The sequence below is a fragment of the Dermacentor variabilis genome, chromosome 7, assembly GCF_050947875.1.
Source record: "Dermacentor variabilis isolate Ectoservices chromosome 7, ASM5094787v1, whole genome shotgun sequence".
NCBI lineage: Eukaryota > Metazoa > Arthropoda > Arachnida > Ixodida > Ixodidae > Dermacentor > Dermacentor variabilis.
The window spans coordinates 35629056-35917413 of NC_134574.1; the positions used below are offsets into that span (position 1 = coordinate 35629056).

Genomic DNA, 288358 nt, shown 5'->3' on the forward strand with positions numbered 1-288358 from the left:
GCGCGTAACTGATGACACCGATGTCTTGAGCAGATCATTAGTGAGATTGTTTTAGGTTGCCTTGACTCCGCGCTAGCACGTGCACCGGGTGTGGTCCAGCTTGTAACCAGTGCTGCCATTTTATAGATATTTTCACTAGATTCAGCGACTTCCTAGTCTGTTTCGCGGCAAAGTTGTCAATTTGGTGATCGGCGACTTTTTTTAGTGACAGGACGGAACAATTTGGCAATGCACTAACCAAATGTACAATTTGTTTATATTTTACGAGACCGACTTGAATGGAATTGGCGCTTAGAGTTCTGCAGTTTCACTAAACAATTTTCAATATATGGAAGTTTACAAATTTATTGTGAGATTTAGGACCCAGCAGGGAAAAAATAAGATAGGTCGACTGCGGAAAGGTGCATACATAGTTCGCTCACATAAGGCTGAACACACTGTTTCCTTATCGCCTGCGCTGTGGACCAATCAGTATTGCGAAAACCCTTCGGGTAGACCAGCGGGCGGAAGCGTAATATTTTCCTAGATAAATATCACGTAATTGTTATCGCCGTGGTAACATGTGACCTTGTACGTCTGGCAGAATTACGCTATCCTTCCAGTAGCGCAGAGAACTATAAAATTTTCTTGCATAATGTGGACCAGGTGCTTTGTGCCAGTTAAGCAAATCAAATTGCGGGTGTCTCTTTGAATTGTGTGCCTCTACAACTTCACATGGTGGCGGTAAACAACGACTTTCTATTGTTGTCGTCAATTGTAACGTTCGTATATTCGTAAAAGCCCCACTACACACTGCTGGTAAAAAATTTAGTGCTAATTTGTCTCTCGCGCTGACTCTAGAGTAACGTAACATTTCTCTATAAATGATTTATGACATGCTAACATATTTTATAGTCTTTCAAAGCGCCTACGCTACCATTAAATTATTCAAAAGTTGTAGCGACAATTTAGCAACCTTTTGGTCCAACCTTACCGCCATGCTTCCAAACAGTTTGGCGACATTCCTTGTCAGCCTCATTCTACTGAGCGAAAATGCGTTTCCTGTCCGATACGAGCCCACGGGTGTGTCTGGGCAGCAGCTTGGTGGTGTTATTCGGCGTCAGTGTACTTTTTACGCCGTTTGAAATCTAACGTCATGCTTTATGCCCAGTACTGTTTTAACTAAAAGCCCTCGTGGACCTTGAAATAGTTAAATGGACACTAAAGTGAAAAATGATTTCTTTTGCATCAGTAAATTACCGTTCTACAAGACCAAAAACACCACTCTGACAACGATAAGACGTTTGGTAAGCCAGAAAAAGCGCAAGAACGAAATACGGGTAGCGACGCCTAGTTAAGTTCTCGCACCTAGGGGCTGTGACGTCTTGGACTTTGATGGCATCTTCTAGGGCCTACTAATTATATATAGCAGTACAGATTGACTACATTGTGTTCTAAAGGAACCAGATATTAAACATGGCAAGTTTCGGGAGCCTTTATTCAGCCAACGTGGCCCAAATGCGAAAACATACTTTGGAATCCCTGACGTCACGCTGACGTACCGGCGCTGGGGTTTCGGCGCGAAATTCAAATATTGATACTTGGATCTTCATTCTCTCATCTAATAATCAAACTATTTTTTTTTAAATGACTGCCTGCAGAGTTCTCAAACAATGCTTCATTAGTCTAAACTGATTTACTGTTTCGCTTTAGTGTCCCTTTAAGTCTAGTGGTGTCCGCATTTTACTCACTGGGGTCTCCGTGTACATGTACTCCTGGTGCAGGTCGAGCAAAAACTCTTCACAGCTCCAGAGATGGCTTGACTTTGTAGGCTTGCGGAATTTTGCAACAGATGCTGCGGCTTGGGGGCGTACCGTTATCACGCATGTTCTGCAGATTTTTGTCTACCAGCTGTCGCTTCGAAGAATTAGTGTCGTCGTTCACGATTGCAATAGTAGCTGCTATTGACCCAGGTCAGTAGTTGCAACCAATGACTTAAAGGGAAACCTGGGCGATGGAAATTTCCATGGCCTCAATCAAGAGCTGGTGAACCCGGCGCGCCCAGTTAATACTGAGCTCCTTCGCCTTCTGTCATGTCATTGCTTTCGCAGCCGTCGAGGTCTGCGCAGTGGGTGCGTCGACACCGAAGCTTTTCCTAGAAACTAGAGGCAACGCTTCAGCAAACGCTCCTCGCACCTTTGCGCGCTCTCATGCGGCATTGGTTTTTCGTTTTCTGATGCTCTGAAACGTCACCCTTTTCGTTGTGCACGGTCGTCTATTGGCTTTTTCTCGATCCTCGCATCCAGAGCGGTCAACAGCCGTGAGCTGCACTCCTAACCCTTCTATGAAATCCGAAACAATTCTTTCAAATTTAGGTTGTGGTCTGCGGTCAAGTTCTTGCAGTGTCACCTCTAGTACGTGCAATATTTTTCCCGAATTCCACCCATTCCTTGGCTCCCACATGCGCCACTTATATGTTACAGTGAGATCACACCAATTTAGGACACTTAACAACCGAATGTGTTACCCGAAAAGCTGTACGCCATAGCCTAGTTTTCATTTCGTACTACTGATCCTTCATCACTTCTCTGTGTGTCCGCTCTTATTCTGCAACAATATAAACTCACATACAGGGCGTTTCAGCAAACACTTTCAAAAATCTTTAAAAGCTGCCCGTGGCAGATATCACAATTCTAGTTGATGAGTTGGAGTCGAAGCGGCGGACAATACTTGCACGAAAAATTGAGATGCAAAATTGACTAATTAATGCAAAAGGATGGACAGTTGGGCGAGTTGGTACGGTAACATGATCTTGGCTTGTAGCGCGAAGTGAACACGGACACAGAAAGGAGCAGACAGGGCGAGCGCTCGTCCTGACTGCTCCTTTCTGTGTCCGTGTTCACTTCGCGCTACAAGCCAAGATCATGTTACCGACTAATTAATAAAACTTCACTAATTAGGCTTTTAACTAATTACGTTGTGGCCCATATTGCAATTTACAAAATCTAGTCGTGGAGTTCGCAAGTCAGATACACTTGGAACGATTCAAGATGACACCAGTTTCGAGATAAAAATTCCCGAAATTTGCGGAGAAATCCATTGGCGTTCCAGTTTATTTGTAAACAAAACGTCGTTTCATGCACTGAAGCACAAAAGTAACGGGAATGCCAGTGCATTTCTCCGCAAAGTTCGGGAATTTAAATCTCAAAACTGGGGTCGTCATGAGAATTCGTTCCGCGTGGATCCGCCTTGCGAAGTCCACTGGTAGGATTTGTAGATTCCATTATGGCTCATAAGATAAGTAGCTAAGATATTAATTAGTAAATGCTTGTTGATTAGTCGACTTTGCATGTCAGTTCTGGTCTGCAAGTAGTATTCGTTACTTCGAGTAGACAGGCTCATAAACTAGAATTGAGCTAGCTCCCATAGGCAACCTTTAACAAATTTTGAAAGTATTTGCTGAAGCACTCTGTATAGTATTTCTCTTTCAGCCCTGGCATGGCCTCACCTAGGAAAACAGTAACTCTTCTAGAATTGGAAGAAAGGAAACTGAGTCATGCTGAGGCAGCTCGCCGTCGATACGCCGCTAAGCAGGGGCATGTGAGGAGCAGGCAACGGTATCAAATGCAAACAGGTTGAGCGTGAACACGCCGCGACAAACCGCGAAGCCGTCCTCTAGCAGACAAGGGGAACAGCATCAGTGCGTCCCTGCAGACCATGAAACCCTACTGCGACAAAAGCGCTAGGCCCTGAATATAAAATGGCCCGCAACCCGTAAAGCCCGTCTCTTCAGTGCCGCCATACGAGTACTTCGAGAAGCACATCGTCGACGACAGTTCTGGTGCTTTGTGCAGTATCTGCGAGCGCTTATGGTACGCATAAGACGTCTCGAAGATCTAAGAAATTTCGCACCAGTGCAAGTGGAAGAATTTTCTTCCCAAGGCGTCACCCTGTTTGCCACCTCACCTACCAGCAAGACAACTATCGCAGTAGAGAAAGTACCATGACTCTCCATCTCCAGCAGTTTCAGGTACCCTCAAAAATCTCATTTATCATGCTTCAGGAAATTCAGTGGATATCTGGTATCACGATCCCCTTAATGCACGTAAGACGCCTGCTACACAGTGGACACATGATTTGGCATAGCATGCCGAATCGTAAACTTTCCCGTGACTTCTACAAGGACATCCAATGCAAGGCAGACATTGTCTGAAAGTACTATTTTTCCATGATATGACACCTACCCCACCGTAGCCATAATAGCTACAGCGGCTGTTACAGACCATTTGAAGAGCACCCCGCTAGACTCGAGGCTGTAAGGAAACGAGTCTATTACGTGGTTCTTTTATACAGGCATCTTCTCTTTCCGTACTCATCAGAATATTTAACCATCCTTTTTTCTCTCCTTTCTTCTGGGCAGACATACTAGGCCAGATAATAGTAGGCGACAGCGACCTCTTTGCTCTTCTCCCTCTCTTCCCAGTGGAGGACGACATAACGGGTTGAATTACGTCAGTGTTTACATCAGCCCCTAGAAGACAAGGACACTAAAGTGCATATCAGACAGTTTCTAAATTGCGATGTTAAACTGTGGCTCGACTATCTCAGCCCTCTTGCCTACTAAGTACACATCGCGTTCCCCGCACGAGCCATCCATAAGTAAGTGTATAGACGTTCTCAACCAGGGAGAAAGAAATTGTAGTCGGCGTATGGACTGGAAGTGTACGTCACTGATATAAAACCATGGCCTGATGAAACGCAACGCATAAGTGGGTTGCTCTTGCTTCTCGATCCACCTGCCGTTCTCTATTAGATAATATAGGGGACGCTTTTTAAGGGATACACACAGAATTGGCAAATCAAGAAAATTGTCCGAGTATCGTCAGCAAAACGTTTATTCACCATTCTATTATACTTGGCGGCTACATTGCTTGAATGCTAATTCCATTAGCATCAAAAGTGCTTACTATTCTCAACCTAATGTTGTTTGCTCAAGCGAAGGATGGGCTCTGCTTTTAATGAAAAACATTGATTGCAGAACTACTGCAGGAAAATATGCCTTGGTGATTGGTAGAGTTACAACAGAGAACTTCTAAAACCAGTAACTCATTGCGTGTCTGATGGCGCAATAATTTTATTCACTGTTCTATCCATGGTCGAGGACATTTCATTGGAAGACGTCAACTCAGCAGCCGGCATACTGAGCACCAAACATTACATGCAACTGATGAAATGCGTCAAAGTCAAGCAGCATTTCCAAGATTTGTTTAATATTGGAAATGTTGGAATTGTTTAATATCTATCTATCTATCTATCTATCTATCTATCTATCTATCTATCTATCTATCTATCTATCTATCTATCTATCTATCTATCTATCTATCTATCTATCTATCTATCTATCTATCTATCTATCTATCTATCTATCTATCTATCTATCTATCTATCTATCTATCTATCTATCTATCTATCTATCTATCTATCTATCTATCTATCTATGATAGGAATAAACTTTATTTGTCCAACGGTTATTGGTGATGGTGCCCGGGGCTAAGCTGCCAGGGTTCCATCGCCCGAGGAAAATCTTTCGAGATCCTTGCCAACGGCCCTGCCCGCTGGATGGCCCACTCCTGGTATTCGGGTGCCTCGCTCAGGAGGGCGGCTTGCCATCTCTCACTGAGGCGCCCCGCTTCAGAGGGTCCTGCTGTTGTCTTCCCTCTTCCTCCTTGTCCTTCTTCCTCATGGCGTTGGCATTCCCAAAGCACATGGGCCATATCTGACCGTTCGTGCTCGCACCACGGGCAGCCGGGCGACGGGTGCAGCGCGGGCCACATGCGGTGCAGGTGGTAGGGGTTGGTGAAAGTGCCCGTCTGTAACCGTCTCAGGTCGACCACCTGGGACCTGTCTAGGCATCCGTGGGGTTGGATATTTTATTCGTTCTTTCCTATAGTGGCCAAGCACCTCTCTGTACGTTGCCGGAAACTCCTTGAGATCGCAGTCGGCGTCCGCGTGATCCCCAGCTCCGTCCGCCGCAATATGTGTTGTGTTGGTAACGACAGCGGCCGCGCCAGACGGGGTGGCCGCCGCCGTCGCCGTCACTCCTCCGCTGGGGTCCCGCACAACAACGGCAGCGGCTGCCCTCTGGGTGACAGCGTCGCGGCGGGTAAGCTGCCTCGCGACGAGGTCGGCGCACTCGTTGTGGTTGGGTGGAGTGTCGGTGCGTCTTCGGCCGTTAGCATTGTTGTCGTCATTATTGTCGCGGCTGCTGTTGTTGCTATTGCCAAGCTCCCCGACGTGCGCGGGGAACCACTTGAGGGACTTGTTTGTAATCATGCCGGATCCGAAGTCCCCGGCCCGGGCGCTGAGCATGCGCGCCACATACGCGGACACCCAACCTTTGGTGTAGTTCCGAATCACAGATTTCGAGTCGCTGATGATCAGGTTATCCTCCGCACCTCCATGGAGTACCGTGAGGGCTATGGCCATCTCTTCCGCGGCTTCGGCCGACGGCAGCCTCGCTGATGCCGTGACTCGAATTGTTCCCTTTGTATCTACGACTGCCATGGAGAAGGCGGGCGCCGCCGTCGTCGGCCGGCCATGTCGATGTTGCCGCTGTTGCTGCTGCCGTTTTTGTCGCAATAGTAGTAGTGATGGTGGTGCTGGTAACTGCGGTTCGTCTCGCACATTCCGTTGTAGCGGCGGTGGTAGTCCACGTCCCTCGTCGCCATCGGAGTCACCGACTGGCCGCGGGTATCTGGCTGCATCGACGAAGAGGACGCCTTCTCGTCTTCCATGCTTCTCGAGGATCGCTACCGCCCTGCGTATACGTCTTCGCAGGTCATACACCGGGTGCATATTCTTCGGCATGTTTGCCGTCTGTATGGCGTCCCTGACTTTGGCAGCAGTGATTCCTTCAGTCCACGCGCCTCGTGATAGCGAATCCCGAGCAAGTCTAGGATTCGTCTTCCCGATACGGTACTTGACAGCCTCCCCAGCTGCGCGATTCTCTGCGCCTCGGCGATCTCCTCGAGCGTGTTGTGTACGCCCAACTCGAGGAGCCTGTGGGTTAGCGTGTACTGGGGTACTCCCAGGGTGGTCTTGAAGGCCCTGCGGATCGCCACGTTCAACTTGTCGGTTTCGCTCCTGTTCCAGTCGGCGTACGCGGCGACGTACGCTATGTGGCTCAGTGCATCTATCTATCTATCTATCTATCTATCTATCTATCTATCTATCTATCTATCTATCTATCTATCTATCTATCTATCTATCTATCTATCTATCTATCTATCTATCTATCTATCTATCTATCTATCTATCTATCTATCTATCTATCTATCTACAATTAACACTCGTTAGGGCGAACTCCGTAAAGCCGACTTCTCGCAGATAACGAACAACACGGGAACGTTTGTTTGGTTTTCCGTAGACTCAGTGAAAAAATCTGCTTAACACGAACGGCCTCAGACGTACGCTTCGGTTAAGACGAACATTCAAAGAGACCGCCACCGTTGCCGATCTTGGAGGCTAGGGGGCCTCGATGCGCCGCGGCTGGGGCGCGCGCATAGAGGCACCCTACTGGAGGCGTGCGGCGCAGATCGTTCGTGGACAGAGTCGAAAACAAGAGGAGGGAAAAAAGTTACAGTGATGTTTCACTTCCTGAACGCGGGTGACGCGCATGCGTATGGGTGCTATAGCGCGCACGAAGCTATCGGCTCTCGGTGCACCTAGACGCCTACACTGTCCACATCGCAGATTGTATTCAAGACAGTGCTCGCGCGGCCGCCCCATACGCAGCATGGGCCGGAGTAGAACGCCCCCTTGCAAACACTCGCTTACTAACTAAATTAACAAGCATGGTGTCAGCGCGCACAGGCAAGCATGAAGACATCACACTAGATGACCAAGCGCACTCGCTGTCAAAACGCTGGCATGAGGAATCGTGGTAGCAGCACCGGGCGAAGCGACCTTCGTTCTGTCTATCGCTTCAACGCAAACTAAGCAGCGAGAGCACAGCACAATTAAAGCTATGAGCCATCAGCCCACCTAGACTGTGCCCGTAAAGGAGATCGCTTTCACGATAAAACCCGCGCGCTGCCGAAGTACAACCAGTCCATCCATCCATCCATCCATCCATCCGTCCGTCCGTCCGTCCGTCCGTCCGTCCGTCCGTCCGTCCGTCCGTCCGTCCGTCCGTCCGTCAGTCCATCCATCCGTCCGTCCGTCCGTCCGTCCGTCCGTCCGTCCGTCCGTCCGTCCGTCCGTCAGTCCGTCCGTCCGTCCATCCATCCATCCATCCATCCATCCATCCATCCATCCATCCATCCATCTATCTATCTATCTATCTATCTATCTATCTATCTATCTATCTATCTATCTATCTATCTATCTATCTATCTATCTATCTATCTATCTATCTATCTATCTATCTATCTATCTATCTATCTATCTATCTAAACTTATGCCGACCGTTGTGTACCTGCTTCGACCACCAGGTATGTGCTCCTGGTCGTAATGCAGTGATGGTCTGTCCATTGTCATCATTCAAACTTCATCTTAATCTCGTCATGCCGTCGTCATCATTCCTTTTATCCCGACCCAATGGCATAAGTTTATTAAAAGCTTCGGCCATTGGATATGCACTCATGGACATTATGCCGTCAAGTTCGTTGCATCGTCGTCATTCCAGCTTTGCCATCGACACTCGTCATACCGCCGTCGTCACGCCATCGCCGTTATACTGTACTCATGCATTCGTTGTCACACCGCTGTCGTGATACCGTCGTGTTTAATGAATCGTCGTCATTCCAGTTTCGTTATCTGATTCTATCCATGTTGTCGTTTCTCCTTCTATTCCGAGCCCGGTGGTCTAAGCTGTCTAGTAGCTTGGGCCACTATGCATATGTTGGGGTCGTTATGTCGTCGTGATCGTTGCACCGTTGTCGTTCTAGATTGGTAATTTGACTTTCTTCACGCCGTACTTTTCACAACGTTGTCGTCACAGAGCTGTCGTTATGCTGTCGTTTTATCATCTTCATTAATTCTTGAACGTGATCTCACTGTTGTCATAGCTTCGTCCTATCGATGTCAGTCCTTATTTAATTTTGTATTGTAATCAGACTCTCATTTGACAATCATAAGTATGCCACTCTTGTCGTGCCGTCATCGTCAGATAGCGACTATCATGTACCCATTGTCAAACCATTGCCACTATGCCGTTGTGGAAGTGTCAATGTCTCCAGTCTAGTTTCGTGACCTCGTCATGCCGTCGTCGTCATGTCATCGTCGTTATAGAGGTTTCTTGATAAAGCCATAGTGATGGTATTGCTATCGCACACTCGTCATCCTCCTATCATCCTCATACCATCGTCGTCACTTCGTCGTCGTCATACAGCCGTAGTCATGAATTGTTGCAGTCGCGGTCACTCCATCGTCACCATTGTAACCTCGACATCCAATAACTGATACCGTCGCCGTCACGCCATGGACATCACACAGACAGTTTTTGTCATACCTCTTTCGTCATGCCACCTTCATCTATTCATCCATGTCATTATTTGTCATTCTATCGCAATCACGCTGCGATCATTCAATCGTGATTATGCCGCCGTAGTCAAGTTATCGTCATTATACAGGTTTCGTGATACAGCCATGATCCTGCCACTGCATGATATACTCGTCGTCATCCCATCATCCCCATCATGCCCTTGTCATACCATCTCCCACACTGCGTCGTGGTCACACAGTCGTCGTCATGCATTCGTAGTTATTGCATATCGCGGTCGTTCCCTCGTAGTCAATGTAACTTCGACATCCAACTTTCATAATGCCATCGTCGTGATAGCGTTATCGCTACGCCATAGTCGTCACGCTGTCGTTTCAACAGCGTCAACACTTCAGTGAATTTCAGCTCCTTGTCGTCATGCCGTCGACGTCATACCCCCTTCGTCGATCTACTGACGTCCTTCCTTATTCTTCCTTATACCGTAATCACGCTGCCGTCATGCATTTGTGACTGTGCCGCCGTTGTCATGTCATTGTCGTCATAGCGTTGTCTTAACGCAGACGCTATCAGACATTCGTTTCTGTACCGTCGTCGTCATTTTTCTTGGTCATGCCATCGTCTTCACTCCCGTTTCTTTATCCCGATGTCTCCATATTGTCGACACCCGCCGCGGTTGCTTAATAGCTATGGTGTTGGGCTGCTAAGCACGAGGCAGCGGGATCTGTTCCCAGCCACGTGGGCCGAATTTCGATGGGGGCGAAATGCAAAAACATACGTGTACTTAGAGTTAGGTTCACGGTAAAAAACCCCAAGGGGTCCCAATTTCTTGAGTCTCCCACTAAAGTCTGCCTCTGAATCAGATCGGGGTTTAGGCCCGTAAAACCCCAGAATTTAATTTTAATTTTTGTATACCATCGTCGTCACGCCCTCTTCGTAATAGAATCTTCGTCGCCTAGTTGTTCTTATGTGGTCGTCGTCACTTTGCCGTCATAAGCGAGCGTCTTAACAAGTGAGACGATGTGAGAGTATGGGGTTTATAGCCGAAGGAAACGAAGTCTCAGAATTACCACTACACGGGGTAAATAAAAAGTGAGGACAGGAATACGGCATTTCAATACATTGCGCGATTGCTATTCGCAATGCCGTCGACAGTCATTGCGACTTGAGTTCTGCTGTACTTTATCAGCATGCAGACGTGTACTCCATATCAATCTTTTTGCTAAGCACTGTCTTGCTAGCACTCAACTTACGCACGCGCGTGGAGTTTAACCGTGGATTTGTTTAGTACCACATATGGCACAGCAGTTACCTCGGTCGTTCAAAATAAACCACTACCATGTATGGGCACTAGCAAGGAGGGGCGGGCACTAACAGGCGCCCTTATTTGCTACTCTTACGTTTAACCCTCTTGTAGGGCAGCCAAGGAGGCCCAATAGGGATCGGCGTGATTGGACGTCAAATACGATTCAGTTACGCTAAAAATAGGTTATTAATCACCATAACAACTAAACAGAATAGAGATCTATCGTCAGCACATATATATCGGGTCATTTGAACAACCACGTACGTCATCGTTGTATTCTATAGCGTCGGCAGTTCGCTGACCCTTGCCTTTAGAGCGATGCTGTATATGCCTAGGCGAAACACTCGTGGTCCTACCACAGAAACCAAACTGCGGGCTATGAGCCATTGTTTAGCGGGGTACGAGCCATTGCATTTTTCTTACCTGACGGACGGACAAATTCACCATTGAGTAGGCATAAAAGTCTACGTATTATTGCAGGGAGATGTCAGAGCGGGGGACGGGGTTAAGACAATATCGTGATGACATAATAAAAAAACACTTCTACAGCGAAGCTGTAAATGCCTAGGCGAAACACTCGTGGTCCGACCACAGAAACATCTGCGGCGGAAGATGCGGCGCTCCATTGATTTCGCTGATAGTGGCGTCGTTTCTCCCTCGCAGCACAGCACGCGCGCAGCAGTCCCTCTCCGACTTCCAATAGGTTCAGAAATGTGTTAAAAATAATTGACTTCGTTAACAGAAACCTGCCTGACAAATATGACATCGATCCGTACACTTCTTGTGTGTTTTCACTGTTCCGCCGTCGGCCATTTTTGGTACCATCTTTCGGTCACGCAGCCGCCGACAACGTCAGATTTTCGCCTAATGGGGCATATAAGGCTTTCGCGTTAAAAACACGTAAATGTGCTTTATGGTCATACGAGACCAGTGCCATCGCCAAATCAAGCCCGTATTGATACAAATCTTGCACGGCCTATCATATACATTTTCAAATGGGACTTCATGCTAGACGAAGGTTTATTTTGTGAGCCCTAGAATTTCTGCTGCCAAGGGACGCATCTTGGCCTTTTGCGCCTTTCCGATGGCGGTCCTCGGAACCTTGGGGTCGAAGATGAAGTACCGTGGCATCTTGAAACGAGTGAGCTGCGAAAACCAAAGAGAGTGTCTCAATAAACATATCACCGCAGTCTCTCAGTCATCTCAGTCATGTAAAATGAAATAAACGTCAAAAAGAGCAAAACGAAAACACGAGAACAGAATGAGCTGCGTTTCCCATGATCCAGTGTGGATAGAAAAAACAGCATCAGGTGAAAAAAGAATTGGGCGCTTCATCGAGAAGGCACCAGAAACCATTATCCCCAAGCGGTACATTTTAAATATGTTCTGTTGGCGATTCACTAAGGTCACATTGGACAAGCAGGTGGAATTATGAAACAGGAAAAGAAAAATACAGTAACACAAACACCTGATATAAAAATTCTGGAGTTTTACGCGCCAAAACCACAATCTACTTATAACGAACGTCTCAGTGGACGACTCCGGAATAATTTCGACCACATTGGGTTCTTATACCTTGCACCCAATGCACGGTAAACGGGCGTTACCGCATTTCGACCTCATCGAGATGCGCCCGCTGCGGAAGGGATACGATCCCGCTACCTCGTGCTCAGCAGCGCTACGGCAAAGCCCCTAAGCAACCGGGGCACGTTGAAACACATGATGTATGCGCTGGAATCGAGTTTGCAAGTACATATAAGTAGTCCAGAAATATTTAGCAAGGGTACTTTTTAACGTGCTCTTTGTAAGTAAAGCTTTATATGTTACTTTACCACGTCATCATTGCAACTAGAAATACGATGGAGATATCAAAAACGATAAACTCGGTGTCTCAACAACCTTGCACCAAGGTTTAAACATGCGAAAGCTACGCAGCTGGACGGAACCAAGGTAATGTTGCTTGCCGCCGCTAGGGGATGCTCAGGTTATTTTTTGCATCCGCCTAAATACATTGGTCTTAATCAATTATTCAACGTCTAAAATATTATAATTAGATTAAAAGTGTCCATGAGAAAATTACAGAGCAACAAGAAAAGCTCCCGATACAGCTTTCTGCTGCTCAATACGAGCTACATAAAAGTGTTTTTCCCAGCGTGAAAGAAGCCCGCGAATATCTGCAAATTTGCCATGCGACTAGCCGCTCGAGGTACATTGTGCGTATTTGCGGGAGTCTGTCACGCTGGGAAAACACTTTTATGCTGCACGTATTGAGTTACTGAGCAACAGAAAGATATGTTGGAAGTTTTTCATGTTCCTCTACAATTTTCTCATTGACACTCTTCATGTAATTGTAATATTTGAGGAGTTGATTAATTAAGACAAATTCTGTAATTCGGCGGAATGTCAAACATATCCTGAGTATCTGCAATCGATGACCAACAACATTACCCTAATTCTGTCCAGCTACGTGGCATTTGCATATCTTTGGACCTTGGTGCATGATATTTGGTATACCCTGCATAGTATTAGCACAGGTGCGCTTGAACATATATAATTCAGCTAAGTCCGGTAACAGCGACACCTCAATTGAACTAGAGATTTCGAAATGAGCAACTAGCTATAAGGACAAGTGTAAAGAACGTTTTAGTACGCGTGCTCTAATGAAGCAAGATGAAAACAACGAAGACGCGATTACGCATTTAGATCTGTGCATTGCAAGGCACGCTTGAAATATTCTGCAGGCTGTGTGTCCTTAATGGCGACAGAAGTTTCACATGACAGCACACTCTGAGTAGCATTCTTAAATTAGCAAAGCACATAAAAACTTACCAAGAGATCATCACACGCACATATGTCAGCGTTCACTGATGGCTTCAACATATGACATAAATATTTCTTACTAATGTAACGTGAAATATTTATTCAACAGCATGCAGCACATTCCAAGTGCACTTCTGTCTTGAAATTTTCATTTTACTCAAGAACTACGACGTGAGGTTCACCTAGTGTGAATACCGAGTTGGAAATGCTTGACCAAAGTCGTTTACCTTTCCTTCGCAGTGCTCTCTCAATTCTTCTTCTGAGACATTCGCGTTCTCCTTGAGCACTATCCACGCACAGAGCTCTTCCCCCGTCCGCTCGTCTGGCACACCGATCACCTGTCATCAAAATATTCACAGGCTCATAAAGTGTAAGCTTTCGAATGAGCTGTTTACATTCGGCACCGTGAATTCCTCTAAAAGCATTAAAAAAGAAGGCTACGTCTTTTACGCTAGCTTATTGGTATATTGTTGTTACGACTCACCACATACTCAGCAACGACACGTCATCGTTATTTGCCTTAATATTCTTCCCACAATACCATAAATCCATAGTGCGGGCCATTCCGTATCGCTAACTACAGAACGCAAATGTAACGCTGTAGAGCTGTAGTTTAGAATGATTGTTAAATAATCATACTGCTAACGAAATTGATATTTTGCCTTGTTCTGCTTATTAGAGTTGTACCTCTTCATTTCGTATGTGAGTTCTGTGCCACTGCATAAATTTGTGCTGTGAATTGAGAAGATGCGTCCATGAATCCTTCTTTTTACGTATCTTGTTTTCATTTTACCTCCTCTTTCATGTATATGGTTTACTGTAGTGCTTGAACTGTACTGTTTGCAAAGCGTTAAATCGCTTCTGGAACTCTTTTTAATTTACGACTTTTGGGATTACAGAAGCTATAATGAGGATGTTTATTCCAAATTTTCTCCAGGAAACACTCTATTTGGTTTTGCACAAATAAACCTGCAATATCACACCTGCCAGGCAAACTATACCTATGATCTGTGCGGTTGTGTGTTGTGGGCTCAGGATCATAACCACCGAGTCATACAGCAATCTGAAGCTCCCATCGACGCACCCAAGGGAGCCAAACTAATAGCAACACTTTTACTCGACCGTGTCCAGGCACCGAGTGCTACGGCAGGAGGGTTTAGCTCCCCAGGCACGCCCGGCCGTGTGCTGCGAGCGCGTGCCTCAGACCAACGTGAGGGAATGCGGTCTTCAACCTGATTTAGCACTCCGCAGAAGCAGGCCCTTTCGGCACCCTTGGTAGTTTCCGTTCAATGGTGGCTAAAAATATCCCCAAGAAGTCTTGTCGTCGTGTCCTATACATCAGAACTGGACAGCTATAACCCTTGCGTCATGTTCCATTGGTTATCATGTATCCTCCAGCTCAACTACCAGGTAGCTACAAATAACAACGGTTACGTAATGCCAGATTTCTAGAATAAGGGTAATTCGTCAGAGTTACGTCTGCTTAACAGCGTTCTTTCAAACGCTGGCTGTCCCAGCCAAGGGAAGGCAAGGGTAGGCGGGATAACCGATGGCATACAGGAATCAAAGTTTTAATATGTGCCATGACCTCTGAGATTGTGCTATGGCGTCGCGATCGCAATGGAGGTTAGTATGACTACGAGGACACGTGACCAGCGTTTGCGCCGTTTTTCATAGGACTGTACACTGCTGCGATAGTTAGTGGAAACAACCAGGCAACACAACACCGAAGTGCTAGAAAATGCTGACCGTGTTTAGTTACAACATGAAGTGTTATCGAAAAAGGAAATACAAAAATTGGAATGAGCTTTGCGCTAGTGAAAGGCGCTGGAAGTAAATCTGCTTTATGATAGTTTAATATGAGTATATAATCAATAAAATAAGAACAAAATCAGCGAAAGGAAATGAAAAAATGAAATCCGTGCAAATTTCAGGCACTGTTTCAGCGATATCTACAAAGCGTTGCTTGATTGCAACAACGCTTCACGCTAATGCGAATGTGTTTCATAAAATAATGAGAAAATAGATATTAACAATGTAATCTTCCGCAAGCGGTAGCCTATACCCCTGTCACACGGGCAAACTAAAGTGCACTTTGAGCAAGTGCACGTCAGCGCGCTGAATGCCATTTTGGCTTCGCGCTATTACACAAGTAAGAGAAGTGATTTTTTTTTTCAGTTTGGTGGCGATCGCGATTGGAATTCACAATTCAAAGCGTGTATTTCTTAACTTAAAAATGCGAGCCCAAAAACAGTTTCTTATTGTTAGAGACATCATCTACGATCAACTTAAGTGCAAGTGAAGTAATTGCAACCTCAATAACAAGATTAATCATCACGAGCCAAGACAAGAAAACAACACTGGACCAGCGCCAGTACAAACGACGCGTTCAGCCAAACAACTGCCCGGCCATTATCCAACATGCTGTAAACAGCGCGAGAGCGAGAGTAGTTTTTGCTGTTCTGGTCTCTTTTTTTCAACGTGGCAAATTTTATTACCTTGTAACGTTAGCAAATTACTCCTGACTCTGGTTTCTACATTACTTTGCTTATTCTTTACTTGCTAACCAGGCATTCTTGCTAACCAAGCAGTCACTTCGCCGCCGCGAAGTGTGTTCAGCGAACACGCTCGCGACGAGTGCGCTGTGCAGCTAGTGTCGCTAAGCGTTCCCGCCTGGCAGCCGGCGAATGACATTAACGGAGAAGTGCATTCGTTCAAAGTGCACTTTCGTTTGCCCGTGTGACAGCGGTATTACTCTAGCCTATTTCATGTAAGAGAAAAAAAGCTTGTTGAATAGTAAGAGCCCTCCGGGGGGGGGGGGAATTTGAAATAAAATCATCATATACGGAATCCGTTACAAAGTGTTTCGTCCTACCAGCATCAGGCTTAGGCTTACCAGTGCAGCATCGAACTAAAAAATTGCGGCAAAATCGATCTCACGTTGATGGTCATGCGATTAGCATTTGATCAATGTAGGGAAAACCGCATTCTTTAAGTCACGTTTATTTAACCTCTGTAATGGTCATTCGGACGCTCGCCTTGTTTTGTCTACACAGTGACACACTCCCATATTGCCATATTTCACTTTGCTATAGCGATCGCTTGTCAAGGTCACCAATGAGTTCGCAGGCATGACGATGACAGCGAAACGTTGACAGAGTGACGACGATGGAACGACAAAGAAGGAATAACGTTGATGGAATTGCAAAGGTGGTACGAAGATTATGCCTTGACTAAAGTGACATGATTCGTAAATGATGACGACGTTATACCGACGATAACATGACGATGACGACGTGAGAATGATTGTACGATGACGAGTAATGAAGACGACAGTGTGACGACGGTGGTTTGACAACAACAGGGTATCGAAGCTGGAATGACGACGATGGCACGACCACAATGGCATGGCGACGAATGTATCTCAACGGATGCATGACAGCTACTGCCTGACGACAAAATGACGACGATGATATGACAACAGCGGCGTAATCACGATTGAACGAGGACAGAACGATTGCGATAGAATGACGAGGAAGGCATGAAGCCGACGGATTGAAAAAGGGGAAATGACGACCACGAAATAAAGTTAACGAGGTCATGACGATGGTAAAACGACAGCGTGACCAAGACGACATGGCGACAACGGTATGACTACGACTACATGAGATCGACTTGGCAGCGTGGACAGCGGCGTGAGCGCATTGTCAAAGTTCTGCTTTTCTTCAGGCGTGTACGGTGCGGAACCGGCGGTTCCAGCAATCAACGACTCTGGTGCCCAGCTGCTTTCGATAAGACTGCGCTCCCTGGAACGCATCAGCCCTTCAACTAAACCACGTGGCCTCTTTCCTGGTGCTTGCACGGGATAAAAGGGCGCTCGGACGGCTACGCCGGTCACTTGGCAGCGTGGAAAGCGGCGTGAGCGCATTGTCAAACTTCTGCGTTTCTTCAGGTTGAAATGGTTTTATTATTCTTTTCCATTTTAATTGTATAACCTTGCTGTCCGTGCTGCCAAGTAGCTGTCGGTAGTTATCATACGTATTTTCTTTTTTCATTGTCAAAGACTTGTGTTGACAATGGCTACTGATATTGTGGACTTGAAAAGAGAACTCCGTAGGGAACTCCGGGAAATAAAAGGCAGTTTTGACTTCATAAACAAAGCCTTTGAGGATCTAAAAACCGAATGTAAAGCCCTAAAGACTGAGAACGAGACCCTCAAGGCAACGCAAGCGGTGCTTGTGCAGGAGGTTGAGGCACTGAAAAAGCAAGTGACAGCGCAAGAACAGTATTCCCGGAACAAAAAACATTGAAGTGAAAGGAGTGCCGCATAACAAAACAGAGAATCTCGAAAAGCTACTAAATCAGGTTGAAAGTGCACTCGGTGAGCCCATCACGAAGGAGGATGTCGAGATTGGTCACCGCGTTTCTGTGCGCAACACTGATGCAGATCCAAACATAGTGGTTGTCTTCAACCACCGATCAAAACGAGATGCGGTGCTTGAGAAGGCCAGCAAGACTAAGCTAACGACAAAAAACATTGGATTTACCGTAGACAGACCAGTGTACGTCAACAAACACCGTTGTCCTCAGCTAAAGAAACTGCTTGTAATGACCATCGCTAAGAAAAAGGAAGCAAACTGGCGTTTCGCATGGTCTAAAGGAGGCAAGGTTTTCGCGCGCAAAACAGAGAAGTCGCGTATAGTGCGAATTGCGTGTGAAGGGGATCTGCAAAAAATTGGTAACTAAAGACAGCTAGGAAAGCGCATTCGGCCCATTCTTATCTTTTTTATGGTAACACCCAGCGACGTTGTTACCCCTAAATGCAGTGATTGTATTACCTTTCTACACGGCAATGCGCAATCTGCGCGTGCTAAGCATGACCAGCTCACTACACTTTTCAATAAATTTTCTTTCCATTTTCAAGTCATGATTAGTGAGACATGGTATGCGTCTGAAAACGAAGTACTGTGCTTGCCTGGTTACAACACCTTCTTTGTGAACAGACCTTGTCGACGTGGTGGCGGCGTGTTGCAGCTTGTGTCAGAGCGCTTATCATGCAGTTTGCTCGACGAATTTTCCATAGCTACCTAAGATTATGAAGTTCTAGCACTGCAGTGTGGAAAATACGTGTTTGTCGTTGTATACCGCCCACCAGATGTAAAAACCACCACTTTTTTTTCTTTTTTGGAAAAATTATTCAGCTTTGTGTCAGTGAATGAACTGCATCTTACTATGGGAGGAGACCTAAACATCAATTTTTTACGCCAGACACCGAAATCTTCTGAATTGCGAAGGATTCTCGAGTCAAATCACTGTACTAATGTTATTACTGAACCTACACGCATCGGCCATCTCTCTGATAGTTTGATAGATGTACTTATAAGACATTCTTCTGAACATTGTACAGATTCAGGTGTGATTGTCACCAGTCTAGGTGACCATTTACCAATTTATATGTTCTGCCGTTTTAATCACTGTTTTAAAGATACATATCACGCTGATACATTTCACGTACAAAAAATCAACGGCACAACATTAGGGGAATTTCGCACGAAAATTGAAAATATAAACTGGAGCTCCGTGCTTGAAGTAACTGATGAAAACAACGCTTACAATACATTTATAAGCATTGTGAAGGAAGCATATACTTGCTGTTTTCCGTTTAACAAGTAAGAAGGTCCACTAAAATACGCAAGCCATGGGTTACGAATGAGTGTCTCAAAATGATTCGCGAGAAAAATTCATTATATGCTCAATTCGTGAAAAAAAGAAGGCCATTTATGATCTCGCAGCATTCAAGAAATGCCGCAATGGTGTAACTAAACTTTTGAAAAACACAAAACGTGCATACTTTGAACATTGGTTTAATCAAGCAAATGGTCGAAGCGAGAGTCTGGCGTCAACTTAACAAGCTTTTAAGACCAGATCGTGAAAATGAGCTGGAACTTACTGTGGGTGGCAAATCGTTAAGGGGTGAAGTGCTAGCAAGCAGCTATAATGACTACTTTACTTCTCTAGCCTCAAGCAATTACAACAAAACAGCAGTTATGGTGTGATTGTGAGTTATGGGTGTACTAGCAAATAAACATTCAGCCTTCTTTGAGCCAACGTCTCCGGAAGAGGTTTTCTTTGCTTTCATGTCCCTGAAAAACAGCAAAGCGCGTGATAATGATGGGCTGCAAATAACACCCATTAAATTTGTACTCAATCTTCTGTCACCTGTCCTCACTAATCTATTAAATATTGCTTTATCTACTGGAGTCTTTCCCGAAGCAATGCAACATACTAAAGTTACTGTACTGTATTATTCGGGGAACAAAAACGATTTTTCAAATTACAGACCAGTTTCAGTATTCCCTGTAAGTTCAGAAGGATTAGAAAAAATTATGTGTAAAAGGCTTACATCATTTTGCGAGAAACATTCTATCATATCCAAGCAACAGTTTGGTTTTCGAAAAGGAATGTTGACAGAGCTTGCTTTACTGTCACAAAAAAAATTCATTCTTAACGGTTTTGAAGATAAAAAGTTAACAATAGGAGTTTTTATTGACTATTCTAAAGCGTTCAACCGGATGAACCATTTAATTTTATTTGATAAATTACGACATTATGGGTTTCGCGGCCCTCCATTAGCACTTATACAGTCATAATTAAGACATAGAAAGCAGTGCGCCTCAATTAAATCCCACCAACCAACTCTTCAAAAAATGTTGCAAGGAGTTCCGCAAGGCAGCGTTATTGGGCCAACATTGTTCAAGATTTACATAAATTAAAAAAAAACACACATAAAGCAAAAAAACACACTTCATAATTTATGCCGACGACAGCAGTTTGTTCTTCCAGTCAACTAGTCTGGCTTACCTTTCGAACCTGGCAAACGACACCCTGAGTAGCTTACTTAAATGGAGTAAAACTAACTCGTTGGAAATAAATAGTACGAAAACAAAAGCTATTCTGTTTGCTTCACCACAGAAAAAAATTTATAGAAACATAATGTTAAAGCTTAGTGCGGAGAGGGTAGAGCTTGTAGAAACAGTAAAGACTCTAGGAGTAGTTTTTAATGAGCATTTATTGTGGGATGATCACGTCGCCCAAGTTTCAATGTCTTTGGCCAGGGCTTGTGGCATACTGTGCAAATTCAGGCATGTTTTACCCCAAAAAATTCAACTTTTAATCTACAACAGCCTTCTTGCTCCTCATATAAATTATTGCAATCTCCGTATGGGGAACCATTTCCCAAACAAATCTTCACAGACTACTAGTCCTGCAGAAAAAAGCCGTTCGCAATATTGTGAATGCCTCTTACGATGCTAATACAGCTGCAATATTTCGCTCCCTTAATCTGATTGCCGTAGAACACTCGTACGAAGCAAACCTTGTTTTAAAGTGCGAAAAGTCTTCTATAAAGGAACACATTTTTCTTAGATATATGCAAATTACCTTCCCCACACATGTACCATACAATATGAGGCAAAAGTATGCTTGGCAACTGCCATTTTCAAGAACAAATTATGGCTTTACTAGATTAGAATATCGCGTACCGAAGTTACTAAACGCCTTACAGAGTGTTGATATAACCCTAAATGACATTTCTAAGCGAACATTGACAGCACAACTTTCAAAATACGGTGCATTATCGTAGAACCGGTGATACAAACGGTTGAGCAATTTTGTTAAATGACTTATATAACGGTATTTTGCTTATATTTCTTGAGTATCCATTGTACGAAAGCATGCTTCTGTACTAAATTATACCCTTATAAGTGGCTGTATGAGTTACAATGGCACGTTTCTAAAAAAATGAATTTTGTAATAATGTTTAAAGAACAATGTTTCGAGAAAGTGCTATAAATGTACTTGTCCTTTTTTCTATTGGTGAATATGTGCGCAGTTCTTTTTTTTTCTCTCTCTCTCATTGACAAACTAAGAGGAAGTTTTCTGGTATGAGTGTGTGTGTATATGCATATTATATGTACTCTGAATGTATGTATGAATCTGTGCCTGTTGCCAAGATAAGGGGCAAGGACCTAGTCAAGCTGCTGTTTTGCAGCTTTTTGTTCTTGCCCTAGCGTTCTTTTTCTGCTGTAAAAAAAAGAATGCTGAAATAAAATGAAATGAAATGATCGTTAATGACGCCGGCAAGAAGAAAATAGGACGTTGAGTTAGAATGACGAAAATGGAACGACCACGACCGCATCCCAACGCCGGTATGACAAGGAATTCATGACGGTGACACGACAACGGTATGAGATCAATACACGCACGTACCCAGGGGGGGGGGGGGCCCGGGCCCCCCCGGGCCCCCCCCCCCCGAAATCAAGTGGCATACCCCCCCTCCCCACCCACGCCACCACTCCTCACACATTCCTAAAGCGCCGCCAGATCAATGTTGAGACTTCGCAGCTGTTCATCGGTCAGCATTATGCTGCCTTTTTCACTCCTTTTAGATGGCGGTAGTGCATCTCTTGTAACGTGAAGGACATTTTTCTCGTAGATTCCGCACCCGCGCGATTAACTCGAGATACGTTCAGTTGTCGCCATCTATTCAACCGTCACGCGCATAGCTGTTGCTTTTGTTAGTTCAACCTTCTTTGTTTAGGCTGATCCTGGGACCAGGAGAGGGATGCGGCTGTTACTCAGCTGGTCTGTACTCTCATGGAACGAGTTGCGGCCGGAGAAAACGCCAATTGCGTTTAACTTTTCCCTTTGCTTCATTGTTTCCTTGAGTTACGGCTCGCCGCGACGCTGGCAGATGCCTGGAACCATATACACGTGATATGAGTTAGATAAGGTGGGAAATAAAATAATGTGAAAGAGCGTCCATCATGAAACCCTGCAATAACCCTTAAACCCATAAGCATGATGACTGTCGCCCGTTACCTCGTCTGTTTTTCCCTAACTGTATAGCACTTTTCTTTCAAAATTGGCAACTGGAAACAAAAATAGCAAGGAGTTGAGAAATTAAGTGATCTACTAAGGGAGAGAGCCAAGGCAACAACCAAACTGCAAGCAAAAGCGAATAATAAAAAAGTTAACCGTTGTTTATGAGAATATTTATGGATTAACATCTTTTTATTTAAAAAGGAAGTAGAGAAAACGCCGCCGGAAGTGGAGAACAATTACTTGTTTTGAATGACGCTTCTACAGCTATCGGTCGAACCGCCTCACATAGCCACTTCTCTGCTGTGCTTATGTGGGTGTTTTTCTAACCTTTTGCAGTGAGCGCAGTACATCTAGAATCGCAGAGTCCTGCGCTCTACGCGGTTGTATGGGACTGGCGGCCGCACAGCGTTACGCAATTCGCGGAACTGTCAAAACTGATCAACAAGGCGAAAATAACTGATATTCGAAACTATAACATGAGAAAGACTGAAGAAGCCGTAAAAAATGAACGCAGCCTGAAATCAGTAAAAAAGAAACCTGGCATAGGACAAACCATGACGTATGCACTAAAAGATAAGAAGGATATAATATCATCAGCAATCTCGAAGATATAGTAAAAGCAGCGGAAAAATTCTAAGCTGACCTGTATACAATACCCAGAGGAGTCACGATAGTTCACTTAGAAACAGTAATGAACAGTATACAGAAACCCTCCTATAACTAGCGACGAGGTCAGAAGGGCCCTGCAAGACATGAAACGATGAAGAGCGGGAGGATAACGTGGAATAACAGTCGATTTAATCAAAGATGGAGGAGACATAATGCTTGGAAAACTGGCGGCTCTTTATACGAAGTGTCTATCGACTGCAAAGGTCCCAGAAAACTGGAAGAATGCAGACATTATACTGATCCACAAAAAAAGGAGACGTTAAAGAATTGAACAACTATGGGACCATTAGCTTGCTCCCAGTATTATATAAAATATTTACCAAAATAATCTCCAATAGAATAAGGTTAACACTGGATTTTGTCAACCAAGGGAACAGGCTGGCTTCAGGAAGAGATACTTTACAATGGATCACATCCATGACATCAATCAGGTTATCGCGAAATCTGCAGAGTACAATAAGCCTCTCTATGTGGCTTATATAGATTACGAAAAGGCATTTGATTCAGTAGAGATACCAGCAATCGTAGAGGCACTACGTAATCAAGGAGTACAGAACGCTTACGTAAAAAGATTGGAAAATATTGCTACATGCTTGAGGTATTTGTTTGTTTGAACGAGGCGCGTAGGCGCCATCACTCCAGAAAAGAGGAGTAAGAACGAACTGGGCTCGCGCTGTGAATCTAACCGGTCAGCGCTGCAACCGTTGTTGTAAATATAATCTGTAAATAGTTTCTCGTCTTACTGACTCGTCTTTCGCGTTAGAATATCTACAGAGGTTCTACAGCTACCTTAATTCTACACAAGAAAAGCAGGGAGATACCTATAGAGAAAGGGGTCAGACAGGGAGACACAATTTCTCCAAAGCTATTTTCTGCGTGCTTAGAAGAATTCAAGCTATTAAACTGGGAAGGCTTAGGAGTAAAGATCGACGGCAAATATCTCGGCAACCTTCAGTTTGCCGATGACATTGTTCTATTCAACAACAATGCAGACGAGTTACAACCAATGATTGGAGACCTTAACAGAGAGAGTGTAAGAGTGGGGTTGAATATTATTATGCAGAAGATGAAGATAATGATAAATAGCCGGGCAAAGGAACAAGAGATCAGGATGGCCAGTCGGCCACTAGAGACTGTGAAGGAGTACGTTTACCTAGGTCAATTAATCAGAGGGAACCCTGATCATGAGAAGGGCCGTTGCCGAGGATCTCGAAAGATTTTCCTCGGGCGATGGACCCCTGGCAGCCTAGCCCCGGGCACCAACATCAACAACCGTTGGACAAATAAAGTTTATTCCTATCCTATCCTGATCATGAGAAGGAAATTCACAGAAGACTAAAAATAGGTTGGATCGCATACGGCAGACATTGCCAGCTCCTGACTGGAAGCTTAGCATTATTATTGAAAAGTAAGGTGTGCAATCAGTGCATTTTGCCAGTGCAATATGTCCAGTGCCAATGCATTTGCCAGTGCACTTCCCAGTGCATCATGCCAGTGCATATGGGGCAGAGACTTGAGAGCAAGTTAAGGACCACGCAAAGAGCGATCGAACGAAGATTGATAGGCATAACGTTAAGAGAGAAAGAGAGTGGTTTGGATCAGAGAGCGAACGGGTATAGACGATATTCTAATTGACATCAAGAGGAAAAAATGTAGCTGGGCAGGTCATGTAATGCGCCGGTTAGATAACCGTTGGACCATTAGGGTTACAGAATGGGTACCAAGAGAAGGGAAACGCAATCGAGGACGACAAAACACTAGGTGGAGCGATGAAATTAGGAAATTCGCGGGCGCTAGTTGGAAACGGTTGGCGCGCAGGACAGGGGTAATTGGAGATCGCAGGGAGAGGCCTTCGTCCTGCAGTGGACATAAAACATGATGATGATGATGATGGAGGTGGTGCCCCCCCCCCCCCCCGAAAAAAAATCCTGGGTACGTGCCTGGATCAATAGGATGACGACGAGTGTTTGACGAGAAAGGTGTGCTGACGACTGCATCACGAAACCTGTATAACCAGGATGGCGTGACGACGACGATATGACGAGAGCCAGATGATGAACTTGAAATGACCACGACGGGAGGCACACAATGGTATCACGAAGGTGGTGTGATAACGAGTGCACGACGAAGATGGCGAGAGAACGACGGCGTGACGAGAGTTGGATGATAAAGCTTGCACGACGATGCTGCAATAACGACGAAGGCATCAGGACCACGAGCCCATACCTAGTGGCTCAACTTATAGCACAACAAGGGCATAGAAGGCGTGACGACGACGGCATGACAAGTCAGATTACAGAGCTGGAATGACGACGATGGAATGATCACGGTAGCACGACGTCCGCAAGCACATATCTAGCGTTCCAAGCTGGTAGAGAACTTGGGCTACTGTGTCTGCGTAGGAGGATAGATAGATAGATAGATAGATAGATAGATAGATAGATAGATAGATAGATAGATAGATAGATAGATAGATAGATAGATAGATAGATAGATAGATAGATAGATAGATAGGCTCAAAACAGCTGATGTAGGCAAGGATTGCTAACCGCACTAAAATACTTAGTGCCATGAATTAAAATAAAAAAGTTAAATTATGGGGTTTTACGTGCCAAAACCACTTTCTGATTATGAGGCACGCCATAGTGGAGGACTCCGGAAATTTCGACCACCTGGGGTTCTTTAACGTGCACCTAAATCTAAGTACACGGGTGTTTTCGCATTTCGCCCCCATCGAAATGCGGCCGCAGTGGCCGGGATTCGATACCGCGACCTTGTGCTCAGCAGCCTAACACCATAGCCACTGAGCAACCACGGCGGGTACGAATTAAAATAGTCCTGAAGGGAAAGCAGTGTGATCAATTCAACATAAACGTTATATTCTTAAGGGTATTAGTAAGGCCGCCGACTCTCTCGCTCTTCCTGATGTTCACCATCTGCGCATGACTTTCGAGGATTTCGACATTCGCGTCATCATTGCATGACAGAAAGGCTAAGATTTGAACTGGGGCTCAATAACGTAAAGGTATTCCCAATGAATTCTATTACATTCCTGCAATCAGCCCTCCACGATTGGCCAAACATTTTTTAGGGAATTCCCCACTTCACTTTCTGTCACGCAAGGTCACGAAAACCGCGAAAGCTCCCCATCCGAAACGACGTGTGCATACGGCTTATGCATGATTAGGCAGAATAAAAGAAAAAAATTATTATTGCTGATTATACACAACTTTGTGATCAGGCCACCCTATTGGTCAAGGATTCTCGAGTGGCGCTCATTCCTCCTGTCTGTGAGGCCACGTCACAAAACTACGAATACTCATCATGTTAGCGCGAAATGTACTATCGCGCTTAGTATGAGCTACAACGCGCGACCGCTTTTGAATGAATGAATGAATGAATGAATGAATGAATGAATGAATGAATGAATGAATGAATGAATCGACTTTATTTCTCTTCCGAGAGAAGGAAGACTGGGACTAAAGGCACGAAGGCCTGACAGAGGTCTCCACAGTTACAACAGTGGTTATATTCAGTAGAAATGATTACATATAAAACGTACATACATTTCGCACAAGAGAACATAATTTCAGTAAGAAAAAATGATTACACTATTTGTTCATTGGAATGAGGAAGCCGCATAAACATTAGCACAAATGCTGTCTATATGCAGCCTTTGTTAGGACATACAAACATACATGCAGACATACTGACGCAATAAAAAGAAAATATCAATAATTTGTGAAAGCAAATGTCATCTGCGAGTAATACGGAACTAAGCTCTTTTTTTTTTGAGGGAGCTTGTTGAAGCGCTATAATTTAGCAGTTATCCTACCTCGTTTAATATTTCTATCGACTTGTATATGAATGCTTGCTTTCCATAAATTGTTCTTGCTTTCGGTAAGTGTCTGGTATTCCGGAGTAGTGATTCATGAGATATTTCATCATTGTCTATTGTGGTGAATAATTTTCGTTTATGTATGGTGACCAGAAGGTTCTTATAATATATTCTGTCTGCTCGAAGAAGGAGTAGTGTTGAAATAATGCAACTGTTTCAAGGTCCATAAAACGACCATGGTAATTGCAGTAAATACGAAGAATTCGTTTCTGTGAAAGAACAAACTTGTTGTATGTTTTTGAAGTTATTCCCCAAACCAGTACCCCACAGCAGAGTTTAGAGCGAAGGGTGGCATCATATAACTGTGGTTTGAGCCAAACCGAAATCAGCTGGGTTATCCTGTTAATGATGATACCGACAGATTTAGAAAGGTCATTCCATAGCATCCTTATATGTGAACCCTAAGGTAAATGTTCATCAAACCAAACGCCCAGGAATTTTTGTTCTTGGACATGGTTAATTGCCGTACCATTGAAATAAATGTTAATGTCATTGGGTATGTTCTTGTTACGAGCCCTGAATAAAATGTATGTTGTTTTTGCAGTATTTATTTCAAGAATATTTTCTCTGAGCAAATTGACAAGCGATTCCGATATGCGTTAATGCTGACAGAAAGCTCAGAAGTGTCAGTGGACGTAAAAAAAACACGTTGATATCATCAGCATACATTGCCAAGTCAGCTGAGTCGGGTATTCGTACAATATTGCTACGGAACAGTGATGAAGTGATGATGATGAAGAGGCGAGCAGTGAGAAGACGACGACGACGATTGGAGGCTAGCGCGGGCTGTTGCCTCTCGGCCAAGTGTGGTGTATTCCCTTGTAAATATACTTGTATATATCTTTTCGTCTGCGTCTTCCTACGTAACATATCTGATGGAGGTGGACGTTCCCTGTACCTCGTCACGGAGCTTCGCAGTAGACGGTACGTCGAGCCTTGCTTCATGGCTCCCGGCGACGACAACTCGACTCAGCCGCCTCCGACACCTGCTGCCACTTCGACGACCTACATCATTCTCCCCGCTCCCCGTGATCCTGGCGTATTCTCGGGCAAAGATGGGGAAGACGTCAACGACTAGATCAGTCTGTACGAACACGTCAGCCGCAATAACCGGTGGGACCTTACTATCATGCTTGCAAACGTAGTCTTTTACCTTGGTGGCACACCGCGAGTCTGATTTCGGGCGCACGAAGACGAGCTCACCAGTTGGGATTCGCTTAAGGAAAAGCTCCGAGACTTGTACGGCAACCCATACAGTCACCAACTTGCCGCGCAGAAGGCGTTATCCGGCCGCGTGCAGACGTCAACGGAGCCCTACGTCACGTACATTCAGGACGTCTTGGCTCTGTGCCGCAAAGTTGACGCACACATGACTGAGTCCGACAAGGTCTCCCATATTCTGGAAGGCATAGCCGATGACGCTTTCAACTCGCTTGTTTTCAACAACGTGGTGACGGTGGATGAAGTTATAGAAGAGTGTCACCGCTCGGAACTCGCTAAAAGCCGACGCATTGACCAGCACTTTGCCTGTCTGCCCAACACCCCAGCGACACCTTCCTGTGCCGACGCTCCTCGTCCCACCAGCACTGGCGATGTTACCCGGATCTTGCGGCGTGAGATCGAAGCCGCCTATCCGGCTGCCTTTGACTCCAGCCCCTCCAACGCACCTGCAGTCACGGTTTCCCTGATCCAGGCAGTTGTCCGCCAGGCATTCGCAAACATGGGCCTTCACACCATATGCTCGGCCGATCGCCCCAATAACCACCCAGCTTCATCGATTCCGCCCCGTCCCGCATCTTATTACCCCCCCACGTTTCCGCAACTCATCTGAATGCCGCACTGCTAACAACCAATTTGCATTTACTGCCATCGAATCGGGCACATTTCTCGGCACTTTCGCAGTCGTTGGAGTTCCCCGACCCGACTACTCTCGCCCCTCAGGTGGCCCTTCTCGTCCCTATCTCGCACGCTCTGATAATGCCGCCACTGATTCTCCTGCGCCGAACCGCCCCTATTCTCGTTCGCTTTCGCCCCAAGGACGACAATCTCGCTCTCCCCAGCCCTGTCGCTTCTTTTCGCCGACTCCCTTCGGACGCCGCTCCCAGCCCGAAAACTAGACGATGCAGCGCCTCCAAATGACGCTGCATTGCTACCAACGCCCCCAAAACCTCTACTGACGTTGCCCACTAATCTGAACCTTCTTGACGTGCAAGTTGACGGTTTTTTTTCTGTGTCTGGTGATATGGGAAGCGGCTTTCTCCTCGTTTCCCACCGACCGCCTTTTCTTCCCGGGACTTTGTTGCCGCTCCCCGCGCCTCTACAGCTCTGAAGCAGTTCCAACGCGGCTGCCCCTGCCGGGGCCATAGCTGCATTCGCGTGTTTTCTGCACCATGAACCAAGAGCGCCAAGCGACCAGCTCTTCTGAGGCCCATGTTCTAAACGGGCGTGCAAAGCGCCTTCGGCCAATTCACCGCTGTTTCGATGGAGCATTTATCTACTGCAACGCCTTTTTCCAACGAGCAGAAGACGCAATCGGTGACGGAGAACGCCGCCGCGCGTTCCTCAACAAAAACGAAGACTCCCGAGGTGGATAACGCGGGCGTGGCCGCCGATCCCATCGTCGCCAATTTTCCCTCCCAAAAGCGAGAGGTGGACACTCCGACCGGGGAAAGGATGGAGGAAGATGCTGCCCCGAACATTTACGACTACAAAACTGACGACGACACAGGTGGCTCTTGGAAGACAGTCATACATAAGTGACGCATCCGTCAAACGCGCGCCAAAGCGCAACCCTCTGAGAACATCTTGGGCATTCCGGACGCCTCCCAGCCTACCGTGCGCAAGCGCATTCCAAATCAGAACCTCCCTCAACTTCTTTTGCACGATGAAAAGATAATTCTGCGGCCTCACGGAGGACTTTGCCTCGATAAGTGGACGCGCCCAGAACTCGCCAGTGCTCTATGGAGTGCAGCCGTCTTGACCACCGAGGATCGTCAGGACATCATATTCCGACTGCGACCTCAGCAGAACTTGGCAATCATCAGCACACCCCCGTCACACGTAGCCGACGCATTGTAGAAGGTGAGGGAGCTGAACCTTGGTCAGGGGTCTATCCCATCAGGACATATTTTGCGGCCCTAGACAACTGATGCAAGGGAATTGTTCCTGGCCTTTTGCCCGGTACACCGTCTGAGAAGCTAGTGAATGAGATTGTGGCTCCTGATACTCAAATACTTCAAGCACGAATGGTGGGTCAAACCAACAATGCGTTGGTAACATTTGAAGGACTTAAAGTGCCTCGCTACGTGCGTTTCTATGGTGCAGAACTCCGCTGCTACCCCCATCAACCCCACCAACTGGTTTGCAAGGTATGTCACAAGCTCGGCAATTGAGCTAATTACTGTCCTACGCCGCACGTGGTCATTTGCGCGACGTGCGGGACTGACAACCCCACCCCGTCACATCCGTGCACCCCACACTGCAGATCCTGTGACGGCACCCACCCTACGGCGGATCCAAACTGCCCGCGGCGTGCAAGGCAGACACTGAACAAAGCTTGGGTGCGGAAAGCTCTCGAGCAAGAGCAGCGTGAACTCCAATCCTCCAGCGACCCGACCACTACCACAGATATGGCGGAGACCCGAACGTCGCGCGCCCCGACGAAGGAGACCAGAAAAGTCCGGTCGGAGACCCGTTCGAGGTGCCGTCGCAAGTTAAAGTCTCGGTCCCGATCCCGCGAGGCATAGGTGCGCCTCCCAGAGAAGCGCCCTCCTTCCCCATCTTCCCAACAACCCTACAAGAAGGCACTGCAGACCAACGCCCCAGCCAAGGTGACCATGGACCCTTCAGGGGTGCAGCGGACACCGGAGAAGAAAACAGCAATGGAGGCGCCTCGGGAGGTAGGTTGCGCGGAGGGTCCCCCACAGCTCGCTCCGCCCCGTAATTCTCTCCCTAGCCCTTCCCCTATCACCAATTTGTTACCAAATCCCGATCCTCTAATACAAATAGCCCGCCTACGTCGTGACATAGAGGCGCGCTATGAGCGCCTGCAAAAACAAATGGACGCGCTGGTGACAGACATGAGCATTAGTATGCAGGCGGCTCTGGACAGGATAGAACACCAAATGGAGGCCCTTCATATAGGGATTACGGAGCAAGTGAAGTCATGTATAGAGTGCACTTCCGCACGCATGCATGTTCCTGAGCTTAGCGGTAACAACGAAAGCGCGCTTTCCGACCAAGGCTCTCGGCCGCAACCTTCAAATGTGTGCACCCGGCGCCCGCATACGGATGCACGACCGCCTGCTTCCTCTCGCGATGATGATGGCGCCGCGTAACGCGGAGCAACTGGTGGCGTGGCAGTAGAATTGTAGGGGATTACGCCGAAAACGACGTTCCCTACAGGAGTATATCGCCACATCCACGAACCCTCCCGATGTCATCCTTTTACAGGAAGTCAATTGCACCGATTCTTTATCCGGCTACAGCACGCTCTCGGGTTTCTCTCCTCTTGTGGGAGCCTTAGTGTCGAAACACGTTACATGTCGCATGCATACCACTAACATTCCTCACCAAATATTGGAATAATTACGCAAGGTAAACGCAGCGAGAGTCTGTTTATACTCAATGCATACAGTTCCCCACGTTCACGAACGCACTGTTTTCAGCACCTACTAACAGAATTTGGTAGGTTTGGACGGGTTTGTGTGCTGGCCGGCGAATTTAACGCTCCGCATACTGCATGAGGTTACGTTAAATCGCAGGCTAAAGGGACCCACTTGTGGAAAGCCATCTGTAACATGAGATACACACTTCTCACCGACCCAGAGCACCCCACTCGGATGGGCAACAGCATATCTCGTGACACCTGCCGTGACCTTACTTCGTGAGCAATACTGGCCCAGTCGTAGCGCACAGGCCTTTAGAGGAGCACTGTGGTAGGGGCCACTACATTGTAGCGCCCAGCTTTTCATTACGGAGTGCGCGCAGGCCCGAGCTAAATGTGCGTATAACGGATTGGGCGAAATTCAGAGAACGTCGAGAGGACCCACCTGAACGTTAAGGGTACGAACACTGGCTTGACTTTTTCGCACAAGATCTAGAGGCCACGACGAGCACACTGCGCACCACAACCGAGACACCACCCGCATTTATTTTGTCTTTGGAACGCCCGCAGAGGGTTTACACGACGATGGAAACGACAACGCCTCAACCGCAAACTTAGGAAACGTATAGATCAAGTTACACGGGAATCTCAGGAGTATGCAGAAACCCTTAGGAGGAATAACTGGCGTGGATTTTGCGATCGACTCTCAGGCAGATTGAGCACAGCAAAAACATGGTCGATTCCTCGCTCACTCACAGATCCCACCACAACAAAGGGAAAAAATTTCAACAGCTGCACATCATAATGCACGAGTACAGGGACGATGTCTTGACACTCCTCAGAGAGCTAGAGAAGCATTTCATACCCACAGGCCCGCCGCCGCAGTACCCTGACTATCGTTATGTAGGCGAGGTGAACGAATTTCTCGATGCAGACATCACATCTGACGAGCTGCGGGTGGTCCTACAAGACCTACGCCGCAGCACGGCACCGGGAGCCGACCACATCCGATTCGCCACCTTTGGTAACCTCAGTGACGCGTATATTAATCACCTTAGCCATATCTTCAATGATTGCTGGCGCAAGGGCATGCTTCCCCAAGCGTGGCGACGCGCCGACATCACACTGATCCCCAAACTGGGCTAGCCTGTTAAGGTTGAAAACTTACGACCCATCTCTCTAACATCCTGCATAGGTAAGCTCATGGAGCATGTACTCTTGCGGCGTCTGCAGCCCTTTCTTGAAGAAAAATCATTCTTTTCTAACTCTCAATTCGGATATCGGGCTCATCTGTCTGCCAAAGATGTGCGTTTACAATTGCGGGAGGAAGTCATAGGACCTCCGTCGTCCGCCCAAAGAGAGCACTCATCGCCTTAGGCCTAAAAGGGGCATTCGCTAATGTTGAACATGACTACATCATTCGCAACGCTTCACATTCACACTGTGGAATTCGTATGTACAACTATATCCGCGCATTTTTTCGAGATCGCACAGCCACCGTAGGAATTGGACCGCATCGATCCGGTACGATTCGCCTTGTAGGACGTGGGACACCCCAGGGCTCAGTTCTTTCCGCTACTCTATTCAATATCGCGCTCGCAGGGTTCCCCCGGCTACTCGACCGGATCCCTGATGTCGCCCACGCTATTTATGCGGACGACATTGCTATCTGGTCGACACGGGGTTCCGACGGAGCCATCCAGGACCGACTGCAGCAAGCAGTCGATACAGTTTCCGAGTACGCAAGAAAATGCGGCTTAAGATGCGCTCCGGAAAAGTCGGAGCTCATAATCATTCGGCCCCGGAGCCGTTCCTCTGCTCCCCCTATCACTGTGCACGTGGATGGCACACCGATACCACAGGTTAATCGTGCTCGTATCCTCGGCCTACACGTCCAAGCGTATGGCAGGTCAAACTACACTGCTTCCCTTCTATCCAGACAGATTGAGCAAATTGTGGCCATGATCCGGAGGGTCTCCAACAGGCGCTCGGGCCTTCGAGAAGAGGACCTGCTGCGCTTGATGAAGGCATGCATGAACAGCCGCCTTACATACCATCTCCCATTTCAGTGGTTGACCCAAGCGCAACAACTTCGCATAGACGCAATTATTCGCAAAGCGACGAAGCTGGCCTATGGCCTCCCGAACTATACTTCCACACACCGTCTCCTTAACTTAGGGACACATAACACACTAGGCGAGCTGCTAGAGGCACATTGGGTGAGCCATCGCCAGCGCCTCCTACTCACTCCTACTGGCCGCCATCTTCTCGCACCGCTAGGATACTCTGTCCCACCCCTTGTGTCTGAAACCCGTCCACCGATCTTGTCGTCAGCGATACGCCAAGCACTAAGTATTCATCCATTGCCACGTAATATGCACCCCGAGCATGACAAAGGGCGGCGCAAAGCCCGTGTACGATACATTGCCGCATGCTTGCAAACATCCCGGAAACACATACTTTATACACGGACACATCACGCACTCAAGAGGGCTATACCTCGGTAGTTTTGGATGGCACCGAATCCCTGGTAGACTCTGCTGCAACGCGCTGAACAAATGCTGCTGACGGAGAAATTCTCGGTGATGCTCTTGCAATTCGATACGCCATCCGTGTTCCCGAGGAAGTGTATATATTGACGGACTCGCAACTGGCATGCCGGGCGTTCCTATCAGGACATGGCATCCCGAGAGCGGCGCACCAAATTCTCAAACAGATCCCGCAAAATACACGAACCACACCTCCCCGCATCCACTTAATCTGGACCCCTTGTCGCACCTCACTGCCGGGTGACGAAAGCGCACATGCGGTTGCCCGAGAAATTTCCCTGCGGGCGACTCGGTGTGGTGAGGCGACTAGTTCAGGGTGGGGGCATCCCTTGCTCCGTTACAAAGACATACTCCGTCATTATACACGCATTCGTCGCAACCACGCCGCACCACCGCCCTCCTCCTCGCGGGAGGAAGCAGTTGCATCACGCCAGTTACAAACCGCAACTTTTCTAAATCTTGTCTCTCTCAATAACTTCTACGCACACTGTTATGCAGATCGTTCCCCTGGCTGTTGCAGCTCGCCCACAATCTTCGATGTCACGATTGAGTGCACTGCAAACCTCTTTCCTCCCTTGCCAACTCTCCTTTATCCCCTACGCAACAAAGAGCTGTGGGACGATGTCCTCCGCGACGGACCTCCCGAGGTCCTCCGAGCTGTGATACAACGGGCTCGAAACATCGCCGGAATCATCTTAGGGACCCTGGACTTAGGGTTCCTCACACACTGCTCTCGCCATTCAAATATTATTAATAAAGATGTTTTACTCTCTCTCTCTCTCTGTCTGGTCTTATAGACACTGGGGCGCATTTGTCTGTAATGAGCGCTGACCTCCATCGCAACCAACTAAAGAAAGTCATCACGCCCGCCACGACACCTGTTGCCCGTGTCGCCGATGGCGGAACTGCCCCCGTAGTTGGTATGTGTGCTGCCCGCGTCTCCTTCGCCGATCGCTGCACTATCGTGCTATTTACAGTCATCGCCCATTGTCCCCACGACATCATCCTCGCTTAGACTTCCTCTCCGCACATTCTGCTCTCATCGATTGTTCCACTAGCACTCTCCGCCTTGACCTGCCGGCTCTGAATCCTGCTGAACTACACCCCAGTCACCTTAGTTCTGTCGACTTCGTTCGCTTGCCACCTTCGGCACTGACTTACGTTAACCTAATGTCATCCCCAATAGTGCTCGACGGTCACTACTTCGCGGCTCCTATGCAAGACGTCCTACTTACACACGGGATCACAGTACCTCATACAGTTTTATCTATTACAGCGAGTTGCGTCTGCATGTCAGTGGTCAATTTTGGCTTGACGACACAAGTGCTGCCACGCGGGATGTCTCTGGCCCAGCTTTGCTCATTCGAGGATCACTCAGTAGTATCTATTCCAGTAGACGACAATTCAGCTGATCCTCCTCTACCATCGCAGTCAGCGACTTGTACCATCGCCGACTTACAGAAAATGATTGCGCCCGACATGTCGTCCGAGCACGCTCGTGAGCTCTACCGTGTTCTGCTTTCCTACCAAGATATTTTTGACTTAAACGATCGTCCTTTGGCCCAAACTACAGCTGTTAAACATCGCATTAATACCGGCGATGCCCCTCCTATTTGTCGCCGCCCGTATGGAGTGTCACAGGCTGAGCGCCAAGTTATTCACGCAGAAGTTCGAAAAATGCTTGCCAAGAACATTATTGAACCGTCATGTAGTTCATGGGCGTCACCTGGTATACTGGTGAAAAAGAAGGATGGCATATGGCGCTTTTCCGTGGATTATCGGCACCCTAACAGGGTTACAAAAGGACGTGTATCCCCTACCTCGGATTGATGACGCCCTTGACTGCCTCCACGGTGCTGGCTACTTCTCCTCTATTGACCTTCGCTCCGGCTAATGGCAGGCTGCCGCGGACGATCTCGATCGCGAGAAGGCTGCTTTTGTAACACCAGATGATCTTTATGAATTCAAAGTGATGCCGTTCCGTCTATGTAACGCTCCTGCCACTTTTAAACGCATGATGGACTCCCTTCTTCACGGTTTCAAATGGTCCACGTGCCTGTGCTACTTGGACGACGTTATAGTATTCTCCGCAACGTTCGCTACGCACCTCGAGCGCCTCTCAGCAGTCCTCGACGTTTTTCGGGGAGCCGGTCTGCAAGTCAACGCATCGAAGTGCCAATTCGGCCGTCGCCAAATTACCATCTTTGGGCATCTCGTTGACGCGAATGGAGTGCAACCAGACCCAGGCAAGATCCATGCTGTTACGCACTTCCCTGTTCGAAGTGTGTCAAGGGCGTACGCAGCTTCATCGGCCTTTGTTCGTACTTCCGCCGTTTCGTTAAAAATTTTTGCGGCCATAGCACGACCTCTAACAGAGCTTTTGAAAAAAGACGCCCCTTTCCAGTGGGGCGATAACGAGGCCTCTGCATATTCGCATCTAATGGACCTTCTCACAACGCCTCCCATTCTGGCCCATATCGATCCTTCTGCAGCTACCGAAGTCCGTACTGATGCCATCGGTCACGGAATCGGCGCAGTACTGGCCCAACGCCAATGTGGCAACGATCGTTTTGTCGCTTACGCCAGCAGGCTCCTCCCACCCTCGGAGTACAACTATTCCATCACTGAGCGTGAGTGTCTGGCCTTAGATTGGGCGGTTGCAATGTTCCGCCCATACTTATATGGCCGACCCTGTTCCGTTGTCACAGACCACAACGCGCTCTGCTGGTTATGATCACTGAAAGATCCTGCAGGAAGACTTGGTCGCTGGGCTTTACACCTCCAAGAATATTCGTATACTGTCACCTACAAATCTGGCCGACTACACAAGGACTCTGACTGCCTGTCTCGCTACCCGGTATACGAGCCTGACGACGCCGATAGTAGTACCGCCAACGGCATTTTCTCTGTGTCTGCCTTCGCTGACATCGCCGATGAGCCGTACCGAGACCTATTGCTGCGAGCACTCATCGAGCGTCTGCGCTATACATCTACCGAAGCATCCGTTCGCCGATGTGTCCTTCAAGGCGGCATTCTGTATCGAAGGAACTTCCTCCCTGACGGATCTGATCTTCTTCTTGTCGTGCCCAAACATCTACGACCGACTGTGCTCTTTGAGATGCATGACGCACCCACTGCAGGACATCTTGGGGTAACCCGCACGTACGACCGCGTCCGCCGCCGCTTCTATTGGCCTGGTCTCGCTCGCTCCGTATGACGCTATGTTGCAGCCTGTGGTCTCTGCCACCGTCGGAAAACACTTAAGGTGCTACCTCCCGGTCATCTTCAGCGGATCACCGTCCCTGTGGAACCGTTCTTTCGTGTTCGATTCGACTTCCTCGATCCCTTTCCCACGTCATCTTCAGGGAACAAATGGGTAGCCGTCGCAACTGATTACGCCACCCGATATGCTATCACGCGGGCTGTCCCTACCAGTTGCGCCACTGACGCCGCGGACTTTCTCTTGCGTGACATTATCTTAGTTCATGGCGTCCCGCGACAGCTGCTTACTGACGGTGGTCGCAACTACCTCTCGAAAGTTATCGCCGACATTGCGCATTCCTGCTCCACTCAACAAAAGCTGACTACCTCATACCATCCTCAAACAAATTGTCTGACAGAGCGGATAAGCCGTACTCTTACCGATATGCTCTCCAAGTACGTTTCCAAGGACCCCCACGACTGGGACATTGCCCTTCCTTACGTCACCTTTGCGTACAATTTTTCCGGACACGACACCGCCGGATTTTCTCCATTTTATCTACTGTACGGTCGCGAACCGACCTTGCCCATTGACAAGGCACTTCCTCCTTGTGCGATCTCGACAAGCGAGTATGCGCGCGACGCCATCGCCCTCGCCGACCATGCACGCCAGCTTGCCCGTGCTCGACTGACGGCCTCGCAAACCACTCAGTAGCGTCAGTGCAACGCCCGCCACCATGACGTACAGTTTTCGCCTGGTGCGCTCGTGCTCCTGTGGTCGCCATCTCGTCACGTCGGACTTTCAGAAAAGGTCATTTCGAGATACACAGGGCCCTGTTGCGTGCTGCGCCAGGTGACGCCTGTGACGTACGAAATTGCTCCTGTGTGTTCAACCTCGTCCTCTACTTTGGCATCTAGTGATGTCTTGCACGTCAGTAGGCTCAAGGCCTACTACACTGCTTCCGAGTCCGGCCTTTAGTCGCTCCGGGACGGCGCTTTTGCCACGGGGGGTAGTGCTACGGAACAGTGTTTACAATTATGAAGAGGCGAGCAGTGAGAAGACGACGATGAAGATTGGAGGCAAGCACGGGCTGTTGCCTCTTGGCCAAGTGCGGCGTATTCCCTTGTAAATACACTTGTATATAGCTTTTCGGCTGCGTCTTCCTACGTAACAATATCATTTACATAAATTAAGAACAATACTGGGTCCAGTTTAGAGCCCTGAGGTACACCCTGTCAATTCTATTGTCAGGGGCAATAGAAGTGGCAATAGAAAGACACCGCTCTTTCCCGTTGTAGCTCTTACTGAGCACGATAGTACACTTCAAAGATGCATTAAGCTGCAGAACAAAACTGATTTCCTTTTTCGGAAAAGCAGGAGACGGCGCCGTTTCGAAAAGAATAAAGAACGTCTGCCTACCGATCACTCGGACACTGGCTACTCTGGGTTTCCGGGCAGCATTAATTTATTGGCGTGTTATAAACAATTTTGCGGGCTAGTCTAACATTATCGAGCCCTTCCGGCACGCTTACGAGATCATTTTGGCGAATATTCTTTGAGGATCCACATCAGCGGCATTTTTAACCTTACGTTGCACCCTGGCACGGTTTTTCACTAGCCACCACAAGCTAAGCAAGGGAAAGCAGGCCAATCGCGTACGTTGGCACCACCCTCTTCATCAGTAGAGCGCAAGTTGGGCTAGTTGGTGGAAGCTTATCTTGTAATAAGGGGGTTTACTGTGCTGTAAACACGTGGACAGGAAGCCTGAGTCTGCGCGCCTTCTGTCCGCACCTAATTCTGTTGTCCATGTGTTTAGAGTGCAGCATAACACATGATCACCCTCCTATTACAAGATCACCCTCCTGATCTGTTTAGATATTTTCAGTGCGCTTGCTCTGCCCTACCGATACTATCTCCCCTGATGCGTGCTCCTCACCTCTTGTGGGCCAATGTGTCACAAAATCTTATCAATATAGGCAATGTTGTTCGTTTTCAAAGCAAACAAAAATTCACCCACGATTACGATACTTCCTAAGGCAAAACTTGAGCGCAGCTCCATACGTGTTTTCATTTCGCAGCATATTGGCTGGCGCCAAATCTCTCTCTCGTGCGGCACATTGCAAATGGGGCGAAATGCGGCGGGGTTCACCGCAGCCGCCGCCGCTGACACACCTCCTAGATGACGCGTGCTACTGTGGCCCCACCTCGTAGCCACTGTCGCCGCACTACGCTTTTCACGCTTTCGCCATACCATCCTACGCTTTCCGCCTCCTGGTTCCGACGCACCCTCCTCTCTGCTTTACTCCTCGCGTCTTTCATCGGGCGCTCCGCGTTCCCTTTCATCGTTCGCTGTGCTCGTTCGCTCGCTTACGCCAACCTACAACGCCTAGACACGCCGACGCTCGCTGCAGTAACGGCCGCCTAAGCCGCTGGAAACAACGATGCAGGACACCGCCCGAAGCTAGCGTTGGCGGTTAGATAAATTCGACGTCAGAAGATTGCAATAAAACAGATTAGAACAGTTTTACGTTATAGGCCCCCTGGTGTCTAGTTATTCAGCTTTGATATATGACACGAGACCTCGTATGCTATAGCATCTCGTGAAGAGGTGCATAGCTCGAGTGCGAGAGGGAGTGGCTTTTGTGTCTATGACGGCGGGGCGTAGGCCTGGGTGAAATAAACACTCTTGAATATAGGCACTCAACAGCACTTCGCGCTGCTATTTCGTGAACCGGATTACATTTTCATCGTGCAAAATTTGAGCATATCTGCAAATCCTTTTGATCAAGCCTCTTTTATAAGTTTTATTACAGAAAACTAGCTCTTAAAGATAAACTTTCTATCCTCTGAACCAATTTTGTTTTCGCCAAACGATTATTCCGGCAACGTGATTGCTTCACCAGTGACCAGTGATATCTGCCATATTGCAATTTCGCCACAAATGAGCAAAGATTCTCGGTCGTGGTCAGGGAGCTGTCAAAAAGCAGTAAATATTCTTCTCGAATAAATAAGTGACATCTCGGTGCTCTGTAACATCTCCACACGCGGGTAATGTGTACAAAATAAACATGCAATAAAAAAAATAAAAATAACTTGCATACCAGACTCTCATGGACGGCGGGATGGGTGTTGAGCACTTCTTCCACCTCAACTGGAAAGATGTTTTCCCCACCCCGTATCACGACGTCCTTGATGCGGCTCACGATGGTCAGGTAGCCATCTTCATCCATTACGCCAACGTCCCTGCGCAGACGCACGACAGTGACAATATAAAGGAGAGCGGGAAAGTTATAAATGTTTTCAAAGAGGCAGCTGTTATCAGTAGGCTTGGTCACAAAATTGTGGGGTACAAATTCCCGTAACTGCACAGGAGGTCGTTGGAGATGCCGTATAGGAAGACTTATTAATTAATTTCGATTAATTTCGACACCGCGGTGTCCTTTAACGCGTGTGCAGTGCAAGGTGCACGAGTGTTTTCGCATTCCGCCCAACCGAAACGCCGCTACAGCCGCTGGGATCGAACTTGTGACCTCGGGCTCTACATGGAAAAATAGTAGCCACTGCGCTACCGCGAGGGGTGGGCCATGGCCTTTCAACAAATACGTCTCCAACCTCGTTGCTCGTTTGAAACAAATACGCACGTTCTTCATAGCCATGTGGAGCTTTCTCGAATTAAGCACAAGATTTTTGAAGCAGCTAGATGGATGCGTGTTTGATGACAAATGTCAAGCCACCACGAAGCGTGAGTAACGTTGAAGCTCTAAGGTTGTGAAAAAGCGCCTTCAGGAGCACTGCCTTATTCCACGTTCTAGGCTCAGACGACGCGCGCACACCCTACCTTGCCCTCTAAAATATGTATTCTTGTTGGATACTTTTCGGCAATAATGACCAAACGGCGAGGTCTTGTTGAAACGCCGCGAGGCGGCCATCTACGGGCCCGAATTGCACTTTTCGCCGTTCTTTTCGAACATGCTCTCGACACGGCTCTCGCAGCCTTCGACCAGTTGTTCATATGAAATAGAGCTAACGAAAATGGTGAACTCTTGCTGTTGATCCTGTAGTAGCTATACAAATGCAAGGATTATTGATACGCTGGCATCACCACGAGCACAGGAAATTTGTTATATATAATAATAATCTTTCATGACCAAAATGCAAGGGTCTGCCCCTTGTTGTTGGGGGGGCCAACAACTCCTAACGTTGAATACGTGTCGAATAGTTTTTGCCGCCAAGTTTGCATCTGTTTCGACAATTTACTTCACAAGGTTCTCGAATATTTATTTTTCTTCAAACGACGCGCCAAGAATATGCGAGTCTCTGGGGAAATGTGAGTCTCTGGGGAGAAATGTTAAAAGAGGTGACGATGCAATTGGGGACAGCTTCGAATACAGTGATGTTGAGTGAAGCCACGGATGCTGTGCAGAAACATCAAATATGTGAGCGAACACGTACAACCTGCTGAGGTGATTCAGTGGAAATGGCGTTGTGCTTGAAATACCAAGGTCGCAGGCTCGATTCCCAGCCACTATGGCCGTATTCCGATGTGGGCGCAACGCGAAAAAGCCTCGTGTAGCGTGCATGCTAAAGATCCCCAGGTGGTCAAACTTATTACCCAGCCCTTCAGAATATCTTAGCACACGATGAGCTTTTTGGATGTGAAACTTTCCAATATCCACGACAGATAGCTCCTGCTCAAACATTTTAAGTCATTCAATACGAATGTCTCGTCTATAGGTTGCCTACGAAGCTGTCCTATGGGTTCAGTCACACATTTTTTCCATTAAAATCTGACTATATATGAATACCAAGAAACATGTGCATTGCTGAAGCATCAAACTAATGCCGAAGAACGACCTCATCACTCTAAGGGCATCTTGTGATGATGGTGTTAACATGTTCTAGCAGCATCATTGTCGTGGTGCACTAGGAAACCGAAAGCAGTATTTCATCATTTACAAGTTGCTTAGATGAACTGGCGTCCAGGTTTGAAGAGCATCACGTGTATGCATCAGTTCGCGAACAATAATGTAAATCCGCTTTCTCTTGTCACGTGGCTGCACGAAAACATTATAGCTGACTTTGTTTAGAAATGAGGAGACATTTCATTTAATATTCGGAGATGTTTTTTTTGTATATTTGTGTTGACATTCGATTCTGAAATGTAACTATTAGGACACCTTTACAAAACTAGGAAAGCATTTTTGGAGCACGACAGCACCACCAACACTTTTACGGGGCACTGCGCTCCTGGCTATAAAACTTAAAGCCACGAGGCACGGCTGAGTCGTTATAACATCACATACTGTATACCGTGTTTCGTTTCGTGTGTGCATATATTTGATTGTCAGGAGTAAGTAGAACCCTTCTATAAAGCCCTCTTGACCATAAGGCTATGGTAAATAAATAAATAAATAAACAAATAAAAGTTCCGAGAGCATGTGAGATAATCCGCCAGCATTTCGTCTGTGTGTAAACCTACCCAGAGCCTCCTAACTGTATTATACTAAGTGCCGGAAGGTAACATATTAACAGATGACAAGTATTGCAGAAGTCTCACTTGGTGTAGACACAAGTTCCCATGAGTAAATTGCTTTGCTGAGGTAGCTGCGCGTATCAGAAGCTAAGTATACTAAATTAATGCGTGAGCAGAAGAACCGATCAACTTAAAAGGAAGCTTTAGCTTGGGGCCCAACTCCGACGCGGCGTATTCAAATACATGTAAAACGCAAAAACGTTTCTCTGAGATAACCCCTCGACCGATTTTACTGAAATCTGTTGCATTTGAGAGAGGAAGGAAGATTCTAATAACTGTTGGAAGCGGAAATTCAATTTAGGGCTTGAATTTTCTTTAAAAATTTTCAAATATTTGACCGTCTAAAAGAAATAGAAGCACGAAGTTTACAAATTCATAGCTCTGTACAAAGAACTAATATCGCGGTTATGTAAACGGCATCAATTGGATCTTTCAAAGCCGACAAATTCCATATGTCATTTTACATCTTAGGCGAATTTGCTACGTTGGTTACAAGGGTTCTGGAAAAGCTGTATTTCCCTATTACGAAATTTTTTAAATTCATGTGTAAAATATACATTTTGTCCGCTTTAGATGTACTATTAGATACAATTCACGGAATTGTATTATCATTTTTCATTGTTGAGTTACAGAGTTGTAAACTTGATAGTTTTGTTTTTTGAATATTTTCGATTTTTGCCAATTTTTACTAAAAATTTACAACCTAACTCGAAAATTCGAGACCAACAGTCACTAGATTTTAAGTTTTTCTTTTATTGCAACAAACGTCATCAAGTGGCTGCCGAGAAAAACGAATTCACCTTTTACATGTATTTAGATATAGAGCACCCGAGCAAAAGCGTCCTCTTAAGAGTTCCACGCAAAGTGTAAGACCCGATTGCGTAACGCGTGACTCGCTGCATAGAGTCTTGGAAAACGCATACGGCTTTTTTTTTCTAGGAAAGACTTATACGCCAAGCTAAACGCACCGACCTGGGATCACTGAAACTGTATTTTGTGCAGAGACGATTTCACCCCTTTTCAGTGCTGTGTTGGAATACGGGATACGAGATGCTGCTGAATTGATGTAGAAGCTTCTAGTGGCTTATGAAGTTGGATGCGAAGCGACAAAGATTCCGTAATATAGAAAATAACGGAAACGCTGGAGAGCAATGGCGCCGCCACTGCAGACGCGTGCCTAAGCCTGCTGCGTAAAATGATGGCATTCTAGATGAAAACTAAGGTGAAATGTGCTAGTATTGTGATGCAGAGGAAATAACTAAACTACGCAAATGCATTATATGTGAAATCAAATCAAATGCTTCTCACAAACTATATGTTACCCTATATAAGAATTCATCTGTGTTATCTTTCACTAAGCTTTACGCAATAAGCCCACATGAACAAAGCCAAATACCATAGCACTAACTAGTCACATTGCTCTTGCAAGCTACTAGGGAAGGGCCACGCGTCCGGTGCCAGCCTAGGCACGGTTCAGGCAGTTGGTGGAGTGAACAAAAGGCACGTGGTACTCTGACAATTTTTTTTCCAGTGCCCGATCTGTTTACTAGGAAGCTCTAGTATTTACGCGGGTGTGGAGCCCTCTTTGCGCGGTCATTAGCGCCTGGTACGGCGTCACATGCGAAAGCGCTGCTGACGTTACGTGAGAGTCTCCGAACAATTGCACACCGCTTTCAACCTGCTTTTGCCTCCAGATTAGGTCATCAGTTTACGACTCCTAGAATCGTGATTGGCTCAACATTGTCGATTGGCTGAACGTTGAACTGAAGTGCTTATTTGGGTACTAGTGCAAGTCACTTTCATGCGCAATGCGTCACATCTAGTTTGCAGGCTCTTGACAGAATGCGTAGTAATCTTTACTGTTATTCTCTTACCAGCCTCTACTAAACAACTTTTCTAAAAAAACTTACTAATAGAGATATCTTTACATATACTCTACCCTTCGGCTTGCTTCTAGCGAAAACTGCTGCCGATCTGTTTACTAGGAAGCTCTAGTATTTACGCGGGTGTGGAGCCCTCTTTGCGCGGTCATTACACCCGCTCATATAAAAAAAAAAGAAACTCCGCCAAATATAGGTCCGGCTCTTCGTGCAGTTAATATAAAAGTAGTATCGCTCATTTTTTCGATTTTCCGAGCCTTATCTACAGCAGTTATTCATATTATTTCGTCAGTATGTATTTTGCTTCTGGAAAGTTGCATCCAATTCTGGAAGGGGTGGCGCAAGACGACGAAGACAGAAGGTAGGAACACACAGGACAGCGTTGTCCCGTGTGTCCCTGCCTTCTGTCTTCATCGTCTTGCGCCGCCCCTTCAAGAAGTTCAACCAGTACCAACTCGCCCAAATGTCTGTCCTTCTGCATCCAATTCGTTTATGAGCCCTGACTGCGCTGGCATATTATTGCTGGCCTTTATTAGAATGAAATGCTTCTACTACTACTTTTCCCTTCTCATCCCCCGCTATAGTTAGAATAAATAAACATTGAAAGGAATTAGCTTCCGATTTGCATAGCGAACTTTGCTCTATCTAGGAGAGATTTCGTGCCTCTGAGTTTACTTGCACTCGCGATTACGAGTCTCTGAAAAAGAAATGGGCGGCACCTCCATTCTTTGAAGAAGATTGGCGGCTTTAATGCGATAGCAATCTATCTTACGAAAGGTGCGTCACTGGCGATATCCCTGGCTCCGGACAGGCCGTGTTAAGAACGGCCAGCTGCAGTGCAAGTTTTGCCGGCCAGTTGCAACAGTGGCCGCAACTTTCCTGGAGCGCCGCCGCCAACCTCTAGCCACAGCGTGACTAAGTCGACTTTGTGTCGGGAACAATACGCACGTCCTCCACTCTCCGTCGCTTCAGCTGGGATGCGTTTGACGAAGCAGGCTTTGTGCTGAAAGCGCCACCGTTACGCTCTAGCCTCGTCGCCGTTGTGACTGAATGTGTTCGGCGGGCCAACTATTCTTACCGAACCCTCCAACGCGGACCTGATCTGCTATGAGTGGGGGAGTTGCCACGGGAACGTCGTCGGAGATATTTTCCCACGTGCCGACCAAGACGCAAAACAATGACTACCCGGGCGCACTGCGAGGGTCCGCTCCGAGTTCTACGAAATTCGTGTGATGTCGGTTTCGGACCGAGAACCCGCGTGTGTGTGTGTGCGTGTGTGTGTGTAAACCATCCCGCAGAGAGGCGGTGGGTTTACGATGACTGGACGAACGTTTCCGCCACCTTGGAATCAGGGGAGGACCGCGTGTTTATAAATGGCTGTTGTGCGGATGCTCGATACACTCTCTTAAGCAGTCATGTTAAACTGACACTCTCTCAAGCAGTCATGTTAGACTGACGTACTTTCACTCGCAGTCACGCTAGACTGACGAACAGCATGTAAATACTGTCAATAAGCCCGTACTCCTCGTTCTCGATGAGAAGCAGTCCTTCCCTTCATCAACGTCCTCAGCGCGGATAAGTTGGACGACGGCATGGGCCAGCTACCTTCTAATTCATGCCGGACTCCAAGCTTGACAACGGACCACGAGCGATGGGATTGAGCCCCCAATCTTAACAGCCGCCATTGGAATATGAACCTGGCAACGTTTAACGCTAGGACGTTATCTAGTGATGTGAGTCTAGCAGTGCTATTGGAGGAATTAGAGGGCAGTAAATGGGATATAATAGGGCTCAGTGAAGTTAGGAGGCCAAAAGAAGCATATACAGTGCTAAAAAGCGGGCACGTCCTGTGCTACCGGGGCTTAGCGGAGAGACGAGAACAAGGAGTCGGATTCCTGATTAATAAGAATATAGCTGGTAACATAAAGGAATTCTATAGCATTATCGAGAGGGTGGCAGTTCTTGTTGTGAAACTTAATAAGAGGTAGAAAAATGAAGGTTGTACAGGTCTACGCCCCTACATCCAGTCATGATGACCAGGAAGTCGAAAGCTTTTATGAAGACGTGGAATCGGCGATGGGTAGAGTGAAAACAAAATACATCCTACTGATGGGCAACTTCACTGCCAAGGTAGGCAAGAAGCAGGCTGGAGACAAGGCAGTTGGGGAATATGGCATAGGCACTAGGAATAGCTGGGGAGAGTTATTAGTAGTGTTTGCGGAACAAATAATATGTGGATGATGAATACCTTCTTCCGCTAGCGGGATAGCCGAAAGTGGACGTGGAGGAGCCCGAACGGCAAGACTAGAAATGCAATAGACTTCATACTCTGCGCTAACCCTGGCATCATACAAAATGTGGACGTACTCAGCAAGGTGGCTACAGTGACCACAGGATGGTAAGAACTCGAATTAGCCTAGACCTGAGGAGGGAACGGAAGAAACTGGTACATAGGAAGCCGATGAATGAGTTAGCGGTAAGAGGGAAAATAGAGGAATTCCAGATCAAGCTACAGAACAGGTATTCGGCTTTAACTCAGGAAGAGGACCTTAGTGTCGAAGCAATGAACGACAATCTTGTGGGCATCATTAAGGAGTGTGCAATAGAAGTCGGTGGTAACTCCGTTAGACAGGATACCAGTAAGCTATCGCAGGAGACAAAAGATCTGATCAAGAAACGCCAATGTATCATAGCCTCTAACCTTGAAGCTAGAATAGAACTGGCAGAAATTTCGAAGTTAATCAACAAGCGTAAGACAACTTACATAAGGAAGTATAATATGGATAGAATTTAACATGCTCTCAGGAACGGAGGAAGCCTAAAAGCAGTGAAGAAGAAACTAGGAATAGGCAAGAATCAGATGTATGCGTTACGAGACAAAGCCGGCTATATCATTGCTAATATGGATGAGATAGTTAAAGTGGCTGAGCAGTTCTATAGAAATTTATACAGTACCAGTGGCACCCGCGACGATAATGGAAGAGAGAATAGTCTAGAGGAATTCGAAATCCCACAGCTAACGCCGGAAGAAGTAAAGAAAGCCTTGGGAGCTATGCAAAGGCGGAAGGCAGCTGGGGAGGATCAGGTAACAGCAGATTTGTTGAAGGATCGTGGACAGATGGTTCTAGAGAAACTGGCCACTCTGTATAAGCAATGCCTCGTGACCTCGAGCGTAATAGAATCTTGAAAGAACGCTAACATAATCATAATCCATAAGAAAGAGGACACCAAAGACTTGAAAAATTATAGACCTATCAGCTTACTGTTAGTTGCCCACAAACTATTTACTAAGGTAATCGCAAATAGAATCAGGAACACCTTAGACTTCTGTCAAGCAAAGGACCAGGCAGGATTCCGTAAAGGCTACTCAACAATAGACCATATTCACACTATCAAGCAGGTGATAGAGAAATGTGCGGAATATAACCAACCCTTATATATAGTTTTCATTGATTACGAGAAAGCGTTTGATTCTGTCGAAACCTCAGCAGTCGTGGAGTCATTACGGAATCAGGGTGTAGACGAGCCGTATGTCAAAATACTGAAAGATATCTATAGGGGCTATACAGCCACCGTAGTCCTCCATAATGAAAGCAACAGAATGCCAATAAAGAAAGGCGTCAGGCAGGGAGATACGATCTCTCCAATGCTATTCACAGCGTGTTTGCAGGAGGTATTCAGAGGCCTGGATTGGGAAGAATTGGGGATAAAAGTTAATGCAGAATACCTTAGTAACTTGTGATTCGCTGATGATATTGCCTTGCTTAGTAACTCAGGGGACCAAATGCAATGCATGCTCACTGGCCTGGAGAGGCAAAGCAGAAGAGTGGGTCTAAAAATTAATCTGCAGAAAACTAAAGTAATGTTTAACAGTCTCGGAAGAGAACAGCAGTTTACAATAGGTAGCGATGCACTGGAAGTGGTAAGGGAATACATCTACTTAGGGCAGGTAGTGACGGCGGATCCGGATCATGAGACTGAAATAATCAGAATAAGAATGGGCTAGGGTGCGATTGGCACGCATTCTCATGGCCTTTTTCACTGGTCGATTCCGAGCAGGATTTCTTGCTGCGCGGCAAGGAATCCGAATTTCACTAGTCGATCTGGAGTGGGTTCGCGCGTTCCACTGGTCGTTTCGGATCAAATCGCTCCGCGCCGGATCGCTCTCACTTACTCCGCCGCCGAGGTGCGGATTCGGGCGGAAATAGCTCGCGTCACTTCCGGTATCAAGCGGCCGGCTTCAAGCGAAATCGGTACACGGTTGGTACGCACAACATTGTGTTGCTTCGCAAAATGGCTGTGTTCGGTGCTGCTACAGAGCTCGCGTTTAGCGATGAGAGCTCGGACGACAGTGATTACGAGGTGACGCAGCTGCTGTACGAATCATTCTATGCACGTTGTCCATGCACAATCCTTGCGGGCGCGACATGGAAATGACGGACTCTGCGACTGCCGCAGTCAAATTACGCACGGGGGACGGCGAGTTTGGTTGCCGTGGAAACGTACAGAGCGGGCATGGTTTCCGGAACCGGTTTGTGGGACGTGTACGCAGACTTCCTGTGTGATCCCCCTCGGAGCGTTTTTGCGCTCTGCTGGCCGATTCGGATTTGTGAAACGCGAGCGCTCGCTCGAGGATTTCGGCAGCCGCTCCAGATCGACCAGTGAAAAACGCCATCAGGTCATGAACAGCAGGTTGCCATTATCCCTCAAGAGAAAAGTGTATAATAGCTGTGTTTTACCAGTACTCACCTACTGGGCAGGAACCTGGAGGCTTACGAAAACGGTTCTACTTAAACTGAGGACGACGCAACGAACTATGGAAAGAAAAATGATGGGTGTAACGTTAAGGGATAAGAAAAGAGCAGATTGGGTGAGGGAACAAACGCGAGGTAATGACATCTTAGTTGAAATCAAGAAAAGGAAATGGGGGGCATGGGCAGGACATGTAATGAGGAGGGAAAATAACCAATGGTCATTAAGGGTTACGGACTGGATTCCAAGGGAAGGGAAGCGTAGAAGGGGGCGGCAGAAAGTTAGTTCGGCGAATGAGATTAAGAGGTTTGCAGGGACGGCATGGCCACACTTAGTACATGAACGGGGTTGTTGGAGAAATATGGGAGAGGCCTTTGCCCTGCAGTGGGCGAAACCATGATGATGATGATGATGATGATGATGTTATGAAAAGCGATCTACATCTAGTGACAGATACCCACTGACATAAGTTGGCGAGAGACATCGTTATTGAAGAGCGGCAGATAGCCAATTACTCAAGTTGGTGCGACGGTTTTTAACCCCCTTCCCTTATAAGACGAACCTGATGCTCAACCGGTTTGACAATGGACAGTCTATAGTGACCAAAGTTGGTGTGAAAGAGGTTAGGCGACATACATACATACATACATACATACATACATACATACATACATACATACATACATACATACATACATACATACATACATACATACATACATACATACATACATACATACATACATACGTACATACATGCATTCATACATACATACATAAATACATGCGACCATGAACAGGGCGGTGTTCTGAAAGAATGGTGATCGCATTAAAATGCATCCACATAGAATATGCGTCAAGAAATAAACCACGTTTTCTGTTTCTGTTATTATTTAAATATTTCTAGTTGCTTTCGCATATCTTTATGTTCGGTCGTAAGTTTGCGAAGAAATGAATGCTCTCTTCGGTCCCAGAAAAACTCCGTACAGCCATTCGCTTTCTGAGTGTTATTGTTCTAGATTTCTGGCCTCAACAAACGCCTACACGGCAGGCTTGTTTTAAAATCTACTTCATTTATCAAAGAGCAAATAGGCATATGTAAGCCCAGCAACCGTGCACAGCGTAACTTTCCTCTCCTTTCTTCGTGTTGTTACGAGCCAACTCCTTTAACTAACAATGAAGACGACTTATCAACGGGACATTGCATGTGTTCAGTCATCTTAGCCATTTATTTAGTAGTCGGCGTATAAGTCATATTTCGGTTTTCATCTATCTGACACACCGTGACAGATTGGTGGGGGTGTGCGGTATTGTCGCCAGACAACGGAGCTCCGAAACGGTAGCCGCTGCGGTGCGAACACCATGGCAGACCAACCGCAAACTGCTTCTGTGCCGCAAACCACGACTGTGCTAGTGCACCCTCGAGACGCTGGAACGTTCAACGGGGTTGATGACATCGACTTCGAGGGGTAGTGATGCAACACGAACGGGTGAGCGATCACTGTCACTGGGTTCTGACAATCATGCTGTCCAATGTGTTCTTTTATCTTGTTGGAACGGCGAAGTTATGGTATGGCAATCATGAGGCTACCTTGGTAACGGGTTGCCTCTAAGCAAAAGCTCCGTGACCTGCTCAGTAAGGCCTCCAGTGGAAAAATTGTTGCAAAGAAACAGCTGCTAACTCGAGCCCAAACGTCCACGGAGTCATACCTGTCGTACATGCAGGTTGTGCTGCATTGCGCCGAAAAGGGTACACCGACATGCCAGAGTCTGACAAGGTTGACCACGTTTTCAAGCGGATAGCGGACGTCGCATTGAATCTGCCCATGAGCCGAATATGTGCTACCGTTGATGCCACGATCAAGAAATGCCATCACTTCGAGCGGGCCAAGATGCCGCTTTGAACGACCGTTCGCCCGGCTTTCAAACACCGCCGCGACCTCTTCATGTAAAGAGCGCCCCCAATCTCACCTTTCACTGCCTTCCGCCGAATTGACTAGGACTGCCCACCGCGAATCGAAGGGACGGCTCCATCTAGCCTCTTTGCCAACTTCAACGACGGCGACTTCCACACGGTAGCGATTTCACTCGTCCAAGTCATCGTGCCAAACTAACTCGAGAACTCGGGTATTAAGCTGCTTGCACCGGGATCAGTTATACGTCCGCATCTGGGGCCCCGACATCACTTTCTCGTTATCAACGGTTCGCTCCACGATCTCGGAACACCGATGTTTGGAGAACCGAAAACTCTCGCCCTATCTGCTCTAATCGCCTCCATGTCGATCACATTGCTCGTTACCGTAACAACCGCTGGTCGTTCCCGCAACGCACTCCATTATTTGCCCATGCTCGCCGCCCTCATCGTGACCCCTTTGAGCCACCATCTGCGGCACACGCACACAATTCTGACGCTGCCAGGACATGGTCCAGCGGCTCGCCGTCACCTATAGAGGTCACCAGCCGCGTTCACAGCCTTTCCGCCGTCCGTCCTGCTTTTTCCCGGGCTGTAAGAGTGGCCTACGGAGGAACTCCTGCGTACTTAGAATGTGCACCACCCGCATCGCCATTACCGGTCACCCAACTTCTGTTTTATTTGCCCTTTTGGAGCGATGTCCTGATGATAATATACGTAGTATGGGCTTTCTAACAACGTATTCTGCCCTAATTGGCCATGCGACTCGCCTCCTGCAAATCGAATTGCCTCACCTAGCCAGTGTTCTAACCGCCCCATCATATCGTTTATGCTCTCTCGACTATGTGCACCGCCCCCCCCCCTAGCAGCCACGCATACCTCCATCATGCCCAGTCCTGCTGTGGCTGATCGCAATTACGTGCTCTGCGCGGTAACAGACGTTCTGCTCGCCAAAAACGTCGCCATGCGGAACGCGCTCGTGATTTTAACCGGCAATCGCATCTTCATCTCCATTTGCGTCACTCTTGTGCCACTCTTGTTCTTGATGTTTATTAACGACATCCAGTTTTCCATCAAAAACTCCATTCAGATGCGCCTGTTTGCGACGACTGTGTCGTGTACACAGTCGTGTACAACCCAGACGACCAAATAGAACTCAACAATTCACTGCAAACAATTCCCTCCTGGTGCAACACTTGGGGAATGATACTGAACACTACAAAAACACATTACATTTCTTTCACAAATCCAAAAACTTCCGCTTAACTTTACATATGGGATCGCAAGCTCAACAGTAAACAAAAGTGACCAGGTAAAGTACCTAGGCATTAAACTAAAGCCTGACCTTAACTGGAAGCCGCATATCTCGACCATGTGTCGAAAAGCCGAAGGCAACCTTTTTAAAAAGGAAACTGCGCACTGCACCACTACACCTCCAACTAAACGCGTACAAAACACCAATAACGTCACGCCTGGAATGCGCTTATATATTGTGGAGTCCTTATTAAAAATATCTTATCAATAAAATAGAACGCATACAAAAATTAGCAGTCAGGTTTCTATATTCAGATTACAAATTGCAATCTAGTGCCTCAGGTCTGATCGCAATGGCAAACGTAAAATCACTTTCGCAGAGGATAATAATTTATCGACTAAAATTTAGTTGTCAGTTACACCAGGGTCATTTCGAGATAACATGTTCTCATTACCTGCATGGTCCTCCTAGACGCTCAACCAGACTGAATCATTCGAAGACAATCCATCTACCACCAAGTCGTCTTGACGTTCACAAACACTCCCATCTTCCGTCGGCCATTTCCCAGTGGAACAAGTTAACAAATGATACTGTATGCTGCAGTGACATAGACACTTTTATGAACCTCATTCAGTGTATTGACTTCTCACCATAAATTTTTTGACTATGTACTCGCATTTACCATCATATTTCTGTACCACTCCTGCACGGGTCGTGTGGGACCTGTAGTATATTCAAATAAGAAAAAAATTATTTCGGTGCCTCACCTCACTAATTCATGCAGTTATGTAGCTCACCGCCATCGCTGCTGCCCAAGACTGCTAGATTTGGGCGTTGGATTCACCAGTCCTTCCAGTTCATTATTCATTTGTACAAATTGATCCTTTTTTCTACTCAAGCTACAGACCTAATTTGACCGCGAGGAGGTGCGTGTCGTCCAAGACTTTCCTGTCGCAGTCAGCGATATCCGGAGCTTCGTCAGCTTATGCTCTTACTTCTGCCTACTCCTCCGATCGGTCGGCCGAATTGAACGGACGTATCTTCGGCGCGCTCCGCAACCACCGAGACTACGCGACCTTCACCGACCGCCCTTGACCGCCCTTGCCGGGACCACTTTCGCCGGGAGTCATATGGGAAACGGCTTTCTCGCCGTTTCCCACCGACCACCTTTTCTTCCCGGGACTTTGTGGCTGCTCCCCGCGCCTCTACAGCTCTGAACCAGTTCCAACGCGGCTGCCCCTGCCGCGGCCATAGCTGCCTTGGCGTGTTTTCTACACCATGAACCAAGAGCGCCAAGTGACCAGCTCTTCCGAAGCCCATGTTCTAAACGGGCGTGCAAAGGGCCTTCGGCCAATTCACCGTTTTGTTTCGATGGAGCATTTATCTACCGCAACGTCATTTTCCAACGAGCAGAAGACGCAATCGGCGACGGAGAACGCCGCCGCGCGTTCCTCGACAACAACGAAGACGCGCGAGGTGGATACCGCGGGAGTGGCCGCCGATCCAATCGTCGCCAATTTTCCTTCCCAACAGCGAGAGGTGGACACTCCGACCGGGGAAACGATGGAGGAAGATGCTGCCCCGAACATTTACGACGACAAAACTGACGACGACAGAGGTGGCTGTTGGAAGACAGTCATACATAAGCGACGCATCCGTCAAACGCGCTCTAAGACGCAACCCTCCGAGAACATCTTGGGCATTCCGGACGCCTCCCAGCCTACCGTACGCAAGCGCATTCGGAATCAGAACCTGCCTCATCTTCCTTTGCACGATGAAAAGATAATTCTGCGGCCTCACGGAGGACTTTGTCTCGATAAGTGGACGCGCCCAGAACTCGCCAGTGCTCTATGGAGTGCAGCCGGCTTGACCACCGAGGATCGTCAGGACATCATATTCTGACTGCGACCCCAGCAGAACTTGGCAATCATCAGCACACCCCAGTCTCACGTAGCCGACGCATTGTACAAGGTGAGGGAGGTGAACCTTGGTCAGCGGGTCTCTCCCATCACGACATATTTTGCGGCCCCAGAGAACTCATGCAAGGGAATTGTTCCTGGCCTTTTGCCCGGTACGCCATCTTCCACGCTACTGGATGAGCTTGTGGCTCCTGGAACTCAAATACTTCAAGCACGATTGATGGGTCAAACCAATGTTGCGTTGGTAACATTTGAAGGACTTAAAGTGCCTCGCTACGTGCGTTTCTATGGTGCAGAACTCCGCTGCTACCCCCATCGACCCCGTCAACTGGTTTGCAAGATATGTCACAAGCTCGACCATTGGGCTGATTACTGTCCTACGCCGCACGCGACGTGCGGGACTGACAACCCCACCCCGCCACATCCGTGCACCCCACACTGCAGATCCGGTGATGGGACCCACCCTACAGCGGATCCAAACTGCCCGCGGCGTGCTAGGCAGACACTCAACAAAGCTTGGGTGCGGAAAGCTCTCGAGCAAGAGCAGCGTGAACTCCAATCCTCCAGCGACCCGACCACTACCACAGATATGGCGGAGACCCGAACGTCACGCGCCCCAACGAAGGAGACCAGAAAAGTCCGGTCGGAGACCCGTTCGAGATCCCGTCGCAAGTTCAAGGCTCGGTGCCGATCCCACGAGGCATCGGTGCGCCTTCCGGAGACGCGCCTTCCTTCCCCATCTTCCCAACAAGCCTACAAGAAGGCCCTGGCGACCAACGCCCCAGCCAAGGTAACCCTGGTCACTTCAGAGGTGCAGCGGACCCTGGAGAAGAAAACAGCAATGGAGGCGCCTCGGGAAATAGGTCGGGCGGAGGGTCCCCCACAGCTCGCTCCGCCCCGTAAATCTCTCCCTAGCCCTTCCCCTATTACCAATTCGTTATCAAATCCCGATCCTTATCCTTATTATTATCAAATCCCGATCAAATAGCCCGCCTACGTCGTGACATGGATGCGCGCCGTGAGCGCCTGCAAAAACAAATGGACGCGCTGGTGACAGACATGAGCACTAGTATGCAGGCGGCTCTGGACAGGATCGAACGCCGAATGGAGGCCCTTCAAATAGGGATTACGGAGCAAGTGAAATCATGTATAGAGTGCAGCTCGCAGGCATGCAAGTTCCTGAGCTTAGCGGTAACAACGAAAACGCGCTTTCCGAGCAAGGCTCTCGGCCGCAACTTTCAAATGTGGGCACCCGGCGCCCGCATCCCGATGCACGACTGCCTGCTTCCTCTCGCGATGATGATGGCGCCGCGTAACGCGGAGCAACTAGTGGTGTGGCAGTGGAATTGTAGGGGATTCCGCCCAAAAAGAGGTTCACTACAGCAGTATATCGCCACATGCACGAACCCTCCTGATGTCATCCTCTTACAGGAAGTCAATTGCACCCCTTCTTTATCCGGCTACAGCACGCTCTCGGGTGTCTCTCCTCTTGTGGGAGCCTTGGTTTCGAAACATGTTACATGTCGCATGGATACCACTAACATCGACATTCCTCACGAAATATTGGAAATAATTACGCAAGGTAAACGCAGCGAGAGACTGTTTATACTCGATGCATACAGTACCCCCCGTTCGCGAACGCACTGTTTTCAGCACCTACTAACAGAATTTGGTAGGTTTGGACGGGTTTGTGTGGTGGCCGGCGACTTTAACGCTCCGCATACTGCATGGGGTTACGTTAAATCGCAGGCTCAAGGGACCCGCTTATGGAATGCCATCTGTCACATGAGATACACACTGCTTACCGACCCAGAGCACCCCACTCGGATGGGCAACAGCGTATGTCGTGACACCTGCCGTGACCTTTACCTTCGTGCGCAATACTGGCCCAGTCGTAGCGCACAGGCCTTTAGAGGAGCACCTTGGTAGGGACCACTACATTGTAGCGACCACCTTGTCATTACGGGGTGCGCGCAGGCCCGAGTCAAATGTGCGTATAACGGATTGGGCGAAATTCAGGGAACGTCGAGAGGACCCACCTGAACGCCAAGGGTACGAACGCTGCCTTGACTCTCTCGCACAAGATCTAGAGGCCACGACGAGCACACTGCGCACCACAACAGAGACACCAGACATATACCCGCATTTACTTCATCTTTGGAACGCCCGCAGAGGGTTGACACGACGATGAAAACGACAACGCCTCAACCGCAAACCTAGGAAACGTATAGATCAAATTACACGGAAATCTCAGGAGTATGCACAGATCCTTACGAGGAATAACTGGCGAGGATTTTGCGATCGCCTCTCAGGTACATTGAGCACAGCAAAAACGTGGTTTGTTCGCCCACTCACAGATCCCACCACATCAAAGGGAAAAACATTTCAACAGCTTCACATCCTAATGCACGAGTACAGGGACGATGTCTCGACACTCCTCAGAGAGCTACCCACATACCCACAGGCCCGCCGCCGCAGTACCCTGACTATGCTTAAGTAGGCGAGGCGAACGAATTTCTTGATGCAGACATCACATCTGACGAGGTGCGGGTGGTCGTACAAGACCTACGCCGTAACACGGCACCGGGAGCCGCCACGTCCGATTCGCCACCCTTCGTAACCTCAGTGACACTGATATTAACCACCTCACCCATATCTTCAATGATTGCTGGCGCAAGGGCATGCTTCCCCAAGCATGGCGACACGCCGACATCACACTGGTCCCCAAACCGGGCTAGCCTGTTAAGGTTGAACACTTACGACCCATCACTGTAACATCCTGCATAGGTAAGCTCATGGAGCATGTACTCTTGCGGCGTCTGCAGCCCTTTCTCGAAGAAAAATCATTCTTTTCTAACTCTCAATTCGGATATCGGGCTCATCTGTCTGCCAAAGATGTGCTTTTACAAATGCGGGAGGAAGTCAGAGGACCTCCGTCGTCAGCCAAAACGAGAGCACTCATCGCCTTAGGCCTAAAAGGGGCATTCGATAATGTTGAACATGACCTCATCCTTCGCAATTTTGCACATTCACACTGTGGAATTCGTATGTACGACTGTATCCGCGCACTTCGAGATCGCACAGCCACCGTAGGAATGGGACCGCATCGATTCGGTACGATTCGCCTTTTAGGACGTGGGACACCCCAGGGCACAGTTCTTTCCGCTACTCTATTCAATATCGCGCTCGCAGGGCTCCCCCGGCTACTCGACCAGATTCGTGATGTCGCCCACGCTATTTATGCGGACTACATTACTATCTGGTCGACGCGGGGATCCGACGGAGCCATCCAGGACCGACTGCAGCAAGCAGTCGATACAGTTTCCGAGTACGCAAGAAAATGCGGCTTAAGATGTGCTCCGGAAATTCGGAGCTCATAATCATTCGCCCCCGGAGCCGTTCCTCTACTCCCCCTATCACGCTGCACGTGGATGGCACACCGATACCCCAAGTTAATCGTGCTCGTATCTTCGGCCTACACGTCCAAGCCGATGGCAGGTCAAACTACACTGTTTTCCTTCTATCCAGACAGATTGAGCAAATTCCGGCCATGATCCGGAGGGTCTCCAACAGGCGCTCGGGCCTTCGAGAAGAGGACCTGCTGCGCTTGATGGAGGCATGCGTGATCAGCCGCCTTACATACCATCTCCCATTTCAGCGGTTGACCCAAGCGCAACAACTTCACATAGACGGAATGATTTGCAAAGCGACGAAGCTGGCCCATGGCCTTCCGTACTATACTTCCACACACCGTTTCCTTAGCTTAGGGACACAAGACACACTAGGCGAGCTGCTAGAGGCACATTGGGTCAGCCATCGCCAGCGCCTCCTACTCACTCCTACTGGCCGCCATCTTCTCACACCGCTAGGATACTCTGTCCCACCCCTTGAGTCTTAAACCCTTCCAACGATCTTGTCGTCAGCGATACACCAAGCACTAAGTATTCATTCATTGCCACGTAATATGCACCCCGAGCATGACAAAGGACGGCGCAATGCCCGTGTACGATACATTGGCCGCATGCTTCCAAACATCCCGGAAACACATACTTTATACACGGACACATCACGCACTCAGGAGGGCTGTACCTCGGTAGTTTTGGATGGCACCGACTCCCTGAGAGACTCTGCTGCAACGCGCGGAACAAAAGCCGCTTATGGAGAAATTCTCGGTGTTGCTCTTGCAATTCGATACGCCATCCGTGTTCCTGAGGAAGTGTATATATTGACGGACTCGCAACAGGCATGCCAGACGTTCCTATCAAGACATGGCATCCCGAGAGCGGCGCACCAAATTCTCAAACAGATTCCGCAAAATACACCAACCACACCTCCCCGCATCCACTTACTCTCGACCCCTGGTCATACCTCGCTGCCGGGTAACGAACGCGCAAATGCGGTTGCCCGAGAAATTTCCTTCCGGGCGACTCGGCGTGGTGAGGCGACTAGTTCAGAGTGGGGGGATCCCTTGCTCCGTTACAAAGACATACGCCGTCATTATACACGCATTCTTCGCACCCACGCCGCACCACCGCCGTCCTTCTCGCGGGAGGAAGCAGTGGCATTACGCCAGTTACAAACCGCAACTTTTCCTAATCTTGTCTCTCTCAATAAATTCTACCCACACTGTTATTCATATCGTTGCCCTGGCTGTGGCAGCTCGCCCACAATCTTGCATGTCACGATTGAGTGCACTGCAAACGTCTTTCTTCCCTTGCCAACTCTCTTTTACCCCCTACGCAACAAAGAGCTGTGGGACGATGCCGTGCACCCTGGACTGAGGGTTCCTCCCACACTGCTCTCGCCATTCAAATATTATTAATAAAGATGTTTTACTCTCTCTCCTTCCTGTGTAATTAATCGGCACCGCAATCCGAGGAGGCTGGATGTTAGGAGCCACCTCTTGGACTAACAAATAAAACGACCATCACCGGGACGTTGAGCGTGTACAGCCATCTCTGTAAATAGTCGGTTTGTAAATTGTGCTTCACTTTTCGTCTGTTTGACGCCACCGCCTCAACAGGTTCATCCCTATATTTTCACTTTTGTCGCAGGGTGAGAAACCAGGCTGATTAATTCTAGTTGATCGTCCGGCCTCTCCATGTCGTTTCTCTTTCGCGCAAGGTATTGCTATGTTGCTGTGACCATACCCAGTCTTGTACCAGCCGGCGGGCGTGATGCATTCCCGCGTCTTCTGCTCGTCGTTGTAATAACCGAGGAAGACGTGGTGACCGCGGGACCAAACTTCTCCGGGTATGCCTATAGGCTGCTCACAGCCTGTCAGAGGGTCTGCTATTTTGACCTGCCGAAAAAAAAATCCACGCAGAGAGACAGATAAGCACAGCGACATAGTAGGAGCGACTGGTGGCAGGCACAAATTTAGTAAATTTTGTAGACCCAATTGCCCAGCACTTTGAAATGGAGGCTTGCAATTCAGACAAGATTGACAGGAAGACAAAAGCAGATATGAGAAGTACTGGATAGGGAAGAAAGTATTGAATCATTGATTCAGAAGTTTTGACGCCTTAAAGCAACACTGGTGATTCGAGAATGAAGCAGTGAAAGGCTTCGAAATAATTTTGGGCACTTGGAGGTCTTTAACGTACACCTAATTTTAAGTACTTCAGCGTCTTTTTTTTTTTTGCGATCCGCGATGTGATGCCCGCAGGATAACGTCATCATCTTTGAGTCCCTGAAGTGGGCGCTCAGCACAACTAAACCTAAAATACCTAAAAATAAACGCTAAACGTATAATAAACATTTTCATGACACGTCCTGCAGTTTGATTAGGTGCAAATAAATGGTAAAATTGTTCTTTTAGGCCAATAAAATAGGCGTAAAAAGAGCTGATTTATAGGGAGTATGACATTATTCTTCCGGATTTTTGCATGTAGATCTACACATTAGAACCGCCGCTGAGGTATTATTCAGGTCGGGAGGCTACTGAAAATAGATAAAGTAGTAAAAACAATGACAAAAATTTGCAGGAATATTGATTGGATCAAGTGACACTTAAGGTGTCTTAATATGGCCTAATAGAGAACAAGAACTCCAGAACAGAAGGCATACTGCAATTCAAATACGGAACGAAGACTCCTGCAAAGCTTAGACAATTGCACTAATGCAAGAAAGCCCTACCATAAATAAATAACATGTGATATGAACGTCACATATTCCCACCGAATTTTCTGCTCACAATCTAATAGCGTTTTCCGAGATGTTCGCAGCTATTAACCACTCACCTCAAGGTACGGTAAGGGGTGGCCTACAGTGTTAATTTGCTTGTCTTCTGGGTCATCTTCGCACACTATGGTAGTCGCCGTGGTTAGCTCCGTTGCGCCGTAGCCTATCTGCGTGGACAGTAAGTCAATGTCACAGGCACTCATTCACTTAAGTTGGAGAAAGATTCTGCCTCGAAGTGGCATGCGACACCGTGATTGCATTAGATGGAAGCTGACGCTCACGCGAAGGAACATTACTAAGACATTGTTGGTAGGACAAGTACATGGGGGAGATGAAATAATAGACAGGACATCGCACTTGGGTAGACGGCAGGACAAGCAGTATTTATTTCCTCGAGGGCGTCTTGTTGAGACAGTACATGATGAAGCGTCCTGTCTTCTCTTCATTTTTCCCAATGTAACTGGACTATTAACACCTTAATAATGTATCAGTGAGCCGAAATTGCGACGATGGTGAACGCGAATGAACAGCGAGCAGTTTTGCGCAGCTGTGTATCGCTGTTGTCTGCTAAGAGTACTCCAGGGATTGCGGTAGCAGTAAAGGCAGAACGAAGACGAGGTATGCATGTGGTCGTAAAGGCTCGTGCTTGTACGGAAACCTTTCTGCCCCACATTCGTTTGAGATGACAACAGAACATGATGCACCACCGCGGTTGCGGGATTGTAGAAGCAACATAATGTATCCACCCTTGTAAACTGTTCTACAAGATTACTTTCCGACAACTGCACGGGCAGTGAAAACGCGGTGGCTACATACTATTAACAAGAAGGGCGTTTAGGGGACGATCTAAGAGGTTATAGTAAGGTATGGTCAATAATTTCTTTGAATATCACCGCTTTTGCGCAATTGATCAGTTTGCACTATGCAGCACAAAGTGAGTGGTGCAGCTAGGCAACCGCGCTCTATGTGCCAATCGGTGAGATAAAACACCCAGCAATGCCCTGGGCAAAAGCTCTTGTCACAGCAGACAATTAACAAGCATAAAAATTATAGTAGCCATGGCGATCATAAACTGATCACATGTGAAAGGCAGCAGTGGCGTTCTTGGTCTTAGATTATATTACCAGAAGACATACTGCGGCTGAAAGGAGAGCTTATACAGGGATGGTGTAATGGTTGTCATACACAGAAGACCTCCTACTAGCCATGGCCATTTTAAACACACAAGAGCGGTGCGTATATGACACAGTGGCAGACGTGCCTGTTAAATATGAAATGGCTGCCAAGCGCAAAAACGGTTCAAATCCTAAAATGACAGCCCCCGCCTTTTCTTTCGAGGGAGCCGCGTTTCCAGCAAGACAGTCAAAGCTACACCCACAAACGCTTCTACGTCAGATGCACTGCTTGCAACGTAACAGATTACTGAACACGCATTCGTAAAATAACAGAACGCAAAACACGCAATACCGCCAGTATAAGTGCGCCGCGTCGCAGAAAAACATCAGAAGAAAAAAAATTCACCGACGAGAACGATACTCCCTAACGCGAAATTTGAGCGCAGCTGTATACGTGTTTACATTTGGTGATATATTGGCTGGTGCAAACAATCTGTCCCGTGCTGCAAGTTGCAACCGCAGCGAAGTGTGGTGCGACTGCCTCGCTAATCGGGAGATCGCGAAAGGCAGCGCGTGGGTGACGCGTGGGCGCGATTCACAGCAGCCGCCGCAGACAGACCTCTATACTCATGCGGCGCATTGTTTAATAGATTGTATGGGTGGACGTGCTCGCCGCATGCCATCGGTGAACAGGTGACGGCGTGCTACTCTGATGCCATCTCGTAGCGGTCGCCGCCACAGAGCCTGTGCTGCGCGGCACTACGCTTTTCTTCTCACGTATTCGTCATACCCTCCTTCGCGTTCCGCCTCATGGTTCCGCTGCACCCTCCTCCTCAGCTTTCCTCCTCACGCTCTTTGCACTCGCCATCTTTCAGCTCCGCTGCGCTCCGCTTTCGCTCTTCCAACCTTCGCTCTGCTGGTTCGCTCGGTTATGCCAAGGTGCGATGCCGAGGAACGCCGACGCTGATCGCAAGAACGAGCGCCACACGCTGCGTTCTAAAAACCAGGTGGGGCTCGTGAAATAAACGTGACGCAGTTCCTCGTCTGCGATTTCGGACAACGCGAACAAGGAATGTCGCTTGGGGAGGCTAATGAGGCAATAGGAGAGAGCTTCTGACCGGGAAGCACGCCTCCTGGCATTACAACGCGATATATTTCTTCAATATCCTAATCCTTTGACGACGAACAAGTTGAAAAATTCTAGCACTAGAAGGCTGCCTAGAAGTAACCCTGACTTTGGATACATAGTGAAATTTGCAATTGGATTGTCAAGTTGGAAGGTGAAACGGTGACACGACCAAATTCCTGCATTATAATATGGTGTTAACCGTGCGTTTATTTTACATAATCAATTTTTTTAGCATCTTGACCTGCGGTACAAGTATGCATTTAAATAGAAGCGTGGAAGATCCCCTTTTGTTAGAATTGTAGTAGTGGCTTAGCGAACTTATCGTCCATGAGCCGACACTTATAACTGTCTGGCGGATATGTTTGTACCTGGGCAGCTGTTTAGTATCCTATAGACCCTTATAGCGGGCAGTTGACTTTAGAAAAAGGAAGTCGTGGTTTTGGTGGCGCGCAGCAACTTGCCCCATCGAAAGCAAACGATTACGCATCGAAAGCATCGATTAGCATCGAAAGCAAACGATTACGTAACCATTTACTTCTACCCGGCTATTGTGAGACCAGCTGTCGGAAATGCAGCTGGGTTATCGATAACGCACGGTATTCCATTCATGCTGTGGAATGGTAGAGGGAAGGCGTGTGCAGTAGTCGACTGAAAGAATTGCGACTGGCATATTAGGGAATGGAACGAATATGTGTGGCCAGGTACACCGACCTCTGCTACACAAGGACGGCCTGTATTGCTAGTCTTCCACGGTTCAGGGCTTTTCGATATATAATAAAAAAATGTGCTCTTTCGCTAGCGTTGTACCGTTGATCTCCAAAAGAGGACCTGAGCCCTGGAACATCAGCAAGAGTGAGTACCGCTCTTTACACAGTGACAAAGGCACAGTAGGTTTCTCGCACGTTATCTATACACATACACCACAAAAAGCACAAAAACTTACGCCAACTTTATCGCCAACGCATCAAGAATAAGTGAATGGCGTGCACTTGAACCAATGCAATGAAGCGTGGGCGACGGCGACTACACTGTCTACATGCGAATGTTCAAATCTGAGTGTTTCGTGACAGGCCACAGAGTAAACGAATGACCAGCAATATTACGTCCGTACTAGAAGTTATTACGAAGTGCATAACATCTATATTTCAAGCCCGTGCGCATCAATAACAAATCGTTCGCAATTGAGCACACCCGCGAGTGAGTAGGCAGAAAAGAAGCAGCCCGATAGCGACTGCACTGAGGAACGTTACAGAGTAAGAAACATTAAAGTGACTGCTTTAAATTGTTTGCCAAATAAAAAACTAAGAGCAAATCACATTGATCCTGATGTAATTCATGACCAGGAAGTTTGGACAGCTTGGAATATATTTCTAGCCCCACTTATAGTACAAGCACCGTATAGTCTGCTCGCGCCGTTCGGACAAAGCGCAATGAGCAAGCGCCTAGGTGCCTTCTGAAGCTGTGGCTTAAGATTCATGTCATCCACCTAATCACCATCTCCGATACCTGGCCCATCAAAGGTGTGCTAAGCCGCATCGGGTGGCGTTGTGCACATCCACTTTAAACATGGATGCAAGGGAAGCAGCTGAGGCAAGCAATGGACGCGTAGCCGCGTGATAAACGTGGCGGCGCCCACAAGGTCACCGCACAAAGGCTTTATATCCCTCGTTTCTGGACACAGCCACAACACGCTGCGAATGCCCCCGTAGGAGTTAGAGCCGCACACTTCGGACAGTTCAGTCGGTCGTCTGGTGCTAAATTCCAGGTCCTAGTGATGGAAGCTACAATGTGCGCCAGAGCCCGAATCCTCAGAGAGGAGTCTTCCTACCTCCGAGAAACGTTACGGAGAAGGATGCAGACACACGAAGCGTTGACGGCGCGTGTGTATGGATGGCGCAGTTAGTTCTGGGCTGAAAGGATAGAAAGCACGTCTAAATATAGGCTGTCAGGTCGTCCATCTGGTGCGGAATTTGTACTTTCCTACCGGCTCGATTTTCGTGCTCATTTTGATCGATCAATCAATCAATCAATCAATCAATCAATCAATCAATCAATCAATCAATCAATCAATCAATCAATCAATTTATTCCCTTACAGACGGGGGAGTACGGGACTAGAAGCTCGGACGGCTTGATGAGGTGCCGACCCCTTACAAGTTGGCATAACAGTAGGATGACGGCCAGTAATACATAAGAAATGAAAAAAAAGCATCACAAAGCAACGGTTAATACAGAGTGAAACAAGACGGCAAGAAATAATCAACACACATAAAGAACAGTGGGGAACAAAAAATGTAGAATAAGAAGGCATGGTCTAGTCTTGCAAATAAGTTGAAAAAAAAACGTTTAATGCAAGAGTTTCGGTTTCTGGAGGGATCAAAATTTTGTCGGTCTATTAACTTTAACAGCGAAGTTAATGTATAAGATAAAGATAACATCTGTGAATCCAGTGTAGGTACATTGGTGATGAATGTAGATGAACTATGAAGGTTTCGTAGGAATTCGCAAACGCGTGGCCCTTGCAACCTTGCTTGGGGCGCTGTACAGTGCGAAGAGGGCTAGCGCAGATGTTGACCACACTAATGGCTCTTCAGCGTGTGGGTGGTTTCAACTGCATCATGCACAGCCTGCGGCTCAAGCAGTAACGCGTCTGGACGCACTGCTCTGTAGCATCATGTGTTTTGACTTTCCGTGTGTGATGGAGTGACGAAAACGACTCGACCTTTTTGTGACCCACGTCTGTGCACACCATGCAGTGTCCACGAAGGGACAGTCGTCTCTGTTGCTCTGGGAAGTTTATCGTATTACTGAAGCTTCGATGTTGTAGTAGTGCTGATGGCAGCGTAGCACCATGGCGGAAGATCATTCGGCGCAGAAGCCAGGGGAGGGTCTCCGTAAAACTTGGCATGTGGGCACTCCTGAACGAACATGCAGTCTTTGCTTGTTCTCGCTGAATGAAAAGCTCCGAGATGGTATTAGGCTGGGCGTGCTGTGGTATTGTACAAATTAGAGTTAAACAAGTCAGTACCCTGATCGCCGCCTTGGCAACCTGTTTACTATTCCGACTGGCGCCCTTGGTTGTGTTGTCAAACCATGAAAATGTGCTAGGTGCATTGTGCGTGGCTGGAGAACGGAGATGACTACTTATGGATCTCGATGTTTAGGGTTTTTATGATGGCGTGACGGCGCAAATACTTTGACAGCTATTTTTGCGCACTCCTCTAAAACTCCATCCACATGAACTCCAGCAGCATGCCTGATCTCCAGCAGCGAACAGGGCCATGTCCATTGCAGGTTAGTTAAGTGAAAATGAGGCATCCTCTCACACTAGCCATTGAGTAAGCGCCATACTGAATGCCATAGCCAATGCTCTATACGCGCGTTATAAATAATTTAGAATACTTTAGGTGTCATATCGAGCACAAGCAGAGTAGACGCACCCAAACAGCAATGTATGCTGATGCCTGACTAGCATTAAAGTGTTCGTTTCATCAAGTCATCCCTTCACCTCTGCTTTCAATTAACACAACGCAGGATTGATTAAAGATGAGTCTTCTAATATTTGTCGTACTTGCGTCATACTCTACTCCTTCCTCCTCACTGTATTTCTAGCCAGATAATTAACAGCCTAAGTGTACAGCGCTTACACGGTACTACAACTACATTTATTAGATCCTTCCTGCCTATCATTATAGAACAGTGGAACAAGCTGCCAGCATAAATAGTTACTAAGCGCGATCCACACAAATTTAAGCCGTTACTGACTGCCTATTTCCAGAACTAATTACTTTTCTTACACCTGTGACAAGCCTTACGTTCGCTATGTCTTTAATGTTCATACCATATGCGCCCCTTGACATGTTAATGTTATTATTTTTCTTTATTTTCACAACTGCAGTGGTTACTCGTGCAAATGCTCGTGCATCATGTAATAGCCCTCAAGGGGCGTTTAAGGGAGAATAAATGATGATGATAAATATGAGACCGCAGATAAATTGTGTAGAAGGAGGCAATGGTCAGAAGACTTCGCAAGGACTTCAAGATGGCAGCAATAATTGGCAAGTTGGTTGAAGGAGATCATTATTCAATGAAACAATTGCTGTGAGTCGAATTAAACAAGCTAAGACAATATTTATTATATTTTTACCATGCTTTTAGTACAGTAACTTGTAGTGACCGTGCGTATTCTGTGTTGTTTCTTTGTCCTTGTGCTGCTTTATTGAAGAAGATCTGTCACCTGGTTTTCGTTTTTCTCTTTCTTCCTATCTTCCTATTTCTCTGTTTCTGTTTCCTGTTTTTCTGAAGACTATGCAGACAGCAGACTTTGTGCTCATTCCCCTGGAATTTACCACGAGAAGGGGCACACCACCACCACCACCCCCACTACTAATACTACAACTACTACTACTATTACTACTGCTACTATTGTGAGCACACTACTCGCATCTCAGCTTCCTTATTTGTGCGCATCATGATCACTACGAGCCGTAACTTCTTTGAAGTCGTGGCGTGGAATTTCAGAGAATAAAGAAGTTCCTCAGAATATAATTAATAATGTTATTATTATAATAAGCGGCAGCTCCCAGCAGCCGCCTGCGAGAACTGAACCTATGTATAAACGCTCTCATGCGGGGGACGCGATAACGGGAGCGCGTAAAAAACATTGTGCTCTTGGTTTTATAAAAGTTGCTGTCAAAGACAAAAAATAGAAAATAACTATTTCCTGGTAACGCATCGCGGCAGCATCACTGCTTGACGGGCGAGAATACAAATGTTTTTGATGTTGAGAGTCTATCGGTAAGATCGTGAGAGAAATGAATTTGTTGTGCAAGAATAACACTGCCTTCCTCTGAAATCTGAAAAAAAAAAAAACATGTAATTAACACTTGTTGCGGTAAACTGGGCGTCACTTTTCTGATGCCTGGGTGCGATAACATGAAGCATGCGGCTTGTGTGTTACGGCAAGACCCCTTAAGAATTTCGTTTTAATGGGCACATGCTGTAAATGGTGATGTCAACTTGATAGGCAATAGGGATTTGGCGCAAAAAATGAGTGTGCTTCAACGTAAAACATCACCGAATTTATGCATATTATCGCAACTTCAATGGACACGAGATGTTGTCTAGGCGGAAATCAGCCTGCCTGTTATTTTTTTTTTTTGAAGTGTATAGCCTGCCACAAGCAACGCACACTGTTGATGGTACTACGCGCAGTCTTTATCACCATGTAGTCACTCTCCGCGCGGTCAATAACACGGGGCGTAGTGGCTTAGTGTACGTTAGAGTGGAATAGATATCGGATTATATCCCTGCCGAAATACTTTGTTAATGTAGATGCATACTAATTATGAACTATTAACTTCTAATTAGCATGTATTTGCGTACGCATAATTACCCTAAAATTAGTCATCTTTGGTCGTGAACAAAAGTATGGCCGAAAACGGTGTTTAGTGACAAAAATGTCACAGGTAATTGCATTTTTTTGTTAAAGACTTTGCTTTGCAGTAATCCAGGCGCTGAAACTAGAAGCAAGTTTGGTGGAGCCTAGGATCTTCATCATGGTCAACCAGTTCTAATAAAGTATATTTAAGTATAAGCTCCACTATATAAATATATGGGGATCCAATTTACATGTTGGTGTACATGTAAAGTGGAACTGATGTACAGTCGTTAATTAAATGCTTGACAACTAACAGCAGTGCGTACAATTTTCGCTCATCTTCATCGTACTGCTAGCGTACAGAAATACAGAAATAATTCAAACTTACCCTCATTGGAATACTGAGCTTCTCTCGAACCAGCTTTCGTAATGACGGCGTTACAATGTTGCCGCCGCACTCAACTGAAAAAAGAAATTGCGCATGTTGGCCCAGTAATAAGTTGTCCTATTTTTATAATTATCTTACAACCCAGTTCAAAAACAAACACAAGGCAGGCGCTCAATCTCCTCTTACGATTGGTGGAGCTGGCTTGCTTAAAATCGGACAAGTTGAAAAGACACAATCTGAGTATAAATAACAGCGCCTATAAGCAAAGGATGACACGTCTGTATTTTGGAATACACAACAAACAAAAGACAGCTTTGCTAGTAAATGCTAGATACCTGGATCTTGTTTGGTTCCCCCTTTTTGAATGTGTCGAGCAGTTATTAGCCCGAAAACGGGCTCTCTCTGTAGCATCATGGTCCAAGGCCTTGGCCACATATGCTATGTAGACGCATATTAGTCTATTCAATTCAGTGCCACGACGACCTGATGCGGCCAGCCTAGTCTTGCATTCGATAACCTTTTTATTTACTGCGAGCCGCAATTATGAGCTAGAAAATCCTCCGTATGCCTCCTTGGGCTCATCTATTCACAAATACCGTGAACGACCTTTTTTTTCAGTATGGGACTCGGGCACTACCAAAGATACTTATCAGCTTGAACTTATATTGATTTTATTTTTTTTTTATTTCAGAATTGCTGCCAGCATTCACAGAAGGCCTTATGTAACAACAAATGTTGTAGCGGTATTTTTGGTAAGTGTAGACTGCAGTAGTGTAGTAGTAGTATAGTAGACATCAGCTGCCTCCTTGTGATATAGATAATGTGCGCATGCTTCCCCCGAGAATAAAAATACAGCCCATCCTCTTGTCTACAAAAACGGACGGTTTTCCTGAAAATTTATCTCACATTGATTTCTATTCCTTAGGCACGACGTGGAACACACCTGAAGATACCTTTGAGGCTCGCATTGAAGCACTTAAAGTGATTAGGAGCGTCTTCTTGTACTATTGAAGCGTAAAATAAGAAAATTCGCTACTGGTCTGTTAGTTCATGATATAAAGTAAAATTACTGTCATGTTCAGTCTTTGCCATGCCTTATTTCTGTTCATTTAATTTTACTTGAAGCATTGACACATTACCGTGGATTCAGTCAATAAAGGTAGCAATTTTAAGGATGTGTTATACCAACACTTGCTTCAGTACGCTGAAAGTTCTAGTGCGAGCTATTCGAATTCTAGTGTTGCCTTAATTTTGTATCTGATAACTTCGACATATTTTTCCTACTGTGTACATAATCGTAGCATATCACAAGTGTTTTAGATTCCTTTATTTGTTTGGTCGTCGTTCAACTGTTCTATTCGCAAGCTTGTTTACAGGATTTGTGCAAATGCGTGGATTCTTGTGTTTTCGAAGTACTGGACATGTGTCCCTCCTTCTAAGACCAAATGGTCTGCAGTATGTCGAAACAAAAAAAAATTCTCATAAAACAAACAGTTGCACCACGCTTTCAGAAATCGAGACCAGCGCTATATTGCGGCTCTAATCCAAGCGCTGTAAAGAGTACTGCACGTGCACCTTCTACTGCAATCAATTATTATCAGATAAGAAATAGGCTTAACCTGTTAAATTTTCACTGAGCAGATTCCTTAGGAGTTCAGCACGAAGCGCAGTAGGTAGCAAAGGCCCATAGCACAATGAGTGTGAGGACAGAGATGTTTATAAAAAAAAGTTCTCTTGAACAAATTGAGCAATTATATTGCCCTAATTTTTTCGGTTTTGATCTTTGTGCAAAGCGATAGGGTGAGTCGCCATTGAAAATAACATGAATGAATTGTCAATGAACGAAAACAGTCGGTATTTTAATAGATCCCATCCGTCTCATCAGTTACGAAAATACCGCATTGCTTATGCTTGCCCTTATATAAGTTCATTGCCATATGCAGCTTTCTTTTGTACGTATACTGTTTTCTATTTTTACACAACTCTTTTTGTACCTCCGCCACTAATTTGTGCATGGTATTGTAGCAGTGACGGGCCTCTTGTGCATATGCTACCCTCGGATGTAAATACTGAAAGTGGACCTTACGAGGTTAAATAAATATGGTAAAAATGACAAATGAGCGAATACTGCTAGGCTGCTGCGAATAACTACAATGAATATTTCGTAGTGTCGAAGAGTTATTCGACAAGTGACAGCAAAGAAGGATAGTTAGAGATGATGGTGGCAAAGTGGACGGTGGTGTTGGGCTGCTAAACACGAGGTCGCGGGATCGAATCCCGGTCATGGCGGCCGCATTTCGATGTCAGCGAAAGGCGAAAGCACCCGTGTACTTAGATTCAGGTGCACGTTATAGAACCCCAGGTGGTCCAAATTTCAGGAATCCCCCGCTACGGCATGCCACATAATCAAATCGTGATTTTAGCACGTAGAAGCCCATACTTAATTAATTATTAAGGCATAGTGGAGGGGAAGGGGATCGGCACTGGGCAGCTCCAGGCACGTGCTTCGGTATGTTCATCACAAGCTTGGCTCCGTGTTTGATGTGCGCTCATCTTAGCGCAGTCTCCCTATAGTCCCGGCATTGTGTTATTGCGATAGCAGGTAAATGGACACTCCGGACGCATTACCGCTGCCGTCGCCGTTGGCATCGCCGTGATGTTCCGTAAAAAGTGCGAGTTCGATAATATCACGGAGGCGCGCAGTACGATTTGGGTGCGAGGAAAAGCATGCGACGGTGAGCCGAGTATGGTGGCTCGATTGCGTGCGCGTAAGAGAGGAAGGCGGAGAGCAAACGCGCCGTCTCGCATCGCTCGCAGAGCACCGGAGCGAGGTGTGTGTGTGTGGGGGGGGGGGGGGGGTTCTATTCCGGCAGTGACTGAGCGTGCCCGCGCGGGCCCCATCTCGAAAGCGATCTGCTATGGGTACAGAGTCTTGGTACGCCAAGGGCTGGTAGCCTAGTGTGCCCTGTGTTTTCGCAGCTTAGTTTACGTTGGAGCGAAAGGTAGCAAGAAGGGTGATTCGCTCGCTTCTGCTGCCACTATTACTTACGCCAGTGAGATATGTTTATGATTGCCAGTGCACATGTGGCATCGTGCTTGTTAATTTAGTTAATAAGCGAATGCTAACAAGTTTATACTTCGCATAGCTGTTTAATAATTTGCTATCGCAATCGATGCTTCGGCTTTCGGGCGAAACTGCGGCTTTTTATACAAAATCATATACTTTATTTTTTTTGTAGGAGAGACCACTGTTTGCGCATGATAATCAATGCTTTCTATAGGGAAATACTGGAAAGGAGAAATATACCTTCATTGTGTATGTTGTGATGGATTAATCATAATTATCTGCATAAAACAATAGAGGGGAGACCTATCCTTAGAGAGCAGTGCACATTCCTTGAGAAAGCGGAGCATATCATGGCCTAAACGATGGCTTATGGTTCGAGATGGGTGTTGGTATTTCGCGACGTACTAAGGGGGCAGAAGCTTTTAACTCCTGTTCGCAGGATATGAGTTAAACCACTGAAAAGGTCAGTCCAATGTGAGCATATCTCAATTAAGGCGCGGAGCTTGATGCCGACTTCACCATGGAAGAGATCATACAAGCGCTCAGATCATACAAGCGCTCATACATGCTCAACAGCCGATCCGCACCGGGGCCGAATAACATCACCAAAAAGGCCCTCCACTATCTGGACGAGGGCGGCGCGGTACAGCTCACTGCGACAGTTAATGAGACGTGGCGTCCAGGCAATGTTCCCATAGAATGGAAGACGGCCAAAACGGTCTTTATACCGAAACCCGGCAAACCTCTCAGCATGGACAATCTGCGTCCAATCTCGCTTACGTCGTGCGTGGGTAAAACCACGGGGCGTGCGGTGCATAACCGTATGAAGCCTTACCGGGAAGACAACGAGATATATCCTCACAACATCACTGGCTTTCGTGAGGGGCTGGCGACGCAAGACGCTATGAAGCTGTTCCAAATCCAGATACTAGACAGCACAAAAAGAGGCGTCAAGGCCATCCTAGGCCTAGACCTAGAAAATGCCTTTGATAACATACGGCACTCCTTCATTCTACAAGAAATCTCAGCACTCGAACTTGGTCAACGTCTCCATGACTACATCAGTGACTTGCAGAGGGGAAGGCAGGCGTCGCGACGAGTCGGCTCCCTGCAGTCGGAGCCAATCGTGCTGCGCGACAGGGGTACCCCGCGGGGCTCGGTGATATCCCCTACCCTCTTCAGCCTGGCCATGATAGGACTGCCCAGGCAACTGACTCGAATCGAGAACCTCCAACATACCATCTATGCAGATGACGTGACCATGTGGGTGGCAAAGGGGAGCGAAGAACAAATCGAGCACACTTTACAAAATGCGATCCGAACCTGAGGAGTACCTCAAACCAACAGGCCTGCGGTGCTCGCCCAGCAAGTCTTAGCTGCTCCTATATAGACCCAAGAGACGAGGGCCCAAACCGAAGAGGTGGGACACAGGCGCAGACCCGTGCGTCCGCCTGTACACCGCTGAAGCCAACACAATTCCGGTGGTCGGTCACATCAAGATGTTGGGCAGGACAATAGAGGCTAACGGCTCGAACATCATCGCAGTCGCTAGGCTCACCACGAAGGCCGAGAACGCCACACGCCTACTGAGAGGAGTGGCCAACCGGCATCACGGGCTCAAGGAGGACAACCTGCATAGACTGGCACAGGCCTTCGTAATCAGTCACTTCGTCTACATTGGGGCCATGCACAATTGGTCCGAAGTGGAAAGAGACAAGCTTGAAACGCTCCTGCGTAAGGTCGACAAAAGAGCCATGGGTCTACCCGTGCACACGAGCACGGAGTCACTGGACGCATTAGGCACACACAACACGCTGAGCGAGATTGCGGAGGCACAGGAACGGGCGCAGATCACCAGGCTGTCCAGCACACCTGCGGGCAGATGGATCCTACGAGAAATCGGCGTCGCGCCTTGGGAGATCGAGTGTAACAGCCACAGGCTAGCACCCGACCAGAAGAAAAAGATAAGGGCAGCCTCTCTGCCCACGAATATGAATCCAAAACACAACATCGACAGAAGACTTGCTCGAGCCAAAGCACTTCTCCGACAGGCAGCCGCCTCTAGCAAAGCATGCTGCTTTACGGACGCAGCCAAATATGCTGGCAGAAGAGCCTATGTAGAAGCAGTGGTCAACAAAAGTGGCACGCTCATCAACGTGTGCACGGTCCGCACTGTTAGTCCTGAGGTGGCCGAGCAGGCGGCCATCAGCCTTGCACTCCTAGAAGACGGTAAAAGCTTGGTGTACTGCGACTCCAAGAAGGCTATTGTGTCCTTCGGAACAGGGAGCATATCCTCGACCATCAGCAAAATACTGTGTACTGAACATCTCACCCCACACTACTCAATTGCTTCCCGGCACACATGGGACCATTAGAGGGGCGGCTCCCTAACCTCACCGTGCGAGCTCTAACTGACCGTGCGAGCCCGGAGTCTCTCTCGGCAGGGTGGTGGAGCGAGTGCGACCCCCTCGTCACAACTATATCACCCAGCACTGTAAGTTAGTCAAGAGAACCATGCCATACCACCCAAAGCACTCAGTAAAGCACAAGAAGTCACGTACAGGCGGCTTCAGAGGGGCACCTACCCATGCCCGGCCTTCCTGCACAAAAAATGCGTGTCGCTTTTGTGAAGATATAGTTAGCCTTGCTCACATGCTCTGGGGTTGCCCCCTGGCGCCGGGAGCCTGGACCACCAAGGGAGAGTGGGACGGAGCTCTACGCAGCTTGGGCTGTCCATCGGGCCCGCGACGCGGCGAAGAGGCATGTCCTTTCTGTGCCGGCGTGGGAGCGGCCCACTGCGCGCTAATCGTGCGCAACGACGGACCTCAAGAAAGTTATTCATCCATCTGTCCATCCCCATTTGGAAATTGTCGCTCGCGCAATCAGGTGGGATCCAGTTGGCGAAACGTAGCCTGCGTTCACAGGGGAACTCTCGTCGCACTTGATGAGATGCTCATTACGACCCGCCAAGCCTCACGCACTGCGTTGTGCATGCCCTGAAGCTCGTCAGATTACGTCTCGCAGGCTTTCTTCAGATATATGTTTAGTATTCGGTATGTGTTTATCCAAAAAAGGTAAACCACAGTGCACACACAAAAAATGCACATAATATCTAGTAGCCAAATTACACCAGTGTATCGTTTCGATCCATGCAATTTTAGAATCGCAATGACCCGCGCTGTACCAAAGGTGGTATGCTAGCGAGCTGTACGAAATTTTCGACATGAACCAATACCAATTGCTCAGTTTAGCTTCCGTGTTAACTGATTTTCCGGCGACGAAAATCAATCTCGAACTGATCGGCACGATGAATTTTTGTCACGCTACGTAAATATCGCCGTTGTCAATTTTGTCATTGACCGGAAATCTTCCATTCGGAACGAAGAGTCGGAGACCGAGCGTTATCGAAGTGTAAGTCTCTTACGGGTGCATGTCACTGGAGTAGCTGAGTGCCGTTTTTCCCTCGTGGCTGTACAGTCTTAATCAGATTGTGTGATATTCTAATATAATATAACGAACCGTTTGTTATAATATTACCATAAACATAGTCCAAATATATCTTTACCTTCAGAATAAAGGGTTATCGGCTAACTAAATTTATCCCTGTAAAAGGATACGAGAGAACTATATTTAAAGATGTTTACGACGCCTTTATTCAACAGTGCAGTTCACTTGTGACGGCGAAAAACAAGATTTCAATATACTATATATAACGTGCACAAAATCGGCACCCTGTGCTACTTTCTCATTTCGACATTGCTTCACTATTGGCTGATCATGTAGCCCAATGCGAAGTGAAGCTTCCTTCGACAACGGTACTGTAGTACTTCGCAAAAGAAAGGTAACTTGTTCCGAGACAAGGGTTTTACGCGCGAAAACCCTTATATGATTATGGGGCACGCCGTAGTGGGGACTCGTAATTAAATTGGACCACCTGGTGTTCTTTAACGTCGACCCAATCCAAGGTCCATAGGCGCCTTTGCATTTCGCCCTCATTGAGATGCGGCTGCCGCCACCGGTATTTGATCCCGCAACGTCATGCTTAGCAGAGCAACGCCAAAGCCACTAAGTCACAAGGGCGGGCCCGAGAGAACATCAATGTGCGGTTTTAATATTGCTTTGCTACATGATTCTCGGCATAATAACGGTTCATTGAGAGACGCTTGCGCTGTATTGCACGTATTAGTCTTGAAAGCTCAAACGCTCATTACAGATATTTTTTGATATTTTTTACTGTGTTTCAGTCATATTCCTTTTATGAAATTTCCCTCGTGGAGATGGTTAATTCACGGTGTCCTAAAGAAAACACCTTTTCTCGTTCATACACTGTGTATACTTCGGAAAACAACGGGTTAAATCAAAAACGCTCTAAAAGTCTCGCTAATTGTCAGAATAGAGAAATAGGCAATTTACTGCGTTAAATTGTGTTGTCTTAAAAAAAATTGGGCTCTGTTTCGCCCAGGCCACCTTGAGGTTGTAAGAAATCAGTGCATTATGGGACATTGCTTAATTTGCAGTTGTGCAGAACAAGATCACAATGTTAAAACGCTCCCATACATTGCTGCGATTATTTTCATGTTGTGGGTGGTTCGAAACTAGCTACACAATGCTGCTGGCTATTGGTACCTCGTAAAACACTAGAAAACTTGAGCGCGTAGACATGACAGTCTAGACAATTACGTGCACTTTTCTACAGCACGATTGTATGCTTGAGAGTTTAAGACTCAATAAATGGCGTGGCCTCCCCAGTAGTAACGAATAATTATGATTAGTGGGCAATGACTCAAAAAGCAATAGAAGTTAAGTCGCGGACCTATCTTAACGCGAGAAAAAATGTTTCTTGTCATCATGTCAGAAGTTGCCTTGTCGTGACAGCACACCAGCTTCACGACAGAAATTGATGTCGCCCCTAAATATTAGGTTTTGATGTCACAAGACGACGGCAAACTCTGCATGAAAATGTACCGTCGTGAAGAAAGTTGTATAAGCGAAATTACACATAAACAGTAAATTCTTTAATAATGTGAAATATTTTCTGTAGCATCATACTGGAGTACCTCAAATGAAAATGCTGACTCATGAAGAATTCCAGTATATGTGCGTGCAAAAATTAGCGGTGGCAGTTCACCTGTATATCGGGCGAAAATAGAACAAAAGCCGCTGACCTCTTCTGAGGGAAGAAACGTCGTACTGCTTGAGCAGCGGGCTTTTGACCATGTCCACGTACATCGTCGGGGATCCACAGACATCTGTGCACCTGCGGAAGGAGCCCATGAACGCCGTAAAGTGTGATATATTTGGGTTTAACGGGTATGGACAGGATGTGCATGCCAACGATTATTGCTGGCAGATATTATAGAACACACCTTGTGCAATATTCAGGACAGCAGGTTTCTAACTCTAGCTTTCACATTTTCACATTGCTGTGAACACGCATCAAACAAAAAAGACCTAACACGTTGGACACAAGTTCCAGGTAAAGCTAAAAGAAAAGTTTTCAGGTCGTCTTGGAATAAACTGGAATATTAGGCCGAAGAAGTACTGGCTATACTTGTGAAGGCATGACCTTGCAATTACACGAATTTTGCCTAGGTCTACGGTGCAATCTGTCCCTCTCCACACTCACTACCCGCAGCCTATGTCTACGACATGCCTAATTATCATATATTAGTTTTCGCAGGTAAAACATCATCATCTAATCTTTAATTTGAAAGCCACTGCGCACGCTACCATCTGAATTTCTGGTCGCGGTTGTTGCGCTTCGCTTTTGCAATACTGCCGCAGTTGCAGCATAGCTAACAGAGCCACATCATAATTCTGTGGAGGCTCAGAGCTTGGAATTGAAAGATAACTTTGATAGTGCAAAGAACTAAAACCTGTACTACGATATATGCTATGCGAATATGTTGTTAACATTGCGATTGCAATGTTCATTCTTTAATAATGGAAATAATTGTTGTTGTTTAGAGTATCACCACGAAAACAGCAAAGTAGTGCTGATTTCTTGCAACTGCTTACGAAGCAGAACTGGCGCAATTCACTTTGAAGGCTTTACATATAAAATAAATGAAAAATTCGTATATTTGCTCGCTAGAGAAAGGCTCAAGAAAAAGCCACCGAGTTGCTTTTCCGGGGCACACGAACTCAACTGCTTTGATGGCCGTGTGCGAGGTTTCAAGTTCTGAATTTGAATTGCAGTAGTAATAATAATAATCATACTTGGGACTTTACGTGCCAAAACCACTTTCTGATTATGAGGCACGCCGTAGTGGAGGACTCCGGAAATTTTGACCACCTGGGGTTCTTTAACGTGCACCTAAATCTAAGCACACGGGTGTTTTCGCATTTCGCCCCCATCGAAATGCGGCCGCCGTGGCCGGGATTCGATCCCGCGACCTCGTGCTCAGCAGCCCAACACCATAGCCACTGAGCAACCACGGCGGGTGAATTGCAGTGGTGATGTCTTTATTAACGTTAAGCGTTTACTGCGATAGCAATTATATAGACACTCGAAACGTATTTTGCCACCGTCCTCGGCGCCGTAGGGATGTTGCGTATAAAGTCCAAAGGCGATAACACCATCGGCGCGCACCGTATGCATTATGTGCAACTGAAAGCGTGTGAGGGGAGCCGACAATCGCGGCTCATTGTCGCGCACGTAAGGGATGAAAGCGGGGAAGAAACGCGCCGTCTGCCGTAGCGTGCGAGCCGCGGCGGGGAGCGGAGGGGGGCGGTGTTGCACTCCGGCAGCAACTGCGTATTGCGTGGTCGCGCGGGCAATATCTTGAAAGCGATCTGCGCTGGAGGCAAAGTCTAGGTCTGCCGACGGCTCATACCTTTGTTCGTTCTGTGTTCTGGTCGCTAAGTCTGCGCTGAAGCGCTAGACAGCACAAAGATACCTTCGCTCGCTGCTGCTGCCGCACTTCCTTACGCCAGCGTTTTGACAGCGAGCGTCCGCGGTCCTCGAATGAGATGTGGTCATGTTTGCCTGCGCGCGCTGACACCATGCTTGTTAATTTAGTCAATAAGCGAAGTTTTACAACTTTAAATGAACTATAAACTTATATTCTTACTTTGCCTAACTGTCTATTTGCTACCGCAATCGATGCCTCGCCTTTCGAGTGAAACTGTGACTTCTTTATATGATAAGGTGCGAAGGATGCTGACGTAGAAGAGGCAGGCTGAAAGCATATAGCACTGCGCATGGTTTTTCTCTTTCTGTATGCCTTTCTTGTGCGTACTACCTTACCGATGTTCCATATTAAAAATTCTTAATTTATTAGCCGTAGTTTCCGCAGCAGTAATTACAACGCTTATATTTTTGAGGAACATAATGTACGAGGAATATTAGAGTGGTCATGCAATAAAAAGACTGTATATGACTCCCAAAGATTTGCCTTCATTTTCGAGCCAATTGACTGTATTTGTAGGCGCTTCCACTGAAAGAGCTGTACAGTAGTTGATATAGACAAACGCAACGCAGAGACTTGCTTTCAGCCAGTGCTTGAGAATAAGATATTTTGTCGTTACATTTATGTGTATCAATCCTGCGGCTTTACGTGCCAAAATCACGAAGCGATTATGAGAAATGGCGTAGTGGAAAATTCCGGAATATTTTGGACCACCTTGGCTTCTATACCATTTAAGTAAATCTAGGTACCTAAGTAAAACAGTTTTTTTTTCATTGAGTTTCTACGGTAATGTGGCAGCAGCGGTTGGAATCGAACCCGCGACTTCGAGATCGGCAGCGTAACGCCATAGCTACTAAGCAACCGCGGCTGGATATTTTCCCGTTCCGAATTACGTACACCTAACATGAGTTAAGCATATGTGCTCCTACTTTCTTCATTATGCCCGAAACGAACATGACCAGCATGTATCTCCTAGACCAGCCTTGTTTGCTATTTATTTAAAAAATAGAAAGGTGCAGATTGCGATGTGTTCACCAACATGTGGGGCAGAGTTCCGTAGATGATGGCTGACGTACCTGTATTCTTGGATGGCCTTAAAGAAGGCCGTGAGGTCGTAGCTTTTTGAGGGTACCACTGCTTTGATTCCAGGTATCAACGTCCGGCCCAGAACCACGCTCAATCCGTACACATGGAAGAATGGGAGAGGATGGCATATCACGAAGTCCTGAGAGAGAGCAAGCATCGCACTTAGATTCTTCGCTGTCGTTTAAGCATCCTTTACACGATTGCTGTTTTACATATTTTGTGCATCAGCAGGGCAGGGATGGTGCGAAATGCATATCACTGTGCAGCGTAAGGTTGCCTGGTGACGCTGCACAGTGGATTTTACCTACAGTGAGCTCCTATGGTAAGGCACTTCCGCACATGTTCACGCGGCTGTTACTCTTGATGGCTGAATGTATGAATACAGCCTGGTTTTTGACAGGAAAAGGTTGATGCAAGTTAGCACCACGTGTGTGTCCTTGTGTGTCTTCTTTCGTTCTGTCCTTTACCGCGCTACGGGTATTCAAGATGAGTTACCAACAAGCCCGCGTTGCAACCCTCATGCACTTCCACATTACCTTTTCTACGGCCAGTTCCGGTTTAGTTTTTCTGGAAGTTACTGTGTTGGGAAACCATGACGCTGAAAGTGGTCCCGTGGTGAGCAGGACATCGCGACGTTGTCGCATTGCTCCGGCTTTTTCGCTCTTCTGCTACGCTGCTACATCGAATCTGGCAAGTAGCAGCAGCATAAGAGGTGACCGAGCGAGCAGGAACCTGCGCCTAAATTTTCTGATGTCCTGCTCTTTCGCGACCCTCTACTGCGTCACGACTGCACGACAGTGACTTCCTGGGAAAGGAAGCCCGAAATTGAAGCAGAAATGATATTGTATGAAATTAGGCCGGCGCTCCAAACTTTGCCCGCATTTGTTGGGGTTCTGAGGTGTCAGGCCTTCATGTAACCCAAAAATGAAGAGTCGCAAATGTCATGTCAGTACTCACCGAATGCTAAATGCGTCTGGCAATGTGAAGTGCGTCTGACAATTGTTACGTTAATATTTGTAAACAGCTACGCGACGTTAACTTTTTGCATATCTGTAACTCACTAACTTGGTCGAAATAGCTGTGATACGTAAGTGCACGTGTGTTATATAATGGGACACTCAGCTTTATTTTGTGATGTGCTGCTGCTTACAATAGGTTCCGCAAACGCAAATTGGTAAATCGGAGCGCTGCCTGGAATAGCTTCGTATGTACTCATGGCCCTGAAATCACAAAAAAATCCGAAATGCAGAATGTATTTTTATATTTCTCGAGATGCCATGTGTTTCAGTCAAGCAGCGGTTTGTCTACGAACCGCGTTTGATGCGCGTAAACGGATAATACAAACCATTACTTATCCCTGCGTTTTACAACTCTTGCGTTGAGCCTGCCAACTTGAACTCCTGACCCTTTTGTTTAGTGGCCAAGAAAAAGGCAAGGTGTTCATATCACTGCCAGCTTATTATATCAGATCATTAACTTTAGGCACAAGAAATCTCACGTTGTCATTGCTGAACAAAACATGAAAGTTACAGAAACAATGTACGACTGTCTCGCATCTAAACAAATTCTGACACACCCTGTAAATCAAGAGCTTAAAATAATGACATCTTTATTCAATACATCACAATAAAGCAATAATATTGCATCAGTGCGAATTATAAGAACACATGTGCTGAAATAGCGGCTTTAATTTGGCCCGCTATACTAGTAAGAGTTATATGGGACTCGCACTATAAGGTTCAAGAATGGATCCAATAACTATTAGAAAATAATTTTTATCTTCCTTTGAATCATTTTCCACGATGACTTAATTTTGACTTTCCATTTATTACAATACTTTCACAGCAAAATTCCTGCCACTCAACTGCGAAGCAGGCCAGCGGAGACAATGATGATGTTCGTAATTATGAAGATATCCTGGTGAAACGTTGTACACTGTCTGATAGGGGAAAACTAAAATGATTAATGAATTTAAAGTAAGGCGTTCATCAGTAAAGTATAGCGATGAGTAACAGATTATCTATATTCCGCATTGTAAAGTAAACGAAGCAGAAAATATTTTTGGAAAGGAAATAGAAAATGTGATCAAGTAGATTTCATAGGTTATAAACACAGCTCTTGTAATTTCTTTTCTCACTTGAATTTTGGAATGGGAAATAGTAGTCACACGAAACGCCACTTCGTCGTCGTCGTCATTGCCTGATCGAAGATGCGTCGGTACCTGATACACCCGCCTTTTACTTGTGAATAAACTAGAGGCAGAACGCAAGTAAAATTCGTCATTTCTTCATGGCCATTGCTAATTTGTGGAACGTATATAACAAATAGACACGCGATACGAGCGTTTCCGCAGTGGCGGATGGGAGCCAGTGTCGATGGGATGCGCAACAGTGAACATCCGTCCCAGGGAAGGATGCCCGACATCGAAAGAAGAACGCAATTCTTCTAACAGGCACAGAAGCTGAGAACTTTGGGCCAGCCTAAGGTTATCAGCAAGGAAGGAACCAAATACATAACAGGGTGACGGAGCAGACGTAGAAATAGCACAAAGCGCATTGTAAGTGGCGCAGTGCGAGTCATCGGGCACGTGCATATCTTGCGCGGCTTCAATTGTTTCCACGCTGTCAAGACATTCCCCTCGCAGCAGCACCACAGCGTATGAGGACGATTTGCTGACAAAGATAGCTGTGGATCTCTCAGTGATTTCTATGGTCGCAGAAGCTAGGTAGCAGCAGACCTTTTTCGGTGCAAAAGTGTTCGGATGGGGAAAGCAGCGCAGCGGTGTCGGAGAGGCCTCTGCAATAAACAGACAGAACCATTGACGAGTTCGGGAGGACTGTGGTGTTGTCTTTGACGAGTGTTGCGACGCCTGTTTCTCGAACCTCGACCGGCGTTACAATTGGGTAGCGTGGCGTTGTCGGCGGGTTGCAGGCGTCCGGTAGACCATGGCGACCAGGCATGGACGTGAAAATTTCTAGTGCGAAACTTGCACTGTTTATTCAATGGTTGGTGAAGGACAAGAAGAAGAGAATGAATGAATTGAAAAAGTATATGGCGGGGCCCCTTAAATAGGCCCCCTAAAATAGTAGGCGAAATCTTGCTCACGTCAACGTCACGTGTCATGCACCTAGTCTGGTTGTGGATGGGCGGCTGATAACTTATCGCAGGTGACGCTGCACTTGCTTGCCTCCACTGGCGGCTACCCGTGGGCCGAGGATCGTAGGCGGCTAATTCTTTCTTCTAGGCGACGTTGGTTCGGGGAAAGGGCCTCCCCTAGAGTCGGACAGTTCGCAGAAAGGGTCTCTCCTAGAGTGGCACAGTTTGTGAGTTCTCCCTTCGGTCGCACTCACACAAAGGGGCCTGTAAACACTCCGCGGCGCCCGCCAGACCGGCAACCACTCGAGACAACCATAGCAAATTAGGAATTCATCCTACGTTTCGGTGGAGCAGGGTCCTTCGAGCATCCTTATTGGTTTGGGTGTTACACGCTAACCGTAACACGAGTAGCTTGTTCGAAGTCGGAGGACTGTCGGCGAGCGTCAAGTCTGACAACAGCGAGAGTTCTATTTCGGCATCTGCGCACTGAATCATGGCATTGTGGCAGGAGAGAAATATCTTGGCCTAAGATGAAGTCATGCTAGCGCGAGGAAACTGTGATGAATTCGACGGCGTATGCAAAGACCGCAACGACAACAAGAGCGGTGCACGCCCCTATGGGGTGAATACGTTGGGCGCTGGCTGTACGGAGGGACAGTCCAGAAGTGGCGTCATCACTTTTAGAAGCAAACGGCTAAGTTGCGTGGTCATAACGGATACGGCGACGCCAGTGTCCACAATTCACAGACGCGTGAACACCGTTCCCAAACACGTCTATCACATTCCATGTGCTTAGTTCAGGACTTTCAGATTTCGACAGCGTCGCAGCCTCGCAGACTGCGACGACCAGTTTTCCACCTCGAAGGGACGAGGCCACGTCGGCGATAGTGAGCGACAACGTCAAGAAGACGAACGGCTACTAACGGGCCTCGGGCGTACTGCCGGGGACCAGTGAGGAGGCGAGTCGTCATACGGGTGGGAAGAACCGACAAGGCGACTTGTCGGGTGTGATGCGGCGCTAGAAGGCTTCGCGCGACTGCAAAAACCTGTCACGTGGATGGCGTAGCCGGACGCAAAGCTGATGGGTCGATTGTCCGAAGTGCACCACCTATTGGCTGTGGCAGGACCCATCCGTGGCACAGGTCCCATCCAAGTAGCAAGCAGTTTCGCCGGAAAGGCTGAGCATTGATTACGATGGCAAATTAGTCGACAGCTATACGAAGTAAGGATAATAGTTTTATCGGCCATGTAAACTTGTAAACATTCCCTTGCTGCATGCTAAAAAAAGTCCATGTTTAATCTCACGCTAACACTAAGTTTAAGCGCGACACGAATATAAATGAGGCTTCAATGACGTTTCAAGCACCACGTGATTGAAAACAATCGTCACATTCCTTCATGTAAGTGCGAGGAGAAGACTGCGTGCCATGGTTCGGTCTTGCGCGAGCGAGAGCGAGCCGTGTACGCGTGAACGCAAATCACACGCCTAACATCTGGCGGAGCGCTCGCGCGGGAACTGCCTACTACGCATACAAAAATGCGGCTAGCGAAACCGCGATATATCACGTGACCTGCACGGAGCGTGGGCGAAGGAGAACTATGCTCGACGCCTTCTCACCTCCCTGCGGGGAATACGAAAGTTTTCTTGCGGAGGCCGAGGAAGACCTTGGTGTTTTGAAGACTGCTCTCGGCCATTTTCGGTGTGGATTATCCGGCGGACTGTCCCGACGTTCGTTCATTGGATCACACAGCTTCCGGTCTAATCGTTAGAGCTAATGTGTATCACGGTGTTCACTTCTACTGACATTCTTGGCGTACAACGTGGGTGGTGCAAGAATAGAGAGTGCGACTGTGACGCATTTACGAGAGAAAATCTACCGAGGTCTGACACCTCAGGAACAGCACTTCGATTTGGATGGTGCATAAATTGCGGGCCTTCACCTGCCACTTAAGGACGATCGGACTATACAGGTAAGAACATTGTTCATGCTTCGCTCTTATTGATTGGCGGCAAACCGTTTATTTGCCATGATTTCCGCTGTCCGCTAGTACCATGCTTATTGCAAAATTTGCCTTAACGTTGCACTTTCATGGAAAGCGAGAACATTCTACGCAAGCAGTAGCCTTGATCGAAATAAAGAGTAGTGAAGCCTCGTGCTTTTCTAACAAGCTTTAACGCAGATCTGTTGAATTGCTCTGAAATGTTCCGTTTATTGGCGTAAAGTATACCACATTCACACGAATATAACGCGAGGTTATTTTAGAACTTTCTGAAGTCGCAACGCGCCTCGCGTTATATGCTGGTTCATGCCGCGAATATTATGTGTTTCCGTTCGCTTTCTTTTAAATTTTATATTCGCCACCTCGCGCAAAGGTGGTGCAAGCGTGGCGCAAGGGTGGAGAGCTAGGGGTTGCCACGGTGCCTTTTGCACCGTATTTCTTCGTATAACTTAGAACGCTGTTAGTGGCGCATCAGTGTGGTTACGGTGTATTAATCGCAAGCTTGAGCAAAATGGTCGGCGCCCGCAGTAACAATGATTGAATCCCTGCGGGCATCGGCGTTTAAGCGTCGTTTTCTGTTTATATACGGCCCAATTCGCATTATAATCGTAATATATATATATTTATTTCTTTTTCTGAAAGTCAAGTCCCTCCGCACGTTATACCTGTGGTCGCGTTATTTACGGCCAAATACGGTATACGATCCGAACAAGAAAAATAAATTTCCCGCCGTGTTCTAGCTAGAAATAGGGAGAGAGGATTTCACCTCTCAGTCAGAAACGCTCTTTCTTTTTTGCTTTTTTAACGGACCATAGAAGGACAAGCTGGTCCTGGAATGGAGATATCTGTTAAGTTAAAAGGCTGGGGAAGGTATCTTTTTTCGCTCTGACGTCAGGACGCACTGACAGCAATGCCCACGTATTTGCTAAATATAGGACTGGCAAGGGAAGCATCTATATTGCTTTGAGCACCGGTGAAGCTGTTTTGAAATAGAGTTCATAGCTGGTGGCATCAAAGCAAGGATGCAGGCATTTTCGGCAGAGATCGAAAATAGATTGTAAAGAACTAATGTTCGGAATCCATATACACTTTTTTTGTGGTTCAGCAACCTGTAGGAAATGCTTTTCAGGCTTACGGTTCCTTTCGTAAAAAGTGCATTACGAGAAATAAAGGCAACCGCTTGTCCTTTTTGACACAGCAGGAAAACGTTCACGTAGAATGTCATTCCTATGAAAATTTGCATCTTGATTCTGTTGGAAATTAAGCGTAACTACGTTTTTTTAAGCTCAGTTTTGCTCGAATATTAAAAGGTTTCTTGAAATGCGTTGCCTGTTGTGTCCGAGTGTTTAGACTTCATTCTTGTGTAGAGCAGGACCGACTAAAATCAGTTGCAGCTACGTTTCTCACCTAGATGAGTGACGCACACTGTTCCTTTCTTTTTCAGGTCGCAATTGAAAGCGAACTAAGGTTTGGAACTTGGATTGACGAAAATGAACAAAAATTAAAAAAATTCCTTCTAATCGTATCGAAAGTACTGAAATTTCTTGAGCCGTCCTACGTCACTTTAGAAGCAAACCTGGCAGTCAGGCTTGCAAAGCATGTCCTCATTACTGCGTTGAGTTGACCCTCTTTACCATATCACCTGCTTCGATAAACTTTCCAAGTGCAAAATTTTAAGAGCGGTCAATAGCAGACGTGTCAGAAGAAGTGCAATCAATGTTAAGGCAGTGAAAAGGCAAGCGGTGAATAGTTACCGTCTTTATTCTAAAAAAAGAGATTTCACCTCTAAAGCGATATACTCTGGTTAGGAAGACTTTTTTTCATTTACAGATGCCGTCAAATGATTTTATAGGACCCTGCATTGTCTGGGGGGAAACAAGGCTCCTCATCTGTGGCTATGAGCAGGAAAGCATTGAGATCAGTGATGACACATCGCTAGAAAAGGCGCTAGTGATGTGGATTTGTCTTCATTGTATGAAAAATGTACCATATCCGACAGCATATGGCCAAGTGCGTGGCTTTGTGCAATCAATTATAAAGCCAGGAACGAAATAACATGGGCGCAAACAAGATTAAAGAATTCTTTCACTGCGTTTCGCGCATTTAAATCAAGCTCATATAGAGACTTGGGCTTTCTCAGCGATCTGAAAACCTTTTGAGCTTCGCGAGGTTTCTTTTTAAACATCAACGTTTCGTTGTATCCTATTTTCTGGGAATTTATACTATAAATAATATATTTGCCCCGGGAAGAAATTTGTCTGCTTTTTTCTTTGCTTAGAATATTCGCCTTTCTTAGAAAAAAGAGGCTAGCGAAAAATAATTTGATCAGGTATTTGCGGCCAACAATCAAAAGAAGAGCGCAATAGTAGGGGGACCTTAATTGGGGCTAACGCTGCACGGCTCGCTATTTTCGAACGCGCGACACCGCAGAGCACGGTTGAGAAGGCATTCGTCGTTCTGTGGAAGGAGATGCCGAGGGTCCCCATATTTGCGTCTTACATTCCTTGGCGTCGTTGCAATGTTCCAGGCCTTAGCAAAGCCCCTTCTTGGTAGACTAGTTTTAGTGTCACTTGCGGGAGCACCTTGCGCAATTCTACTTCGCCGGCCTGCTGCCACTGCCGCGGCGTCTTGGTCCGTCACAGTCCGCACCGGTGATCCGGAAGTTAAAGAAGAGAACTGCGAAGAGCGTGGCGAGCAAAGCTCGCTTCGGGCAAGCGACCTAAACTGAGCAGGACCGGTGCTTTTTCGTTGCCTCCCACGCACGCAGTGGAGGGGCGATGGGGCACCCTATCCCCCTTCCGCCTCAGACCGCATTCCTGAGGTGCTGGCTCTAAGCGTGGTGAATGATCACGCCAATAACAAGCGTGTGTACAGGGTTCCCTAATCCGCATGCTAAGCGTGAAGTGGGATTGCTGATCACTCCTAGCAGGCGTGATAGCTTAGCCTAGAGAAATGTCACGCTTAGATTAAGCACGTAAAAACTGCAAACGCAAGCTTAGATAAGCGTGGATATTTTTTTAGTGTATCTAAATTAACACGCATGGTGTCACGCTCGCCAAAGCAAACATGGACACGTTTCCGTCCATGATCGCGGAAACACTGTTAAAACACTGGACTGAACAAGCACGGCAGCAGCAGCGAGCGAATTAAATTTCGTGATTCGTCTCGCTTCCACGTGAACAAAGTGGCAAAAACGCAGCGCACACGAAGCTATCAGCGCTCGGCGCACTGTCAATTTCGCAGATTGCTTCGAAGATGAAGCCTGCGCACTGCCGCGCTATGCCAACGCCTCCTAGATAGTACAAGGCCTGTGAACTTCGATCATAAGGGCCATACTAGCTTTCCCGACTGCCATAGGATCTAATGGGGATGTTCGCGACTAAGCCTCGATGATTTGTACGTCACTGATTCTGTCAGGGCGGACTTGACAGTGGAAATTTCGTTCGAACTAGCATGACACCATAAAGCAGAGTGCATAGGCCTGCTGTCAAGGAGGCATCCGCCATATGCAGTAGCCACCGGAGTTGAACGCCCCTTTCCCACCCTCCCCTTCTCCTGGTGCCCTGCGCGCAACGGGAGACAGCGCGCTTCCTCCGAGCTTTCCTCCCTTGGGTGCACGAGAGTGAGCTGCCTTAGTCGACTCACCCTCGCACGCTTTAACTCGCACACACAGCATAAAATACACGGCAACGATGTTATCGTTGTTGGACTTTATACCGAACACCACTGCGACAGCGGTGCGGTGACGCAGACGGCGGTGGTAGAAATATGCCTGGATTGTCCATATAACTGCTATCGCAATAAAAGCTATTATGCGTTTGGTAGGATGGTAAAGCTCGGTCGTGCCGTTGTCATGCAGTGTACCCTGACGAGAATTAAATAACGCAAGACAGATCCATCCTGAAATGACCTGTGATTGTCTAATGAAAGAATTTTAAGCATCAGTAAAGATTTCTCTTATATAAAGCGTAAGGCCGCTTTTGTTATAAGGTCATTTATGGAATTGCGGCCACATCGAATCTAAATAAAGCGAACCACTCTATTTCGAAACTTCTCCAACTTTTCAGTATGCGTCTTTGTGAATAGATCCCAGATAATAGCGGCGTAGTGTAACATGGGTAAAATAATACATTTATGTGCAAGGAGACGACCTCCTGGATGCGATAATTTCAGAGTTCTACGAATGAAGAATAAGTCATGGTTTGTGATTGTACTTACGCGATAAATGTGTTTATTCCAGCTAAGGCCACTTATTATTGAAAGTTCCAAGTATTTATATTCTGTAACCTTGCCAGAAAACACGTTGCAAAAATTAGAAATAAATTCTCAAAATAAATTTTCAAAATAACAAATGGGGGTGTCACCGAATCGGATAATTCAGATTCAGTCCGGTAAGCAGAAATGTGTTAAATATCTCAAATGGTTACCTGTGATAGGTTAGCCCTGTAGTGGAATGCCACGATGTTGTTGACGAAGTTGTGATGACTGATGACGGCAGCTTTCGGAGACCCGGTTGTTCCCTGAAACAAAAGCCAGGGAATTCGGGTCATCAACCACTGGCACTCCTGCAGCCGGGAGCTACAAACTGCACATCTGTGGATATGCATCTGATTATCCATGTAAACAAATCGCGTTACACTAGCAATCACATCTAAAAGCAACGTAAACGGAAAATATGTTTGGATATAGCAGGCTTCATACATAGGCCAAAAAAAAATTATCTGCCCAAAGGCGCCTAGGTAAGCGGTTCTGTTTCCGGGCCGTGCCTTTGCCAGTGTGCAATTAATACTAGAAACTAAAGAGGGAGCCAACCAAGTAATACTTTGAAGACAGGATCCATAATAAAAATATTGGAGGAAGATTTGGCACTTGTGCCTTAATGATCCACTGTTGTGGGTGCTCATTCATCAACAAAATGACTAGCAGCACATGCGTTTTACTGGTTTGTCTTTCTTGCTTCTAGTGATCATATGTATCCTCATTTAACGTTTTCATTGCATATTTTTCTTCTTAAAGTTATTGTGTGGCAGGATGTAGTGTACTTTATCCTGATGTTTCATCCAGTTTATGGTTTCGTGAACATTTGAGGCAACGATAATTTTTCGAATGTAAAATATTATGCAGATCCAATGCACATGTTAAATCATATTTGAAGCAAAGCTTTGGTGAAGAGGTTAATGATATCCTGTAGGCTTGGCCATTTCATTCATGTGTATTTGGCGTAAAGCAAACTGTCGCTGACGTGTACTCTCGCGCACCCTTGCTACGCAGTGTGACAAACCTTATTTATTTATTTATTTTGTTTATGTATGTATTTATTTATTTGAAATACTGCCAGTCTCAGTGAGACAAAGGCAGGTGGGCATTGTATTAGACAGTTTTGCAAAAAGAAACAAGCAGGTCATTCTACATATTGGCTTCTATTTCTTAATTTCTACTTACTTATTTAAAAGCACCAGCCGCTCTTTGTTTGATCTCCCGTGGGGGTATGTGTTATAGCACGGAAATTATAGCCATCTTCAGCATGCGGCGATTATATTAAAGTGCTCGTTGGCGTTGGCAAGATAAGTAGAACCCGCTTTTTGTCCAATCTCAACGCTTACTTACTTTACCTCTTTACCTAGCAAGACACGACAGCGTTGATATCGATTTCGTTTTTTTATTGATATGATATAAGGAGATGTTGACGCACAATTTAAGGCGCCGGCTACTCCTTATCTGTTGAATGGTTCCATCATACAACATACAGGGTTCAAGATTACATATGAAGTAATCGTTTCACAGAAGCACCAGGACTTATCACGCAACGTTTTCACAGAAAGAATATGACGTAGTAAACACATGGTACATACAATATACAAGGTAAATGTCTCCACAGTTATGTAGATAAAAGTCTAAAAAATACAAACGATACTGTCGCCTAATTTCTTATTCCTTTATTTCTTCTTAATAACGCACACATACATACCAAACAAAATACGAGACCGTTTCTCCGAAAAGTAAGGACGACTCCTTAGGGCAACAATATTTAGCGGCTAGTTAAAAGTAGACTTATGGCCCAGGACAGGTGTTTGGTATTTGCTTATCGCAGCCGGAAGGGCACAGTTTCATTAGAGTTATACCAATGATGAAAAAGACCAAAAATTATTTTGACCCTTGAAGCACTAGAACGCATTGCACCCTGAACATTTCAAGCCAGAAGCACCCGGCCCTCTGCCAAAGACAACAGTGGCCTCTGTGCTAAATACGGTCTCGAGGGAAACTTAATGATTATTTCCCGGCCGCCGCTAGGCAACCTGCCACAACCTTTTTCGGTATTTCATTTAGGCATTTTGAGGTGGTTTTGTTTAGCAAATGTAGCTGTGTCCGATGTCCTCTTTTTTCTCCTATAGAAGTGCCTTTGTGCCGTGTCACCAATGACGGGAATGAATATGAAACCTCAGCTCTTAGGTGTCATCGAAAAAGCACGAGAACGCTTAGCGTGCAGAAATGATATTACGCGATGGAGTACACCGACAATTTTGTGGCCTGCTGACTGCTTCGACATCTTATCGTCTACATTTTGGTCCCCTGCATTATTGTCTTTCAGTGGAATGAAGTCTTCGTTGTTTCTCTATTTCTTGTCTACGTCTTTCTGGAGCAGTTTTTCGTTAGGATGGAACCACACCAACTCGCCCAGCTCTCAGTTCTGATGAATGCAATGAAGTGGTGAGTGGCTACACTCACCGAGGTGAACACTATGGTGAAAGGGTCGTCCATGCCCACTTTGTCTTGAGCTTCGCGCAGTTCAGCTTCTCCGCCCTGCATTAGCTCACGTAAAGAAACGCAGCCTCTGAAACGAAAAAAGAAAGAATTACGCAGCCCGGATGGAAGCATCTATGACGAACTTTCAGAACAATAGCTGAGAGTTTACGCAGTGTCAATTACTATGCCGTGGCCGCACGGTTTCTGCATAGGCACTCGTCCATGCTTTTATGGTGAATTTGAATGTCAGAGACCCGACAAGTTATGTTTTTTTTTAAATAGAAAGCCTACCATAAGAAACATCGCAAGGAAATATTTCTACGCAGGCGGCGTTCAGCTTAAATTAAGGTAACAATAAGTATCCGATATTTGTTTGAATAGTACATGCCATGTGTAACGCACGGAAATGATACATTGAAGAAGTTAGAAAGTGCAGAAAACAGCTGTTTTTAGTGAGGTTTGATAGGTTTCCAAATGACCAAATTCTGCATTCTACGTTGGTACTTACGGTGCTGCTTGGTCGCCGTCCATAATGATGGCTTTAAGGTATGGATATCTGTGAATAGAATAAAAGAGAACATTCAATACAGCTTTGTATTTTAGAGCGGCAAGATGAAAGAGCATAAATTTGAGGCAGTACAGAATAGTGAAGTCCCCCAGCCGACGTAGTAGGATGGTGACAAATAAATTAGGAGGGGCAGTAATAATGCTCGTAATGTACTTATGAAAGAACCGAGATTGAGCAGAAATTTCAGGTTGTGGCGAGCTCCGATTTTTCCTATGAAATAGATCTGAATGCGAAAATGGTTGTTTGAGAAAACTGCTGCAGTAATCTTAACGGAATTCGCTGCATTCGAAAGAAAAATGGTATACCGGGCAATTTCAAGAGGCAGAGCGACAATTGAGGATCTCAGCTGCATTAGAAAAATTTGATAACATGGGCAAGTTTATAAAATTTAAGTTTCCAAATCCGTCACTGTGCATCAAAACAGATGTCGCAAAAGCACAAGATTATGTGTCCCCTCAAAAATAAAGTTTCTGCCGCTAAGTTAGGTAGGACAATTGAGACATATACCTAATGTATTAAACACTACTTACGCATAGCGGCTAAATATTATTATCTGTCCTATATACCTCGAGTACGGCGTCACAGGGGCTCGCGCCCTATATAGTTCTGAATGTTTAAAAATTCATGCCCTCGTCTAGCGAGTAGTTTGCCGGTGCTTCAGTGAACTGGAAGATGCCAATTCTTTTTTGCAAGGCACATTTATGCCCAATAAGCAGTTATTTTCCTGACTTGCGTTGTTCCACTGTGGTTATTCACACTACAGTCACTGCAACGTTACATTATGGAAATCTTAATTAGAACCATAACCTCAGAGAACGGTACTTGGGCAATCGCCCTTTGTGGGTATATGCCACGTAGTATGGAAACTATAATGCCAATAAACACGCAGATACGCTTCTTGGGCGATTTCTCGTTGTGGGTGTCTGCCACAGTATGAAAATTATAATCATCATCGACACGCGGCGGTCATCTCAGCGAGCTAGTTTGCGTTGGCCCAGTATGTACTGCCTGCTTCTTGGCTAATCCTCCTTATGTGACATAATAGGGTAATAATGGAAATAACCACCTTACGTACGTTACTTCAATGTTTACGGGGTTCTTGCAAAAGTCATATTCGCAAATTATTGGCACAGTTCGAGTGGGGTACAAGAATTCAATTTTGTTCGCTACAAATATATAAATAGTATTGCTAGAGTGCATAATTGTGATATCGATTTTTATGACCCACTTTCAGAGTTGGAAAGTATTAGTACCTGAGTCTTCTGCCATTTTATATAAATATTCGAATTTGTTTTTAAATTGATGGCCGAACTAAACCATCCGCTAGATGAAGTGTCTATGTTTGAACTTTTTTTTCAATGCAACAAACCTAAAAAAAGGCTACAGTAGCTACTAAGAAATATGATTTCTTCATTTCTTCTTCTTATAGGGGCGTCCGAGTTAAAGCTTCGTCTTAGGCGACGTGACTCGGGTGGGAGTTTCATCTCAGCCCTCAGACGAGTTATATTGAGACCCTAATTATGCCATTAGCATTATTTGTCTGTCTGTCTGTGTCTGTCTGTCTGTGTCTGTCTGTCCGTGTCTGTCTGTCCGTCTGTCTGTCTGTCTGTGTCTGTCTGTCTGTCTGTGTCTGTCTGTCTGTCCGTGTCTGTCTGTCTGTCTGTCTGTCTGTCTGTCTGTCTGTCCGTGTCTGTCTGTCTGTCCGTGTCTGTCTGTCTGTCTGTCTGTCTGTCTGTCTGTCTGTCTGTCTGTCTGTCTGTCTGTCTGTCTGTCTGTCTGTCTGTCTGTCTGTCTGTCACGCCAGCCCAGTGGCCGAAGTTGTCTAATAGTTTGTGCTATATGAATGTTCTTGTGGGCATGGTGCCGTCGTGGTCATTCAATCATCCTAAATACAGCTTCCTAATCTGGCTGTCTTCGGGCCGTGGTCGTCGCGCCATCTACGACGGTCAGGTGCCTTAACTTGTGTAATAGCTTAAAGGGGTTACATAGAGAAAGAAAATCTCCAAGAGGGGACACGCTGTGAAAACTGCAACGGGAAGTACGTCACGCTAGTGTTAACGCAGACCCTTAGCTGCCGCGAGCATAGGAAAAAAAAAAAGAATGTGAAATCTTAAAGTCATTGTCTTATTTTATTTTTTTCCCGCTAAAACTAAAAGGTTTTGTATATAAATGACCCTTTACTTTGCGACTTATTTTTCGTGCGTTACCTAGCAACAACCTAATGGCACGCCAGATGCGCCAGATGCATGCATCATACGCAAGCCACGCCACCGAAGCGATGGAGGCCAGCTTCGCATATGAAGTTCGCCTGTTGGACGACCCCTCTGTTCTTCCTTTTTTCTTTTTTTTATGTAGCCTGTATGGTGGGCTCCCAGAGTACTCTTGCGCTCCTTCTGCGCTTCGACAAACCGCACTATTAAACTACGGCAAAGAGAGTAATTCTGTTTTGGCAGTCTGCATCGCATTTCAAGTAATTTAGGCTCACGGCACGTACCGAGACTTGTAACGCCGTTAGCGAAAAACACCTCGGCTGTCCTAGTTGCAGTTAATTTGAGCTAATGACTCTTACTGGGAGACGTTTGCGACGATTTCTATGAGCCCTAACACTACTGTAAGTTATTTCGATATTAGCGCAAGCTCTTGGGCCAGTTGATGCATAATGAACTTGAAGAAAAGGGGTACCAGCGAAACACAATCGACACGCACGCAAGGAAAATGCGATAGGCACGGATGGACGCTGGGCTCTCAGGTGTACTCTATTGGAATTCACATTGCGGCACATAACTTCCGACGCATCTTGAACTCATCCGAAGACATATCTGCATTGATAACACCTCGAAAGGTATACTGCCACACGAAACAGCCGACGCATGCGCAACTTCTACTCCTTCCAAGACCGGTGCATCAATGTCTGTTTATCACCTTTTACCTACCCGATAGGTAAGCACGTTCCTTGTTGGTTAAACCCAAAGGCATATCACTGACACAATTTTCTTTCTCATTTCCAATGTGAAAAGTTTCTAAGATTTCCCGTTCGTATCTCGTCTTATCCCTCGCTTAAATGGTCACACGAGCACACATTGGCACACTTTTTTTTGCACTTCTTGCAGCCGCGACAATGAACTACCTACCTGCTTCCCTTGTCTCCGATTAAGGATGACTTATGTTGTTGCAAGCGCTTATTAATACACCTGCCCGTCCGACCTATATAGACGTTGCCACAAGGCTACGGAATGCGGTAAGCAGCACGAGTCTTGCACTCGATGAAGGGTGTAATACGTTTGATTTTATAGGCCCCTCTCTTTGTCCCCTCGTTTCGAATCCTCGCACACAGGCTGGCCAGTTTGCAGGGTTCGGGAAATACAACGTTTACACCTGGCCTTTCGGCCACCTTCTTAACGTTGTGAGAGATTTTATGAATGTATAACATTACTTGTAGTTCCTTCATTCACTCTGACGCCGACTACACCTGGCCTGCAAGACCCTTCACTTTCCGCAATCCAGCTTCAGCAACAGCCCTAATGGGCAATGCTCGCCACACCTGGCTTTGTGACGCAGTTAGCGAAAAATCAGCTCGGCCGTGGGGGCGCAGCTAGTTTCGCGTGTACTGAATCTTGCTGGACAACTTCGTGACGCTTTCTCTTACTCCCAGCACTATAATGTAACCAATACCTCTGTCACACGAGCCCGCAAAACCTCTCTTACGTAAGCTGTCTTTTGCCAAGTTGAAATACTTTTTATTGAAGAGGTCTTGCGTGGCAGACACACGGCACCAACGATTTCTATTTAGTGTTTCCTTCTGGACACGTTTTATGCAACGTGTGGCGTTAGCGTTCGAAATCAAATCGGCCAAAATAAAGTGATGTATCTCGAAATGCAAAGTGAAAACTTATTTTATTACACTGTTTTCAAATAAATTGAATAACACCAGAACAAGACACGTTAATGTAAAGATTGATTGTAGTAATTAAGAGAGCGTTCGACCTGCTTTCGAGACCCGTTCCACTTGCTCACGAGGGTGCCGAAGAAAATGAGCATTACTCGATTTGTCTCACCATCTGCGAGACACAATATTATTTTTTTTTTGCGATTAGCATAGGCGACAGAAAAACGTGCATTTGCTTAGTTTTTTATTACGTGATAATTGCCGGCGCCCACTGGTTTCGAGGCTACTCCTTTTCGGCCGTCAAAGAGATGGACGAAATCTCCTTCCAGAAAAGACCGCTTCCGAAAAAGAGATCGCTCCCTGTCGCGTGTCTGCGAGCGAACCTCTTCTTCGGGAGGAGTCTTTTTGCTCAAACGACTTTCGAGTGCCCGTGTGATAGCGGTATAATTTCGTTACTTTCCGGATACTTTTGAGGCATGATAGCCGCGCCTGGTGTCGCGACGCTTAAGTTTACAAAAAGCAGTTCGGCCGTGGTGAAAAAGTTGGTTTGACGTGTACTGAATCTTAATGGGACAAGTTTGTTGCGCATACTACGGACCGGCAACGCCATATACCTCCTTTCGGAGCTCATGCTTGACGGAAACGCGATGAGCGATTGCCAAGAATGATAATGCGGGCCTGTGTTGCCTGCGCCGACAGAACGTGGAAAAGATAACGTCGAGGAGCTAAAGAAACCAGGAACTCGTAACTAGAAAATTCTGTCTTCTGAACGACTGAAAACAGGTTGTGCACCCACGCATTTGACTTGACTGCAAGCAGAAGTCATTCTGCGAGTGCCTAGCGTTGTGTGGTTGAGAGACTGCGTTGTGGCCACCTCTGTGTGCGTAGCCTACCACCGCGTCGGCTAATGCTCCAAGCAATGGCACGCGTCGGAAAGCTTCGGCACGCGCCGAAGCGTCAAAAGCGTCGGTCGGGAACACGGCGAATCACGGCGAATCAAAGCCGGCGTGCACCAATGAGAGGCTGCGACGCGTCGCAGGTGTCAACCAATCGAAGGCTGCGCAGCCTCCGGCTGCTATGCCTCTAATGGCCGCCCAAGCGAAGGTGCCGGCACCAAAGATCGTCCGAGTTTTTTGGACGCACGACGCGTGCGACAGTGTTCCTGAAAGATAGTGTTGTAATAGTAGGCCGACAACGACACGACCGACCGACGACCGTGGGTTTTGGCAGTGCGACGTGGATCCGAAGCGACTTCGAACGACGCCGACTAATCCACCTTGTCCGCTGGGTTCCGCCGGGCTCAGTGCGATCGTCTGCTAAAACAGCCAACCGAATCACGATCGCTGCAAAGTCTGTGCTTGTTGTATGTGTATTTTGTTGTGCTCAAAACGAATGGAAACATGTTTACGAGCTCCGAAGTCTGGATAATCAACACTCGGCTATCGCCGATGTTGTTTACGTTACGCGTAGGCCTAGCGCGTCCGTCGAGTTCGTAACTGGCGAGTGAACGAACTCACCTGAGAAACTCTGTCGAAGGAAATGGCTTTTGAGGTCCGTTTGGTGCTGCAGTGATTTCAGATATGGCACTCCTGACTCCGTGTGATGTGTGATGTGGTGAATGAACCGTGTGGAAGTTGGGTTGGTCAACCGTGGCGTGTTTCGTGTGGTCTCGGTTGACTCAAGTTTAACGGGCAAGCTCTGCGCTGTTTCCAGTGGTAAAGATAACTTCCGAAAGCGAAAGACACTAGTAGCCGAACTATTGGAAGTACATAATCAGCCGTGCCGCCTGTGTCAGCCGACACTGCGCTCTTCTATTCGGCATGTGAATCCAGTTCAGTACAAGTTCACTGCACTCATTCACTCACTTCTTTCAAGAGCGTCCGCCTTTTGGGCTAGTTGGTGTTAAATCGCTCGTGTAGCAATCAAGAACACTGACGCACTGAAGCATACGTGACAACGCAGTCATGTTTGAGTCAGTGTGTCCTTATAGTTGAGCACTGCAAAAAGAAATTATCTGTTTGCAACGTGTGCACTGTGTGCAGTGCATAGCAGGACCTGCATCATGGAAGACCTATGCATGACCACGAGTGCTTCGATGCCCGCTTCAGAAGCAGCAAGTACTGAATCAATAAAACTGTAATTGGTTTTTTATCTCACTTTTTGTTTATGGAAAGTGTACATGGTGTGAATGCATTGTGGGGAAGGTGAAAAGGTGTCATCAGTGTTTTGTGCAGTCGGTGTGCTTAAACTGCTGGAATCCCTTCAACTTCTACTAAAATGTTCCTTGCTGCGATACCTTAAATTGTAGTCAGGACAAAGATCTACTCAAAATCAAGTTACTAATGCATCTGCGCAGAATGTGTTTGCTTAACAAGTTAACACTTCCACAACAACAATATGCCGATGCACAGCATATGTGCTTACAATAAATACATTCCGTAAAGGTGAACGACTGGGCCTACAATATCAAACTTTGTAGTAGCACCGTAAAAAGTGCTGCCATGCGTATCAGCCACAACGAAACTGCTGCACGTCCAACCTTCTCCCTTGGAGGCACCTCTATAAAGACTGTTCGGGTCCTTCCCATTCCAGGTGTAACATATAGCTCTTCTCTCAACTTTTCCGCATATGCCACCAGCACTGTATGTAAGCACCGGCCCTTTCTTGGGTTTGTGTCCCGTGTCTCCCTTCCCTGATGACCTAAGGTTTTCAGAGCACTCTACGCTTCTATCATTCTGTCACGACTTGAGTACTGCTCATCAGTATAGTTCCCGTACCAAACTCGCGACGCTAACAAACTTAGGCTTGTTCAGCGCCGGACAATACGCAACCTTTACTTCAGTCTTTTCGGTTGTCACAAGCTCATGCCAGCCTTCGAGAATTGCCTCAAACCCTTCAAGTAGCACACGCTGCAACACCTGCGCAACATTGCACTAGTCTATACTGCAGGGTGCTTGACAACTCTCTGGACAGCACTAATCTTTCTTAAGTTCGTCTGAACAAGTGGTCAGCACAGCCTGAGCCCCCATCGCGCCTCTATGGCCCGACACCACAACTCCATGATTATATCAGGCATACAGAGCTTTCTCTCCATCCCCCTGGCGATTTGGATTCTCCTTCCTTGGAACCAGACTGAATTGGCACTCCTGTGTGTTGTGCAGCTGTCGAATGTGTGCGTGTGTGCCGTGCTGTGTTATTAAGCAAGTGTGCGTGCACGTGGAGGGGAAGGAAGTGTCTTCTGCATCCTGCAAATTCCTGCGCTAGATGGCTGGTTATCAGATGCTCTAACATACAGGCATCAGCCTTTCTTTTAGTCTAGTGTGCCAAGTTACCACTAAGAATATTATTATTATTATTATTATTAGAATCATCACTACGACGACAATGATTGTGTTGAAGCCAGCGTGACACATAATTCAAAATATATCTGAAGCGTTGTGGGCTGTCTCTTCTAAAAAGAGTGCCAAGGATGTACGTCTTCATGAAAATAGTGGTGTTATCTCGATCACTGCTGATGCCTTTGCAGAACATTTCTGTTTGCTATATGGTGTGAAATATGCTTCAAGAAACCTTCCTTCTCAGTCTGGCACAGTGTATGGTATCAGTCAATGAAAACCTTGTTTCCAAGTATATGAAGTGCCTTAAACTTTGCCTTAAACTTTCCCTTTCTTGTGGTGTTGATGATATTTCCTCCGCAGAGTTTAAGACGTATAGAAGCATACTTGTTCCCCGTTCTCCACAAGCACTTCAAAAGTTCCCTAAAGTCTAGTACCTTTTCTAGCACTCGGAAGGTAGCATGAACATTGCCCATGCAGAAATCAGGTGCTAGATGTGCCGTTACTATCAGCCGACCTATATCTATCCTCTTCAGTGCGTCAGGTGTTTGAATCAATATGGGCTTCCTCGCTTTCGGTTAGTGCTAAGAGCATTTTAATAAATGAACAGCATGACTTTGTGTGCCGACAACTTAAAAGTATTTCAGACTGTCAACAGTGTTCACCACTGCATCGACTCCAAAAAAGACATTTTTTCACTCTAAAACTGGTGCAGAAACAATAAGTACTCTTAAATGCTTCCAACACTGTGGCATTAAGTTATATGCACAAAACGCACGATGTGAAATTTTGATACACCCTACATGATGCTCCACTCCTTAGGGTCGATGAAATGAAAGATCTTGGTGTGTACTTCGGCAAAATGCTAAGCTTCTCTTAACATAGATAATTACACAACATGCCCTTCACGCTGTTGGGATTGCATGCCTTATATTGCATGATTTCCACTCACCTGTTGTGTTTCTGAAATTCTGCTGTGTGCCTCCAACTACTAGAGTATGCCTGTGTAGGAGGGGGGTGCAATGAGCAAATCTAATTCTGACCTCCCTGAACGCATCCAGAATAAATTGATATCTTAAAACACCACTTTTGCCATTCTGGCGACCACAGTTGAGCCTTCTCAAATATACTTCAACTCGCACCTCTAGATTCAAGCTTAATTAATCGCACCTTTTTTCCTGTATAAGGTGGTCCATGACATTATACATTCCTTAAAGCTTCTTGATCATATGCATATGCTCGTGCCGCAACAGTATACCAGGTAGCATTCCACATTCGTTGCCTGGGCTTGTTACAAGATTGTGCTAATAAGACTCGACTCCAAAACATACTACAACATTTCCTGTGTTTTGTGTATCTGTAGATAATCATGTAGGATTAACTCCCGGTTACTTTTCCTCGTTTCCTTTTTTCCCTATTTGTTTCTCTATCTTCCATTTCTTTGTCTACTACATTCATGTTTTCTGTACAGTTTGTCTCACATAGTGCTCGTTAAGTGCTCGAGTACAAAGGCTCTCTAGCTGTTCCTCGGCACTACAATAAAAATTTGAATGATTGATTACTATCGTAGTATAATATTGTGCTTTTTAAGTATGTACACCCGTGAGCAAAAGTATACGGACCACGGGAGCGCGTGCCAAACTGCGTCGACGCGCCGTCTACCGACGCGGTGCCTGCTGTCGAGAGGGCCGCTAGAGCAGCGGTGCGCATGCGCGTCCCATCATATCTGCGGGCCAGACATGTAGCCTTGCCTGACGTGGCTACGGTGCTCGTAGACTAAACGTCCACTGGGCGTCGTTTTCTCTGCTCCACCGCGTCTCGGCCATTGTTTTACGCAGCGGCTGGGCTGGCACGCGCGTCCGCCGCGCTTCGCTTTCATTCTTTCTTTGGGGGGATAATCGCGAGCCGCAGTGCCTTCTCTGACGTCTTTAGATGACTCGCGCAAAATGGCTTTCTGCGGCGTTGTATTATCTCGAACTGTTCCAATGTTTGCTGCCGCAGGTAGAAGCAAGGTATTGCAATTGGTGTCCGCCGTCGCGTTAAGAAGTATATAGAACTGAGTTGCTGACGCTACTATGCTCCGCAAGCAGCAGGGTGCTAAAAGGAGAAATTAGCGGCACCGTACAGCCTTTATTTCTTCATACCCTTCAACAAGGCTTGAACAAAAAATGCACACGAGGGTGCCACTACAGGCAGCTGCGGCAACGCTGACACATTCGCGAGAATATAAAATCAGGTGCAGCTGTGTGGTGCACGCAGCCGTGAAGTTCCAATTACAATTGCCCCCTTGCGAATCGGGTCGGGATGACGGACCTGAATCACTGGTCGGGGTGACCACCGACAGACTCCGGTCTTGAGGCCACTTAGGACAAGCCAACGTGCTGCTGTTATTGTCGGAGATTAGAATTTTCATTACTGTGTGCATGAGTTCACTACGCTGTTGATTTTCCATAGGCGGCGATGACGCCTCGGAGGTGCCGTGGTATCCGCTCGTAACGCGATGCCGTGAGGAGAACCCGACAGCAAACATTGGAACAGTTCGAGATAATACAACGCCGCAGAAAGCCATTTTGCGCGAGTCATCTAAAGACGTCAGAGAAGGCACTGCGGCTCGCGATTATCCCCCCGAAGAAAGAATGAAAACGAAGCGCGGCGGACGCGCGTGCCAGCCCAGCCGCTGCGTAAAACAATGGCCGAGACGCGGTGGAGCAGAGAAAACGACGCCCAGTGGACGTTTAGTCTACGAGCACCGTAGCCACGTCAGGCAAGGCTACATGTCTGGCCCGCAGATATGATGGGACGCGCATGCGCACCGCTGCTCTAGCGGCCCTCTCGACAGCAGGCACCGCGTCGGTAGACGGCGCGTCGATGCAGTTTGGCACGCGCTCCCGTGGTCCGTATACTTTTGCTCACGGGTGTACTAGTATACTATTTCAGTGCAGTAGCTTTTGTCCAATTAAGGAAGGGCATGAATTAAGAAAGTGCAATAATAATATGCTATGTGCCTGATCATATGCATTGTGCTATTAATTTCTTCTGAGTTTTAATAATGGCTGGCTACTGTATGCAGTGTTGTGCAATAAAATAATATGCCACAGCAATTATTGCGTGCCTCGCAGAACAAATTGAATATATCTTTCTCAGTCAAAACATTATAGCAGGTTGAAAACAATTAACTGCAATTTTTCTTTTTGTGGTGACGAAGTGCGTAAATTGTGAAAATAGCCTGTTTATATATTTCTTATACTATGCAAGTGACCTGCTCCCATACATTCGAATAAGTGCTTCAATAGTACGACTTGGCAAAGGGCAATGAAAGACTGCTATTAAAACCCTCTAATTCTGAAGCGTGCATGTATTATCTGACGGTATGTCATTTCATTAATGTAAAGAAAGACGAACTTGATATGTGGAAACCAGTTACAATAGAACATGGCCCTTACACTGTGAAAATGTTTTGTAGCAATAGACTCAATGTGAAGGCCTCCGGATGCGGTGTTGATGCATCAAAACAACCTAGAATAATAGAGGTGCTCCATGGGCTAGATCTGACAGAATCAAGAATTGTGGGGAGACAAGATACGAATTACATACATTTTAGCTATTCTAGTTTTTTTGTGAGTGCTAAGGTGTTTCAATTCATTTTTGCTGATTTTCTCAGAACCCACTTTTTCGCGCTTCTTTCATGCACCAACAAGCATAATTATATTGACACGGATGCTTTATCTGTATCCGGTTAACGTATTTCACCGGCTAAAAAATGTTAAACGTTATCGCTCGGTGCAGGATGCACCTGAACGTATCGGAAGTTTCGCGAATGTTATCGATGGTTCTGTCTGTTGTCGACGAACCTTGCTAATCTGATTGCATACGCGACACGAATTGTGGAGTAGTTTCTGGAAGGCGCGCGGGCACCAGCGAATATGCTGTAACTTTCGACGACTGACGTATGCAAACCGACGCGCTTGATCCGCAGATGAGATTTTCGACGATTGCCGACATTGCTCGCCGCTATCGTTGCGATTGAGTCGGCACTATTTATTTACCGTCACTACTACGTGGCACTATTTCCAACACAGATTTTTTTCAGTTATACTTTGCACGCCTAATTCTTACATAGTTGGCTGTGCAATAAGCTACCAAAAATGAAATGGTACAACAGTTTTCGATATGTGGCATCGTCGTGAAGGTGTTTGCAAAGCGATCTTGCAGACAGACGACGCGCGAGCGCTGATGACGATATTTTATGCACTATTGTTACTTCAAAAATAAAAACAAACTGCTGCGGCAGGCGTATATTCATTATTCAAACGTGTTTTTCATATCTAAAAGCACATGCAGATCACTAACTTATTGTTTCAAGCTTAGTTTACAGCAGGCTGTTTTAGGCCGGACTTTGACGGATGAAGACGGAATAGTCCAGCAACAGTGCGCCGCAGCCGAGGAGCGAGCTTCGGCGCGCGTCGGAGCTTCTGTCTAGTGGTTGCGTGCCCTCTTCCTCCCACCAACGCGAAGCGAAGCGTTCGCTTGTCGGCGCACGCCGAAGCTTGCCGACGCGTGCCAGTGGTTGGGGCATAAGGTGAAGTAGGTTAGGGAACGCGCTGTGGCCCGTGCATTTGTGTTCTTAAAGTGCAGGAAATAACGCCATGGAATGCGGGAATACGCGGAACTCACATGTTTTCTTCATAGTTTATGGTATTGTTTGGTATGAGTCGGGTATATTCTACGCCTTGGATGTAAAAGCGCATTACTTTTATTTGTTTGTAATGCCGCCCGTTCACCACTTTTGGACGTTTCGCCTCTGCACGCGGTATTCCTATAAGGTCTAAATATCGAAATGACACATGCGTGTAATTTCTTTTTTCAGCTGGTGCCGTCCGGTGGAGCTTCGTACGTGAACTACTGCTGCTTAGCTGGTGCCGCAACGTTGGATGAATGCACAAATATCCCGGAACCGGCATTTTTATAGAGCAAAATAAACCTTTCCTCGTTACGCAAGGCGTCTTGCTCTACTTTATGAAACTGCACGTGGCACAGATTCGATGGAGGCTTGTAAAGATCATTTGCAATGATTTTTCACTAAGTAATAAACAATTCCACACCAAGTCCGCGCGCAGTTGTGTAGTAGAAGTACAAAAAGAATGTGTGAATGCCGCGCCGTTCAGCACAGCCGGCGTAACGCGTGCCAGCTAGCGTTCAAAACGCGCGCGTCAATAACGAAATCGGAAGTTTGGTTCAGGAATTAATTCCCGCTACAGTCAACTTGGCCGCTGGCTACACTGGTAGTGTACGCTACGGTTGAATGTCTTTCTCTATGCTCCAGGTGCGGCGGCTGGGTGTGGGCGCGTGCCTGCAGCCTTCTTGCAGGTAATCTGCGCTAGGTTCGAATGCTGGCCGAGCGGAGATAGCTGGTGGGTTCACATGCGCTGTGTTCTCACGTGCCTAGTTTGCGCAGAAGCGTGAGGCAGCACAGAAGAGAATTTGCTCACCGCGGCTTGCCTTGGGTTGCTGCCTTGGGCCTTTTCTCAGGCAAGCGTGGGAGGTGGTGGTGAGAGACTCTGAATATATGGCGAACATGCACCCGGGGGGAAGAACAAGAAGCCGACTAGTGCGGTCGTGCAAACATCGGCTCCCGCTTCGATCAATGTTTTTGCGCCGAATTTTTGTGCCACCCCTGAGAACTTGGTGTCGATCGACGCGTCGTATCACAAGGATTACGTGGATGCCCATTTTTGCCGGTGGGTCCATTTTTCGCCTCTTCGCAAACTGTTTTCTGTTGCCACGCAGAAAAGGTGCCATACCCGCCGTGGTTGCTCAGTGGCTATGGTGTTGGGCTGCTGAGCACGAGGTCGAGGGATCGAATCCCGGCCATGGCGGCCGCATTTCGATGGGGGACCCGCCGTGGTTGCTCAGTGGCTATGGTGTTGGGCTGCTGAGCACGAGGTCGCGGGATCGAATCCCGGCCACGGCGGCCGCATTTCGATGGGGGCGAAATGCGAAAACACCCGTGTGCTTAGATTTAGGTGCACGTTAAAGAACCCCAGGTGGTCAAAATTTCCGGAGTCCTCCACTACGGCGTGCCTCATAATCAGAAAGTGGTTTTGGCACGTAAAACCCCAAATATTATTATTCGATGGGGGCGAAATGCGAAAACACCCGTGTGCTTAGATTTAGGTGCACGTTAAAGAACCCCGGGTGGTCAAAATTTCCGGAGTCCTCCACTACGGCGTGCCTCATAATCAGAAAGTGGTTTTGGCACCTAAATCCCCAAATATTAGAAAAGGTGCCAGCACCTAACTCGCGCTGTAGGCCTAGGCCTCACGCGCACGACGGAGTGTAGGCATGGCCTCCGGCTTAGCTGTTGAAGGCATGGAGATCACCTCGGAGGAAGACATCGGCTGGATGACAGCCATCACTCGCCGAAGGAGACGCGCATTAGCCGTTGGCGGGAATCCGTGGCTATAAAGGATACCAACCATGGCGGGAAAGGTAGTCACCGCACGGCCACCTCGCAGAACGTGCTTAAGCGCGTCGCTACCGCCTCTAGGATCCCGATGCCACCAAGGGATCACATCAAGATAATTGTTCGCCCACGTGGCGGCCTCGACGTTAAAAAGTTCAGCCTGGTACATTTCTCCAGAGCGCTGGCCATGGCGGCAGCCTTAGCTCCGGAAGACACGACGGAGGACACGTACTGTCCACACGGCTGTCAAAACATTTTGGTGGTATCGACTCCGCGGGAAGAAAACGCGAGAGCTTACGCCAAGGTACGCAAGATCCATACGAGGGATGGACCCTTCGAAGTGGCGGCCTACACCGCAGCAGGAGAAGATACATGTAAGGGTGTTGTTCGCGGTATCGACCTGGACATTAGCGACGCGGAACTGAAAATCCTTTTCGTCAATCACCGAAATCCGGGCCTCGTCGAGGTACGTCAGATCAAGCAAACTAAAACGGTGGTGGTACTTTTTGAAGGACAAAGAGTGCCAAACCGCGTTATTTGTGGTAACGTACTCATGAACTGTTATCTCTACCGACGACAGGTAGATGTGTGCTACGGCTGTGGTGAAATCGGACATAGATCCAACGTGTGTCCCAATCCGGCAAGTCCTAGAAAGTGTAGGGGCTGTGAAATCACTTCCCCACCTGAAGATCATCATTGTGATCCCAAGTGCGCTATTTGCGGTGGCGAAAACCCAACTGCGGACCGAAAATGCAGTCGCAGATTCCAGATGCCTTATATTGTGAGGCAAAGGCGTCGAAGGCGCCAACGACAGCAAGCACGCTATACACAGGTGGCCGACGACATTGAAGACAGCGACAATTTCCAGCGCAAAGGGGTCATGCAAGAAAATGACGCCAACTTGCGCTCTCGCACGAGAGGACGCTCCAGCTCACGATGGCGCTCGCGCTCCAGGGGGCGTTCTCGATCCAGAGGACAACCCAGCTCTGGAGAATCTTCTGGTGTCGACCCACAACCCCGAGGACCTGGGGCAAGATCGAGGTTCCATTCAAAGTCGACCCCAACAGCAACTAGGGCCGATCGAGTGAAGAACCGAGGCCTTGGAAAACCAGGACAACCGACAAGGGCAAGGTCCAGGAGTACTAATGGTAGGGCACAGCCGGAACGTGAGTCAAATCCCTGAATATTGGCATTAGAATCAGAAAATCGGAAATTAAGGCAAGACTGTCTGAGCTCAGGGAAGCTTTCAAATCCTTTAAAGAAAGGTCCGAAACACCCCGTAGTCAGATGGAGACAACGGCTCCAAAACCCTTGGCCAGCAAACCTAAACGTAAAGCCCCCCGCCCTGTTCCCATTAGCAAAACAGAGGAGGAAGATTTAGAAGCCTTAGAAGTGAGGCACCCCCCCAAACGCAAAAAAGTAAGAATAGCCGCAAGGTTAGCCACAATAGACCGGACTCTGGCGAAAATCATGGAGCTCATCACTAATTTAGATGCTCGAGTGGGTCAACTAGAAAGGCCCAAAGTTAAGGCAAAGGCAAGCGCAGCGGCTGCAACGGCAGTCCACGGAGGCACAAACGGTAGCCCGAGCGCGGACTCTAGGGGTTCAGGTAGTCAACCAATAGTATCATAATGGCTTCAAACGACAACAATAACATTAAAATATGGTAGTGGAATTGTGCGAGTTTCCGAAGGCGCAAGGCTCCCATGCAGCAGCTCATTAGATCGGCGAAAGTTAAGCCGCACGTTATTCTCTTGCAGGAAACACTAGCTTAGGAGGATATCTCTCTACCGTGTTACAACTCCGAAACCTTGACCATTCCAGGGGTCAGGGAATAGCGACTTTGGTTCGAAAGGGTACCTCCTATGAAACTCACGAGCTTCCCAAGTACAAGGTTGGTCTAGAAGCACAAATGATCGAACTCATCTTGAAGAACAAAAAAGCAGCTTTTCTTTTATTACTTTCGTTTGTTTGCAGCATCGGGTCGATGCTTTTTAAGAGGGGGGAATTGACACGCGTACTTATATTTAACGGGCAACCACGTTTCGCCGCCTAACAAATGTTATCGCACAGCGCGGGACGCGTCTGCATGTATACGAAGTTTCTGGAAAGTTATCGATGCTTCAATCCGCTGCCTGTTGTCGCCGAACCTTGTGTTATCTGATTTCATCGCGTGACTCGAATGTTGTAGAACTTTGTGGAAGACATGCGGGTCCCAACGATTAGTCTGGAACATTCGATGACTGCTGTATAAAAGCCGACGCACTTGACCCGCTCATCATATTTTCGACGATCGCCGACCGTGTTCGCCGCTATCGTTGTGCTATAAATGCAGCCTGTTTTGTGGGCACAGGTTCGCCCAATGAAAGTTAGTTTTGTCTTTCACAGTATTTGCTACTGTGTTCTTCAACGTCACCACCACGTGACATCTGTTGGAGGTGCTTTTCGTTCATGTACCGGACGCCCCCGACAAGCCGTGATCCAAGCCCGGACCGCAAAGAGAACCTATGTAGTCCCGGATCATCGAGCAAGCCGCCGTCTTCAACAGCTGCCCCCGGAGCACGGACTTCTACCTGAGAAGACCAAGAAGATTGTGAACAAGGCAACCCCAATGGGAGCCCCAGCGTCCCCCATCGTGCTGCAGCAGCCCAAGGAACCTCCGACATTCCGCGGATCAACATTCGGGGACTCGGAAACCTGGCTCGAGACGTATGAGAGGGTCGCTACGTTTAACAATTGCGACAGCAACGACAAGCTGCGGCATATCTATTTCGCACTGGAAGACGCCGCCAGGACCTGGTTCGAGAATCGACAAGCCACCCTTACGACGTGGGACGTGTTCCGAAGCGGCTTCTTGCAAACGTTTACAAGCATCGTGCGAAAAGAGCGAGCCCAAGCACTACTAGAAACCAGAGTGCAGCTGCCAAACGAGACGATCACGATCTTCACGGAGGAGATGGCTCGTCTTTTCCGGCACGCCGACCCGGAAATATCAGAGGAGAAAAAAGTCCGCTTCCTGATGCGGGGCGTCAAGCAAGAACTTTTTGCAGGACTTATTCGTAACCCACCGAAGACTCTAGCTGAGTTTTCTGCAGAGGCATCGACGATCGAGAAAACTCTGGAGATGCGCACTCGGCAATATAACCGCCAGGGGCTCACGCCGCAGTACGCCATACAAGGACTGGATACCGGTGACCTTCAGGAGACTATCAGGGCCATTGTGCGCGAAGAACTGCGCAAGGTCCTGCCTTCGTCGCAGCCCCAAGTGGCTTCGATCGCCGACATCGTAAAAGAAGAGGTGCACCGATCGCTTGGAGTTCCCGAGCTGCAACCACAATTACCGCAGCCCCAGCCAGAAGCGATGACATACGCCGTCGTCGCACACCGTCAAGGTCCCCCTCCGCGACCACGCCAAGGCCCTGCAACGACGCAATTCCGTCGTCCGCCGCAGCCGCCGCCAGCACGCCCACCCGTCGCCCAGCGCACCTACGCGAGGAAGACGGACATTTGGCGAGCCCCCGACCACCGCCCGCTCTGCTATCCCTGCGGAGAAGCCGGCCATGTGTATAGCCGATGCCCATACCGGGAGATGGGACTGCGAGGTTTCGCCGTCAACGCTCCGCGCCAGCAGCAAGGTGAACGCCCTCGCGATATCTCCGACTACCTCGCCGCTACTCAGTGGAGCTCTCGACGACCGTCGCGTTCGCCTTCACCAGGCCGCTACCTCTCGCCGCAGGGCCGACCATACACTGGCCCAGCCCGGGGCCGGTCAGCGCGCCCATATCCGGATAACTAAAAGCAGCAACCGATGGAGGCGCGGTTGCTGTTCGTCGAACTGACGAAGATCCTCCGCACCCGACGGAGACGACAAAGAAACCATCTCGACGACCTAATGACGACATGCCGCCGTCTCGACGAAGTCAGGAAGTCAAGACTGCACTGACGAAAGACGGCTTGACGACGCGACGTTCCAGTTTCAGCTCAACACGACGCAGCCGTGATCCGACGCCAAGACCCAACTGCAACGCCAGACAAAGAACCACCGACCTCGACGTACTTCTCGACAGCCACGCAGTCACTGCCTTAGTCGACACAGGGGCCGATTACTCCGTAATGAGTGGACACATCGCCGCCCAGTTGAACAAGGTTAACACTGCATGGGATGGCCCCCAAATACGGACCGCTGGAGGAGACCTCATTACGCCGACTGGAATCTGCACGGCAAGAATAACCGTTCATGACCGGACTTACCCTGCCACCTTCGTTATCCTCCAAAAATTTTCACGAGACGTCATTCTCGGCATGGACTTCCTGAACCATCACGGCGCAATCATAGACCTGAAGTCAAAATCGATAACGCTGTCGGAAGATCAAGCGATACCGCCGGAGAGCTTTCGCGGTCACCACGCCTCGAGTGTTCTCGAAGATCAAGTGAACATCCCGCCTCGCTCGAGCATTGTTATTTCGGTCGGCACCGAAACACCCGCTGACGTAGAAGGCGTCATCGAAGGCGACCAAAGTCTACTGCTAGACCGTGAAATTTTCGTCGCAAGAGGGATCGCTCGACTGCATGGAGGGAAAACTGAAGTGTTGCTGACAAACTTCAGCCAAGAGTTCAAGCACATCAACAAGGGCACGACGATCGCGTACATCGAGGAAATTCTGGAAACCAGTAATGCGTTTGTCCTCTCGGATTCCGCCGCATCTACCCTGACGACGATGGTTCCCGAACCAGACTACGACAATAATCCAAGTCTCCCCGTCATTAGGCAACAGCAGCTCAGAAATCTGCTCCGACGATACAAAGGCTGCTTTTCGACGTCATCGAGGATTCGACAAACACCAGTCACCAAGCATCGCATAATCACCGAGGAGTGCGCTCGACCACTCCGCCAGAGCCCTTACCGAGTTTCGCCGCGAGAACGTGCAGCTATAAGAGAACAAGTCGACGAAATGCTGCGCAACGACATCATCCAGCCGTCGAAAAGCCCGTGGGCATCCCCTGTTGTCCTGGTAAAGAAAGAGACGGAACCCTACGTTTCTGCGTCGATAATCGTCGTCTGAACAAGATCACGAAGAAGGACGTACACCCCTTCCCACGAATAGACGACGCATTGGATCGGCTCGGCAACGCTAAATACTTCTCATCGATGGACCTGAAGTTTGGCTATTGGCAAATAGAAGTCGACGAAAGAGATCGCGAAAAGACGGCCTTTATCACCCCAGACGGCCTCTACAAGTTCAAGGTTATGCCATTCGGACTGTGCTCGGCGCCTGCAACGTTCCAGCGCGTCATGGACACGCTGTTAGCAGGATTGAAGTGGCAGACCTGTCTCGTTTATTTGGATGACGTCGTCGTCTTCGCTGGAAATTTCGACGATCACCTCAGGCGGCTTGCGACAGTACTGGAGGCCATCAAGTCGTCAGGACTTACTCTGAAGCCGGAAAAATTGCCGCTTCGCTTACGATGAGCTTCTGTTCCTAGGCCACGTAATCAGCAAATCTGGTGTCCGTCCAGACCCGCAAAAGACAGCTGCCATCGCACAGTTCCCGCAAACCATCAACAAGAAGGCAGTGCGTAAATTCCTTGGCATGTGTGCCTACTACAGGCGCTTTGTGAAGAACTTTTCACGCATCGCCGAGCCTTTGACACGTCTAACTATATGTGAAGTTGACTTCAAGTGGGAAACGCCGCAGGCCGACGCATTTGAAGAACTCAAACGACGCACGCAGTCGCCGCCGGTACTTGCGCACTTCGACGAGTACGCCGATACAGAAATCCATACTGACGCCAGTAGCCTAGGCCTCGGTGCCGTTCCAGTCCAGAGAATAAACGGAGTCGAACAGGTGATTGCTTACGCTAGCCGGTCGCTGTCAAAAGCGGAAGGCAACTACTCTACGACCGAAAAGGAATGCCTCGCCATCGTTTGGGCTACAGCTAAATTTCGCCCTTATCTTTATGGGAGGCCATTCAAAGTCGTCAGTGACCATCGCGCGTAGTGTTGGCTAGCGAATATAAAGGATCCTTCAGGACGACTGGCGCGGTGGAGCCTCAGACTACAAGAATATGACATCACTGTAACCTACAAGTCCGGACGAAAACACTCTGATGCCGATTGCCTATCACGCGCACCCATTGACCCGCCGCCGCAAGATGACGAGAATGACGACGCCTTCCTTGGAATTATAAGCGCGGAAGACTTCGCTGAACAGCAACGGGCGGACCCGGAGCTAAACGTCCTCGTCGAATATTTGGAAGGGCACTCCGACGTTGTCCCCAGGGCATTTAAGCGCGGATTATCTTCCTTCACGCTTCAAAACAATCTACTCGTGAAGAAGAACTTCTCACCAGTCCACGCCAATTACCTTCTTGTTGTCCCGTTAGGACTTCGTCCAGAAGTATAGAAGTACTTATATTTAATGGGTGACCACGTTTCGCCGCCTAACAAATGTTATCGCACAGCGCGGGACGCGTCTGCATGTATCCGAAGTTTCTGGAAAGTTATCGATACTTCTATCCGCTGTCTGTTGTCGCCGAACCTTGTGTTATCTGATTTCATCGCGTGACTCGAATGTTGTAGAACTTTGTGGAAGGCATGCGGGTCCCAACGATTTGTCTGGAACATTTGATGACTGCTGTATAACCCGCCGATCACCCGCTCACCCGTTGACCCGCTGATCAGATTTTCGACGATCGCCCACCGTGTTCGCCGCTATCGTTGTGCTATAAGTGTAGCCTGTTTTGTGGGCACAGGTTCGCCCAATAAAAGTTAGTTTTGCCTTTTACAGTATTTGCTACTGTGTTCTTTAACGTCACCACCACGTGACAATAGCTAACGTTTGTAGCTCTCCGCAAGATAGGAAAAGAGATTTTAAGACCCTCTTGGGCCGCATTTCCAGCAAGGCAGATACAGCCCCACTCGTAGTGGCTGGGGACTTCAACGTTCCCAACAAAGAATGGGGCTATGGTCATCAGAGCGTCAAGGGTACTAATTTAGCAACCACCGCAAGTGAATTAAAATTTGCTCTTATTACAGATGCTAACTTTCCCGCGAGAACTGGTACCTCCACTACCAGAGATACAACCCCGGATTTAACATTCCTTCGCGGAATCTAAGGCTCATGGGGCAATCTGCAGGAGAATTTAGGAAGTGATCATTGCATAATTGAAGTCATCTTACAGACGCAACCACCACCACTAAGGAAATATGAGTACGTGGACTGGGATCTCTTTCGTAAGTTGCATAAGGAAACCAGCATAGATGACGAATCTTCTGAGGCACTTTTAGATCAACTAAAGGCAACGATTAAGAAAGCTACTAAAGCAGTCTCAACAGAAATCGAAGTCCCAAAAATGAATTCCAAGCTAGCTCACATGCTGGAAGCGAAAAATTCCCTTCTAACCCGATGGAAGAGTCACAGACTCAATAGAAGACTTAGAGCCAAGATCGCCCAAGTTAATCGTGATATCGAAACATACGCGGCTCAAGTTTCACGTCAACAATGGGACGAAACTTGCTCAGAAACAGACGGCAGATTGCGCAGAGGAGGCAAATGGAATCTATTGAAGAGCCTACTTAATGACAAGCTCTCCAGAGGTACTACAAAGCTCGCCATAAACAGACTCGTCAATAAACAGATAACTATAGGGCGGACAGCAAGAGAGGTCTCAAACGACCTCGCACACATGTACCTGCCACATAAAAATGAATATGAAAACGAAGAAGAAATAAGCGAACCTTACTCCGGAATATCGGAACCGGACTTTGACAGTGACTTCACTGCAGCTGTGATAAGGCATGTACTTTTTAATTTAAATGGGAGATCTGCCCCGGGTCCGGATGGCATCACAAATAAACTTTTTCGAAACCTGGACGATGATGCCATAGACATAATCACGGTCAAAATTAATAGTCACTGGAGATCCGGCCCTGTCTTACCGGAATGGAGGGAGGCCAAGGTGAAGTTTATACCGAAACCTGGCAAACCACTAACAAAGGAGAACCTCAGGCCCATATCACTTACATTCTGTATTGGCAAAGTAGCCGAACATGCTATTCATAACAGTATAATAGAACACATAAAAACCAGGTGCTTTTAACGCACAATCTCATAGGCGTTCGGAAGGCATTATCCACACAGGACGCCATGCTCATGATCAAACGGGCTATTATTGACGACCCTAGCAGGGACGTAAAGGGCCTCCTGGGTCTGGATCTTATCAAAGCATTTGATACGGTTGCACATAAACATATCTTACATGAAATCTCAACCCTGAACATGGGAAACGATTTTTAATTATCTGAGGTCCTTTCTAGCTAATCGGACAGCTCGGGTCAAACTCGAGATAGTCACAGGCGGTCCATACAATTTAGGCAACAACGGCACACCGCAAGGTTCAGTATTGTCCCCACTCCTCTTTAACATTGCCATGCACAGGCTCTCGGAGGAATTGTCCAAAATCCCGAGCTTGGGGCACGTCATATACGCTGACGATATCACAGTGTGGGTCCCAAGGGGGTCACTCGCAGCACTAGAGCAGACACTACAGGCAGCGGTAGACACCTCAGAATCCTTCCTTAAGGGCACCGGACTCAGGCTATCACCTAGTAAATCTTAGCTGCTGCTCTTTAGACAGGGGAGACAAGGTGTTAGAAACCTTGCGCCTTTAGAAACTCTGCCAATTAAAATCATTGACAACACAGGACGGGTCATACCCAGAGTAGAGAAAATTAAAATTCTGGGTCTTCTCATTGACGCAAGGAGCAGTAACGTTACGGCCCTGAACCGTCTGACAGGTCAGTACTTTACAGCTCCTGGGCAGGGTCTCAAATCGAAATGCAGGCCTCAAGGAGGACAATCTCATCAGAGCATATCATGCATTTTTCATCAGTCATGTGACGTACATTGCATCATACCTGAACTGGGGGAAAGGAGAGAAAGCTAAGCTAAGCGCACTTATGCGCTCCGGACTCAAAAGGGCTCTGGGACTCCCGCACGGAACGAGCACCGAACTCCTCAACAAGTTAGGACTTCATAACACTATGGATGAGCTCATTGAGACACATTCGATGTCACAAATTGCAAGACTCTAACACTAAGCCAGGGTGTAAAATTCTAGATGAAGTCGGAATACTGCCTCGAGGAGGAGACGTCTCTAAGTTTAAATACCCAAGGAGGTGGAGACACAACTAGTTGTAGACCCCATACCTAGAAATATTCATACTGTCCACAACAAGGACAGAAGGGACGCAAGGGCCAAATGCATTCTGGGTAAACTGCACCAACAACACAGCTCAGCTCTTTTTGTCGATGCAACTAGTTATGGATCGGGCAACCGCTATGCTATTGCCGTGGTCGATGAGAGCGGTAAATTAATAAGCGCGGCGTCACTAAGAACGAGCTCCATTCATGCCGCCGAAGAAGCAAGCATGGCACTTGCGATTACAATGAGAAGAGGCTCCACGATTTTCTCCGATTCCCGTAGAGCTATTAGAAATTACTCAGCCGGCTTCGTCTCAGTGGAAGCACACAAGTTACTTATACACAGTATTAATAATCATAATTGCGACCAACTGGATAGCTCACACCTAGTCTGGTTTCCGGCTCATCAGGGCCACTCGGTCAGCCCCAATGGCAGCAATCTTAACGAGCAGGCTCACTCTGCTGTGCGAGATCTCACATGCCGCGCATCAGATCAGGAACTGCTCCAGGATGACTGCGGCTCCTACAAAGACCCACTTACTACTTTTCACGAGATCACCTCACACTATAGGGACGGCAGGAGGTTTTTCCTTCCTCCCCCCCATCAGAAGCTCAACCAAGCTCAGGCAGTCACATTAAGAATGATTCAAACTAAATCTTATTCCACACCTTTTGTGCTTAACAAAATTGACCAGGATTTTCCCGCGGAATGTAAAAGTTGTGGACACACTCCATGTCTATTTGATCATATGTTCTGGCTGTGCCCCAACCAAAGGGCTTCGGATCTCAACAGTGAGGAGGACTGGAGTCGGCGCATATTCAGCGAAGTCCTCCAAGATCAACTCCTGGCCGTCCGGAGAGCTCACGACATCGGGAAAGCCTTTGGCCTACCGGTGCCTACGTGGGCGGAGCCACCGACTTAGCCTGGGGCCTTGTGCCCTCGGACCCTAGTTTCTCTGGACTAAAATAATGTTCTTGCCATGCCATGCACCCAGGGTGCGTCGACACCTATGTAAGTCGTTATCGGGTGGTCTCTCGCAGTGGCAATGGTTGCTAAAGTCGAAGCACATCGAGGTAGCCCCCGACATGTTCGAAGGGCTTGGCCTTGAATTCTCTGTAGGACACGGATGTTAGTTTTCTTAGCATTGTACAGAACTGAGATGCAATGTCGCAAGTATCCTAGGTAGAGCGTCCTCTATAGTTGAACCATAGATGTCACTGATGTGCCCCACGTTTTACCGGCAAGAACGCCATCCCCTCTGTGGTGAATTGCGAAGGAGGCTAGCCTGCCCACCGCGGCTCTGAAGCAGGTCACATTAGAACTTTTGCACTGATCGTACGCTAATCGAATCCACGTTTTCACGGACAGTTTTGTCTCGGAAAGTACGACGGACGCCACTGTTATACGATCTAAATCGGTCGTCATCAAGGTTGATACTTTACACGTAACGAAATCTACAGGTTCCGTACTAGCCGCTCTTCGTGGTGCTGTTGAAAACACAGAAAAATATCCGCCTAGCAAATGGACAATACTTTGCGATTCGAAAGCAGCCCTCCAAAGCTTGCGGGCTTCACGATGTGGTGATTTGCCATTGTGCTTCTGAACGAGGACATGATATCATCTTTCAGTGGCTGCCGGGACATTGTGGCATCGTTGGTAATCACCTCGCAGACGACGCTGCCCAACGTGCCCAGGCTGGAGCACCGACACTCTTTATACATTTATTGAGAGTAGACGCTCCAAGAGAGCTTCGCAGTCTCGCTCCTGCTATCACGTTCAGTAACTGGCATACACCACATAACGCTAACCGTTGTTTATACAGCCTCGACCCATCACTGAAACTGAATATACCAGCAACCCTTTTACGACGTGACGCAACACTGCTGTGTCGGCTATGGGTAGGAGTAGCATTCACTAACTCCTATAACTATCGTATTGGAATGGCGGACTCACCGATGTGCGGTAAGTGCAAGTGTGAAGACAGCAGCAGTAATTCTGTGCCACTGCTCTCGAAGATTGTGAACAAGCACCCTGTATGGGAGCCGAAACGTCTTGGTTTCTTTTATTTTAATGTTTTTAATCGGCGTCCGTTTTACCTTTGACACCGTCACTCTCCAGCGTGCCTTGAATAGACTGGACGATAGGCCATTCACAGAAGCAAAGGTGTGGGGAGCCTGGCCTCAAAGTTCATTAGCCCAGAAAGTCATTCGAGCGCTTCTTCAGTAGCTCAAGGCAACAGACTTGTGTGCCCGACTGTAGGCATCCTGCAGCTAACTTTGTGCATGCGAAAGTGCATACAGATTCATGTCTTCTCTCTCCCCCTCTCTCTGACTCCCACATATCCCTCCTCACCTGTAGGGTAGCAAACTGGACTGAGTTTGGTTAACCTTCCTGCATTTCCTTCCTCCCTTCTCTCTCTCTTTCTCTCTCTCACGAAGCGTGTTGCCCCATAAGTTAAAGGTAGTTTAATGTGGTAAGTTCGAAGGTCCACAGATAGGAAACCACCAATCTTTTTTTTTCGTATCACGTGGTACTAGGCGGTATGCATGATAAAGGCTTGCTACAATTATTGCAATACTAGAATGATCGTCGTCTCAGCAGGAATTATCGCGAGTACTCAGTGGTGGTTCATTTGTGCAGACCATCTCTGGTCGAGCGGAAGCACAAGTTGCAGCTTCACACAAGTGAGAAACGCGTGATAGTCATAGAGATTAGATTTTCACGCGCTATGGCTCAAAGGTCATGGCGATAAGGTGCCGAAGATGGAGTCGAGGGCTAGATACCCGTCTGCATTTCAATGTGGGCTGCACGTGAAGAATGCTCGGATCCAGTGCTTTCAGTGCACTTCGAAGAACCATTGCGACGTCCCTCAAAGCCAAATGTGCATCTTTGGGGAAGTAATCACCACAGTTCAAATCTTCTGAAAAATTCTGCGCGCAATATAATGTAAACTGTTCAAATTTCAAACTGGGCCGACTATAACGGCCGGAACCATCGGATCACTGCACTCATCCGTCAATGAGTGTTTATGGAAAACATTACAACTAATTTTATACCTGCAATCAAAGCCACCCACTTTTGTTTGCTCACCCAACAAAGCGCAGTTTACGCATGCTGTCATTTAACAAAAAGTAGGTAAAGTGACGTAGTGATGGTTGCAGGAAACGTTCGCAGCGATCAATGAACAGTCTCGTAAGGATAAGTCTTGTAATTTATCGTGTCGTCCACTCGGAGCTGGCACCGTTAAATTTCATTCACATTGCCGCGTGCTTCTGACAGTCGCGTGTCCTGCCCCACACAAAGCTAACAGGCGTGATAAAGAAATTCTGGTGCTCGTCGACGTGCGTGCCTGAATTCGGCGAAGGGCCAAGTTCGGTAGCATCTAAGCTAGGTCCGTCATTTAGTGAAGTGCTATTACTTTATTTTTGTTTCAATGCGAGAAGATGGTGATGATTACTTACTAGGTACTACGGCAGCTATATAAGGTATTACAGCGAAGCGTTCTTAGCCTATCGTCCCGGTTTTTTTGGGGCGCTGTTGGCTGCTTCTGGATCTCGGCAGATATGTTTTTGGATATATATTTGTTCCGGATGAAGGTACGAGTGAGCGGCATTTATACTCGTTGTACGCTGACAAAGTTGCACGTTTAGATACGCCTCTGTTCACTGCTGAAAAAAAATATATTCTTCTTAGATTGAACAAATTCGTTGATTTACTTAATTTTTCTCGATTTAGGTATTCGGTAGATGCCTCTGAATGTGAGGCCATTCTTCGCCAATTCACCAGACTGGTTATATGCTACTGTGACTCAAGCTGAGTGTTGCTACTTATTTGTCCTAGTTCTATGTTCGCAGGCTTGTCATTGCCCTTCTGTTCTCCACAAGCATCATACATCACCTTCGTCATCGTGGCATCGCGCGTAGACTTCTCACGCTTCGTCCACCTATTCTGCTGTTTCAATTTTTGGCATAGCTTGTTAGTGCCGTAGCGCGTAAAGAAATAAATTGCATGAAAAAGGCATTGACCTATGTGGTGCGTAAACCAACAGATCGCGTGCGATTTATTTTTCCCTAAGATGAAATTAGGCACAATTGTGATCATCCCAGTTAGTTACAAAGCGTCTAATTAACCACTTCACTAAAGATACGCTTCACCGAAGTTGCAACGAGTGCGCTTGGATCTCCATAAATGTATTTTGTTTCCGTAATCATTTATTTATTTACATATTGTCAGTATCCGACAGCAATAGACAGAAGCGGGATTAGCATAAATATTGTTTAGTGTCCTTTAGAAGGCGGCACAATCATGGGCCGCTGCACCGGAGGCTGAAGAGGGATCCTAATCACTGTTTGTCGGTGACAAAAATAAACATAGGAAATATTAGTGCACTATGACGAAGTGTTCACGTTAAAGTAATGATCATGCACCGATGAAACACAGGCGGGGGCAGACAAAGATAATTTTGAAGAGTTGGGTTAGTGCAATGGATCTTGGTGTAATGAATCAATTTCGAAAAAGCAGCGAGAGTCCCTAGAACAAATTTCGCAGTAAAAATTTCAAACTTTTCTATTTAGCTTCTTACTTTGCACAGTTGAGCTGTCCAGGCTTAGAATGTCTGAGTTCAGGTATGAGTGTGGAGAGCATGTCATAGTAGTTGAACACCTTGAATGGTTCTGCAATGAAGACTCCCTTGAAGCCCACCTGCCGTGATAACAGAGACAAGAAGCAGAACGAACGGAAAAATTATTTAATGGCTCGCTGATAATGGGTGTTATTCTAATGCGTGCGCGGCAGGTCACGCATAAGATCTCTGACCCCACTACCATCATTAATAAAGAGGTCAAATTTTAAAACTCCTCACAATAACATTTCGGCGCGCATTCAGAAAGGCAAAAATGAAAATTTATTCGGAAATCGTATTGCTTTCTCCCACAAATCACCCATGTCATAGACGTTGGTATGTTACACAACACCAGCGAAAAAAGGTATACGAATGAAAAAAAAATTCTGAAAGCATACAAACGGGCGAACACGAACTGCATGCCCTTTATTAGGCGGAAAGAACAAGAGTGCAAAAAGAATGAACCGCCCATGGTAGCTACACATAAAAAGGCAAAGTATTGTTAATGCAGGCCACCCAGTTTTAATTTCTTCTCGCTACTGCGGTATTATAAAGACTGAAGTAAATAGCACTAGTCAGATATTCCAATGTTGTGGGATGCCTCAGTAATAAGCAAACTCATTAAATCAGCTACAGGCCATACAAGTGTGAGCGAATAAACTGCAAAACAATAGGCAGCAGATCCAACGAGTTGCAATCTACAGGTTGCCCGAACTATCGTGCACCAAGATTTAAAGATATGCAGATTCCATGTAGCTGAACAGAAACAAGGCAACATTATTTGCGATCGCATGGAGACAGTCAGATTATTCTTTCCATTCAGCCTAATTACATATATTTCGTCTAAAGTACTTAATCAGCTACTCAGATATTATAATTTGATGAAAACTGTCAATGAGAAAATTGCAGAGGAACATGAAAAGCTCCCGATACAGTTTTCTATTGCTCAGTACGCACTACATAAAAGTGTTTTTCCGAGGGTGTAAACAAGACCGCGAGCGCACGAAAAATTATCACGCGACTGGCCGCTCGAAGCTTGAAAAAAAATTTCTTCGACCTCTCCTGCAGTCTTCCTCCTCTGGACCCCGGTACACACCGATGCCCCGCTCGCAGGCAACAAGGCGGCCTACACCACGGCTTGAGATCTCATACGTTGAGCCGCCGCCTCCGCCCCCGAGAGGGGGGCATCGGATCTGCCGGATCGGGACACTACGACAGTAGTGCAGCAACAAGAATCACAGTAGGCGTGGGGCAATAGCCTAACCATGTTCAGGGATCTCACCGAACACTACAGACTCGAAAGACGCACATTCCCGCCACCGCACGATAATTTGAACGGGAACGAGGCCGTAACATTACGATTGCTCCAGACACATACCTACCTAAGCCCCGTCATCTTACATCACTGCTACCCGGGTTTATATCCAACAGATGCGTGTAAAGCTTGTGGACAGAGAGCGAATGTGCCGGCAGCAGCGGTAATCAATGAATAAGCAGAGGCAAGGCTGAAAAGACCAGGAATGAAGAAGGACACAACGCGCCGGTCCTGTCGTTCGTGTCCTTCAGTCCTCGTCTTTTGCGCCTTGCCTTTACTCATTCAAGCATGAACCAACTAGCCCAAGCAAGAGTTTTACTTGAGCGGTAATGAAACCGCCTGCGTTCGCGACGCGTCCATACTCGCGGCCGTTGCCACAGTACGGGAAGCCTCGAGCTCGCTTCTTCGCGACGCCGCGCCGGCTGCGGGCGCCGCCGGGGCCCTTCTTCATCAGCGTCGCCGCCGCTGGGAGGCGGCTCTCAATAGTTCAGAGTTGGCAGACCAGCTCTGGGCCATACGGCAAGCCGAAGATCCCGCTCGAGTCCAAGGACTTCGAGTCGTCACCTGAGGCCACCACAAAAAAAACTGCCCGAACCATTCTTTATTAAAGTTTCTTCTTCTTCGACCTCGTCGCTACCAACTGATGTCGTTGATGTTTGCCGGCTGAAGTCATATTCCCCTTCTAGCTCCTCGAGTGCATAGCAAGCGCCACGACGGCGCTTCATGTTACGGAGCGATGCGTACATGGACGAAGGCGCTTGCGCGTGCAGCGGATCTTCTCTGGCCCTGGCTTTCTTTGTAAAAATTGTGTAATTATATCCTTCGCCTACATCCCGCCTCCGTCACAGTACTATTACACGTGCACTGTAATAATTTTTACCCGTGATTACCGTTCACCGAACTATCACTCTGGTAGCAATATCGTTGTTGCGCAAGACACATTTCCCGCGTCAGCGACTTGCCGCGTGCACTCGAGCGCGTTCCAGGACTAATGTGAGCGACTGCTTTGTAATATAGCGCGAGGAACGTAAAAGAAAGATGCGAATTTAGCCGCTCGAAAAGCGTGGTTTACTTCTGCGAACGCCAACCACGCTTGCCGCTGTCGTTCTGGCTAAGTGTTGCTTTGCTTTCGATGCTCAACTGCGTTCAAAGGACAGTTTTCACGGTTCAGCTTTTTTTTTTAGAAGTGATTTTTTTCCTCCTGAGCATGTTATATTGATGTCACAATATATGCAAAGAAATATTCAGACATACCGAACTTCAACTTCTATGTTGTCATAAATGGGGGCAGGGCAAAATTTCTTGAAAGAAGAAAGCTTCTGAGGACTACCAATATCTTAACTCCTTCCGCTTCAGCAAAAAAAATAAAATTGATTTGCTAACACTAAAAAACTACAATTTTATTCCGACGTACAGGAGGAGAACATAGAGCAGATGATGCGCTAGTAAATTCGTAGCAGTTTCTGCAGGTTGCCATTTTAATTTACCCTTAGCGGTGGCTTGATGATGATGATATGTAGTGTTTAATGGCGCAAGGGCCAGGTTTGGCCAAAGAGCGCCATGACAAGTGGTGATGTTGACGATGTATTATGGAGATGTGACTTGGCTGTAAAGTGGCCTAAAAATTGTCGCTGTAAAGTGCGTAAAATCTACGTGCTATAAAATTATGGCGATGACTAATGACGATTACTATGAACATTAAAACCCATCGTAGAAGAATGATGCGAAATCAAAAATATGTAGGATGTTAAAATTACTTGGAGCACTGCTGCCTCGCCAGAGCCCTTGAAAGACAAGGGCCTAGAGGCATGTGCTATACTAAAGAGATATCGCAGCGGCATCCTCTGAAGAGAGGACCCGCTACGAACATGTGGGGCTAAAAACATGCAGGACGACATCTTTCAGGAAATTTAGTACTGTGTTGGTGTCAAATAAAGGTTCTGGGCCGAGTAGCATTACGGGATGTAGGGGGATGTGCTGCCGGTATGCTAGGGAAAAATGTTTCCTTCTTTCAGATTGGGCTGCCCGACACTCCAGGAGGACGTGGAGGACGGTCAGCCTCTCCCCGCATCTACCGCAGGTTGGAGGATCATTTTCAGTGAGTAAAAAGTTATGTGTGCCAAATGTGTGTCCTATTCTGAGGCGACAGAATAGGACATCTGTCCGGCGTGATTTTGTTACAGGAGGCCAGAAACCTAATTGTGGCTTTATTAAATGCAACTTATTATTTGTTTCCAGGTCCCACAATCGTTGCCAGTAGTTTCGCAGTTTCATTCTTAAGAAGGGTTTCAGGTCTGTGACAGGGACTGCAGCAGTAGAATTAACAGTGTGTGATGCAATTGATGTGGCCATCTGGTCCGCTAGAACGTTACCCTGGATGCCCCTATGGCCAGGCACCCAGCATATAACCACATCCTGGTTAGATACATATGCTTTGCATAAGACGGAATAGAGTTCAATTATTATAGGATTTTTGTGCTTACAGAACGACATCAAAGACTTCACAACACTAAGGGAGTCCGTATATATAACTGACTTTTTGAGTTTTGATTTCCTTGTATGCTTCACGGTCGACAATATTGCGTAGGCCTCAGCCGTGAAGATACTAGTTTCCGGATGCAGTAAATCGGATTCCGAGAAGGATGGACCGACGGCTGCATATGACACCCCCTCGCGTGACTTCGATGCGTCTGTGTAAAACTCCGTGCAGGAGTGTTTGTATTGCAGTTCCTGGAAATGCATCTGGATTTCAATCTCTGGAGCGTGTTTTGTAACCTGCATTAAAGATATGTCGCATTGTATCATCTGCCACTCCCAAGGAGGTAGCAGCTTAGCTGGAGGCATTAGGCGGAACTCGAGGAGTGGGACATGCATTTCATCACTAAGCTCCCTCACACGCAGCGAGAAAGGCTGTCTTACGGAGGGACGATTGCGAAAGAGTGTAGCATATGTCATGTCATTAACGGTTTTAAAACAGGGATGTTCAGGATTTGAGTGGACTTTCAGAAAATATGTTTGGCTGATGTACGTTCTCTGGATATGAAGTGACCATTCATTCGATTCTGCATATAAACTTTGTACGGGACTCGTTCTGAAAGCTCCTGTGGCTAAACGGATACCTAGATGGTGAACAGGGTCTAGCATCTTTAGCGCACTTGTAGCGGCAGAATGATAGATCACGGCACCATAATCTAATCGTGAACGGATCAGGCTCTTATAGAGATTAATTAAGCACTTCCTGTCACTACCCCACGATGTATGGGATAGGAGTTTCATTAGATTCATTGTTTTCAGACATTTTTCTTTAATATGTTTAATGTGGGGGACGAAAGTGAGTCTGTAGTCTAATATAACATCTAGAAATTTGTGCTCTTTGTTTACGGGTATTTGTTGTCCACATAGTTCTAAGCAAGGATCTGGGATCATTCCTCTCTTTCTTGTAAAAAGAACGCAAGAGCTTTTGTTAGGATTGATCTTAAATCCATTATTGTCTGCCCACATTGAGACTTTGTTCAGTCTATGCTGTACCTGCCTCTCGCAGACTGCGAGGTTACAAGATTTGAAAGCTATTTGTATATCGTCCACGTAGACAGAATAAAAGATTGCCGGTGGTAATGAAGCGCGAAGCATGTTCATCTTCACGATGAAAAGTGTGCAGCTGAGCACGCCTCCTTGGGGTACACCCGTTTCTTGCATAAAAGGTCGTGAAAGTACATTGCCGACTTTTCCCCGGAAGGTACGACTGGACAGATAGCTTTCTATTAGGTTAAGCATATTTCCATGGATACCCATTTCTAACAAGTCTCTTAGGATTCCGTAACGCCACGTCGTATCGTACGCCTTCTCCATATCGAGGAATATGGATAAGAAGAATTGTTTGTGTACAAATGCGTCCCGGATATTTGCTTCTACACGTATAAGATGGTCATTTGTGGAGCGCCCTTCTCGGAAGCCGCACTGATAGGGATCAAGGATTTTGCTCTGTTCAAGGAAATGAATGAGTCGCCGGTTACTCATTTTTTCAAACACCTTACAAATGCAACTTGTGAGGGCTATCGGGCGGTAACTTGCCACTGAGGAAGGGTCCTTGCCTTGTTTCAAAACAGGGACCACAATGGCTTCCTTCCATGCGGTTGGAAGGTACCCTGCATCCCAAATGGTGTTGAAAAGTGTGAGTAGTGTAACCTGCGTGTCATTGTGTAAGTTTTTGAGCATTTCATACATGATTCTATCAGATCCTGGTGCGGAGCTGTTGCATGCGCTCAAGGCAGCTCTCAATTCAGCAATACAAAAAGGACGGTTGTAAGGCTCATTCTTTCGACCTTTTCTTATTAATGGCTTATGTTCTTCTGTTTGTTTGTATTTGAGAAAGGATTGTGTATAATTTGTTGGACTTGACACGCTCTCAAAATATTCCCCAAGTGAGTCTGCCTGGTCTTGCAGTGTATCGCCCTGTGTGTTTACCAGGGGGACTGAGTATGTTTGCCGCCCTCTAATCCTATTAACTCTGTTCCAGGCTTTGGCCTCATCCCTAAACGAGTTAATACTCGATAGATACTTTTGCCAGCTTTCTCTTCTGGCCTCTCGGCGGGTTCTCCTGCCTTGGGATTTTACTTTTTAAAAGTTGACAAGATTTTCTGCAGTGGGCGAAGCGCGCAGCAACCCCCACGCTTTGTTCTGATTCCTACGTGCGATTCTGCATTCATTGTTCCACCACGGGACATGCCGTTTGCATGCCGAGCTGCTTAATTCACGTATGCATTTAGATGCGGCATCTATTACGAAGGCTGTGAAGTACTCCACAGCAGCATCGATTTCTAAAGAAGACATGTCATCCCATGATATACTAGTTAAGTTTCGGAACCTCTCCCAGTCTGCTGTGTCAATCTTCCACCTAGGAGCGTGTGGTGGATATTCCTTTTCTTTAGGTGATCTTAGCAATATAGGGAAGTGGTCGCTGCCGTAAGGGTTGTCGGTAACTTCCCATTCAAGTTCAGGCAGTACAGAAGGAGAGACTATACTAAGATCTATTGACGAAAAGGATCGGTTTGCAAGAGAAGTAATATGTGGGTTCTTTCTTATTGAGAAGGCACGCTCCAGAAGAAAAAAGGAACTGTTCAACAAGGCGACCTCGCGCATCTATACGAGAGTCGCCCCACAGGGAGCTGTGCGCATTGAAATCGCCAAGAACAGCATAAGGTTCTGGCAATTGATCGATCAAGGAGTGAAATTCATGTTTGCTCAGTTGGTAATGCGGGGGTATGTAAAGGGAGCAAATGGTGATGAGTTTGTTTAGCAGAACAGCTCGCACCGCCACTGCCTCAAGGGGCGTTCGTAGCTGTAAAGGTTGACATGCTATACTTTTATGAGTGAGAATCGCCACACCACCCGATGATGCGACGGCATCATCGCGATCTTTGCGAAACGTAACATACGTACGGAGAAAGTTTGTGTGTTTGGATTTTAAGTGTGTTTCCTGTAAACACAGCACTTTTGGATTATGTTTGTGGATGAGTTCTTGCAAATCATCAAGGTTTCTAAGAAGACCTCGGACATTCCACTGAATTATTTGTGTATTCATTTTTAAAGTAAATTGGTGCTGTGTTTACGGAAACGGAAGTGATGCCTTAGATTACAGAGCTCTTTCGAGGCCCTGTAACCGGGGTTTTGCTTTTTCTGGAGCGTTCGAGGGAGCCTCGCCGCTCCTTAGGCGCTTGGTGCGCCTTGAGGGTTGGTGTAGTGTCCATTGCCTCTAGTGAGGCGCCGGACACGTGCTCTTGCGAGCGAGATGTCAGGGAGGGTGCCGCCTTGGAGGGCAAGACCCCTGCGCCCACGAGCCCGGAGGTCGATGGGGCACCCTGAGGAATTTGGGTGCGCCGGCTGTTGCCAGCGCTAGAAGGGGCGGGGGAGGGTGAGGCAGCCTCGGCTGCGCCCACCTTCGGGGTCGGTGGCCCTGTCTGCTGGGTAGACGGGGCAGCGCTAGCTGCAACCGCCGCGGGCGCAGATGGCGTAACTGCCGACTCACGGCTTGTGGGTCGGACAGCCGCCGGAGGCAGTTGTGACGCTGCCCCCTGACGCGCCACTTCGGCAAAGCTGGCCTTAGGAAGGTATGCAACCCGCCTGCGTGCCTCTTTGAATGATATGTTTTCTTTTACTTTGATTGTTACTATTTCTTTTTCTTTCTTCCAAGACGGGCATGACCGCGAGTATGCGGCATGCTCGCCATCACAATTTACACAGTGGAAAGCATTCTCACAAGCTTCAGAGGAGTGTTCGTGCGCGCTGCATTTCACACAAGTTTGGCGGCCTCGGCAGCTCTGCGAACTGTGGCCAAAACGCTGGCACTTGAAACATCGGAGGGGATTTGGCGCGTATGGTCTTACACGGAGCTTGATGTACCCGGCCTCGATTGACTCGGGCAAGACACTTGAATTGAAGGTGAGTATTAGATGTTTGGTCGCAAGTTCTTTACCATCTCGCCTCATCTTGATTCTTTTGACATTTATAACATTTTGTTCACTGAAGCCCTCCAAGAGCTCAGCCTCGGTGAGCTCCAGCAAATCATCGTCCGAGACAACGCCGCGAGAGGTATTCATCGTGCGGTGCGGGGTTACTACTACTTGGGTCTCCCCAAATGATACTAGCTGAGGCAGTTTCTCAAATTGCTTCTGGTCGCGGAGCTCCAAGAGGAGGTCACCGCTAGCCATCCTCGATACCTTATATCCTGGCCCAAAAACTTCGGTAAGAGACTTAGATACAAGGAACGGGGAGATTGTTCGCACTTGTTTAGCTGGTTTTTCTGCGTGGATGACATGAAAACGAGGAAAATTGTGGACTTGTCGTCCGAAAAACTGAAAAACTTCTTCGGTGCGCCCTCGTTTCTGAGGGCGATCAGGTAGTTTAGGAAAAGCATGTTCCATAAGTAATGTTGCGATTTCGGCCGCGATGCCGACCACCCACCATGGAGCCCAACAGGGGGACGTGACAGAAGTTCCTGGTAGAGAAACCCTGCCAACGCCAGCCGTACATCGCTGCTATAACCAAATACAGCATAACCAAGGCTGGCTAGCTACACAAGGTTAACCCTTGCCGCCGGGAAACTAGGAAGTGAGGAGAAGTGATGAGAAGACAGGAAAGATGAAAAAGGCAAGAGAGAAAGACGAAGATTGGAGAGGAGGACAGGAAAAGGCGACTGCCGATTTCCCCCGGGTGGGTCAGTCCGGGGGTGCCGTCTACGTGAAGCAGAGGCCAAAGAGGTGTGTTGCCTCCGCCGGGGGGCCTTAACGGTCCAAACACCCGGCATCGGCTCAACCCCCAGGATCCCCTTTTCCCCGGACACGGCTAAGCCGCGCACCACTACACGCGGGAGGGTCCAACCCTCGTGTGCTCGGGTACGTGGTGTCGCAACACACCAAACGCCTGCTTACGCAGACGCCCCTGCGGGGTAGCGGTGGCTTAGCGGCTCTTGTGCTGTTAAGCAAGAAGTCGCAGGATCGAATCCTGACAGCGGAGGCTGCATTTCGATGGGGGCGAAGTTCAAAAGCGCCCGTGTTCTGTCCATCGGGGGCACGTTAAAGAACCCCAAGTTGTCAAAATTATTCCAGAGTGCCCCATTAAGACGCGCCTCATAATCAGCTCGTGGTTTTGGCACGCGAAACCCCAGAATCGAATCTTAATATGTTTACATATATATATATATATATATATATATATATATATATATATATATATATATATACACACACACATGTTTTTACATTAGCATCCACTTGGAACTAAGCAATTGTGCTAGCTGTCTCTTCTGAAAGAGCTCGTTAGTTGTGTGTGTTTATGATACAACTGATATTGGATGCGGAATCAGTGTCGTTAGACACAGATGATCCTAGGAAGACACCTCCAATGAACGGCCTAGATTGCTGTGATAGTTTAGAAACTAATTTTCTCGTCTAGCGAGTAGCATGCCGGTGTTTGAGTGAACTGGTAGAGTTCATGTCTTCTTGCATAAAAAGCAGTCAGTCTGTAAAAATATCTGCCAGGAAAAAGTGCTGAGAAACTCTAGAAATGGTAAGTAGAAGTTGGAATACGTGGCACTCCTTATCAGTGAGAAAAAAATCTCTATACAGAAAAACAAGTTGCGTACTATAGCCCCCACAAGGCTCGAATCTTTGCAGGTTTTCTTTCGTGTTTCGAATTTCTTCGCAGCACTAAATTTAACGATGACTGGGCTAGGGAAAGAAAAAACAAGAACGACGGCAAGACGGGGCGAGGCACAAAGTGTTCGACTTCCTGCTGCTACTACCATAAGTAACTGTGACTGCTGCTTGTACTAGCCTTCACAATGACGATCATCGAGTGAAATTTGTAGACATGGCACCACGCGCGTAGTTGCATTAGTTCATTGGCATCGCGGTCTTTCTGTAAAAATTGTTCACAATGCCGTGTATTTCTTGCTCTAAATAAGAACAAGTATCGTTACGTGTACAAGTTTGCACGGTCCAATATCATTGCTAGTGCTGATGTTTAGGACGATCAATAAAAATCACATTTCTTCAACTCTACTTATGGCCGAGGCATACTTCTTTAGCCACACGAACGAGCTTGTAGCCATTGCAATATGTGGCAATCCAGCTTTGTGCCTTAAAAAAAATGGCATGTACTAACTGACCAACTGCCTACGATGCAAAACGTCCTGGTAAAATGCTTCGGAACGGTAATCAGCAAGATTTCATTTGCCGACTGTTGGCCATGTTTGACGCTTGTATCGGTGCAGTTTCTGCTTTCAATGCTTAAAATATCCGAAAAAGAGTCCACGGTTCTTCGTTCTACTATATTAAATTGTGCTAGTTTGTATATCAGCCGATCAATAACATTAAAACCGCTAATGTATGCATAATTTTCTACAGTCGAAATGTTTCAGCACTTATGGACATGCTATGGACTCCTGCGTTATAATATGCAAAAAAGAGAAAAACAGCTTGGAGAGGCGACTTGTAAGATTGAGAGAATTCGACTATACGGCTTAAGGTACGCACGATGCCACAAGGAAATAAAGAAACAGAAGGACTAAAACGCTAGCTATTTACTCACCGTGGTCAGGCACTTTTCAAATTCGGCTGCCGTCAAAGCAAAGTGGGCGCTTGCCTGAAAAATGAAAAACAAGGATTACACAATGCGATCCTTGAGACGGAACATTCTAAAGAAGTTTAGTCAATATCTATAATGATAGCGAAAACCCTGAACATGTTGATCGATTTATCTAGATTGCGCTCGCAAACAGCTTTCTGCATGTGAGCAGAAAGGCAATGAGGCACACAAGTGCGCTAAACGCTGCAGGTGTGCTAAACGCTTCAACCATAAGTAGACTGCTCCAGCTGAGGATTCTAATTAAAAGAGCATTCTATAGAAGTGGCAGCCGTAGGTTTGGTGCAATATTAAATAAGTCGTTGTACTTGTTTATAGCTGAAGCAACCTAGGTGTAGGTGCCGGGTCACTACAACGGGGAATACCAAGCTTTCCGCTGGCGCTCCAATTTACCGTTCACGAATGGCCGCCCTCAGCTTGCTTTGAGCGAAGCGAAGTTCTTTTCAAATTTGAACATAATAGAAAAGGACTTTTAGCTAATTCTGCGCAAGCCTAAAATTACATATGGGAGTAAGGCGTAAGATAATGCAATCTACTGAGTATTTATTGTTCACTGTCGTTTTCAGCAACTTTTTTTTTACAAGCAAGTATTTTTTTACAGTGAACTTAAAGTAAAATAATCAAAAGATAACTAACCTTAAAAATATGGCTTTCCACAAAAAATCATCTATCTAGGAGTTCTACAGCCCAACTTGAAAAATTTCAAATAATTTGTTACGATGTGCTTACACGCTGGATTCTAACTAGAAAAAGTCGCGTTATAAGCGGGACATACGCAAAAATATTTGTTGTGTCTACATAATATCTTGCTTTGTATATATATATATATATATATATATATATATATATATATATATATATATATATATATATATATATATATATATATATATATATATATATACCATGTGTGTTTTACTTTACCGTTAACAGAAATTTCGGAAATCGTCTGTGCCATGTTGCAGAAATGTACTTAATGAGCTAGATTGTCCTGTCCGAGGCAAGTCTTTCGATGCCAAATTGTTCATTGCTGCCGAAGAAGAGGGTGGCCGCCTCCGTCAACCTGTTCATTGCAGTAGCTTTTATGCGTCTTCTCCCTTCTATGTCATCAAGAAAGAAAGTTGAGTTGAATTGAACAACCTACACTGAAATCAATATGCACAACGGCGATATCTCTAAGTGACGTTTGAAGTAATTAGCGCACATATTGCAATAAGCGAATTGAACCTCTGATTTACGGACGCACATCTAGGTAAAAGAAGTTGTAATACTAGCACGTGTTTTGAGATAAGCGCAGTCAGACTTGGGGGAGAATGCACTGTTACTTAATTAATGTTCTTAATGCAGTACCACTTTACGCAGAGAATCTCAAACATTACTGGGACATCAGTGCATTCATTTGCACACTTTGCGAACGCCTATATTGAATCTGGTGTTCTCAGAATTCGTTCTAAGTGGCTTGAAGAGCCATCGCCTGCATTGTAAATTGCAACGTGTACCATAATGTAGTAAGTTTGAAAGGTAGTTAACGAAAACTCCTTAAACAATCACATGTCAAGCTTGATTTTTCATGTAAATATTGTCTGCTTGTGAGAGTAATCTAGATCAATAAATAGAACGGCGCTACAAGCCAAAGGTGATTTGAAGAAAAATCTGTTTAAGGTAAAAACACCCCGTATAGCCTGGTAGCCTTTTAAAAAAAACACGAGTTTGAACTATACAACGCCGTATTTGTTGTATCTGTGTCCTTGCCGTTGACGTATTTCCAACGAGTTCTTGCGATTTCATTATGATTTACGAATTTCCTTAAATTTGTAGCCTGTTAAGCTGTGGTTTTATTTTTTTTTAGAATTCTAAAGAAAGCCAGCGAGACCTGAAAAGGTGCCAGGTGACAAGGTGCATGCGCACTGTGACACTAATGTCCTCAAACATGCTTCAAACAAACCATCAGTGCGGCAGGCAGACAGGATGCGTGAATGCGCCCTAAAAGGAAGGTTCAGCTCGGGCTCAACTTCAATGCGGCCGATTAAAACGCATGTGAAACACTAAAAAACTTTTCTGAAATTACTGCTGGAACAATTTTAAGAAAGACAGGTATATTCTAGTGACTGTAACAAGCAATACTTTATTTATAGCCTTAATTCGTTACAAGAATTTTCAAAAATTGGTAAGCCTGAAAAAAAATACAAACACAAAGTTTACGAATGCGTAATTCTACACGCAAAACAAAATTGGTAGTACTGCTCCAATTAGGCAATCTAAAGTGGACCAGTTTGGTTTATGAAGTTACAGCTTATATGGATTTGATATCTTGTTTACAAAGGCTTTGCAAAAGGTTATTCCCAAAATAACACATTTCACAGTATTGCATATGATATTAGTCTTGTCTCCTTTACATGCATTAAAATGTTAATTTTAAAGAATTTTTTATATCGCTTTTATTGCACAGTTACAAAGTTGTAGAATTAATAGTTTCGTTTCTTCAATTTAACGGTTTACCCGTCGTGGTTGCTCAGTGGCTATGGTGTTGGGCTGCTGAGCACGAGGTCGCGGGATCGAATCCCGGCCCCGGCGGCCGCATTTCGATGGGGGCGAAATGCGAGAACACCCGTGTGCTTAGATTTAGGTGCACGTTAAAGAACCCCAGGTGGTCAAAATTTCCGGAGTCCTCCACTACGGCGTGCCTCGTATTCAGAAAGTGGTTTTGGCACGTAAATCCCCATAATTTAATTTTTAAATTTAACGGTTTTCCACGATTTATATAAAGCTATCAACGGCCTAAATAAATATCGGCCGCGTACAGTAACTAGGCTTTAACTTTTTCTTTAAATGTAGCAAACCACATCACATTGAGTGTTGTGATTGCCTAGAGAAACTGCTTCTCCTTTCCCATTTATTCAGATAGGAGCCCCCGACCTAAACCTTCCGCTTAAGCAACAGCGATGGACCGAAGACAACGGTCTTGGCTTCTGCTTTTCCCGAGAGCACCTGTCTGCTGAAGTGATAAAGCAGTGGGATAGCGACAGATAGCGCATGGCAATTCTTGACGCTTTGCCAGCCTTTTTGCTGTTGGTACAGTAGGTGAAGATCGAGGCTGTTTTGATGCTGGCTGGCGATGCATCACATACAGCGGGCGTGGCCATCGGCTCTCATTTTTGTTTGAAATTTATTCACGCCTTCGGTCTGCGTGCCGCGTTGGTCACTTGTTGGACTGGTGTTTGAGGGCATCAATACGTCTTTTGCATTCCGCTGTGGCGCCGCCTTAGCGGGCTCCGCAAGAAATAAAATGCACGGCGTCGGCGCACCGCGTGACGCCCCCTCCTTCTGCCGCACTCCCTGCAACGACCCATTATCGGCGGAACTGGCTGCGATATCCGCTGCATGCGGCGCCGTCTTCAAGTCTGCTTTTTCAGCCTTCACTCAACACACTGCTTACAGAGACTCGCAGGTCTCCATAAAGACCTGCGCCCGTCTGGACTTGTCCAATGGTGTTCTTTCGGTACACCAGGCGACCTGAATCGCCAACAAGGCTGGCTACACTTTCCACCTTGCATGGATACCAGGTATTCCTGGGGTCGCTGGAAACCGAATGGCCGACTCTCCGGCGAGGAAGCTTCTTTCCTGCCCCTCAGAGACTCGGCCACAACTGCTTTATGACCCATACGCCGTCGATCCGGACACAGTCATGGCAGAGGCGGAAGCGGCCCCAAGGGCCATGCTTCGGAATATCCTCACGAAAAATCCTACGTCTCTGCCAGGGAACATTACCCCTGCAGAAGCCACACACTTGCGACGCATCGTCACGGAGACAGCAGTGACAGTAGCCAGCCGCGCCAGGATGCGCCTTCAGACCTGAAAACGTCTGGAGGCGCACTTGCCGCTCCAGTCCAGGGAACCAGCAGCTGGATCAGCAACGTACACACTGGGGCTGATCGGCTCTGACCGAGCATTAGACAACCGCAATATGCAAGTATTAAGATGAATCCGAGCATGGTTCGGAAGCTGAAATGCACGAACGAGCCACCCACATCAAGTTCGTGCCGCGCGGGGTTCCACTCGGTGGCAGTTAGAGGTAGGTACAGCCACCAGGTTCGGGCATTTGCTACTGTGAGACTTTCGCTGAACGTACGCCATCAGGACGATGAAAACTGATTCTATAGTTCAGTTTAGGTCATAACTCTTTAAATGAGTGATAATGAGCGGAGTGCGCTTGCCCGACACTAGAACGATGCATTTGTTTGCATCGGCACGTGTACGGCCACCACTCGCCGTGCGCTTCAAGTACAGCGGAAACCGTGCATCGATGACACGAAATGATGAAGAAATGCTTAAAACACGCAAGTTTGCCCACACGAGAAGCGTTGTATCACACTGAGGCGGACAGGCAGGATCGTCCCGGGCACTTCGAAAACGAGGACTATAGTTTTCGTATACGTTATGCAGAAGGCGGTAACTGGTGGTTTTGGTAGCTGGGCCTGACTTTTCGTGCTCTTCATCAGGCATCTAGTTCGCATGTTCGACAGTGTGCGAAATAGTCGGCCGAATGTTGACGTCGGCGTGAGGTCGCTTCCTTGTCGGCATCGGTGTCGTGTCTCATATACTGTGGCCAGTGGCGTAGCCAGAAATTTCGTTTGGCGGGGGGGGGGGGGGTTACGCTGCAGCTCGGCATCCTCCTTAAGAGGAAGCTTTAGCACGGGTGCTCCTATCTAAATACATGTAGAAGGAGAATTTGTTTTATAGGCAACCACTGCACCAAATATGATGAAGTTTGTTCCATTTAAAAGAAAAACTTGGGCGGGGGAGTTCTAGTGACTGCTGGTTTTTATTTTTCATTTAGGTCGTCAATTCTTTTTTTAAATGTCCGAAATCGCAAATTTTCAGAAAACGGAACTATCAAGCACTCTGTAACTCAACAATGAAAAATGGTATCACAATTCTGTGAATTTCATCTAATAGCACATCTACAGCGGACAAAATTGATCTGTTACACATGAATCTAAATAAATTCGTATTATGGAAACACGGCTTTTGCAGAACCCTTAATGAAATGAAATTTAATTTAATGAAATTTGTTTCATTTGAGAGAGAAAGTTAAATTGTAGTGTCTGTTGGAAGCGGAATTTCGATTTAGGGCCTGAATTTTGTTTACAATATTTCGAAAAATTTGAAAGTTCGAATAAAAATAGGAGCACGACGTTTACAACCTAACAGCTCTGCATCAAGAGCAAATATCGCGGTTCTGTCAACGGCATCTATTAAAGCGATCCAGAGGTTATCGCAGAAAAGCGTTTCTGCGTTTTACATGTATTTGAATAGGACGCGTAAGAGTGGGGCCCGAGCTAAAGATTGCGCTTAAAGAATTTGTCGAGGGATCAAATACATTAATAATAATTGCATTGCCATTGCCAAAGATGCTGCAAACGAATTCTTGAACGCTACACCGTAAAACAAGTAAAATATATCATTCTTCGTAAAAGAATATACTCGTATGTGCCAATAATTGTGTCCAAAATAACTGATATTATTGCTTCCATGTTTTTTGTCTATTTAGTAAGTAAAGAAAATATCACACGAACAATTTAGAAATATATCAGTTCGAAACCAGCAAAGCAGTGCATACCGCTGATATGAAAAATGTAAAGGCCATGAAATCAACAAGTTGAGGACAAATATGTTAATGAAACTTTGTCATTCAAGAACCGTGTTTACATTCATGTACGTATGCAGCGGCCAGTGCAAGATATCAATGACGCTGGCATTTGTTCCAATCTATTACGCAGGAGCAGCTGTCACCTGTCGTGTATCGTGAGTAATTGCACCTAAATTAGTCGCAACAGAGGGCACGTATAAAAAGCAGGTGTTCTGCAAAATATACGAGGGCGAGTAAAATGAAAGTGAGCCAATGCGAATATATGACAAACGGGGTACTTTGTTTAAAAGTAGTCTCCATGAGCATTGAGAAATTTGTCCCATTGACTAAGGAGTCGCGTGATTCCGGTCTCAAAATTCCTTGGGTTGCTGCTTCCAAAAGTCTGCAACTGACTCTTTCACGTCATCGTCCGACACGAATGTGGTTCCCTTGATGTTTCTTTTCTCGGTTGCCCCAAAAAATGGATGTCGCAAGGCGACAGGTCTGGGCTGTGTGGCGGATGTTGCAGCATTTCCCACTTGAACGTTGCGAGTTTTGTATTAAATACATCAGCGATGTGGGGAAGGGCATTGTTGTGGAACAAGATGACCCCATTCGTCAATTTTCCATATCGTTTCTTCTTGATTGCAACACGCAGCCGTTCCGACATTTCACAGTATCGGAAACAATTGATAGTCTCTCGAAGACTTAGCAAATTCTATTTGTAATGGTTCTTGACGATCGAAAAAAAAAGTCAACAACACCTTTCCGGCAGAAATGATGGCCTTTGCTTTCTTTGGGCGTGGTGAATTCAAATGTTTCCACTGTAAACTTTGCCGACGTGTTTCACGCTTGTAATAGTGGCGCCATGATTCGTTCCCGGTCACAATTACAGACAAGAAGTCGTCACCCTCATTGTGATACAGGATCAGATGAGTCAAGGCAGCACTGAACCTCCCCGTCTTCTTGCGTTGGTTGAAGACAGTGGGCGTCCATTGCGCACACAAGAGCCGATGACAGAGGTGTTCATTAATTATGGCGTGAACCGAAGCATGACTGACGTTCAGACGCTCTGCCAGTTCATCGATGCTTATCCTCCGTTCTTGTCTCATCGCCTCATCAATTTTTGCAATTTTGTTAAGGGTGATTTCACGATGGCTTTAGTCCCATCTTGGATCGTCTTTGCAACTCTCACGTCCTCCGTTGAACCGTTTGCTCCAACGCTTCACAGTGGCCGATGAAATGCAATGTTCAACGTAACACGGCAGCCATACGGTGACTAATTCCTTTTTGGGAAACACTTTCAGCTGTCAAAAAGCTCACGACACCATGCTGTTCAACTTTCGGATCGTCTATTATGTCACGCAACCATGTTCAACCGAGTGTATGAGAGCATTACAGAACCTTTATCCTCAGACCTGCGTGTCCCTTTTGTAAATTAGACATCCCTCTCTTCTACGCACATGCCTCTCATATAATAAACCGAACCATTATTGCGAGGGGCGGGTAGGCTCTCTTTCATTTGACTCGCCCTCGTACATTAGAAATGCGAAGATACAATGGGATATACAAATGCGATGATAGAGCTTGATAAAGGGCGAAAAAGTGTCAGTGGAAACAAAGTTCACTGCACGTATACACAAAATCTCCCAACAAGATATTTAAATATACGCATAAGTCTCCAATACATCTACGTATCTAAGAAAAAGTCACGGTGTGTAATGCGTCAAACGAAGCAAATAAACATGTTGCGCAATCACAGATTCACAGAATCCTAGATACCGCCCCCATTCCATTCACTCCCTCCGATGTATCGCGTGCGACGGAAGATGATTAGCTTGCTCTCCGCTTTTCTCCTTTGCGCACACGAGACTGAGTCACCATCGTCGGCTCACCCATTCCAGCTCACCCCCCCCCCCCCCCTTCCCGTACGCTTTCACTAGCACATACAGCATGTGGCGCTCGGTAACGCTTGGCTTTATACGAAATATGAGGGCGACGGTGACGGCAGGAAAGCGCTTGTAGTGTCCATATAATTGCTACCGCAATAATATAATAAAAGAATCCGGCAACTGAAGCGTCCCATGGCCCATTACTTTCCGCAAAGGAAGTAACAAAATCAAACTTTCACCGTGCAACAGTTCGCTGCGCCGCAACAATGTATTTTTTTCCTTCTGTGGGGCGGGGGCACCGAAATTTTAAAAAAAACCCAAGGAAGATATGTTGGCCACAATTGAACGCCTACTTTGCGCACCTAACGTGGCTACCGAAGGAATATCGAAAAAAAAGAAAGGTGAGACGCTTGGCCCATAGAGAACCATACGCATACTGCTCGGTATCCTACACCGGCGAGCCAAGACTTTCCGGAGAGGTTGCTCTTAAGTGAACGCGGCATGCAATACGTTGGGTCCCCAAAGTGATGGCGGCGAGCGACCATTGTTTCTTTTTCTCGTCTGCTAGCCACAAAGCGTCTAAAACTCTGCCAGGCGAAAATCCACTCGGCCAGAGCAAACCGAACACGCACCGAAGTGCGCCGCGCGGTGGTCAGGGGAACACCAGAAAAACGTATGTGCTCTGGCTGGCCCTGGCACAGCCCGTGGGTAGGGTAGCAAGACCAAAAAAATTGAAGACGCTCAATGTGCCCTCGTGAATAAGAGTCAAAGTAGGAAAAATAAATAAGAACGTAGTTACCTTCGCTGGCTTTAGTGTCTTAACGTGGATGCCTTGGCGTAGGTGAAAAAAAAATGATATTTTTTAGTGTCTTAACGTGGATGCTTTGGAGCAGGTGAAAAAAAATTCATATTTTTTATGTGACGTGATGGCGCAAATGAACCACCACAAAGCTTCGTCTCATCGGACCTCGCTGCGTGCTTTGTCAACCTGTCTAATATAGTGTTAATTTGGCTTGTCCCGTTGTATGTTCCAATGCAAGACTTTAGAAAAGTCAATGCACCATGGGCGGCAAATGTTTATAACAGCATTACACCCACAAAGTTCCGTAATTGAAAATCTAAACCACTACTTTGGAAATGTCAATGCACCTTTCACATCAGAAGTTTATGAGATTTTTACCCATAAAGTTTCGGAATTGATATGTATGCGCTCCGTAGATTCCGCGGCCTCCACGACATGCCGCGATGAGCCCGTTTGTCATCAAAACGCCATTGAAACTTTGTGCTCGGATGAGGCTGCTTGCGTTATGTGACTCCCAGTACATGGGCGTTGCCACGAAATCCAGCCCGAGTTTGCAAATTTCGCGGTGAAATGTCTTTTCGAGCATGAAAAAGACATTCTAGACAAAATCCAGAATGATTTCCGGCGCCGGGGGTTGCTTTGGTCAGCGGTGCATTGACAGCACGAAAAAATTCCGGGGGGGGGGGGGGCTGAAGCCCCTTAAGCCAACCGCTTGGCTACGCGCCTGACTGTGGCTGGCGTGTTGCACGTTCACCGAATAGTGATGTGATCAGCTTAAATTTGTACCGTAACAAAGCGCAAGCACCTCGTCATCGCCACTGTTCAGTAAATACGAGCTCGCGTCTGCGTCGTCTGTGCTGCAGGCTACCTCCACTATTGCATACGCACGCGTAGTCGGCTCCCACGAACCAGCGATGCCATACAAAACGTTTCCGTCAATCACCGCTATGGTACAGCGCATGCGCACTCGGAGCACGCAAAAGAAATTTCGCTGCGTACCAGCCTCTCTTCCCATGCTACATTTAAACATGTCGCAGGCGTTCCTTGGAGCCTTCAAAATAGATTATTTCGGTGTCAATACAAAGTCTTAGAATATATGTATAGAAAATTTTGACTTTTAGCTATATACTTTAAAAGCTGCATAGACATTAAGGTTAAACATTGACACGTGTACATGTTTATCCTTTCTTCAGGGACTGTATTTCATTCGCTAGCAACTTAATCGTTTCCTCAGCGCAATACACGCCGGCATTATTTGGAACGTGCTTGACTGTCATCGTTGATTCTATTTGTTGTGTATGTTTTCAATGAATATTATATTACTTTCTGGAAGGCGTGCGCGCACCGTAGATTGCCCCGGCACCTTCGACGACTTATCTATAAAAGGCGACGCGCTTGACCCGTAGACAAGATTTCGCCGCTGTCGTTGTGCCTGAGTGTAACTTCACATGGTAGAGCGGCTGCGCCGAAAAGGCGGTGGTCCCGGGTTCGAGTCCCAGACCAGGACGAATTTTTCTTCAACTGTGAGGCATTTCTTTCGAGGAACACGTATGCCTTTCCTTTGTAGCAATTGCTACGAACGGGTGCATGTCTGATTTTTAATATATTAATGAGTGTATTAATGACCAGGAAGACGAAAGTTTCTATGAAGACTTGGAATTGGCGATCGGTAAAGTCAAAGCAAAATACACTATACTGATGGGTGACTTCAATGCCAAGGTAGGCAAGAAGCAAGCTGGAGACAAGCCAGTGGGGGAATATGGCATGGGTACTAGGAATAGCATGGGAGAGTTATTAGTAGACTTTGCAGAACAGAATAATATGCGGATAATGAATACCTTCTTCCGTAAGCGGGATAGCCGAAAGTGGGCGCGGAGGAGCCCGAATGACGAGACTAGAAATGAAATACACTTTATACTATGCGCTAAACCTGGCCTCTTACAAGATGTGGACGTGATCGGAAAGGTGCGTTGCAGTGATCATAGGATGGTAAGAACTCGACTTAACGTAGACTTGAGGAGGGAACGGAAGAAATTGGTACATAAGAAGCCCATAAATGAGTTAGCGGTAAGAGGGAAAATAGAGGGATTCCGGATCAAGCTACAGAACAGGTATTCGGCTTTTACTCTGTATTAGGACCTTAGTGTTGAAATAATTAACGACAATCTTACGGGCGTCTTCAAGGAGGGTGCAATAGACATCGGTGGTAACTCCATTAGACAGGATGCCAGTAAGCTATCGCAGGAGACGAAAGATCTGATCAAGAAACGCCAATGTATGAAAGCCTTTAACCCTACAGCTAGAATAGAACTGGCAGAACTTTCCAAGTTAATCAACAAGCGTAGGACAGCTGATTTAAGGAAGTATAATATGGATAGAATTGAACAGGCTCTCAGGAGCGGAGGAAGCCTAAAAGCAGTGAAGAAGAAACTGGGAATTGGCAAGAATCAGATGCATGCTTTAATAGACAAAGCCAGCAATATCCTTACAGATATGGATGAGATAGTTCAAGTGGCTGAGGAGTTCTATAGAGATTTATACAGTACCTGTGGCACCTACGACGATAATAAAAGAGAGAATAGTCTATAGGAATTTGAAATTCCACAAGTAAGCCCTCAATAAGTAAAGAAAGCCTTGGTAGCTATGCAAAGGCTGAAGGCAGCTGAGTACGATCAGGTAACAGCAGATTTGTTGAAGGATGGTGGACAGATTGTTCTAGAAAAACTGGCCACCTGGTATACAAAATGCCTCATAAACTCGAGCGTACCGGAATCTTGGAAGAACGCTAACATAATCCTAATCGATAAGAAATGGGACTCCAAAGACTTGAAAAATTATAGACCGATCAGCTTACTGTCACTTGCCTACAAACCATTTACTAAGGTAATCGCAAAAAGAATCAGGAACACCTTAGACTTCTGTGAAGCAAAGGACCAGGCAGGGTTCCGTAGAGGCTACTGAACAATAGACCATATTCATACTATAACGAACCCTTATATATCGCTTTCATTAATTACGAGAAAGCGTTTGATTCTGTCGAAACCTCAGCAGTCATGGAGGCACTGCGGAATATATATATATATATATATATATATATATATATATATATATATATATATATATATATATATATATATATAGCGGCTACACAGCCACCGTATTTCTCCATAAAGAAAGCAACAAACTCACAATAAAGAAAGGCGTCAGGCCGGGAGATACGATCTCTCCAATGCTATTCACAGCCTGTTTACAGGAGGTATTCTGAGACCTGGATTGGGAAGAATTGGGGATAAGAGTTAATGGAGAATACCTTAGTAACTTGCGATTCGCTGATGATATTGCCTTAGTAACTCAGGGGACCAATTGCAATGCATGCTCACTGACATGGAGAGGCAAAGCAGAAGGGTGGGTCTAAAAATTAACCTGCAGAAAACTAATGTTTAACAGTCTCGGTAAGTGAATACATCTACTTAGGGCAGGTAGTGGCCGCGGATCCGGATCATGAGACTGAAATCATCAGAAGAATAAGAATGGGCCGGGCTGCGTTTGGCAGGCATTCTCAGATCATGAACAGCAGGTTGCCATTATCCCTCAAGAGAAAAGTGTATAACAGCTGTGTCTTACCAGTACTCACGTACGGGGCAGAAACCTGGAGGCTTACGAAAAGGGTTCTACTTAAATTGAGGACGACGCAACGAGCTATGGAAAGAATGATGGTTGTATCATGAAGGGATAAGAAAAGCAGATTGCGTGAGGGAACAAACGCGAGTTAATGACATCTTAGTTGAAATCAAGAAAAAGAAATGGGGGGCATGGGAAGGACATGTAATGAGGAGGGAAGATAACTGATGGTCATTAACAGCTACGGCAGAATTCCAAGGGAAGGGAAGCGTAGCAGGGGGCGGCAGAAAGTTAGGTGGGCGGATGAGATTAAGAAGTTTGCACGGACGACATGACCACAATTAGTACATAACCGGGGTAGTTGGAAAAGTATGGTAGAGGCCTTTGCCCTGCAGTGGGCGTAACCAGGATGATGATGATGATGAATGAGTGTAACTTGCTTTGCTGGGCCCAGGTTTGCCTAATGAAGAGTAAGGTAAGGGATTCATATTGTCGCTACTCTGTTATTCACCCTCACTGCAACTTGACATATGGTGGAGGTGTTTTAGTGTCCATATTCCGGACGCCTCCAACCAACCACGAGCTTAGACCAAAGCGTTAATATGACGTCAACGCCTCCCCAGACCATCGAACTAACAGCCCCCGCAGCACGGGCTTCTACCCGAGAAGACCAGGAAGAGCGAAGCCAAGTCAAGTACCACAATGACAGACTAAGCGTCATCTGCAGCCATCATACTGCCCCACGGGGAATTACCTACCTTCCGTAGAGCCTCGTCTTACGACGCAAAAAGCTGGCTCGAGGCATTCGAAAGGGTTGCAAACTTCAACGACTCCAACTCTGCACTTCTCGTTGAAAAACGCAGCGAAGAGTTGGTTTGAGAGCACGGAGACAGCTCTAACAACCTGGGACATGTTTCAAAGCAACTTCCTGAAGCCCTTTACGGGAGTCGTTCGAAGAGAGAGAGGCGAACTACTAGTGGAAGCGCGACTGCAAGTGCTCAATGACCCATCTTTTCCGTCACGAGACCCCGAGATGTCCGAGGGGAAAGATATGTGATTCTTTCATCGTTCTCAGACGTTCTCTTCATCGCTTCCTCAGGTGGCCTCGATCGCTGACATGGTCAAGGAATAATTTCAACGGTCACTGGAAGTTTCTTAAGTACAGGCGAAATCGCCGCATCCTGTGCCGGAAGCGATGATCTACACCGCCGTCACCCCCCGTCCAAGTACCCCTCTGCGCCAGCGCCAGGGTCCCGTAACACCACACTTCCGTCGTCCACTTCCGCAGCCGCCACCAGCTCGCCCACCTGTCGCCCAGCGCAGCAACCCAGGAAAGGCGTTTGGCGCGCTCTCGGCCATTGCCTGTTCTGCTACCACTGCGGAGAAGTGGGCCACGTCTACTGCCGGTGCCAATACTGCGAACTGGGACTACGAGGGTTCGCTGTTAACACGCCGGGAGCACAACTTGGCGAAAGACCTCGTGACATCGCCAACTACCTCGCCGCAATACAATGGACATCCAGACGACCTTGCCGTCACCGTCACCGACGACCTGTCACCAGCCTCGCTGTATCTCGCCGCAGAGCCGCCTGTACACTGACCCAAACCGGGGCCGGTCGATCAGCCCTGATCCGCACAACTGAAAGCAGGAACCGATGCTATTCTTCAAAATGCCAATTACCCTTCACAGCCGACGACTGCGTTGCACGATCCACCTCAACAACGCCTCAACGAAACGCCGCCAAAACAAGGCCTATTGACACGACGAAACGCGGGCGAGACAACGCGATCCTGCCGTGATTGCAGTGCGAAATGAAGAACCACTGAAGAACCACGGACCTTGACGTGCTTCTGGACGGCCGCATCGTCACCACTCTAGTAGACAGTAGTTGACGGCTCCGTCATCAGTGGACCCTTTGCCGCCAAGTTTAAGAAATTCACGGCTACGTGGGACGGCCCTCATATGCAGACAGCTGTAGGGTACCTTATACGCCGACTGGAATCTGCTCAGAAAGAGTTACAGCGCATGCCCAGACTTGCACTGCGACTATCATTATCCTTCAAGAGTGCTCACGTGACGTAATTCTCTGCATGTATTTTCTCAATCCACATGGCGCAGTCATTGACCTGAAGTCGATAACGCTGTCCACATACCAAGCGATACCGCCGGAGAAGACTTGTACTTGCGTGCCTTGAGTACTTGAAACCAAGTCAGTATTCCGCGTCGTGCCAACTTCATGGTTTCTGTCGAAGCAGAAGCAGACAAAGACATGGAAGCCATTCTCGACATGCAGAGACATTGAGACCTGCTACTCGACCGTGAAATTCAGCGCCGCGAGAGGTATTGTTCAATTACACGGGGGAAAAGCGCAGGTAATGGTGACAAACTTTAGCCAGAAGCATAAACACCCGAACAAGGGCTGAAACATCGCGTATTTCGGTGAAGTTGCAGTTGTAAGCGATGCATTTGTCCTCTCAGGTTCTACCGAAGATACGACGGCAGTGCGTGTTCCTGAATCAACTTTCCATGTTAATCTGAGTCTTCCCAGGGATAAGCATGAACAGCTCAAGGGTCTCCTGCCGTAACACGAGGGCTGCTTTTCGTCGTCATCAAGAATTGGACAAACACCAGTTGCTAAACATAGCATAATCACCAAAGAATGCGGTCGGCCACTCCGTCACAGCCCGTACCGAGTTTTGACGCAGAAACCAGAAGCCGTTAAGCATCAAGTGGATGAAATGCTGCACGACGTAATTATCCAGCCATCGAAGTGTCCGCGGGCGTCTCTCGTGGTCTTAGTGAAGAAGGATGGAACTCTGAGCTTTCGTGGCGATTATCGCCACTAGAAGAAGATCACGAATGATGTGTACCCCCTCCCATGGATATATTACGCATGCGACCAGCTGGATCTCGATCTCAAAAAATGAGTGGTATCGAGAGAAGACCGCGTTTATCAAGCCGGACGGCCTCTCCGAGTTCAAGGTCATATTAATCGCACTTTGCGCTGCACCTGCGCCTGCATTCCCAGCGTGCGATGAACAGCAGGACTGAAGTAGCCGACTTATGTCGGCTACTTGGACGACGTAGTCTGTCAGAAATTCGATGTTCGCCGAGGCAGCTTCAGACAGTATTAGAAGCGATAAAGTCATCTGAACTCTGGAAAGATGTCGTTTCGCTTATGAAGCACTTCTGTTCCTATTCCTCGTCATCAGCAAGACCGAAGTACGTCCCGAACCGCAGGAGAGAGCTGCCAACCCTACCTTCCCGCGGCCCGTCGACAAGAAGGCTGTGCGGAGATTGTTTGGCCTGTGTGCCTGTTAAAATCGTTTTGCCAGAGACTTTCCAGGCACCGCCGAGCCATTTACGCATCTCACGAAATACAATGTCGACATTGAATGAGAAATATGAGAGGTCGACGCATTTGAGCTGACACGACGGCTGCATTCACCACTGGTACGAAGACGCCGAAATGGAAGTCCACACCGAAGCATGTAGCTTAGGCCTCGGTGCCGTGCTAGTTCACAGGAAGGACAGTGTTGAAAACGTAATATCATGCGCTAACCAGTCCCTATCAGAAGTGAGAGCGTGTTCTACGAGAGAAAAAGAGTGGCCTTGCGATAATTTAGACTATGGCGAAATTTCGGCTTTACATGTACGGTAGGCACTTCGAAATGGTAAGTTCGATTGTTTCCCCGCTGCCGCAACTACCACAGGCATCACTGTCAGCCCTTCCCATAGGGCAACCAAATGCATTCGTGAAAAGCATTCCAAGCCAGGGTCGGTGGACAACAGTTGTCGCGATTCGGGATAGTCCAGATGTTATTGTTCTCGCTACGGCTCCCAGAGACAGTCGCTCGTGAAGGCGTTGGCACGCCTTGATGACCGGTCGCTTCCTGGGCAGTCTTGGCGTGCCGGCTGGCGTGATTTTCGATACAGAATGCGAAGAAGGCGCTACTGAGCTTCCTTAGATCAAGACACCTACTTTAACTACTGGGACACTCCTTCGTTCCTTTGTGTGTTTGTGCGTTTCCTTTTTTCCCTTTCCCACACTTTCCATGTATATGCCCTTTCCTTTCGTGTTACTTTGTTGTTTTTCTCTCCCCGTTTTTCTCTATTCTTTTATCTCTCTCTCTCTTCCTCTCAAAGCAGTAAGCGAACACCACGCCTTGTGTCTGCTGGCAGACTTAAAGGATCCTTCGATATCGACATCACCGTGGTCTACAAGTCCGGACGGAAGAATTCTGATGCCGAGTGCCAGTCACGCGTCCCTATTTACCTGCCACCGCAAGGCGAACTGGACCATGTCGCCTTCCGAAGAACAATAACCGCAGACGACTTCGCACAGTAACGAACAAATCCGGAGTTAGGCAGCCTTGTAGAGTATTTAGAAAGCAAGACCTACGTTTTCCTAGGATATTTTCGAGCGGGCTGTCGTCGTTTTCTTGGCAGAACGACGTCCTCATAAAAAACTTTTAGTCACTCAGCGCTAGATGCCTTCCCGCTGTGCCTAGATCTCTGTGGCCCTAAATTCTACATGCCCTTCATGACCATCCTAATGCTGCGCACCTTGGGTTCTCCCGTACTCTTGCGAGGATACAGAAGTATTATTGACCACAGCCGGACGGAGACGGCATCCGTTACGTCAAAACAGGCCGGGACTGTGAGCGACGCAAGACACCGCCAACAAGGCCGGCGAGATTGCTACAGCCAGTCCAGCCTCCACGCTGACCATTTCAATAGCTCGGAATGGACTCACTTGGAACATTTCCGACATCAACAACCGGAAATAAGTGGATCGTACTGGCGACGGGCTACCTTACCCGCTTCGCTGAAGCGAAAGCCCTGCCCAAAGATAGTGCAGCCGAAGTGGCGAAATTCTTCGTCGAGCACATACTGCTGCGACATGGCGCCCCTGAAGTCCTCATCTCCGACAGAGGAACGACCTTCACAACAGAGCTCACTCAAGCAGTGCAGCGAGACGAGCCACAGGAGGACAGCTGCCTACCACCTGAACACGAATGGGCATACGGCGCGCATAAACAAGACCATCGCCGACATGTTATCCATCTACGTCGACGTGGAGGAGAAGACATGAGATGCCGTCCTTCCGTACGTAAACTTCGCTTATAACACGGCTGTACAACAAGCAACCCAAATCACGCCATTTAGGCTCGTTTACGGAAGGAACCGGACGACGACTCTCGGAGCCATGCTGCCGCACATCCGTGACACACCAAAAGAACATTAACGCGATAGCGTTAAGGAGCTCGTGTCGCAGAATAGCCGGTGTCATCGGTGTCGGCGTCCGCGGCGTTGGCCATGAGCGATAAATCATGGCAGGCACTTCATAAATAAAAAGCAACTTCCAAGATGCGCTGGGTGGGAATCGAACCAGGGTCTCCGGAGTGTGAGACGGAGACGTTACCACTGAGCCACGAGTTTTTTTTTCTTTATTGAACCACTGAGCCACGAGTTCGATGCTTCAAAGCGGTACAAAAGCGCCTCTAGTGAACGCGGTGTTGCCTTAGAAACGAGCTGTTTCTAAGGCTCAGGCGTGCGTCGCTTGCTCAGGCGCACATTTCGTTGTCGCGCCGAACGCCGCGTTGCTCGACGCTCACCGCGTCCGATGCGGGGCGCGTAGTCGCTGCGCCGTAGCCCATTGTCTTACACCCCTTGGCGGGTCGACTGGAACGCTGTCGCGTTCCACTCTTGAAGGCGAAGCTTAAGCGTCCTCCAATTTTTGACGTCGCCGCCTGTCTGCTGCGCGGTGAAGAAGCACGACAACTTGCCCGCCGGCGCTCCAAGAGCCACCAAAGGAGGGAAAGCCGACACTACGATCTACGACGTCGCCCCGTAGAGCACCAGCCCTGCGACCGCGTTTGGGTTGGGACTCCAATACGACGACCACGACCTTGTGAGAAGCTTTGGCGACGTCATTTCGGACCCTACAATATCATTTGAGGTATTGGCGCACTGGATTATAACATGTTGTCATACAGCATTGAGCAATCATAGCGACGCCGCTCACTACCTGAAATAGTCTATGTTGTGCGCCTTAAGCCGTTCTGCCAGCGCTAACGAACTTTGGCGCTTGGTTTATTTATTTCTTTGTAATTTTCGTTTGAATAAATGTGCTTTAGTTTTTCGCTCTCGTGTTATCTTAGTAGCATCGCCACAATAATTTCAAGAGGGGGGAATCGACACGTGTAATCATGTTTCTTTTTTTCGTTGATTGGATTTCACCCGCTAACTTCATTACTATTTCACCCGCGACTGCATTTCACCTGCGACAGCTTAATGCTATCGCTCAGCACGAGACGCGCTGACATTATTTGGAACTTGAATGTTATCATTCATTCCATCTGTTATGTATGTTCTCGTCGAAGCTTGTATAATCAGATTGTATAATCAGATTGTATGCACGACAAGAATGGTGAGGTACTATCTGGAAGGCACGCGGACACCTTCAACGATGTATAAAAGCCGACACGGTTTACCCGCAGGTCAGATTTTCGACGATCGCCGACTTTGCTCGCCGCTATCGTTCTGACATTCGTTCTGACTGAGTGTTGTTTTGCTGGGCACAAGTTCGGCCAATAAAAGTTACGTGATTCACAATTGTCGCTATTGTGTTCTTCACCATCACTTCAACGTGACACTATTGACAAGTGTACGTGTTCATCATTCTCTTGTGACCACTTTTCACTGTCTAACAAATGTTAACGATCAGCGCAGGACGCGCCTGCATTTATCAAAACATTCTCAAATGTTACCGATGGTCATATCCGCTGTCTGTTGTCACCGAACCTTGTGTAATATGATTGTATGCGCGTGGCGAACTCTATAGCATTGGCTGGAAGGCACGTGAGCCCCAGCGATTACTCTGGAACCTCCGATGACTCATGTATAAAAGCTTACACGCTTCACGCACTGATCAAATTTTCGCCGATCGCCGACTGTACTCACCGCTGTCGTTCTTTGAGTGTAGCCTGCTTTTGAAGGCACAGATTTGCCCAATAAAACGCTAGTTTCGTCATTCACAGTTTTGCAGCTTTCTGCACCGTCACTACTACGTGACAAAATTGACCTATGCTTATATTAAAATGCTTTGTGTTACTCAAGAGAATAATGAACGATAGTGAGTTGGTTGCATTCTTCTAGCACACACCATAATATTTTAAGACTTGGCACACGCTGCCTTAACACTCACTAGAAACTAGCCCGATATTTCAAACATTAGTGTCTCATAACGCGACTAGTATTTTCATGGAACAGTTTATATAAAGATAGCTGTTGTTTACCTTTGTCTGCTATTTCAACGGTACGTGTTAACTCATGATCAATAGCCTTGGCTACACTGCTTATCAAATCTATAGCAAACAGTGATGCTCTATTCTCTACACTATTCGTGCGTATTTCAGGCTCCGTCAGGACATGTCGCTTCGTTGAGCCGAATCAGCGTTATTTTAACAACAAGGCTACCACTTTAGGTGTGTTTAGTACGAGCTGCGTTTATCATTTGAATTATTGTTTCTCTCGTAATGAAGAAGGTTTGAAATCAAGTGTAACGCTTCCACAAAAGGAACGTGTTTTCATGGGGTTATCTTCTCTCCAAAACCAAAAAAGAAGTTTAATGAACGACAAGGCGAAGATGCCTTCATAATGATTTACAATTCTTCCATTCGATTATAGTTTCCTCCGTCATACTCAGTCTTGCCACAAACCCTTCTGTAAAAGATAAAGCTTTTTAAAAATCTATACTATTTCTAACAGAAACACAGTCACCGACAACACAAACAGATATTGTGCATGGAAAAGCCAGGAATGTTACTCACGGAAACTATTCCAACTTTGGCCATCGCGGCAGCCATCAGGATCCAGTTGAAGGTGTTTGGGGACCATATTAGCAATGTGTCTCCCTTGCAGAAGCCTAGAGAAAGCAGGCCCTGGGCTACTCGGTCAACCTAATGTTTCGTGAAAAAAAAAGACAGACATAAAAAGTTAGTAAGGGTTTCTCTAAAATTAATTTTTGATTTTTTTATTTAAAATTTTTATTATTTATTATTGTTTATTTTATTATTTAATTTAAAATTTTCAATTTATTATTAAGGTTACGCGAGAATTAGAACATAACACATCAAAATCCTTAGCTGAGGCAAACTGGGCTTCTCTTTAAATACGTGACAGATTAGAGTTACAGACTACTGAGGGCGAGGACCATTACAGGAGGTGCTGGCGTTGCCATCTTCTTGCGTCGGCAATTGAGCCACGTGACATTGCTTCGCGTCGGCGAGAGATCGCGCGGCGCGAGAAGGGTCATCTTATTCAGCGATTTGGGGCGTTTATTTTATTTTCACTGTCCGAAAGCTTTGCGCCTTATCACTGAATAGCTCTGAGTGTCGTACAAGTGACAAGAAAAGTTGCTCAGGGAATGCCATTGAAGGCGCTCGTCTCTTAGTCTTAGCTAGGGCGACAGGGATTCGCTCGTCTTTCGGTCGGATTGTACAGTTGCCTTAGAAAGTAAATGCAGCACGCGAGCGTTGACTGAACTGCATCTATGTGCAATATTAGGCACATAAGAAATATGCGTTGGCTGTGCGATACGCTTTTGACCGATGCCTCACCGATGGCGCAGGCGAAGCAACGCTTCTTCCTACATTTGGCACTAAGGGATGTTTTACGCCTACTGCAACAATTTACAGGTGGCAAGGAGCTCTTGCGAAGCGTTTACTTTCTGCACACCTGAGCTTTAGCTCTTGTGAAATTTCTTTACAAATTCCTTTTTTTTTTCTGCCTTTGTATATTTGGAAATTAAGTGTAACACTTCCACAAAAGGAAGGTGTTTCGATAAAGTTACTTCCCTGCAAAACGATAGAAAAAGTTTAATGAACGAGAAAGCGCAGACGCTTCCATAATATTTACTAATTTTTCAATTTCATAATGATTTCCTCCCTCATACTGTCTTAACGCGAATCCTTCTGTTAACAATGCTATTTTTAAAAATCTATACCATGTATAGTCAAGCCACGTGTTAACTGACCGCACGTAATGAGAGAAGCGGGAGTCCATCGCACTTGGGATTCACCGAACCGAAGCGCGCCACTACGGTGTTCCCGGTGACAATCGGCGATCGCCGACTGTCGTGATCGTCGCATGCCTCAAGAAACAGATCTCGATGAGCAGTAGCCGCATATCGATGGGGGCGAAATGCAAGAACGCCCGGGTACCGATGCATTGGGTGCACGTTAAAGGACCCGACGTGGTGGGAATTAATCCGGAGTCCCTCACTAATGCGTGCCTCGTAATCAGATCGCTGTTTTGGCACGTAAAGCCCCACCAATTAATGAATAATTATGAAAGAAATCCCACGCAGTGACGCGCACCGCACATGCAGGAATCAAATGGCTTTGTGAAGATTGGCTTGACGACGATAAGCTCCAAGTGCAAGAACCTGCCCTAGCTTACAACAGCTTGATTTGGGCGAGTTAGGGTGAGTTAGTTAGGACGTAAGCACAGGGCAGCAAACTTATGGGAAGGCAAAAAGGAAAAAAAAAGTCAGGAAAGAACGGTGACTTTCAACTGAGCTGAGGATATTCTGGCCGCTCTTATAGAGGGGAAGAACCGGGCGCATACGCAAAAAGCACGTATGTGATTATACATGATAACAGCGTTGATCGTTGGCAAAACGCTCCTCCGGCTGAGCCGTCGTTGAGGCAGTGATGCAATGAGTATGGCTTGGTGACCTCAGATTTCTTTTGCGTATGCTCTGTAGCACGCGAAGCCACTGGTAGCGTGCGGAGATGCAGTTACGCGTTTGAGCAAGTAACTAAGAAATCGTCCCACCAGCGCCAGTGAGGGCGAGGGGCAAGAAGGAAACCGGTTTCGAGCACGCGCGGTAGATGGAACAAAGGTAATGTTGGTCCGCGCTCGCGGTGCAGCGTTCTCGCGGACATGGACCGCGGACATGGATTCGCGGACGTGGACCGATGGTCCACGTCCGCGAATCAAGATAACGAGCGTACTCCTCAACTTCTGCTCCCCCCGCAGATTTTCCTACAATTATTACTAGAGGGAACTCCGGCGCTGGCAATTGTTCAGCCACAATCGACATGAATGGCAATGCGTGGATTTTTCTTATTTAATGCTTGTGGCTTTGTTTATTGCGCTTTATCTACCTTCATTGCTCTAAATTTCCGAGCAGTCTGTACTTTTATAATTGCAGAATACTCTGCGAACATGCACAGTCGCTGCTAATTGCTGCCGCTCAGCCTGTTTAGATGGGCCAATCGAAGCGCGGCAACTGTATCGCCAGCGCACTGGTATTCCCGCTAGCTATTCATAAGGGCATGATATGCCGCTCGCCAATGCATGCGTCCGAGGCGTAATGGGTTCAATATCGCGCTTCTGTGGTAGACGTCCAGTGTTCTGAAATCGTGCCGTCGGATAACTGAAATATAGTTTATTTAATTGCTTAACACATATTACTTTGCACAAGATGAAAAGCTTATTACGCGTCAATGCCATGCTTGCTGAACCACCTCGCGTGAAGCTCCCGCAGACCCCAGAGTTTCCTCGTGAAATTATTCCATGAAACTGTCTGGCCCGCCCAGTTAGTTGATCAGGTACAGTACTGCATGGAAGCCACACAACTAATTGTTTCGTGCCACGTCCGAAACCGCAGCGCTTCGCATGTCACGCGGCTGACCAAATTGACACGCTAGCGCGAGCCCCGGCCTCCGATATCGCGCCAACCCACCATGGGCCTGACCGGAGTTGACGCAGATGGCCCGTGGGGCACGCCGGTTCGCAAAGCGCGGGGCGTGGCCTAATCGTGGCATTACCTTACAAAGGGGGAGGGTGAAGCTTCCCCTCCTGGGTTATCTTCCTCCATCAGTTCTGCGTTTGCCCATCACTTTCGGGCTCCGATACCGCGTTTATCTTCTGGGGCACCTGTACGTTCATTTAGAAGGGAGCAACAAGATCTGACCTGCGCGAAATTAGGGGAGTTAGAGCTGTTCTTCGCTATCCAGGGAGAACTAGCGATTTCTCCGAATTTTATAACAAGTAAGTTGACATCCTGCCAAATAGTGAAAGCATTCAAGGCGCGGGCTAGTTAGGCTCAAAATAGCAAAGCTTTCTTTGCCTCTTCCGTCGACTTTCCCACTGCTGCCGCTGCTGTGGCTGCTGCTGCCAGGCACACCGCGTCGGAAGGAGTGGCTCATAGCGTGCGGGCGAGTTAGGGAAGAAAGGCGACGCTAGAAACTCGTTTTCACCCTACCACGACGAATGTGCACAATGTCCTCTGGAGCTCCCTGGCCTTTACCACTTTAACCGCTTGACAGCTGCAATTATTCGTGACTTCCCTCAGAAGCATTGCAGAAACTGCGGCTCTTCCCTTTCTACTAACGTGCGAGGCTAGAGGGGACGCGATAGAACGGCAGGGAGGACAAGAAGAGGCGAAGAAGAAGAGGCAGTTCTCATACAAGAGAGGGGGAGGTGACGTGAGAAAGCAAGCAAACGCCATTACTATACAACTGTGCTTGCGGGGAAACAGGATAAGCCTAAGTGGAAGGTACGGTACAGTACGTTGCTGCTATTTCTGAAAAATAAACGCCATGAAAATTTGTCAAGCGGGCTGATATGTCTGACGCCAGACATGAACGACGAACGAAGAACGTTTATTGAACAGTGCGCAGGAATATATATAGGCCCGAGAGGCGTGATAACGCAGCACGGAATCATGGTTCTTTCAAGAACGTGATGACGTCACAACACAGCATCGCGCTATCACATATTTCCCTCCCCCCCCACAGGCTCTACTTAATGTTCTCGTGTCTGAACCAATCCGCTTGCTTGCGCAAACGAGTACTTCTATGAAGCATTGGTTCTTCCCTTATAGGTGACGTTGGCTCTGACACTTGCAGCAGCCCTGGGCTTTGCTGTGGTGCCAGGTCTTCACTTGTAGGCGTTGGCTCTGACACTTGCAGCTGCCCTGGTCTTTGCTGTGGTGCCACGTGTGTACTAACAGAGGTCGGCACTACGTCATCCACTAGAGAAGGTTGAAGCTGAGGTACTCGAGCTGCTTGAGCTCTTTCATTAGGTAACGGACCGCTGAGTAGAGGCCGACAATTTGACGGTTCTGTTACAACTGGTCGCTCTGGAGCTGCCGCTGGATCAGCATGGTCCGGGCGTAGGTGGTCGGCGTGGGTGAATCGAAGATGCCCGTACACTTCCACAACGTACGTCACAGCACTCACAACTTGTTGAACAACACCTGCCTTCCAAGAGGCATGTTCCCGTCGCACCGTCTTCACGTACACGCGATCACCTTCGCGAAACACACGATCAGCACCACGTGACACATCACGCTTGTTTTTCATGTCAGCTTGCTTTTGCCGCATGTCACCGACAAAGCTGGACTTGAGCAAAGAAAGCTTCGTGCGCGGTTGACGCCTTAGAAACAACTGTGCCGGTGTTTGCCCCGTCACACTGCTTGGTGTATTTCTGTAGGCGATAAGAAAATTATCCACAGACGCCTGAAGCGATCGCACGCGAGTGACATCACGCTCCATGACTTCCTTTAACAGCGCCCGTTTTATCGTCTGCACGGTGCGCTCCGCCGCACCATTGGACCTGGGGTGATATGGCGGGGCACGGACATGCTTCACACCATTGCGCTCTAAGAAGTCCAAGAACTTAATAGACTTGAACTGAGGCCCGTTGTCGCTGACTAACGTTTCAGGCAGCCCGTAGGCTACATTTCTCAGTCTCTCAACCGTCTTCGTGGTAGACGTTGAGGACATCGGCCAAACTTCCACCCATTTTCAAAAAGAATCAACTAAAACAAGGAACTTGTGAGAATTGTTGCATGCAAAATCAACGTGAACTCGTGCTCAACACTTCGATGGGTAGCTCCACGGATGGAGAGGCACGGGTTGGGTAGCTGGTTGGACTGCCTGGCAGATTTTTCATTTCCTGACGTACGTCTCGATGGCTTGATCCAGACCTGGCCACCATACAAAGCTTCTGACTAGCATTTTCATGCGAGTTCTGCCAGGGTACTCACCATGAAGCAAGTCTAACACGCGTTCTCTTAACTGATCCGGTATTACTACCCGAGTGCCCCATGTTAGGCACCCTTGGTCAAGGGAGAATTCATAACGGCGCACGTGATATGCCTTCATTTCTTCAGGGTATTGGTTTGGCCAACGATTCAGTCTGTATCCAGACACACGACTCAAAGTCCAGTTGCGCTTTGTGGCCTTAGCAACATCCGCAGCATATAACGGAAGGCTCTAAAACCCTGCCAAGCATTCCTCTGCAACATCAGCTTCCTTCTCAGCCTGCGGTAGTCTGGACAGCGCATTCGCTACTTCCAGGTTCTTGCCTTTGCGGTACTTAAGCCGATAACTGTAGGCAGCAAGCATCATGGCCCAACGCTGCATGCGCACTGCGGCCAAATTTGTCCTGGCCAAGGATTCCCAGCAATCGCTGAAGGTCAGTGTAAAGTGTAAATTCCCGGCCGTATAAATACCGATGGAATTTCTTCAACCCAAAACCTAAATCCAAGGCTTCGCGCTCACATTGCGTGTACTTCCTTTCCGCAGCTGTCAGCGTTCGGGAGGCAAAAGCTGTGGGACGTTCGCTGCCGTCTGGCATTTCATGAAAAATAACAGCGCCCAGGCCACAAGATGAGGCGTCGCAAAGCATGCCGATAGGCTTATTGTTGACAATTTGCTGCTTGTGAGCAGCAAATGGGAACGATGGGAATCGATGGGAACGAGTCGCGGCATTCTGTAGACCATGACCACTCCTGATTTTTTTTAGAAGCTGTTAAAGTGGCTGTGCTACAGTGGACACGTTATCCAAAAATTTGATTTCAGTTAGGTGGGGTTTAATGGCGCAAAAGCGGCTAAGGCTATGCTGCGCCAAACACGAGGTGTTTTAAAATCCAGTTTATGCTGGATTAATAATATATATTTATGTAAAAATCCAGCGTCGTCTAGAAATTTACGGACGTCACATAATGGAACTAGCGGATCATCACGTAAAATTAGAGCAGGGTGTAAAGGTATGTTTAGTTGATATAATTTGTGCAAACGTTTTCGTCTGTGTGTTTCAATCTGCTTACATGTGAGTAATATGTGCATAACTGTTAGTGGCTGTTGACATTTCTCGCATGTTGGTGTGTCTTCGTTCGTAAGTAAGTAATTATGGACTTTTAGCGGTGCTACGGAAAGTACGGTATACGGTGCGGTAAGTGCGTAAAACCGTACCGCTCGAGGACTGCGCATGCGCCAACTTTACCGTACGGAATGACTCTCCGTACGGCATACTAGACGGTAGGTAAGGCTCGGCTGGCACCGTGTGTCGCGAGCCGAGCTGCACCAAGCCAAAACAGTGAAAAGCTGATGTCGGCCACAGAGTCCATGTCTCGCGTGCTTTTTTTAACCGTGATAATACCAAGGCAAGAGGTTACTTTAAATCACCTTCTGCGGATGCAGAAGGTGATTGCATCTAGTGATGCATCTAGTGATGCAAGGGATGCATCTAGTGATGCAGAGTTTGTCTAGAGGGGACGCAGAGTTTTTATTGCAGTAACTAACTATATTTTACTTATCTGCTCGTGTAAAGTGTCAGCAGCGGTGCAATTTACAAGAAACATGCCCTTTTTATGTATTGATTAGATAAGAACACCTATGTAACAAAAGGTTTCACGTGTTGCAGGACAAATGTCACAAGATGTCGCTACCGGCCTTTGTGACTTAAAGCCCCTTAATAATTTGAAAGTAGCGACACTCTCCTCGACTCCCGCGCTTTCCTCCTCGATTCTCCTCGCCCGCCGGCTGTGCGCGCTGCGCACGGCACGCTTCGCAGGCCATCGCGCGCTCGGCGGCCCGATGCATCAGCTGGCACCCGTGATCGCACCTAACTTCGGGATTTTTTTTATCGCTCTATTATTAAACGAAAGCACTAGATAGGGATGCAATGTGCTTGACTCTACCATGACCCACATTTATCACCTTCTCGTTTGAGCAATGAAAGCGCTAAACGTGCGCGTTTGCGGCATGAATTAACAATCGCAGCGTATTGTATATAGCCCACATTGGCTTTGATATCTTTATACTGGTCACTTCAACAGGGCAGAGCTTTAATTAGCACAGTATTTAATTTAAATTTGTACATTCTTTAATATTTTTCGACACAGTGACGCTCCGTTAAATGCAATTTCAACTAGTGCTGCATTTTCGCGGAAGTACTTTTTATGACACTATATTTTTGCAGTCGAGCCAGGCAGAGATTGCGGTAATTTAGTTGGACGTCAATGCGTGCGTGAAGCTTCAGAAGCAGGACAGTGGCCGCAAAAATGATGCGAAATTTGCTATAACGTGATTATGGATTATTTTTTTGGGGGGGGGGAGGGGGCAGGGTGGGAGGGGTTCAGTCCTAAAAGGCTTGGGGCCTCGGTGTAATGCATATGCCGCGCATTTAATACCTGGGCTATAGAAATTTCATTCCTGCTTGAAAGAGAACAATTTTTTTCTAGTTTTTCGTGCTCTCAAGAGATATATATTTTTATTGACTACTGTAGAAGTGAGCGTAGCCAAGGGTGGCTTGAAATTTATGAATGATTGCTGACGGCAACGGACGACTAGATTAAGAGATGGGAAGGGGATGCTGTCTCTGTGACTTATTCAGTGTAGCCCATCGAATGCATTCAATTAGTGCCTCAGACGCCCGTGGTGATGCAATATTCAGCGCTGTAAAGGACGATAAGATAGGATTTAGCCCTTCTGTGACTGGGTCGGTTTCAAGGAAACAATTCGTACTATTTTAGACGCACAGAGCTTAAGAATCTGACGTTATTTTGATAGCATAACTAAATATAAATTGTAAAGATTTCACCTATGGCGAATGAAAGTCAGCCTTAAAAGGCATCTCTGCTGACTCGCTCCTCACGTGCCGCTAGACCTCGGAATCGCGGTAGACTTTCACAGTCGCGGCGGTCACACGAAGGCCTTCATCGCTCTAAAGATCCATAGCAGGCAAGAAGATGCTCAAAGCTTATTTGCGCGAAGTTTTGGTCCTCCTTTGCACATTATTCTTCCAATCTGTGGCATTAATGACTCTCCCAGATGTCATTCCTTTTGCAATTTGCCAATAAAGCTGTTTCGTAAGAGCTGGAAAAGCTGCCAGCCGCAGCCATTACCATAGATCTGAGAGGGCGGCATGCAGGGTTTTGCCAGTTTTTTCAGCTACTTACTGAAAACATCGTGCCACCCCAACACAAATTTCAGACGCAGAGTACAGGTCTGGAGCATAGAATACACAGCCACTGTGACACACCAGCACATATCTGGCCAGATGCAATTTTTATTGCAGGTGACTCCTGAAACGTTACACGGAAAACACACAAAACATCCAGGATGGCACACACTTCGGAAAATAAAAATATTTATATAAACCGCCGGTTAGAAGTAGCATAAGCTCGAACCCAGTAACATGAAACATTGCATGGTGTTATTCTCCAGACGATATGCGTCCGATGTTGTGAATCCACTTTATTCTGCGGCTGATGTCGTTCTTCCCTCGAGGAATCGTGAAAAGCATGAAGCTATTTTTTCACGCCGGCTTGTGCACTGAAATGCGCAGCAACCCGGCATAACGCGGTGCGAAATGCAGAGTTCGAATTAGCTGAATAAAGGAACACGGCCTGCCCATGGCGCCGAAGAAAAACAAGAACACAAGCAAAGCGACGCTTTCGCGCGCGTTTCCAAGGCGACGGCTGGGGCCGGCCGGAGCGGCCAATCATCGGTCAGAAAAGCGCCGAGTGGAGAGGCGGGCGAGGAGGATGTGCGAGGGTTGGCGGCGCGGCGGCAAAGTTCACAGAATGGCGCTACTTTCAGTATCAAGGGGCTTTATTGTGACTGGCGTCTAAGTTTGCTGTAGCCAGGCACTTCTGTAAAAAATAATGCGCGTATGGACAAGCAAGCTTTCTAAAGTATTCGTCAAAATGAATATTTCGCGCTCAGTGCTTAGTTATTGCATTCTGCAAAGCCACAATGTTAGCCGCTATCATCATATCACATTACCGTACGCATCGAGTGGCACACACCGCTCAAACGTCTTCGGTCATCGCGGTAAATTAGTACGGAACGGTAATACCGTACCGTATAGCGCACTTAACGTAGCGTAATACGGCACTGCTAAAACTCTCTATTGTGTGTAAGGTGTGTGTGCCCACTGCGTAGTAGGCATAAAACTACTTCAAAGAACCGTTCCTGATGATAACATGTCTTCCACTCGCCAACTATGGGTTTCGTGAGATGTAGCTTGTTGTCGGCACAACGGTCCCATTCGCGTTGCCATTTTACCGTTAAGGCTTTTGTAATTGCACGGATGCTATCTTTGCATGGAAGTGTTGTGTTTGTTAACCCTTTGTACGCTGCCATCGATGCACATCTATCAGCTGCTTCGTTACCTGGTATCCCAACATGGCTTGGAACCCAGCAGAAAGAAATTGACCTCCCGTATTCGTTAAGCGCCAAACCATGTTTAAAATGTCTCCTATCAGGGGTTCACACTCAGATTTCAGGTGTAGAGACTTCAGTGGGCTTAAAGAATCTGTATGTATGACTGCATTTTTGTGTTTATCAGCGATAATCTTTTTAACAACAACCCATATAGCGAAAACTTCGGCCGTGAAAACAGAGGCGTGTTGTGGCAATCTAATACTTTTCCCAATTTCCCGTTACGACCCCCCACACGCACGTGTTCTTTCGTTTTAGAGCCAGCAGTGTAAAATTCTATGCGATTTTGATGTTTGTCCTGAAGAGTACGGAATTCTTGTATAATGTGTTCGCGTGGGGTGTCTTTCTTCTTTAAATGTGTCAATGTCCAGTCACATAAGGGTTCGAAATCGAACCACGGGGGCAAACGCAGTGGCTTTCTGGCAACCTGGAGGACTTCGCAAGGAATGTCGTAATCCCGAACATATTCCTCATATCGCAGGACAAGCGGTTTAATCATGTTCGGTTTATTTGTATAGTGTAGGCGTGAGTTGCATTGTGTGAGGATGTTGTATCAAATGTGTTGCGGTAATGACTGAATTCTGAGTACGTAAGAGAAAGTGAGTAATGTTCTGCGCTGCTGTAATGAGGGTTCATTACACTCAACGTACAAACTTTGAATAGGTGACGTCCTGTAGGCACCACTGGCCAGTCGCAGTCCGAGGTTATGTACTGGATCAAGTCGTTGGATGTAGGACTGTCTGGCTGAGCCGTAAACAATGGAGCCGCAGTCTAAAAAGCTACGCACAAGAGACCGGTCAATACGTAAAAGACACGTTCGGTCGGAATCCCAGTGCTTATGAGATAAAACTGAGGATATTCAATGCTTTCTTTGCCTTAATCTTCAGTGTTTTTAATTTGGGCTAGGAAGTTTAGTTTTTTGTCAAAGATTACTCCCAAGAATTTATATTCTTGTTTTACCGGCAGCGGGACATCATTCAATTTTAAGTCCGGGTATAAGTACATCCCTCGTTTTTGTGAAAATAGCACTGTAACAGTTTTCTGAGTTGAAAAGCGGAAGCCATTTTTCTCAGCCCACTCCATTAGTTTATTTATTGTTATCTGGAGCTGCCTTTCACATGCTGGTAAGTATGAGGCGCGGCACGCTATTTGCAAATCATCGACGTATATGGAGTGCATAACAGAGGTGAGAATGACTTTGTTGTTAGAGTTCATTTTTACTATAAAGATTGTTGTGCTTACTATGCAACCTTGTGGCACGCCGTTTTCCAGGATAAATCTGCGCGAGAGCACATTGCCTAGAGGGATTTGGAATGTTCGGTTGGACATAAAATCAGCGAGTAAGTTTAGCATTTTGCCAGGGATTCCTAACGCGGTGAAGTCACGTAAGATTCCAAATCTCCACGTGGTGTCATACGCTTTTTCTAAATCAAAGAACACTGCCAGGCAGTGCTGCTTGTGTAAGAATGCTTCACGTATTTCGTGTTCAAGTCGGACGAGGTGGTCAGTCGTTGAACACCCTTTTTTATAGCCGCACTGGTGAAAATCAATGGAGTTCCGTGTATCAAGCGTGAAAGTTAATCTCGCATTTACGACACTTTCGTACGACTTCACCGAACAGCTTGTCAGGGCAATGGGTCGAAAGCTGCTTGGGGATGTGTGGGATTTACCTGTTTTTAAAAAAGGCACAACTATTCCGTTTTTCCCACTTTTTGGCATGCTTCCACATTCAAATACTTTGTTAAAAAATTTAAGGACAGCATCTACGGATGCTTGGGACAGGTGTGCAAGCATGGAATAATGGTTCCGATCAGGACCTACTGCAGTTTTTTTGCCAGCACAGAGAACCCTGTTAAGTTCTTGTACCGCGAATGGAGCGTTGTATTCGTCGCTTGACATGTGGGCAGTTGGTAGTCTCTCCTTTTCTGCCGACAGTTTGTATTTTAGGAACATGTTTGAATAGTTAGCCGAGTTGGAGACGCTGTAGAAATGCTCCCCAAGTATATTCGCGTGTTCTTGTAGTGTTGTTTGAGTGCCTGAAGGTGCAAGTATGGGTATCGTGTATGATGAGCAGTCCCCCTCAAACTTCCTAACCTGTTCCCACATCCTTTTGGATGTGACGGTGTTATTCATTGTAGATACATATTATTACCAGGAAAATTTTTCTGCCTGCCTCCGGATATATCGAGCTTTCGCTTTGGCTTGTTTAAAATTTAAAAGGTTGTTATATGTTGGGTACCTGCGTAAGATTCCCCAGGCCTTATTTTGCTGCTTTTTTGCTGCGGTGCATTCATGTGACCATCAAGGATTAAGCTTTTTCCGAACAACGCCAGAAGATTGCGGAATGGCCTTTTCGGCTGCAGAAATAATACAGTTAGTAAATTTTTCATTAATTTCGTCAATGCTTAAGTCTGTTAAAGTAAGCTCCTCCAGCCTGGCAGGTTCTGTGAAAACAGACCAGACTGCCATTTGTAGTTTCCAATGGCGCGGTTTGTGAGATATAAAGGGTAGCGTTGAGGTGAGGTTGATTATAGCAGGTAGATGATCATTGCCATATAATGTCTCCAGTACATCCAATTTAAGATCGGTAAAAATGTGGGGAGAGCAATATGCTAAAGCAAAGCCGCTAAAAGTTTGTGAACTCGGTTAAAAATAAGTCGGCACACCTGAATTTAAAATACAGATGTTATTAGTCAAAATAAAATCTTCGATAAGTTCTCCTCTTTGGTCATTCTTATCGCTACCCCAAAGAGCGCACTGAACATTAAAATCTCCAACAAAAAGAAAAGGCTCCGGCAGCTCGTCAATTAAATCTTCGAAATCTCGAGTTGTGAAATGGCTATGGGGAGGAATGTACAGTGAACAGATAGCGACAGTCTTAAATGACAAAACGGTGACATCTACTGCCTCGTACGGAGTATTTAATAAAACGTTCCGTGTGGGAATGCCGCTTTGGACGACAATAACGACACCTCCTGATAAACGACTGGAGTGCTCGCGGTCTTTTCTTACGACAGTAAAACCTTTAGGAAAATGTGTATGTTTGGGTCCTAGGTTCGTGTCTTGGAGGCAGAATGCCACTGATGATAACTTATTTACGATATCTTGGATGTCGCCTATATTGTGGATTAGGCCTCTGCAATTCCAATGAATGATAAGAGCCATCTTATTGGAATTGAAAAAAAAAAATACTTGTGTGCGTGAGCTTACAAGTTGTAGTTGGCGTGTTTTGAAAAAGATGATTACCTTTATAAAGGGCGGTAACCGTTCAGGTTACCTTTCCCTTTCTCACCGGAGTTACAATATATCTCCCCTTCTGTAAGCGCTCCAAGGAGCGCCGGTCTTTTGGCGTCAATGACGCTGGGGTTTTAGAATCGACCTCCATCGCCTTTTCCGAGGCACTGGACGATCGAGAGCCAGGCGCCGAGACGCGTGTCTCGGGCCATGGGGTACGGTTCAACTTCGGGCCCTGCGGCATTGTGGTCTGCCGGCACGTCTTCGTTTCTGATGGAGCAGCCCTGGCTGCAGCCATCATGGGGGCGGTTGGGGTTTCTACAGGGGTACCGGACGTGGACCCTGTAGATTTCTGAGACCGGTGTGGCGCTGCCCCCTGCCGCGGTGACACTGGCATAGCTTACTTGAGGTAAGTGCGCTAGCCTTTTCCTCGCTTCATGGAATGAACTCGTTTCCTTTACAGTTATTGCAATTATTTCTTTTTCTCTTTTCCAGCAAGGGCAACTCCGTGAGTAAGCTGGGTGATCGCCCTTGCAATTTACACATTGTGCGGGAGCATTGCAGTTATCAGAAGGATGGTCATTGGCACTACATTTCGCACATGTTTCTTTGCCTCTGCATGATTGTGATCCATGCCCGAACCTCTGGAACTTGAAACACCGCCTCGGGTTCGGTATGTAGGGCCTCACGTTGATTTTCAAATATGCTGCGTCGCCACTCATGCCGCTGTACCAAAGCAAGGCTGTAGCACGGATGTTTTCCAACTAAGCGGCGAGGCACAAGCTTCCTGTTTTTCGCGCTAGATGGCGTTCCGACTTCTGCAATTAACTCAAGAGGCAGTGCACTACTTTTTAAAGCTAGGTCAGAATGTCTTAAAACGCGCAGCTATAAAAAGAAATTTAACGAAGAAGACACATGTACTGTGTGTGGTAAATCTGTAGAAATAATACAACACCTCATACTAAAATGTGATGGCATCCATCCCATTGTCGATGCGGGCACAGTCATGCTTCCTGAGGCCCTAGGATTTAGAGATAACAATAGTCATGTAACTAAATATGCGGTGGAAATTAGCAAAAAGCGATTGGAAGGTTGGTGACTCAAAAGCAGAAAGATGAGATAAGGTTAAAACTGTAGGAAGAAGTATTTAAAGAAAATGGCGAATTTTAATAACTTACAACTCAGGTAAACAAAAATAGAAAGCTGAGTATGGTGACAACTGGTATGACCCCGTTTCAAAGGGGACGCTCCTACCTTAAATCCATCCATCCATGGTCGGAGCGGGTACAGTAGTAGAGCAGCAGCTTCCTGGTTTATTCTATGCGGACGAGATTGTGTTGCTAGCTAACAAGCAAAGTGATTTGCAACGTCTGGCTACTTATATCTGTGGACAGGAAGGCAACAATTTAAGTTTGAAATTTAGTGTTAGAAAATCAGATGTTGTGGTACTCAATGAAAACAGTGAACAGGCAGTGGCAATACAGGGCCAGGAAATATCTCGGGTAACAGAATATAAATACATTGGTATATGGATAAACTCAGGCAATGGACATATGGAAACACAGATAAAAGCAATAACAGTAGGGTGGGCAACACAGCAACAAAGCCGGTCAAGCGGAAAATCAGAGAGGCTGAAATGATCTCATGGGTGGCGGCAATGGAAAGGAAACCTGCCATGAGTAACTACTTAAGAGGAAAAAACGAAATCAGGAAAGAAACAATTTATGATAACTCGAAGGGAAGCTCATTACTTTCCGAAGCGAGATCGGGATGCCTTAGAACAGGCACCTATAAAGCGAGATATAAGAAGGAAGAAGAAGCATGTGCTTGCTGCAGTAAAGCTAGGGACACTATGGAGCATGTTTTATTAGGATGTGAAGACGTCTACCCAGCGGTCGATTTAGGCACCACTGGCCTCCTTGAAGCCCTTGGGTTCAGCGAGAGCAGTGGAAAAGTAAACATGTCCGCAATAGGGATCAGTAAGAGGGAATTGGAGGATTGGTGGAAGAAAAGTAGGGAAACGACAAAAAAAATGGAGATCTACAAAAGCAAAGTTCGCAATAGGGGATCAGAAAATTTGGTTGTGGTTGTTCATAGTGTTTCTTTTTTTCTTGTTTAACCTAGGTAGGACATTAGACAGTATAATAGCAAGAGCTTTGTAGCGCAACCCACTGCCCCGTTCCAGAAGGGACGCTCATAACATCCATCCATGGTCGCACCGCAGTGTCCAGGAGACACCACGGAAGCGGTCGACCGTCAAATCAACACTTCTGTTGCCGCCGCGTTAACTTTGCGGCTATGGCATTGCTCGAGGTATCGGATTTGATCCCAAACGCGCCAACCTCATTTCGACGCAGGCGAAATAGAAAACGCATGTGCACTTAGATTTTGAGACACGTTAAAGAACATTACGGTGTCAAAATTAATCTGGAGTCCGACACTGTGGCTTGCCTCATAATCCGAGTGTGGTTTTCGCACGTGCAGCCCAATTTAAGTTTAATACTCCTGCCACAATGCGATGTGCCATGTGAGGCAATGACTATCCTTAGCGCTCTCAGCTATCCTCTACTTGCGCCATAATTTTAGTGAGATATGGAGCGGCATCTTGCGGTACATAGACAGTCAACAACAACCATCTGCCTGAACCAAAGGGAGCATTACACATATGAGTACACGTTATCCATGAAAAAAAAGGCTATCGATAAATTAAGAACAGATACGGCAAGATTGCGTTCATGCTCCAACTAAGCACAGGGTACACAGTCTCTTAATAACAAAGGACAGAATATTAACGCAACGCTTATGCGGAGTGACGCACATGAATGGCTGTATTTTACAGCCCGTCTAACTTCACGTTCTCTACTGCTTCACACTTACGCGTAGAACATCTATAGTATACACAAGCTTCAAAACTTGTCACCGGGATTTAACCACCATTCAGCTTCTGTAGAATGTACAGTGCTTTTTATATCTGCAATACAGGGTAGGGCGAAATCTGACAGAAAATAATTGGCGCGAAAAAACACCTTATATATGCTTACAGTAGATGAAACTACAAAATATTACAAGAAATATAGGTGTTCCAGCGTGAACACGCTACTACTGACAGAAAATCCAAGGCAGTGAAACAGAACAAAAAAAATATAACGCCCGATGTCGCGGAAGCAAGTGCTCCCGTGCGTGACCCAACTTTAACATTATTCAGGTGCTGGCAACCGGCAACGCCATGATATGTCCTCGTGCCTAATAGCGATTAGCTGGAGGTGTTGGCGAGGCTGATCGCCAAGCACTCCAGAACAGGGGTGCTGAGGGATAATTATCAGACACGCACTAACCACATAAAGATGGCAACAACATACACAGACAGAATAAGATCATTAAAAACGTTTCGCTACAACCTAAACACCTTATGAGCCCCGGACACATTTTCGTAGCGAGGAGCCCGCGAGTGGAACTTTCCCAGCGCCGAGAGTATGTTGCAGCTCCCAGCTTGAGTCGCACTTCGAATGCAGTCAAGCTTTCAGAGAGTATCTTTTCCGACAAGTGGCGCATAGTAGCAGTGACACAGAACATGTTCAAGTTCTTAAAGGGCCCCTCGCCAGGAGTGGCTATATTGAGCTGACAAGCGCAGAGCATACATTGCGCGATAACGATCTCGTCTGCAAAGTTTTACATCGCTACGCGCCGCGGAAAGATCTGAAATATCGATCCGAACGCCGTTTCCATATTCACTCGCGGCGGCCGCGCTCCAAGCCGGACGGGGACGTAATCACGCCGCTGCGCCTACGTATTCGTGTCCGCAGTGCGACGTCGATTGTGGTGACACATGACTTCAAGAACTATTCAAGACAACATCTGTTATCTGTGCGATCTGTTGCTTGAATTGATGAATTGAAGTTTAGAGAAATAATAAAACACACATGCGGAATGTCTGCGTAGTGTTTTTTTTGTTTTGCTTCGCACCGAAGCAAGAGAGATGTGCTTCCGCTTCGTCTGCTTGTTCCCACGGTCGTGCGGTCACGGGCGCAGGTACCAAAACTACGCCATTTTCTACCGTGTTCCCGCGCGTGGTCACGCTCTGCGATCCGCTTGTTCTGCATCAGCATTCGTGTAGCACTGAATTATATCGCTAGTGCCGTCTCCTTGTGCACAGCGCACAAAATCTTGCGCTGCGTGAACAAGGCAACAGCTCGCACGCGACGCCGTCGGCGGAAATGCGAAGCGCAGAAGAAAAGAAACGAGCGAGCTGACGAAAGAAATGAAGGCGGGGCCTGCGACGTTTGCGTCACGCGGTCCTCGAGGTCTGCTATGGGAGAACGCAGGGAAGGAATTTCGCTTGCGAAGGCTAGACGGCGCGAGTGGAGAGAGCGTCTTTCTTGGCGGTAGAGCCCGCCTGCTGAAATCATGGGTTCGCGGCACTGAAATATTTCTATCTCGGCAATTAATAAGCCGAGTTGAAAAATTTTTGCGGCAGAACGCTCCCTTGAGGACACGTAGCAACTTCCAGCGTACAACCAAAATTTGCTATGAGGCCTGGTGAGGGGCCCTTTAAGGAACCTACGTAAATACGTCCACTAAATTTGGCACTTAAAATAGTTCGTGTAGGCCATGTTCATGACGAGGTGAAGACATGGTTGATTTTGTGTATGGAGTCATCGCGGCATATAAAAATCGCAAGAATAATTGATAATATGCACGGGTTATCACAACAACTCATACTTCGTCATCAGCAGAAGCAACATCAGCAGCCTATTTTATGACCACTGCAGGACGAAGGCCTCTCCCTGCAATCTCTATTACCCCTGTCCTGCGCCAACCGATTCCAACTAGCACTGCAAATTTCTTAATTTCATCACCCCACCTAGTCTTCTACTGTCCTCAACTGCGCTTCCCTTTTCTTGGCGCCCATTCTGTAACCCCAGTGGTGCACCGGTTATCTAACCTACACAATACATGACCAGCCAAGCTCCACTTCTGTCTGCCGATGTCAATTAGCATATCTGAAATCATTGTTTGCTCTCTGATTCACACCGCTCTCTTCCTGTCTCTTAACGTTACGCCTAACATTCTTCGTTCCACCGCTCTTTGCGCGCTCCTTAACTTGTTTTCGAGCTTCTTTGTTAGTCTCGAAGTTTCTACCCCATATGTCAGCACCGGTAGAATGCACTGATTCTACACATTCCGTTTTAATGATAGCGGTAAGCTTCCAGTCAGGATCTCACAATGTCTGCCGAATGCGCTCCAACCCATTATTTTTCTTCTGTAAATTTCCTTCTCATGATCAGGGTTCTCCATGGGTAATTGACTTAGGCAAGTGTACTCCTTCAAAGACTCTAGGGGCTGACTGGCGAACCTGAACTCTTGTTCCCTTGCGCGCATATTTAGCATTCCCTTTGTTTTCTGCATATTAATCTTCAACACCACTCTTATACTTTCTCTGTTCAGATCCTCATCATTTGTTGTAACTCGACCCTAGCGTTGCTGAACAGGACAATGTCATCTGCAAATCTAAGGTTGCTGAGATATTCGCCGTTGATCCTCACTCCTAAGCCTTCCCAGTTTCATAGCTTGAATAATTCTACCAAGCACGCAGTGAATAGCATTTGAGATATTGTGTCTCCTTGTCTGGCTCGTTTCTTTATAGGTATCTACCTACTTTTCTTGTAGATAATTAAGCTAGCTGTGGAATCTGTGTCGATACTTTCCAAGGTATTTAAGTAAGCGTCCTGTACTCCTTGCTTACGTCATGCCTCTATGACTGCTGGTATCTCGACCGACTCAAATGCATTTTCGTAATCTACGAAAACCATACAGAGAGGCTGATTTTACTCTGCGGATTTCTCGATTACCTGATTGATGACATGGATGTGACCCACTGTAGAGTATCCCTTCCTGAAACGTGCCTGTTTCCTTGGTCTGTTATAATGTCCAATGTTGCTCTTATTCTATTGGAAATTATCTTGCTGAATATTTTATGTATCAATGCAAGTAAGCCAATGGGCCTATAATTTTTCAATTCTTTAACGTCTCGCTTTCTGCGGATTAGTATAGTGTTGGCATTCTTTCAGTTCTCTGGGGCCCTTGAAGTCGATAGGCAGTTCGTATAAAAGGCTGCTAGTTTTTCAAGCATTATATCTCAACCATGTCTGAATAAATCGACTGGTAGCCCACCTTCTCCTGCCGCTTTTCCCCGTTTCATGTCTTGCAAGGCTTATCGCTAGTTATAGAATCAACCTCTCTAACCTGTTCATTACTACTTTGAATTGAGGTATCGTAGCTTCTTTGGGTACTGTACAGGTCAGTATGGAATTATTCCGCTGATTTTGCTATATCCTCGAGATTGCTGATGATAATACCCTGTCTCTCTTTTAAGTGCATACATGTTGGTTTGTACGATGCCTAGTTTACTTCTCACTGTTTTTAGGCTGCCTCCATTTTTTACTGCTTCCTGAGTCTTTCACATGTTATAATTTCAAATATCCCTTATTTTCTCCTTGTTGATTAGCTTTGACAGTTCAGCGAATTCTGTCTGATGTCTTGAGTTGGACATTCTCATTCTTTCTCATTTATTTATTATGTGCTTCATTACTTGGGAGAGCTTACCTACTGGTTACCTTGGGGCGTCACCTCCTACTTTAACTGCTGCTCCTGAAGCCAGCGTAGTTATGGTTTCATTCATTGCCTTTATGTGATCTTCATCTCTCTGTTCTAAGGCTTCAAATTTGTTTGAAAGTGCTAACCTGAATTGGTTTGCTTTTAAAAGCCTTACTGCGTCTAGGTTGGTCGGTTTATTCTTGACCAATTTTACCCTTTTTCTCTTCAAATTGAGGTGAATCCTACCCCTCACCAACTTATGATCACTGCACCCCTTTGCCCTACCTAACACTTTTACATCCTGTACTAAGCTGGGATCGGCAGAAAGCATGAAATCAATTTCATTCTTGTTTCACCAATAGGGATTTTCAGGTTCACTTTTTGTTCCATCGCTTCATGAAGAAGGTTATGCCGCAGCTTATGCCTTTCCGCGAATTCTGCCAACTTCTATCCTCGAGGGTTCCTAGAATCTACGCCGTAGTTGCCAATTGCTTGTTCAGCAGCCTGCCTTTTCCCCACTTTTGCATTGACATCACCCATGACTACAGTAGAGAGTCTGCACTTTTCGCATCACTAATTCTAAATCTTCATAAAACCGTTCTATTTTTTCCTCATCGTCACTGGAGGATGGAGCATATGTTTGTACTACCTTTATTCTATACCTCCTATTTAGCTTTATTACCACTATTGCTACCCTCTCATTTATGCTGTAGAATTAGCCTATGTTGCCCGCTATGTCCTTATGGACTAGGATCCTACTCCGAACTGCTTCTTATCTGGTAGTCTTCTATAGCAGAGGACGTGACCATTTGTCAGCACTGTATAAGCTTCACCAGTTCTTCTAACCTCACTAAGGCCAATGAAATGTCAAACAGTGCCTGATAGTTCCTCAAAGAGTCCTGCTTGGCTATGCTCTAAGAAAAATCCCGGAGAAAACGGGAGTAACAGGGCAGTTAGTCGTAAAGAGGGCGCTTTCGTCGCTCAAGGGACTAACTGCATGGATGTGCGTGCCATGTGCAAATTTCGGAGAGTAAGTGTTTAGTTCCTGGTCAGAAAGAGAGCAACTGGAAAACGGATGGCTACAGTTAATGCCAATCACTCAGCTGTGTTCGTCCGTGTCGTGCAATGATACGGCGAAAAGGATATTGTCTATAAGTCGCGAATAGTTTGAAGTTCGTGCAGTGTCTATTGAAATGCATGCAAAGCAGCACTTTGGCTTTTCGTGAGAAAATTGCGTGAGATGAAGCTGGAATGTGAAGAGCCATGCCGTTTGTGCGCACGCCATAAGTGAACGATTCACATTAAATGCGGAAGTCATTGATAGACTGCTAGATTTTCTTGTTCAATAGTACCGTTCCTTCCGTTCCAAGGAGATTACAAACTTAACTGAAGCGAGGTGTAGCTCAAACGGGACACGCTAAGCGACAGAGAAATTGGCCGTCTCTGTCGTCTTGGATGCCCCGTTTGAGCTCGCTACACGCATACATAACGTAGTGCCTCAGTTTATATCACCTTCAGAATAATCGGGCAGATTTCTTTTTGCAGTCGCTTATGGTTGCAAGTACACTCAACGTTAGACTCTCCCCCCATAGCATACACAAATTGCCGAGTCGCTTTTGCATTGCCGCGCCTGCGTTCGGAAGCATAACCTTGTCTCAATATCGATCCTCTGTCAACCGGTTTATGGCACGGCAGCTGGCCACAGACACCCGAGTATTTTTGGAATATGAACTGGAGCGTTACCCCTGGAAAATATCTTGGTGTGCCATTACAAAATTATCGCGACACTGCCATGTATTGGATCGAAGAAGTAAAAAGAGTTCGAGATCAGACAGAAAAGTGGGGTGGACATAATTTTTCGATGCTTTCAAGAGCTAGTGCTTGCAATTTGTTTTTAGCTACAAAGGTGTATTATGTACTACAAGTGCTATGCATGGCAATAATTTCGGTGCTGAAACTTCACAGAGTGTTTGCGGTATATATATGGGGATTCACTTGGGAAAGAACTAGCCGGTGTAACTTGTTTCATTCGGTGAAGAATGGAGGACTAGGGCTAGCACATTTGTTTTTGAAAAAGATTGTTAGTAGGTTCTTTTTCTCAAGGGACCAAAGCGATATATTTATGCGTACTGTTATTCAAGTGAGATTAAGTTCTTCCTTGCCTCTGTGGCCTGTCTCATCAACAAATGAACAAACTCGAACACCAATTGGCTTTCCGAGGGAAGTTGTTATGTCCTTTTCTTTACTGAAAGCTCCTTTTTCGAGCGAATGTTTGACTTATGTGACGCCTAAGAAGCGTTATAGTGATCTGGTTGATGTTTTCTTACCGCATCCTGTTTACAGCACGATGTATAATTTAGGACATGAGCGCAATGTGCTGAAAAGCGTTAAAAATGCCGGTTAGATCTTCAGTGAAAACCTTCTTTTTTTAAATTGCATTCTGGAACTCTCCTTGTGAAGCCATTGCTACAAAGCAAGGGCTTCTTTGTTCCATGGTCTGTTAACTGCATCATCTGTAAGAAACCTGAAACTATTGAGCACATCTTGGGTTGTCATGACTCCGTTTTCTTGTGGGATGTTCTCAAACAAACTCTGAAGAACTGTTGTTAAATCCTTTCGGTATTCAGTTCTTACGATGCACCGACATAGGGGGAGTGCCGACTGACTTGATAATGCTTTTGTGTATGAGCAGCGTGTGGAAAACGCGTGTGGATGTCAGGAATGCCCGCGTAGATGGAAGGTCTGCGAGGGAACACATAAGTGAAAGTCTTAGGTACACGCGTGATGCCTTCAAGCACATGATTGAACCACCAGAGTGGTTTCAGTAACTTGACAGTTTGGCATCTCATATCCTCTTTGAGGGCCTTTTAAATATGTAGTGTCTCCAAATGATGTAACATTATTTTTCTGCACCAAATGACCGACTTTGTACGCGTTTACGTGGTGTTGTAATGAAGGTAATAAAGAAAAAAAACCTGCCGTGGTGAAGTGGTTAGAGTACATGACTTGTGAGAGTGAGGGTGAGTTCGAGTCCTGCTTTCTGGCGCCTTTCTTTTCTTTTTTTTCAGCTCAGAAAAAATTTTATCAGGGTATAAATGCCTAATTTAATTCATTGCACCTTTGCGGAGCATCGGAAAGAATGACCGTTACTCCCTTGAAGAGCATCGGAAAAGCCCAACTGTTAGTCCTCGAAGGAGTAACCGCATGAGGAGTAACGTTCATCCCCTCGCACTTACCCCCTAAAGGGAGGAATGGTTATGGTAGATCAGTTCTTCCCCTAAAGGAATAACGTCAATACCCCAGTTCCTCCTTTTCTTCTTAGAGTGTAGCTTCACTCGAGAGGGTTCGGATGTTAAACGTTCCAAGGGTCACTTTCCATTGGCGGCCGGTCCGGGTCCAGGGATTCTTAGCACCCTCTGCTGCGCTACAAGTCTGACCACCACCTTGGTCAGATGCTCCGCAGCTGCTAGGGACCGAGGGCCATTGGGTAATTGAGTGAGTCATTTGGGAGGGCGTGGCCGAGTACTGAACCAGGGAGGCCAATTCCTGTTCTGATGAGGGATTGTCTTGTTGAAGCTCGGTGGGTCTTCCTAATTTGGTTTGGATTATCCTACCGAATTTATCAGCGTAAACTTTATTGTTGAGACAACACACATGCTGCTGTATTTGTGCTCTTTTAACGGTCAAGAGTGTGTTCCACTAATAGCAGCAGGTATCCGAGTGTTATCCCTTTTTGCAGATGAGAACTACACGCATTCAACGGCTCTTGATATTAGAAGGGAAGAAAGAAAATTCCGTGTTGTCTAATGGCGCATTACATTGGCACAATTGGAGCCCCCAAAGGCATCCCCGAAACGCTCTTTGAAAACTGACTGATTGACAGATATGTCACACTTGAGAAGCACGGCGCTGCGCAATCTCGAATCTATGCGAGTATCAGCGATTGCCTTGGAATGTGAGGTAAGGAATCATTTAATAGGCGATAGACTTGGGAAGTGCGTTCTTAATCGATAATTGCTGCCATCATCAGTTCAGTGTTTGTTTGCTTCCTGGGCTCAAGTTTCCCCGAGAAAAACCTTGATTCTTAATTTATTTGTGCTGTTGGCGTTTATTCCTCTTGACCGTCGCCTTACAGTAAGAATTAAAATATAACACCGTAATTATCATCTAAACTTCTCTCGGTAAAATCCAGCTTCTCCGAAGTAGACGGAGAGCTGCAAACATTTGTTTGTGTTTATATTTTATTTATATAATTCAATAATTTATATGTTGTGGTCCAACTGCCGTGTGGCGGCTAAGGCTGCAATGAACATTAATTTGAACGTCTTGGATGAAATGTAGCGCCCTTGCTTGAAAAAAAAAGAACAAAGCTAACCTGTGTTGCTCCGGTCGCCATTTGTGCATGCGGAATACAGGACGACAAGGTCGTTGTACGACCATACGGTTTTTTGCGTGTTCAGGGCGTCTAGGTATGCGCCGTTGTCTCCAGATAACAGAGATAGCGAGAGTTGGTGCTGGCAAACGCTCGAAAGCGACGGCACATGATTCCGCGATGTTTCACGAGCGCCTATTTGTCTTCCGTAGCCGTTCTCACAGTGATAAAGGGAATACAGTGTGCGCAATTGTATCTCCTGCTTCAAAATAGCGATGTTTTGCACTTTTGGAAGCTAGCTATTATTTGAGCAGTGCCGCTAAACTGCTTATTACTGAATTTCAATCAAGGCAGGCCCACCGAACATTGTTAAGGTTGGTTGAAAATTCAAGGTGCATATGAGTTAGTTGATGATGTAAAGAAAATACGTTTAGGGATTATCTCTAGGTTCTGTAAATATAAGTCTCATGGAACATTAACGACAGCAGCTGGATTTCACTGCTCGTCATCGTGTCTTCTTGGTTCTGTGTCCCAGGTAAGCGGCCATTCTTTACACAAAAATGATGCTGCACTAACGCAATCAGTTATGCGGGTCCCGCTGCTACGTTAAAAGAAGCCTCAGTGGACCATGAACTGGAGATGTCTCTTGGAGAGCAACCCATTCTCTTTGAGGAAAATAAAAACAAGATGACCTTTTTTGTTCTTATCTCTATCGTTGCAACTGTTTTATTGTACTTCCTTTTGTGAGGACCTTTAGCCGCGCTGAAATGGTACGTCCAAACAAGTTGGACAAATAGCAGGTGGTGTAAAAGAAAATAAAGCCAACTTCGTGGCTAGTGTGAGCCCTGCCCTGCTTTCTGTAACTTTTTACATTCTTTTACTGTAACGAGCCAAAGATCCTTGACACCTGACTGTTTTTTTTGCAAGCAAGGTACGATGAACTTTTGTGAGGGGAACGTGCTGGGGCTTGCTTCGATTGTGCCGACATTGAAGATCTTAGAGCAGAATTTTCGAAAATGTTTCATTCTTACTGGCATGCGTAAATTCAGATGCCTCTCAGTATTACCAAGTCTTCATCTTCGATTCTTTTATTTCTTTCGTTTGACTTCTTTCTGTGATACATTTAATTGCTTTTATGTACAATTTAAATAACCGATTTCATTCCAACTGAATTCCGTAATTTTGATACCGGCTCTTTGCGCGATTCACAACACAACGGTAAGCTAGACAAGCGCATGCCCGATGCTTATTGGACATTTTTAGCAGCCTGAAACCAGTGAGAAAAAAACACGGCATGGGAAAGAGCAAGACGTAGGCAGTGAAAGATAAGCAGGGTAATGCCGTTAGAAATTTCTATAATATACTAAAACCAACAGAAGGCTTCTATACTGACCTACACAGTGTCCAGAGCTGCCACGCACGTTTATTGGAAGTAGTGACGAACAGGTTATAGAAGTTCCACGTGTAACTGGCGATGAGGTTCGGAGAGCTTTTCAAGACAGGTCCAAGAGAAAAACGGCAGAAGATGGAACAAAACTTGATTTCATTAAGAATAGGGAGACAATACACTTCAAAAACTTGGATCCCTTTATACGCTATGCCTCCCGACTTCAAATCTACCAGAGAGCTGCAAGAATACCAAAATTATACTACTCAATCAGAAGGGAAACGTTAAAGAAAGCCGAACACCTTTCTTTCCGTACATTATTAAGTTTTCTCCAAGGTAACTACCAGTATACTCGGGGACACTTGAATAAACCAGGAGAACAGACTTGCTTCAGGAAGGGGCAATCGAAAATACATCCTTTCCATGTCGTCACTGAGGTAATTAGTGGATCTGCGTAATACGACCAACGTTTCTAATGCATTTCATACGTTATAAATGTATTTGGTTCAATAAAATTGCCGTCAGACTAGAGTATGGCGCCGTCAGATAGCGCATGAAGTCAACGTGATTATGACGGGAAATATGTAACCAAAGAGTCCCCAGGCAGCTTAATCCTCTACAGCAAAAGTGGAAAAATACCGATCGAGAAAGAGGTCAGACAATTAAACACAATGTGTTCAATGCTATTCACAGCGTGTTTAAAAGTATTAATGCTATTAGAGAGAAGAATTGGGAGTGAGGATTAATCGTAGATATCTCAACAACCTTGGATTTGCAGATAACATTGTCCTGTTCAACAACGCTGGAGTCGAATTACAACAAATGATTGAGGCCCGGAACCGCAAAAAGTGTCAGATTAGGCTTGAAAATAATGCTGATTACGAAGGTAATGTTCAATAGAGTGACAAGAAGTCATGATCCGCGATCAGCGCAGGAGCATCTTTATCTACACTAATGAAGCGAAGCTAACTCTTATCAGAGAAGGAAACTTGCAGAATAAAAATAGTTTGAAGCCCCCATGGCGCGCATTACGAAAAAGGTGATCTGACGCTTACCGCTATGGTTGAAGAGAAAAGTTTACAATCATCGCATTATACCGCTACCATCATATGGGGCAGAAGCTTGGAGGTTAAAGAAGCTTGAGTAGAAGTTGAGGACCGTGCAACAAACAATGGAACGAGGATTGTTAGGCGTAAAGTTAAGAGACAGGAATATAGTGGTGTGCATCAGAGAGCAAACAGGGGTTGTCAATATTCTAGTTGACATTAAAAAAAAAAAAGGAACATGTCCAGGCCATGTAATGCGTGGGGCAGATAACTTGCCGGGTATTAGAGTAATCGAGTGGTGCCGACGAAAGGGAAGCGCAATCGACGACGGCTGAAAATCAGGTGGGAGGTTAAAAGTGCGAAATTTGAAGGAACAACTGAGAATCGGCCAACGCAAAACAGGGGTATTCGTATATCGCTGGGAGAGGGCTTCGTCCTGCACTAAACATAACAAAAGCTAAATAATGGCGATTTATTTAAGCACTCATGCCGTATATGATGAGACTGGTGATGTGGAATATTTCCTCGGCTTGTGCTCGCAGCTTGAAAAAGCCACAGAGGTGTTACATGGCGATCTAACCAAACGGGGTCTTCCACACGTGGCCTTTGTAGTGTTCCGGCGGGAGCCCTAGTAATGAGCGAAAATATTTTACGACTGCCGGTCGCTTTCCTTCAAGACACCGATGTGTTGAACGCCTGCTGAAACGTCTGTGCTAATAGTTCAAGAGGCGCTCGGACAGAATTTTTGCCGGCCAAGCACGTCAAGATAACTACCAACAACAGCAATGTCGCAACGCCACCATCACCGCAACGAGCACAGGCATTCAAATGCTCACCTGATCTTTGAAGTCAGCGAAGGTGCAGTGCTTTTCCTCCTGCACGAATACCCAACCTACACGGTCGCCAAATTTCTCGGCAGCAGTGTCGATGCAAGTGCCAAGCGTGTCCGGAGATAGCGGTTTGGAGCATGTCTGGTTCCGGTAGCTGAAGTTGAGTCTGTCCTGGGGCTTGGACGAGCTGTAAAATGAGACTGTGCTTAACGGGGATATATTGACGTGTCTAAAATTTACGCGGATGAACGAGGCTTCTGAGCAGGTCAAATTTACATTGTAAAATAAGGCTGGAGAATTAGTTTTGTGATAGCCCTGCGGCAATGTAGGTTCCTGTTTCGACTGTGTGTAGGGTCGTGGCAATGACGTGCATGATTAGGAACCCTACTGCTGCCATGAGAGCTGCCTTGAGAGCGCTTTCTCGATGGTGAAAATAAAAAAGCAACTCAGGGAATACGCCGTGTATGCTTTTTTTATATAATAAGCTAATACACGCACCGCATGTATGTACTATACATACCCGCATATAGCACGGTAAGACCTATGTAAACCAATCATGTGCCCTCTCCGCCTTGTGCCTACTAGTGGCTTAAAACTGTGTGACTGGTACGGTCATTGTATAAGCCCCAGTACCCACACAATAACAAGATGCGAATGAGAAATAAGCGTTTGCTAGAATTTGGAGAGCTCTATTTTTTTGCACAACATACAGTAGGTGGCCCGTGCACAACAGCGGCCTTCTTGAAGTTACCTTTGAATTTAGGACACACTTGATTCAGACATCTCCAGTTCATGGACGCTGCGTGGGAACTATGTAAAAGACATACAAAGGAGAATATATTTGCGCACCCGTTCATCACACTGCAATTTGTACTCGTAAAAATAATACCAATCTATGCGATTTTACCTGCCAAAACCACGATGTCATTATGAGGCACGCCGCAATGAGGACACCGGAAATTCGGGCCAACTGGGGTTCTTTAATGTGCACCTAATTCTAAGTACACGGGTGTTTTCGCATTTCGCCCTCATCGAAATGCGGCCGCTGTGGCGGAAATTCGAACCCAAAGTCTCGGGCTTAGCAGCCCGACACCATAGCCATTAAGCAACCGCGGAAGTTAATTTGTAATCATAGTAATGCAGCTGATGATATAAGGTGGTTCTAAAGCATTTCTAGCACACTGCCAACTCTCCCGAATTTCCGGGAGACTCCCACTGTATACCTACTAATCCTCCCTATTGTGAGCAAATGGCCCTTAATCTCATGAAAAAGTGTCAAACCCAACACCGATTTAAAAACAACTAAAGAAAATCATGCGTGGCATCCCAGTCACATCGTAATGGCCAATACGTGCTAGGCGACTAACCGAAATCCGATTTAAGTCAAAGCTATTTGTGTATAGGCAGTGTAGGCTAACTCAGTTCGCTTCAGACCAGGACGTGCGTTGAGGGGTGTGCGGTGGGGAAAAGGTGTAATGTAATATGCGTGGCACGATGGCCCGTTTCTTTGAGTTAGCTTCGCCGCTCTGCTTTTTGTTATGCGCGACAATATCGTAGGAGCAGAACGGCTCCGCTCTCACGGTACATAGTCCATGTTCCTCAATAATAAACGCGCGCACGCGCCGTCTCCGGTCGCAGTACGAGAATCGATACACCTAATAACTGTAATGGCAGCCGTTAAGAGCTGTTTCTGAAATAGTCGCGGCCCCGGGAGAAAGAACGGCATCTTTAATTAAGTCGATAGCGCTAAGGGCACCGTGTCGCAGAACATGTGGCGTCGGCGTCCGGCCAACCCCAGAAAGAATTTCGAACCACGGATACCTAACCACGCAGACCCTCCATCTACCGGAAGGAAGTTACTGTAATAATTGAATTTCTCAAAGTAAAACACTTCAGAAAAATCGTAAAGTACGACTTTCACACGACCTACAGGCATGATAGCGTCCGAGTGTAATTTGAGTATAGGAGAAAACATAATTCTGTTACGCGGACACTCAAAGAGACCCTATTTCCAGCGTTTCTACCATTCATGGAAGGGCCACGGCCTCCGTCATGTGCGTGCGCCGGTACGCGCAAATTTTGGAGACTTTGCAGCGGCGCGCTCGGTCCCTTGCAACACCTCCAGATGGCGCTCACCTCCGCCGCACCGCGGCCCACGGAAGAAGATGCGGCTCTAACAAGTTTCAACCTTCAAGTTTATTTTTTTCAAAGTTAGTACGAATTGTGTGTAAACACTGTATGGCTCCTTAGCCAAAGGCTAGCAGTGGGGCCATTTACAAGGATATAATTGGCAGTGAGCTTGTTTGTGACACATTAATGCACAGTATAAATATAAGGAACAAATAGAGCACATAGAAAAACAGTATAGATTGAAAGGAACAATTCTTTATAGAAAGCTTGCTCTTGTGCACAGCGTTTGGTGCCAGCGTTTCCCGGTAAACATTTCGGCGGCATAAGGTTCAGTTCCTGGGAGGCGCGAGAAGCAGTCAAGGAACTTGGAATTCGACTCTTAATGTTCTACTCTTAAAGGCGAAGCTTAAGCATCCTACAAATTTTTGTGTCGCCGCCACACACTCCTAAAGCTCTGGAGCGCTTTATTACGTATTTCATTGGAGACGGTGTGAAGCCCCAGAAACTATGAACTTTACATACAGTTCAGCTATAACGGTGCCTCTTAGTTTAAGCAAATCCAAGGTTGCTCATTAAGTTCACCGAGGCCACCAGGAAAACCAACTGCGAATACCATATTTGGCATGAAAGCAGCGCAAGAATGAGGGTTTAGTAGTTATTGCAACGCTTATTATCAGGGCAGACACTATAAAGTGTTGCCCAACACATGACTTATTATGCTCATGATTTTTTCCACATTGTGTAACTCGGTGCCATCTACAGTTCTTTTATTACTTTAGGAAGCTTATCGGTGATAGCAGCCGTGTGACACTTTCGAACACTTAGGAAATCTGTTTGAGAAGCTGTATTTTACCCACAGGCATGTGAGTCTGCATATTGTTTTTTTTTTCCATCGTGGTCTCCCCCTTTTATAAAGGCTATTCGTGGCACGTCTAGTTATGGCAGTGCAACAGAATTTCACATTGGTTCTTTTCGGATACTGGGAAAATATTTCTTTAACTCTTGGAAGGTGATTTCGAGAACTTTGTATTCTTATTTTCCACAAATATTGTAGACATTCAGAGCACATTAGACATTGTTCACGCATCCACCGTAACCTGCTCCTCATTGCTATAAGTTAGGAACTCGTTGCCCCAATTAATTCTCGCGCGACAGCGGGCATACCTCTTACGCGTTCCTGAAACATCACGGTGCATTTGCACTGTCATGAGATAAGAGCTGCATGCCCAGATACCTACAACAGGTGTAACGCCCTGTCGTGGGCCAGTGTCGCTGCAGCCGACCTTGTTCTTCCATCGCACGCTTGAGAGCAGCCCAATAACAGTGGGCAAGCGCCCCGTCACGTGGTTTATTTTCGTATTTTGCGGCCTTTCTTTGTAACGCGGAAAAAAGGACCACGTGAAATATACCGTGTTGGAAAGAACTTATCGAGAGGTTTCTCAAGGTGCTCTACAACTTTGCGTATCACACTTGCGGTCTGCAACCAATACTTAAAAAGTTGATTAATTAAACATAATTAATCCGTAAGTTAAGGGGAAAATAAAGAAAAGATAGCCCGAATAACTCTAGGCCAGTGCCAACAGTATGCACTCGGTTCAACTCGCATCCGGAGTGTATTTCATTTTTAAAACATTGGCTCAATCTATGTGGGACAACCTGCACGTACTTCTTGCTTATATAGATTTGTTAGTAGTGTTGTATGTGCGGCCGAGTTCACGTCATGAGGACACCTATTCCTTTGGCTGCCATTCACGCTAATTTGTAGGGAAATGTCAATATTTGGGGAACTTATGAATCATTAACATTCGAAGCATACGCAAATGGTCTGGTTGGTTCACAATTTTAGCAGAAGAAATTGGCGCAATGGGCAGGACGTGAAGGAAAACAACGGTGCTGACTAACAACAAATTGGTTATTCGTTTACGCAAAATTATTGTACGTCCGCTCGGTCATAAAACAAGAACTTCAGAAAGAAAGCAGAAACATGCTTGGAACTGGCGGAATCATATCAATTCGACAGGAATTACATTTTATTTGGAAGCAATGAAATCGATGGGTAACATTACGCATGGGTGGCCAAGTTCTTGGGATTTTCAGTGCTGCTGACCACAGTCATGCGCGCTCATAATCGCACATTGATACAATGGTCGAATCTTTAAAGGCACCCTGGACCACTTTTTATCGAAGCAGGGAAAGGCATTTGAAGCGTAAATAGGCTGTTTCAGAACTACTTAGCGGCAAAAAGAACTTCAATGCGTTCAACAGAAGCGAAGTTATTGGCCGACACGGCCTGCGCAGTGTTCCCGTTCCTCTTCAATGCCTTGCACTGCAAAGGCTACGGCGGAGTAGGGCCGGCTCAAAACGCTCTGGCTTCTAAATGTCACCGTAGCGCGCAATTCATATTTCATTTTGTACGTCACAAAATGCGATTTTCAAGCCTACGATACGCTAGACGTAGGCCAAACGCGGTTGTCTTCCGCGAGCCACAGTGCGCTTAGCCAGTGGACTCGTGCGACACTCCGAAGTTGCCTCGGTATCTACGCTGCGCAGCCGACCGCAGCTACCAATAGCAGCCGCGTATGGGAATCCGCCTTATTACGAAATAAAGCGTCCAGAAGCGAGTGAGGATCAGGCTTCTGTTTGAAAAGAGAGCATTCGAAAGAACGGCGACATCACGCTCCTTTGGCGAGCTCTACGCACCGCGTAGGGCCGCAAAAGTTGGCTGAGATGTTCACAACAGTGTATGATACCCGCGGACTACGCTATTTCACCAAGCCCGAGAAGTGGCTCAGAGGAACACTAAAATGAATAGTCCGCAGCATATTATTGTCTGTCAGCGCCGTTTTCTGTCCCTTCCTTACATACTGAGCTGTTTTTTTTTTCGGCACAATACAACAACAAAACGCGCTCATAATCGCCATTTAACAGAGGGGCTACTTTAGGCACGACAGAGTTCTCATAACATGATATGGAATATCGAACATCGTCTCAACCAAAGCAGTCAAAAATTCGTTGACGATTACGATATCCCCTATGCAAAATTTGAGCACAGCTCTATAGGTGTTTTCATTTCGCGTTATATTGGCTGGCGCGGACAATCTGTCTCGTGTGACACATCGCGAACCGAGCCAAGTGTGGCGCGACTGCTTTGCTAATCGCGAGATTTCGAGGCAACGCGTGAGTGACGCGTAGGCGCGATTCACAGCAGCCGCCGCCGCAGACAGACCTGCGCTCATTCAATGCTTTATTTCTATATAAGGTATCGGTGGACGCCCTCGCGCCATGCCATCGTAACAGACGACAGCGCGCTACTATGGCGCCATAGCGGTCGTACCGTAGCGGTCGTCCTCGCAGATCCCGTTTTGCGCGGCACTACGCTATTCTTCGCACGCTTTCGCCATACTCTCCTCCTCCGCTTTGCTCCTCGCGGTCTCTTCACTGTCGCCGTCTTTTATCCCCCGCTGCGGTCCACGTTAGCTGTTTCATCCTTCGCTGTCCTCGTTTGCTCGGTTATGCCGAGGGACGCCGACGCTAAAAGAAAGATCCGGCGCTTGAGAGCTGCGCTCTATAATTTCCGATACGTAATAACCGTTCCCAAGGGGCTAATTACAACTCTTTGCTACTTAAGATAGTAGTCGATGGGATTAATCCATGTCGATGTAAATTCGTGTGAATATCTTTAGTGTGCAAATTGCTCGAAGAAAGTAAGTCACGAAAAGTGCGTACAATGCATCTAAACATGCCTGCATGAAATGTGAAATGTACCTGTACGCGGAACGTAACAGGAGCAAGAACCTCTGTCAGCCCACATGGCCTTCATCTCTTTCTCCTTTTTCTTGTATAAGAAATAAATAAACTGCATCGAATTGAATTGACTTAGATGATTCCCAGCGGAGGTTTCTGATTGCAGATGACAGTGTTGTAGAAGCAAATCATTGACTACGGTTCGTAGACCGAATAAGTTGGGATTTTGAAAGTAAGAATTCATGGAACCATGTGCAAACAAAACTGATCGAATTACATAATTATTAGCAGAACGAGATTAGATATTGAACGAGTCGATCAGATCCACACTTTTTAGAGCTTGGTCACCAGCCAATTGAGCAAAGTAGGGTTTGCCAGCATAAAGGGGGTGCTGTGTAAAAAACCATGAATGCCGAAAGTAGAACCACTCATTGTTCGCTGTGACACGCCATTTATGACAAACAAGAATCCGGCCCTAAGTATAGGCGGGGAAAGTAAGATACGAATAGGAATCGAAAAGAATTTCGACGTCGACGCCTATTTCCAGCGCGCCGAAGAAACCCGACAGCTCGCCCACCTGCGCACCGAGAACCAGCAGACGACCGACAACCGGCAATATTCGATGACGCGACGTCGAATACCATCCCGCCGAGCGTTTTTGGGTCTGTACTCAGATACGCCGACGAGGACTTTAGCGAGGAAGCGCAACGCCACCCGCCATGGTTGCTCAGTGGCTATGGTGCTGGGCTGCAGAGCACGAGGTCGGGGGATCGAATTCCGGCCATGGCGGCCGCATTTCGATGGAGGCGAAATGCGAAAACACCCGTGTACTTCGATTTAGGTGCACGTTAAACAACCCCAGGTGGTCGGAATTTCCGGAGTCCCCCACTACGGCGTGCCTCATAATCAGAAAGTGGTTTTGGCACGTAAAACCGCATAATTTAAGTGTAACGTCACTGTTTTCGACTCTACAAGATCATCAGACGCATTGGCACACTGGACTGTGAGTTCATGTCAGACGGCACGTCGCAGTCACAGCGGTGCCGCGCACTACCTGAACTCATCCACGTGATGCGCCTTAAGCCTTTCTACGGCAGCTGGCGAACCTAAGGACTTTGTTTTTTATTTTCTTATTGTTTTTCTTTATCATGCGTGGTTTTTCTTTCGCTTTCGTGTTTGTAACATTAGGACGATGCTTTCTAAGAGAAGAGTATTGACACGTACTTGTTTATCGGATGACCGTTTTTCACCGTCTAACAAATGCTATCGCACAGCGCAGGACGTGCCTACATGTATGGGAAGTTTCTCGAACGTTATCTAAGGTTCTGCTGTCACTGAACCTTGTGTAATTTCATTTCCCACCCGCCGTGGTTGCTCAGTGGCTATGGTGTTGGGCTGCTGAGCACGAGGTCGCGGGATCGAATCCCGGCCACGGCGGCCGCATTTCGATGGGGGCGAAATGCGAAAACACCCGTGTACTTAGATTTAGGTGCACGTTAAAGAACCCCAGGTGGTCAAAATTTCTGGAGTCCGCCACTACGGCGTGCCTCATAATCAGAAAGTGTTTTTGGCGCGTAAAACCCCATAATTTAATTTCATTTCTTATATGCGCGACGCGAATGGTGTAGAACTTTCCGGAAAAGACATGGGCACCAGCGACTACTCTGGAACATTCAATGACTGATGTATAAAAGCCCACGCGCTTGACCCACTGATCAGATTTTGACGATCGCCGACCGTGTTCGCTGCTATCGCTGTGCTTGGAGCGTAACTATCTTTTGTGGGCACAAGTTCGCCCAATAGAAGTTAGTTTCATCATTCCCAGATTGGCCGCTGTATCATTCACCATCTGTACTACGTGACAATACATACATTTAGGCTTCATCTAAATAACTTCAGAGGTCATGCCCACGCGCTTCCAAATCTTCCATTTTCAAGACATCTCAATGCGGCCGAGCATTCATTTGACGAAACACGCGTCCCCCTTCGCCAGTCCGGATTCCGCTCTGCTCGTGAATGAGAACAAAGGCAGTCATATGTTATCGAGTAACTTTTATCGAGCACACAGCATACATGACAGAAGGGAAACCTCTCGTTTCTTCGTGCACATGTTACGGTAGCTAAAAATAGCTCAATCATTGCATATGCAATCCGAAAACGTGACCATGTGAGTGGGTGAGCGAGTGAATAAACTTTTATTGGGTCCAGCAAAACGCGACAAAACACGCACCCGGCTAATCCCACGACGGGATCCTAGGTCTTGCATAGCTTGCCCAGATCTATGTCTTTGCTTTTAATGTCAATTACAATATTGGTTATACCTATTTGGCCGCTAATCCACACCGCTCTCTTCTTGTCTCTCAACGTTACGCCTACAATTTTTCGTTCCATCGCTTTTTGTATGGTCATTAATTGCTCTCGTACTTCTTCGTCAACCTCCAAGTTTCGGCCCCATATGTCAGCACCCGTAGAATGGAGGAATTGTTCTCCTTTATTTTGAGTGATTGTGGTAAGCTCCTAGAAAGAATCTGGAATGCCTGCCATATGCGCTCCCACGCATTTTAATTCATCACTAAATTTCATTCTCCTGATCAAGGCTCCCTATGAGTAATTGACCTGGATAAACGTACTCCTTCACAGACTCAAGAGGCTGACTGGCGATCCTGAGCACTTCTTCCCCTGCAGGCTATTGATGATTATCTTTGTCTTCTGTATATTATTCTTCAACCCCACTCAGACTTTTCCTGTTAAGGTCCTGAATCGTTCGTTGTAATTCATCCCCACTGTTGCTAAACAGGACAATGTCGTCTGTAAACCGAAGGTTGCTGAAATATTCACCGTCGATCCTAACGTCTAAGCCTTCCCAGTTTATAACTTGATTACTTTTTCCAAGCATACAATGAATAGCCTTAGAGAGATTGCGTCTCCATGCGCTGTGGTGGGAAGTAGAGGTACAACATCGGGCTTTTAATCTGAAGGTCGTAAGTTTGAATCATCCCCCAGTACATTACATCGGCAGGGTTGGCGCGACACCTGCCACTGGCCAAAAAAAGAACGTCGAGAGCAACTGGGGCCGTAATAGACCAAGTGCAACCAAACTAGAAGGCCCACTAAGCTTCAACAAAGGCATTCCCTCACCAGACCAGGAATTGACCTCTCTGGTACAATGTTCGGCCACCATATCCATCATCACTCCTAAAATTATGAAAAAGAAGTACAATGCACTGCAAAGAACTCAAAAAGACGTGAAATATCCCCTGCAGGCCTTACGTACAGAATTTGTCCATAAATTGTTAGGTCAACTAGTGTAATAATTGATTTTGTTTATTAAGCACTACCAATGGTTCTGGTAATATCAACACAACATAATGGAGGCTTCTGCAGGTGTTTGCTACGAACATGCAGTTGGTTTTTATGCGCCCAGAACGCTTTGGTTAGTTTTTAAACATGGTGCATCTTCATGGGATATGTGAATAGGCTGGAGAAGCAGAATCTTCAACATAATGCCGCGTTTGTCGTGATGGCAGGATTCATTAGTGTGCTGAAAGGTCTTTCAGCAGAACATCCACACTTTTCGTTGACAATCTAAACTCTTTGAAAAGATGCAAACACGTGCTTTTTTCTCGCTTATAGCTCGACAGATAACAGCGCGCTAGGCTGACATGTGATATACTGATGTCACTTGCGAGTCAGCAAAGCGTGGAGGAAAGAGAGAGAGAGAGAAATTAGATAATTTAATGGCAAAGAGCGGCGGTGGAGCTCGGGCGCTGTCGCTGGGAGTGGAATGAAGACGAACAGGGACTCGGAATAAACTTAAGCCTGGTGTGGTGGATATATGGGTTACAGGTCATCGTGGCATATTCTTAAATAATATGGCAGACACACTTGCGCGGATATCCGTTGATGGACGCGTTATGGTCGTTATGTCAGCTCGGCTAGGTTTAGAAACTTTTCCCTTTTCTAAATGTCTACAAAACAAAAATTCTAAACGACAGAATTTCATTATTTGTCCTTTTCATACGACAATAAATGGTGTCCCACACGTAACTAACAAAGCTCCATAACAACATAACGCTGCCGCTTCCCACCATTAAATTTTTACCTATAGAAGTCCGGTCTGGCACCGCGCCCTTTGTGACCTACCTGCCGGGAACCTGAAAGCATTTATAACTTTCTACTGGCAAGCCGTCGATTTAGCAATAGGAGGATGAAATTCGAATTTTCATTCCGGAAACAAGGTAGTTCTTTGACAACTCAAAAGATCCTCTCCTTCGGGCCTTCTTCATTGTGCTTTAGCCACAGGAACATCTGCATGGCCATTTGCGATTATCTCAGTGAGACAAGAAGGCTACCATGTTAATTCTCGAAATCAATAATTGGATAGCTCGTAACCTACATAGCTCGTAACTAGCTCGTAACTAGCTCGGATAGCTCGTAACCTACATCATGATGTCCTTTCTTTTCTTTAGTAACTCGCTGACACCTGCTGAACATATCTTAGTGTTTCAATTTTGTCTAGATTAATAATATGCGTTCATAATACTGCAGAAACCTGCCTGCAATCCTCCTAACTAGTGTATTGTGTTTACTTAGAAATGTTTAATAGTATAAGATGCTTTTCACTGTTTCGCATTTCATTGTGTACGCTCGTGCAACTTAATCGTATGCGACAAATATGTCTATGCACGTGATGTATTTTATTTGCTTTGTACTTGCAATTGTTATTGATTTTTCATTGGACCCGCAACTAGCCTGTGGCTATGGGTCCAACCAGTTCTGGTATTTCTGTGTGTTCTATGTCTGTAAATAAAGAACTGAATTGAATTGAAAATCGCTGATTGTGTGTTCGAAATTATTCTAATACCACGAAAAACCCCTCAAAATATGCTGTTTATATACAATTACAAATATTTTTATTTCTGAATCTAAGACGGAAATCTATTTACTAAATATCACAAACTTTACAGCTAGTTCACCCAATTTTACTTTTTCGTTTAGGTTTCGCTTTCTTCCCTTCCCTTTGAACTTTAACCACCGGCTTCTTGGCCTATCCCCGTAGTGGGCAAGTGCCACAATGAAGAACACGCAAGAAAGCAAGCAAGCAAGAACAGCCCACCCAGTGAACAGGTATTGTTTCTGTTTTCTTACTTAGAATTGCGTAGTCGTCAAACACAGAGACATCAAACGACCTAAATCCGCCTGCGTCTATGGCCCTTAGACGCAGACAGGTACGTTCGGAATCGGAGCCACAAGTGTCCCAGTACGGCGTCCGAGCCACCACCGCGGCTACGTGGCAGCACTGCAACGCTGAAATTGCCCGGACTTTGTGCATGCTGACACAAGAGCTGAACACCATGGCAAGCTACTCTACTTCCAGCATTGGGTGCGCCGCACTTAACCCCGTCTGAAAATACAGACTTTCGTGGCGTTAAACACGACCCTACTAACTGGGTCTCCACCATCGACTCTGCTACCCTAAAACACTCTCGGCAAGAGTCTGTCAAGAAATTCATCGCGGAAGAGCGTCACCGAGGAGGGGCTCAAACCTTGCGTCGCTTTCAAGAAAGTAAATATGCCTCATGGCCAACTCGGAGCGCGGCCCTGGAGTCAGCATTTGCAGCACTTCCGAGTGCTTATGGCGCCCGCTTCATGCAGTTGCTGTGGCGCCGACAAGCCGGAGCTGAAGAGACCGTAACCTACATCTACGACAAACTACGCCTCCTGCAAGCTTGCGCCTTAGACTGGACCTCTGCGGCAGCCAGACAGTATATGGTCGACGGAATACATGACTCGACGCACGCGGCCATCCTGTCTCTGCAGATAGTCGAGCATGACATCGACCTTCGTCCGACGGACGGCAGGATTGCCGGACACTTAATCGGCGCGTGACCGCACGCTGCCCACAGGGGCACGCTACATCGCGACGGCAATGCTTTTCATGTGGGCGCTTTGAGCATGGTCGTAAGAGCTGCCCACAAGCTCAACTCAAACCACACAATACCAAACGCGGCCGCTTCCAACAGTCCAGGTCCGCGTCGAATGTATCGGGGGGCTTACGGCTTTTGTGGATAGCGGAGTCCCGCGTATGGCGCTGCTTCGATGCCACGCGCAAATAGCGCTGCAGCCTTGGACCGAGGCACCCCTGCTTATCACGCTCTGTGGTAGCCTGTCGGTGCGTTGGACCTGCAGCTACAAACCGAAGCCAAGAGCAAGTTCCTTCCTGCGGTTCTCATCTTTGAGAACCTGCCCACTGACATCGTTTTAAAAGCTGACTACCTCCTCTCTGGTCAAGTTCAGATCCCCATAGACGGCATATTATCGTAAACCTCCGCTCCATGGCTCCGAGTACGCGCTCGGCTCAAGGTTCGGTAGGTTAGCCGGCAACGCTGCATACACTCTCAGCCGTACTTGAAAGGCACGGCTCGCGTTTTTCTAATACTACTGCGCAGCTTCCCGGGACAAGCTCGCCTGAACAACATTTACTAATTGATAATCGATCGCCGATGCCCATACCGTTGCAACGATATGCTGAACAAGAGCTGGATGTAATTACCAAAGAAATACAAGAAATGCTACCCGTTAACGTCATCAGGCCCTCTTTCAGCCCGTGCGCAGCACCTGTCGTTTTATTACGTAAAAAGAACGGCAATCTACGAGCTTGTGCGCACTGCCAGTAGCTAAGTAAACACGCCATAGCCGCCTCATACTCGCGGCCACGTATTGATGACGCTATTGACACTGTACGAAATGCAATATACTTTTCATCTGTGTATTTGGAAACGGGGTATCGGCAGATCAACATGGCAGAAGTACATATCACAAGATGGCCTTCCGCACCTCTTCTGGCTTGTATGAGTCTACCCGAGTACCTTTCGGATTGCGAACAGCCCCAAGTACAATCGATCGCGCCATGAACACCGGGCTGGGTTCAGTGAAAGACCACGCCTGGATTGTGTACCTCGACCACATGCTGGTTATCGGTGAAATGAAAGGGTAGAACATCTGCAAAGTTTCGACAAAATGCCGAAGAAATTACAGGACGCCGCATTCCGACTAAACCGTGAAAAATTCTAGTTTAGGTGGAACACAATATCATACCTCGGTTATAAGATATTTCAGGATGGCATGCAGCCCTTTCCTGAACGAATAGAGGCCGTAGCCAACTATGCCGTGCCAACCTGTATTAAACAGCTGCAGGTATGTCTCGTATTTGCGTCGTATTCGAGTAGGTTTGTCCCCAGCTTTGGGTCAGCCGCTGCTGCGCTCACGAACCTGCTTAAAGAAGGGGCTCAATTCCAAAGGGGACCATCGCAGGACACAGCCTCGCGAACCCCCAAACACCAGCTGACGCATAGTCCTCTTCTGTGCTCCTTTAATGAATATTGGGGGACAGAATTGCACAGCGATGCGAGTCAGGTTGACGTAGGGGCAGTCTTGATCACGCGGGACCCGGACGGGCATGAGCACTTCCGTCGTCTACGCCAGCCGTAAACACTCGGACGCGGAGCACCATTACCACTTGAACGAACTGCAGTGCCCGGCTGTCGTTTGCAGCGTAGAAGAGAAGCTTTGTCACTACTTGTTTGGCCGATGATTCATGGTTCTGTTGAATAATTCCACTTTTGCATGGATATTTCAGAAACTATACCTCAAACACAAGTTTTCACGACGGATCGTTCGGCTACAAGACTACGCTTACGACAACCGTCACCGTGCTACAACCCAAAACCAGGCTGCGGGCGCTCTATCGCGAAACTCAACCGAGGAAGGCTCCCTACAGAACTGAGAAGGCTGGATCATGTTCTTCCAGAAAAAACGTTTCGAATGTCCAACGTGTCGATAAGTATTTCGTGTCCCTTACAAATTCCCTTACCGAACGGGACGTAATGCCAAGTTTGTTTTACGCGGAGGTATACGTTGTGTGATCTTCACTGGGCCAATAAGCAAGACGAACGCCACCTTTTGGACATTCCTAGCTGCTTGCGCTGAAGTGTTTTGCGTGCCATCCACGACAGATCCCAAAGAGGCCACGTCGACCATCGAGCTACCTTGCGCAAGGCACAATAACGCTTTTGGTGACTTAGAAAAGATAAGCATGTGCGTTCGCATGTCGGCCAGCTGTGAGGTATGCCAACAACACAAATTGTATACCGGGGTGCCATCCTGGATTCCGTACACCCATTACGGCTTCTGAGAAAATTTTCCACACTGGCGAATTAGTTAACGTCGGGCGTTTACGAACAACGACATAGGGTAACCGATATATTATAGTCACTCTGTACTATCCAATTTCATGCAGTTCGCTACCGTGCCTTCGCTTGCCGCCAGCTACGTCGTAAGATTCCTACGAGACCACTTAGAATGTAGGCATGACTTCTCTAGGAAGCTCATCTCCGACAGGTCGACCACTTTCCGCGGCTGCGAACTCCGTAGTTGTCTTCGACTAGCGGCGGCTGAGCATCACTTCGCGTCATCCTACCACCGTCGAGCGAACAGTCTGACGAAAAGGTCGAACCAGACCACCCAAGCTCGACTCGCACCGTATTATGAAGACAACAAGAAACCGATTGGAATGAGCATATTCATGCGGCTGCATACGCAGGTAACACGGTGTTGCAGAACTCTACAGGAGCATACCCATACGATACAAGATTGTGTACGGCCAACTACCAAAACCAGGCGCTACATTCGGCTTAGACACACCTGTAAACGTTGGACGCCCCATCGTACGACAGGCGCTTCTGCGCAACGTCCGAAAAGGAGAGCGCAAGAGGACTGCACTTGTCCAACAGACGCAAGAACTGTACTACGACCGTCGCAGCTTTTTAACACCGCAACACAATATCGGAGACGAGGTGTAGGTGCAATAAGGTACACCGTCCTCCCTAAAGAAATTGGGCTTAAAGTACGAGGGATCCTTTATTATTACCGAACTCCTGGACGAGAACAGCTGCCATGTACGGCCTTCGGCTTCAGAATCGAGTACACATAAAATACGTCCGTCGACTAATCTAAAGTGGCGTCACGTGTTCATGTTTGAGGGCTACACCAGTCACAGCACGGCCGAGTGTAATGATGAAGAGCGGTAGCGGAGCTCGGGCGCTGGCGCTGCACGTGCAAGGAAGGCGAAAAAGAGCTCAGAAAAGAACAGCCGGTCCAGTGAACGGGTGTTGTTTCTGTTATCTTGCTTTCAAAGCATACGGTGGTGAGGTTTACCAGATTACAAACATTCGGTTTGCTACCCTACACTATGTAAAAGTAGACAAATGTAGAAAGGCAAGAGAAGCAATTAAAGCACGAGCCCTGCTTACGTCACGTTCTGAAGTATACATAAGCTTCCTTGAACTTTCCTTCATACCATTGTGGACAAGGGGCCCTATAACGTAAAACTATTACAATATGTTTTTATTCCAATCTCCTGACGTCAAATTTGCGTAACGGCCGACGCAAGCACCGGGCGGTGACCTGCAGGGTTGTCTGAACAGACCAATCAAACGCCCTCCTCGTTCATAGAAGATCGCTTTTGTTTGCTTGAAAAATCGCGGATAGCATTGCCTACACTGAGCGGCTTGTCTTGTCTAATTGGCTGACAAGAGGCGAGGAGCACGCTCAAAGGAAGAGCGGGTCGATGGGGCCGAGCCACTGCACTGAAAGTCGATAACCGGATGAAGAAGGTGATGCCAGCGTCTGCGATTGGTCCGCTTTCGCTTACTTAGCTTGGGGTGGCTCGTCGAAAATCGCGGCGGCATGCAACGGAAGCTTAAGAATGACGCTTAAACGGATCCTCAGAAATGACGAGTTGGCAGAATGAAGTCGTAAACGTGCCGAAAGTGCTCGAAAACGTTGTACGGCCACGAAAAAAGATTTATTATACGCAAATAAACCCATGCTCTCCGGCGGGTGCGAGTCCAGCGCCTGAGCGATCGGCGGCAGCCATCTTTTATTCTTTTCGGAACGGGGCAGCCTGCGGCTATTGAGAAGAAAATTCAGTTTTGTTCGGCATACTATTGCATCTTTAATGCGTACACATCACTTTGACGCGCTGACTTCTTGCGGTTTTGTGAAGTCGTATGACAAGCAGGTGAAGTGGGTGCCACCCGAAAACTTTTGACCAATAGCCGGGGGGCTAATGGTCAAAAGGCGTCGAATCACAAATAACCATTTTACTTTTTTCGGTCAAATCATGCATAATCAGCGTGTACACGTCATAGATGGGGAGCTGTCGCGGTTTTCGTGACATCGCGTGACAGGCAGATGAAGTACGGGTGGTCCAAAAATATTTTTGTCCAATCGCAGAGGGCTGATTGCCGAATTGGAATAGAAAAGTTTAGAATGGTTTTACATTATAGCGCCCAAGGCTTCCGCAGGGAAGCCGAAACGTCTTTTAGATTTAATCGTTTTTTACTACTTCTTTTGGTAGGTGTCCGCCGTTTTATTGCGTCACGCCCAGAAAAAGAAACATGCACATATCGACACACACACGGGCGCGCATATATACACAGGCATACACGTACACCCAGACACACGCACATGCATTTATAATATGCAGACATATATACGCACATTCGTATAAATTGCTCATTCACGCAGGCACACACGCAGGCAACCACACAAACAAATGCAAACTGGCATGTACACATTCGCCCCACTGGCCCACACCATAATCCAGATACGCACACACACAAAGTCATATATAGACGAAGGGAGAGACACACACACATTCCCATGACCAGAAAGATTACGTCGCCATTAATTTACAACAGCCTCTACACAACGGGAGGCTGAGAATGTGTGCCATGACAGTACGAAATAGTTACTACTGCATGTCAACGAAGAATGTCAAAGAATGTCAACGCCGCTTATTCCTTTTTATAGCAAAGAAAACGTAGCGGTGATATTCGTGATAACCCACGTGTTGTTGTCTGATAAGGGTGCTTACACGGGTACTTCACGAAGTGATTATGCCAATTATAGAGTGTTGAAACAACGTCTACCATCCATAAATGGCGATAGCCTGGGTTGAGGCGCCGAAAAAGACATATTGACGTCTAGGATTTCGGAATGTATTGTAGAGGGTGTTTCAAAAATATATAAAAGAAAGGGGAAGAGAGGAGGGAACCGACACCGGAATAACAAATAGGGGGATGACGTGCGCTTCTCTGGATGCCGCCGTAACGACACCTACTTTGAGCGACTGGGGGTAATGCCCTTGAAAGACCATGCCGCTGCCTTTTAGTCACCCCATACATTGCACCGCAGACTCTTTGTCGCCACCTTAACTACTTCAAAATTACTTGACGTATTACTGCTATGCTACTGAAAACAAGAAAGGGGCTGACAGATGGAATAGCACAATGTGGTATAAAGTTTGTAAACAGGGATGCAGTGCCTCAGACAGGCTGGCCAACGTTTCGATAGGAGGACCTAACACGCCGAGGATGACGAGGCCGCCTTTGACGAAGATAGGTCCTCCTATCGAAACGTTGGCCAGCCTGTCTGAGGCACTTCATCCCTGTTTACAAACTTTATACCACAGTGTGCTATGCTACTGAAGTCACTCAACTCATGTTTCTTTGTTTGAGGGGGGGGGGGGGGTTCTTCTTGTGTTACTCTCGCACTGACCGCCTGACCGGCTCTTCTAATGTCACAAAAACATGCCTCCAACGACACCCCTGAATGCTCCCTAACCTCTCGCTTCCCCAACTCCCTCCCACGCCCTCTTCTTTCTTTATATTTTTTTCGTCTTGGTGTCGCCCGGTTTCTTTTTTCTTTCTTTTGTTTTCTCCCCGCCTTCCCACTCTCCCGCTCTTGTCCCCTCGTCTTGGGAGTGGAGCTCACAGACGTCAGGCGACTCATTACCTCTGAAGTCTCTCCCTTTATAACCAACATCCGCACGTGACGTCACTGCACTAACCCTTTAAAGCTAACATGCCGAGGATCACGAGGCCACCTTTGACGAAGATAGGTCCTCCTATCGAAACGTTGGCCAGCCTTTCTGAGGCACCTTATCCCTGTTTACAAACTTTATACCATTATGTTTATGTAGTACATTGCTCACAAGCTATGTCAAAATGCAAGCACGAAACTAAGTAGGTGTACAATGTGAGACGTGCAAGTGTCGATGTCGCAAAGAAGGCGATGTAGGATTCTTGTCGAGGGAAAAATCTTGATGATAGTTGCATGGCACACAAAAGGTAGACACGTGTAAACCAGTATTTAGGTATTCTATAGGTCTCATATGAAAGTGGGACACCCATCGGGGAGGACTGGCCAAGGACGGACACATTCCCTGTGGCTCATATCGAATGGCTAAGATAAAGAAACGAACGTAAATCAAAGAATATGTGAACTATAACACACCACATTATAAACCGACGTGTGTGATTTAATTATGTCTGTGAGCCGACAAAATATAGGGCATCATTTTAGCTGCACCAAATTTTCAAAAATTTCGAGAGGCGCATAGCACTATTCTAACACTAGGTATAAATTACTCAATGAGGCGGCCATTATCCTATCAGCAAACGATCATCATCATCATCAGCAGCAGCAGCAGCAGCCTGGTTACGCCCACTGCAGGGCAAAGACCTCTCCCACAATTCTCCAACAACCCCGGTCATGTACTAATTGTGGCCATGCCATGCCTGCAAACTTCTTAATCTCATCCGCCCACCTAACTTCCTGCCGCCCCCTGCTACGCTTCCCTTCCCTTGGGATCCAGTCCGTAACCCTTAATGACCATCGGTCATCTTCCCTCCTCATTACATGTCCTGCCCATGCCCATTTCTTTTTCTTGATTTCAACTAAGATGTCACTAACTCGCGTTTGTTCCCTCACCCAATCTGCTCTTTTCTTATCCCTTAACGTTACACCTATCATTCTTCTTTCCATAGATCGTTGCGTCGTCCTCAATTTGAGTAGAACCCTTTTCGTAAGCCTCCACGTTTCTGCCCCGTAGGTGAGTACTGGTAAGACACAGCTATTATATACTTTTCTCCTGAGGGATAATGGCAACCTGCTGTTCATGATCTGAGAATGCCTGCCAAAAGCACCCCAGCCCATTATTATTCTTCTGATTATTTCCGTCTCATGATCCCGATCCGCCGTCACTACCTGCCCTAAGTAGATGTATTCCCTTACGACTTCCAGTGCCTCGCTGCCTATTGTAAATTGCTGTTCTCTTCCGAGACTGTTAAGCATTACTTTAGTTTTCTGCAGATTAATTTTAGACCCACTCTTCTGCTTTGCCTCTCCAGGTGAGTGAGCATGCATTGCAATTGGTCCCCTAATTAAGTTACTAAGCAAGGCAATATCATCAGCGAATCGCAAGTTACTAAGGTATTCTGCATTAACTTTCATCCCCAATTCTACCCAATCTAGGTCTCTGAATACCTCCTGTAAACACGCTGTGAATAGCATTGGAGATATCGCATCTCCCTGCCTGACGCCTTTCTTTATTGGGATTTTGTTGCTTGCTTTATGGAGGACTACGGTGGCTGTGGAGCCGCTATAGCTATCTTTCAGTATTTTTACATACGGCTCGTCTACACCCTGATTCCGTAATGCCTCTATGACTGCTGAGGTTACGACAAAATCAAACGCTTTCTCGTAATCAATGAAAGCTATGTATAAGGGTTGGTTATATTCCGCACATTTCTCTATCACCTGATTGATAGTGTGAATATGATCTATTGTTGAGTGCCCTTTACGGAATCCTGCCTGGTCCTTTGCTTGACAGAAGTCTAAGGTGTTCCTGATTCTATTTGCGATTACCTTAGTAAATAGTTTGTAGGTAACGGACAGTAAGCTGATAGGTCTATAATTTTTCAAGTCTTTGGCGTCCCCTTTCTTATGGATTAGGATTATGTTAGCGTTCTTTCAAGATTCCGGTACGCTCGAGGTCATGAGGCATTGCGTGTACAGGGTGGCCAGTTTCTCTAGAACAATCTGTCCACCATCCTTCAACAAATCTGTTGTTACCTGATCCTCCTCAGCTGCCTTCACCCTTTGCATATCTCCCAAGGCTTTCTTTACCTCTTCCGGCGTTACCTTTGGGATTTCGAATTCCTCTGGACTAATTTCTCTTCCATTATCGTCGAGGGTGCCACTGGTACTGTATAAATCTCTATAGAAATCCTCAGCCACTTGAACTATCTCATCCATATTAGTAATGATATTGCCGGCTTTGTCTCTTAACGCATACATCTGATTCTTGCCAATTCCTAGTTTCTTCTTCACTCTTTTTAGGCTTCCTCCGTTCCTGAGAGCATGTTCAATTCTATCCATATTATACTTCCTTATGTCAGCTGTCTTACGCTTGTTGATTAACTTCGAAAGTTCTGCCAGTTCTATTCTAGCTGTAGGGTTAGATATGTAGGGTTAGATAGCAAACGATATGCCTAACTAAATAATTAAAGTTATCACGGGAATTACATTTTTGATTGTTTACCTTACGGCACACACTTCAATATACAAATTAAAGCTAGTGAGTATGTAAGCCATATCCACTGGAAACGAATTCCTGATAAGGTACCAGTTTCGAGATATGCACCGTCCAACTGCGGTAAAAATGCGCTGTTTCACTTATATTTAAAGAAAAATCTGTTTCGTGCATTCAAGCACAAATGTAACTACAACGTCCAAGCATTTCGCTCGACACTGAAAATTATCTCGAAACTGCTGTAGTTCTGAGAATTCCTTCCAAGTAGATACACATTGCATACTGACAAGCTACAAGTCGTGCATTGAATTATCTGCCTAAAGTAATAAATTTCATTAGCGCAATAATGTTAGTTATTAAATTAGGCACTTGGATTTCTCGTGGATGTAATGGGCGCCTCACCGAGTAATTTATATCAAGCGTTTGAGATTTGCCGTCTGCCAACGGCGTTTAAAAAGAATTAGTGCAGATAGAAAGAAAGCAACCTGTGTTCAAGTTTTATGTAGAAATCCTAGTAGGACATGGCAATTCTTGCGCATTGGCCAAGAGCGGGCAAGCAACCAGCGGCACATACTGAGTAGATGTAATAAATCAAATAAAACGAATAAAACGAACTATTGTATATATTTCTCAATTCCTACAATAGATAAAGATGCTTTGGAGATGCCTGTGAGCTGACATTATACGCTGAGGCTTGATGTACGCAATTAACTTTTCATTGTTACTTTTCTACGCAATACAGATATCGGCATACTTGGTCAGCTTACAATGTATAAGCCAATCCTCAGGGACTTTAACAGAATCTTTGCATGCATAGTGAAAAACATATCCGCCAACATAGCGACCGACCCAACAGCTGGGTAGCCATGCCAAACCCCGGACAGTAGGCAAAGAAAGTTTCGCTTTAATAAGTGTTGCATGGCTCAATTCTGGGCTGGTATTGATGGCCGATGCAGTGTGGCAAAAGTGAGGTGGATAATATTTAGGGAATCATGAAGAGTAGTGTGATATGGGGGGGGGGGGGTTGAGTGATACTTATAGGGCCCCTCACCAGTACTGGCCATTGTGAGCTGATAAGCGCCGAACATACAATGCGCGCCAACGATCGTGCTTGCAAAGAATTACATCGCTACGCGCCGCGGAAAGGCCTGCAATTTCAATTCGAACGCCGTTTTCCCTTCTCCTCGCGGCCGCTGTGCTCCAAGCCGGACGGTGACGTAATCGCGTCCCTGCGCCTACGCAATCGGGTCCGCAGTGTGACGATGCTCGTGGTGACACGTGACTTCGAGAATTATTCAAGGCACCATCTGTTATTTGTGCGATCTGTTGCTTGAATTGACGAATTGAAGTTTAGAGAAGTAATAAAGCACAAAAACGGAATGTCTGCGTATTTTTGTTTTACTACGCATCGAAGCAAGAGAGATATACTTCCGCTTCGTCAGCTTGTTCGCACGGTCGTGCAGTCAAGTTTTTTATTTTTATTTATTTATTCAATACTGCCAGCCGCCATTTGGTAGCCAAGGCAGGAGTGGTACAAACATACATCGCTGTACAATGCGATGCAACAAAGCGAGCGTACACACAATAAAAAAGCGAACACAGGAGCAAGAACAAATATTTTGCGTTTCTAAAAAAAATGCAAAAAATAAGAGCATGGACAAACACACTGCGTCTATAACAGAGACACGACAGCAGATAAGAAGGAATCTTGGTTTTTCAAGCTGACCACGTCACGCGGAAGCCCGTTCCATTCTGATATTGTTTTTGGAAAGAAATAAAACTGGTAAGTTAGAGTGCACTCCAGTTAAGGGCGCAGGTACCGAAACTATGCCATTTTCCACCGTCTTGCAGCGCGTGATCATGCTCTGCGATCCGCTTGTTCTGCTTCAGTATTCGTGTAGCACTGAACTATACCGGTAGTCACGTGTCCTTGCACATAGCGCGCGAAATCGTGCCCTGCGCGAACGAGGCAGCAGCTTCCGCGCCACGCTGTAAGCGGAAGTACGATGCGCCGAAAAAAAAAAATCTTGGCGCCTGTGACGTATGCGTCGCGCGATCCTCGAGGTCCGGTATGGGACAACGCAGAGAAGCGATTTCGCTTGCGGAGGCTAGGCGGGGCGAGTGGAGAGAGTGTCTCGCTATGCCGTGGAGCCCACCTGCTAAAATCATGGGTTCGCGGCACTGAAATATTTCTATCTCGGCCGATTTGAAATTTTTTTGCCGCAGAACTCGCCCTAGAGGACATGTAACAACTTTCAGCGTGTGAGCAAAATTTGCTATAGGGCCTGGGGAGGGGTCTTTTAATATATATACATGGCAGAGTACCATTAGGGCGACGTATATCTAAAGAAGCCAGGAGAGACCTTAGCTTTCAATTAATTTGTACTAACTGGTGGGCTGTAGTCAGAAACCATAGCGTGACCTGAATTGTTTTAAATTAGATTTAATGTCATATTTAGGTTTTAGTAACTTGGGTGCCTTTATAATGAAGGAATGTTGACTGTTAATCCATGCACCTGAAAAAAAGATGGAGCTTTGGAAGCGAAACAGAGCAAGTACCCAAGCATGCGGTCAGCATTGTTATCATGTTATAGATTCAGAGCGCAGGTTAGGCAAGAAACATTGTGAATGCCTACATAACTGTATCTGCTCCCAGCGTCCTAAGAAATACTGTTCAAGTTGGAAATAAATGCCTCATTGTTAGTGCTTGACGCATGCAGTAACTTGTTGCTTATGAAGTTGGTAATATTTCATTCCATTAGGCAGGTGCGATACCATTCAGATACTACAATTAAATCAGTTGAAAGGGTAGCAGCGTCAGTCGTGCTTAAAATTTCTCAAAAGATACCACAATCGTCAGTGAACAAGTAGGTTGCTAGGCATTGAAGAGGAAAAAATTAAATTAGGGGGTTTTACGTGCCAAAACCACTTTCTGATTATGAAGTACACCATTGTGGGGGACTCCGAAAATGTGGACCACCAGGGTTTTTTTTATCGTGTAACTGAATTTAAGTAGACGGGTGTTATCGCATTTCGCCCCAACGAAATGCGGCCGCCGTGACCGGGATTCGGACCCGCGACCTCGTGCTAAGCAGCCCAACACCATAGCCACTAAGCAACCACGGCGGGTGTTGAGGAGGGGAGGCTACTGATGAAACTAAAGAATAAAAGTGGTCCGAGAACGGATCTTTGTGGTACCCTCGATTTTATTTTCATTAGCGGCAAGTTAAAGTAGTCAATTGTTGGAAATTGTATATACACTGCTAGTAAGATAAAGCTGAATTCAATTTAGAAGGTGTCAGTGAAGGTTTTCTAGGCTGGGTTTATACAGAAGACGTCTGTGACATACTTTGTCAGACGAGTTATTAGAGATGTAGTCTGCACAACATGATCCGTATAGAATACAATACAGATACAATGAAAGTAAAGTACTGAACTTACGTGTCAGTGAAAAATTGCTTTGGCATATAGCTCACATCTATTCGTTCACGTGGATTGCTCGAAGAGGTGGACATTGCTTCCTCGAGAAATAAAAAGTTATATTTAAAAAAATTGGCAAAGTACACTAATAAATTGTTGAACTAATCACTATATGACACTATCAGAATTTAATTATTGAAGGCAGTGGTGATTTTTGGCTGTTAGTTATGGCAAATTATTTTTTCCAGATGAACCGTGACAATTTTTTTTCGATGGATAAGTTTGCGGAGTCGCTTATCACCTTTGTTTTATTTTCAGTAAATATAACCCGCCGTGCTTGCTTAGTGGCTACGGTGTTGGGCTGCAAAGCACGAGGTCGCGGGATCCAATTACGGCGATGACGGACGCATTTCCATGGGGGCGAAATGTGAAAACACCCGCGAACATAAATTTAGACTGACGTGAAAATAGCCCAGGGGGTCCAAATTTCAAGAATACCCCACTACGGCGTGCCTCGTAATTAGATCGTCATTTTAGCACGTAAAACCTCATAATTAAAATCTTCAGCAACAATGTGGTTATCTTGATAGGGAGACGACGAAACATAGTCTATGACTACAGATTGTGCCCTTCACTGCAGTAGTTGAAGCGAAGACAGACAGTTACAAAGTGTTCACGAAGCAGTCTATGAAAGGCCGAGAGCCATATGACGATGTGACAGTGCAGGAATTAGGAGCAAGTCGTTTCAGTTTCGAACACTAATAAAATGGGACGTTATGATAACATTAGGCAGGTACAGGCTCTCAACGAATAATGCAGAAAAACAATGACCAGGCAGATACGCGTCACGATCAGTGAAATGGTTTGTCCACCGCGATGGCCACAGCGCAAAGGACCCCAGGCCATCACCCCTCCCTTTCCCTCGAACAATCCTCTCCATTTCCTCCCACTTTTCTTTTTTCCTTGGAGCGCCAAGCACAAACCGACGCAATGACGGAAGGAGACATGACTTTGGAGATCGGTTGACGCGTGATGTTGAGCCCATCACAGTGCTTGCAACACAGTGCACGTCGGCTCCCAGCGGGACGCCGATCGCAGGCCCCGCTTTCTGGCAGATTTGCTGTCACTAATATTTCATGGTTGAAACTGAGTTCTGCTACTTAAAAATATGGCGCTGTCGTTTCCGTCTTTAGGTACGGACACACTGGCGGCAAGACACGCGCGGCACGCCGCCGGTGGCAAGAACGCCGCGCGGCAGAGAGGCCACATCGGTTGTGCGCGCGGCGGCCGCCGCGGAGTCACGTGACAGCGCTGATCTCGCTTTGTCTCGAACTGCGCGAGCATAGTCGCGATATCGCGGTTGTCGCGCGCTTTTTCCTTGCTCGGTTAGCCGATAGCGCGCTGATCGCGTTGATTCCTGCAATGGCAGATGCAGACGACGATGTTCTGACGACGATGAGCGTTTTGGTCATTGTATGTTCTCTGCTGTTGCGACGGCGGCGCGCGCAAAAGGCACGCAGACGAAGCACTAGCGCTGTTTGTCGCGGCTGGCTCGGAGCGCTCGGTCGTCGATCGTGGTTCCGCCGCCGCCGCTGGAAGTTAACTTCGGCAGTAGCCAAGAGGTGGCGCTTAGGAGAAAGCCCGGACGTCTCTCATTGGTTCGCGGCACGCGGCAAGCCGCCGAAAATGGCTCCTCGACCCATCCTCTGGGCGGCAAACCAAACCGGTTCCGCGGCAGGTTTCGCGGCACGCGGCGTGCCGCGCGTGTTTTGACGCCAGTGTGTCCGTACCTTTTGTCGGTTCATTCCGAAAACGCAAGCAGTTAACCATAAACACACCAGGTTTAAGACGACCCTCTCCTGTTGCTCTCCTGTAGCTTGTTGCGACCCAAATCGGCCGCACGCATTCTTTGCCTGCTTCACCCGAAGCAGCCCCCTTCACCAGCACCCAGACAATGAGAGCAGTGCCCGACACCGACTGTGACGGCCAAACAAGTGGCTCTCCTAGAAGCCACCGTGTACGGCGGCCCTTCCTCGAGGTGGTGACGTGGGTGAACTGTTTCGCGGAAGGCGCGCGAACGAACTTTGCCTCCAGAATGCGTCGTTCTTGCTTCAAACGTTGGTTATGAGAGGCGGAGTTCTGTGAATACGTCAGCTGTGATTGGCCGCAACAAGGTCATCGAATTCCCTTGTGTAGGAAACTAGGAAAGGACGTTTCAAAAGCGGATCTTTGGTGCAGTGAGAAGGGTGCTGAGGTGTCCTGACGTCTGCAGGTTTGAGCTCTGACTAGAATCTGACGACTTCTTTCAATATGTGAATGATGCGAAGTAAACCCTATTTGTATTTCGCTCCTACTCACGGACGTACTCATACATATGATACGAACGATCCCTTGTCTAAACGCTACCCCGAGTCTCAACAAGCTCTTCATTCCGTCCGTGGCGCTACAAAATTTTGTTCTACATCCCGCCACATGCATACCAGCTGCCACGGCCATTTTGGAAGCTCTCTTGCACACCAGCTCTATAAATGCGATATTCCTCTATCACTATTATTATTTCTAACGAATGTACCCTCCCTATAAGCTATCTCCTTCCTCCACTCCGGAAATTTATTGCAGATGCACGAGGTTGCTTTTAAAACGAAGCTTTGAAAGGGAACTCTCCCTGCATTTTACTAACCGTGACAACTGCTGCTTTCTTGACAAACAGCTAACGCACACTAGAGTACTCATATAACAAATCAGCTAATAATTATGCAGTCCCATATATGCTACCGCTGCAGACGTGCAGGCAGCTGGTTCTTTTCTCTACAGAATTACGCCGTGAAATTAGATTGGGTATACCTATATATTTTCACTGCAACAAGTATAGTTCTTCAAGCGCATTAGTTTCTAATGAAAGCCAAACTTTCTATGCCTTCTTTCCCGCGGTTTGGCACGTCTGCTTGGTCGGCTTCTTGTCAAGTAAGGCGGGCTAGTGGTGGCGATAAGGAAATATTAAAGTGCGCCGATCTTGGAGACCGTGTAATCCATGGTCGAGTGCTGAGTGTTTCTGCGTCTTGCGATTTGCTGGGTAGACACGTAATCGCTATGGTGCCCAACGCGCTGCGCAATATGAACAGTTTCGTGGCATTTTATTTATGTACTTCAAGAAACCTTCGCATCGCGTAGGTTCCAAAATGTGCTTCGGAACTGCATAATCTTCTATTGGCAAATACACTCAACAACAACAACAACAGAATCGGAGATTGCGGAGCGAAAATGTTGAATCATTATACGTGACGCGGAGAACTGGGAATGATCAGGCGCAAGCAGCCGCTTTTAAAGATGGCAGTAAACATATACTCATGAGTGAACATGACCTCCATGAAAGCGTGTAGGCCGCGTAAAGGAAACGCTATCACGGAGCATATAAGATGCCCGCCGTAAAATCGACAAGATTGTCTGCGTGAGATCACGAACCTGCCTGACGGAGGCCCGTTATCAGTGAGCAACACTTCCAGCCGCTGTTGTGTCCTGATAAGCGAAGGCGTGCTGCCATTGACCTTCGCGAATTTTTTGTTGTACAGCAGTCTCACGAACTGCCCCTGAATGCCAGTTGTGTGTTCTTAGAATGCGACTTAAGCCTATGTATTCAACTCATTGTGCTTGTGTGTAATATTTGATGCCACTTATATTTGCTAACAGTCTTGTGTCATGTTCCCAATCTAATGTGGTCAAGTCACAAAGTCACTTTGCCGTAATTCCGGTGCCTTTGCCAATGATGACGCAACTTTGACTATGTGCTTGTGACTTGTGTTAGAGTATGTTCAGCGTTTCTTTTTTAAATTATTATTTGCTATTGACCCTTCGCGGTGGCTTTGTGGCTATGTAGTCGCGCTGCTCATCAGGACGTTGCGTTCATTTTCACCCCCGGCCCGCCGCCGTATAACGACGGAGGCAGACTGCAAAAGCACTCACGTGCGGTGATTTGGGTGCACGCTAAGAAACCCCAGTTGGTCAAAATCAATCTTGAGCCTTGAACCACTGCATTCTTCACAACCAACTAGGGAATTTGAGCAGGTTTAGCCGCCCCAAATTAGTTTTTAATTTTCAGTTTGCTCTCTCCTTAATTTTATATTTTTTGAGTATGGTGTGAGACTTTAGTATAGCCTGCGCTAAATAAGCCTACATTCTCTACTTTCTTCACACAATAAAAGTAAACACTAGAGCGCAAAGCTCTAAGCAAATCTTTTGGCGCTGCCTAAAACAGCGTTAGCTGGCCCGACATTGACGGACCTGACAACGATTATGGCACAACGTCTACCGCGAGAACGACGACGACGGCAACAGCGATGGCATTGGCGAAGGCCTCACAGTGAAGACGACGGCGGCACGATGACAGCCCGACGTTTGATTTGCCACGGACGCGGCATCGCGTCTTAGAGGCAAATGGCGTTTTCTTTTTTGTGTACTCCTGCTACCTTCATCGTGATTACACGATGGTGACGATAGTTCCTGGTATACAGCTGATTGAAACACCAAGACCCAAAAGAGTCCGTGAAGGTTGCCGACAATAAGGATGAGTTTATACCCGATAAGGCCGTGGCCGAATAACAAGGAAAGAATGCGTAAACCGATGATAATGACCAGACATTCGAGCTCTGAATAATGCAAGCAAGTCTGTGAAGCGCACTGACCCATCAATGTTTCATGAAGACGAGGTCAAGTCGCTCAAGTCCGCAAGCTGGCCGGAGTCACCTACATTCTCACCGTAGCCTTGAAAGCTGTATTCAATGTTTTCGCTGCAGCAAATGCCGAGCTGCACTACCGACTGGCAGAAAGAGAGTGAGTGTGAGTGAGACAGAGGCAGGAGCTTTTTACCCGAAGGCAACTATTTTTGCCTGCTTGCACATTACCGCTGACTTGACACTCTGCATGGGGAGGGTTCAAAGAGTTTTGCAGGTAAATTACATCCTGCCCCATATTTTTACGCTCTCTCGATTTACAGAATAAGACTACCGATAAATAGCGATAGCGCTCATAATTGCGTTTGGTTTCACCTCTGTGTAAATAAAGTGGCCCTTACATTCTTTACTTTTTCTACAGCTAGTCATTGGGAAAATGGTGCAGCAATTATGGTTGGCTGAACTGACACTTAGCGCTCGGCATGTTAAGTACTTAAAAGGCATTACATCTAACAAACGGAGGTCAATGAAATGGAAACTCAAGAAAGACATTTTGTTCACGCAACGGCATTTTACCAATCGCCTTCATAAATGACTCCAAGGAGGCAGCGAAAAACGTAGAAATCTTCTTCATTGGAGGGCCCGGCAACTGACCGAGACCTCGTTTTTTTTTTTGGTGGGGGGGGGGGGGGCGCAAGATGGAAATAACCGCCTTTTATATGCGCAGAATCAAACAGCGATGTTATTGTTTTAAAGTTGAATGATAGTCCAGATGTATCCAAAACTGTTAAGTGCATGGAAATCTGGATGACGAAGAATTGATAATATTGCCAAAGGCTACGGTATACTACGACGCTACGCGAGCCCTTCCCAGCGATTGTTGGTCATGCTCGGTCGACAATGATGAGCCATTCTCATACAGGCTTGCGCAGTGACGTAACCAACCGGACCAGCAGTGTCATACACGCTCGGATATCGTTAGCGGGGGTGTGGATCAAACGATGACGCATTTGTCTCACACTGCATTGTGCGCCCTCGCCAGGAAACGATGTGGGGGGCTGATAAGCGTTGTATGCGAGCCTAAAATGGCCTTCGGCGAATGCATAACAGCTGATGGACACCATCGAGCACGCTTCGCTGGAGGAGTTGAATAAGCATCTGAGTCATAGGCGCGTGTGGCGCAGTCAGAACGACAAAACAGGTTCTCGACCAAGCACTACTTCGTGCCGCAAACGCCGGGGTGTAACACAGCCTCGGTGGTAGTCAGCTAGTGCCGGCCCCTGCTCCCAGTGTGCTTCTGCTATTAGCTTGCAAACCGTCAAGCTCAATATAGTGTCGGCCATAAACTTTAAATCGGCAGAAAATTTTCTGATAAACGTCGCTTACGGTCCTCTCTACTCACATCTCATGATTCCGATGTGTGCGTTGATTTTGCTTTCTAAATATACATTTATCCCGGATGCTCTCGCAATGCACAGTAAGCTTGTTTGCAAAACGGCCTAATTAGGCAGCGGAGGCACAGTAGCGTTTCACTCGGTCGTCTCAGCGGCCCGCTTTCCATGGCCGGCATGAGGATTATGCGCATGCGCACTAGCGTTGCTGCTGGGCGGCTGCGGCCAACTTGTTAAGGCGCACCGGTTTGAGTGGAACGGTCTGCAAAGTCACAGCTGTCTAGTGGTGCGCGAATTCAATCATGTTTCTGTAGTAGTTAAATGATACGTTTGCTTTCTTTTTTACATAAGCACGTCGCTCATAGCGCTTAGGGAAGATGGTTGCTTATTACGTAATGCTAGGACGATGGCGTCACTCGGACTACGAATAGCTTGCAACGTAAAATTGTCAGTACCAACATATGTGACAGACCAGCGCGCTGCAGTTATACGCCTATAACTAAAGCCACGTGTATGGAGGGGCTTTAGCTATAACGAGGCTTGTATTAATGCGTCGTTGTGGCACCGCGCACCTTGAGGGACCTCATCATTTCGCAGTGTATTTATAACAAACTTAAATGGCACGTGTTCCTCACTTACGATACTTGATGCGAGCTGCTTTTGAAAATGATGTTATCGATGAATTTAGAAGTGGCACGGAATGTACTAGTCTCTTCGGTAGTGCAGTGCGTTTGGCATCAACCATTTCTGGGCCAATGATTCTGGTAGGATGGATAGTTCTTCCCGGGGAATATCTCGGTCAGGTAGAACAACAAAGGCCGAAACTAACTAGAGACGTAAATGTGCCAGGAAACTATCGTAAATGTCATAGTTGCTGTCAAATAAACGCTTCTCTCTAAGATTCTCAAAAATTAGGCATGTCGACACGCGTTGACATCTGAGCTGCTTTGGTGCCTGCTAACGGAGGTGTGCAACCAATTGATTCCTAGAATAAAAACTGTGCTTGAATATTCCATGCGCAGATGCGCACACTTCTGATTGAAATGAAGAATGAGCTCGCCGCATGCCAAACTTTCGACAGATGGTTATCGGCAGACGACAGATCAGAAAAATATTATAGGGGAATGTTTCTCTCACTTCTTCCTTTTCTTTATTGATTTATGCATTCCGAATAAAAATTAGTTTCCTAAAAACAAAATTCAGATCACGAGCGGTTAAAAACAGTAAACTATGTAATGAATGGTCTGCTCTTCTTAGAATAAAGCTTTCCGAGTTTATAAAGCCTGTCGATTTGGCGTGATTTACGAGTGACGTATATATATATATATATATATATATATATATATATATATATGTATGTATATATATGGTAAGAGAATCGCATGCGTAGTACGATGACGTGGGTTCGTATCCTACCTGCGGCCAGTTGTTTTTCATCCACTTTCATTCGTATTCATACATCCTTTCTTTAATTCAATTAACTGTTGTTAGCGGGCCTTCTTAGCCCAATAACAGTGTTTTAAACGCCCTTTTTGAGACATTCTACGCTGCTCACGGACGCACTGCGCTACCAGACGTAAAGGAGGAAAGCAATTTTTTTTTTCTAAGCAGTTCAACTTTCTCCCACGAGGCGGTAATCTTGGAACGCGTTCTTAAGTTTCGCGATCGTCAAAGTAGAAGACAAAAAAATGCCCGCCGCCGCGAGCCATGGCATACTTCGAAAGATGGCAGATCTGGCGATTCCGCTGCGTCTGCGGCTGGTTTTGTCGATGGATGGAGCAGCAGCGAGTCTGAGGGTGCTGCCTTTTCGCCGGACTCTGTGAGCGACGACGATGCAAGGCAGCCCGCGAAACATCGGCGGCCGCAGCCCGCCACGCCAGAATGTAGTGCTTGCAGTAAATTTTTTTTCGTAGGGAGAATACCTGTTAAGCGAAAAATTTTGATTTTTTTCGAAGACAGTGCCTATCAGACGGCAATACATTTTGTATATCTCATAATTTCTGTTACATTTATTTTCTTATTAGATGCGCGCGCGTCCGTACAACCATAGTTCGGTTTTATCTCGCAATTTTGATTCTATCAATTTATACATTTTTCATGACATAAATTTCGTAAATGAAACATTTAGGGATGAACAGTGCATGCCATTTTCTTTTTGTTTATGCATTGCATGAAATATTGAGTGCAGTAGTTCCTTCAGAAAACAAGAACGGGCTTAACTTACGGAAAACACCTCTTTTCCCCATTGTAGGAAAATAGTTAACAAGTAATGCCCCCTGTGCTGTCCTTGGTGTCATTGTTAATTGGTTTCTGCTGATATGAATAATAAAAATTGGGCACCGCGGTATTCCTTCCTGTCGATATATATATATATATATATATATATATATATATATATATATATATATATATATATATATATATATATATATATATATATATATATATATATAGAGAGAGAGAGAGAGAGAGAGAGAGAGAGAGAGAGAGAGATACGAGGTACCAAATACAGACAAAGGTGCTGTGTGGTATAAAGTTTGTAAACAGGGATAAGGTGCCTCAGAAAGGCTCAGAAAGGCGGCCATTTGCCCCCGCCCGCTTTTGCGCCCGTCACCCTCCTGTTTGTTATTCCGGTTTCGGTCCCCCCTCCCCTTCTCTTTTCCCTTCCTTTTCTTATTATGTATTTTTTTGAAACCCCCCCCCATCAACATATTCCGAAGTGAATATGCCTTTTTCGACGCCTCAACCCAGAGTATCGCCATTTCTGGATGCCGCCGTAACGACACCTACGTTGAGCGACTGGGGCAATGCCCCTTGAAAGACGATGCCGCTGACTTTCAGTCGCCCCATACATTGCACCGCAGGCTCCTCGTCGCCATCTTAACTATTTCAACATTACTCGACGTATTGCTGCTGTGCTACTCAAGTCACTCTTTAAACTCATGTTTTTTTTGTGTGTGTTTCTTCTTTTTTTTCTTTTGTGTTACTTGCGCACTGACCGCCTGACCGGCCCTTCTAATGCCACAAAAACATGCCGCCAACATTACCCCTGAATACTTCCTAACTTCTCGCATCCCCAACACGCTCCCAACCCCCGTCTTTCTTAAAATTTCGTTTTTCTTTTTCGTGTTCTTTTTCTCTGCCCACCTTTTTTTCTCTGTCTTGATGCCGCCCTGGCTTCCCCTACCCCCCCTTTTTTTTCCTTTCCTTTCTCTGTTTCTCTTTCTTTTCTTTTCTCCCCGTGTTCCCCCTTTTCCGCTCTTGTCCCCTCGTCTTGGGAACGAAGCTCACAGACGTCGGACGACAGCGCTCGTTTCCTCTTAAGTCTCTCTCTTTAAAACCAACCGCCAGCGACAGCACCCGCACGTGACGTCACTGCACTAACCTTTTAAATCTAACACGCCGAGGATGACGAGGCCGCCTTTGACGAAGGTAGGTCCTCCTATCGAAACGTTGGCGAGCCTTTCTGAGGCACATTATCCCTGTTTACAAACTTTATACCACAGTGTGCAGTTCCATCTGCCAGCCCCTTTCTTGTTTTTAATTAGACGAAGGTGCTAGAATTCAAACGCGAAATTTTATTCTATTGGATGCCTATTCACTGTGGTATTCCAGGCAACATAGAGGCCGACAGGTGAGCACGCACGGTACACGCGAAAACTAAGACAAAGTTAATTCCTCAAATAGCGATGCTTGCAGCATTTTGCATCCACTGTCAGTGACATTGTCGAGAGAACCATTGTCGAAACTATGTTCTACTTCAGATTGACCTTAAAATACAGTTCGATGTTCCAGCAATAGAAACTCGATCTCCAGAACCAGTAATACGTCTATAGGCACTGCGCATACAAAGTGCTTTTACGTAGAATAGGACAAGCATAAAGCACGGCGTGCTCTTGCTATGAATCGGAAGATACTGAACACTTCTTGCACTGCAGCATTCGGGCTCAGAATCGAAAAAAATTACGAGATAATTTTTATTCTCTAGAAAATTGGCAGCTCTAAACGCAAAAAAAATAATAAATAAGCGTATTCAAAATGAAAAAGCGCGCCATGAGCGCCTGCAAGGAGTTTTTGGAAACGATAACAATTGCGGATAATTACTAGAACGTTATAACCTGTTCTTTGTAAATTATTTTCTAACATCGTGCTTCGCAGTTTAACGTTTTCGATCTTAATATGTCTTGATTTGGTATTTATCATAATGCAACCTGTGGTGTAACCTTGTATATATTTGTAGTGTAGACGGTGCTTTGTTGAAACACAAGTGAACTGAAAGTGAATGCCGCATAATCTTAAAATACAGTACTTGCTGAGCAAAGTTTGTATGTTGCGACTAATTGTGCTAATTTGATTTTATGTGAAGTAAGATTTTATGTTACTGCTTTCCAATTTTTATTTACCGCTGATGTTGACATTTTATCTCGTTTGTGTGTTTCTTTTACCCGGCCGCTCTTTCTAAGGCACAATTTAAGTCTTTTTAGTCATTCGTTTGCCTGAGCCGGCCTATATATGCGACGCACTGTTTCTCTAAAAGAGAAGGAGTAGCGGACATTACCCATGATGCCAAACTCTGATACAAATAAAATAATTAAAAAATGGTCGTAGACATAGAGCCAACAAAAATGTCATCCTCGATTATTGCACCGATGTTGCCGGCGATTAAAGCGCAAAAAATATTCAATTTAATTCAAGTACAAAAAAAAATGTCGAGAACCGCTATTAAGCGGGCGAGTTGCTGGTTTCTCATCGACCGAATGGAAAGTAAAACACGATCAATAAAGTGATCTTGCTGTCGATTGAAGCACCAAAACATTCCATTCAAGAAAAAAAAAAGCTGAAATGCCTAACAGGTTTCGTAGGGTTTAATGTCAATTTTCGGTGCCTCGTCGAAGACTAAATACCACTGGAGTCGAATTCACTAATCTTCTCATTTGTGCTTCCGAATGGCCGGTCACATTTACTAATATGTGGAGTATCATGATTGGCTAGAATTTGTCCTTCAATATCATAGCGAAGAGCTTTCTGTGAATACAGGCCACATTTCTTTTCAGCTTGCGAGTAGATCTTTCGCGTAATTGCAAACGCCACTCACCTGCTAAGTGGTCGACAGTGGCACAGTCGCCGGCACTCTCTTGTCTTCAGCAGCGTCATCGAAAAGCGACGAAGTGCCGCAAATTGAAGCACCATTTCTTGCACTAGTCCTGAAACTAACTAGTTAACATAAGCACTTGGCGTCAAGCTCGTGTGGACGGCAACGGAAGCGCCGCAACCCTTGGGCAACACCCTAGCAAATGAAGTTATCAATGCTTCCTGCCCGACAAGTACTGCGGTGCGTAGTTTTACTCTCGAAGAGGCGACCTCGGCGAATGTTTTAAACACGCGCGTGCACCTACAAGCGTGCGCTAGGATCGAGCGCTTTGTGAATGAATACGAGCTGCCGCACGCTCTGCCACACTTGGAACGCCGGCCCACCCGTAGCACAAGCACCCTGTCGCTCAGTAAAACGTGGACGGCCAGAATGCGAGGCTTCCCTCGAACTTTGCGGAGGCTGTCAAGTAAGCGCCGATAGCAGCTGATACCACGTGGCCTGGAGAGAGAAAGCAGCAGGAGCGCGCGGGCTTGGATTACGGCCAAGCTTCGAGGGAGGGCAGTCGGCGACCCGCTCTCGGTCGGTCCATTGTAAGCGCACTCGTGTTTGTTTTCTTTGCTGCTTGCTGATGATGTGACTGACGCGCACGCAGATCCGCTGTCGGTTTCACTTGGCCTACCGCCTAACATCAGAGAGTTTGAGGTTCCGGACTCGTTCCACTCAACCTTTGCTAGTTATCCATGAAATGTTCGGAAGTGATCAATAAAGTTTAAATTACCGGCTCGTGGAGCGTTTTTTTCCGCTGTTCCATTCTGTAAGTACAGGTTCTGGTCGTGTACGTGGGCTTTTGGAAAAAGACCGATGGTGTGCCAGGTTGAAAGTTACCGCCTCCAACGAAAACGCTATGTTATGCTTTAACATCTGGTGTCCTAAGCATGGCATGTCAAGTTTTTGTGCATGTCTGCTTCTTGCATTATGGTATATAAAATTTGAACAAAATTTTGCTTTGGAATCTTTGGATATGGTGATATTGAGAGCGTCATATGTGTGTGTTTGCTAAGTAATGCTTTCTGTGCTTTTACATTTGGAATATTCTATATACTTATAGGGGTCTTTCTTTCACTACTCTCTTATTTATTATTGAAAATCTCACTGCTCATTCTTTTCACGAATATGGAATTATGCTCAAAATGTTACTGCACTCAGTTTTGTGCACGCGCTGAAAGCAGTCAGTTTGAGGTTAGGGGGTTGGTCTTGGTGTTGTCGTAGGGCCTAGTTTATGCGACTACAGCAAAACGCAGGAGGATTTTACATGTTGCTGTATCGGCCAATAACCAGAAACGAAGAACGCGGGTGAGTCCCGCGAAGAGGGGACACAGGACACAGCCACGCGTGGAAAGAAATCGGATTAGTGGTTGCCCCTCAGAAGGGGCGCCAGTACTGCACCTTCGCTCGTAACAAAAGGGAAGTGGGTCCGAGCAGCAGGGGTGAATTCGTGGAGACGGGCGTGAAGATAAAAGGTAAAGGGTGCTTCAGGTTGCCGCCACCGCTAATGCCCATGCACTTCCAACATGTGCCGTCGACCGTCTCGGTCACGGAAACTGGGTGACGCGACACTGCGCATCCAGTTTGAGTGTCAATGTTTGGCATCCGCGCGCGCCCTCTGAGGATGCCTTGTGAGAACGGCGGCATCTTTACGACCACTTAGCCGGCTACGATCGATGGATGCGTTTGTGTGCGACCGCCATCGGGTCCCAATTATGGTGTTTGGATTTCAAGCGAACGGGCCCACAGCTGCACGGAAGGCCGAGTTTTCTTAGTACGGGCAGGGCAGTCACTCCAGCAGACATGCCGTCAATAAGCCGTGGTTTCGTGGAAACGTTCTCGCAGCTTACGTGGCGGCTACTTACAGGAGAAAAAGGGAGGACATCATGGCGGATACTCGGAGCCTAACGTAGGGGAGAGGGAGATTACACGTGTCTTTGAGCAAACCTATCCCCTGGAGTCAGTGGCGTAGCGAGAAATTTCGTTGGGGAGTGGTGGGCGGGGAGGGGTCTCACATTGCAGCTCGGTCTCACCGTAAGAGGAAGCTTTTTAGCTCGGGTGCTCGTATCTAAATACATGTAGAAGGAGAATTCGTTTTTCTCGGTTTGTAGCATTTACAGGAAAAACTTCAGTTCTAATGACTGTTGGTGTCGATTTTTTCATTTAGGTTGTCAATTTTTTATTAAAAAATTACCAAAATCGTAAATTTTCAGAAATCTAAACTATCAAGCTTAAAACTATGTAACTCAGCAAAGAAAAATGATTTCACAATTCTGTGAGTTGCACCTAGTAGTACATCTGCAGCGGACAAGACTTCTATGTTAGACGGGAATTTCAAGGAATTTAGCATTATGGAAATACGGCTTTCGCAGAATCCTTGTACACAACGTAACCAATTCACTGAACATACGAATTGACGCACCAAATTTGTAAGCTTTGACTGTTATATTAGATGCCCTTTACTGAACAGCGACATGTGTGCTTGACTCAGAGCTATTAGTTTGTATACGCCGTGCTTCTACTTTTTTTTTATCTTTCGAGTTTTTCAATATATTTAAACAATTTTCAGGTCCTAAATCGAAATTCTGCTTCCAACAGACACTAGAATTTAACGTTCTCTCTCAAATGCAACAAATTTCATTAAAAGCGATCCAGAGGTTATCGCAGAAAAGCGTTTCTGCGTTTCACATGTATTTGAATAGGCCGCGTCGGAGTTTGTCGCGAGCCAAAGCTTCCTCTCAAACAATTTGTCTGGGATCGAATACATGAATAATAACTGCATTGTCATTGCTAAAGATGCTGCAAACGAATTCTTGAACGCTACACACTGTCAAAACAAGTAATATACCTATTTTTTCACGAAAGAATAGACTAGTATGTGCCAAAAATTGTGCCCAATATAACCGATATCAATGCTTCCATGTTTTTTCTTTATTTAGTAAGTAAATAAAATATCACACGATCTTTAGAACTATAACAGCTCGAAACCATCACGGCAGTGCATGCCGCTAATATAAAAAATTGTAAAGGCCATGAAATTAACAAGCTGGGGACAAATATTGTAATGAAACCCTGTCATTCAAGAACCTTGTTTAGATTCTTGTACATATGCAACGGCTAGTGAAAAATCTCAATGAGGCTGTCATTTGTTCCAATATATTACGCAGGAGCAGTTGTCACCGGTCGTGTATCGTGAGTAATTGCACCAAAATTATAGCCCCAAAAGAGAGCAGGTATAAAGAGCAGGAGTTCTGCAAAATAAATGAGGGCGAGTCAAATGAAAGTCAGCCAACGCGAATATATGGCAAACGGGGTACCTTATTTAAAGTAGTATCCATGATCATTTAGACATTTGTCCCGTTGTCTAACGAGTCGCGTGATTCCCGTCTCAATAAATTCCTTGGGTTGCTGCTTCAAAAAGTCTGCAACTGATTCTTTCACGTCATCGTCCTACACGAATCTGGTTCGCTTGAGCTGTTTTTTGCATATGCTCCAAAAAGTGGAAATCGCAAGGCGACAGGTCTGGGATGTATGGCGGATGTTGCAGCGCTTCCCACGTGAACATTGCCAGTTTTGTATTAACCACATCAGCGACGTGGGGACACCATTGTCGTGGAACAAGATGACCCCTTTCGTCAATTTTCTACGTAGCTTGTTCTTGATTGTGACACGCAGCCAATCTGGCGTTTTACAATAACGAGACAAATTGATGGTCTCTCAATATTTAGCAAATTCTGTCAGTAATGGCCCCTGACGATCGAAAAAAAAAGTCAACAACAACTTTTTGGCGGAAATGGCGGTCTTTCCTTTCTTGGGGGTGGTGAATTCGAATGTTTCCACTGTAAGCTTTGCTGTGCTGTTTCAGGCTCGTAGAAGTGGCACCATGGTTCGTCCCCGATCACAATCGGAGACAAGAAGTCGTCACCTTTATTGTGATACCGGATCAGATGAGTCAAGGTAGCGCTCAACTTCTCCGTCTTCTGGCGGTAGTTCAAAATCTTGTGCAACCAGTGCGTACACAAGAGCGGATAACCGAGATGCTCATGAATTATGGCGTGAACCGAATCGTGACTGATGTTCACACGCTCTGCCACTTCATAGATGCTTATCCTCCGTTCTTGTCTCATCAGGTCATAAACCTTTGCAAAATTGTTAGGGGTGATTGCACGGTGGCTTTGGCCGGGTCTTGGAACGTCTTTGCAACTTTCACGCCATTCTTTGAACCATTTGCTCGAACGCCTCAGTGTGGCCAATGAAATGCAATGTTAAATGTACACGGCAGAAGTACGGCGACTAATTTCTTTTTGGGAAATACCTTCAGCTGTCAAAAACCTCAGGGCACCACGCTGCTCAACTTCTAGAGCGTCCATTAGGTCGCGCAAACATGTTCAACCCAGTGTATGAGAGCATTAAACAACCTTGATACTCACAGTTGCGTGTCACTTTTGTAATAGAGATGCCTGCGTGTCACGTGCATGCCTCGCAGATAATGGGCCGAACAATTATTGCGTGGGGTGGGTTGGCTGACTTTCATTTTACTCGCCTTCGTACATCAGAAAGGCGAAGATACAATGGAATATACAAATGCGAAGATACAGCTTGATAAAAGGCAAGAGAAGTGCCACTGGAAACAAAGTTCCCTGCACGTATACATAAAACCCCACAACAAGATATTTAAATATACGTATAAGTCTCCAATAAATCTACGTATCTAAAGAAGTAACAGTATACAATGCATCAAACAAGGCAAATCAACATGTTGCACAATCACAGATTCCCAGAATCCTAGATCCCACCCCCATTCCATCCACTCCCCGCGATGTATAGTGCGTGACGGAAGGAGGCGCGCTTGCTCCCCGCTTTTCTCTTTTGCGCACACAAGACTGAGCCACCATCGTCGTCTCACCCATTCCAGCCCCCCATCCCGCTCCCTACGCTTTCACTCGCACATGCAGCATGCGGCGCGCGGTCACGATGTTATAGCCCTTGGACTTTATATGCATGAGGGTGACGGCGACGGCAGGAATGCGCCTGGAGTGTCCATATAATTGCTATCGCAATACTATATCCTTAGACTATCCGGCAACTGAAGGGTCCTGTGACCCATTACTGTCCGCAAAAGAAGTAACGAAATCGAACTTTCCCCATACGACAATTGGCTGCGCCACAGCAATGTCTTTTTTTTTTCCTTTGTGGGGCGGGGGCACCGAAATGAAAAAGCGCAAAGTATGTTGGCCACAGTCGAATGCCTACTTTGGGCACCTAATGTAGCTACCGAAAGAATACTGAAGAAAACGTGAGACGCTTGGTCCACCGAGAACCATACGCATATTGCTCGGTATCCTACACTGGCGAGACAAGACTTTCCGGAGAGGTTGCGCTCAAGCGAACGCGGTGTAATTCGTCGAGTCCCCAATGTGGTGGTGGCGAGCGACGACAGTTTCTTTTTCTTGTCTGCTAGCCAGGAAGTGCCCAAAAATCTGCCAAGCGAAAATCCACTCGGCCAGAGAAAAGCGAACGCGCACCGAAGTGTGCCGCGCGGTAGTCGGAGCACTACGAGAAAAACGCATGCGCTCTGGCTGCCTCAGGCAGCCCGCGGGTAGGGTAGCGAGGACAAAAAAATTGAAGAGGCTCAATGTGTCCTCCCGAATAAAAGTCGAAGTAGAAAAAATAAATAAGAACGTAGTTACCTTTGGTGACTTTAGTGTCTTGACATGGATGTTTTGGCGTTGGTGAAAAAAAAAAAAAAAAAAGAAAAATGTTGATATTTTTTTATGTGTCATGACGGCACAAATGAACCTCCAGAACCCTTAATCTGATCGGACCTCGCTGCTGGCTTTGTCAACTTGTCTGATAGTGTGTTGATTTGGCTTGTCTCGTTGTATGGTCCGATGTAAGACTGTGTAAGTCAATGTACCTTTGGCGTCCAATATATATAGTAACATCAAGCCCACAAAGTTCCGCAATTGAAAATCTAAATCGCAACTTTGGAAATGTGAATGCACCTTTCACATCAAAACTTTATGAAAACCTTATACCCATAAATTTCGGAATTGACATCCATGCGCTGTGTAGATTCCGCGGCCTCCGCAAGATGCCGTGGCTAGCCCGTTCGTCATCAAAACGCCCTTGAAACTTTGTGCTCGGATGGGGCTGCTTGCGTTATGTTACTCCCAGTGCATGGGCGCTGCCGCGAAATCCAGCCCGAGTTCGCAAGGTTCGTGCTGAAATGTCTTTTCGAGCGTAAAAAGACATTCTAGAGAAAATTCAAAATGATTTCCGGCACCGGAGATTGCTTGGGTGGGCGGTGCATGGACAGTACGAGAAAAAAATTTTTTTTTTTGGGGGGGGGGGGGGTGGCTAAAGCCCCAAACGCCCCCTCCACCTGGCAACAACAACAACAACACGCCCCTGCCTGGCGTGTTGTAAAGTGTTCCAGTGTTTCCACCAATGCTGTGTGCGGCACGAAGGTTGCTGTGCTATTGGTTGCAATGGGGTGAACTCACATGTGTGACTAGCTGGTTTATGACTCTTTTGCGCAGCTGAGCATATAAAAAATCATGCTTTGGTAGGGTGGGAGATAGCGGAGTTTCGGGCTTGGACTTGGACAGACGCCGCGGCTTTCGAATAGAGCGTCTCTTTAACGGACAACGGCTCTTCATTCGCGCTGCAACTTTGCACTCGAGCCATCGAGGGGCGCCGAATTAGGACCTTAAACACCTTCCCTCCTTAACTAGTGTTGAAGCTGCCAGAGGATAAAGGGAAATGAAATTAACTAGCACTACGGAGCCAAAATTCACCTCATAAGAACTAGAAGCTGACGATCACTTTGTACACTTGACTATGTCTGCGCGCGCCTGGGTAATGCTTATACACGCAAAGTTTCTTTAGGAATGACTGCGATCACATACGCCTAATAACAAATACTAAATATTACCGACCTAGCTCCTGAACCCGCTGTTAAGCCGCTGATTACCCTCAGTCGGCGTCGACAAGCAGCAGACCCCTTGTTTTCCATGATGACGATTGTTTTGGTGCGCTCATTGACGCCGTCAAGGTATCGCACTAATTTGTCCATTGCCTGCAAAAAGAGATGCGTTTACGCCTCCCGCCGCATTCAGGCACCCGCGTGGTCTCCCTGAAAAGGAAGTCCTCGCGGTCAATATTTGCCGAAGCAGACACCTGCTGAGAGACCTCTCCCTGTTCGCGCTTGCTGAAAAGCAAACATGACCTGAAACGTAGAGGCAGCAAAAATGTGTTATTGTGATATAGTATTTATTATTCTGAGTATAAAGAAAACTTTGACATTATTTTAGCCATTTCTAAATGTATCTAAACATTGTTGCTTGGCTGTATATATGACACATCCTGTTATGTATTAACTGTACAGGAGCTGCCAACAGAACAACACGTGCACGCTGCCCGTCTCAAGGACAGCTTGCACGTCACTCGTAATAGGCAGTCCACCTCCTGAACCAGATGTATGGAAGCTTATAATTTGATTTGCCACGTAGCCTTCGTCAAGTAGCGCACAGCCTCGATGCGCCTGACGATACGGATACTGCCAAACGCTGTCGTTCGTTTTGGAGCACTTCGAGAAGTCACGTGTGCGTAAACGGGAGGGGTATATATTGCCTTCTTCAATCACTACTCACGCACTGGCTGAAGACAGTTCAACAAAGCACCGAAACAACGCACAAACCTAGGATAAGATAGGAATAAACTTTATTAGTCGTATCGATAAGCGGAGCACGGACTGCACGCTGGCGTCGGCCTTATTTTCCAACCAAACGGCGTGGCGCGAGGTTCTTCGTTTCCCCTGCAGGTGGCGCTCACAATTGTGGAATCGGGAAAGCACGAACAGTCTCTCATAGCAAAAGGGCGAAGAGATGCCGGGATAACGAAGCATAGGGCATCGTGGGGGTACAACAGGTATGAGGTACTGAGAGGTATTTGGAAGGGAATATTGGTGCCAGGGCTTACTTTCGGGAATGCGGTCCTGTGTTTAAGGGCAGAGGTTCAGTCGAGACTAGAAGTAAATCAGAGAGCTGTGGGAAGATTAGCACTAGGTGCCCACGGGAAAACCACAAACGAAGCAGTGGCTGGGCATCGTTCGAAACACGGGAAGCTCAGAGTAAAATCCTATACGAAAACGTCTGAGGAAATTAGACGATAACAGGTGGGCAGCTAAGGTATTTAAATGCCTATACAGAAAGAGCGTTGACTCACAATGGCGGAAAAGAACTAGGAAGCTAACCAGTAAGTATGCCAGACACGAGGACGAAGAAAGACAGAGCCTTAAACGACAGGTTAAAAACGCGGAAGGTAAAAATTGGATAAATTCAATAGAAAAGAAGCATAATGTTGAACTATATCGAGAATGGAAACAGCAGATCAGGAAGGAAGCGTTTTATGATAACTCAAGAGACAGTGTCCTTCTCCTCGAAGCTAGGTCAGGATGTCTTAGAGCGCGGAGCTATAAAAAGAAATTTAACGAAGAAGACGCATGTACTCTGTGTGGTAAATCTGTAGAAACAACAGAACACCTCATACTAAAATGTGATGGTATCAATCCCGATGTCGATGCGGCCACAGTCACGCTTCCTGAGGCCCTAGGGTTGAGAGATAATAATAGTCACGTAAATAAATATGCGGTGGAAATTAGCAAAAGGTGATTGGAGGATTGGTGGCTCGAAAGCAGAGAGGTGACATAAGGTTAAAAGGGTAGCAAGACGCGTTTAAAGAAAATCGAGAATTTTAATAACACACACCACAGGTAAATAAAAATAAAAGGCAAAATAAAAAGCTATCTATCCATCCACCGATCAACTTCCGCCCCTTTACACTGTAATCCTAAACGATATACAAGATTATTCTCGTGCACAACCATAAGCCATACCCGGTATGGTGGTAGCGCCTAAATTCTCATGGAGGTGGAAGGCAAAAACAGTGGTTACCGTGCTTCCGGAGCTCTCGTTTCTTTATAAGCCACTCTGTTGAATAGGAATGTTAAAAACCATATTTTAATCATTTTACCTCTTAGTTATCGCAATGCGAATGCATGAAGCGTGTATAAATTATGCTGAATTCGTTGCGCGTTAACTTGGCTGTGCCTGGGGCATCCCTTTGCTGGATTTAATTTTAGAAGACCCAGTTTTATGTGTTTATGTGCATCATCCTAGCATAAATTTCTTGTCGTAAAGATAAATATTAAAAGAAGAAATAGAGCGAGAAAGCTCACTGCTGTCGCTAAAACCCGTGGTACCTGCTATAAAGCCCGATATATAACAACAATCGCCATGCTGAAGCGGTAAAAACATGCTCATAGCGCATGCACATTCCTTGTGGTGAGGCGTATGCTATTCCTGGAATGGTAAAATATAGAAATGTGAGGAGCTCATTTACAGTCATGCCTTTAGGCCGATAGATCACGCTGAAACATATTTTTTCTCCACACAGCGCAGACGGCACTAAGGTGAACGCGCTTACTGATCATCGCCTCTCATTCGTTCCCACCTGTACAAAAATGACGGGTCCTGAAGTTCTGCCGATGCCTGGTCACTAAGACTGCCCCCTATTACACGTCAGCACGTCCGCATTTTCGCAAAGATGACGCATTGCTAATTGCGCATTACACCACACATACACACCACAATGTGTTCCGTTTCCCTACGGAAAGATGAGCTCATACCATCACTATTTCTTTTCTTTTTTGCCGCAATCTGTATCACAAAACAAACGCGGTGGGTTTCCTAAGAAAATCCGATGTCGCTGTCAGCAATAAACCATCATGTTGTTAACTTCTGGGAGTAAAAAAAAAGCAAGCATCGACAGTTTTACATCACGCCATTTACCACACACCGATGTTCTCCGGCACACAATACTGCTAATCTGACTGACAAGCGTGGACCTTTACAAAAAATAACAGAAAAAAAAACACGTCCACGTGCCGCACGCCCGCACCAAGCACTGCGCGAATGTCGCCCGCCGAGAGCCGGCGGAGGCGGTGTATTGCCAACCAGTACACTGTAAACCAGGGTCTCTGCACGTGTGCCGGGGACGTCACGATGCGACGTCACCAGTGCGGTGCGAAGTATCCCAGGAGATGTCTGTAGCAGCGGTTGCGTCTGCTGTTCAACTTGACGCGAGCATGTCGGGTCAGAAGTCTGCCTGACCTAGCCATGCCTGACTGCGTTTACGCGCTTCCTGTCAAGTGTGTCGGAAAAGCCGTGGGCTGACAAAAGTAGGCGCAGCACTGGCTTGCCCAACGCGCTAGCGCTTACGTAAGTTCGACAGCCGAATTTCGCCCCTATAAGCCCCCTCGACCCAAAATTGTTGGGTTTTTGTAAAAATAGGCGCTGTTTTCTGTAATTTGTAGAAAAGTCAGGTGATGGCGCGACCAGTCGACAAAGAATATGCCTAGTGGCCATTATCGTTTACACGACTGCAATGATTGTATGTATGTATGTTTCTGTCATTGTTGTTTAGAAGAAAGTCGGCTAAACTGAGACAACGACTACTTGTAGGTCAACAATGACAAAAACATACAGCCGATAACCTTCGGGCTCTCTTGCCGTATACTCAGGTCGCTATACGGGCAGATTGAGCAGTGAACGATGTACCTTCGCAGTGCGTCTGTACGTCAGGAGTTGTATGCACTTATGTTCAATAATAATAAAAAAAATAGGCTTTTATCTTCTGCAAATTCCTACAACTTGTCAGTTGCACGCGCGCACATTTTCGCCAACGTCTCGCCATCGCGATTTGACATTGCATGAAGGCTACCACTGTGGAACTGTCGGCTCTGGTTGCATGCGAAGCAATTATAATGCACATAACACTTTCACATCTTAGCGGAGGTAGTCATGATGCTTTGAAATCAAGTATTTCTTTTACGTCGCATGGAGTGCACACAAAAAAAGACGCAGAGCCGTCTCAGCTGCCACATTCGTTCACTCGCGTCACACCGAGGATTTCCTGATTGAGATAGGTAAGCAGTTGACAAAATTTGTTGACACTACTGAGTTTGAACGTTATTTTCCCCTAGCAAAACTATGTCGGCGCCTCACTGCAGGCGAGCCAGTGTTGTCTCTTTCAATGCAGCTTAGGTAAACAAACGTTAGCGTTCTCACAAAGAAGCAGCGCTATATAGTAGACGGGACAAAATAGGAATGTGGAGACAACTAAAAATTATCGGGTTTTACGTCCCAAAACCGCGATCTGATTGTGAGGCAAGGCCTAGTGGAGGACTCCGGAAATTTGGACCACCTGGGGTTCTTTAACGTGAACCTAAATGTAAGCACACGGATGTTTTTGCATTTCGCCCCCATTGCAGACAACTAGACGACTAGTCAAATCCTGCTAGTGTCTGTGTGCGCTTTTTTCTTTTGTCTTGTCCCACTTTCTTGCGCGGCTTTTCGCTGACTATCAGCCAGCTAGCCTGCCTGGCACATTTTATCACCATGGTACTAGGCGAAGAGCTGGTCGAAAGTTAGGACATCAGGAGTGCGTGAGTTACAAGACTGCAAGGTCTTCAGCCCGAATGAAAAAAAAAAGATTATTGTTCCCTCATATTTCACAGTATGTTCACTTAATGTGCTTACAACACGGTGATATTAGGAGTTGTAAAAATGTGGTCTTATTACCGCTTTAACCTACTTCAACCCGCGAATCTCTTGCTTTCGTAAACATATCACAAGCTAAAAAGTTTGTAACACTCATCGCGAGTGAAAACGGTAGGAATAGGTTGCCCTGTAATCGCCCGCACTCGTGCTCGGACCTGCAGGTGCAGCGTTGGCAGTACGTAGCCCAAAGACTTGGGGCTATCAACTGAAACCAGATCCTTCTCTTAACGTTATCAACCACGAGGTTGTCGTTCTGCGTAGCGGTCGCTTGAAAGGATAGGACGCAGCACTAAGAGACTGATGATAACGTTGCTGTAAATATACCATCCCCTGAACCCCGAGCTGATTTCGCGCGCTATCTTTGCCTTTATAGTACTTTATCGCTTGCGAGATGCTTGTGGTTCTCCTTTACTGTTTTTTTTTCTGTCCTCCGGAAAAGTCATTTCCCAAGAAAGCAGGGGTGCGGCTTTTAAGTGAACAGCGGACCATCTGCGGCACCTAAATCTCTGACTGGCCGGCCACGCTGTCACCAGCGTTTTCTTGTCAACCGAGATACCGAATGTCAGTTTCTTTGAGACTGTTTGTCAGAGGTCTAACTGCCGCCTCGTCCATTTATTGTGAATACTTACTTGCTATACGAAAATATTTCTTTAAGAGTTAAGAAGCTAGTCAACTGCCTGGCGAATGTCTTCGGAACTTTGCACGGATTTCCTTGTTTTCCCCTTTGTTGCAAATCTGGGTCGGCCGTTACCGTTCGGTTTGTCGAAACCCGAATGCTATTGCGTGTTGTGATGAATCGCTGTGACAAGCCTCGCTCGGGAAAATGAGGATTGTGACCGGCCTGCTCAGTGCGTTTTCACGTGACTCTGGCGAGCTTCTAGAGGCTGCAGCAGGGTTCTCACCGCAGGACGCATTGAGAGATCGAGTCGAAGAGAGCGCCGCCACTAAATCAGTAATAATCAAGTAAATACTCACTTCACACATCATTAATGAGCAGCCCGAACGATGCGTTGAGTCTAATGTTGTGTAGTAGCCACTTTTTATGCATAGCCTTGGAGAAGATAAAACTGCTACTATGCACTATGCTTCAACATTCTGTGTTCACATAGAGGCTTGTGTGCCTAGTTAATTGCTGGTACATCAAGATGAAACACATGTCTTGAGAAAATAAAGAGAGCTTGAATAGTTTCACGAGTCTAAGGCACATAATGCCCCAAGTACGGAATTATTAATTGGTATACATTATACCTCATCGTCTATGCTCCTTGAGGGCCAAGTTTAAGAATATTAGTGCGGCTCTTATCTTTCGCGCGAATGTACTACCTCGTGCGCCAAGGAAATGCTTACACACTTTTAAAGAAATAATGTGCCAACCACCAATAAATTAGTGCCCTCTATTTTATGCATCTTCACCGACCCAAAAAAAGGAACCTCATTTGTGTTTCTCATTATATATACATATTACACGTAAAACATCCTTGTTTACAACCTACGATAATTGCACTCGAGCGTTTCCACATATTTGTCCACTGATGCTGCCTTCACGTGAATGGGATGGAAGTGGGCATCTATAATTGAAATCGTACGATTCACTAGATTTCGCTTTGGATTTTAGAAGGTGACGGTATTCCCGGTTAAGCGATATTCTCCAGAGACCGCATGAGAATTCCCAATAAGCCAGTGCCGCGTGGTGTGCGGGGCCCGACCATCTCCTCCCACCAGCTCTTTCGTTTAATGACAAAGTGGCAGCACCGTGTAATCTTGTTGGCAACAACCAGATAATTGCGGTTGACTTTTCTATTCAATCCTATTTTCTGTGAAGATGGCCTGTATACAGTACTAGAAGAGTTTCTTGCTTAGAGATTCTTGGGTGTGGCTAGTCAATGGAGAAAAACAAAGGGAGGCTGGGGACCACTATTCATTGTCAGTTACAATCCCATTAGGCCTGCAGGCAAGCAATGAACCTAAAGCACCCTCAGCGCAAAGCATCGTTAATATAGATTTATAAGGACACGGGGAAGCAAAGGGCGACTAGAATATCATCATGCTGCTAATGAGAGGGGAACCGGCACTTTCCGCATGACGCATGTGAGGATCTATAGAGCCATTTGCGATGTTCTTGTTTAGCTCCTTGCTGATTTCCTTTCCCGGCCTTTCCTGAGTTTCCTTACGCCAATAAAACTTCCATATACTGGCACTGTTGCATGTTTAATAGGAAACATGTGGTGCCACATTCGAGACACATTGTAATAGGCGGGTAATTAGATAAGTACCTAGACACATAGGTAGATATTTTCTGTCTCACCAAAATTACAGTGCAAAAATACAGTAGAGATCTAAGGGGTAAATGCGTCAGACATGCTCGAGCATTGCGTCGCACCTTTCTGAGGTCACGGGTCGATTATTTAAAACGTGCTCCTGTCATGGCAAGTATTGTTCAGGAGCTCACTTTACCCGTGTCCTGCTTCTTCGAAGAGCAAAGTGCAACTGACAGTGCCATGCTCTGGAGCAGACCCCGTCAGTTGTACTATCCATCCATCCTATCTATCTATCTATCTATTTATCTATCTATCGCGCTCTCTCTCTCTCGGTATGTATATATATATATATATATATATATATATATATATATATATATATATATATATATATATATATATATATATATATATATATATATATATATATATATATATATATGAGCAACAAACAATGAAGACAACCAAAGCATCGGGAAAGCTAGCTGTGGTTCAAATTGAAAGGAAGAAAAAATAAAGAAAAGTGAAATGAAAGTGGACGAAAATATAACTTGCCGTCGGAGGGAGCCGTGCCCACAACCTCCATATTACATGTGCATTTCAACTACCAACTGCGGTACGGCAACGGCTGTCAATCCGTCCACTGGTTTGGGTGTTATGTTACTACATCTAGCCTTGAGAGTGTTAGTCAGCACCACTCAGGATGAGGAACATCACTATTTGCCCGAAAGCGTCACGTTGCACGTGAACATAACAGAGCAGGATCATGGCTAGAAACCCTTCGTATGCCACCTAATGATATCAAGGCTGCCATACCTTAGACCCAGATTTGAGAGCGAACAATTACGCCAGCAGTTCCTAAGAAAAACCTATTTATTCTGGGCGAACCTGTTCCCGTCAACTCAATAGGCTCAACACTCAACAAAACAAGAAAATAGCCTTCGAGCTTTGATTGTTCGAACGTCGCCCTCTTTTTCTTCATCCGGCGGTCTGCCAGCTCGTGGTGTGCGCACCTGCGGCGCAGTGTTGTCTTGGGTGCCTTGATTGACGCTTGTGGTGGGGCGGTTCTCTGTGAGACAGCTAGGATGCGGCAGACATCTTTTGGCTCTCTTTAGGCCGGCGGCCTAATAGACCAGCTCATGAACTGGAATTCTGATATCTGCCACAGGCAACTTTTATACATTCTTGAAAGTGCTCGCTGAAACACCCTGTATATATATATATATATATAACAGATCCGGTTAATTTGTGAATGAAACGTCGTTTCATGATGCATTTCTCCGCAAAGTTGGGGAATTTATATGTCGGAACTTGTGTCGTCCTGATAATTCGCTCCAAGTTGATTTGCCTTGTGAAGTCCACTGCTAGAATTTGTAAATTGCAATAAGGCTAATAAGATAATTAATTAACAGACAATTCATGCATTATTGTGAATTAGTCGATCTTGTAGTTCAGTTTTTTTGTGGAAGTAGTGCCCGCCGCTTTTAGTACACTGTAGTACACCGGCTCATAAATTAGAATTGCTCTGTCTGCCACGGATAACCTTTCAAAAATTTCGGAAGTGTTCGCTGAAACGCCCTGTGTGTATATATATATATATATATATATATATATATATATATATATATATATATATATATATATATATATATATATATATATATATATATATATATATATATGCGAGTGGCGAGGTTTTGTACGCACTTCTGGCTCCCGTACACTAACATCACAATTTTTAAATCGATGTCAAGAACTTCCTTGACGTGAGTGACGCTGTGATGGGCGCAAAAATGGGCCGCAATGTTGCTAGCGTCTTCATGGCCTTTCTCGAAATTACATTTATTGAATAACGCGCTTTAAAGTCTTTAGACCCTCAGCAATGGCGCAGGGGATTGCTAAGGGTCCCCGGGCCTTCGCACATTTAACACGAGTTCATTATCTTGGCTGCCGCCGTTACGTGCTCGCAGCCTTCCTTCCCTAAACGGCACTGGTTAAGGAATTTGGGCGACGCTGTCTGCGAACACCCGTGGCTTCCGCGGCGATGCTAGGTTCCCTCAAGACATGCTTTACGGCAGCGCCAAGGCGTGGGACAACTGTGAAGGTAACAAGTACCTGTCCTGGGAAGAGTGAAGCACAGCTTTGATGAGTGTTTTCCGCAGACTTGCGTATGCCTGCGATTATACCCGACCAGCACTGTTGAGCTACCGGACCTCGTGAGATGCACCACCTTCATGAACCAGTCGTGCCTAGCGACACCTCGTCAGAGAGGTCCGCAAGCTGTCCTGCCGCAGAAGCCGGCTCACCGGCTGTCGCCGTTGGCCCCCCTGACGGTGGGGAGCGCATGACGACCATCGCTCCCATGTCGTCCGACTACCGGTTGGCGCGTACCACAATCCAAAGCGATTGGATACACCACAACCCATAAACACGCAGCAGACCACCACTGCAACTTCGACTAGGCAGCCTCTGCCAGCCGAACCGCTGCCGCGGCAACCCAGCGAAGCTCGGGAGTTGCACGATCTCACCGCTGCAGCTTCACCCGGCAAGGTTTCAGTCGATGGGCTCGCAGCCTGCTCCAAGTAGACCGCGGATGCGAGCCATTTTTTTCCACCGCGGGTCTTGGTCTCTGCATCAGCATCTGACACTACTCCATCACTTTTAGAGACCGTGACCACTTTCTGCCTACAGCTATCGGTGAAGCGGCGCCCAAATTCATCAACGCCGGAGCGCATAGCACCAGCTCCTTTATTGCTTGAAGTGCTATCACTCTAGGAATCCGATATGTCCACGAATCAACCCGTGACATTCTAGACTTTCAAAGCAATCATCGGCCGAATGCTATTCTTCATAATCAGATCGTTGGGCTGTCACGTAAAATCCCTTATTTTTTTATTGGCCCAGTGCGTGGTTGTAGGCCCGGCGCCGAGTGAGGCTGCAGGAAGTGAAGGAGGACATCCTCATCAAAGAGCTGCGCGCAAGCGCAAGGGGCAGCAAGATAAGCGCAAGTTAACACCACAAGGAACCATGGGGAGAGACCTCAAAAGACGCGCAAGAGACCAGACGTGCAAGGCACGCGGTATTTAATCGGGCTCGGCTGATTCTAGCGCTTCGGCGAGCCTCGATCAGTAAGCGGTAACGCTACGAAGAAGCACCCGACAGCTAGGCAGAGCGGCTGTTCACTCTATAGAAACTCCTGCCGTACGTACCCAATTTCGACGTCATAATCGTCGGTGAGACCTGCGACCAGCGCGCAACAGCGAGTACCACGCGCCAGGGGCCGCCAGATGCCAACACAGGCGCCAGTGCCGCGCTGGACGGCTCACCAATGACGACTTCAGTCCCTGGACGAGTTGCATGCATGCTAAGCTGTGTAGTTGCAAGCCGCGCCGAAAACTTGCAGGGTGGCCGAGTGTGAAGACGAAGTGCACACTTGGCCTTGGGCGTTCGCACAGCCAGGAGAGACGACAAAGAAGTAGAATAGAAAGAAGCTAGCGGTGATCGGCTCTCCGAACGCTCCTCGGACCTGTCTGCGGCTCCTGTTACTTGGCCTGGTTCGGGGTATTATTAGGGGCAGGGGTTTTACCCCTTGGACAGCATCTATTCCGACAGATGAATTACCCCTGGATTCGGTTACCGGCAGTGGCGTGAGCAGCATCCCTGTGGCTCTGGTTCCTTCAAATGGAGGCTCTGTACGCTTGACCAACCCCCAGGCTATCCATGCAGAAATGTCTCCGGGCTGTTACGTCTGCATACCAGACGATAACAGAAGTGAGACAGTTCGCCCGAGGAGGTGTCGTGTGCCGATCACCAGACCAGACCTGTGTCGCGGTTTGCTTATGTGTTCATCATTCTCGTCACTGGCTGTGAGTGCCTTCATCCCTGCTCACCTCGCATGAACCAAGGGAATAAATAGTCAGAGGTGTCGATGCTGATCTATCTCCATCAAAAACATTAAAGAGATTGTCTGAGACTGGAGTAATTGCTGTTTATCGCTGCAATCGAGGGGTAGACATTAAGAGCGTCCCAACAGAATCGGCAACTGCAACATTCGCAGGAACTGACTGTCCATCAGAACTAAAGGTGTGGCCCCTTACTTTCAGAGTTGAACCTCTGGCATCGCGTCCGCTACAATGCCGTAATTGCTGGCGATACGGCCATAGTAGTGCAGGATGAAAGCCTAGTAAGCGTTGTTGCAAATGCAGGGAAGGGCACGATCACAGTGATTGTAGCGTCCAAAAGGAGCGCTGCGGCCTCTGTGGTGGAATTCACCCAGCGAATTATTCTAATTGCTCTGTTAGGGCTCAAGAATCGCAGGTGATAGAAATAATTGACAGATGACGTTGCTCCAGGAAGGAGGCGGTGAGCATCGTGAAAGAAGGGGCACTTGGTTATGCAGGTGTTACTGGGAGGCAGACTCTTATCTCGGACGTATCACTAACGGCCACTGTAGAGGCCGCTGTAGAAAAGGCAGTTACAAAAGCTATGGAACGGCTGGCAATGAGCCTTCGGGAATGTATATCGCAGGTCATCTCTAGTAACTTATCTCATTTGATGCAAACCACCTGCCCTATAGTCCTACAATGACCCAAACAGTTGATCCCAAGCCACAAACCGGTTTTAGGCGTTCAGGTATCAATTCTTCTAATGACGGGGTTGAACCTTCGACTTGCTCTTCCATGCCTGCCAATGATAATCTGGTTAACACAGATTTGGAAATGACAAATGTGGGACAAAGCGCTCGAGCGTATAAAACAATGTCCCCAAGAAATGGTTCTTCCTGCGGTCCTCATTCAAACGCTAAGAAAAGTCAGCCCAGTGCTATGCCAAAGAAAGCAATCTACAGAAGGCAGTTTCGGCTGCGGCACTTTCTAAACCGCAGGGCCGCTGAAAGTGCTTCAGTGGAACTGTCACTCTTTATATTGCCACATCCAGTTTGCGGCACGAAGAGGAAGACGAAGATCTCGCACTCTGCGGAAGAGAAGAAGTCCCTGTGCGATCATTTTTCAGTTGGCCGGCAATTAAAGTGTCCTGCCTTTTTTATCAGTTCCTGCTGCTTGTGAATCGTGACAGTGGTGGAGGCGCTGGGTAAATGTTGCGGACGCCTGTCAACAGCCCCACATCAAGCCCAGGACGTTTTCCGCGTGTCGAAACACCCGTTCATCGCGCCAGCCGTCGCCTACTAGGCCTAAGGCCAGAATTTGATCCCCTACCAGGAAGTCTACCTGTTACCACGAGTGTCCAGGCCATGGCAGACTCAGGCCCTGCACAGGTGACTCTTTTGACTCCTCAATCTCCCGTAAGCTTCCACGGCAATGCCTACGAGGATGCAGAAGACTGGCTCGAGGAATACGAGAACGTAGCCAATTATAATGAGTGGCACGCTGGACAGAAGCTATCCTATGTCTTTGTCTCACTTGAGGACGGAGCCCGCATGTGGTTCGTAAATCGCGAGGGAATCTGACCAAGCTGTGATGAGTTCCACCGCCAGTTCCACTATACGTTCAGGAGCACCGAAAGGCGAGACCACACGCAGCGTCTTCTCGAATCACAGATTCAAAAGCCAAATGAAACTGTTGCCATGTTCGCTGAGGACATGGCTCGTCTTTGTCGTCGTGCAGACACCGATATGCCCTAGGCAAAACAACTCAGCCAACTCATGCACGGCGTAAAGGAGCAGCTGTTTGCCGGTCTTGTGCGGAACCCGCGGACGAGCGCCGATGAATTTATTAAAGAATCAACGGCCATAGAGCGCGCGTTACAACTGCGCAGCCGCCAGTATGATCACCTGACCACTGGACCGGCAAGCACCGCAGCAGTGACGGTCACAGACGAGCGTTCCTTGCGCCGACTGGCACGTAAAATTTTTCAGGAAGAAATTAAGAAGCTCACTGCCATGCCAAATGAATCCACACCTGCGTCGGTGGCTGAAGTTGTGTGCCAAGAAATAAAGCAAGCGTTTGCGGCTCCCGAGTCAAATTCTAGACGTGGCAGCCCAGTTACGCAGATGTTGTCCGTCGACCGCCACCTCCGATGCTGACGCTGCAGTATCACCAGCATTCAGCATCGGCATCACGTTGGTACCATAGGGAACAACCAACGCTACCACCACTTCGCTGAACCGACATTTGGCGCACAACTGACTGCAGGCCCTTGTGCTTCCACTGTGGGGAAGCGGGCCACATCCGCCGTCATTGCCCTTATCTCGTCGAAGGGCACCAAGCGTTCCCATCGACTGATTCTCGTCGTGCTTTTGACAGCAGCCGAGCGAACATCGACGCGAATTCGACGAGATGGCAAGCCTATTCTCCCGGTTACCGGTCGCGCTCCCCTTCTTCGGGACATCGTTTTCCAACTGCAAGACGCAGTTCTACCGGTGTAGCCCGAAGGTGATCTCCCAGGCCACGCCGGGGAAACTGAAGGCCGCGACCTCAGGGGGCAAGGTTGCCCCACGCCGAAGTGCCGAAAATCTCCCATTGCCGTCGTACGAGGAGCCGATACAGCCGGATGATTTGATGACAGACGAGATTGTTAGCGCCGATGTTACTGTATCAGTTGACGGCCACGACGTGACAGCGCTAGTAGACATTGGCGTGGACATTTCAATCGTAACTGAAAAACTGGAGGACAGACTTCGGAAAGTGAAAATGGAATGGTCAGGGCCACACATTAGATGTGCTGGAGGCCAGCTACTGACACCGACTGGCAAGTGTACTGCAAGGGTCAACATAGGGAATTCGTCATTCGTCGCAAATATTGTTATTCTTCCCGGCTGCTGCAAGGATGCAATCTTAGGTATGGCCTTCTTACGCGAGTACAGTGCCGTGATCAACATACCAGAAGACATACTAGCTTTTTCTGGGGCCTAAAGTGTAGAAATACAACTCATGTCTTTTCGCATTACAGACGACTTGACCTCACCAGCGCTATCTTGCCATCTTGTTTTCGTCTGGTGCGACAAAGAGTACGATGAGGAAGGTATTGCCGAGCAGATAATTGCGCTTTTGCTACACTCAAGGTATTGCCACGCCCAGAAGTCTCGTCAAATTAATGCATGGGCAAACAGAACTACCCCGGACAAACTTCAGCAAGCAACGACGACACATTGTAAAAGGCGCAGCAGTTGCTTAGCTCGACGAGATTGCGGCATTCGGCGAACGCTTTGCATTACAACAAGGAGAGCAAGACGCTTCGGCACCGTTACCTGTTCTTGACGTGAGCGCGAGCTTATCACCAGCGGAAAGGTAGCGCCTTGTGGACCTGCTTCACCAGTTTCGCGATGGCTTCTCGTCGACATCCAGAGTTGGTCAAACGTCGCTGACGAAGCACCAGATTATCACGGAGGAGACAGGGGGACCACTCTGACAAGACCCGTACTCTGTAGCACCAAAAGATAAATAAAATAAAAAATAAAAATGCAATAAATAAATAAAAATAAATAAAAAGTAAGGCGAAGCGATCGGAGAGCAAGGGAAGAAAATGTTCGACGACGACGTCATCCAGCTATTAAAAAGCCCGTGGGCATCGCCAATAATGATGGTCAAAAAGAAAGACGGCAGTCAACGTTATTGTGTCGACTACCGTAAGCTGAACCGGGTGACAAAGAAAGACGTATGCCCATTACCGCGTATCGACAATGCTCTCGACAGGCTGAGGCATTGCCACTACTTCTCGTCGATGGACCTCAAAAGTGGCTATTGGCAAATCGAGGTTGACGAGAGAGATAGAGAAAAGACTGCTTTCGTAACGCCTGAAGGGCTTTACGAATTCAAGGTCCTGCCTTTCGGTTTATGCTCAGCTGCAGCAACTTTTCAGCGACTCAAGGATAGCACCATGTAGCACCAAAAGATAAATAACATAAAAAAATAAAAAATACAATAAATAAATAAATAAAAATAAATAAAAAGTAAGGCGAAGCGATCGGAGAGCAAGTGAAGAAAATATTCGACGACGACATCATGCAGCCATGAAAAAGCCCGTGGGCATCGCCAATATTGATGGTCAAAACGAAAGACGGCAGTCTACGTTATTGTGTCGACTACCGTAAGCTGAACCGGGTGACAAAGAAAGACGTATGTCCATTACCGCATATCGACAATGCTCTCGACAGGCTGAGACATTGCCACTACTTCTCGTCGATGGACCTCAAAAGTGGCTATTGGCAAATCGAGGTTGACGAGAGAAACAGAGAAAAGACTGCTTTCGTAACGCCTGAAGGGCTTTACGAATTCAAGGTCCTGCCTTTCGGTTTATGCTCAGCTCCAGCAACTTTTCAGCGACTCATGGATACGGTTCTGTCAGGCCTGAAGGGGCAGACATACCTTGCATACCTCGACGACGTCATAGTTTTTTCGGAAACGTTCGAGGAACACCTGAGACGGCTGCTGGTGGTTCTACAAACGATACTGTCTGCTGGCTTAACACAGAAAGCAGAAAAGTGTCACTTTGGTTTCGAGGAGCTCCAGTTCTTATGTCATGTTGTGAGTCGTCAAGGCGTCCGCCCTGACCCCGACAAGATCACGGACGTGGCAAAGTTTCCAACGCCAACGGATAAGAAGGCAGTGAGGCGTTTCCTAGGTCTCTGCTTGTATTACCGAATATTTATAGCCAATTTTTCACATATAGCTTCACCGTTAACACGTCTTACAAGAGAAGACGTTGCCTTCGTATGGGGTGAAGAAGAACAAGCAGCGTTTAATGATCTCCGACAGCTCCTGCAAACACCTCCTGTACTGGCTCACTTTGACGAGGACGCTTTTACCATGATTCATACGGATGCTAACAACGTTGGTGTAGGCGCTGTGCTCGTGCAGTGGCAGGACTCAGCCGAGAGAGTCTTTGCAAGCTGGACGCGCTCACGTGCTGAGTCTAATTATTCAACCACAGAAAAGGAATTCCTTGGGGCGGTATGGGCACCCACTTGAAAAACACAACAGGAAATCTCAGTCTGTCGTATTTTAGGACGTTGCTTCTGTCGTTCTGTTGTCTGTAGTGTGACGTCCTGTAGTCGAAAGTCCTGTAGGTCTCGATCAATATTCATTAAAAATTGACAGATACATCTTTAGGGCTATGTAAATTTGTTCGTACAAAAAAGAGAAATATAAAAAAAAACTCCCCGCCGGCGGATTCGAACTGGGAAACCGAAGATCCTGAGCCCAGCATCTTACCACTGCACCACGCCAAACTTGTTTTTTCTTCTTTATTGCATGGAATTATCGGTACTGTCAAACCAATGCAGTTACATTACATATGAACTTACATGAGAAACAAATTCACAGACAGTATGCAGTCCAATGACAGTTCAAAATTCTGGCAAACAAACACAAGCGTCCAGACGTGAAATCCATTCAGGGACGGGAACATATGTAGCCACCACACTACGGCCTTTAGTAGTCTCTTCTCGGAAGATAGACCTTGTCGAGTGAGGTGGCTTAGCATGTCTGCCGATCATTCGACTTCTCCATAATGAATAGCGATCTAATACCATAAAGAAATCGTAAGGTGTATTACTGGCTGTCTTTTTGAAAGGAAGGAACCGGATAGCATAATATGTGAGAGGAAAGTCTTTTTTGATAGTTCTTTGCAAAATGTCCCAAAAAAGAAATGCGTCACGACAAAGTGTAAAGCAATGTTCTTATGTCTCGGGTTGATTGCAAAGTCTACAATTTGTATTCCAAGGTACATACAGTCCTTTTTCCTGAAGCCACGTTTTAACTGGCAGTGTGGAGGTCTGGAGCTTAAAGAAAACGATTTCGCTGCTGGCGCAATGCACATTCTACGGACACGGCAAAGAACATCTTGATCAAATAGAGACAGATACGGCTTTCGGTACAGAGGTTCAGGGAAAACGTTATCTATAAGTGCTACATTTAGCGACGTGCGATTAACGGTAAACAAATATTCAAGGGTGAATCTGGCTTTTAAGAATGAAATAGTGTCGACAAGTTCCTTTGGGAAGCCCCATAACGGTAGTTGAGCGAACTTTGTCGTGACAAAAAGAAAAGGGAGGTTTGACGCAAGACGTGTTCGATTAACTGCGAGCAGGAATGGATGACGGACATTTTTAAGGTAAAATAAGCGCATGACCAATTGTCGCACAAACAAATGCACAAGACCCAGTCCCCCCTTTTCAAGTGGGAAAAAAAGGTTGTCCCTTCTCATGGCTTCCCATGATGAATGCCAAAAAAAAAAACATGCAAATATTCTATGAAATGCCTGGACATGGACACGTGAGCAGTGCAAGACCTGCAGAACATTAAAAAGCTTAGAAGCGAGAAATGTATTGCATGCCTTAGCTCTCGCAAAAATGGAGAGATCACGTCCCTGCCAGATTGTCACCTTTCGACGGATAGTGGTTATCGTGGACGTCCAATGAGGTCCACTATTACGGAAGTTATCGAGAGGTACTCCAAGATATCGCAACGGAGACTGATTCCAATGAATATTCGCGAATACAGAGGGAGTGAGCGCCCACATGCCTAGCCAAAAGCCTCTACTTTTGTCAAAATTTATAGTAGCTTCTGCAGTCTCACAGAAACGCAGGGTAGCGTTTATTGCCTTGGTAATGCTTGGCTTATCGACGCAAAAGAAGACAATGTCATCTGCATAAGCTAGCACTTTAATTTCCTCATCGGCGTACATGTATTCTTTAATGCTCGATTCGCAAAGCACGCTTAAGCGAAGCGGTTCTAAGTATATGGCGAAGAGTAAAGGCGAGAGCGGACAACCCTGGCGAACGGATCACTGTACTTGTACTATATCTGAGAGGGTACGGTTCACAATTAACTTTGTAGTGCAATCTTTATAACAAAGTGTTATATCATTGTATAATACGTCCCCTAACTGAACATGTCGCAGTAGTTGGAACAAAAAGTTCGTGTTGAACCTTATCAAAGGCTTTGGTGAGGTCAATCTGGAGAAGGAGCTACTTGATCCGTACTACCCTCTATGCACTCAAGGACTGAACGTGCGATATGAACATTTGTCTGTATAGAGCGGCCTCAAATTCCGCATGTTTGATGATCACCTACTAATTTAGCAATTAATGTCTGCAATCTATTTGTCAGTACTTTTGCAAATATCTTGTAATCCACGTTACATAACGATATCGGCCTATGTCCGTTTATCCTCTTTCTTATTTCATCATCAGTGCTCTTTGGTATTAAGGTTGTGTGGCCCTGATAGAAAGATGGAGGAAGCTCACCATATTGACAGGCTTCGTCGAAAAGCTGCTCAAGAAAAGGACACAGGAATTCCTGATATTTTATATAAAATTCAGCACTAAGGCCGTCAGCACCAGGCGTCTTGTTCTTCTGCAGCGTTTCGACGGCAAAATTAATTTCTTCTCGAGTTATTGGCCCATCAACGCTGAGTCGATCATTTTCTTCTAAGTGTGGCATAAGCGAAATAAACTGATCAGCGTTTTCTTCGTATCCATTCTGAGGCTTAACTGCAGTGAAAATATCTTTATAGTGAGCTTCAAATAGGGTTATTATTTAGGACGTATCTGTGTATATAGACCCACCAGGCTCAATTTCCAATATTTGCTTGGAAAGCGCGTATCGCTTTTCATCACCGAGAGCCCTTTTTGTGGGCTGCTCCTCTGTGAAGCGAGTTGTGCGTGAACGCACCATTGCTCCTTTATACACTTCCGTCTCATATTTCTGTATTTGTGCGCGAACTGTATTTATTTCATCGCTATACAACCCTGGTTCCTGGCTTGTGAAGTAGATCATGAAGGTAGTGCTTTTCAGCTTTTTTTTTTTCTTTGAGAAAGCTCACATGAAATGGCAATCGCCTCATTTTTTACTATATTTTTGAACATTTGCCATTGAGCAAACAATGGAAGCTGTTGACATTGCGTTATTTCTAGCCATAATTCTCTCACTTTACAAAACTTTCCTCTCGCAAAAGTTGTGTATTAAGTTTCCGCAGTTCCCAGTTCGGAGAAAACTTGCGAAATTTTCGGGGACCCCATGAAACAGCTACTAAACAATGGTCTGTGAAAAATACAGGCTTCACGGCGTAGTTGTCAATGTTAGACCAGAGATTCGTCGAAACATACACATGATCAAGTCGAGCATGGGAGACGCCTTGAAAGTGCGTGAAACGCACCCAAGAAGGTGTATAGGCGCCCACGTCTAATAGATTGTGATCTTCCGTTAACTGATGCAGGAAAGTAGCACTTGCATCATAATGATTAGTTAGGTATGAGTGATCTCTGGAATGACAAACACAGTTGAAGTCGCACAACAGTACCAAATCTTTGTCAGTATCTAGGAGCGGAGCAAGTGAGAAGAAGAAAGCCTTCCTGTCACTCACTTTTGAGGGAGCATAAATGCAAATAAATCGCCAATTACGGGATTGAAAAGAGAGGTCACAGCATATAAGGCGGCCTTCCCCATCAACACGTAGCGACAACGAAGAATGATTTAACTGCTTTCTGACTAACAAAAAACATCCAGTGGAAGCATCACATGATTGGCTAATACACATCTCGTAATCAGGTTGAAAAGTTTGCAGCGCAACGTTGACATCACCAGCAGACGATATCTTTGTCTCTTGTGCTGCACCGACATCAACTTCATGCAGCCTAAGCACGTGTAGTAACTGCAGCTGACGCCTTATATTCATCAGCCCACTTACCTTGAGTGTCGCTACACATAAGGGTAGGGTGAAGGCGGTAGCCATTTTGCTCACCTGAAGCTTTTGTGTTTCGTCGCCCTTGGACACAGTTAAATCTGTGGTCTTGCTCCCTTTGGACTTCACTGTGGCACTCTCCTGACTACGCTGATAAAACCGGCGCGGCACATTATCACCAGGAGAGGGAGTTCGCTGAGCACTAGGAGACACTATCTCGGGCGCCTGTAGTGTACTTTCTGTTGCTCCGTCATTGCGTGGTGCCGGGCGTTTCCTTGCCTGACTTATGTCCATCGCCTCTTCCTCTTCTTCCTTGTCATCAGGGGGCTTTTTTTTAAGGCTTGCTAGACCAGGTGGGCAAACTGAGTCATCCTCGCCTGTAGCTTCGCTAGTATTACTTGAGCTGTTGTGACTGCTTGGCATTGGCTTCAAGGACTCCTGGTATTCGTCCCTAATGCCACCTGTAGTCTCTCCGGTGGCATCTACTACCTCTGTAGAATCCATGAGATGGTCTAGTTGTGGATCGTCTGCGCTATATTGCCCAGAACGAAGCTTCTTGGCGTAGGTGGACACGCAGGCGTCCGCTGAGTGACCAAATCGGTGGCACTGCAAGCACCTCGGTGTTCTGCATTGTCGCCGAACGTGTCCCACACGCTTGCAACGAAGGCACAGCGTAGGCCTACCGGGGATAAGTACGAGGCACTGGTGTCCGTAAATGGACATAATGTGCGTATTGAGCTTACGGTGATAGTGTCCTTGAGCACCAAGGAAACCTCCCGGTTTGTTTTCATCCACTGTTCCATACCAGTGCCTCTCCATACATCTCTCCACCGACTTCACCTGACCATAGGCCTGGAACGTCTCTTCAACGCGTTGTGGTTCAAGGTGAGGTGGAAGCCATAGTAACTTAAGCTTGATGTTTTTTGTCGCCGAATCTATCACCATGCACTTAAGTCCTTTGACACGGAGCTCACCACAGGCGACGAAAGTCTGTTTTGCCGCACTACTAGATCAAGCAACCATCCATACACGGCTAATTTGATACGGTCCGACACGTACAATATCTGAAGTATTCATTACCTCAAGCAGAGCGCCTAGGAAGTCAGGAGCATGGTATGGTCTGCCACTCAAGTCCGCATGAAGGAAAATGGAATTCAAAACATCTTTACCGTTTGGTAGACGCGGGAGGACAACTTTGTAACTTGCACCTTCGTTCAAAAGCGGGGTCGACGATCCTCGTCCTGGGGCCGATACGCTGTTTCCATCACAGAGCATTTTCGAGCACAGCCGTTCCACACGGCTTCTTCTTCTTCTAAGTGTACATTCCTCTAAGTGCACACTTTGACTATGTCAACAGTAAGAATCTCTGTCTGCGTTGATGTTTACATTTGCATTTTAAGGACCAAGATGCGCTTTCACTCCGCCGCGTCAGCTTCCGCATCTCTAGAAGAGCAAAAGTGTTGTTACCATCGGCAGGTACATCGTTTAGTGCTATAACGTCGATTTTGCTGTAGGATATCCATATTAAATCACAAATTCAGAAATAGACAACGGTGACCGGGGTCACTGTTATGGTTGTTACTGCTAATTTCGGACAGTTGTCTCTCGCTAGTTACACTTTGGATTGGCATAGAATTCGCGTTTTCAATGCAAAATAGCGACATAAACATTCGTGGATGAGTGTACATTCTTTCAGTGCACTGGCTTCTCACAGCAGCGCTGTACCAGAATATTGAGACCCGAGCGACACAGCTTTTCACGCAACTTAGTGGAACAACCCAAAACTTGTTTCTTTTTGCTTCGCAAGAGCTTAAGCAATATTTCAGTGGAATTAACTAATGTGTCAGCGTAAGGGCCCATGTAAGTCCACAGGCTTGTGTGCCACACCTTACCAAATAATACAAAACGGATCCGCAGCTATTCCCGCATATGGTATGATTTGATCAGCGGCGTATTTTCAAGAGGCCGGTATATAGGGCGTTGCTGGTGCCTCGTCATCACGGCACAAGTATAACTGTTGGCCACGTCGACTTTAATACCAGTGTCGATGCTAGCAGCGTTGCCGGCTTCAGAGAAGCCCGATTGAATACCGCGCAAAAGAAAAGTACAGTCTACAGCACCGATGCGAAACTGACATACAATTGTAAAGCGTCGCGAAGGAAAGCGCTTTTGTTGCGGCGTCAAAACTTATGTCGCTGCGACAGAAAGTGGCACATTTCTAACGCCACGACAGAAAGTGTGTAGTCTCAACAGAGAGTTCCTGTTGCGACGTCAGAATCGCTGTTGCGATAGAAAGTTGTTGTGGCGACTTCACAAACTCATGTTGTCGCGACAGAACGTTTCTGTTGCGACTTAAGAACTCATGGCCCTCGCGACCGAATGTTTCTGTTGCGACGTCAGAATTGCTGTCGTAACGTAAGAGTCGCTGTCCCGATAGAAAGCTGTCGTTGCGACTTCAGAACTCTTGTTGTCGTGACAGAACGTTTCTGTTGCGACTTCAGAACTCTTCGTCGTCGCGACAGAATCTTTCTGCTGAGGTGACAAAATTTCTGTCGTAACGTCAGAATCGCTGTCACGATACAAAGCTGTTGTCGCGACAGAATGTTTCTGTTGGGACATCAGAATTTCTGCCGTAACGTCAGAAATGTCTGTTGCAAGTACAGAAACGTCAGGAACTTCTGTCGTACAACAGAACTTTCTGTAGTCGCGACAGAAATTTCTGTAGTTGCGACAGGAATTCCTGTTGCCTTTTTCAACTGGGCAGTTATGAAGTTTCGCCCGTATCTCTATGGTCGTTCATTCAGTGTTGTCAGAAATCATCACTCCCTTTGCTGGCTGACGAACTTAATTAAGTCCTGAATCTAGAGGTGCGAGTTCAAGTATATTTGAGAAGGCTCAACTGTGGTCGCCAGAATGGCAAAAGTGGTGCTTTAAGATAGATAACAATTTATTCTGGATGCGTTCAATGAGGTCAGAATTAGATTTGCTCGTTGCACCCTTTCCTACAGAGGCATACTCTAGTAGTTGGAGGCACACAGCAGAATTTCAGAAACACAACAGGTGAGTGGAAATCATGCAATATACGGCATGCAATTCCAAGAGCGTGAAGGGCATGTTGTGTAATTATCTATGTGAAGAGAACCTTAGCATTTCGTCGAAGTACACACCAAGATGTTTCATTTCATCGACCCTAAGGAGTGGAGCATCACGTAGGGTGTATCAAAATTTCACATGGTGCGTTTTCTGTATATAACTTAATGCCATAGTATTGGAAGCATTTAAGAGTACTTATTGTTTCTGCACCAGTTTGAGAGTGAAAAAATGTCTTTTTGGAAGTCGATGCAGTGGTGAACACGGTTGACAGTCTCAAATATTTTAAAGTCGTGGGCACACAAAGTCATGCTATGCATTTATTAAAATGCTCTTAGCACTAACAGAAAGCAAGGAATCCAATATCGATCCAAACATTTTTGACGGATAGATATAGGTCGGCAGTTAGTAACTGCACATCTAGCACCCGATTTGTGCATGAGCAATGTCTATGCTACCTTCCGAGTGCTAGAAAACGTACTAGACTTTAGAGAACTATTGAAGATGCTTGTGAGAACAGGCAACAAGTATGCTTCCATACGTCGTAAGCTCTGCGGAAGAATTACCATCAACACCACAAGAAAGGGGAGGTTTACAGAAATTCATACACTTGAAAACAAGGTTTTCATTGACTGATAGCGTACACACTGTACCAGACTGAGAAGGAAGGTTACTGGAAGCATATTTCACACCATATAGCAAACAAACGTTCTGCAACAGCATCAGTAGTGTTCAAGGCAACACCACTATTTTCATGAAGACGACGTAGATCTTTGGCACACTTTTTAGAAGAGTGAGAGCGCGCAAAGCTCCAGAAATATTTTGAATTATGTGTCATGCTGGCTTCAACACAATCAATGTGGTCGTAGTGATGATTCTAAATAATAATAATAATAATAATAATAATAATAATAATAATAATAATAATAATAATAATAATAATAATAATAATAATAATAATAATAATCTTAGTGGTAACTTGGCACTCTAGACAAAAGAAGAGAGGCTGATGCCAGTATGTTAGTGCGCCTGATAACCAGCCATATAGAGCAGGAATTTGCAGGATGCAGAAGATACCTCCTTCCCCTCCACGTGCACACACACACACGCGCGCACACGCACTTGCTCAATAACACAGCACGGCACACATGGATGGATGGATACAACTTTCTCGTACGTCCGCCAAGGTTCAACGCGACCCGGGCTCAGGTCTGCCACGGGGGAACGTCAAGGCGCTGTCTCAACGCCGCCTCACGGGCTTGCTGGACTGCCCACGTCTGGATTCCGAGGTCTGAGGTGCGCAGAGTGGCGGCCCACCTCGACGACAGGGTCTCCGAAGGAACTGCCATCCCTCCTGTAACTACATTGCACTCCCACAGCATGTGTTTGAGTGTTACTGGTTCTTCCTGGCACAATTTTCACGTGCCGTCCTGATGCTTATCTGGGAAGATACGTTTCAGACGGAATGGATTAGGGAAGGTGTTCGTCTGGAGTTCTCGCCAGACGACCGCCTGCCTCCTGTTCAATTTGGGACTCGGCGGTGGGTATATCCTTCTGGCGTTCAAATATGCACTGGTTATGTCGTTGTATCTGGTGAGCCTCTCCCGTTCTGCTCGAGAAGCGTTCCCTATCGTGTGAGAGGCGTTGCCCAGTTCACACGCACAAATTCGACGGGTGCACAACACACAGGAGAGCCAATTCAGTCTGGTTCCAAGGAAGGAGGATCCAAATGGCCAAGGGGGGTGGAGAGAAAGCTCTGTATGCCAGATGTAATCATGGAGTTGTGTCGGGCCATAGAGGCGCGATGAGGGCTCAGGCTGTGCTGACCACTTGTTCAGACGAACTGAAGAAAGATTAGTGCTGTTCAAAGAGCCGTCGAGCACCCTGCAGTATAGACTAGTGTAATGTTGCGCTGGTATTGCAGGGTGTGCTACTTGAGGGGTTTGAGGCAATCCTCGTAGGCTGGCATGAGCTTGTGACAACCGAAAAGACGGGAGCAGAGGATGCGTGTTGTCCGGCGCTGAACAAGCTTAAGTTTGTTAGCGTCGCGAGTTTGGTACGGGAAATATACTGATGAGCAGTACTTAAGTCGTGACAGAATGATAGAAGCGTAGAGTGCTCAGAAAACCTTACATCATCTGGGAATGGAGACACGGGACACAAACCCAAGAATGGGCCGATGCTTAGATACAGTGCTGGTGACATGCGGAATAGTTGAGAGAAGAGCTAAATGTTACACCCAGAATGGAAAGGCCCGAACAGTCTTTATAGAGGTGCCTCCAAGGAAGAAGGTTGGACGTGCAGCAGTTTCATTGTGGCTGATGCGCATGGCAGCACTTTCTGCAGTGCTACTACAAAGTTTGTTATTGTAGGCCCAGTCATACACCTTTACAGAATGTATTTATTGCAAGCACATGTGTTGTGTATCGGCATATTGCTGTTGTGGAAGTGTTAACTTGTTAATCAAACATAGTAACTTGGTGTTGAGTAGATCTTTGTCCTGACTTCAATTTATAGTATCGCAGCAAGAAACATTTTAGTAGAAGCTGAAGAGATTCCAGCAGTTAAAGCATACTGACTGCATAAAACACTGATGACACCTTTTCACCTTCCCCATAATGCACTCACACCATGTACACTTTCCATAAACAAAAAGTGAGATAAAAATCAATTACACTTTCATTGATTCAGTACTTGCTGCTTCCGAAGCAGGTATCGAAGCAACCATGGTATACGCTGCTACGTGCATAGGTCTTGCATGATGCAGCTCTTACTATCCACTGCACACGGGGCACACGCTGCAAACAGATAATTTCTTTTTGCAGTGCTCAAGGATAACGACACGCTAACTCAAACATGACTGCGTTGTCACGCATATGCTTAAGTGTGTCAGTGTTCTTGATTGCTACACGAGCGAATTATCCCCAACTAGCCCAAAAGACGGATGCACTCGAAAGAAGCGAGGGCAGGAGTACAGTGAACTTGTACTGAACTGGAATCACATGCTGAATAGGAGAGCGCAGTGTCAGCTGAAACGGGTGGCACGGCTGGTTATGTAAGTACTTCCCATAGTTCGGCTCCTAGTGTCTTTCGCTTTCGGAAGTTATCTTTGCTACTGGAAACAGCGCAGAGCGTGCCCGTTAAACTTGAGTCACCCGACACTACACAAAACACGCCGCGGTTGACCAACCCAACTTCCACACGGTTCATTCACCACATCGCACATGACACAAAGTCAGGAGTGCCATATTTTAAATCACTGCAGCACCAAACGGACCTGAAAATTCATTTTCTTCGAAAGAGTTTCTCAGGTGAGTTCGTTCACTCGCCAGTTACGAACTCGATGCACGCGCTAGGCCTACGCGTAACGTAAACGACATCGGCGATAGGCGAGCGTTTATTATCCAGACTTCGGAGCTCGTAAACATGTTTCCATTCGTTTTGAGCGCAACAGAATACACATACAACAAGCACAGACGTTGCGACAATCGTGATTCGGTTGGCTGCTTTAGCAGACGATCGCACTGAGCCCGGCGGAACCTAGTGGGCAGGTTGGATTAGTCGGCGTCGTTTGAAGTCGCTTTGGATCCACGTCGCACTGCCACAACCCACGGTCGTCGGTCGGTCGGTCGTGTCGTTGTCGGCCTACTATTGCAACACTGTCTTTCAGGAACACTGTCGCGCGCGTCGTGCGTCCAAAGAACTCGGATGATCGTTGGTGCCGGCGCCTTTGCATGGGCGGCCATAATAGGCGTAGCAGCCGGAGGCTTCACAGCCTCCGATTGGTTACCGCCTGCGACGCGTCGCATCCTCTCATTGGTGCACGCCGGCGCAGCTTCGCCTCACGTCGGCAAACTTCTAGCATTGGCAGCAGACATAATCGCTGCGCGTCGTCACGCTTCGCCGTGTTTCCGACCGACGCTTTTGACGCTGCGGCGTGTGCCGAAGCTTTCCGACGCGTGCCAGTGTTTGAGGCATAAGGCTTCAAGAATTCTATATGAGAGTAGTGTACAAATCCGGACGAAAGCACTCCGACGCCGACTGCTTTTCAAGGTCACCCATTGAGCAGGAAGTCACAGAAGGTGACGAAGCTTGTGGAAGCGTTCTGGACACGGCCACGATTGCTCACCAGCAGCGGGTAGATAGCGAACTGATTCCGCTTATTGAATTTTTAGCAAAGAGATAGCAAAGAGAATGATAGCAAGGAGATAGCAAGAGAATTAGCAAGGATAATGATAGCAAGGAGCTTGCTATCATTCTGCTTCCATAATCATGTTCTTTACAAGAACTTCTCTGCAAGTGGAAGAAGCTTCCTACTTGTCGTCCCAAGGTGCTTCCGTCACGAAGTCTTGCAAGCCTGCCACGACGAACCGACATCTGGCCAGCTCGGCTGCACGCAACCACTGGCCCGAGTCAAAGAAAAAATATTACTGCCCAAGGATTGCCACCTTGCGCACGTGCCTCAATTGTCAGCGACGCAAACCACCATATTTGAATACAGCTGGGCTACTACAACCAGTCCAAGTGCCCACGACCCCATTTGCCCAAGTCAGGATTGACCTTCTCGGACCATTCCCGACTTCCAATACTGGCAATAAGTGGGTAATAGTTGCCACCGATTACCTGACACGCTATGCAGAAACCAAGGCCCTTCCAAGTGGCACCGCAGCCCAAGCAGCGCGATACTTTATTGAAAGCGTGGTTCTGAGGCACGGTGTGCCAGCGGTGATAATAACGGACAGATGAACTGCGTTTATGGCCGCACTTCTAAAGACAGTGCTTAGCCTCAGCGGCACGGCTCACCGAAAGACAACAGCCTATCACCTGCAAACGGATGGCCTAGCAGAACGCTTGAAGAAGACTCGCCGACATGCTGAGTATGTACGTAGACGTGGAGCACGAAAAGTGGGATGACATTGTACCATACATCACATTCGCTTACAACACTGCTCAACAGGAAACAACGCGAAAGGCACCATTTATTTATTTATTTATTTAACAATACTGTAGGCCTTTGCACAGGCCCAAACAGGAAGTGGCCGTGAAGTGACGACGATGCTCGATACGATGTTGCCACATGACTGCTGTGATATAGGCACGGACGCTGAAGCTTTCACTCAACGTCCTGAAGAAGCGAGACAACTCGCCTGCGTCAGAATCGCCCGACAACAGGACTACGACGCTCGACGCTACTATCTACGGCGCCGCTGCGTCACATATCAGCCAGGCGACAAAGTGTGAGTTTGGAGTCTCATCCGTCGGCGAGGGCTTTCAGAAAAGCTACTCAGGCAGTACTTTGGTCCGTACAAGGTTTTACAGCGCCTCAGCGACCTGAACTATGAGGTCATCCCTGACAGTCCTGCTTCCTCCAGGGCGAGGCAGCGTCCACAAGAAGTTGTGCACATTGTGCGCATGAAGCCCTATTGTTAGGAATGAAGTGCCCGCACCTCGTCTGACACATCTTCCTGCCGCTTGGTGATCATCGGGACGAGGCTCTCTCTGGAGGGAGGCGAATGCCACATCTAGTACGCGGCGCGTAGAGGAAGACGAAGACCTCGCGCTTTGTGGAAGAGAACAGGTCCCTGTGCAATCGTTTTTCAGTTGGCCTACAATTAAAGTGTCCTGCCCTTTTTGTCAGTTCCTGCTACTTGTGAATCGTGACAATATTCTGCTTCAGTTGATTTGCCTTGTGCAACTACTCAACTTAACCCTGATTTAATTCTTTTACAAAAAACTTGGTTAAATTCTGCAACACATTTTCAGATAACATCTTGGAGATCACTTCGTCCAGAACGTCCTACTGGTGGTGGCGGATTAATTACATTTATTTCATTCTAGCACTAGACGTAAAGGGCGCCTTTGATAACGTGAGCCATGAAGCCATTCTCCATAACCTAGAAGATATCGGCTGCGGTGCCAAAACATACGCCTACATGCGCGCTTTCCTCACCAACCTTATGGCCACGGTAGGGATTGCCAACCTCCGGAGCAAGACATTTCACCTACCTAACAGGGGCACGCCACAAGGTTCCGTAGTCTCGCCACTCCTCTTGTAATCTTTACCTTGTTACGCTGTCGAACGTCATTATTAGACTTCTATCGTCACGGGGCTGGTCTGACACCCTCCCCTGTGTGCCCATTCTGTGCAGTAAATGAAACTATCGTTAACTTTTTGTATTGGGCAGCCGTTTTTCCACTTTAAAGAAAAGCATTTTAGAACCAACGTTCACGCAGCTTGGCTTAAATTTCTCCATTTTAAATATCCTTGCTTCAGGTGCCTTCTCTCTTGGCAGCTACCACAGGGATGTCTGCTCAGGCGCGGAAGAATTCATAATTGTTTCAAGACGTTTTACTTAAGTTGTTCAAACATCATATTCATCCGTTTCCACATGACATTTTTACCAGTTTGTGTACCACCAACATCTTCCTAATCCCATCCAAATCTTGGCCAATACCCCGCAGTGGGTACGCGGCATCAAAGAAGGAAAGCCAATCCAATTCAATCCAACCAGCCTGGTGAAAGGGTGTTTGTCTCTGTTTCTCATATATATATATATATATATATATATATATATATATATATATATATATATATATATATATATATATGCATATATGTATATATGTATGCATATATGTATATATGTATGTATGTATGTGTATGTATGCATATATGTATGTATGTATGTGTATGTGTGTATATGTATGTATGTGTGTGTGTGTGCATGTGTGTGCATGTGTGTGTTCGTATGTGTGTGCGTATGTGCGTGCATGTGCGTGTGTGTGTATGTGCGTGTGTGCGTATGTGTGCGTATGTGCGTGTGTGTGTGCATGTGCGTGTGTGTGTGCATGTGCGTATGTGCGTGTGGGCGTGCGTGCATATGTGCGTATGTGCGTGTGGGCGTGCGTATGTGCGTGTGTATGTGCATGCGTATGTGCATGTGCGTGTGTATGTGCGTGTGTATGTGCGCGTGTATGTGCGTGTGTGCGTGCGTGCGTGTGTGCGTGCGTGTGCGTGTGTGCGTGCGTGCGCTTGTGTGCGTGCGTGCGCGTGTGTGTGTGTGTGTGTGTGTGTGTGTGTGTGTGTGTGCAGAGAGAAAGAAGCCGACAAGAGGCTTTCTTAAGGCCAAACTACACGTACGCTTGCCACCGCGTGAAAGCTCTCTACCGCGCGCTTTGCGTCTTGCGCGCCTCGCGAGTAATGGCGCTTTGAACCTACAAGACGCGCGTCAGCACCTTTCCACTTGGCTAAAATTTTCAGCTTGTTACATATCGTTTCGTATTTTTGTGAGGCAGCCGCAGTACCGATATTTATCAGATGATATTGACACGCATAGTTGTTCATCTTTATCGGGTGACCACGTTTCACTGTCTAGCAAATGTTATCTCTCAGCGCAGGACGCCCCTGCATGTATCAGAAGTTTCTCGAATGTTAGAGCTGGTTTTATCTTCCGTCTATTTTTGTTGCTGCTGACTTGGTATTGATGCTTGAGCTCTCTCGGGTAGAAGACAGTGCACCGGGGGCAAGTTTTGTAGTCTGCAGCTTGGTCGACGGTCCGGAGCGACGTTGGTATTTTCTTCTGGTTTCGAGGTTGGATCACGACTTTTCGGAGGCGTTCGGTGCATGAACGTACTCAGCACCTGTGCCCTCAAAAGCAGGCTACACTCAAAGAAGAACGATAGCGGCGAACACAGCCAGCGATGGTGGAAAATCTGATCATCGGGTCAGGCGGGTCGATTTTTTACATGAATCGTCGAAGGTTCCGGAGTGGTTCCTAGTGCCCGCGTGTCTTCCAGAAAGTACTACACAATTCGCGCTGCGCATACATCAGTATCGGAATTTTCTCGAATCTTGTCGGTGGTTCTATCCGCTGTCTGTTGTCACTGAACTCTGTGTGATCTAATTGCATGTATCGAGTACGCCTGCCACACGTACCAGACGAAGTGCGGTGCTGAGAACCGCTGTATAGTGCTCCTGCATATGCTCTCGCCGGGAGCAGAGTTGAGCATAGGTCCGGCATTATGTTCCAGATATGTAGGGAAGCCACTCCTCGCGCGTGCAGCAGGCGAATGCCGCGTGGTGTTCCATTTGCTTTTTTGTCTGCTGGTTGCGAGCTACATGCGGCATCGTTCGCAAGTGCTGAACAACGACACTGTTTAATGCAGGCTACGCTTGCACCATTGGCGTATTCGGAGGGGAGTAGTGTTCGAACTCCCGAAATATTTAGCTTGTACGTACATATATACGCACACGAACGTGCATATAGGTGGCAGGATCCCCCTCGATCCCTCGAAATAAAATCCTGACATCGCCTGTGGCTCGAATAGCTAAAAATTTCGCAGGCAAACCCGCAGTACCTTGCAGCAAAAAGCAGTGCAATGTTTTTCAGCAAGCATATCAAGTTTTCTCGCCGAGGCCGGAAGGCAATAAAGGTTTTAAAGGATATTTAAAGAGAACTTCACACACGAGAGGTAGACAATTATGTGAACGCATTTCGGTGGCCGAAACCAGCCGACGAATGATCGTCGCCAAGCCATTCACCGTTATTGCAGTTATGTCAGTCACCGTTAACCGAGTGTCATTTATCATTAACCTCCCTAACCGTCCTTCACAGTAGCTGCATCTTTTCGATATATGCGGTACAGACACGTATAGTCGGATACAACTTTAGAAAAAAAGGGGAGGGACCGCCCAGATGACCGAAGCGCGACAGCCGATTGCCTCTGCGATTAAAATAATGCCACTCAAGAAATCGTGCTTCTGAAACGCGCAATTCTCGGTATAAATAAAGACTCTTGTATTTTGATGACTGGTTTAGTAGAGCTCTCATGTGCCACAGCATATGCCGGATCGCGACAGAAATATAACCCCGTGCCTTCCACACCGCTGCCCGTCGTCTGCGCTTTAGCTTCATTGCGCAACTGACAAAAGTAGAAAGAGCAGCTCTGCATGGCTTTTGCGCTTGTTTACATGTACACGGCACATTTACTACTCCTTTCCCTAGCTTAAAATGTATCTTTTGCTATTGAACAAGTACTTATACAAAACAATGCATTTATCGCAACCATCACAAACCGGCGGCGTGAATACTCGAGGCAGGAAAGGCATAAAAATGCTTCATTCATCGTTTTAAATAAATACTCTTGCTGTTAAATAACATATCATTTATATTTTTTGGTTTTGTGTTTTCACAAATTTCTTCCTTCTCACTTCTTTTTTTTTTTTTTTTGAAAGCCTGAAATCTCGCCAGTTCGCGCAAGGCATTCCGTACGAGTTTTCCGAAATGGAGCCCAGCGAGGTTACATCGGAATGCGATCCTTTGTTGCCGAACGAGCCTTGTGTCGTCTCGATGTCCACACCACCAAGGAACCTCCACAAAACAAGAGTGGCCACATCCTGAACAGCGATTCACCCAACATGATCCTCCAGTGCTACATATATTGGCGTAACAGGGAGCCTGAACACAGCGTGGAGGCCACGACCAACTTTGTCACCGAGACGCTCGGTGTCAGCGAAAGCACACTGTTCAAGGTGAGGAGGGAGGTCAAAGCGTTGCATATTTTGGGTGGCAAACGGTCGACGCCCTCGCGAAAGCGCCCACGAAATGCGGAGAAAAGAAGACGCAGCACGAATTATGACAGCTTCGCGTTGCGCGCGCTGAGGTGATGTGTGCACGATTTCTTTCGCCGCAGCGAGACACCGACGGTCGAGAAGATAACTAACGGGTTCTCGAAGCGTATGGATATCCTATCACTGAAGCGGTGTACTGTGCGCCGTCTGCTTGTCGAGATCGAATTGAAGCACGAGACGAGGAGCCGCAATTCGCTGCTTATCGACCGGGATGACATGGCTGAATGGCGGAATCGCAACCTACGTGACGTGAAACCCTACCGGGCGGAAGGCCGAAAGATCTTTTTCCTGGACGAGACATGGGTGACGGCGGGACACACTCGGTCGATCGTGTGGACAGACACCGTGGTGCAGAAGCGCGGGCGCCTATACGCTCGCCTGTCGACTGGTCTGAAGCAACCTTCTGGAAGAGGTCAGCGCCTGATTGTGATGCACATCGGCAGCGAGGATGGCTTCGTCAACGGTTGCTTAGATGTATTCCGATGCAAAAAAACAGGCGACTACCACGAAGAAATGGATGGCAATCGCTTCGAGGGATGGTTTAATGACGTTCTGCAGAAGTTGCCTGCTGGTAGCGTCATTGTTTTGGACAATGCAGCTTACCATTCCTGGCGAGAAGAGAAATTGCCGACGACAGCCTGGAAGAAGGAAAAAATACAGGAGTGGCTCGAAAGTAAAAGCATCACCTACAGCGAAAGGATGGCTAAAAAGCAGGTGCTTGAGTTGGTAGCATCTGTAAAGCCACGCTTTCTGAGCTACATCGTAGACAATGCAGCTGAAAGGACCGGTTGCATTGTAGTCAGGCTCCCACCATACCACTGCGAATTTAATCCTATTGAGCTCGTTTGGGCAAAGGTGAAAAATGACATCGCTGAGGACAACAGAGACTTCAAGCTGCCACGGTCGAAGACGTCTTGAGGAAAAAAATAAAGCACGTTACTACAGTGCCTAGAATACTTGAAGTGTGATTACCTCCAAACGGCGCGTATGGAAATCGCTGAAGCCGCTTGGCGATGCCTCCGATAGGTGGCATGCTCGCCTGCTTAAACGTGAAGTTGCCGCATGAAACGCATGCTTGTATCATCGGCGGCGTGCGTGGTGCGGGCTTTATGCATTCTTTTTTTCGTGCAAAGGCTGCCTTGAACATATACGATGAGCCGACGGCAAAGTCATTGTTTTGTACCCGGCTGCAAAAGCGGGCACAAATCATGCAAGGAGAAGTTGTCGTTGTTTGGTGTGCCGGAAGAAGAGGACATATTTCAACAATGGCAGCGCAGTATTCGAAGAGGAGACAGGCCTCTTGAGCGCAACGCAGCTGTCTGCGAGCTGCACTTTGACATACAGTTCGTGTCTCGTCACTTCGAGCATGCCACTGACGGCAAAACTGTGCGCCTTGAGAGAACGAGGCGAGTCCTTCTGCCTGGCGCTGTTCCGACTATTTTTCTGGTATGTCAGGCACACCAGGAATAACTTACCAACAACATAATGCAGTTCTTCCTTCTGACTAGGCTCAATTTTTTCACCAAGTCCCTGAATAAAGATAGGCTGTCAGCAAGCGAAAGAAGGAAACACCTGAAACTATAAGAGAACCACCTGAATGGCAACAGCTTATGTTGGACGTATGACGTGTTCTCATTTGTGTCCTCGATAATGTAGAAAGCTAGCCTTTTAAGAGTAGAGTTGAATATGTTTGCTCTAATTGAAAAAAAAAAATCTTGAGTGTTCGCTGAATTTTTGTAATTTCTTCAATGTTTTAGTGTCACTTATTTGCCGAATAAAACTTTTTTGTAGCAAAGATTTGTTTTTCGATTGTAGAAGAAAAACAGTCAGATGATCATTCAAGCAAGTATACAACTGTCCCCAGATCATATTGCAACAACTCGCTCGGTCCGAAGCGAACTTGCCAACTTTTCTTTCTCGTGCGCCGAGACCTCGGCAAAGTGCGTCACCTTTGATAGCGGCACCGCATCCACATTTCAACTAAACGCCACAAATTTCATTGCGCGAGCGAATGCAGTAGGGGCTCCTGGAGTCCGTACTGTATATAAGCATGCTAAAAAAGCATGGAAAAGAAGCGTGAGATCCGAGAGCAATCTGCAGCAACGAAATTTACGGCGAAAAAAAAAAGATTGCTTTACAAAAGTCTTCATGCACATCGGCACCACACAAAGTTGGCGCAGAAAGAATGCACCGGAATTCAAAGGCAGGTCGGCAAACTCGGCCTATTTACTGCGCGGCGAGTGGACGACATCGCAGCGCGCGGACGTGTAAGCGGCCGCGAGCGCCACCTCGACCTCTCTTTCCGACGCATCGCGGAAGGGCTTCAGAGCCGGCGGCGCAGTACGCACACTTCCCTATTCTAGACACTGTAGCGTAATGGCTGAAGACTGGAGGAAGAACATTCACCACGTGATTAACCTGGAGGCAAAGTTCAGGCTTGATAGGTCTGGGAGTGACCACATCCAACTGAGTGAAGATGACAGTGAAGAAAGCGACCCCGACTACGAGCTGTCCGGCATTGAGCCACTCGATGAAGCATAACGACGTCTTATTAACGAAAGAACAGTCCTTATTAGGACTGCCGAAATTTTGCCGGTGGGTTCGCAGCAGCCAAGCATTCTCCCGTGACCTCTCAAATAAATAAGCAGTTCATTTCGCGACATATTCCTTTTAATGGAAGCTCAATTATGAAAAAGCAATGTCCTGCACAGATTGTGCTCAATATAAGTATTGGCATGACAACGTGCTGAAATGCGGGAAAATCTGAATGCAAATGCAATTATTAATCCTGAATAACTATGTGGGGCCCAAAATGCTCATTCGGGCAGCCGCTGTCTAGCTTCACATGAAAAAGCACTAGTCAACGTGAAATTGACAGCCACTCTAAGCAGCCTGTACGCCAAAGCACAATTGTTCATTTTGGTTATCTGTCTCACGCAAATAATGTGAATAAGAGAATAGTTATAAAACATCAATGGCTTAGTGAGGCCCAAAGTGCTCACTAGGGCAGCCATCCTCGAGTTGACGGGCCCTATGCTGAAGTAGCAGCAGCCGAGGCGAAATTGACCGCCAATCTTGGCAGCCTGCGTGTCGAGCATGCGTAGCCATTGTAGGTGAAGTAGCAGCAGTCAATACGGAGTTAACAGCCACTGTTCACAGTTTGCATGCTAAAGCATAATTATATGGTTGCATTATTTTGGTTATCGGGCTCAGGCAAGTAATGCGAATAAGAGAACAATTATCAAGCACCATTAGCTTAGCGAGGCCCAGAAAACTCATTTGAGCAACCACCGTCGAGCTTGATGGGCCCTTTGATGAAATAGCAGTTAGGGGCACGCCTGAAAGGCACCTTAACATCTGCACTTCAAAGCGCAGCCATGTCGTAGCCATTATAGGTGAAAGAGCAGTAGTCAACGCAAAATTGACCGCCACTTTTAGCAGTTCGCATGCAAAAGAACATTCATGTGGTCGCATTCTTTATTTGGTTATATGGCTCAGGCAAGTAATGCGGATAAGAGAACAATTAAGGAACATCATTAGCTTAGTGAGGCCGAAAATACTCATTTTGGGTAGCTATTCATAGCTGTAGTCGAGGGCACACTTGAAAGGCACCATTTGCAGTCTGCACATCTAATCACAGTCAAGCCGTCGCCACTGTTGGTGAAACGGCAGCAGTCAACGTGAAAATGACAGCCACTGTTGGCAGCTTGCATGGAAAAGCACATTCATGTGGTGGCATTCTTTATTCTGATTATCTGGTCCAGGCAAGTATTCCGAATAAGAGAACAATTATCAAACATGATTAGCTTAGTGAGGCCTAGAAAACTCATTTGGGTAGCTATTAATAGCAGTAGTCGAGGGCACGCTTGAAGGGCACCGTTTGCAGTCTGCCCTTCAAATCAGTCGGGCCGCAGCCATTGTTGTCTTTGTTTATCTGACCAGGCAAGTAACAAGAATGTAACCAAAATTTTTCACCCTGAATAGCTCTGCTGGCGTTGTTTGTACTAAAAAATGCTAAGTAAAGTCAAGTGTGTTTTATTGAGGCAGTTATCTCATTCAAAAGCCATCGGCATGACGATCGACGGCTAGGCTCAGACAATGACAGTGGTGAAGTAATAAATGATGGAAGTTGCAAAACCTCTCAGTGCACTGCTTTGCTGGGCTCCATTCACTGAAAAATGTCTTTGTAACGATATGTCAGACAGTAAATGACACCCCACTGCACAATGTTATTCCTGTTGAAAATTTTTACCATCATATGTGATGGGCAGCGAAACCGTCGGTTTACTAAGACTGAAGGCATGAAAAATGCAACAGCATAGCAAGGTGTTGTTTCACAATATGCAGCCTTTCATGTGCACTTCTGGCGAGCTGCCACATGCACTTATACATAAACATGAACAAAGGTAAGAGGCAAAGTTACTGTGCAACCCACATGACGCTTTTAAGGAAATGTATCTGTAAACCTTTCTCTTTTCTTCGGTGATCAAAATTTGTTTTGAGCAAGTTGGTTAGTCGCACTGCGGCAACAACACAAGAAGCAAGGACCGAAAACATAGCGAGTAGACAGATTGAGAAGACGAGGCAGACCAGCGAGAAAGGTTTTAATGAGATGGAAGAGGCCAGCCTTACAGTCTACTGGAGTTAGTGCTTTGAATGAGATTGGTTAATGAAAATGTGTAGAAAGACTTTGATGAACGAAAACTAGCAAAAACAAATGCTTTTATGGAGCATACAGTAGCAAAGCATATCATTCTTTTCCTTGAAGCCAATAACTGTTTCTTTTCGTCACAACGTGGATTCCGAAGCAGATTATCCACTATTTCGCAACTCATTGAGACGGTCCATGATGTTTATCTAGCTTTGGATGCCTGCGAACAAATTGACGCCATCTGCATAGATTTCGCAAAGGCTTTTGCTAAGGTACCGCATTGTAAATTGCTTTTGAAAATTCAGAACGCAGGTATTGCTCCAGACATTGTGAACTGGATTGCAGCCTAGATGAGAGGTCGTCTACAATCCGTCCGCATTGAAAACATCATGTCTCATCCAATAGAAGTCTTGTCTGGGGTTCCACAAGGGTCAGTATTGGAGCCGATATTGTTCTTGATTTATATCAATGATAGTCCCAGTGTTCTGGAATCACCTGTTAAAATCAAACTTTTTGCCGACGATTGTTTGCTTTATTCGACAGTGGCAGATAAAACCGACCAAAGGAAAATTAATCGATGCCTCCAAGGTTTACATGACTGGTGCATAAAATGGGGAATGGAAATAAATTATTCAACATCGACGTTTGCTTATATAACAAGAAAGGAAACTGCGCCTTCCTTTGACTATAAAATTGGTGACAACTCTTTGTTGAATGTACGTAGCTTTAGGTATTTAGGGGTGATCATTAATCATGACTTGTGCTGGCACCTCCAAGTGGAGGAGGTCTCCTCTAGGGCTCTAGTTGCAGCATGCACCAACACATTTGAAGCCCATTGCGTATAAAACATTTGTTCGCCCGGTTTCGGAGCACGCCTCCCCAGTTTGGGGCCCTCATCAACTGTACTTGCGAGATAAACTCGAAAAGATTGAGAGAACCGCGGTACGTTTTGTTTGTTCGCGTCGTCGGAGAGCCGATCCTGCAACACACATGTTGAAATGTTGGTAGAAATGCCACGTGTGAAAAGGAAAGCAGAGGGCGCTCACCTTGTTCCTGCTACGTGTGAAAAGGAATTACTACTCTACTAGAATTGTATTACAGGCAACGGGATAATTAAGAATTGATCATGCTTATACACAGTGTTATTCTGTGTACACTGTGTATACTTTTTCATGCCGCCTATAATTTGTGTTTGACAATGCTGTGTAACGTTGTATTGCCGGTGTTGAAATTTGTCTTTTTATTCTTTTTCCTCTCCTGCAATGGCCCTCAAGTGAGGGCTACAGTATTCCTAAATAAACAAATATTATAAAAGAAAGGATAGAAATAAGAGTAAGCACAAACACGCATGGAACCAGGCACGCATTCACATACAAACGCGAAAACTAAGGAAATCTGAAATATAAAGAAACGTGGGGAAAAAAATGAAATGAGACAAACGCAAGAAAACATACACAGATTTACAAACAGACGCGGGTAGAGGTATTATAGGAGCGGGTTTACAAGCTGCTGTGCCTACATTCCCGTATGTTTTTTTTTACCGTTCTCTTAACACTGCCTTGAGAATTTTCAATTGCAACATATCACGAGAATCGAAAAGCAGCGCGAAGCTGTGTTGTGGGAAACCATGGGCGCTATAACGTAAAATTATTCCAAACTCTTCTATTCCAATTCTGCAATCGGCCCTCCGCGATTGGCCATAAACATTTTTGCACCACCCCCACTTCACCTGTCTGTCACGCGACGTCACGAAAACTGCGAAAACAATACTATATACTAACTATATGACGTGTACACGCTCATTATGCATGATTTGACCGAAAACAGAAAATTGTTAATTCTGATTCGACGCCTTTTCGCCACTAGCGCCCCGTCTATTGGTCAAAAGTTTTCGGGCTGCACCCACTTCACTTGCCTGTCACGCGACGTCACAAAACCGCAAGAAATCACCGCGTCAAAGTGACGTGTACGCAAGAAGGATGCATTAATATGCCGAACAAAACTGAATTTGCTTCTGAATAGCAGTAGGCTGCCCCGTTCCGAAAGGAATAAAAGATGGCTGCCGCCTATCGCTAAGGCGCTGGCTGCTCGCACCTGTCGGAGAGCATGGGTTTATTTGCGTATAATAAAACTTCTTCCGTGGCTGTGTAACGTTTTCGAGCACTTTTGGCACGTTTACGACCTCATTCTGACAACTCCTCATCGCTGAGGATCCGTTTTACATCCTTCTTAAGCTTCCGTTGCGTGCCGCCGCGATTTTCGACGAGCCACCGCAAGCTAAGTAACGGAAAGTGTACCAATCGCAGACGCCGGCACCACCTTCTTCATCCGGTTATCGACCTTCAGTGTAATGGCTCGGCCCTATCGAATCCCTCTCCACTTGAGCGTGCTCCTCGCCTGTCAGCCAATTAGACAAGACAAGCCGCTAGGTGGAAGGAATGCTATTCGTTTTTCAAGCAAACAAAAGCGACCTCCTATGAACGAGTAGGGCGTTTGATTGGTCTGTTCAGACAACCCTGCGGGTGACCGCCCGGTGCTTGTGTTGACGGCTACGCAAATTTGATGTCAGGAGATTGCAATAAAAAGTATTGGAATAGTTTTACGTTATAGGGCCCCATATCGAGCGCTGGCCACACAACTTATGCGTATCTGTGCCACAGCACGCATTCTACAGCTTGCGCGAGCGATGAGTACTGGTGGAAAGCAATCAATCGACGGTGCTACACAACGCTCAAAAACCGCCGTTAGACGCTCGGCTATCTCACTGCTGACAACGATCGTTTACGCTAAGTTGACGGCGACAAATCTTCGCGTTGGAGGCTTCTTTTGCAAATATTTTCTGTTGAGACGCTTGTAGGTTTGTTTCATGGCCACATGTTTTTCGAATTTCTCCTGAGAACGGTTTTGCTCCATCTCTTCACTCCGTCTGACGAGAAACGCAGTGACACAGCACAACACACCCGCCGCTGACAGTAAGCACCAGACTTTGGCAAACTTCTCATTGTAACTTCACTAGGGTCCTAAATAAAAAAAATGGAACAAACACGCAGAATGTGTATATGCAGCGGTCGCCGTGGGATCCCGTTTTCAGGCAAACCGTAGCGCAGCGTCAGCGACGATCGCTGCAATGCTTCTTCGCCCGATCATGGCTTAGAATAAACGCACGCGGCAGCCGCATCGTAAGCTCGCAGTAATATTTCCGGCATGATAGACAATCGCAAGCAGTTTGGGAATTCACTGTGCCAAGGCGTTGACGCGCACAGCTGACACGACTTGGCCCAGTTAGAAGCCCGGTCGGCCATCTTCTCCGACGGCGGTATCACCGGCCGTCCGGCTCATGACGTCGGTCCAGAGTGCGCGCCCATTGGTGGATGCTCGTGTGCATCCGCCTCGGAGGAGTAAATGCCCCCTTTTTTCTAAAGTTGTACCCGACTGCAGATTTAAACGCATATCAATAATTCACATGCTCACATTTCATGCATAGCTTATTTTTACGATTCATTCTCACCGCACAGTAACCAGCTGCTTCGTAGCAGGAAATCTGTAAGTGGAAAAACATTCAAGATGCAGGAGTTTTTAAATAAAATTTATTTCGTAAAAGGGAGTAGCGAATAGATGACCAATGGCTGCTGGCAGCAGGGCAAGAGTGCTGGTTTTTGGAGCCTTGGGAGGCATAATTCAAAGCGACTGGAAAGGCAACAAGCTATTAAGAGTAACAACAGCTCATTTTATTGCACTAATAACACCAAATGGCAATCTTGCAAAGTAATTATTCACACAGTGCGGACTGTAATATGGGAACACATTTTTCTTGATCTCTTCATACTACTCAGGTCAATTTACTGTAACACAGCGCTTATTATACATACAGGCAGAATTTTACATTCCTCATGTCGACTAAGGCCGATTTAACAAGCAAGATATTGCGGGTGGTAAATGCTGAAGCTATCACAGCTGTCTAATATGCGGGAGTGTGCGAAATTCTCGCTTACAACAAAAAAATGAACACTACTACATCTATCAACGTTACATCAAAATTACAACGCCTACAAAAAATAAAATAAGGAAAGAGGAGAGAGAAAAACCAGGGCGCAGCGGGCCACATTGCACTTGCTAGTATTTACACTGTTCTGAACCCACTGTTCGCGACACGCACAGTCAGGACAACCGTACAAGCAACACAGAAAATTAAGCGAGTTGGTAAGCTAACATTCTTAGCGCATATGTGCAGCACGACGCGGACATATAATTGATTCTTCGTCCCGCGTCTATGTCGCGCTGCACATATGCGCCAAAATTCGTTCAAAAGTGAACAACCTCTCATGCCAGGCGTACTTTTCTCGGCGTTAAAAGTGGTGTTACTCGGGACAAATGTTGTTTTAGTGTAAACAAGGCGAACGCACCTCGCATGTCCTGGTACCTTCGCAGCTGGCTGGTCTCGACCCGCACGCAGTAGCCATACCAATCGGTGGCGCACATCTGTCCGTTCGCGCGGAACTGCGTAAGAAGCTTTGCCACCTACCGATCAGTTTGTGCAGTTTGTTGCGCTACACCCCTTTCATACTGGAATACAAGTGTCACTATGATGTGTTTTGTATCATTTCACCAAGGTACTTGACTTAATCTCGTCCAATACCGTACCTGCGACCCGCAGCTGACGAATGCAACTCACGCTCGACGGTCCGCTGATTGCAATGTCGAAGGCACTAACGGAAACGTCGAGACGTCGTTGCCCGCGTAAATTTGGGTTCGTAGCGGTGCAGTTGAATATTTGAGGTCATATTGCGCCACGTGATAGGGCTCGGCGAATAGCTATGCGAGCGGCGCCGGAAAAGTTCTGCGCAATTATGCGTCCTGCGGGATCATATATAGGAACACTATTGCCATATTCGAGAACGAGACACGGGACGTACGAGGTATCATTCCACTCGACCTCGCTAAGGCCTTTGATAAGGTGGCTCACGAACACACCTTGAACGAAATTTCCTATCTCAACCAAGGGCAGAAATTTCTTGATTTTACTCTCTCGTTCCTATCGAAAAGGAAAGCGTTTCTTCGGCTGGGCACGATCTCGGGCGCTCCTTACGAACTGGGCAACTGCGGAACCCCGGAGGGCTCGGTCCTATCCCCGCTACTATTTAATATCGCCATGCATAAACTCTCCGAAAGGCTGGCCGAACTCCCAAAAATAGGCCACGCAATCTGTGCAGACGACATCACAATCTGGTCCCCGGGGGTATCTCTGGCCGATCTAGAGCAATCTATATGCGGCCATAGACATGACGCAAGAATTTCTTGCATGCACGGGTCTGAAGCTCTACAGACAGTCGACGCAGGGCGTTATGAACCTCGAGCCTCTGGAAACGCTGTCAGTGGAAATTACGACACGAGAAGAGCAACCCATTCCGAGGGTGAACTCCATCAAAATTTCAGGACCTTTAATCAACGCAAAGGGCTGTAATGCAGAAGCTCTAAACAAGCTAGGCGCGCAGGCGAAAGATAAACTGGGCCTCATCACTTGAATCACAAGCAAAAGAGGGGACTTAAGGTGGGCAACCTACTCTGGGTCTTCCAAGCTTCTTTTTTCATCAATCATATTACTTACACGGCACCGTACCTCATGCATATAGAGCAAAATCGAAAAGAACAAGCTCGACCCGTACACGCGGACAGCTGTCAAAAGAATACTCGGCATTCCACAGTCCGCTAGCGCGGCAAAACTACTTTAACTCGGAATTCACAATACCACAGACGAATTAATCGAAGCACAGTTTATTGCACAGATCTCCAGGCTTTCGTGAAATAAGCCGGGAACTAAGCTTCTGGATGAAGCTGGTATACTTCCTATACTGACACCGCTCGACAGACATCCCCTGCCTAAATTAGCCCGGGAAGGTATAAAGGTTGAGCCCTTACCGAGGAGCATCCACCCAATACCTAACGAACGTCGCAGAAGAGCGCAGACTAGAACCACCCTTCAACGAGTCGATCCTTACGGGGCAGATGCATTCTTCGTCGACGTCGCGAAATATGGCCGCGAAGACAGGTTAGCAATCTCGGTCGTTGACGCGCGCGGAACACTTATAAGCGCCGCGTCAATCTACACTAAACCCGCGAACGAGGCGGAGGAAACCGCGATAGCCTTGGCACTTCAAGCGTCAAATGGCCCGACGACTACTTTCTCCGACTCGCGTACGGCGGTCAGGGCTTTCTCGTCCGCTCCAGTTTGTAAACACATAGCCGGCATCGTCAACGGATCCTTTCGTATTACCATGGGCGAAGAATCTGGAGGTCATGCCATAGCGTGGTTCCCGGCACACGTGAACGATATAACTAACCAAGCGGGTTGCACCTCTAACGAGCGGGCCAACTGCCTGGCGCGTGGATTCACGAACCGCGCCCGAGCTAAAGGTCCGGCTCTCCCACAGGATTGCCCCTCCAAAGGTGCTCTTACCACCTATCAGGAAATTACGTCGAATTACAGACACAGCAGGAGGAAATTCCCTCCCCCCAGCCCGAAACTGAACAAGGCTCAGGCCGTTACTTTCAGGCTCTTCCAGACCAGATCCTACCTCACCCCCAGAGCGCTTAGTTGGATAGACCCCAACTTCCCGCAGTCGTGCTCCAAATGCGTTCACGCAAGTTGCTCCTTCGACCACATGCTCTGGCTGTGTCCGTACAACGCGGGCTCCGACCTTCAATACAAGTCCAAGTGCCTTGCTGAATAGCTCAGATTTCACGAACCATCTACAGGCCATCCAGAGGGCTCACGACGTCGAGGAGAGTCACCACTTCCCTGTCCCGTCGTGGGCGGAGCCACCAACTTGATTGGGGAGCCTTCGGTTCCCCCCTGTCAAGTTCCTCAGAACATTCCAATAAAGTTATTGTCAGTGTCACTGCTGTACTGAGAGCTGTGCCAATATTGCGCCATGATACGGATGAGTGGCGAACTAAGCTCCAGACGGGTCGGTCATGTATGTCTTTCTCTATGGGGTGGTCGGCACAACTGCTCTTCTACCCATTATAAGCCTGCTGCTATGCGGACGCGTCGCGTTAAGCCCGCGGCTGGCGGAATTACAGAACGAGCTCACAAATGGGATGTGCTACGGGCTCATGACAAACATATCAAGTTAGTTAGAAAAAGCGAAAGCTCATTTCAATAGTTCCTGGCGATCAACGTTAGTAGGAACGTAGCGATCACGAGAATCCATGCTGAAGCGGCACCGTGGATGCCGCCATGTTGGACAGCCCTATTTCTTTGTGTGCGCATACATTAGATATCTGCGCTAATGCCGCGCTTTGAAGCGCACGATTGACCCTGCACCATCTGCGCATGCGTGAGGTGCGTGAGCGAGGGTTTTCGTGCTGGTACGCATTCGTGTAGTTTGGCCTTTGCTTCTTCGTTTTCTCTCCAAGCGCCCGCTCAGCGAATGACCGAGGACAAGCTCACGTCTTAACAACATATGGGTATATGTATACTGTAGCGAAAAAGAAATCACCGTTAATCCACTCCTGTCAAAGTGGTTGGGCAACGAAGGTGTAGATGATTTGCGCCTAATATGGGGAATCTTGTCAAACACCGATCCATCGTAGACTCCAATTCAAGGCTCACTTGCTGCGCTACGGTACGCACTTCGAGGCCCGTGGTAGCCGAACAGGTTACAATCGCGCTGGCTGTGCTCGATGGTCGCAGAGAGGCAATATATAGCGTTTCCGAGGCAGCCATTAAGGCCTACCAAACCGGTATGGTCTCCCCCCAGACCCTCCGCATTCTCCAAATCGCCAAAAGTATCTCTCCGCATTCTCTCATTTGGTTTCCCGCTCACTTGGGGTCGATTGAGGGTTCTCCCTCTAACCCTAACGAGGGCGCACACGAGGCCGCGCGAGGACTCACTGACCGCGCCGCCTCAGCTGTCCCCCAGCCCCGCGGGGAACCCTTGCTTACGTTTAATGAAATCACCAAACTCTACTATTTGTCAAGACGGGTATTCCTCCTCCCGCACCCCGCCTTATGCAGGGCGCGGGCGGTTACCCTTCGATTTCTACAAGCCCGTGCGTACCCTACCCTCTCGGTTCTTCATGCTATATACCCTGAAAGATATCCCAGTGCGGACTGCCCTGCCTGTGGACTAAGGGCAACATTGGACCATGTGTTGTGGGAGTGTGAAGCCATCGGCTCCTCCTTCAGCGAGGATAGGTGGGCTGCGCTCTTGGGCAGCCCTGAACTCAACGACCAAACCCTGGCCGTCCAGAGTGCCCGCGATCGGGCCGTCAAGCTCGGCTTGGCGGTCCCTGCGTGGGACTAGCCGGGTGGCGCGGTGTCTTCCCTGCGTCTTTTCTGGACCGAAATAAAGTTACTTCACTCACTCACTCTCTCACCTGTACGACCTTCAATTTGTACCTCTTATTAACGTCACAACAAGGCCTGCCACCCTCTCGTTAATGCCATAGAATTCCTGTACATTACCAGCTATATTATGATTAATCAGGAATCCGATTCCTAGTTCTCACCTCTCCGCTAAGCCCCAGTAGCACAGGACGTGCCCGCTTTTTAGCACTGTATATGCTTCATTTGTCTTCCTAGCTTCACTGAGCCCTATTATATCCCATTAACTGCCCTCTAATTCCTCCAATAGCACTGCTAGATTCACCCCACTAGATAACGTTCTAGCGTTAAACGTTGCCAGGTTCAGATTCCAATGGCGGCCTGTCCGGGGGGGCTGCATGTGGGGCTGCAGTATGTACAAATATATAAATGAAATGCGACTTTTCAGTAGCAATAGATTGGAGCCACGCGCCTGTGATTTGGCAGGCTAGATTTGGCCAGTGGTCTCAGTACTGCGTAGCTGCAGAAGGAGACCTATTCGAACACGTCCTCTAGGCAGCGGCTGGTGTTCAGCGGCGCTTACGAATTCAAACATAAGGGCACACTGAAATCTGATGGTTTTAAATATTTGTATCTTTACCCAGTGGAAAAACCGTCCCTCCGTCCGTCCCGAAAGGTGGTCGCTTTCAGCTTAGCGCCCGCAGCAGCGAGTGAATTCACCCGCGTGCTTACTCTCGTTTCAACGCCAACCAAGCGGCAAGAACACAGTGCCCACGGAGCCCTCAGCGCACGCTGCACTCTGCCCCTTTGGTGGTTAACCTTGAAGGTATGGGCCCACCGCCGCGCCAGGCGTAATCGCCGCCCTAGCACGGTTGATCATGGTTCAGAATGGTTCAGTGTACCTAATAAATGCTAAATATCCCTGCTCATTTCATCGCACGTCAACATTTGCTTTGAGCTATCTATAACATCAGCGAACATTGCTTCTACTCGCCTCTTCATCGGCGTCTCGTGCACGTCTCACTTAACAGTCAGTTCGGTGTTGCCATCGCGCTTCTCCATTTCACGGTTACTTCGCTGTCGTTCTCGCAGTTATACAAAACACACCAGCATACTACCACGAAACACCACATCACTACTACGAAATGCTTACGCATCGTTCAGATAATTTTTTTTGCAGACGTCCCGACTACCAATTTGGCCCATTTAGAAGTGGTAAATTTGCTTTCTTGAACGCATCGGTTTTGCAATTTCTGTACACGTGAGTCGCGTCCCGGCCTGTTCATTTTGGTTTTAGTTTTTGCCGAGAACCCCCCACTGGACCAAGACTTTAGGGTCGCTGAGATCCAAGTCGCCCTGCATAACTTAAACAGCCGCTCTACCCCTGGCCCCGATGGGGTCACAAACAAAGCCCTCCGTAACCTGGATGATGCCTCCGTTACCCACCTCACATATTAAATCAATGACTGCTGGCGTAATGGTGCGATTCCGCCGGCGTGGAAAATAGCAAAGTTCATCCTTATTGCCAAATCTGGCAAACCATCTAGCCTCGATCATCTTCGCCCCATCTCATTAACCTCCTGTGCAGGAAAGGTTATGGAGCATGCCTTCCTCACCCGAATTAACACCCATCTGGAAGACACTGCAGTGTATCCTCACTCAGTCACTGGCTTCCGGGCCCACCTGTTGACCCAAGACGTCATGCTACAACTTAGGCATCATATACTAGAAGGTAGAACACGTACTACTAAAGCTATACTCGGCCTCGTTCTCGAAGATGCCTTTGACAGCATAGCCCATTCTACCATTCTTGACCGTGCCTCACGCCTTAATCTCGGTGCGCTCGCTTATAATTACGTCAGAGACTTTCGCTCTAATCGCACGGCCTTCCTTTCAGTGGGGGATCTCTGTTCCGACGCCCAGACTCTGGGAAGCGCGGGAGCCCCTCAGGGCTCCATTATCTCCCCATTGCTTTTTAATCTCGTCATGATCGATCTTGCCAAGGAGTTGCAGCAAGTGGACGGTGTCACCCACACCATCTGCGCTGACGATATAACAATCTGGGCCCACCAAGGCAGTGCCGGCAAAATAGAAACGGCACGACAATCAGCCATTCAAACAGTCGAGACCTATCTCCAAGGCACCGGGCTTCGCTGCTCCTCTGCAAAGTCCGAACTCCTCCTCTACAGGCCTACTCTCCATGGCTGCCGTCCGAAATACTCCACCGCTAAACGCCATTACGAAGACATTGCGCTTCCTCTCACGGATGGCAGCCCCATACCCCTCGGCACCAATATCCGTGTGCTCGGCATGCTCATAGAGGGGAACGGAGCAAATGGCATGGCCCTCGCCAAAATCAAGACGAATACAGCCAACACCATGAGACTTTTGAAGCGGGCCTCCAACCGCTGTGGGGGTATGAAAGAGGAGAATCTCCTCCGATTAATACAGTCATTCGTAATTTGCTACATCACCTACGTTGCTGCTTATCTGAACTGGTACAAGGCTGAACAAACCAAGCTCAACATCCTCCTACGCGGTGTCTATAAACATGCCCTCGGATTCCCTGGTTGCACCAGCGCTGACCTCCTCGTTCATCTAGGCGTCCATAACACACTGGACGAGCTCATCGAGGCCCAACGCCGCTCTCAGCTGGAGAGACTCACTCTCACGGCGACAGGCCGCCATACCCTCACCTCACTCGGTATCACCTATTACCATCAACACAGCCATAAACACCAGATCCCCTCCACCATACGAGCCTGGATTCAAGCCGACCCAATCTACAGAAATATGCACCCCGAATACAACCGCGCACGCCGCACAGCACGTGCCACGGCTCTCACCAAATCCCTTGCTCGACACGACGGCGTGAGTTTCGTCGATGCTGCCGAATATCGCCATGGTATCCACTTTTCAGCCGTCACCATGCGCGAAGGCTCTCTCCAACATGATATCAGCCTAGTAACCCCACACGCTGAGGAAGCTGAAGTGGCCATCGCGCTAGCCATACTATACCTAACATGCCATATCATCGTCTCTGTCTCCCGCTCCGCCATTATCAACTATATCAACGGTTGTATTTTACACCAAGCCTTTCGCATTTTCCAGCAAGCACTCCCTGCAACCGAGCATCAGGTTAAACTGTCTGGTTCCCAGCTCATGTAGGCATCGTCCACTCGCACCTCCCCAACCTCAACGAGGTTACCCACTCCCTAGCGCGAGGCCTAGTTAACCGCGCGGAAGACGGTGAGGCTGCCCACCGGTAGAGATTGCCTGGCACGCTACAATGATCTTGTGAAATCCTTCTACTTAGAGCGTATAACATTCCCCGGCCCACACAACAAACTCTCTCGAGCGCTGGCTACAACTTTCCGCCTGCTACAAACCAATACTTACCCTTCGTTACAACTTTACAACAAAATCTACCCAGACATTTACCCCAATCCCACGTGCCATATCTGCAAGACACAGCCAGCCACACTTCCACACATGCTTTGGGTGTGTACACAACAATATCCCTACACTAACCCCACAACCCTCTTCTCGAGATGGCACGCTGCCCTGCGTAGCTCCAACCTTGACGACCAACTCTGGGCGACCCAGCAGGCCTGCGAGGTGGCGAAGAGGCAATGCCTCGACATCCCCACGTGCGAGGCCTATAGGCCCAGCCACCACCTCTTGCTGGTTTCAATAAAGTTTATTCAGTGAGTCAGACCCTTTTTCCGCCGCGTACACACTCTAATGAAAAATCAAATGGTCGCATTAATTTGGCTTTAGTCCGAATCAAGTTTCTGGTGCGTAGTATAGCTGCGCGCACTCTTTCGACGCGTCCGAACCGGATTCTGAAACATTTTATGCCTTTTCCATTGCTTTTCGCCTTTCGTACGTGGTCACAGCAGCGCATCGGCCGCGTTATCAAGTGGCGTTTGTTATCAACGTTATCAGTCAGCCTTGAGAGAAGGATAATAAGTGGAAAGTATGCATGTAATAATAATAATATTTGGGGTTTTACGTGCCAAAACCACTTTCTGATTATGAGGCACGCCGTAGTGGAGGACTCCGGAAATTTCGACCACCTGGGGTTCTTTAACGTGCACCTAAATCTAAGCGCACGAGTGTTTTCGCATTTTGCCCCCATCGAAATGCGGCCGCCGTGGCCGGGATTCGATCCCGCGACCTCGTGCTCAGCAGCCCAACACCATAGCCACTGAGCAACCACGGCGCGTTGTATGCATGTAGGAAGGAATCGTTGCGAAGCCGAAAGAACTGCTGTCGGTGCTCCTTTCGTATCATTATCAAGGTGATGCGCTGTATCTTCGGGTTTGCGATAGACAAAGCAGATGCTTGAATCAGCTTATTTGAGGGTGCTCTTTTATGATGCGAGTTGGAGAGCAGTCACTTTTTTTTTTCTTTCGTGGGGCTTCTTATCCCAGTCGGGGAAAATGCGTCAATGCATGAATGCTTATCAATGGGTCAGCGGTGTGTTCTCTTGCTGCCGCGGCCATCACGCAGTGTGAAGCCCTGTATCGAGCTGCCGCCGCTAGTAAAGCCGCGTATCCGTGGCTATTCGCTTGGCAGCGCTTCAGTAGCGGCGCGCGAGCGCGTATCTATTTCGTATTTTGGATGATTCGCCCGCTTGTGTTTTTTCTCGGATAAACCAACGAGACAAAGCTGAGGACTAAACAAATGCTTGTTTCGAAGGTTAGTTGAGGTGCCGCAGAACTTAGTAATTGATGTTTGCGATTCAAGGAATAATTAGAAAGTTCACTAATTAAGAGTTATGAAGTAATACTTCATGATGAAAAATATACTGGCCGTAAGTACATACGACTACGGCTACTATGCAGCCGGTACGATTTCTGCAGAGCTCGTGGGCATATTAAAATCTTGGTCCAAGTTAGCAGGGACACCATATATATATATATATATATATATATATATATATATATATATATATATATATATATATATATATATATATATATATATATATATATATATATATATATATATGTATATATATGTATATGTATTACCACCAGCCCGTTTTATGCCCACTGCAGGCCTTCGTCCTGCAGTGGACATAAAACGATCCCTGCGATCTCCAGTTACCCCTGTCCTGCGCCAACCGATTCCAACTAGAGCGCCCGCGAATTTCCTAATTTCATCGCTCCACCTAGTTTTCTGCCGTCCTGGACGGCGTTTCCCTTCTCTTGGTAGCCAGTCTGTAACCCTAATGGTCCAATGGTTATCTAATCGGCGCATTATATGACCTGCCCAGCTGCATTTTTTTCTCTTGATGTCAATTAGAATATAGTCTATACCCGTTTGCTATCTGATACGAACCCCTCTTTCTGTTTCTTAAAGTTATGCGTTGCACTCTTCGTTCCATCGCTCTTTGCATGGTCCTTGTTCTTTAGCTTCTTTTTCAGTGTCCAAGTTTCTGCCAGCGCTGGTAAATGCAGCAGTAAATGCAGTAATATGGTCAACACTGGTAAAATGCACTGATTGTACACCTTCCTTTTCAATGGTAACGGTAAGCTTCCAGTCAGGAGATGACAATGCCAGCCGTATGCAATCCAACCCATTTTTATTCTTCTATGAATTTCCTTCTTGATCAGCATTCCCTCCGATTAATTGACCTAGGTGAACGTACTCCTTCCCAGACTAGAAGCTGACTGGCGATCCTGAACTCTTGTTCCTTTGCCCGGCTATTCATCATTATCTTTGTCTTCTGCATATTAATCTTCAACACCGCTCGCGCACCCTTGTGGCCTCGTGTGTCTGCCATGTACAAGCCTACAAAGGTGCTGCTCCATTTTTTTCAAATGAACCAGCCTGTATGACCGTCTTTAACTATAACTCAGCTATGAACCCTTGTCTGTCGTAATAGTTCTGCGGAAACCCGCAAGGTGGAGAGAAGTAATTAATAAAGGAAAAATTAGGCATCCGCCTAGCCGCTTAGTTAGCTGAGATGGTAGAGTGGCTGCACCTCAAAGACGGTAGTCCCGGGCTCGAGTACCGGACCGGGACGAATTTTTCTTCAACTGCGAAGCCTTTCTTTCGAGGAACCCGTATGGGTTTGCTTTGTAGCACTTAGCTGCGTTTCGGTGGATGCCTAATTTTCCCCTTATTAACCCTTGTCTGTGTAAATATGAACAGTATGAACATCTTTCTTCCTTCTCTTTCAGTCCCCTTTACCCCTTCTCCAGTGCAGGGTAGCCTACCGGCCTCAACCTGGTCAAGCTCTCTGCCTTTCCCTCGTGACTGCTTTCCCTTGCCATAAACAGACAAAAATTAACTAAACCTGGCGACAACATTCCTAAAATGGAAACATTAATTAACTACCTGTACATTATAGAAAACAAATCTGATTTTGTATTTTCATCGACGGTTAGGTTATGCGGCCGCAACAAACTGGTGCAAGGGCAGATAGACTGCACTTGTCTTAGACTGCCCAGCGACACCTTCCTCAACAATGCAAACCTGCAAGGCATGTTCCGCAGGCATTTCGCACCGCAAAGTGCGGTACCTCTTACCTGCTTAGTGCGGCCGGCTCAGCGTCATCTGCTACAGCACGTGGCGGCGACGACCAAAAGACAATCCTAGCTGCCCAAGCAGGGCATAGGTAATAAGCAAACGTAGCTATGTGGGTGCAATTCTGAGAGAAAACCTGGCATCAGCAGCTGTTTTGTTGGATTTGTCAGCGTGCAGCCACGACGGTGCCTGCTTTCACAAGTGTGTGTGTGTGTGTGTGCGCGCGCGTGTGCGTGCGTGTGCGCGCGCGCGTGCGTGCGTGTGCGTGCGTGTGTGCGTGCGTGTGCGTGCGTGTGCGCGCGTGTGCGCGTGTGCGCGTGTGCGCGTGTGCGTGCGTGCGTGCGTGTGCGTGTGTGCGTGCGCATGTGTGTGCGCGCGCGCGTGTGTGTGTGTGTGTGTGTGTGTGCGCGTGTGTGTGTGTGCGCGTGTGCGTGCGCGTGTGTGTGCGTGTGTGTGTGTGTGTGTGTGTGTGTGTGTGCGCGTGTGCGTGCGTGCGTGCGTGCGTGTGTGCGCGTGTGTGCGCGCGTGTGCGCGCGTGTGCGCGCGTGCGTGCGTGTGCGCGTGTGTGTGCGTGCGTGTGCGCGCGTGTGTGTGTGCGTGTGTGCGTGTGTGTGGGGGCACAAGTGGCCAGCTTTTTCATTCCCTCGTGACTGTGGAGGAGGGAAGGGACACGCCTCCCCCCCACCAGTTTATACGCGTATGACAAGCATGGTGTCACGCACGTACGCACCGGCAAATATAAAGACATCTCTCTCGACGGCCACAAGCACTCGCTGTCAGAACTCTGGCTTGATGAAGAGCGCTCGCAGCGAGAAATGAACGCTTCGTGCTGCCTATAGTTTCACTGCGAGTACACCTTTCATGGCCAAATTTATAGAAGCAGTTTAAAAATTAGTGACAACCTCAACTGCACTATTGAGGTTCCTAGTATGACAGACCAAGTAGCCCGAATCAATCAATGCATCTGGTGGAGACGCCGGATCCCTCATTTTCGGGGCTTCGAGCGGCTTTATGCAGACCCGATTGATCTTAAGATCAGTCGAGTCTTAGTTAGGACTACAGGCATCGTATTCCCGGCTTTCACTGTCCCCTCGGTAATGCGCCTGTAGGGCTGTTTACCTTCATCGTTCAGTCGTGCGCACATAAACCCAAAGTGCAGGAAGTATTATTATAATTACTGAATGGTCTATCTAGAAAAGCGGTATTGTAATTATTAGGGAAAATAGTATTGGTCTCTGGCATGGCCATTAGAATGCCACGCCCCATGTTTCTTCTCTCGGGGTACCTTAGGACAGGTATTGTGAGAGCTAGTCACTCTGGCTCGAAAAAAAGAAAGCGAATGAAACGCGTGCGATGGTCGAAGCATGGGGTGTCCGTGAATTGTCGATTTTGCACTGGCCGGTTTTTCTAACGTTGTTGTCGCTACCAAAGTTGTGTACCTACTCCCGGCACAGTATTGCACACATAAGCAGATTCAAAAATTGCACCTCATCTTTTCTACGCTTATCTGGTGCTCTATGTGGGAGCGAACATCACGGACAAATTTATTTCGTTGAGTAAAAAAAAAAAGTGGTCTGTCGTTGTGTCACTTACTTCTTCAGCAAGTGGTATATCGGTTCATATTGATAACAGATGAAAGCGACCCTACAGAAGAATCGACATTTGGGCTAGTTCGTAGCGATTGAACATATTGAAGGCGCAGCGCAAGACGACAAAGACAAAAGGCAGGAAACAAACAGGACAGCGCAGAAGTCACAAGTAACTTTATTAGAAAGCATACGGAAAGAGTACTACAACCTATACCCATATGCTCTTCTATTGACGACGTCATTATTAGTGCACAGGCAAAGCGCAAATTCCTGTAATGAGGCGGGTTAAAAAGTCAAATTCACGGTCATACAAATTTAGTGAAGGCATGCTTCCAGAAAGGGATCCTTCTTTCCTTATATAGTAGGCCTCAGCAATCTCCCTCGCTGTCTGATTGCTATGCGCGGAAGGTATTGTGGTGTCTTCATACATTGGAGTACACCCATGCTCAGAGAAATGCCGTGCGACATGTGAGTAGGCATTACCCGTTAGAGAGCGCCTATACTCTGACAATCTAATGTTCAGGCATCGACCTCTTTGGGTCGATGCCTGAACATAGGTGTTACATAATCTATGAAGAAACCACAATACTTTCGTCGCGTAGCAATCAGTCTGCCGCTAAGGCCCAACGATGAGGCATAGGAATTGTGTTTACTGTGCAAAACCAACTGACGGAATACGAGACATAGTCACGGGGATCGCGAAATGATTCTGATCAGGAGGCAAATAAATCACGGTACACTTTCCACACCTATCGCAATGCGGCGACGATTGTTCAGGAATCAATCTCGATAATTTTGGTCAGAAGAAAAACGGTAAAGCATATGAGCCATCATGACACTGCAACATGATGTAACCTTCATTGATATTGATAGCAATTGATAGCAACCAATTCTACATAATAATTTGCATATTAACCCCAAAAAAGCCAAGTAGCAACGGCGATATCTGGCGCAGTTTTAGATATACGCTGCTGAGTATATGTTTATTCGCTTCCCAAGCTACTTGGCCTGGCGCACTTTGGTCATAATTGGCCCTTGCGCCATAAAACATTACATTCATCATCATCATTTCCCTCGCTTTATTTCGTCTCTCTACCATGCCCACAGGAAAGTCGGCTCTTAAATGAAGCGCCTTATTTTTAATCATGTAGTATAATAAGTTCGGTGCGTACGCAGGTTGTACGACACGGGCTGATGGGATATACACCAGGAGAGCCAGGCTCTCATTGAGACTTAGCACTTCATGTGGAAGCAGCGCCACCATGGCAGATTTGCTAACCCTTCGATCTATTGTGTGCAGGGCCGGAGTAAAGCAATTCTATTCCAGTAATACCAGCCCAGGGACGGTGCAACCAGTTCCGGTAATAATACATTCTTCTAGTAAAAATTCAGTTAAACCTGTTAAACCCCAGTTCTTGTATCTACACAATCATGAAAAATGTGCAGCTGCAGAAAGGAACAACAATTTTCAAATTACCAGTGAATTTTGTAATGTTTACAGAAGGTGGACTACGCATAAAATATTTCCACGGGACCGCCAGATATGAGACCTGCAACACTTCTACGCGTAGCGTATTTAGAAAGCGGCTCTCTATCCATTTTGAAAAGTATGCCTGATGTTAAACTCCGTGAAATGTACTTGAACGAGTCCACCCCCAATACATCACAACATACCGCCAACGGGAACAAGCAGCAAGCCGTAAATCTTCAAACTCATGTTACTAAAATACTTTGCTCATATTATTCAGACCTACAGCAAACGTCCTTTTTCAAATTGTACACGACGCGTATTATATTGCTACACGCGTGTGGCATTTGATTGTTTGAACGAGGCGCGTGGGCGCCATCACTCGTGAAAAGAGGAGGAAGAACGAACTGGGCTCGCGCTGTGAATTTAACCGGTCAGCGCTGCAACCGCTGTTGTAAATATAACCTCTAAATAGTTGCTCGTCTTACTGAGTCGTCTGTCGCGTAACGTTGTCGTGGAGGTGGAACCTTCCCCGTTCTCACCACGGAGCTCCGAAGCGGCCGCACCGTCGTCTTCACAGCCATGGCTTCGGATGGAACCGCCCCGTCACCACCTACACCTGCGGCACCAGTTATCACGGGAATACTCGTGTACATTATAGAGCTTACACGAGAAGCAACGATTACACTCGAAGGTACATTAAGCAATGTATAAATAGCGGGCACGTGGGATTGCCATACTAGATTTTGACGATCGCCGACTTTCCTCGCCACGATCGTTGTCGTTAAAGTGTCACTTGCTTCTGTGGGCACAGGCACGCCTAATAAAAAATTAGTTTCAAGATTCACAAATTTACTAATGGGCCTTCACCGTCACTGCAACGTAGCTATGTTACCGCTGACTTCTTTACAGCCATACTATCCATCTACGTTACTTTTGCATCGTTGTGCAGAGCAATCACGGCCCTAATCGATCATCACGGCCTGCGCCGACAGAGGGCACAGTTGTCGCGCTGGGGAAGACGCTGTCGAAGTTAACTTTAACCTCGCGCTCTCCGTTCACTCCGCCATAGCTCGGCAGAACGTTTGTCGGTCCGAGCAGGAGTGATGACGTTTGGGAAATCTCACTCAGCCGTAACATCTTTCAAACTCCAACATGCGCTCATCAGGACTTTGACTGGCTACAAGTCTGCCGTTGGTTGCAGGAATTTCACACTTGCTCGGCTATGGCACGCCCGTCTTCGGCACGTAAAGTTTCAAAAATCGCATAAAGAGAGTCTGGAACTTTTTAACACCGCGGGTCCACCACGAGCAGGGCGCGAGCACAGCTGAAAGATTAGACCGTAGGAGTGCCGCCAGCTGTAACATGAGGTGGACATGTAAGCTCTCTGAGGCGTGAATATGTGTAACTTGTGTATGGATAGGATTAGCATTCTTAGGGTACTTCACGCACTTTACCGGATCTAGCTATAAACCTATATTTCTATATATCTAGCGTCACCGCGCGGCCATGCGACACGCGGCCACACTAGGCCCATGGACGCTCCTCGGAGGGCGGCAACATGCTAACGCGTTCACCCATAGGATGGAGGTGCCCATAGAGAATACCACAAAAATCTCTTACTCTCAGAACGCTTCGTGGACCGCCTCTACCATCATCTGTGAGTATGCCGTGCAGGCCCACAAGACATGAAAGGCAAAACCAGTATCATAGTGAGCACCGTGTAGTCCCCGCTGTCGTGTCTCGTTTGCCTTACGTCTCGACCACTGTAACATTGACCACTAGAAGGGTGAGAAAATGGTAATTTATACTTAATTACCACGTCGTTTTAGTATGTACTACATACAGCACGTAGACGACCCTTCGAGTGCACCACACGTTGCTGTGAAATAACACCTCACCTGTTTTTCATATCAAGTAAAATAGCCCAAGCTAGCAAATACTCTTGAATATAAAGCGTGGCGCACATTACGTTAACTGCCGAGTATTAATGGCATCAAACAATTACACATGCTGGTTTTATACTCACTTTCCCCCAGTTGATGCTACTTTTTCTCCTTTATTTCTGATTCTTGCGTTCTGCCATTCATATATTTACTTATTCTTCGCCAGAGTCGGGAAGTGAGGCTCCTACGACCGGCCAGCGACTTTTTGTGGCCATGAGCCTGATGGCAGCATGTTTTCGCGGCATGAGTGCATCTGCGCTGTGCTTTTAGAATGTGTACATATTCGACAAGCCACGCGGGATTGTGTTCTCGCTAGGTATATTCAATATGGAATGAAATAGTCAGCGGCCGTGCAAAATATTTACCCGTCATTAACGATCAAAAACAATCTAACAGCGCAAAACGAAGCAACTAAATGAACACTGGGCGCCATGTGCCCTCATAAGCGGCGGCTTCATATGCCAGCATATCATTCCACAGAAAGACAATAAAATAAAAGCTTGTACAAGAGATAAAAGGGGGGACGCGCTGCGCAACAGAGGTGAGCGGACGTGTTCACATCGGCGGCTCCGTCTTTTTCGAATGTTTCCGCGGTTTTTGATCATATTGTGGTGCAAATTTGATATAATCGCATCCGTGAAGACGAGAGGATTCGGTGGATACCTGATTTTGAGGTGGGCCACCTCTTTTCTGGACTTTATTGGAACTTTTGTGCTCACGCCACGCTGGAGCGTCTGGTAGACCTAGCGTGGCGGGACGAGGGCGTCTGGCATGGCAGGAATGCATGTCGAAGAGGAAGTGCTCCAGGCGGAGGACTTTACTGAAGATCTAGGCTGGCGGATTGTGTCCAGCCGAAAATCCAGAGTTATGACGAAGCCTGCATTGGTTGATTGCAGTTCGCAAAGCAAGATGCCTGAACAAAGGGGCGCAGGTGAACGGCGCGGAGGCTCGGTAATCAAGAATCGCATGATGAAGGCATAGGGGATGCCACCGATGCCGGAAGAACATGCCAAAATGCTCATTCGCCCACGGAGAAAGGTAGTCCTACAGCAGTGGTCAAGGTTATCATAGAGGCGGCAGGCCTCAGTACTGAGCAGATTAAGGAATATGTTATCTGCCCTAACTTTATGCGAAATATCTTTGTGGCTAGTACGCCTGAAAGGAGCAACGCGGAACGATATGTGAGACTCGGGTCAATCAGAGTGGTGGACAAGGATCTTGAAGTGAGTGCGTACGAGTCGGCCTCACACAATACGTGTAAAGTGGTCATTAGCAATGTGAACATTATGGATGGCCCTGTGAAAGTTCATCGGAACATCGTTAATGATCGCAATCCCCGGGCTATGGCGGTCAAAAGAATCAGGACTACAGGATCCGTTGTCATTGTTTTCGACAAGTTAAGAGTGCCTAAGTTTGTCGGATATGGGCCAACTCTGGTACGGTGTTTCTCTATCGAAAGCAGATGGATATATGTTATCTGTGTGGCAAGCTTGGACATCGGGCTGTTATCTGGCCGGCGATAGAGCGTCTTGAATGCCCAAGATGCGGGGCTCGGAACCCTAAGGAGTGTCATAACCGTGTGCCTTGTTGCAATCTTTGTGGTGGCCAACACCTGAAGGCGGATAAACAATGCAGACAACGCTATCAGCTTCCTTCCCTACGTCGTGCGTGTTCGACGACAGGAGAGCCAGGCTGACCTAGCGGTGGAACAGGAGGCCGCCGAGACGGCGTAGCTGGCGAGTGCCCCCCAAAGCTCTAAAGGCCCAACCACTGGCGCATTTCGGCAAGCGTTGGCACGCGCCGACAAGCGAACGCTTCGCTACGCGTTGGTCGGAGGAAGAAGGCCCGCAACCACTTCACATAAGCTCTGACATGGCGCCGGAGCTCGCTCTCGGCTGCGGCGCACTGTTGCTCGACTATGTTGTCTTCCTCTGTCAAAGACCGGTCTAAAACAGCCGGCTGTAAATTAAGCTTAAAACAATAAGTTAGTGATCTATATGCTCTTTTAGATATAAAAACATGTCTGATTAATGAATGTATGCCTGCCGCAACAGTTTCTTTTTATATTTGAAGTAACAATAGTGCACAAAATATTGACATCAGCCCTCGCCGTCCCGCGTCATCTGTCTACAAGATCGCTTTGCAAACACCTGCATGACGATGCCACTTCAGACCACTTCAGGCCGCTCCACCACTTCAGTTGTTGACAACTTCAGCTGAACCACGACGCACAACATACACTGACGTTTTAAGAGGCACGTCCTGTCGCCTGCGACACCTTCTACCGTGAGCGAATGCCCGCGTGCGATTGTGCTGGCGCATTCGGGCACCCTATGCCTGCACCAGCGCCGCTGTCTGTTTTCACCCCGTATACCATGCTTCAGACAGCGCAGGCGCTTCCTTATTTTGGAGAGCCTCGAGCAGCCGTACGTAAATCGGACATTTGGCGCATGCCCGATCAACTGCCGTTCTGTTACTACTGTGGTGAGACGGGTCATGTCGACCGAGAGTGCCAGTACCGCCGCCTTGAACTCCAGGGGCTTCCTGTAAGTTCACCCCGACCCCGTTTTGGACAACGGCCACCTGAGATTGGACGTTTTATCTCCCGACAGCGCGCGTCACCATCATCAAGGCGCCAGTCGCGATCGCCGTCACCACGACCATTCTATTCGAGACGTACAAGTGAGATCCTGCAAGGACGATCTCCGAGCCCTCGCCTGTACAACTAACGTCAGCGACCTTTCGAGGCGAGGCCGCTGACACTCGACGTGCGCAAGACCTCCAACCGACGCGACCTCAGACCGACGGGGACTAGACAACACCGGTGTCTCAGGCTGAATACAAGTTTTCAATGGACGTGCCTGTGATGATCGACGGTCGAAATGTTACTGCTTTAATACGCACTGGCGCTCACTACTCGTTTATCAGAGGAAAACTGGCAAGTAGCTGAAGAAAGTTGTTAGGCCTTGGACAGGGGCATACGCACGGACAGGTGGCGCACATGTCAAACCATTTCGTGTGTGCTCTTTTCGTCTACAAATTCAAAATTCTACGTTTCTGATCAGTTCCCTTGTTCTCCGAGAATGCTCCCGTGAATTGATACTTGCAATCGGCTTTCTTCAAGAGCATGGCGCCATCATCGACCTACGCCGAAGCTGTATATCGTTCTCTACAAACAAAGCGACGACACGAGACGCCTGCCGCCATAGAGTCGCTCGTCGAATTTCCGACGACAGCGTCACGATAGCACCTCGTGCTAGTGTAATGATTCCGGTAACATCCGAGGGCACATGTGAAGGCGAAGTACTTGTAGAGTGCAACATCTCCCTTATACTTACCCTCGGAGAGAAAGAAACAACTTTATTTGCCACTGCATGGTTGGAAGTTACGGCAGGTAGGCCTAGTGTGGCTCCCAGGTGGGGGCGACGTCCTAGGTCCACGAGACGAGCGCCAGTTGTGTTTTCTTCTCTGCTCTTGCCAGCAGCTGGTTCCAACCGTCCTCGGAGGGAGCTGGCAGTAATGACTGTGGGGGAAGATTACTCTCGCATCCTCAGAGACTGTGTGCCCGAGTGGCGAACACTCCGTGGTCGCACTTAGTATCCGGCAGGGTCGTAATCCCCGTCAGCGATTAAATAAAGCCAATAATGACTGAGAACGGACTCGGTCTGCAGTCTGCGAAGTATGGTGGCTTGCGCTCGGTCGAGGTCGGGGTGGGGAGGCGGGTACACGCGTCCCGTCTCCTTGTAGAAGGTAGTAATTTAAGCATATGATTTGGGGACCTCTGCGAGAGCACCCGGGTTCGAGGGGCTGGTTAGTTAGGCCTCAAGTTAAATGGTCGACCCCTTCGAACCCAGAGTTCCTCGCGTGAGCAGGTACCCACACTAAGCTTACAGTTCTGTCGAGAGCGCAACCGCGGAGGATGTGTGCGGCGGGGAGACCAAGTGAGTTTTTCGAGAAATATGGATGCCTTGTTTAGTCCCTGAGAACCGTGCGTCTGCGGCGATCCTCGATGGCTGGCGCGATCGCGACCTCTTCGGCAGCTATGCAGGAATGTGTGCGTGCTGTAGCGCCGCAGAAGAGAGTGGTGGTTGGCGTCGCTACGCAGGTTGCGTATGTGTTAGTGTCGCATTTCATAACGTCCACGTACATGGCATGTTCGTCGATGAAGTAGGGGACGTCTAAGGCTTGTGCCTTCAGTTGGCGGCGCCCATCATGGCGGCCGCGTAGCATATTCTTGGCCATGGGTTTGATGACCAGCCGACTGCAGACGCCAGTCGGGAGGGGAGCAGTGGGGTGGATGTCACCTGTAGGGTTGATGTTAAGACGGTTTAGAATATAATGACCGTGTTTGGTGCGAGAAAGACGGTGTATCTGTGCACTCTTGTGTGTCTCTATCAGCTCTGTGAGTATGATGTATGCTCCAAGCTGGATGAGACGCTATGTGCTGACGGACTGGGACAGTCCCATTGCCGCCTTGTACGCCGAGTGAATGATGCTATTTACCGCCTCTTTGTCTTTGCGGCGGAGCTGGTATTAAGGGTATGTGTACACAATCGTACTAATGAGGTAGGCTTGTGTGAGGCGGCAGAGGTTGGTCTCCCACATTTTGAAATGTCTGGCGCAAGAGCAGTCACGGGGAACAAAAGGACGAGCAGGACAAGCGCAAGCTTCCAACTGGTGGAAGTTTGCGCTTGTTCTTGTCGCCCTTTTCTGCTCCGTGTCTACTCTTGCGCTAGTCACTTAAGCATGGAACACCAACCAGCCCGGTCTCACACCCTGTTCCCGCATTCCCCTGCGGCGAGTGTCGATGCGGCGGATTAGGCCGTTGATTTCGTGGGCGGTGGTTCGGAGGTGTTGGATGGCTTCAGAGTTCTGCGTGTTCTGCACCAGCATGCCTAACATGCGGATTGTATGTAGGGGGGGGGGGTATGGTGTGGGTGGCAATGTGGAGCATGATCGGCTCTTGAGGGTCGAGGACCGGTCGGCAAAAGAGTTCGTCTCGTATAACTAACAGTTCAGATTTGGTGGGCTAGAAAACGAGACCGTTTTCCTGCACGTAAGTGGCGACGGTGTCGACTGGCTGTTGAAGTGAATCTTGTATCTTCCCACCCCAGCGTGAGTTTGTCCACATGGTGATATAGTCGGCGTATATTGAGTGCTTGATGTGGGGTATGGTGTCCAGAAGTGTGAAAAGGCCTCGCATAGTAATGTTGAATGGGAACGGGAACAAAACAGCTCAATGTAGTGTTCCCCGGGTGCCTATGGTGACTTTGTCGCTGCAGAGGTCGTAATTGTCGAGTTCAGCAGTGCGGTTGTGGAGAAAGTTGGGAATATAGTTGTAGGTGCGAGTGCCCACATTCATCTGCTAGGGGTTGGTCAGTATAAAAGGGGGCGACACGTTGTCGAACGCTTTACTGACATCGAGGCCGATAAATGGTGCGTGTCGCCCGGATGGGACCCGGGTCGAGGATGTCGTGTTGTATCTGCCACATGATGTCCTGGGTATAGAGTCCAGCCCGGAACCCCAACATGGTGGCAGGAGGAGATCCTCCTTGTCAGCGTGAGTGTGGAGTCTGTAGAACTACGAGCTCCATAACAGCCTTCCCCAGGAAAGACGTGAGCGAGATGGGCCGAAGGTTGCTTAGAGCGAGTCGTTTGCCTGGTTTGGGTATGAATATTATCTTGGCATGCTTCCATGTCTCTAGAAGGCAACCTTCGATAATGTCAGTGGTGGTTGAAAAGGTCCGCAAGTGCTGCGGCCGACTGGTCGTCGAGGTTGCGTAGCATTGTGATGGGGATACGGTCGTCGCCGGCGGCCGCAGTAGTCTTGATGCGGTTGAGAGCGGCGCGGATTTCCAACGCCATGATGTATCTGTCCATGTCTGGGTTCTGGGAGCCTTTGTAATTTAAGGAGGTGGTAATGTCGGTGGAGGTGTTGATGTATTTGTCTTTCAAGGTAACGAGGAGTTCCTCGTTCGTTCCTGGAAACGCGTGTATGACGCGGTTGAGTTTCTTGTGTCATGCAGACTTGGTGTTGGTCGGATCAAGGAAGTGCTTGAGCAGAAACCATGTGTTCTTGCATCCCAACTGCACGTTTCGTCGGTCGCAAGTCTGATGCCACTGTTCCTGACTATATTTGGTAAAGTAGGCTTCGATCTCTCGTTCAAGGCGAGCGAGGCGAAGCTTGAGAGGCCGGTTGTGTTGGCGTTGGAGCCAGCGAGCGTGGAGGCGGCCCTGGGCCTCCCACATATGCATGACTTTAGCATCTGGGGTGGGGCCACACTCCTCCTGGGTGACTGGGGAAGTGGCGTTGGCTGCGTCGCGGAGCAGAGTATCTGTACATGTGTCGAGATCGTCTATGGGGCTTTGCGGACGCTGAGCTCGTACGTACTGGAAAGCGTGCCAGTTCGTGTGTTCAAATGTGCGGCCGGGGCTCTTGCTGTGTGTGGCTGTTAAGGTAGTGCTGAGAACATAGTGATCGCTACCTATGTTCATACCGACATTTTCCAAGCGCGCATCTGGGATGTTAAGGGCGAAAGTGAGGTCGGAGCTGAGCTGGAATGTATTTCTCTGCGGCTGAAAGCACGCTCCCGCCGGGCGCGCCGAGTCATTGCGTCTGACGCATGTATGGGACCACGTGTCACTGACGTCACGCGTGTTCTACTTAAACGGCTGTGGAAATAAAGACGGGGCTCTTTCCCCTTGCTGGCGTTTCGGACTACAGTCATAGAGAAAGGAATACAACAAGAGCGGACACTCCCATAGAGCCCAGCGGCCGAATTGACATCAGCGCACCAAGCCGTGGATGTTAAAACCTGAAGCACACTTCCGGTTTCGGTTTTGTGCGCGCGCGTTTTGAATACTAGCTGATGCGCGTCACGCCGGCTCCGTTTTTTTTTTTTTTTTGCTTTTGGAGCAAATATTTATTTATATTTATTTGCAAACCATATTAAGTAAAATTGATTGCGAACGATCTTCACAAGGCTCCATTGAATATGTGCCACGTGCAATTTCATAAAGACGCAAGACACCTTGTGAAATGAGGCAAAATTAACGTTTATTTTATTCTTTGTAAATGCTCGTCGCGGGCTTTTTGTGTATTCATCCAGCGTTGTGGCACCAGATAAGCAGCAGTAGTTTCCGCAGGAAGCTCCACCAGACGACGTGAGCTGAAACAATTACAAGCGTTATTTTGGTATTAACATGCAAGAATAATGCCTGCAGAGGTGAAGCGTGCGAAAGTGGTGAGTGGGCGGCATTACAAACCAAAGCAGTTCGTATTTACTCACACGGCGTAGAAAACACCCGACTCATTCCAAGCAATACCGTACATACCACAAACACATTCTAATTCCAAGCATTCCCCTCTTCTCAATATTTATTTCCTGCACTTTAATAGCACGAATGGGCGGGCAACGGCGCGTTTCGCGAACTTGGCTACAACCGACGCGATAGTACGCTACGATTGCACAGAGGTGGCCACAACACAGGCTCTCAACCAGAGCATGCTGGACGCTCGCAGAATTCCTTCTACTCGCACTCAAGACAAAATGCGTGGGTGCCGTTCAGAAGACAGGATTTTCGAGTTACTAGTTCCTGGCGTTTGAGCTCCTTGGCTTATCTCTTGTGCGTCCTGCAAGCGCAAGCAGCGCAGTCCCGCGTTATCACTCTTGACGATTGCTCTTCGGGTTTTCGACAAGCGTGGGTACCGAAAGAAGGCTTAAATTGTTGCGGGGACAAAAAAATTGCCACAAGCTTGTCGCAGTAAGATTCAGTACGCGCCAAACTGTGACCACGGCCTAGCTGCTTTTCGCTGCGTCACAACAAGAGCGGCGAGCGGGTCTCATAACATAAAAGTTCGAAAATAATTTTCGACAATGTTGGGCGTCAGAGAAAGAAAAGCGCCATGAACTTTCGCGCATTGAAGCGCGAAACCGCGCACCACGGCCGAGCTGATTTTCGCTAACCGAGTGACAGCGCCAGGCGCGCCCACTGCGCTCGAAAGGTAGCCCAAAAAGTAATGAAATTAGTTTCAATAATGTTAGCAGTCAGGGAAAGAGCCAAAACTTGTCGCAGTAAAATTCAGTACACGCGAAACTGCGTCACAGCACTCTGTGCGACTAGCGTGCCCAAAAAACTACCGAAATTAGTTAAAATAATATTGGGGCTTATAGGAAGCGTCGCAAACATCTCCCAGTACGATTCTTTAATTCAACTTAACTGCTCCACGACGGCCACGCTGTTTTTCGTTAACTGCGTCACAAGTCTAGCCTAGGTGCCGGGCAGTAAGCCTAATTGCTTGAAGTGCGTCACAGACTGTCGAACAAAGTTTCTCACCTTGCCGTCGTCCAGTAGTGCAGTGCTGCCTTGTCGAAGTTCCGAATGAACGCAATAATTCGCCGGGAGGCCACCAAACCAGGCTAAATACCAAAATATAAAAACAGGCAGACGGGTGCCCGAACAGTCCAACGCTCAGATGCGCGGCCGGTCTCTCTCGCTTCGGCGGTGTGTCTGACGAATGACGCAAACATCTGGCTCGTCATTCGCCGGTTCGCCTGTCGTTAGGCAACGGAAGTAAGCCGCAAAGTTTAATTTAATTTATACGCAGATATTTTTAATTTTTCCGGGAAAGAAAAAAAAAAAAAAAACAATTTCTGTTAATCTCATTTCACATTCTTCTTTTTTTTCGATGCTCGCGGCCCCAATTCGTCGATGTTAATACTTTAGCGTGACGTGTTTCCTGTTTCCAATTTTCGCCGAGTGTCCGCTCTTGTTCAATCCCTTTCTCTATGCTACAGTCGTCTCCTGTCTTTCGTCGATCACGCACTGATAGCGGCGGCGCCGATACGACATGGTGTCAGAAGTTACAAGGCAAATATACCTGGTAGCGAAGCTTCCATAGGAGCCCATACGTTCAAAACATGGCGGTCCATCTGCGGTTCATGGGGCTTAGCGCCATCTGTATGTGGTGGGAACACTTTCGGCGGAAGAAAAAGTAATGTGACGCCATGTCCGTTAAAAGCTGAAGTGACGTCATTTTGTTTTCGAAGGCGCGAAATTTGTTTTGTTGTCCTTCCTTTGGAGCTATATATTCAAATGCCCCACCATTCGACTTGATGGGCGTTCCGGGTTTCCCACGTGGAAAGCGATGCAGGAACAGGCCAGCCATACGGTTGTCGAAATCGCATCCCTGCACAGAACATACTTTCTTTGGAGGCCGACGCAAGCTTTAGGTGTAGAGTGCTGATCCTATTGTCGGATGCCAAGCCCGTCGGCCGGCCAGCGCAATCGCACGAAAACAACCACACAATTATCTGGCGGTCGTAACTCACTACTTTTGACTGAACAGATTAAGAAGCGATGAAGCTACCCGCGCCACCAAATTCACACAAACTTCGACAAGCAAGAAAGCACAAACTGTGAGGGGGGCGTATTTCAACAGGTGACCTTTACGAGTGCGCCTTTCAGCCCATTTCAAGACGTACATTGCATTGCGAGTGATAGTGGCGTCAACGCCCCCTGTAGCGATAGGCGCTGAAAAGAAATGCATTTATTAATAATAATAAAAGAAACTTGTATTTTCTTAACTCGTCACGAATATATAAAATTGACTAGGGATTTTATTTTCGTTGAATGAATCTAACTATGTCTCGTTTGAATTAAAAAACGCGTTTTTCTTTCCCAGTGTTTGTTCCCTCCAAACATAGTCGCGCTTCAATCGCTTCTCCCATAACCCCCCATGCTGATGTCGGTGACAATCTGTACTGAACCGCTTTTCGCCCGAAGCTTCGCGACCTATTTGAATCGACCTTGGAAGTTATGCGATCCACCCACTTTTGAAAAGCGATTGAAAAGAGCGTCGAGACGTCGTCAAAAAGAGAGGCTGCAATGGCCACTGCATCGCCGCCGGGTCTTCAGCAGCCGCCACCGCTGGACTTCGACACTACCTCAGAGTGGCCGGCGTGGATACTGCGCTTCGACGACTATCGCTATGCGTCGGGCCTGAATGAGCGCCCGGAAGAGGCACAAGTACGCATTCCGCTTTATGCCATGGGTCGACAAGCAAGGGACATCTTCGCCACCTTCAATCTTTCTGCAGAAGATTCGAAGAAATTTGAGCTGGTCAAAAACAAGTTCGACGATTACTTCATCAAGGAGAGCAACGTTGTCTACGAGAGCGCTTGCTTTCACAAGCGGCACCAGATGCCTGGCGAGTCAATTGACCAGTTTATGACTGATTTACACGTCTTGGCGGACAAATGCGACTTTGGAGAATTCAAGCAGCGCCTCATCAGGGACCGGTTCGTCGTGGGCCTGCGGGATGAAAATCTTTCCGAGTCGCTCCAATTGGATCCCAAGCTGTCTCTCGCAATGGCTCTGGCGAGGGCCCGCCTAAAAGAGACCATTCAGCAGCAGCAAGAAAAACTTCGAAACTGCAACGACGTCCACAAATACACACCGTGCAAGCCATGTGAGGACGTCAATGTCGACGCAGTGGGCTACCGCAGAAAACCGCAACGCAGCAAGGAAACCCGGCCGACATCAGCTCGTTCCGAGGGACCGTGCATCTTCTGCGGAGGTAACTCGCACCCAAGGACAGCCTGCCCAGCGAGAAGCTAGAGGTGCTTCAACTGCGGCTTCAAGGGACACTTCGGCAAGGCGTGCCTCAAAGGGACTTCTCCAGGCTACCAGCGAAAGGTACAAGTGTCGTCTGTACAAAAGGACAGTGGGGAGGTTTTTTTGGGCGCGGTCGGGGCGCCTCGCGCCAAAGCGCGTTACGTTCAGGTATTACTTAACTCCGTGCCTGTTTTTGCAAAGGTCGACTCAGGCGCAGAAGTGTCCGTAATTCCAGCATCATTTCTGGGACTTCCCACGAGCTTGGAAAAGGCCGACGAGGTCTTGACTGGTGCTAGCGGTGACCGCTTAAATGTTCTGGGCAAGTTTCAGGCGGATATATTTTGGAGGGGACAAACTTCGCACCAAACGTGTTATGTGGTCAGTCCTTTGCGCTGGGTTTGCTGTACTGCTGGGTTTGCCTGCTCTCGAAGCGTTGGGAGTCAAGTTCGTTGACTCTGTGGCTCACAAGGAACCCAACTACGAAGTTTTGTGCCCTCAGGTTTTCAACAACTTGGGCACTATGCCGGGGGAGTATACAATAAGGCTTAAACCAAATGCTGTTCCATTTGCAATAAGCGCACCGCGCAGAATTCCTGTACCGCTTCAGGAGCCTGTAAAACGAGAACTCGAGAAGATGGAACAAATCGGCGTCATTCGTAAAGTCGAAGAGCCAACAGAGTGGTGTGCCGGCATTGTACCTGTACAAAAGCACTTGGGAGATGTAAGGACCTGCGTAGACCTTACGCAATTGAACAAGTTTGTCTTAAGAGAAAGATACATATTGCCTACTGTCGACGAAGCACTGGGCTCTCTTGCTGGTGCAAAATGGTTTTCCAAATTAGACGCGAATTCCGGCTTCCATCAGGTTCGAGTCAGCAAGGCCTCAGAAGTGCTGACCACGTTCATTACATCGTTTGGGCGGTACTGTTTCACTAGGCTGCCATTCGGGATTACATCAGCTCCAGAGTATTTTCAAAGAAAAAATATCTGAAATACTGGCAGGCCTTTCTGGCGTCGTTAACCTGATGGACGATATTCCCATTTTTGGTGACAGCAAAGCGCAACATGACTAGATTATCGAACGTCTTAGCTAAGCTGGCCCAGTCTAACGTTACCTTAAACAAAGCAAAGTGTGTGTTCGGTGTTCGAAGCATAAGCTTTCTGGGCCATTTACTCAGCGAGGAAGGCGTACAGCCCGATCCGGCCAAACTCAGAGCCATTAAAGAGCTGAAAGCACCATCTGATATATCGCAATTACGCAGTGTTCTGGGCATGGCCAACCACCTAGGCCGTTTTTTGCCGAACTTGGCGCAAACCACTGCCCCTTTACGGGAGCTTTTGCAGAAAGGGACTGACTGGGCTTGGGGGCCCTGCTCAGAACACGGCTATTGAAAGCTTGGAATCTCTTATCTGCTCAGCAAAGTGCATGGCTATGTACGATCCACGCCTTCCCACGATTCTTTCGGCGGACGCCTCGTCTTACGGTCTCGGTGCCGTCCTTTTCCAGAAACAACGCAATGGCGAGCTCCGGCCGATAGCGTTTGCTTCAAGGTCACTAACGAAAACTGGGCAGCGCTATGCGCAAGCGGAAAAGGAGGCACTAGCGTGAACATGGGCTGCCGACAGATTCGACGAATACATAAGAGGTATTGAGGTGATGCTTGAAACAGACCACAAACCTCTCGTTTCGTTGCTTGGTAAAATGCCTATTGATGTGTTGCCGCCAAGGGTTCAGCGCTTCAGAATGCGGCTGATGCGGTATCACTTTAACATTGTGTACGTTCCCGGTAAAAGCTTGATAACAGCTGACGCTCTT

The 288358-nt window shown here is 47.0% G+C and overlaps 1 protein-coding gene across 1 annotated transcript; it reads right to left on the bottom strand.

The window, feature by feature from the left end:
* Window positions 1-11772: 11772 nt before the first annotated feature.
* Window positions 11773-212585, bottom strand: LOC142587404 (medium-chain acyl-CoA ligase ACSF2, mitochondrial-like). Its single transcript, XM_075698398.1, has 16 exons — window positions 212122-212585; window positions 177241-177421; window positions 150076-150204; window positions 130242-130295; window positions 119801-119919; window positions 92270-92317; window positions 91744-91849; window positions 89445-89537; window positions 79911-80059; window positions 77089-77180; window positions 68857-68930; window positions 60905-61012; window positions 59813-59964; window positions 40513-40654; window positions 13832-13942; window positions 11773-11930 (listed from the first exon to the last, which is right to left on the bottom strand). The coding sequence occupies exons 1-16, from the start codon at window positions 212214-212216 to the stop codon at window positions 11805-11807; spliced, it is 1779 nt and encodes a 592-aa protein (XP_075554513.1). The 5' UTR covers window positions 212217-212585; the 3' UTR covers window positions 11773-11804.
* Window positions 212586-288358: the final 75773 nt, after the last annotated feature.

Coding starts and splice junctions, on each gene's coding strand:
- LOC142587404 (XM_075698398.1), bottom strand. CDS start 212,216: ATGGTGCTTCAATTTGCGGCACTTCGTCGCTTTTCGATGACGCTGCTG. Junction 130,296..150,075: donor CCAAAGTTGGAATAGTTTCC/GTGAGTAACATT, acceptor TTCATTTTTCAG/GCAAGCGCCCACTTTGCTTT. Junction 80,060..89,444: donor ACAGGGCTAACCTATCACAG/GTAACCATTTGA, acceptor GCTCTCTCTCAG/GACTTCGTGATATGCCATCC.